At 38.7% G+C, this 272,831-nt stretch overlaps 4 protein-coding genes and 2 long non-coding RNA genes across 10 annotated transcripts; 3 read left to right on the plus strand and 3 right to left on the minus strand.

Annotated features, from left to right (window-relative positions):
- Positions 1 to 13,293: 13,293 nt before the first annotated feature.
- LGR5 (leucine rich repeat containing G protein-coupled receptor 5) lies at positions 13,294 to 149,027 on the plus strand. 3 transcript variants are annotated; one of them, XM_047866956.1, is made up of 18 exons: positions 13,294 to 13,505; positions 74,662 to 74,733; positions 93,932 to 94,003; positions 105,186 to 105,257; positions 122,610 to 122,825; positions 124,728 to 124,799; positions 127,622 to 127,690; positions 129,291 to 129,362; positions 132,745 to 132,816; positions 132,966 to 133,034; positions 133,176 to 133,247; positions 136,600 to 136,665; positions 138,052 to 138,123; positions 142,797 to 142,868; positions 143,667 to 143,792; positions 144,854 to 144,999; positions 146,755 to 146,838; positions 147,916 to 149,027. In XM_047866956.1, the coding sequence occupies exons 1-18, from the start codon at positions 13,294 to 13,296 to the stop codon at positions 149,001 to 149,003; spliced, it is 2,724 nt and encodes a 907-aa protein (XP_047722912.1). In that variant the 3' UTR covers positions 149,004 to 149,027. The 3 variants fall into 3 exon arrangements, with proteins under 3 accessions (XP_047722912.1, XP_047722913.1, XP_047722914.1); XM_047866957.1 differs by lacking the exon at positions 129,291 to 129,362; XM_047866958.1 differs by lacking the exon at positions 122,610 to 122,825.
- On the minus strand, positions 133,655 to 148,086 carry LOC125170373 (uncharacterized). Of its 2 annotated transcripts, none has more exons than XR_007154003.1 (4): positions 147,998 to 148,086; positions 139,365 to 139,425; positions 136,721 to 136,819; positions 133,655 to 133,780 (listed from the first exon to the last, which is right to left on the minus strand). It is a non-coding gene; the product is annotated as an uncharacterized LOC125170373 (long non-coding RNA). The 2 variants fall into 2 exon arrangements; XR_007154002.1 differs by lacking the exon at positions 133,655 to 133,780 and adding an exon at positions 136,018 to 136,263.
- On the minus strand, positions 148,198 to 164,140 carry LOC125170374 (uncharacterized). Its single transcript, XR_007154004.1, has 3 exons — positions 164,057 to 164,140; positions 148,921 to 149,033; positions 148,198 to 148,284 (listed from the first exon to the last, which is right to left on the minus strand). It is a non-coding gene; the product is annotated as an uncharacterized LOC125170374 (long non-coding RNA).
- Positions 164,141 to 171,575: 7,435 nt separating this feature from the next.
- ZFC3H1 (zinc finger C3H1-type containing) lies at positions 171,576 to 225,707 on the minus strand. Its single transcript, XM_047865029.1, has 35 exons — positions 224,879 to 225,707; positions 219,824 to 220,240; positions 211,598 to 211,662; positions 207,045 to 207,243; positions 206,101 to 206,324; positions 204,772 to 204,895; positions 201,667 to 201,764; positions 200,164 to 200,373; positions 199,829 to 199,993; positions 199,179 to 199,316; positions 198,217 to 198,338; positions 197,490 to 197,639; positions 194,605 to 194,779; positions 194,218 to 194,349; positions 193,318 to 193,860; positions 193,123 to 193,232; positions 191,825 to 191,956; positions 191,598 to 191,719; positions 190,530 to 190,631; positions 190,114 to 190,233; positions 188,771 to 188,954; positions 187,009 to 187,195; positions 185,355 to 185,543; positions 184,475 to 184,712; positions 182,299 to 182,404; positions 182,013 to 182,211; positions 181,162 to 181,256; positions 177,402 to 177,512; positions 177,014 to 177,118; positions 176,714 to 176,879; positions 175,531 to 175,631; positions 173,572 to 173,673; positions 172,890 to 172,929; positions 172,586 to 172,648; positions 171,576 to 172,456 (listed from the first exon to the last, which is right to left on the minus strand). Exons 1-35 carry the CDS (start codon positions 225,474 to 225,476, stop codon positions 172,319 to 172,321), a joined length of 5,970 nt encoding a protein of 1,989 aa, XP_047720985.1. The 5' UTR covers positions 225,477 to 225,707; the 3' UTR covers positions 171,576 to 172,318.
- A 244-nt stretch (positions 225,708 to 225,951) lies between these two features.
- THAP2 (THAP domain containing 2) lies at positions 225,952 to 253,383 on the plus strand. 2 transcript variants are annotated; one of them, XR_007153729.1, is made up of 5 exons: positions 225,952 to 226,423; positions 232,437 to 232,632; positions 234,305 to 236,310; positions 236,359 to 236,369; positions 253,373 to 253,383. XR_007153729.1 is itself a non-coding variant. In XM_047865031.1 (3 exons), the coding sequence occupies exons 1-3, from the start codon at positions 226,353 to 226,355 to the stop codon at positions 234,692 to 234,694; spliced, it is 657 nt and encodes a 218-aa protein (XP_047720987.1). In that variant the 5' UTR covers positions 225,952 to 226,352; the 3' UTR covers positions 234,695 to 237,355. The 2 variants fall into 2 exon arrangements, 1 of the variants encoding a protein (XP_047720987.1); XM_047865031.1 differs by lacking the exon at positions 253,373 to 253,383 and having other exon boundaries at positions 234,305 to 237,355.
- TMEM19 (transmembrane protein 19) lies at positions 243,112 to 264,597 on the plus strand. The gene is made up of 6 exons (XM_047865030.1): positions 243,112 to 243,798; positions 245,516 to 245,629; positions 260,019 to 260,156; positions 260,536 to 260,790; positions 261,618 to 261,827; positions 263,471 to 264,597. Exons 1-6 carry the CDS (start codon positions 243,669 to 243,671, stop codon positions 263,632 to 263,634), a joined length of 1,011 nt encoding a protein of 336 aa, XP_047720986.1. The 5' UTR covers positions 243,112 to 243,668; the 3' UTR covers positions 263,635 to 264,597.
- The last annotated feature ends 8,234 nt before the right edge of the window (positions 264,598 to 272,831 follow it).

Consider the following 272,831-nt stretch of genomic DNA (forward strand, 5'->3'; position numbering starts at 1 on the left):
CCATCTCAATCAATGGCAACTTCAATCCGTCCAGTTGCTCAGGTCAAAAACCTTAAATTCTTCCTTGATTTTTCCCTCCTTCTCACAAACCCCACATCCAATCCATCAGGAAATTCTGTCAGCCCTATTCTCAGAACATATCCAGAATCCAACCCCTAATCCAGCCACTTGTCATCACCTTCCTGCTACCACGCTGGCCCAAGCCATCACTTGGATTACAACAGCCTTGCCTTTTCACTTAGCCCTCTTCATAAATCATCTATTCCTCACCTAGCACACAGAATCGTTCTTTCAAATGTAAATTATGCCAAATTGCTTCTCTGCTCAAACCCTCCAGTTGCTCCCACTTCACTGAGTAAAAGCCAGAGTCCTTGCAATGACCCTTCCCTCCCCAGTGCGGCCCTGGCCTCCTTGCTGCCCCTCAAACATGGCAGGCCTGCTCCTGCCAACCCAGGGGCCTTGCCTTTGCCTTCACTATTTAGCCTGAAGAGGCCCTCTGTGCAGATGTCGGCAAGGCTACTCTTCTACTTTCTTCAGGTCTTTGCTCAGGTGTCACCTCTCCATGGGCCTTGCCCTGGCCATTCTACTAAAAACTGCATTCACCCTCTTGGCTCACACACTTCCTGCCTCCCCATCCCTGCTTTATTTTAGCTAATTACCTCCTGCTATCCTATATATTTAGTTATCTATTTGTTAATTGTCTGTCTCTCTAGAATGTAAACTCTCTGGAATGTAAAGGGTAAGAATTGTCATCAGTTTTATTTGCTTGCTGTGTCTCCAGAACCAAGAACAATATCTTGCCTTAGCAGACACTCAGTAACTGTTTGTTGAAAGGTGAAAATGATGAAGGAGTAGTTTTCCTATGCCAAAAAAAAAAAGGATGTTAATTAACCATAAATATAATTAAAGCCTTAAGGCTTTTAGCACTTACATAGATCGATTTTAAATTTTAAAAACTTGCTTCTGAAACAAAATCTATGATAGCACACTTAACAGTTGGTCCCTTAGCATCCAATTGTCTATGTGTGTATACGTGTGTGTCTGTGTCTGTGTCTGTGTGTGTCTGTGTGTATATCTGTGTATACATATACATACAAAATATATATAACCCACTAGGCAAACACATTCTTTTTATAGCACCTCGCTAAGTTTAGTTTATACATCAAAGTAGAATTTCAGCCTTAGCAATATGGCACTGCTTTATTTCTTCCAAGGATTACCATTCTTGCTTCTCTTTGGGGGTAACAGTGAGTCTTCACAAAGCAGCCCCTTTTGGGAATGATAATTAATAAAGATAAGAATTTAACTGGAAGTCAGGGAGCAGTTTCCCTCCTGTCGGCAGAGTTTTCAGTTGAATGAAAGCCATCTATTTCTTCTTCCTAGAACCCAGAACTGAGGTGAAATAGACAGGAGGACAAGTCACAGGACATGGAACATTCCCTCACAAGTTTTTATTAACTACATTTTTTGGATTTTCATGTTTGCTTTTGGTTTTTACTATCCCCTAGTACTTCACAAAATTCAGACCCTTCCAAAAAGCCATCCAAGAGCTCTGGCCAGTACACTGGTCTAAGATCTTACGTTAGTCAGAGATATTAACTACATATTATTATTAGAATAAATGTACTCCTTTACTATTCTAAAGTTACTATAAGGAAGTGCCCTTTTTAATACTCTTTTAAATGATTTCTACTGTCTTACCCACATTACGTAAAATAAACAAAAATTTTACATTGTCAATGGCTCTTAGTGAAAATTTTTGCCTATCTCAATGGTTTCTAAGGAATGACAAGTTAATTTTAGAAATCATATTATATAAATTTTCCATTTATACTTCATAATAAACTAAGTTGTTTATTTTTTTTCTTTTCAAAGTGGTCTCTTCTTTTGGATTTGTCTCCACTTCAAGGTCTGTGATATTCACTTTTTTTTCTTTATAAATAATATACCTATTCCTCTGAACAAAGACTTGCCAGATTTTTGCAACATGTTCTGTTTTGGGCTATGAGCACAGGCTCTCAGTGTGAAGGTTGAAAAGCATTTGGAAATGGAATAAAAACATGTTGTCAAATGTTTTGAATTTCGTGGAAAAATACAACCTTTTCTGACATTTTATATATAGACAAATCCACAGTATAAAACAACATTAGACATCAACATTTGTGTCAATTAACAACTGATTGTCTGTGGTGACTGGACAGTAGAGTGGTCACTCGAGATTTTTTTGACAGTCTGTAGAAAACACTGATCTTGCCTTCAAAAGATTTAACTTAATAAGTATCTAGGGGAGTTCAGCTACTTAATATAGTTACATATCTCCATGCTGAAGACCACACACACACACACACACACACACACACACACACACCTTTTACAACACTTAAAGCAGCCTTAAAATTGAGGTGTTAAAACCTCATTTATCAATATGATTCCTTGCTCCATTTTCTTTTTCCGCTTGCCACTAGAATGAACTTGCAATCAACCAGCCACCCCCCACAGTTATACAGCTTCAGAAGCCATGGAAAAATAAAAAGAAAGAGAAAAAATGCCTAAACAAAAAAGGTAGGTACAAAGTAAAACTGTACCCCCACTAATTGAGAAGAATAATAGTTTTATTAGTGTTTAGATTACTGTTCCCTTCTGTCTATGAGAAGATTGCTAAACAAATTAATGGTATAAAAACCATTCTAAGAAATGTAGTTCATTTTTGCATGGGATTTTATTTTATTCTTTCACTGGCAAATCTTGTTTCCCAAAAAGATCATTCATGGCACTCGGGTCAGTTTGTTAACAAATATTTATTTGTGTGTGTCTGTTTTTAATCATTGTCTGTCACTCCCACTAGACCACTAGCTTCAGGAGGCCACATTTCTGTTCTACTTCTCCGTTGTATTTCTAGTGCCAAACACAGCGCCAAGCCCAGAGTAAGTTCTCAATAAATATTTATTCAACAAATAAATAATTGTCCCTTTTATAGCACTCTGTGCCTAGCACACTTGAGGCTGTAATAGTGGTTAATAAATTCTTACTGAATTGCATTAAGAGAGTAGTCTTGAGGGAGGTGGTTTTGGAATTACACATTTATTCATTAAAACACTGAAGTAATACTTGCGAGTCATTTGTAACTTTCCTTCAGGCGTGTGCTTAATTTGCCATAATTTTGTTAAACCCAATTCCAGTTGTAGTTTTCTTTTCTGTTCAGGCCCTAAATTATTAAATGCATTTCTTTTCAGCAGAAAGCACAGGGGTCAGATTTTCCTCTCCCTCAAATAAATTATTCCTCCAGGTATTCAAATTTATTAGAGGGTGTGCTTATATCAAATTTCCATTGATCAGTAATTAGTCTTGGCATTGAAAAACTAAGAGTATTTAAATGTAAGTACAGACTATTATCAACCAACCAGGCACTAAATGTTTAATAACCATACTTCTCTGAATATTCTTCTTGGTTAAGTAACTGAACCAAACCTTGTTTCAAGCCAGGTAGATTCAGCCTTAGTGTTCCGCTGAGCCTGCTTCATACCGATAACAAGGTATCTTTCAACAGACACAAAATGCCTGTAGTATCTGACATTGTGCCTACCCATCATCCTGGCCACAGCCTCTCTGAACTTCTTTCCAATGCCTTCTTTTAACTGCTCCTTTTTGGTGTCTGCTAACTCCCCTTCCTGACATCTGCTCTAAGCACTGACCATCCTCAGATGTGTTTTCTCTTTCAATTCAGTCTGGCCAGCAGCATAAAGTAGGACCTAACAACACAGGTATAGAGTCAGCCTGCTTGGCGTCACATCCCACATCTAACACTTTGGAGCTGTGTGATGTTGGGCTGCAGTTTCCTCATCTATAAAATGGGCATTTCTATAAAGTGGGGATGCTAATAGTACCTCTCTCATTGGGTTGTTGTAAGGATTCAGTGAGATAGTATCTATAAAATGCTTAGAACAGTTCCTGACAGTAGTCAGTGCTGAACAAATGTTAAATATTTATCTATAATCTCTTCCTCCACAATTTCATCAGTCCCCACACTTATATCCATCATCTTTCAATATCAGAATCAACCATGACCACCTCATTAACAGAAGTCCCAAATGTAAGGACATCTATCCCTGCCCTCTCTGTGAGGCACCAGCCTAAATAGCCAAAGGAGTCTGAGGCCACTCAAACTCAAACCTGGACTCTTCTTCCCCAAATCTGCTCATTTTTAAATAGCACCATCTTTCTCCCAAATAGTCAGCTTGGAAACTTCTCTATCTGTTGCATTCTAGCTGATATACTGGTACATAATAGTGCTCAGTGAGTTTACACTGAGTCAGTGGTCTTTCTGTCACCTTCCCCCTTCAATCAGGCCCCTGCCTGGCTGCCCAAGTAAGCCTCCTAAGGAATAGTCCCTTCACTACACATCTGGTATTGCTCTTGTAACTGACTCATCAAACAAACATTTATAGAATGCCTTCAGAAACTATACTACGGCCCAATGATATAAAAAAGAATTAAGAAAAAAAAGACATTTTATAAGAAAAAAATGTTAAAATAAATTACTAGCATAATATATAAAGCTCAGTCCCATCCAAAAACGGGGGGGTGGCATTTATACCTTCAACATGCATCAAATTTCAGTCACAATGTGACTGGAAAAGCTCAAATATGATAAAGAACTTCAGGAAAAAATTTTGCCAAAAATATTTGCCACCATCATTGGTTAGGACACTGACACGGTTCCTGTGTCTAAAAATCTTTTGGGTTTTTAGAGCCCTGCATCCACTCTACCATTGGGAGAAAGCAATGCAAACAGAGAGGCTGTTGCATCAGGCCCATAATCAAGAATTTATGTCTGGCTCAAATCAAAGAGTCCACATCAAGAAAGATTTGAAGCTGCAAAGGTGCATGTTATAGTCGGCACTTTTCATGATTTTAGAAACTTTTCTCAACTGCAAACTCAACATATCCAAAGTTAAATTTACGATCTTCTTTTCAAAGCCCGCTCCTTTTCCAGGGCTTAAAAGCATGGCTTCAGAGTCCAGTAGACCACAGATTCAATGTCAACTCTGCCACTTATTGGCAGAGTGACTTTGGAAAGTTATTTGGTTTCTCTGAGCCTCATTTTCCTTATTTGTTTAAGAGGGTAATTATATTTACCCTACAGGTTGAGAGGTATAAATGAGAAAAAGAATTTGTTTAAGTCACTTAGCACAGCACCTGGCACAAATAAGGACTCAAGAATAGTAACAATATTTTGCAGTGAATAATCACCGTCTACCCAATCTCCCAGGCTAGTGACAAAAGAGATGTTACAGCTGTTCTGTTCCCTGGAGTCACCACAGTCACCAAGTTCTGCCAATTCGGCCCCAGAAATAGCCCAGAAATCTAACACCTGTCTCCTCCCCATGTCTACTCCTATATGCTGACGGCTGCTTCCTGCTCAACTCTGCATACTCAAATCAGCAACAAGTCCTGAGTCCTGCCCCTGCCTACAACTCATCTCTGACCTCTCCAACAGTTCCCTGTGCAGATCCTGATGTTCTCTTCCCAAAGATGAAACATGACGAAGTCATTTCCCTGCAATAAGATGCCTGGGCCCTTAGTTGTACCAGGATCAAGCCCAAGCTTACTAAAACGGCACTTAGCAACCCCTCTCATAATCACCCTCCCTGGTGTATCTCTCAAGATTTACCTTATGCTTGTCTCCCAAGCCTCCCACAAGTTCACCCTAAGCTAGAGTCACCCTACTCATCATCTAAAGATTACATTTTGTCACCATTGAACTCCCAAGGATATCCTTCCAAGCCCCTTCATTTAATGAATTCCTGGTGCCCTTTTCCATGAAGACCTTCTCTAAGGTAGATTACCCGAAGAGCATTTTTTTCATCCTTGTATTCTGCATACTGCATCTTAACAATCTGTTTTCCACATCTGTCTTCTCAACCTAATGATAAATTACTTGAAGGCAGGCACCATATGTATTTATTCCCCATTCCCAGTGTCGGGCATCTATCCCATATGCAAGAGTTACCTTTGATTAACTACACTCCAATTAAAACTAGGAACTGAGGCTTTACTAAAACTGAAAACTGAGGCATGCTAAATGTAACTCAGACTCTTTTACTAGCAAATGTTGCCAATCAAGGTGAACTCAAAATTTCATGATATATTCTACTCTGATGAGAATCCACAGTAAATGTTCCAAGTACCCATGTCATTAGCAAAAGAAAAATAAAAGTGAAAGTTCTACTTGCCAGTTTTGATCCTACACTGTCTACAAAGTTGAACAGCCTTTCTTAAGGAAAAAGCTCTTAAGACTTTAGAAACTCTTACTTTCCAATGATGGAAAGGCCCTTAGTGTTACCATATATTAAGTGCTTACTGCATGCAAAACCCTGTAATGCATTAGCCCCTGTTCTGCTAACAGTCCTACAAACTTGGTAGATCCTATTTATTTGTCCTCATCTTGCAGATGAAGAAACTGAGCCTCAGGGATAAAGTTGGTCCAAGCTCCACAGCTTGGAGATGACAGAGCAGAGATTTGAATCCTGGTCTGTGACAACCCAAACTCCAGATGGTGCTGCGCTGCCCTTCCCCTAGGTGACCCAGCCAATGACCCTCTTGCTCTTCCGTCCATTCCCAGCAATCCTGATGGGAAGTTAGGTAGAAAACGGGAATGGGAAAAACAGAGAGAATGTAAACAAAGGACAGTGAAGGTTGATAAGGAAAGAAAGGGATCGTCTCTTAGAAAATATGTATCTCTTGAAACTGCAATGAGATTTCTTTCTGCCAAGGACCAATCTAAAATCTCTGCAAAGGAAGAAAAATCTATGAAACTTAAAATCAAAATGTTAGTCGTAGTGAAAGAAAAATTAAAACAAACAGGCTCATTTTATTAATCCACAAGCCTAACAACATTCAACAAAAGGTTTCTGTAAATTTTAATTGCAGCAATCTGGACAATGTTTTATTATGACTCATTTACTTGAACCACAATGTTTGTGCAATATATTTTGCCCTGCTTTATGAGATTGTAATTGCAGTGAAATGCTACTATGCATACTCAATTAAAACACACCAGACTTATCAAAATAAAGCGTTTGGGGAAACAGCGTGCTCTGTATTTGTTTATTTTACTTTACAAATCCTGAAAATCCAGAAATTTGTTCTTCCAGGTATGCTCTACAATTTCTTCTCCTTTTACTCTAACATCTCGCTTTTCTCTTCTCAAATATGCGTACCAATCATTATTTATTCTCTAGTCTTTGAGAGAGCTAACTTCTGACATCTGAAATGTTTTCTACTAGCCGTTTCACAAATATGTGTCCAGAGCAAGAGACAGAAAGTTTCTGCCCTGTACTTTGCAAAGGGCACCATGTTCAGTGATGGCCACTCTCTCACCTGAGATGACTACTTCCTTTCTCCTCTGAGTCTTGCTCTTAAAGGTATGAGTTCTAATCCTCCTTTTTTGTCTTTCTTTTTCCTCTGAAAATTGTTTATGAAATAAATATTCCAAATATAACTATCTATAGGTCCATAATCCCTTTACCAAAAACATCAGGGTCACAGATGTTGCCACACGCAGAATTTTAGAAGATTTAAAAAATGAACTATATTGAGAATGATATCCCATATATTATATGGAACCCAGGGTAGCACCCTGCAATTAAGCACATCGATATTTCTGCAGCAACCTGGGGGAATATTCACATGAAATGTAAGAAAGACAGACTTATATCCGTTCAGTTCAGATTGTGCCACCAAATTTGTTTCAGAAAATCTTTCTCTTTTCAGAGCTCTTAGGATTTCAGAACTGCAGAGGAGGGGTTGTGGATTTGAATATACTGTAGCAACAGGTCATGGGGGAAGCAGTTCTGTGAATAGGAACCTGTTAGCACCTCATCATTTTGGAGTAAGGCCTATGCTCTGTCTGAGCTCTGCCATTTAAATATGAGCATGTGGACATGGCAGATGGTTAAAAATCCAAAAAGTGTACCTCTAAAAAGACCAGGAAAAGATCCATCATATTGGGCATATGGAAGAGTTTGTCTGGACACTCAGGCAGTATATAGCCGAATTTAATAAAGTGTGTGAATAAGCAGTAAGGTCATTTAATTTTGAAGTATTTTATTATCTCTTTCTCATTTCTTTAATTCTTAGTTTGAAAAGAAAATCCACCCCTGGTTTACATGTGAGTTTGATTGGACATATGTTCTCAGGAAGCGGGCCGCATACCAGAAGAACCATGTTCATTATCATACATGAACTAAGACAAGGAGATCAAAATGAGCTAAAGAATTGATAATATCATATACCACTGTCCTTTCTTTTAGCATGTTGTGAACATGTGGATATATTTAAAGGTTTCCTCTACGTTGGATAAAAATCAAAGACAGATCCAATTGATTTTATATAATAGGCTATTTCAAAGTAATGAACTAGCTGAACTAATGCTTTCTTGCAAAATAAATAATTCAGAAAGAAAATAGATCTTTATTCTTAAATCCTCCTCCCTTCTCAATTAATTAGACTGTGTTGGTGAAAGGAAGTTAAGAAATTCAGCATAAGCCTGATTATATCATGAATGCAAAATGAGCAGGGCAAATAATGGGCTCTACACTCTTTCAAACAAGTTAAATAAGTCCATAATAGCCCACCAGTTGTGTAAACACTATTTCACTATACTTGTAAAAGAAATATTGACTTACCTGTTAACTAAAATTATCCTGGCATGCTTCAACTAAGCTTATTAGTAATTCTTGTGGTGCACATGAATGTTTTTAGTTGTGGACTTTTATCAAAGATTAAAGAATTAGGAAATCATCCATTTAGCAAGCCCAGAAAGTAGACACGTACCAGATTGCACTTTACCAGAATTGATTTTAGGAACTTGCAATCAAAGAGTCTGAGAAGTAGTAAGTGATTTGAATTCTGGCGTGAGCTATTCTATTACATACCAACTCATTAACACTGAGGTACCTTCCAAAATCATAAATAAGGACAATTTCACCCAGACAAAATGCTAAATGAGTCTACCTTAGCCTACTAATTTTACTATCACAAGTAAGGGTATTGTTGCTTTTCTCTGCCATCTCACCAGCATGTATTCCTGAATTGTCAAGAGAAAATAGAAATGCAGATATTTAAGAGGAAAAAGCTTGAATAAATACTTGCCCCTACTCTTTACATAAAAAGCCACTAATCTCTACTCCAATTTGCTCCATTGCAGTACTAAAGATTATGCTTTCCTTTAAAAAAAAAAAAAAAATATATATATATATATATGTATGTGATGGGGTGCCTGGCTGGTTCGGTTGGTACAGCATGCAACTCTTGGTCTCAGAATTGTAAGTTCGAGCCCCACATTGACTGTAGAGATTGATTAAAAATAAAATCTTTAAAAAACAAAAATTAAAAAGTACATAAATTTCTTTCTCAGTGAAATGACAGTAAACCCAAGATCTTATCCAGTTTAAGTCTTGCTCTCTACATATGTGGCGGAGGTGGGGAGGGGGTGGTGGTTAGAATTCCCAAGGGATTTGGGAAACAACTTAAAGTCATAAGACTCGGGTTAGAATTTTAGTTCTAACACTGACTTACTGGTCACCATTAGGAAAACCACTTGCACTGCCTTTCCTTAAACTTGGAGTAAGAACAATATCTTTTTTATAAGGTTTTATGAGGACCCAGTGAAACCATATGAATGTGTAAAGGGCTAAATCAGTGCTGATGGTCATTAGAATGCAATTTGAGAACCTGATCTTACAAATTAAATGGTATTTGCCACAAAACAGGGAGACTACTGCTCAGTGTCCTTGCTAGAACTTTTTCCCCCAGTGTTCAAGGAATCTGATTTGCTGTATTTTCATCTTTAATAGTTAAGATAAAGTGACTAACATACATGCATTCGGGCAATAAAATTACTATTAGCCATATCATTCTTATTTTCAACCTATGTGATTTTCTATCTCTTAAGCTTTATAAGGCCTTGGGACTTCATCAGGTCACTCTTCAATGTTCACACTTCCTGTGCTTCCAGGTTTTTACTGAGCATTCTTGCTCGCAAGTGATTACAACTAAATCCTCATTCACTACCTCAAGCAAAACAAAACAAAATTGATTGATTCACCAATTTGGAGATGATGGGTAGAAACAGCCTTAGATTCAGGTGTTTAAAAGATGACCCTAGGATTTCGCTTCTCTCTTTGCTAATGTTGATAATATCCAGTGAGTTTTCTCTATAGCAGAATGGCAACCCCCCTGACTCCAAATTTCCTTGTCCTTCCAGCTCAAGAAGCCAGAGAAGATCTTCTCACCCCAGGGTCTATAACAATCCCCCAGACAGATTCAGATTGCTTTGCTTGGGTTGTATACTTGCCTGGGGCGGGGGGGGGGGGGGGGGAGGCAGAACCGCATAATAGATAGTTCAAGATACTTCAGATACTACCAGAACTACTTCAGGTTTGGGAGGTAGTTTTCCAAGGAGAAGCGTGGAGTGTTCGTACCAAAAGGAGAGAGAAGAAATATTGGGCAAGTACATAGATGATAGATAGATAGATAGATAGATAGATAGATAGATAGATAGATATTTAGACACATACATACATACATACATACTCATTATCCCTGGCTTTATTCAGCACAGTTGTCTGCCCCCACGTAATTGAATCAGAAATTCTGCTCTACATGAATTTATTAACGAGCTTCAATTCCTGAAAGAAGAGGAAAGGCACTAACACAGATTGAAAGTCTACTCTGCTCTAGACCAAGTTCCAGACATTTTCACCTTTAGAACAACACTGGTGAATAATTATCCCCCTTTTACAGAGAAAGTAACCGACTCAGGTGGGCTCTTTCTGTACCTCTGATCAAATAGCCTGAAACTGGCATAACTTACATTCAGGTCGGTTCTGCCTGATTCATTCTACAACTAAAGTGCTGTGCCCTTTTCAGCAACCCTGAAGTCAAGAAGGTATTGCCAAAAGTTTTTAGGCAGACGATGGACACAACCATATTTGGATGCCTGTGTTGATAAATCGATCAGCCAGTAAATATTTGTGAGGTTTGCGGTCACTACTGTGAGCTTCAGTCTTACAGGTAAAGATAAGACAAATGGCCCAGTCCCTGCCTCCAAAGTTGTTACAATAAAGTTGGCAAAACAAAACAAATATGCTTTCAAGAAAACTTCAGAACTAAGTTTTATGGTATTTATAACATACTGTTCAGTGAGATTCATCTTCCGCAGGATTCATGCTCAGAGTCTGTGGTCCCCTTCAGACTGCAAGCTCCATGACGTTGCCACTTCATCGTGATCATAGTCATTCGACAAATACTGGTTTCCTGATGATTAATGCAGACTAAGGTCATACATGGGAGGGTTCACAGAAAGAATATGTCTTGAGTTGTGCTTACAAAATAGGTAAGCTGGGGAAAGAAAAAAAAAGGGAAGGAAAATAGGTAATTAGTAGGCATTCTACGCACGTGGAAGGAATGGCTGGAGAAACAAAAATAATGTGAGAATAAGCAAAGTGATGGTAGGGGATGTGGTGTGAACAGGGACAAGTGAAGAAACAGTCCAGGACTGATAGCCCAAAACCAGGGTTAACTCACAGTTTTCAGCAGCCACTGTCAAACTTCCCCAAATCTTGGGGGGGCCGCAGTTTCTTTATTTGCAAAATGAGGAGGATGGAGTTTATAATTCTTAGCCTCTCTGTCCCTCCATCTAATCCAGAGAATTACAAACTTGCTAATGATGGGATTCACCCAAGAAAAGGACATGTTCAGAATACTGAATATAGGTCTAGGTACCTATATTATCATAAAAGTTCCACAGGTGATCAGCCCGTTTTGAGGGTCGTTCCTTCAGTGAAAGAGGGTGGATATACCTAACAAAAAGGAAAAATAGCTTCCCAATTGGAAAATTCAGAAGTTTCTATGAGAAATTTGGTGGGAAAGGCTAAGTAGAAGAATATTGAGAGGGCTTGAGAGCCAAAAGGGTTTTCCACCTTCCTGAAGCAAGGAGGCATTGTGCCCCAGAGTGAAAATTGTGCAATTTTGTGAGTTGATGTGACAGGCTTGGGCTGTCACCTCTTTGAGCCACTCTCTCAGGTCTGGAGACGGCTGACTGGTTCCCACTGAGGCCCTCTCTTCAAGAAAGCCCTAAGTCCTTTTTCTTTCTTCTGCAGGTTCACTGTAGGACACGTGCTGAAGTGTGTGAGAACACGCATTTTGCACTGGGTACTGGGCAGGGGTTCTTGGAGCCCAGTCAGTGCCTCTCACCTGCGGGGCCTGCACTTTGAGAACCCTGGGGCACTTGGGAAGAAAGGCCCCCTAAGCAAAAGCAAACAGCCATCTGTGTGTCTGGTCGAGGCATTGCCTTACCAAAGGTGACTTCCGGGGGATCTTAAGTCAGTTTGAAAAAATAGCCACTTGGACTTCTCGCCCCAAGAGTTAGCAAGGCAGCATTGCAGCACTTGTTCATAAGCCGTATTTATTTAGCCATTAACCTGGCACTTTGATTTTAGGGCAAAAGCGAGCTACACTGTGTGCCCTGAGGTAAAGATCAAAAAGGCCACCCATCGTTCGCCTGGGAATGCCTGCCTCCTTACCCTGATAACTTTAACTATTTTTCTGGATTGAATTTTAGTCTTTTTTTTTTTTTTTTTTTTAAATCACTCCATGTATTCCATCCATTATTAGAAGTGGTCTTTGAGAAAGTGTGCAGCATCCTTCGGTCCCTGAGCATCTGTGTCCCTCAGGCAGGTCCCTTTCTGTTCTGGGATCCGGGTCACCGAGACGCATAAGGGAATGAAGGTGGGGGTCCCCTGGCCCTCACACGGTGCAGAGAGCCAGAATGCGCCCCTCGGCGGCCAAGCCCCAGCGCCGAGAACTCGCCTGCACCTCGCGCCGCCAGCCGCCTCCCGGCCCGGGATCGGGAAAGGAGGGAGGGGGCCGGAGGAGGGAAAGGGAGGCCGGGCGGGGGGTGCCTGGGAAGCCGGGCTGCGCTGACGTCACTGGGCGCGCAATTCGGCCCGGAGCGCTTTAAAAAACAAGCGTGCGAGCGGAGATGCTGCTCCACACAGAGCAGGCCGCCTGCAGCAGCAACGCTCTCTGCCCCTGCAGCGGCTGCAGCCGGAGGCCCGCGTGGCGGCAGCGGGCACGGCCCGGCCCCGCCGCGCTTCTCCTCGGCGCCCCCGCCGTGGGGCAGGAGCGCGGCGCCCCGCGCTGCGGGCGCCCTCCGAGCCGCAGAGGCCGGCGGCAACCCGGACGCTGCCCTCCCCCCGCGCCCCGCTCGCGGCCCCCCGCCCGGGCACCATGGACACCTCCCGGGTCGGCGTGCTCCTGTCCTTGCAGGTCCTGCTGCAGCTGGCGGCCGGGGGCGGCTCGCCGAGGCCGGGCGCGCTGCTGCGGGGGTGCCCCGCGCACTGTCAGTGCGAGCCCGACGGCAGGATGCTGCTCAGGGTGGACTGCTCCGACCTGGGGCTCTCGGAGCTGCCTTCCAACCTCAGCGTCTTCACCTCCTACCTGTAAGTGCGCCCCCCTCGGCTCCGGGAAGGGGGCAATTAGGGGAAGGGAAGCTAGCCGCAGACCGGCCCGGGGGTCCGGAGGGGGTGGACTGGTTTGCAGAGGGCATCTTGGACAGACGTGTTTGGGCCCCTGGGAAATGCACGTGTCTCGGGGGAGCACGCGCGCACTTTCTAAGGGCCCGCGGAGAAACTGCTTCGGGTGCAAGCCCCGAAAAGCGCCAGTGCTCGCAGCTTCCCGGTCCAGCTCCAGGCAGGTCGCAGGTCGAAGTCTTCCCGGTGCAGGCATTTGCCTGCTCCGTGGGCATTTGCGCCCCTGAGCCTGGAACCTAAGGACGGGCTGCCCAGTTGATCGCTGCCCCAACCTCCCCTCCGCGCCCAGCCGCATTCCACCAAGACCTGTAAAAAGTTTCCCCAAAGGAGAACTCCAGCTTGCCCACCCCCAAAAGAACTTGCTGTGCATCCCTTGCATGGGCGTGTGATGGAAACTTTTTTTCTTCCTTTCTTCTTCCTTTCTTTCTCTTTTTTCTTTCTCTCTCTCTCTCTCTCTCTCTCTCTCTCTCTCTCTTTTAATGAAGTGATTAAAATGTGGCAACCACAAACCCTGATTAGACCTGCCAGAACGTTATCTTCACCTTTGGCTGCCCGAGCCGCCCTTTGAAGTGCCCGCGGCCACGGTGTAATCTTTAACCATCTCCTCCTCCCCGGGAGGAAAAGGGAAGTGGGCTGAAGGCGGCGGGGAAGGTAAACAGCGACGCCGACACCCCGGAGGAGACCCGAAGCTCTCGGTCATCCTTCGGGGCTCCTCCCACCCCTCCGCCCCCCACCACAGCTTCCGAAGCCCCAACCGCGAAGACCAGGCGGCGGCTCAGTCCGTAACTTTGTCTCTGGAAAACCTAGGCCCGAAGGGTAACAGGTGGTTGGGTTAGATGAAGTGACCCGGGAGGAACCCGATTCTCGGAAACCAAGGCGACAACTCCCCTCAAATCTGTGGAGCATATGAGGCTCGGTTCCTTCGGGCAGAGAGACTAGGGTCGGGGCCACCCTGGAAAAAAGGGTACTCGTAGTCTCAAGGTGACACGTTTAGGTTTTAATTCGAATCACTGCGGTGAGCCCACCCCAAGCCCACGCAATCCTGGTTTCGGCTTCTCTGATGTACCTTGGCAGGGGCGAGGATGTTTGTGAACTCGTTCTTTCCTGTGTTTAGTTGTTTTCTGGAGAAAAGAAACATGAAGAGGCTTGCACAACGCCATCCACTAGATAGTGATTCTTTTTCTAGAGACAGAATGAGAAAGAAAGAAAAAAATTTTTTCGGTTTGCTTTAATATTTCATTGAAAAGAAATACTGGAGTTTAGTATTAGCAAATGGCAGTCTCCTTCTTATCTGACCATAAAACTATTTGGGGTGCTTTTCTTTACTTGAGAGGATTATAAAATTATTTGTTCTGACCGTTCTCGAAGAATTCACATTTACAGCTGCCTGTACTACAAAGTGAAATGCTCATCCCCAGTCTCTGGTTTAAATGCTAAACTCATTGTTTCAAGAATCCCGTGGTCTTCTGTATAGTGAATTTTTGAGAGCAGTTTGGCAACTACCCTTAAGAGCCTGGAACTCTTCTTCCCCATCACCCTGAGGAAATTGATTATATGCAAGAGAGGTGTGCAATCCCCCCCCCCCACTCAAAACACTTAACTATTTAAATCATGCACTTGTTATAAAGCATGTTTAAGAATACAGAAAATAAATTTGTGAGTAGCGTCAGGATGCTTTTTTCTCCCACTTGAAAGAATGAACATTTGTTCTGTTACTAAAAGTTGGTACCAAATGCTGTTTCAAATTATTTCCCACATACCTCAAATGCATTTAACTGTGTCCTCCATGTGTCAGATCATCCTGCCACTGTTCCTTATCTATCTATCATTATAGATAGCCCCTTGGAGTTAAGATACCATTAGGAAGTTAATTGTCATCTTTTTGTCCTGCCGTTTGATGATAGCCTGCACTCTGGCCTAAGGGGAAATTTTCTCAGTGCCCTATGAAATATTCATCTCAAAGTGTCTGAAAAGTGTCACAGAGAATGTTAAATACTTGCTTCTCGTGGCTAACATCTCAGGCAAAAGGAGTGCTAAATGTAGAAATAAGTCCTGACATAAGTATCCAAAGTGATGTTCTTCATAACGTGCGATTTCAGAATTTGGTCTCCTTTAGCGGACAAAATGTCAGGAGCCACGGGATGCCTTTTCTTTGTGAGTTGAGGGGTTTAGGGGTTTTTTGGGTTTTGTTTTGACAACTACAGGAACTCTGTGCAGACGTTAAGGGCAGATGGTGCCCTCTTTTGGTTACACCTAGAATTATCTGACCCATTTCTGCCTTCACTTACACACTCGTAGCCTAAAAGAGAAATTTCTATTTACTCATATTCAAATAAATAAGCGTGTATTGTAGTGGTTTGCTTATTTTAAGAAATAATTTCCCTCTGCTCTTGAAAGAGACCACTGAGTTATAGTCCCTTAACCACTGGGGCCCCGTGGTAATTAAGCTTTGGCGAGAACATGGAAGTATGCCAGGACTGATGTGGGTAAAAAGCCAGACTACTGTCTTCTGTTGTTTGTAGCAGGTTATCACCATTTATTTGAGTCGAAATATTATCTCTTAATCTTCCTCCCCTCCCCACAAAAGAACAAGCATTTAATTTTCTTCAAACAGATTGATGATGGCAAGTTGCAGCTGTAAACATTTGGCAAATGGACTTGCCATAATCTGATAACTGGCCAGTTAGACTCATAGGTAAAGAAAGTTTCCTAAATCTCTTCACATAAGGCAAGAGCTATTTATGTCCAGTTTTATAATCTTTTTCCCCCAGAAAATCTCAGTCTTAAGCCACTCTAAACATTAATATTAATTCTATTTTCTTACTGCACTGCATTCCCCAGTAGATCTTTAATTGGACCACCGAACATGGTGAAAACACTGGAAAATCTCAATCTTAATCTCTCTCTCTCTCCTTCCTTGTCTCTCTCTCTCTCTCTCTCTCTCTCTCTCTCTCTCTCTCTTTCTCATTATCTCTTTCTCTCTCTCTTCCAATTGTGTTGGGCTCTGATGACACAAAATAATAAATAGGCTAATAAAGCTCACTCTAAAATAAGGAAAACACTAGGGTTGAGACATAAAAGCAGGCAATAATTGTTTACAATGTTTAATACAACTCAATCTACCAGTAGTGATCTGTCAGAAATAAAGTAGCTCTAGCATATAATCTTATTATAGGGAAACTATTTTAATGCGTGAAATGTGGACATTTTTTGCTAATTGGGTCTTAAAAGCAAGTTCGCCTATGCTACTTAGATGTGTCTTTCATCCAGTTAGCGTGGCATCCAGATAGATAACTAAATCCGTATGAACATCCTAATATAGTTTAGTATAGAAAATATACTTTTCTTTATTGATCTAGAACAGCCATTTTATTTTTAAATGAAAACTGAGTTTTTCCCTGCTGTTGCTTAAAGACATGAACATTTCATCCACAAGCAAATTCATGTCACATGAACTAAAGGAATGGGGAGAATGAATTGTGTTTTTTTTTTAAATTTTCGTATAATTTGCTTACTTTTCCATATGTAACTTTATAACAAAATTTAATTTTACACATAGTTAGCAAAACTGGAATTAATAAAAGCTGATCAAAAACCTCAATTATAACTAATTAAGTATGGCCCTGGTGTCATACATATGTTTTAAGCATTTAAGATGCAGTTTCAAAATTAAAGAATATTTTTAGAATCTTCTTTGAAATGGCTTAATATATTTCTGCTTCTCTTCAAGCAAAGAAAAGTATTTTAAATCAAGGAAAATGTTTGTAGTTTAGAAATGGTTACAAAAGTCTTTAACTCTTTTAACAGTCTTAATATTTAGATCAATTGCAAAATTTATACAGTTTGCTCTACAGACTGCTTTCAGAATTCGTTGAAAATATAATGATGTCAATAACTTTTTTCATTTTAGAGAAATTCTTTATTTTTCCCCAGGATTCCTAGCATTGTTTTAGTAGTGTTTTTGTTACGGGGGCAATTACTGAAACTAATTGACTAAATTATTCTGAGTGATTTTTTTAAAATACTGGTTCTGATTCAAACAATTTTGTGGTGTAGACTTAAAATAAATATTTTATTGAATATGATCTACATGTGCATGGCAGAGTTTGTGTGACAAAAATGAATTTTTACATATAAGAAATACGATCTTCAATGAGATCCTTAATCTTTTTTCTCTTTATGCGTTTTCTTCAAAGTAAAGGAGTTCTGATAGCAATCACAAACGAATTAGAAGATGGAATTAAAAAGGAAAACCTTTGTAGTTCAATAAAATTGTGTTTTGATAATGGAACCATTCCCACTTGGATGTGTTTAAAGAAGTTAAGAAAGTCTAAGCTGGTCTATGGTTTCTCATAGTTAACTTCTTATCTGAACTATCTGATTTTTTTTTCATTTTCAAGACATGTAAGTGTCAAAGGCATAGAAATAGTATCCATGTAAGCAATTAACCCAATAAAGCTGTCACATAATTAAAGACATTGCATTATATTTGTAATTCTATAACTGATGCCTCATATCTACCTACCTTAGTAAAGCATTTTTTATATTTTTTCTACTAAACTCATAGATTTAAGTCATTTTAGCTATAAATTGAAGTATGTTTCTAATTAACCCAAATCATATGCCATAAGATAGAAATGAAAACCAGTAGTGAACTCTGCGTTGAGCAATTTTGTGAAGTCATTTTTTGTTTTTGTTCAGTTATTTATATAAATTCAGAATACTGTCAAATGGCACATTTCCTTGTAAACACCCCAGAAGCGGACATTTCTGGTAAATTGAATTCTTCATGAGGAGGCAAATTCCTTCCTTTGAGATTCAGCGTCTTCACTCCTGTTGCAATGTTTTCCTTTATAGAATCTCATTTTATAGTAGAAAGATGAATCAGACTGGCATCAGAGCCACAACTGACACACCACGTAGCAAAGAAAACAAGCTGATTATCTAGTCCTGTTGCTCTTTGTGATGCATCTTAGCAGAATTTCAGTTGTTAACTGTACCCGTGAGTTCTAACCTACTGCAACTCTTTTATTCCCATTATCTGTCAGCTTCAACCCACATTTTTATTCCCTCGTTACATATAAGACACCGACTACACTCTCGGTTGCACCCAAGGAACTCATTTTCTATGGGAAAGGGAGAGATTTCATAGGCTACAGGCAGAATTTTTCATAATTCAAAATTAATTTTGTTCTCCAGGGACAGGAAGCAAGGCCCATTCTTGAAATCCCTGGCATTTTCCCCTACCTTCCCCAGGTAATTTTTTGTATTACCTTGAGGCCAATGGAAATGCCTTATTTGAACAGTAGTCATTTGATTTCAAGAGATAGTATTATATTATCTAGTGGCAATGCTAAAAGACTGTTAACAGGGTATTGGCATTGGTAGGAGAGCTGTATAAAAGATGCTTCATAAGCTGGACTCCTTCCTCATACCTTGCTATCGTTAGTACCTCCGTTCTTAATGTTGAAGTCTGGGATTGGAGAAGCAGAAGTTTACTGTGAAAGGATGCAGAGGAACCAGCCATGTCCTTGAAACCATCTTCCTTATGGTCAGGTGGAAGAACACTCTAGGATGTGATGATGAGTTCTATTTCCTTCAGGATTTACTGTCCTCACTAGACTGTGAGCTCCTACAGGGTAGGAAAGTTCCCACCTTATAACCCGAGTGCTCACACCAGTGCCTGACATTTAAGGGATGTTCTGGAAATATTTACAGTGGTGAACTGAACAGAATTGGCTGAACCAGCTGCTGAAATCCCAGCGGCTAAAATCAGTCAGAGAACAACTACTTGTCTGCAAGTAACACTACAGAAGGCTCTCCGCAATTATGGCCCAGCCCCACTTGAAAGACAAATTGTATTCAGCTTCAGTGATGCAATGAGCTGTTTAACAAACACACCATAATTTACATATCAAAATTACTTTATTATAATAACAGCTGACATTTATATTGTTCCTCCTGAGTACTAGGCATTATACTAAGTACTTCACTCCTTCAAATGCCCCACAAACACACTGTGACACAGGTACTCTCATCATCCCTAACTTGTGGGCCTATCTGCTTATTGCAAAAATGTTTACATGGTTCAACATGTTTTGGGCCCTCTCTGAACTTATCTTCAGGACCAGTTTTGCCAGAAACACAAGAAAACCAGCCTTCTAATTTACAGTTATGCCTCACAGTAATTGTAATTGGTGCTGAAATATTTCAGCATGTTTTTTTTTTCAGGAACACAATTTATGAAGCTCTAATAACAGAAACATTCCTTCAAGGAATGGGGCTATGCAGCTTTTAATTTTCAATAAAATGAGAATAACATTATACAGCTTAGGGCCAATATTTTAAGTTTAGTAGGTATCTTTTCATATGTCCATTTTATTACTACCATGGAAACCATTTTTCTTATCTCCAAGTCAAAGATAAATTGTGGTAGCTGCCCAAATATCATAAAGAGTGATCAATTGACTAATAAACTTCCAAGTCAAAAATAAAACTTCTTTTTTTTTTTTTCTATGACCAGATCTATGTGTCAAATAAAATAGCTGAATTCTTTGGAACTATTTCTCAATTCTGAGAGACATGAACTTTCTTAATAGGCAAATTTTATGTGAGTTCATTTTCACCTTTAAAACTGATGAGATGAATTGCTATCATAAAAGGTTTCCATACATCATTTGATTCAGAATGGAAATTATGTCAAAGTTTTACCTACTTTATCTACTATCTGTAAACTATGCATGGCTTAACAGTTTGGCCAGTGATACAGAAGTCTTTCTGTGTAAATTAGAAATCTGGGTAAATCAGAGAAAACTTCCCTCCTTCCAACAAAGAGAAACTCTTCCTAAACTATCCATTCTGTTTCTTCAGTCTTCCATTTCATTTGCTGCTGTAAACCTGATGTGTGTTAATCATTTATTGTATTACAAAGTCAACATGAAAAACCAATAGTTGGCCAATTAAATGAATTACAGATTATATTCAGTATAGAGAGAACCTCATCAAGTAAGAATTGATGTTTAGAAAGTGTACGATACATTGGGATATAATCTCTAAAATCTCCTAAAACGCCCCTCTCAACTCTAGTTTCCTGTTAACATTAATAATTGAAAATTATGCAGCAGTAATTTTCAAGTATCTCATTTTTAATGTATACACATTTTTTTTCTGTGTTCATTTTACCCTCCTTGCCTTCAGAAGGAGTTTGGTTTCATCTTCTGAAGAGGACTGTGGTTGTCAAGGGGGAAGAAAGCAATCTCTGTCACACACACACACACAACACCAACATGCCAATAAGAAGCGGTTCCCTTTGTGCCACTTGCCGGGTGGAAGGGATACGTAACATGGACGTGGCATGACAGTGGAGAGCCGTCTCGTTGAAGGGGAGAGATGAGGAGCTGGCTGTGTGGAGGCACCTTCAGTTTAGTTCAGAAGCTGAAATGCAGAAGACAATGGTCCTGGCAAAGGGAGCCCAACTCCAGCTGAGAACGCGTGCACTGAGCTGACCTTCCTCGTCAGCCTGCCAGCTGAGATTAAGCTTTCCTCAAGTGGTCCCTTGTTAGCCCAGCCTTTTCCCCAGCGTTGCTCATCTTTCACAACTGGAAGCCAAGTGTTTCAAACTGTTACTCAATTTTGCAGCCAAATTCCTTTATTTCCTCCTTCCTCCTCCTCTTCTCCCTCACACACACACACACACACACACACACACACTGTGATGGCTAACCTTACGTTCGTGCCTTCCTTTCCAAAGTCTACACTCAGAAAAGAACATAAGAATTTTTATGTTTCACTAAAAAACTGGTAAATATTTTTGTGCTTCTTTTTTTCTTGAAACCTTGATTAAGTAGAACAGGGACCTCTACAAAAGATGTCTATTTGCAAAAATAACCTGACTTTGATCAAAAAACCCGCAAAAGTGTACTTCTCAGGAAAGTAGAAAACCACACATGATCTCAAGTGGAAAAAATATAAAGAATTTGCTGAATTTTTAACCTTAGTACATAACAAAGATATTATTTTAAAGTTGGTTGGTTAATGTGGGCTGTGTTAGAAATTTCATTGTGTTGTGTTTGGGTTTACCCAATGTTATTTTAATGAGTTTATTGGTTCAACACACAAAACACCACATGGAGCTTGAAGTTTTCAGGTTATAAATTTTCTTGTGAGGCACTTACTTGAAGGAACTCTGTTACATAATCAATTGGTCTTTAAATCTATCAGCACAAAATAACCTCTCACTTTTTGTATACATATACAGTGAAGATGATTTGGTTATAAAAACCAAATAAAAATTTCCATGGAAGGAGTTACATTCCTCGGTCATCTATTTTGTGTGTATATATATATATATATATATATATATTGAGACTTCTGTAATAAACATTTATTTCACAATGTTTGATGAATGAATCTACAGAATGAGTTTGGAGTCTTCTAATTAAGACTGAAATAAGAAATCTTCTTCCTTATTTCCTCTTCAAATTTCCTGTCCCGAAGGGCCCCTTAGCAGACATGTCTGCATTTGGCCGTAGACCTACCCTATAATTGTTACAGTGTCAATTGCCCAACAGAGTAAAGCCTAGGAAAAAATGCCAAGAGAAGTGGAAAGACTACATGAGGAAACCTGCTACCCAAGAAACAGTGCAGGCAGAAAGGAGAGACTGTGAGGCCACCAGGAGGCACAGGACACAGGTGGTCCACTTCTCCCGTGTCTCTCTTTATCCTTCTCCATCCCCTGCTTGCAGATAGTATCAGAGGACTGGAAGCGTGCATTTTCCTTATCTCAAACCCTCCCCCCACCCTCACCACTTCCCCCACCCAGGGCTCCAAACAACAAGATGAAGGGAAGTTTAGAAAGAAGAGTCTTCGGGATTAAAGTATCAACTCTAAGTGCACTGAAATTGGGGTGTTTGATTTTAACTTGGGGGAAGCCGCATCACCATCCCCGGGTGGGAGGCCTTCACTCACAGCAGCCCCCTCTCCTCGGCAGCTGTTGTTCTCGGGGGGCTCAGTGCAACGGAGGAAGTTCAAGATCTTTTTTCATTAAGTCTTCAAGCTCGGGTAGCAAAAGGAAATCCTAGTTAAACCAGATTCTCCCAGGGTGTAAGTATATCTCATTTGAAGATCTCAAAAGTTTTAGCAACATGATTAACCAACAGCAAGTTTTGACCTTCCACCTTACAGCTGCTGGCCATCCAGTGTAAAGTCCACTTCCCCAGGGTCTTATAATTGTGAGAAGTGTTAGGTGGATATGGACTGGTTCCGAATGACTATTAGATAGTAATTTGAAGCCTTCTTTGCCTTAGCCGTAGAAACTCCTTAGAACATAGGTGATTGTATATTGGGAAAGAAAGGCTAATTTTGATAGATTTATGTTAATTACAATAAAAACCAATTCAGAGCTTGAGCTAATAGCCAACTACATGTAGAGTAAGTTCTACTATAAAGAACTAAGGATAATCTTTTATGCACAAATTACCAGAAGGACTAAGCTGTATACCTAAGTTCACATTACACAGTACAAAACTGAAATTTAATCATGACTGCTAGAGCATTACCCTAATTGCCCAAATAAACAGAATTAAAATCGGTGTCAGAGGTTTCTGATGAGGCAAAAACTGTCTCTACTCATGGGATTTAGGATGTAAAGGACCTTGGAGGTCACCTAATCCAACACCTTCATTTCACAGATGATGAAATGCATGCTCATAAGAAGTAAATGACATTCCCAAAAGCCACGTGGCTGGCAAACATGGAATTGGAACCCAGGGCTCCTGAAAACCCCAGTTGAGTGTTCCTTCTTGTCACTTTTTTGTTCCAACGCCAGATACTCAAGTGAATTCTAAAATTCCCGGTTACTTTTCTAGATGTGGCCACATACCCCGTTGCTTATGTATGCTGTATACATAAATTTTTCTGTCTGAATTTTAACCTTTTCATCTTTTGGGGGCCCATTGCAGAATTGTAGATTTTCTTGGACCAAAGAAGAAAGAGTCTTCCTGGGACTTAGATCAGAACACAGAATCCCTGTGTATTCATTGTGTTTTCCAATTTCTGAATTTTGTGATGCTTTGCTCTCTTGGGGACTTGCTGACCCAGGAGATACTGCCTCTCTCAGGGCTATCTAAATTCCCAGAGATATCCATGACTCCCATGCAAGTGTGCCTTTCATATGCAAGCCAACCAATCCAAAGCCACACCCCCACCACCTTCATTATTGGGCTCCTACAGGGCTCTTCCACTCTAGGTCAATATTGCCAATCCTAATCACACAGGGCCAGGTACCAGATAGCTGCGGATGGCCCCAGCACTCCAGAACCTGCTGAAATTATTTAAACTAGTCAATTCTTAGCCTGCTTACACCATCCATTCCTTCACATGGAAACCACAATAAAAGTTCTTGCCCATGCTTTCTTCCTTCTTCTTCCTCCTAAATGACCCTGGTGCTCATGCCTGTGGTCCTGCATGGCCGGATGTGGCCCTACTCTTGGGGACTGTGAGTAACAAACTATCTTTTCATGTAACAGTTGTCTCCTAATCTATTGGCCATACCATACCTAAATAACATTAAAACCTATATTTTATTTTTTTAAGTTTTTTGTTATTTATTTATTTATTTATTTATTATTTACTTTGAGGGGAAAATAGAGAGCAAGCAGGGGAGGAGCAAAGAGAGAGGGAGAGACAGAATCCCAAGCAGGCTGGGCATGATCAGCGCAGGGCCCAGTGCAGGGCTCAAAACTCAGGAACTGTGAGATCATGACCTGAGCAGAAGTCAAGAGTCAGACACTTAACCGATCAAGCCACCCAGGTGCCCCTAAAACCTAGATTTTAAAACACCTTCTCTCCATGCACGCCTGTGCCGGGGCTCACTCAAGGGAGAGTCAGTACCATTTCCTCTCTCTGGGGGCACTGTCCCTCCTATTCCCCTAAACTCTACAGAAAACCTGCACTTTTCCACATCTAAGATGTAGGGCACCATTTTTCTGTCCATCAAATGTGTAACAGAAACTGAAACAAACTTATATAATCTCTGGTATAATCTTGTAACATGACAGTGGAGAGGTCCTTCCCTCTAAGCTTGGCAGACTACATATTTGTAAATTCCCAAGAAAGAGAAAGAGAGAAAAAAACCATTCAGAGAGTGCTCTTAACACTTTTACCCCCAATTTCTCATTTGAATCTCATAACAGTAACAGTAAGAGTAAAATATTTCTAAAGTAGGGAAAATAGTAACTGAGAACAGCTTTGACAAAGATCACAGACCTATCTTAAGTAACCTTGGCAGGCTACTCTGTCTCTGTTTTCTCATCTGTAAAATGGCAGTAATTAATGATATCCACCTCACTGGATTGTTGTGGGGATTGCTAAAATAATTCATGTAAAGCGCTGTGCACAGTATCTCCTGTGTGGAGCATGCATTAAGTGTTAAATGCTATTGTCTTTGTTGGTGATGAAATTATAGTTGTTAAAACACTACACCCATGCTTTTCAAATACAGTATTGACTCTTGTTATTCCCCAAAATAGCTAAGTTCGTTGCCCTGAAATTTTGTAATTTTCATTAAACAAGAATTTTCAGTGTTAAAAACAAGGGGAGAATAGCAGAGAGGTACCTACTGGGCAGAAAAACAGGAGAAGCAAAAAGAGGCAGCTTCAAATGAGTAGTGTACCACCCAGTACTTGTTAAGTAAAAAGATTCTTTCATCTCTGATCCTTGGTATCAAAGAGATAGAAGATTCTGTGTGTTGAATGAAGTTTCATATTTTCACATGGGTGCGTACAGCATTTCGTAGACACTGCATAGAGCTCCGCGCGAGGGCTGATGACTAAGTAAGTACTTTGTTACAGATTGAAGTCCACTCTTCAGACACGATTCGATGAATGGCCCACAGTTTGTGGTCCTGGGCTTAAATTGTTTTCCTGCTATCATTTTCATCTCACCCATTCCCATGATTTTTCTTGAGTATGTAGGAAAAATTCAGTTTGGTAACTTCCTGGACTATCAGAAGGTCAGTCCCAGCAGTTGACCTGCTGTTAGCAGCAGGCAAGAGATAATGGGTTCAGGAGGACAGAAAGGACATAGGGAACCCACCCTTTCTCAGAACCAGAGATGCACCCAGGAACACTAAAAATGTGTTTGATTTTTGAAATATATTAAACAGCTGAAAAAATAATTCTACTCTAAGGGGGGAAAACGTATATAAGGAATAGGTTTATGTCCATCTGAAAGTACCTTCCAAGGAGTTGAATTTTCATGAGGGATTTGGGTAGCTGTCTTTGATAAAGAAGCAGTTAGTTCAATGCAATTGCAGGAAGGGTCTTTGCAAGCAGTGATGACATGAGGCTAAAATAATTTCCTGGAGGATAATAGATGCTGACGACTTGAATCTGTGAGGAGGAGGGGATTCAAAGTTACATAGAGGGTCAAAGTACCATTCGGGCTTGTCTTTGAGCAGGGGGCCTTGGAATTAGGCCCAGTGATCCCCAGCAGAGAGGAGAGATGGGTGGGCGGTTATTGGACCAGACAGCCTTTTAATTCTGCTGGATGAGCCCTGTGTCCCATCTCTTCAGATTCTCTACACTCCCCCTACAGAAGAGGCAAGCTGCTTCACCCATGACCAATGAAATCAAGAGAGCAGGTCTGAAAAGAACAGGGAAAATCTCCCCTGTAGGAACACTTTTATATCTTACTACATGTGAAAAGATGATTCTGGAATTCTCAAGTGCCTACTGAATTACTTAAGTAGGAAGCTGATTTCTTTTACAGCCCCAAAGCCAAAACTGAAGGAACGTTCAGGCAGACACCTATTACGTGTTACCCAGCAGCACAGATTGGACAAGTGGGATCTCTCAGCCGAGCTTTATTAAGCAGTTTAAACAATCACCAAAGAAGGCTGAATCAGAAGGCAGCAAAAGTCAAGCAGCTTCCTAGGAAGAGTCAGAAAAGTATCTGCCTCAGGCAAAGCAAAATTCTCTAGGTGGAGAGGGGATAAGAGAAAAGCGGCAACCCAGAAGAGACTGTGGCAAATAGGAAAAGGGATTTTAAAAAGCGCTAAGAAAGACTCAAAGGTGAGGTGGACTGCAGGACAGAGAGAAGAGTGAGGCATGAGGACAGACTGCCAACATGGCATAGACCCTGGCTTCTGTCTCTGGGGTAGGGTTGGCTCACCCAACCGGTAGACATCAGTCTTTCAAGGGATCTACAGGCACATTCACACATTCTGCGCCTGCGTGCACGTGATGGAGGCCCACCTCTGCATTTACATGTGGAAGAAACGGAAGCTCATTTTGGAAACAAGCTAAAAATCTCTAAACACCTATCTACTCTATCCACAGGATGATAAAGCAACTGGCATACTCCTAAGAGATGAGAAATAATTAACACCGTAGTGCGGCAAAACAAAACAAAGCAGACGTGCAGAGGAGCAGTGTGCTAGATAAGCATCTAGTCCATGGTTCTCAGGTTGTCTGCACATTAGCTCCATCTGGATTATTAACCACCTTGAGGCCTAAATCCCACACCATACCAACTCAATCAAAATCTCTGGGGGAAGAAGCTAGGCATCAGAATGATTTTTTACTCCCCAAGGCAAATGCAATATGCAGTCAAGTTTTGAGAACCACTGAACTAGATCTAGCTACCCCACTTATCAGCAATAGAACCTCTGGCAAGATGCATAAACTCCTTGCCTCGGTTTTCACATCTATAAAATAAGAGAGGCAAGCATATGCTCTGAGGTCTCTCCAATTCTCTATGAATCTATCAGTTTGACATTTGCGGGTGTTGTGCTGGGACAGGTGTAGCAAGATCGCAGAAAATGGAAGGTTTCTACACATCCACACCCACACCCGTTTTGTGCAGCAAATCTGGGAGCATTGTTTACTCTCCTGCAGTGAGCATTACTTAAAATGACTTTATTTGTTTTGCAGTTTAGAGGGCCTCTGTAGGTAGCCTCAGGAGCCCATTCATTTCATTAACATTAAATCAACAAGCAGACCTTCTTTCTGCCTCTCTCAAGCAGGATTAATGGATTTTGGCATGATTTGTGCATCTAGCAGCAAAACCTCTTGCTGAGAAAGCTGGCAGGCTTGACTAATTCCCAGCAGTGCTAACTTCATAAACTTACTATAAGCTTTTAACTTTGACTGAAGATTAAAGGTAATGACTTCACACTGTTACATTTGAATGCATGACACTCAAGATGTATAAAAACTATACAAAAATGACAAACTATTTGATAAATTAACATTATATATATGTTTGCATGCGTGTGTGTATATAGATACGGTTTTTATGCTTATGAAAATACTCAATTCTGTGTATGTTAAAAAGGATTCTCTTAAACACCAAAAAAGATTTATGCAATTAGTAATCTACGCTAAATAGAGCACTGACAGTTGCATATGTAAAGTGGAAGCATAAAAACCTATGGTTAGGATACGGTAAATATGCTAATAGAAGACCCAGTTTTGTGTGAAGCTGTAACACGATGGACTGTTGAATAGGAACAATTTTCTAAGAAACAAAATGATTCGGCTCTATGAGACCAGTGTTCACCTATAAATAATCCCACATATGACTATGCTTATATATTTTTTTCTTCCAGGCAGTCTTTAAATTCAAAATTCAGAGAAGTCTGCATGAAGAAGGGAGAGAAAAGAGGGAAAATACAATATTTCCAGCCCATCTGACAAGACTACATAAAAAGCTTTTGATCAAAGGGTCTTAAGTACACTTTACTGGTGTGACAAACAACATTTTTATCCCTTTATTAGATTTATTTTCTTCTGAAAACTGCAGTGACCAGGGTATGGTTTGTGAAAGAAAGCTGGCAGGGTTGTGTTCTTTGATTCCTAATTAACACCTTCGGTCTCAAAAGAGAACCAACAGAAATACCATAAAATGTTGCAGCTGCATTGTGATTCCGCTTGGTTGGTTTGTTAAAAGTCGGCTGGGCATTGGCGGCTGCAATAAAGGGAAAGCTCAATGGATGTTTTGTATTGTGCCCACTGAAGTGAAAGAAGGCAACCATTTTATTTTTCAAATGGGCAGCTGCAGAGGGAGGTTTAAATGGAGCTAAATGCAAGATTTACTGTTAATTTATAGTAAATAAATAAGGAGAAGAAAGCCTAATGTTCCAGTTTTTACAGTCACATAGAAATTTTAGCGAGAAATTATTAAGGACAACAATTTTGGCGCTTTTTAGCAACTGATTTGGGGAATTTGGCGGCAAGGAAGAGCATTCATTATTAAAAATCAAAATAGCCTTTTTGAAAGAGTTGAGTAAGCCAAATCTTTGGAAATTGTCACTTCCTCTTTGAAAGGTAAAGGTATATCTTCCCTGTCTTTGGTAATGTAACTCCCTCAACCCACTTTATTGAAACCCTAAAATTTATTCAGATCGGAATTAAGTAAGATTCCCTACACCTGCCCCCCCCACCTCACTTTTTTTTAAAGAGCATGGAGTTGAATTTTGCCTTGGGTAGGGGAATAAAGGAGGCATTTAACTCTGGTCAGATAAATCTCACTCACATTCAAAAATGCAATTAAGGAAATATGTAAATCTAGATGTTTCATCAAATGCTAGCTAAGGGGTTACTAGTTCTTTTCGAACACAATGACTGAACTAAAGAACTTTAGTGTCTGTGTAAGAACCATTGTCCAAGCTGCAGTCCCTGTTGGAAACAGAGTCCGGCCCGGCCGTGGGAAATACCTACATATTTGACACAGGCCCTATTTCTGAGAGAAAGGGGATGGAAAGGAAAGTATGGCGATTTTACTGTTGCATTCTAATCAGCCATGATCTGCCTAATTTGCTTTGATCAGGAAGATAAACTAATTTTTCTATGGGCTGGATAAAAGTAATTAGCAAGCCAAAGCTTTCATGTTATTTCAAAAGAGCTAAAGTAAAGAGGATCAGAAATTGTAATGGTGGGAGCTAAATACATCTTTTCGGCTCATCTGAGAGCATTGTTAGTTCAAAATAGGATACGGACACAGAAGAGGAACTCTGGATAAAGATAGTTTCATGGGCTGCACGACTATTGTAAATCCTGGGATCTACAATGCTATGTAACTAAACAGAATTGCCAAGGGGTGATTTATATTTGGTGCCTGTGTCATGTGGCCCCGTTCTTTTGGGTGGACACCTTTACCTTTACTACCTAGTCCTAAAACATTGTTGGTTTTTCCAGCATCTCTGCATTTGAGTTGTATTTCAGTTGGGGGTAGTTGGATGTGTTTATTTGAGCCCTAAGCCACTGCTCCTCTAAAGCACAGAGACACGGCCAGCTTGGGAGTCTATGATCCTGGATACACTAGAGTGGGGATCTGAGATCATACTGAAAAAGCTAATCAGGAACCTGACTCTCCAGATGCTTAAATTTCACAGCCTGGTTCACCGGCTTTTGTGCCAGTCACCAGCTTCAGTAATGCCGCGTCCTCTCCTCTTGCTCTTTCTAAACACCCAAACACATGTAGTTATTAGATGAGAAGGAAAGATTCTGGAATATGGGATTTTGTTTCTTAAAAAAAAAAAAAATCTTCTATTTAATGTTACTTTTTTTTGTTGTTGATATGACCTTTGCTTTACTTCCTTTTCCAGGCTGTTGTACCAGATATGGTATCTGTAACCCTACTGTAAACTTAATTGCTTTTTTGGCTACTAATCTCCTTTGCTAGGGTTCTTAGATACCAAAGTGTACATTTCGTGTCAGACTCAATGTGTCTTATAAAATAAGTGGATCTTTTAAAAGAATCTCTCTGTGAGGTTGGAGCTCACCAAGCATCAAGGTTATATACAAACTGTTGTTACAGAATGATTCCAAAGAAAACAAGGCGATAAAACCACCATTCTACCCTGTTTTTAAAATTATTCAAAATTATTTGACTTACTTTTTCTCATGTTTTTCTCCTCTTTTTGTAAAGCTACAGTCAACAAACATATTTTTAAGCTTATTTATTTATTTTGAGAGAGAAAGAGAGAGCACAGGTGAAGGGAGGAGCAAAGAGAGAGAGGGAGAGAGAGAATCCCAAGCAGGCTCTGTGTTGTCAGCACAGAGCCCCACACGGGGCTCATAGTGGGGCTTGAACTCACGACCATGAGGTCATGACCTGAGCCGAATCCAGAGTTGGACACTCAACCAACTGAGCCACCCAGGTGCCCCCAAACATTTTAACCTTAACAAATAAAATAAGTTGGGGCACCTGGGTGTCTCATTCTGTTAAGCATCTGACTTTGGCTCAGGTCATGATCTCACAGTTCGTGGGTTCGAGCCCCACATCGGGGTCTGACAGCTCAGAGCCTGGAACCTGCTTCAGATCTGTGTCTCCCTCTGTTTCTGCCCTTCCCTTGCTCATACTCTGTCTCTCTCTCAAAAACAAATAAACATTAAAAAATTTTTAATTAAAAACTACAAGTAAGTCTTTTCATTTTGTTGCTGACTGTCATAGGTCTAGAAAAGATGGCAACTATTAGGAATAAATTCAGTTTATGGCTGTGGAGGAAATCCTTAGTTGTGTTAACGTCATGTTCCTGCATATTCATTAATTCATTCACAAAATTAATGTCTATCTATTGCCAACTCTGTTCTAGATCCTGAGAGCGTAGCAGTATAGCCTTTGCAGGGGAGACAGACATGAAGTAAATGCTTATTTAAATTTATGTTACTAAGATTATGAAAAGACTCTGGTGGAGAACGAAAGTGCCCTACAAGAGAACCTGCCTGGTCTTGGTGGTCAGGGAACACTTCCATTAGGAAGTGACATTTAATCTGAATCTTAGAGGACCAGTTGGCATTGGCCAGAAGGAAAGGGAAAGTCCATTCTAGACCCACTTTCCCATTTCAGTCTAAGCAATGGCTGGATTGTCTCCTATGCGTTCTGCTCCTGTAATATACAGCATGATGCCAAGGACCTGTAAATACCTCCTGTTGTAGGAGGTCTTAACACGGTTACCCCTAGGGGGCAGGATCCTCCTCTGAGATTTGACCTATCATTTCTTGGAAGCCTCATAGGAATATACTAAAAAGAGCTGTGTGGCAAGGGGCTCTGCAGCTGTGTTCTGGTGTCCCAAGTGTACCTTCTGCTTTAGTAGCTTATAGTGTTACTGGGCATACTGAATTCGTTTTCAGGTCTCTGAAACATAATTATGATCTTATTTATTTGCACCCCTAATAATCAGCTGAAAAGAAGAAGTGGTAATTGTGCTGTGTAGACCTGTATGTTTCTCCTGCATTAGATGGGGAGCCAAGAAGCAGAAGCAAGATCTTCCCTCTGCCCTTCTCTCATTCACAGTAAATTCTTCCAAATTCTGTTCACAAGGGGGAGCTGATCAGACCTAAGTGTGCACATTTATTAATTTTTTTCGTTATTCACCTCCCATTGGCTTGGCACTTGCTATTAGGCAGGTTCTAGACTAAGCCCAAGAAATAAAGATGAATCAATTAACAGCCTCTGCTTTCTGGAGTTCACAGTTTAGTGGAGGAAGGCAGACAAGTAACCCAAAGCAGTATGGTGGTGAAGAGCCCCATTCTGGCTCTTTGTTGGAATCCTGGCACTGCACTTATTACCTTGGGCAGATTAAACTCCTCTGTGGCTCCAGTTTCCCCATCTGTAAAACAGAATATTTCTCATAGGGTTGTTCATGAGTGTTATTCTTGGCAGAGCACTTATAACAGTGCCTGACAGGTAGCAAATACAAGGCAGGGTTAGGTCTGATTATTACTAGAGGTCAGTATGAAGTCCTGTGGAGACATAGAGAAGGAAACCATTCATTCTACCTGGAGTTGAAAATACTTCCCAGAGAGGGTTGTGTTTACCCTTCTTTTAAAGGATGGGGAGGATTTCACCACGTGGGTGGGGAGTGTCCTTCAGAAGCACATCAACAGAGGCACCAGAGTAGGAAAGCACATGGAAATGTTCAGATTTGCTAAACACGAGGCCACAGTGACTGGAAATGAGACAGCTTTGAGGAAAGATAACACAGAAAACATCTGAATGACTGCAAGACCTCCTGAGAAGAGCTGGAGTGTTCAGTATCGAGAAATTTGCTAAAGCACAGGTCAGGTGTGACTGACACCTGCCAAATGAAGTCATAGGTCTTTTTTCAGGTTTTCCTTCAAATGATTGAGCCCCCAACGACAGACCAAACCTCTGAGGGCCAGGGTTTTAATCTTGCCCTGCCGTTGAGTAATTTATGACCGAAGGATACCATTTACCCTTTCTCATCTGTTTTGGCCTCTGCTAAATAAGAGAAGTCATCCAGGGTCCATTTTTAGTGCAAAGGTCACCCTCGATTTTCTTTACATACAGCAAGGAATGCTTGACTTGCAAATGAATGTCCCAGCCATGTTTAATGCACAGGCATTGCATGTGGAAAAAGTGGATATGGAAGCAGACTCGGGGCTTCCTCCACAAGCAGCTTCTGCTCTCAGGAGTCCTCCAGCTCTGGCTCTTCCTCCTCCTTTACCACAGTGGCTTCCATTCCAACCTGCCTTAGACCCCACATCTGTTTCCAACTCTAAGACGGGGTTAGGTTTCTTCCTTCTCCATGTCCTTTTCCAAAACCCCAAAACAAAAATACATGAATGAACGGTTTCTGAATGACACTCTCAACTCTACTGTATCTTGAGAGTCAATCCTACTCACTTCTGAGGGCCCTTGGTCATCACTGCCTTTGCTGCAAACAAAATTATAACAGATCTTCCCCCCAGAAATTGCCCCCTATCCATTCTCATTGCCAGAGTATCTCCCATTAATCTCAACTCTTGCACCTTTTCTGGTCATAAGCATTGCATCTGGAATTGCAGGCTTCTGATGACCTATGAGTCCTCCCTACCCCACCTCTCCATCCCTTATGTCTCAAAAGGCACGTGTCCCACCTCTTTGCCAAAGCCACCCCCCCACCATCTTGGATTTCCCCTTCATCTCCGGACCCATGGTTTACTCCTTCAGCAAACTTTTATTCAGAGTGTGCTATGCAAGGTGCTATGGGAGGACACAAAGATGAAGACAATATCCATTCATTGTCTTCTAGAAGTTTGAAGTCTAAAAGGTTCATATCACTTTATATATTAAAGTTGGTAGCCTGGCATGTTATCTGATAAAAGGATTTCCATTTAAAGATAGTTATTACCAGGGCCTCCTCTATTTCTCCCTCCCTAACTGATTTATCATTGTGTTCCCCACTACCTAGCATAGTATCAGACACATATGCATGTTCTGGAAATGTTTCCTGTGGGTGGAATGAGGCATTCTTCCCTCTGTTCTGCTATTTCTCCAAACTGTTGTCCCTCTTTCTCCTTCCTCTCATTGCCAAAATTCTTCAAAGAAGAGGCTATAGTCACTGCCGCCATTTCATTACTATCCACTCATTCTTTCATTCCTTTTGAAATCAGCCTGCCACTCCCATCATTCCATTGAAATCATTTTTTTTAATTTCTCTAAGTTTATTTATTTTGAGAGAGAGAGAGAGCAAGTGTGCAAGCAGCAGAGGGGCAGAGAGAGAGCGAGATGGAGAGAGAATCCCAAGCAGGCTCCATGCTGTCAGCACTGAGCCAGATGCGGGGCTCAAACCCACTGACCGAATGGTAAGATCATGACTTGAGCTGAAATCAGGAGTTGGACGCTTAACCGACTGAGCCATGCAGGTGCCTCCAAATCACTCTCAAACACACCACCACTGGCCTCCTACTGCCAAGTCCAGATGATCTCTTCTCAGCCCTCAGTCTTCCCAGACCACTTGGTAGCATTAGCCTCTGCTGAGTATCCCCTCCTCCCACCCTAAACGAAGGGAGGGTGCCGGACTTCCAGCCTCAGAATGCACACATTCTGGAATCTGCCAGGCCTGGGTTTGGCCACAGTCCAACGATCAGTTTCCTTATCTGTGAAATGGGGCTAATAAAGCCCATTATCTATGTCTGGCACACACACCCTCAGCCTCCTAATTGCTCTCCTTACCTCGCTCTCATCTCACACGTGCAGAGCTGCCAAATTGACCTTCCTAAACTTCATAATGATCATGTCACTTCCCTGTTCAGAAAGCTTCAGCAACACTGGAAAGCTCCACATCACACACAAGGTCCCCACAGTCCCTCAAATCGTGCCCAGCTGTGCTCCAACAGCAGGAATCCTGGAGACTGTTCCACCTGGTCTCTACTTGCCATTTAATATCTCGTTATCTCTAGTGTCTCCATTAGCAAATTGAAATACTAGATTCATTTAGAGCTAAAGCTCCACTCGGCTGTGAAATTCTGTGATTCTACATTGTGGCCTTATTTTTCCATATTGTGCCTTCATTTTCTATTCTTCAGGCAAATTGGATGGGACCCCACTTCCTTAACACACCCTTTGCTTTCCTACCTCTGGACTTCTGCTCTTAGCAGTCTTTCTGGCTGGACTGGTTGCTTTCCCATCTCCATGTGTAAAAATTCTTACTTCAGGCTCTTCTCAAGTGTCATTTCCTCTTCTGTCCCCAGGAGTAACTGTCCCACCTGATGGATGTCAATAACCCTCTTCTGTGATGGATTCACATTGGAGAAGTCTCATCTAAACCACTGCAATCTTCTCCTTACTTTCCCCCCCACCCCTGCCCCACTGGCTTACCTTTGCGCTTTGGTCAATTCTGTCTTCTTCTTGCTGGCTTTGGTTGTGCCACCCCTTACTTAAAGATCCACCATGCCTTAACCTCACCCAGTGCCTCAAATCCAACGCCTTTGCCCAAGGTTTCAGAAAACGTCACTGAAATGTCCTAAATAACCTTTGTTTCTCATCTGTCAACCACTCTTCAGAGCAAACTTAAGCCAATGTAGCTGAAGTCATACAAGGAGACCAATGGGCTGTAAGGAGTCAGAATTTTTAATATTTAATTGTGTCATGACTAGTGTAATGCATTTACAAGTTAGTATAAAATCAACAAAGAAGAAAAATGTGCTTAAAAAAACTTCAACTATGATTATATTTTATTAAAAATCTGGTTGCAGTATTATGGTTATAGCACATTTAGCCACTTAACAATAGATTTTAGGTAAAATTCCATAAATATTTTAATGTGCTTATACTCTAGTTCAAGAGTTCATAACTGGGGCAAAAGTCAGAATCACTCATGGAGATTTTTTTAAAGTTCACATTCCTAATTCTGATTCGGTAAATCTGGAAATGAACCTAAGCATCTGTGTTTGAACAGTGCCAAGGTGATCAAGCTCACTGGACCACACAACTCTAGGGATTGTTCAGTGCACAGTTCTGTATGGCAGCTCGGTATAGAGTCAGACTGCACAGTCTCTTAGCCTCAGTTAAGAACTTTACCCAGACTTTAGCACCAGAAACATTTGGGTTAGAATCTTAGCTCCATGACTTATTCATTATGTGATTTTGAGGAAATGACTTTATATCTCTAAACCTCGGTTTCCCCATCTATAAAATGGGACAATGATAGTACTTACTGTACAGAAAGATAAAGGTAATCGAATCTGCACACTACTCAATCAAGACAGCACCTAACATGTAGCAAGTAATTGATAAATGTCAACTACGATGATGACAGTTATGATTATTGAAGTCCCTCTCTTCAAGTGTCTAATTGGCCAGGTAGCTTCAAGACCAATTTATAGAGTACTGAAGGAAATATTAACACAAGTTAATTGATCGCTCTACTTGTGAAGATTATATCTCTCCTACACTTCTTATTTATTTTTCTGAAGGTTATTAGAGTAAGTGCTAGTATATATGAATTGTATTTTCTGTATGTGATATATATCCGTGTGTGTGTGTGTATTTGTCTGTGAATGTGTATGAAATCTCTAAAATTTCAAGTAGCCAGATAAAAGTCCTTGATCTTATCTGGCTTTTAAGCCAAAAGTGTTTGGAGGCCTTTTTTGGCATAGGTAAAAACAAAGCATTGTCTCAGAAGTTACTTGATAGCTCTTTCATGCATCCATCTTTGGTCAAAGTGATATAGCCTCTGCCAGAATATATTATGATATAGGAGACTTATATGTTAGTTTAATAAAGATTATTTAAGTCATTTTTCTATCAAAATATGTTATATTTCTTCATAACACTTAAAATCATAATTAAATAATCATTTGCCTTACAATTAGTTTAATGTCTGTTTCCATTACAAGTATCTCAATGCCAGACTCTAGAAAGACAGGCACTACGTCTATGTTGTTTACTGTAGAACCCCCTGAACCTAGCACAGTGCCGGCCACATAGTAAGTACCAAGAAAATACTTGTTGAGTGAGAAGAAAAAAAGAGATGAGAGATAGGGGTTGCAGGGGTGGGAGGGGCAGACATATGTACTCCCATGTATTTTCCCCAGAACCAGGAACAGTGTAAAGAATAAACTATATGGACCTACATGTGAAATACAAAGAAGACTATAACAACCTCAACTCACCAAAATTTCCAATCTAGCTAGTGCTATCTGACATATTAAGAAATCTATACCATCCAGTACACTTACTAACTGTTTTTAGGAAGATGATGATGGCCCAGAGGAGTTAACATAAATAGAGGAGAGGTAAGGCTCCAGACGGATCTTGAAGATGGGGTGAAAGAGACAGAAAAAAGAACAACCAAGTTAAGAAAAATCATAATTATATCATGGAAGCTACAATGATAGCCCTTAAGTAGATACAAGGGAAATAGTGCTAACTTCATACTAAAGTGAGTTCCAATAAGCTAGACTCTATGAGGATATGTATGTTGTTTGAATAAGGTACATTCAATATCATCATTGCTTTGATTTATTCTAGTAGTGATATTTAATTTGAAATTCTTTGAACATTAAAAATTGGCATGAGAGTTCTATGTTCAGAAAATGGGATTGGAGGTTAGAAAAGAAAAGTTTTCCTGGGAAGCAGGCTCAGAGTTGGAGATTTGAGTTCAGAAAGTTTCCTGGGGCATACCCTCAAGACGAAACCTGTAGCCAGGGAGGGGAGTGAAGGAGGCAGGATTGCCCAGCAGAAGTGGAACCTAGATGAGGCTGCAACAAAGCCCTCAGCCAATCCTATGGAGCTTTAACATTGGCGTGGTTCTCCAGAAGCATCCCTTCAGACCTCAAACTGACCAGTTGCTGGAGGTAAGTCTTCCCCTCCAACCTCCCTCCAGAGTGTGACCTTGAGCAAGGAGGCTCCCTTTAATTGCTCAGCAGGGTGACTCCGCTGGAGCTCTAGCTGCGGAGATGAGTGATTCAGTCCTGAAGGGGAGTCATTGGATCAGCATACCATAGCATTCCCTACAACTGGTTAAGAAAGATTTAGTCTAGAAGAGGGAGGGAACAGACAAGGCAGTATACCATGTTTCTTAGGAGAGTAATCGGACTTACCACACTGAGGCCCTGCTGCTCTCTGAGAATGGCCAGCCTTCTGTGGGATCCTGAAAATTATTTCAGACTTTAATTCTCCTCCTCCTCCATTTTCTTTCTCTTTCTGTTCCATAGGCTCCTTTAACATTGTAGCCAGTTTCTGTCCCATCTTAATCATATGTGTATATGTTTGGTATTTCTACTGTCCCAAAGAATGTTTATGCCCTTTGGCTTTCCTCCACCTGTCTTTTAAACAAAACTCTGTCTCCCAGGATTCCTCAGGGAGTTATAGAAGAGCCTCAAAATACTACCATACTAGCGCAACTCCATCTCCCAAACAGCTGCGTAAACTTCCTCCCTTCCTATATTTATATTCTCCTGGCCCATCGGGTAAGCCTCCTGCCTTTTAACACCTGGCAAAAGTAGGTTTCTCAGTTCCTCCAGTAGAAACTTACCTCAAAACTCCCTTTTTAGGTAACATAAACTGATTAATTGGAAATTAGAAAACAAGCAGTCCCTGGTAATTCATACAGCACAGAGGTTATCAAATGCCACTTCCTAGCCACCCAGAAAAATCTAAGTAAAAATAATTTAGTGAAACAGCAGCAGCAAAGATGTTTTGTGGTCTTCAACCATGAACTCCTGAAAGGCAGTAATTGTTGCACCTGTTCTGTGCTTCTTTCCATTGCACAATGTCTAGCACACTGTTAGAACTCAATAGAATGAGATAATTTTTTATCCAACACTGCACCTGGGAAGACTGGCAGGCTGCCACCAACTAGATGGCTGGTGTACTTGAGTGATTCCTGGGCCTTTATGTAGAAGTAGAAAGTCATGAATTAAAGACAGACTGCTATGAGGATTATCTATTGAATAGAACAGTTTTCTGTTTGTATTTTTTTAATGAGGACAAAATATACTGGTATAATCTTTCTATATGAATGAAGAAGAGAATTAAAGGAGCAAGGAAGATTATGAAATTATATGTTACTTCTGTAATATCAATCCTGAAAGGGCTTAACATTCCTTCATTTCATTTTAGCAAGGATTTCCTTTCATTAAATAGAGGTCAAAAAATTTGAGGTGTTCTTACTAAGCTTGCAATACTCAGGACTTCTTGCTTGGTAAAATATTAGGTAATGTGGAATTGAGAGTATCATACAGAGAAAAATCATTTGCATCAATACCTTTAAACTGGGAAGATGATGAAGAAATGGAAAGTAAAGGTAGCTGATTAAATAAAAATCATCCATTTGTTTGGGAGATAAAAAGAAAGTAATACAAAAAGATGTGCTACAGCTACAGTTCTTAATGATGACACTATTTTGCGTTTGGCTACCTGACCAAAGAACCAAAACAGAATCTACATGTCATTAATGACTTCCTCTAGCTGCCATGGTCTTTTATGAGTAGTAGCTAAGGAAATCTGGCAAATTATAAGGAATTAAAAGGGTTTTTTGGGTATCTAAGATCTGGATGTCATTTTCAGATTTTCCAAATTTAAGGAAACTGAGGAGAAAGAACATATTATGGTTCTTTCGGGAGCTATTCCTAAGTGAAATTGGCAAAATGTCCTCATTGGAAATAAGGAGAATGCCACTGATTTTAACATTGCAGTGAATCTTGAGTGATAATGAGAGTTATCAAAATAGTTATGTGAGGCAGGGTCTGAATACTTGGAGAATGAGGAAGGCAATAAAGAAAATAATGTAGACCAGATTTTTTTTTTTTTTTTGGCAAAAATAGCCACCGTTTACGATGTGCCAGACTTTCCCTATGTTATCTTATTTACTGCTGATACCAAACCAGTGAGATTTGTTATTTCTGTTCTATAAATAAAGAAATCAGAGTAGTTAAAGAATTTTCCAAGGTCACAAACCTAATAAATAATGGAGAGAGGGGATTTGAAAAGAGGTCTGTCTGATTCCTACGCTTCCCCAGGACTACACAAAGAATTTCCAAATATGAGCTTTGCCTTAACATTAACTGTGATGACTATTTTTACTTGCTTTTGGAATGTTGATAAGTTTTCATTAATAAAAAGTTATTTTAAAAGGTGGTAAAGATAATCGTACAGTTGTAAGATAATTGTTCAACATTTCACTGGTGTGGAAGTACCTTTGGAGTGAATTTGGCCTTGAAGAAATAGGAACACAATAAATGCCAGGGGTCTTAGTACTGAAGATACTATAGATTCTCCATTGTTGTCATTTTTAACATCTGCATCAGGGATGGCTGGCTGTCATTCCAAGGGAGTCTCTAATTATCTTGATCTTTCTTGGGGTAATCAAAGTGGTTTTGTTTGTTTGCTAGTTTTTAGTGTTTTCCCCAAGGATGGTGTTATCTGCATGTAACTTCAGTGATAATTAGTACCCTCAAAAAACATCTTGGAATGATGGTAGAGATCAAAGTTGATATTTTCCATTGGACCTGCAAGACTAGAATAATTGAGGCCAGTTGGCAGATTGCATGAAAATGACATGGACAGAAATTTTAGTTGCCATAATTCTGAATACCATGCCTAGAAACTACTTGTTCTGTTCATGTCATTTCCACGAACATGCTGTAAGTTCTGGAGATAAACCTCAGGTGAAGTCCCTACATAGGTGTGCTTTAACGTCATGGAAATTCTGAGAACTATTGTATTGTTTAAACTTGTATAGCAACACTACATCCAAAAATGTCCCAGAGTCTTATGTGAATTCTCATTAATTCTCACAATATTTCTATAAAGTTGACATAAATGCTCTTTAAAATATTATAGAGAGCAAGGAACATTATATAATATTAATGTGTGATAAGCAGATTAATTTTCACTAGGCATTGTGGAGCTTAAAGGTTATAATTGAATATTGTTCATGTTTTAGACTTCATCTATTTTGTTTCTATGTTTGATCACCAGACACTATGCTATAAATAATGAACTGGTAAGCAAGACAGCTCCCAAGACAAGTATATGTAGTTTGAGCAGGACTACTGGTACCCTTGGAGAAATAAAATAAAGTGTTGTCTCTTTTAGATAATAACAATTGTAAAGTTGTCAAACCAAGGCACTTATTTGAACTGATTACACTTGATAAAAAAATAACAAGCTGTGACAAATAGAAAGGGCAAGATTTCAGTAATTCACTGAAGAATGTCTCTACTCAAAGCTTTGCAGAAAAAAATGTCTTGTTTGGGGCACAACTGCAGAGTTGAAATAACAGCCCATGAATACCCTAGAGAAATGACAATGTACCCAAGGTGAATGCTAAAGCCTTCCCTCTTGAATGAGCCTTTTAATCAAGGCATTCTGGAGGCTCTGAAAAAGTCTTCAGTGGTCCTACCTAAAGATTAATGGGAAAAGCCGAAACCGAGTTAGCCTATTTGCAGAAACAATTTTAAAGATTTACTGATGGTTGACAAATGCCATTTAAGCTTTCAAAGCCAACCATATGCTTTTGAAAAGGATTTAAAGGAAATCCTCCCACTATAGAAGACGACTTTGAAGAATCTCTGTGGTAGCCTCTGGTTTTTAGGTGTGTAGATATGTGGTTGAGTTTTCTCTTTCCTGCCTTTTTTCCCCCCACATCTCTGCTGAATTCCTAAAATATGTGGCTCAGAAAAAGACGATGGTGAGCTTTCCTGTAATATCTTTCCATGTTCAAAATGGACCCATGTGCTTTTGTCAGGGAGAATTAGATAAACTCTTACCAGACAATTGTGCATACAGAGTGTCTTTCTCAATTACCTTTCTACTAATATAGGTGCTGTAAATAGCCCCCAATTTTGAAAGTGTAGAACACATTGTTCAAGATATTCAATCAAAGCTTTTTAATGGTGAATTTTTTTTAGTTTTTATTTTGTCAGTATGTATATTACTTTAGATTTCCAGAATGTCACAGTCACACATACATTATAAATCAGATTTTAATGACTATTGGCATTGTCTTCTTTGCCAGTCAGTCTTTTGTGCATTTTGCCATTGGTTTTTGGCACAGGGAAAACTTATTCAGCTTGAAGAGTAATACATTTCCAGAGAGATCATATTTAAAATGTTTCTTCATAAGATAAAAGTCTGAATGCGATTTTTGAATATCATGCAATTTTTTTTTTCTGAAATTTATTGACAAATTGGTTTCCATACAACACCCAGTGCTCATCCCAAAAGGTGCCCTCCTCAATACCCATCACCCACCCTCTCCTCCCTCCCACCACCCATCAACCCTCAGTTTGTTCTCAGTTTTTAACAGTCTCTTATGCTTTGGCTCTCTCCCATTCTAACCTCTTTTTTTTTTTTTTTTTCCTTCCCCTCCCCCATGGGTTCCTGTTAAGTTTCTCAGGATCCACATAAGAGTGAGACCATATGGTATCTGTCTTTCTCTGTATGGCTTATTTCACTTAGCATCACACTCTCCAGTTCCATCCACGTTGCTACAAAAGGCCATATTTCATTTTTTCTCATTGCCATGTAATATTCCATTGTGTATATAAACCACAATTTCTTTATCCATTCATCAGTTGATGGACATTTAGGCTCTTTCCATAATTTGGCTATTGTTGAGAGTGCTGCTATGAACATTGGGGTACAAGTGGCCCTATGCATCAGTGCTCCTGTATCCCTTGGATAAATTCCTAGCAGTGCTATTGCTGGGTCATAGGGTAGGTCTATTTTTAATTTTCTGAGGAACCTCCACACTGCTTTCCAGAGCGGCTGCACCATTTGCATTCCCACCAACAGTGCAAGAGGGTTCCCGTTTCTCCACATCCTCTCCAGCATCTATAGTCTCCTGATTTGTTCATTTTGGCCACTCTGACTGGCGTGAGGTGATACCTGAGTGTGGTTTTGATTTGTATTTCCCTGATAAGGAGCGACGCTGAACATCTTTTCATGTGTCTGTTGGCCATCCGGATGTCTTCTTTAGAGAAGTGTCTATTCATGTTTTCTGCCCATTTCTTCACTGGGTTATTTGTTTTTCGGGTGTGGAGTTTGGTGAGCTCTTTATAGATTTTGGATACTAGCCCTTTGTCCGATATGTCATTTGCAAATATCTTTTCCCATTCCGTTGGTTGCCTTTTAGTTTTGTTGGTTGTTTCCTTTGCTGTGCAGAAGCTTTTTATCTTCATAAGGTCCCAGTAATTCACTTTTGCTTTTAATTCCCTTGCCTTTGGGGATGTGTCGAGTAAGAGATTGCTACGGCTGAGGTCAGAGAGGTCTTTTCCTGCTTTCTCCTCTAAGGTTTTGATGGTTTCCTGTCTCACATTTAGGTCCTTTATCCATTTTGAGTTTATTTTTGTGAATGGTGTGAGAAAGTGGTCTAGTTTCAACCTTCTGCATGTTGCTGTCCAGTTCTCCCAGCACCATTTGTTAAAGAGGCTGTCTTTTTTCCATTGGATGTTCTTTCCTGCTTTGTCAAAGATGAGTTGGCCATACGTTTGTGGGTCTAGTTCTGGGGTTTCTATTCTATTCCATTGGTCTATGTGTCTGTTTTGGTGCCAATACCATGCTGTCTTGATGATGACAGCTTTGTAGTAGAGGCTAAAGTCTGGGATTGTGATGCCTCCTGCTTTGGTCTTCTTCTTCAAAATTCCTTTGGCTATTCGGGGCCTTTTGTGGTTCCATATGAATTTTAGGATTGCTTGTTCTAGTTTCGAGAAGAATGCTGGTGCAATTTTGATTGGGATTGCATTGAATGTGTAGATAGCTTTGGGTAGTATTGACATTTTGACAATATTTATTTTTCCAATCCATGAGCAGGGAATGTCTTTCCATTTCTTTAAATCTTCTTCAATTTCCTTCAGAAGCTTTCTATAGTTTTCAGCATACAGATCCTTTACATCTTTGGTTAGATTTATTCCTAGGTATTTTATGCTTCTTGGTGCAATTGTGAATGGGATCAGTTTCTTTATTTGTCTTTCTGTTGCTTCATTGTTAGTGTATAAGAATGCAACTGATTTCTGTACATTGATTTTGTATCCTGCAACTTTGCTGAATTCCTGTATCAGTTCTAGCAGACTTTTGGTGGAGTCTATCGGATTTTCCATGTATAATATCATGTCATCTGCAAAAAGCGAAAGCTTGACTTCATCTTTGCCAATTTTGATGCCTTTGATTTCCTTTTGTTGTCTGATTGCTGATGCTAGAACTTCCAGCACTATGTTAAACAGCAGCGGTGAGAGTGGGCATCCTTGTCGTGTTCCTGATCTCAGGGAAAAAGCTTTCAGTTTTTCCCCGTTGAGGATGATGTTAGCTGTGGGCTTTTCATAAATGGCTTTTATGATCTTTAAGTATGTTCCTTCTATCCCGACTTTCTCAAGGGTTTTTACTAAGAAAGGGTGCTGGATTTTGTCGAAGGCCTTTTCTGCATCGATTGACAGGATCATATGGTTCTTCTCTCTTTTTTTGTTAATGTGATGTATCACGTTGATTGATTTGCGAATGTTGAACCAGCCCTGCATCCCAGGAATGAATCCCACTTGATCATGGTGAATAATTCTTTTTATATGCCGTTGAATTCGATTTGCTAGTACCTTATTGAGAATTTTTGCATCCATATTCATCAGGGGTATTGGCCTGTAGTTCTCTTTTTTTACTGGGTCTCTGTCTGGTTTAGGAATCAAAGTAATACTGGCTTCATAGAATGAGTCTGGAAGTTTTCCTTCCCTTTCTATTTCTTGGAATAGCTTGAGAAGGATAGGTATTATCTCTGCTTTAAACGTCTGGTAGAACTCCCCTGGGAAGCCATCTGGTCCTGGACTCTTATTTGTTGGGAGATTTTTGATAACCGATTCAATTTCTTCGCTGGTTATGGGTCTGTTCAAGCTTTCTATTTCCTCCTGATTGAGTTTTGGAAGCGTGTGGGTGTTCAGGAATTCGTCCATTTCTTCCAGGTTGTCCAATTTGTTGGCATATAAGTTTTCATAGTATTCCCTGATAATTGTTTGTATCTCTGAGGGATTGGTTGTAATAATTCCATTTTCATTCATGATTTTATCTATTTGGGTCATCTCCCTTTTCTTTTTGAGAAGCCTGGCTAGAGGTTTGTCAATTTTGTTTATTTTTTCAAAAAACCAACTCTTGGTTTCGTTGATCTGCTCTACAGTTTTTTTAGTTTCTATATTGTTTATTTCTGCTCTGATCTTTATTATTTCTCTTCTTCTGCTGGGCTTAGGCTGCCTTTGCTGTTCTGCTTCTAGTTCCTTTAGGTGTGCTGTTAGATTTTGTATTTGGGATTTTTCTTGTTTCTTGAGATAGGCCTGGATTGCAATGTATTTTCCTCTCAGGACTGCCTTTGCTGTGTCCCAAAGCGTTTGGATTGTTGTATTTTCATTTTCGTTTGTTTCCATATATTTTTTAATTTCTTCTCTAATTGCCTGGTTGACCCACTCATTCGTTAGTAGGGTGTTCTTTAACCTCCATGCTTTTGGAGGTTTTCCAGACTTTTTCCTGTGGTTGATTTCAAGCTTCATGGCATTGTGGTCTGAAAGTAAGCATGGTATAATTTCAATTCTTGTAAACTTATGAAGGGCTGTTTTGTGACCCAGTATATGATCTATCTTGGAGAATGTTCCATGTGCACTCGAGAAGAAAGTATATTCTGTTGCTTTGGGATGCAGAGTTCTAAATATATCTGTCAAGTCCATCTCATCCAATGTCTCATTCAGGGCCCTTGTTTCTTTATTGACCGTGTGTCTAGTTGATCTATCCATTTCTGTAAGTGGTGTATTAAAGTCCCCTGCAATTACCACATTCTTATCAATAAGGTTGCTTATGTTTATGAGTAATTGTTTTATATATTTGGGGGCTCCGGTATTCGGTGCATAGACATTGATAATTGTTAGCTCTTCCTGATGGATAGACCCTGTAACTATTATATAATGTCCTTCTTCATCTCTTGTTACAGCCTTTAATTTAAAGTCTAGTTTGTCTGATATAAGTATGGCTACTCCAGCTTTCTTTTGGCTTCCAGTCGCATGATAAATAGTTCTCCATCCCCTCACTCTCAATCTAAAGGTGTCCTCAGGTCTAAAATGAGTCTCTTGTAGACAGCAAATAGATGGGTCTTGTTTTTTTATCCATTCTGATACCCTATGTCTTTTGGTTGGCGCATTTAATCCATTTACATTCAGTGTTATTATAGAAAGATACGGGTTTAGAGTCATTGTGATGTCTGTATGTTTTATGCTTATAGTGATGTCTCTGGGACTTTGTCTCACAGGGTCTCCCTTAGGATCTCTTGTAGGGCTGGTTTAGTGGTGACAAATTCCTTCAGTTTTTGTTTGTTTGGGAAGACCTTTATCTCTCCTTCTATTCTAAATGACAGACTTGCTGGATAAAGGATTCTTGGCTGCATATTTTTTCTGTCTAGCACCCTGAAAATCTCTTGCCAATTCTTTCTGGCCTGCCAAGTTTCAAAAGAGAGATCAGTCACGAGTCTTATAGGTCTCCCTTTATATGTGAGGGCACGTTTACCCCTTGCTGCTTTCAGAATTTTCTCTTTATCCTTGTATTTTGCCAGTTTCACTATGATATGTCGTGCAGAAGATCGATTCAAGTTACGTCTGAAGGGAGTTCTCTGTGCCTCTTGGATTTCAATGCCTTTTTCCTTCCCCAGTTCAGGGAAGTTCTCAGCTATGATTTCTTCAAGTACCCCTTCAGCACCTTTCCCTCTCTCTTCCTCCTCTGGGATACCAATTATGCGTATATTATTTCTTTTTAGTGTATCACTTAATTCTCTAATTTTCCCCTCATACTCCTGGATTTTTTTATCTCTCTTTTTCTCAGCTTCCTCTTTTTCCATAACTTTATCTTCTAGTTCACCTATTCTCTCCTCTGCCTCTTCAAGCCGAGCTGTGGTGGTTTCCATTTTGTTATGCATTTCGTTTAAAGCGTTTTTCAGCTCCTCGTGACTGTTCCTTAGTCCCTTGATCTCTGTAGCAAGAGATTCTCTGCTGTCCTGTATACTGTTTTCAAGCCCAGCGATTAATTTTATGACTATTATTCTAAATTCACTTTCTGTTATATTATTTAAATCCTTTTTGATCAGCTCATTAGCTGTTGTTATTTCCTGGAGATTCTTCTGAGGGGAGTTCTTCCGCTTGGTCATTTTGGATAGTCCCTGGCGTGGTGAGGACCTGCAGGGCACTTCCCCTGTGCTGTGGTGTATACCTGGAGTTGGTGGGCGGGGCCGCAGTCAGACCTGATGTCTGCCCCCAGCCCACCGCTGGGGCCACAGTCAGACTGGTGTGTGCCTTCTCTTCCCCTCTCCTAGGGGCGGGATTCACTGTGGGGTGGTGTGGCTCGTCTGGGCTACTTGCACCCTGCCAGGCTTGTGATGCTGGGGATCTGGCGTATTAGCTGGGGTGGGTAGGCAAGGTGCTCGGGGGCAGGAGGGGCAGGCTTAGATCGCTTCTCCTTAGGTGATCCACTTCAGGAGGGGCCCTGTGGCAGCGGGAGGGATTCAGATCCGCTGCCGGAGGTTTGGCTCCGCAGAAGCGCAGAGTTGGGTGTTTGCGCGGAGCGAGCAAGTTCCCTGGCAGGAACCGGTTCCCTTTGGGATTTCGGCTGGGGGATGGGAGGGGGAAATGGCGCTGGCGAGCGCCTTTGTTCCCCACCAAACTGAGCTCTGTTGTCAGGGGGCTCAGCAGCTCTCCCTCCCTTTGTCCTCCAGCCTTCCCGCTTTCCGAGCAGAGCTGTTAATTTCTGACCTCCCAGACGCTAAGTCGAGCTTGCTGTCGGAACACAGTCCGCCCGGCCCCTCCGCTTTTGCAAGCCCGACTCGGGGGCTCTGCTTGGCCGGCGAGCCGCCCCTCCGCCCCGGCTCCCTCCCGCCAGTCCGTGGAGCGCGCACCGCCTCGCCGCCCTTCCTACCCTCTTCCGTGGGCCTCTCGTCTGCGTTTGGCTCCGGCGACTCTGTTCTGCTAATCCTCTGGCGGTTTTCTGGGTTATTTAGGCAGGTGTAGATGGAATCTAAGTGATCAGCAGGACGTGCGGTGAGCCCAGCGTCCTCCTAAGCCGCCATCTTGCCGCAACTCTCCTATCATGCAATTATAAAATACCCAGTCACAGTGTGGGCTAGAATTGGCCCCATTTTATACTTTGTCATTACCTTCTTCTACTCACTACAATGAAATTGCAAAGAGATTTCGTAAACAGGATGACACCGCCTATCTTCTTGACTGATCCCCAGAAAGCTGGATGAATCACTTTGTGCTGCGTGCTGCCTGTTAGACTCCAGCCACCCTGTGGCTGCCCTGGGGATCCTGCGGGTTCAGGAGCAGCATGCTCTGGCCTTGTTTGCCCATTTCCCTGGGTCGCTGACAGTGATCTGACAGAAAGCGACACTGACACAAAGAAGCTGATGAGGGCAGGAGATGAGGGTGAGGTCAAAGCAGAGAAACTGAGAAAATCCAGTGAAGTGGAAGCAGAAGGGATAAGCACATGAAGGCTTAGAGCCAGTTTCTGGGCTCACTTCAGTTGGCCACACCCACCCCCAAATCAAGGAAGAAATACTACCACTTAACTGCCTTGGTAACAATTAAAGGCCCAGTCCCATGAAGGAAGGATTTGTATACACGAGCCTCAAACCCCTCCCCACAACAGCTAGAAAGCCTAGTAGTCAGTTTCCTGCTCTTTTAATTTTTTTTTGAATGTTTATTTTTGAGAGAGAGAGAAAGAGAGAGACCATGAGGGGCAGAGTGAGAGGGAGACACAGAATCTGAAGCAGGCTCCAGGCTCCGAGCTGTCAGCACAGAGCCCGACGTAGGGCTTGAACTCATGAGCCATGAGATCATGACCCGAGCTGAAGTCGAACGCTCAACCAACTGAGCCACCCAAGCTCCTGCTCTTTTAAAAGCTAGCACCCAATAAAGGCTCACCCATTACCAGAGTAGTATCACATACACACGTACAGTAAAGATAATCCACTTCTGTTCCTGTTTTCTCACCTCGATTATTGGAATGACCCCTTCTCCAGGGGAGGTCATTCCAGGAATGAGCCTCCAGCTCATTCTCCAGGCCAGCCCAGGATGATCTTTCTAGGAGTGCCATCCTGATATCATACGTGTTTCTGCAAAAAATCCTTTAGTAACTCCTTGGGTACTCATACCCATCAGTATCTGAGTATCGGTACTTGGTCGCAGAATCTAAAACAGTGCATCACATAGTGGGAAAGTTACTCCCTTCCTTTTTTTTTTTTTAATTTTTTTTTTAAATTTACATCCAAATTAGTTAGCATATAGTGCAACAATGATTTCAGGAGTAGATTCCTTAGTGCCCCTTACCCATTTAGCCCATGCCCCCCTTCCACACCCCCTCCAGTATCCCTCTGTTTGTTCTCCATATTTATGAGTCTCTTCTGTTTTGTCCCCCTCCCTGTTTTTATATTATTTTGTTTCCCTTCCCTTATGTTCATCTGCTTTGTCTCTTAAAGTCTTCATGTGAGCGAAGTCATATGATTTTTGTCTTGCTCTGACTGACTAATTTCACTTAGCATAATACCCTCCAGTTCCATCCACGTAGTTGCAAATGGCAAGATTTCATTCTTTTTGATTGCTAAGTAATACTCCATTGTGTGTGTGTGTGTGTGTGTGTGTGTGTGTGTGAATACCACATCTTCTTTATCCATTCATCCATCAATGGACATTTGGGCTCTTTCCATACATTGGCTATTGTTGATAGTGCTGCTATAAACATTGGGGTGCATGTGTCCCTTCGAAAAAGCACAACTGTATCCCTTGGATAAATACCTAGTAGTGCAATTGCTGGGTCATAGGGTAGTTCTATTTTTAGGAACCTCCATACTGTTTTCCAGAGTGGCTGCACCAGCTTGCATTCCCACCAACAATGCAAAAGATATCCTCTTTCTCCACATCCTCACCAACATCTGTTGTTGCCACTCCCTTCCTTTTTGAATTTCTTTCAACCTTCTGGCTTTATCAATGAGAAAGTCTTATCAAGGGCTAATTTGTCTTCAACATCTCCCTTAAACCCACTGCACTCACTCTATTCTTATCAAAGGGAAGACAGGTTTCAGGCTGAGTTTGACTTGCAAATACAACTAGGAATCTAACTAGAATTTAATAACATCATTTGGTTCTCACTCTATATACTGGAACAGTTTCCTTCTATTTATGACAGGTGATACTGGTTTTCTGCTTATAGGTGGTAATAGAAATTTTCCATTTTTATTAAACTTAGGCAATTTGAGTCAATATATCTATATATCTATAGGTACATCTACATCTGTGTATATATATACATGTACATACACATATGTTTATGTAGATATACAAAACAATATAGAAATAGTAGCTCAGGGGCACCTGGGTGGCTCAGTCAGTTAAGCAACTTCAGCTCAAGTCATGATCTCATGGTTCATGGGTTCGAGGCCTGCATTGGGCTCTCTGCTGACAGTGCAGAGTCTGCTTGGGATTCTCTCTGTCTTCCTCTCTGCCCCTCCCCTGCTCACACATGTGGTTTCTCTCTCTCAAAATAAATAAATAAACTTAAAAAAAGACAGTTCAGCCACTCTCTTTATATGGCAAAATAATGACTGAGTAGTTTGGGAAACACAGAGCTATGAAATAAAGTCCAAACTCCTTACATGGCCTAGAAATCCCACTACAGTCTTTCGCTCGCTCCTATCTCCAGGCAGGCTAACCTGCCTCCACTACCTCACATCCATCATAACACATCACGCATGATGGAACTAGGCATGAGCCATGCATAGTCTGTGCTGGGCTCCCTTGTGGTGCATGTGCTGTCCCTGTGCCCAGATTGTCTTCCTCATTCTTCACTTAGATAATCTCTGCTCATCCTTCCAGTTCTGGCACTAAGGCACCCCTCAGGAAAGCCTTTCTGCCCCATTATTTTATGTACCCTTTCCATGCCCCCCTTGGCTACATTAGGGTGCTCCTCCATTGAGGTCCCACATCTTGGTTCCATTTATATTTACATTTACGTTTACATCTTGGTTAGAGCATTTATCACTTTTGTAACTCTTAAATTGTTTATCTCTCCTCTTCAGTAAACCCCATGAAGACAGGAGTTTTCTTTAAGTCTCTGACATAACTGTCTGGAATATAGTATCTATTCAATAAATATTTTCACTTTAAATGGGTGAGTTATATGGTGTGTGAGTTATATCTCAATAAAGCTGTTTTTTAAAAACAGAGTCAGGTTGTCAGATCCCCCACAATTTACTAGGTAGTGATCACCGGTAAGGTACTTGGCTTTTCTGTGACTCAGTTTCTCTTCCATAAAACAGAAGTAATAACAGTACCCATCACAACGGATCATTATGAACACTGAATATGCCTAGCACAGTGCCTGTGAAATAACAGCACTCAAGAAATATTAGCTATCATTATTGCCAAAAGATTATATAGTGTATTCTGAATCATGAGGGGAAATATGACATATTTTAACATACTTGTAATATGGACTTTTGTTCTTTCAGAAATGGGATATGCCCATAGCACATATAATATTCGTGGTTAATAAGCCATCCTGTATATACCATGGACAACTCATAATAAAATTCATACGTATATACACATAATCTGTGATACCTATGAGATAACTATTACTATCCCCAATTTATATACAAGTGAATGAGTACACAGAGAGGGTAACTTCCTCAACTTCCTGTGCCTTGTAAGTGGAGAATGGAGGGCATTCAACCCCTCAGGTCACTGACCTTTTCTGGTGCACCAGGGCCTCCCACGTGCAAGTGTACCCACATACACATACCCAGCAAATAAGGCAATTGCCCATCGAAAGAACTGTCTCAAAGGATGTGATGGGCTCCACAATGCTTTCCTCATTTAAACACATCTCCCAAGTTAAACTGCCACAACAGCCCCTCCTGTCTTGTCTGAGATTTTACAATAAGAAATATTCTTTTGAAATGGAAAATAGACAGAGGCTTTGCTCGAGAATGCTGTTAAACAAATATAACCTCAGAAAGGATAGGCTTGGGGGTCTATACCAGAAGAGTATGAGTGAGCCTTTTCTCTCAACACCAGCATTATGACACTATTAGGAATAGTGCTTATAACATCTGACTTCAATCATTGTAGTCAGTAGCAAAAAATGTGTTACACATGGCATATGCATACCGCAGCACAAGTTGATTGCATGAAGCACATCCTATGATCAAAAAGGACAATGCAAAACTAATCCTAAGTGGATAGCAGAATTCACTTGGAACATCTGGGAACAAAATTTATGGGGCTTCAGATTAAATTCTCTCTCTTTCCATGAGTATTCAATGAATCCATAGGTCAAAGCTTTAGCCAACGTACACGAAGTTATAAACAATTCATTTATGAGCATAACCATATTTTAGTATTTAATTCTCACTAAATCTCTACTGTCAAAGAGATTGCAGTCTAGTCTGAAAGATTCTAACAGTGTCCATGTCTTACTGGTTTTTGCATTCCCAGCACTTTCCAAGGGTCTGACACATAGAAACTTCTCAATAAATATTGGTTGGGTCAATAAATGAGTGAATGAGTGAGTGAATTATAACTTGTGGGAAAACTGCATAGCGTATTCATAAACTAACACCTACTAGGCACTTTTTAAAATGTTCATTATTAATTTGTTGAATGATGAGTGAATGGACTTTAAATGCATTTTGTAATGTATATAAATGTTGACTTACTATGTTCTACACCTGAAACTAATATAATATTGTATGTAACTATACTTCAGTTTTTAAATTTTTTTTAATTTTTTTAATGTTTATACTTCAGTATTTAAAAATTAAGTAACTAATTTGTTGAATAATGAATGAATGGATTTTAAATTAATTAATATGAAAAGCTGAGTTTTTGGAAAGAGAGACTGAAAGGTGAATAAGGTTTTCATTAATTTCCACTGTCCTGTCTGTTCAATTCATTTAAAAATGTTTTTTTAAGATTGGATTTAAAAAAAAGAAGGGTAAATTTGGGGTGTTAACCTAAGTCATCCTTAATTTTCAGAATATTATTATTCAATGAAATTGAAATACGGTTTCAGAGTATGACATTCAGTGAAATTAGGAAACAATTATGTATATCTTCAGACCCCAAAGTGATACACTTTGTGTTTGTCAGCAACCATTAAATAGTTGGCATGGGGGCACCTGGGTGGCTCAGTCGGTTGAGTGTCCGACCTCAGCTCTGGTCATGATCTTGCCATCCGTGAGTTCGAGCCCCATGTCGGGCTCTGTGCTGACAGCTCAGAGCCTGGAGCCTCTTTGGATTCTGTTTCTTTCTTCTCTGCCCCTCCTCTGCTTGCACCCTTTCTCTATCTCAAAAATAAATAAACATTAAAAAAAAAAAAAAGAGTTGGCGTCCTACAGAGCAGATGAGTAACACCTTATTTTCCCAGAGGTCAGTCTTGTAGCAAATTTCATCTCTAAAAACAGCCAGGAAATGTAATAGGACTCCGAGCATCGAATATTACTGTACAAATCCCATACACTTAAGCCTTTTTGAAAAGGAGGCTTTGACTCTGTTTCACATTCTATTTGGTTTTTTTTTTTTAATGTATAAGCTTGATAAGGCTGATTATTTAGCTTTTGAGTGCATGTTGAGTATAAATAGCAGTTACATAAAAGCTGAACACTAAGAAGTCTTTCACTTTTCATTGATGACTGCAGGATTTATCAACTGATAATCCAATCAATAGCAAAGGAGAAGGAATTCCTGAATTAGATACCCAAAGTAAAACAATACCTATCTGCCATCATTTCATGCAGACAAGATCCTATGGCCCTCATTCGATAGTTTCAAAAGATGTTTCAGCCTAGGTACTGGTGCTTTTATAATGGCAACCATGAATAATCACGAAAAATTTTAATTTGTTTAATATGGCATTAAAATATAGAATCAAATTTTTTAAAGTTCTCTATATGTAAGTTTAACACTGGAATAAAATTAGACACTTTAATGTATAAGGTTCAATTTAAGTGGGAAACCCACATGTATGGAATATCTACTCAAAGATAGATTCAGTAAACATTTGAGTCCTCTTAAACATTTAAGGTTTATAAGTGAGTGTTCTTTACTTCCAAAATCTTTGAAAATACTGGATTAGTAAAAATATTACAAAGCGACATGTGTTAATAAATTCTAGACCACGTCCTTGCCTATGTTCAGTTTCACATGACAATATGTAGAAAATTCGATTTGCTTAGCCTTAAGCTTGCAAGGTTTCTTTTAGGTGATGTTAAAAACTATAAACAATGTGGCAACTGACCATCTACAAGAATGAGGCTGATAAAAAAGGAATTATATAATGCTTAAACTTGGGAAAGGAGGAAAAATACATCATAGCATAGAGTTACTTTAAAGCTCTAATGTTGGCCAAGGGAGATTAAATTGCCTTTGGGGTGTACAGATGCAGAAGAATCCATTGGTGTGCTTTTCAAAGCAAAGACAGATGATATTAGGAAATAAAGCATGAGGACTTCTGCTTTAATCTGTCCACATTAATGTTTTGATCTATGACTAATTGGAATTGCAAGTGGGGTTTGGAATATTCTTACAACCAGTCTGAGGCTAGCAGACATGTAAAGTCTCCTAAAAATGCATCGAGAAAAGATTGCTCAACCACAAAAGAAAGAACATGTGAAGAGCTATTCTAATTTAAACCTCTTAGTGTGTCTAATTCAAAATTAATATGTAATAAGCACAAAAGTGAGAAAAAATTCAATGCTTGTTCTCAAGAGAGAGCATAAAGTAAAATATACTCCAAAAACAAAACATCACTCCCTTTTTAAGTCTTGAAATAAAAGGAAAAAAGCTACCACCCAACAGATTCACTAAATCCAAAGATGATTTCTCTGCCTGAACTCCTGCTGCGATTCTCAGAGCCCCCAGGATGGTCTGAGCTCCTGTGCAAGGCATGTGAGGCCAGCTGGGTTTGGTTCTTGCCTTAATGCTCCTCACTCTTCGAGCCTTGTGTTCAGTCATATTACAACATAAGCACTTCCATTCAACGGTGCCGACCCATTTGTAGCTTCTGGAGAACAGCCGACTCTCTTATGCCCTGATGCTTCTACACATGCCCTTCTCCTCCAGAAATGCTTTTCCCCTTTTACCACTCCTTCTATCTTAGCCAGGACGTCTCTCAAAGCCTTAGTTTACATGTTGATGTCAAGAACCGTGACATTAGAAACACTGTGATTCACTGTTGACATGAGTAAAAAGAAAGTTCTTTGAGAGTTTGGTGGCAGAAGAGATTAATTCCTAACCAGCTAAGATCTGGGAGAGATTCTATGGGGAGATTGGTCTTATATTAGATTGCATAAGACTGAGAAACTTTTACCATTTTTAATCTTAGAAAAAGAAGATGTTTATTCTGTCCATTTCATTTCTTCTTTGGTCATTTTACTCCCACCTTGGGACTTTGAGAGTTAGCTTGGAGATACTAATAGGATAGAAAAATCACCAATATCTCAATGATTGAAACACAGGTTTCCTCTGTTTAAAGGGGTTGTTCTCTTTGAGCAGGTCAGATAGGACTCACATATTAATGAGGGAAGAATAGGATACTGTCTGCCAGTCAGATCAGTAGGTAGACAGCAGTTACCCAAACCCACCAGTTGGAACTCCAACCACTCCCTTTGAATATCCACTTTACTCTTCTTCTTTTGACACTAAGAACACTGCTGAAATCTCAAGCCCTCCCTAACTAATGAAGAATGTACTGACAGCTTTCTGGACCTGTAGTAATTAAAGTCATGTTCTTGGAGGCCTATAGACTTTGGGTAAATTACTTAACTTGCACTCGAGCTATCTCTACTTTGGGATTCAAGGTTATTTACATAGGGGAACCTTCTAGGAAGTATGTAAAAGACATTGTGCCGAGGGGCCCCTGAGCAGCTCGCTTGGTTAAGCATCCAACTCTCGATTTCAGCTCAGGTCATGATCTCACAGTCGTGAGTCTGAGCCTCTTGTTGGGTTCCTTGCTGACAGCATGGAGCCTACTTGGGATTCTCTCTCTCTCTTTCTCTCTCTGCCTTTCTCTCTCAAAATAAATAATAAACTTAAAAAAAGAGAGAGAAAGAAAGAAAAGAAACTGTGCCTAACTGGAGAAGTTTGGGTCAAGAGCAGGACATTGACTGTGGTGGTGGCACTGGTGATGGTGGTACCAATAGGGCTGGATATTTTTCAGTCTCAGGTAAAAAATGCCTGGGATGAGTGTCTAGGGCACAACTGACTGATCATTGTCATTGGAGCATCTTGACACATCACTGTGGCAACTCAGGGCAGAAGAAGGGGTAAACAGCAGATACCATATTGTGGTCAAAAACACTAGTTCTTACAATGGAGATAAGTCATCCCAGGACTCATCCCATGGAACTGGATGAGTTCCATCCCCGGCTGGAACTTCCAGAATGATTTGGGAAGGAAATCTGTTGGAGATGAAAGTTCCTAAGTGTGACTGGGAGCAACACCCTGTAAATGATATATTGTGGCTATTTTTAATCAGGCTGGCTTACAGTGGAAAAATGAAATATTGTACCCAAAACAGGTAGATACTTGAATAATTGTCGTGAATAATTGAAATAATTGAATAATTGAGAAAAAAATCAGAAACACATACTAGATTAAACATATGGTTATCTCAAGTGGCAGAAAAGTAATTTAAAAAGCATAAACCTACAATTAGACAAAGAGAACTGAAGAGAAAATGGTAATAGATAGGATGCGTTAACAAATTTGTGACATGACTTAGCAGAGAAATGGCATAGGGTTAGTCAAGAAGCAACTCAGTTCCTACATAAAGCCCTAAAAAAGACCACTTTTGAAGGTCCAGCTATGTTAAAAATAGGGAAATTCACTGAAAGTCTTAATAAGCTAAACATGTCCCTTAGCTCACAAAATCAGACAACTGTTTCCTCACCACCCAAACTTCCAGTACAAACAATGACTCTGGTGGAAGACTGGAAAGTTACAGTCTAAAAAGAGTGAGCACTGAGAGACTCTGGACTAAGAGGTACAAATGGTTGCCTCTAGAAAGTGGGAATCAGGGATGGAAGGGGCCTGGAGACTTTGGGGTTTTTTTGTATTTTTTTTATTATAAGGCTTGTAGTTGCTTAAATTATATATATATATATATATATATATATATATAATAGATAATGTAATATATTATAATGCATATGTATATAGTGCAAATATACAATCACTTTGACCTAATATGAAATTTACATTTAATTCTCAATTTTTTTATTTTTTTTGAATTATAAATTACAACAAATTTAATTTTAATTCAAAGTAAAATAAAAAAATTAGAAGTTTCATAGTCGTAAAACACAATTAAAACCACACAGTATTGTATCAATGAATAAAATTTTTATCTTGTCACCAATACATTATTCCACTGGCTGCCCTGGGAATTTTTCTCTTTAATGATGACCCCTCCTTGACACTGAACTACCAGGGTCATAGTATGTAAGACTATCATGTAAAGCCACACAGCTTGTGCACGCCCTAACTCCAAGCCAGCTGGAACTGACAATGTGACAACTAATGGTAAGTCTCCATGATAGAGCTCTCTTTCTTACTGTTGAATTTGTGGGAAGATTTGTAAACTCCCTTCCATATAGTTGGTACATCTCCCTTGTCTTTGTTGCTTGTTTAGCTTAGTCATCAATTGCACTTGTTGAACTCCCACATGTGGCTCAGTTCCTTTAACAAGATTTATTGTAAAAATACAACCATGGCTTTTCCCTTTTGAGGTTTCCCCATTTTCTTCTCTTCTTTCTTCTCTCAGTTAATAATTATATCTTTGAGGTAGCTTATATGGACATTTTGAATCTCTAATTATATATGTAGTCATACTTGGTCTAAAAGACTGCAAATGTTATACTTACCTTTACATTTTCTTAAGCTTTGTAACTCATTCACCAATAACAACAAATGGTTATGCCTTTGGTTGTTTTTAAAAGTTCATCGGTGACTTACTGGCTCTTGAGGCACTGGAAGCATATAAATGAATGTTCCATAGCAAATGTTTAGGGAAAGCAGGCAATTGACTTTATGACAGATAAACCATGTTATTGGTAGCAAAAATGAAGTCTTCCCTACTTCTCAAGTTGATTTAGCATTTGATCATTGCACTGTTGAGTGTCTGAGTTTTTAAAATCTCTCTCTTCTAACCGTTGACACTGCATTCAGTCCGGGGATCTTGGTTAAACTGAGTGGGAAAACAGTTTATCTGAAATGGAATATTGTCTCTGTAGAGTTGGTCTCTCAGTCCCAGAGAGAAATGAAGACAAACATGAAGCTAGAAATTTGTTGCCAGTGCATAATTGGGAAGTGCCACTTTGACATGAAGACAATTTTTGTCTTTCATCTCTCTCATGCAAGCAGTAGTCTAATGCAGTGTCTGTAGAGTTGTTTTAGTTTAAAGAAAAGGAATGCTTAAATCAAACTCTTGGGTAGTTGGATTCAATTCAGAGTCTATCTTGTAGCATTTGTTCTTTTGGAGAATTGTATTTCTGTTTTTACTACTCTGTTTTGAGTTTAAAATGCTTAAAAGCATTGCAAAAATAACAAGAGCTCATCAAGTATTTCATAGGCACTTCAAAGAATCTCAGAATATGCTTTATAAATATTCCATTCACATTCCCCATATCACTGTGGTAAGAATAGTAAAGATTCTTCCATTTAGTGGGAGAAAAAAATTCAATTTAGGGACAAACTTTTCTACGCAGGTTCGGAAATTATTCAATAGCAAAATGAAAATACAATCTATGTATTTGTTTAAACTGCATTCATGTTTCTATATTGTCCATACTTGGCTAGGAACTGATTCAAAAATTAGTGAGATTTATTGAGTTCTTTTTTATTTTTTCCTATCCATTGTTCATTAATATCTTTTTGATAAATAGATTAGCATTTATAGTAGTGTTATTTTTAAAAGTTATTTTTAAAACATTGTGCCAACTGTTTAAAGGAAACACAAAGTAGACACGGTATTCTTTAATCTGCTTGCTGTACTCTCCTCGGAGACCCACAAAACATACTTAGTAAAAATAATCCTCCCAGAAATAAGAAAGGAAGGGACTAATGCCAGAGAATGCAGCATTCATTCAGCTGGTCAGTCACTCAACAAGAGTATTTATTGATTGTCAAGCATGTGCCAGACGCTGTGCTAAAAGCTGGTGATTTAACACACCCTGCCTTCATGGCATTCAAGAAAGGAAGACAGGAAAGTAAATAAAGATGTGACCACAAACTATTCTCAATGAAAAGAATAGTGGTGGGAGGTAGGGACAAGGGGAGGAGGGCAGGGGTAAGCAGGAAGAAGAGCAGGGAAAGGTGGAAAAAGACCTATTCTGGATTGAGAGACCAAGAGGAACATCTGAAAAAGTGATAGTGATAGGGTGAGGCGCAGATGAGCATTGTGGGTGCAGGTGAATGGACAGGACAAGCCTGAGGGAGAAAGCTCTTGGGAGGTAGAGGGAACCGCACAGTGGCAGCTGTGCCCTAAGTGCAGTGAGCAAGGGGACAGTGAGGCAGGATGAACATGGAAGGGTAGGCGTTCAGGGCCTGTCGGCCATGCTGAGGCATTTGGGTTTAATCTAAGAGCAAACAGGAGTCCATTGGAGGATTTCAGGCAGTGCCGGGGAATTATCTAGTTCTGTTTGGAAAAGCTGAGTTTGGCCTCCATGTGGAGCATCTGTGGAGGGTGCCAAGAATCGAAGCAGGAAGTGGAAGAACACTTAGGAATGAGGACTGAGGGGCGCCTGGCTGGCTCAGTCGTTGAGCGTCCGACTCTTGGTTTTGGCTTAGGTCGTGATCTCACAGTTTGTGGGTTCAAACCCCACATCGGGCTCAGCGCTGTTGGTGAGGAGTCGGCTTGGGATTCTCTCTCTGCCCCTCCCCCAATCATGTGCTCTCTCGCTCACTCTTTCTCTCAAAATATAAACTTAAAGGAAAAAAAAGGTAATGAAGACTTAGTGGGACCTAGGCACTAGGTGACTAGGAGTTAATGGCTGCTTCCCCTGGACCAACTTTGTGCCAGGCCCTTGACATGCACACTCTCTAGTCTGTATGACTCCAGCAAAGCCTGGGTGCAGGAAACCATGGGATGAGATTCCTCCAGATCCTGTACCTTGAATAGTTTTCTGGAAATAGACTGTTTGTTGGGGCGCCTGGGTGGCTCAGTCGGTTAAGCATCTGACTTCGGCTCAGGTCATGATCTCACGGCTTGTGAGTTCAAGCCCAGCGTCGGGCTCTGTGCTGACAGCTCAGAGCCTGGAGCCTCTTCAGATTCTGTGTCTTTCTCTCTCTCTCTCTCTCTCTCTGCCCCTCCCTGCTCACACTCTGTCTCTCAAAAATAAATAAACATTAAAAAAAATTAAAAAAAAAAAAAAAAAGAAATAGACTGTGTCAATCTAAAAAGCAAAACCCGTGGGGCGCCTGGGTGGCGCAGTCGGTTAGGCGTCCGACTTCAGCCAGGTCACGATCTCGCGGTCCGGGAGTTCGAGCCCCGCGTCGGGCTCTGGGCTGATGGCTCAGAGCCTGGAGCCTGCTTCCGATTCTGTGTCTCCCTCTCTCTCTGCCCCTCCCCCATTCATGCTCTGTCTCTCTTTGTCCCAAAAAAATAAATAAACGTTGAAAAAAAAAAATTTTTTTTTAAAAATAAAAAGCAAAACCTCAGGACACAGTGGGAGAATAAGAAGCAATCTGGTGTGACGGGAATAGAGTTGACAGATGGCCCCCAATTTACGATGATTGGGCTTAGCGATTTTTCAACTTTACTACGGTGGGAAAGCAATACACATTTAGTAGAAACCACACTTGGGATTTTAAATCATGCTCCTTTCTGTGCTGGCAATATGAGCTATGATCCTCCTTCGTGATGCTGGGCGGTGGTGGCAACCCAGTCCGCCCCATGATCACAAGGGTCAAAACCCCATACTCTTACAGCCATTCTTTTTCTCACTTTCAGTACAGTATTCAGTAACTTACCTGAGACAGTCAACATTTTGTTATAAAACAAGGTTTGTGTGAGATGATTTCACTCAACCATAGGCTGATGGAAGTGTCCTGGCGCATTTAAGTCAGGCTAGGCTAAGCGATGACGTTCGGTAAGTTAGAGGTATTAAATGCATTTTGACTTATAGTATTTTCAGCTTATGATGAGTTTATCAGGATGTAACTCTATCATAGTTCAAGAAAGATCTGTATTTGGAAAGGTTTAGAGAGGTGGAGACTTCAACCCACAACCGGTAAAGCCCTTTCAGCACCAGACACCGAGCCAAGGGCTCACACCTACATTGTCTCATTTAACCCTCACCATGGCAGCACGACCGAGGTGTTACAATACAACATTAAGAAGTTAAGCAAAAAAAAAAAGCAAAAAAAAAAAAAAAAAAAAAGGGACGGGGTCTAACAGCAAGGTGGTGACCAAACCATCATTTCAGACCTTGGCTTATTTTCCTTTCCACATACCACAGGCAGATAACAGCACTTAGGCTCCATTTTGAAGATGATGGACAACCTACAAAGGCTTTTTGAACCCGTATGATAGGGGAGGATGATGGATCAGATGCACCTTTTGAAATAATGAGCCAGATTCTTTGTGTGTGCCCCAGGATATCAGACAGAATGTGGGTAGGAGAGAAAGATTTCATCCTGTTGGCATGGAAGGATCCCATAGCCATGCCATGCTGACTGCAAGATATTTCAGCATCTTACTGCACAGGGCAGGAAAAACAATGTGACTTTCTGCTTGGGTGAAATAAAATAGATCTAGTGCCTTTAATGAAAGCTTTTGAAAAGCTTTCTTTGAAACATTGCCTTGGAACTATCTATCTATCTATCTATCTATTATAGCCTTTTACTCTACTTTTTCTTGTATATTTTTGTTGTCCAATAATTAAGTAATGAAATTATCTGCTAAAAGGGATTTATGGTGTGAAAGAGGTGTAGGGTGGGAAGGTTTTTCTAAATTTCCTCTTTTGAAGAAAAAAGTCATTAGAAACTTACTTTTTCTGTCATCGCAAAAGGTAAATATAACAGTTTCCTATGTATAATTCATGTGTGCTAGTTCAGTGATTCTCAACCATGGACGATTTGACCCTAAGAAACATTTTTTTGGCTATGTCTGCTGTACATTAGTTTTTTAGGTCTGCCATAACAAAGTACCACTGACTGGGTGGCTTAAACAACAGAAATGCATTTTTCTCACAGTTCTGGAGGCTGGAAAATCCAAGATCAGGGTGTTGGAAGCGCTGTTTTCTTCTGAGGCCTCTCTCTTTGGCTCGTAGTTGGCTGTCTTCTCCCTCTGTCTTCACATGGTCTTCTTCCCTCTGTCCCTATGTCCAAATTTCCTCCTCTCATAAGGACACTAGTCATATCAGAATAAGATCCACCCTAATGACCTCATTTTAATGCTTCTGTAAAGACTGTGTCTTCGGGCACCTGGGTGGCTCAGTTGGTTAAGCCTCTGACTTCAGCTCAGGTCATGATCTCATGGTTTGTGGGTTCAAGTCCCACATCAGGTTCTATGCTGACAGCTCAGAGTCTGAGCCTGCTTCAGATTCTGTCTCCCTCTCTCTCTTCTCCTCCTCTGCTTGAGCTCTCTCTGTCTCTCAAAAATTCATAAATATTTAAAAAAAATTTTTAACTGTATCTTCAAGTCAATCACATTCTGAGTTACCTAACATTAGAGCAGTATACAAATGGAGGTGTGGAAGGGCAGAGTATAATTCAAGTCATAACAGTCTATACAAGTTCTTGGTTGTTACAACTCGGGTTTGATAGGAGTGGAGGTGCTCCTGGCATCTCAGGGGTATGGCAGAGATGCTGCTCAACACCTTACAATGCATGGGAAAGCCCCCCCACAGCAAAAAGAATCATCAAGCCCCAAATGTCAATAGTGTCAAGATAGAGAAACCCTGTTCTAGTTCCCAAGTCAGTTGTTTGATTTTTTTCTAAATGTAAAGAAAAATAGAATATATTACTCATGTGAACATGACTATTGTGAATTACAGCACAATCTTAACTAGGATTTATCCATGTTCAAATATCTTACACAGAAACCAATTTGTGGCATGAATAAGCTTTGTAAACTGTTTAGACAAATAAATGGAGTTATCGTTAAAAGAAAAAAAAAGGAAGCACAGGGGCACCTGGGTGGCCCAGTCGGTTAGACGTCTGACTTCGGCTCAGGTCATGGTCTCACGGCTTGTGAGTTCAAACCCCACATCGGGCTCTGTGCTGACAGAATCTGCATGGATTCTGTGTCTCCCTTTCTCTCTGCTCCTGCCCCGCTCAACTCTCTCTCTCTTTCTCTCTCTCAAAAATAAATAAACATTTTAAAACTACATTTAAATAAGAAAAAAGGAAGCACAATATAAAATATTAGCTCCTTTATCCTTCAGGGGAAAAAAAATTAAGATAACTCCTGATGGACTGGGAAGGGAGAAAGAATGAAGGCAGAGAGGACCATTAATATCCCATTGCAATTGCTTGACCTCTCTTCCCAGATAAGTGAAAGGCCTGGGGTTTTGACTGGTATTCGGAAATCTGGGGCTGGGAGAGAAATGGACCAGGTGTTGCATACCATGGAGCCAAGAAGGACCCGAAAGATGATATCCAAAGGCTAAGTTGAAGCAGAGTCGATGGTCCAGAGAGGTGTTCTGAATAGTCACTCCAAGGAGCTGGCCAAGAGGTAAAAGCAACCAGAGATGCCACATAAAGGTGTGAACAGTGGAGAGGAAACTTTCCCTGAGGCACTTTGTTACATATGCGGTACTTCTGAAGAGTCAAAAAGGTCAAGCAAGTATTAGGACCTGAACCTAAGCTATGGCAGGAATTAGATCACAGATTCCAGTATACAGCGTAGCAGCAAAAGGCTGATCCCACAAGCTTTAGAGTCACATGGGCCAGGTTCAGACCCTGGCTCTGCCACTTACAAGCTATTCTGTGTGACTGTTTCTTCATATATAAAATGAGTTGTTATCTGAAGATTCACTAAAGTGTGTGTGTGTGTGTGTGTGTGTGTGTGTGAGAGAGAGAGAGAGAGAGACAGAGAGAGAGAGAGAGAGCGATGTTACTTATCACTTTTTGGCACAGATAAGTTTTATAACAAATAGGGCTAATGACCATTTAGAAAGTGGGGGATGAATGATAGATAGGGTGATGTAAAATCAACCAATCAATAAACAAACAAACCTGAGGTTTCTCGAATGGTTGCTTGAAAGAACCACGATGCACTATTCAATATGAGAAAACACAAAAGGGAAAGCTGGTTTGGGGAAAAGAGAGAAAACTATGAATTCAGTTTGAAATGTGTTGCGTTTTAGGTGACTGGTTGATTAACCACATGGAGAAGTTCAGAAATAAAGCTTTTAGAAACAAAGATCTGTAATACAGCTGCAAGCTCAAGGCTAGAAATTGTTCCCAGAGAATAGAAAAAAGCAGAAGAGATAGAATCTTAGGGTATTTCTAGATGTGAAAGTAACTTTTGTGGTGATTTTTGGTGATTGTACAGTCCTTTAGAATATATGAGACGCTACACTATTTTGGAGGGGAAAAAAATTGGTTCCAAGTTGGTTGAAAGCTTTTGAAATGCTGTATCTAGAGCTACTACATTCAATGATCAAAGACCTGTGTGATAACAATGATGATGATGACGACGACGACATTTGACTTCTTAAAACTGGTTTCCCACATCATTGCCCACCTCGTTGCATTTGCTTCCCACTGGTAATTTGCTGCAGATTTCAAAACAAAACAAAACCCACCAAGCGTGCCCAAATAAGGAACACTTCCCTTCTGACTGAGACCTTTGCCTCTGAGACAGGTACATAAACATTCATGACTGATGTTGTGGGCTTCTAATTCTGACAGTTGTAAAAGGGTTTTTGGCTTGCTGTCATAATTTTTTTTTCTTCGTCTATTTGTTTTGGTTTTGTTTTGTTGTCTGCGTGCTTATTTCTCTGTTTGGTGTGTGTTCAGAGTACATGCGGTTTTTAGATAAGTGACCCGCCCACAGATAACTACATCGATCTCTTCTCTTGTTATGCACATAATATAAATAATGTGCTTGACTACCCAGTCACATTAGCTATTTCTATTAGATTAGGACGACAATGTAAAATTTTTCAAATGAGCTTTATTTTGAGCCTCTGTCTTTTCAAAGCATCCGGTAAAAAATTAATAAAGCAAAAGGACTCGTCGTACATAAACCAGGTATCTCTAAACATTTTTAAAATTATACTGTGATTTTTAAAAGATTTTTCATGGTAACCAAATATCAACAAGCTAACATTTCTCTACTCCTGATACATCTGTACAGGTAAGAGTTTTAATTTGTAAATACACTAAGAGATTCTATGTTGTAATAATGATAGCAAACTCTGCAGGGCAAGTAGTACTTGCCAGGTACTACTTAAGTACTTTATACATATTAGTTCAATTATTTCTCACAACAATTCTATAAAGCAGATACTATTATTATCTCCATTTCACAGATTAGGTAACTGACACACAGAGATGTTAAATAACTTGTTCAAGCTTATTGAGCTTAGAAATAACAAAGCCAGGATTTGAACTAAAGCACGATAGCTCCAGAATACAGGCTCCTAATTATTACATTACCAACTATTTCAAAGAATATCTTTGAAACCTCAGGAAAAATAATAATATTAGAAGAGAAATGAAGAGATTATTAGCTCTTTATTTACATATAAATGAATTGCTTCACTTACAACCTGTAAGCTTTGCTTTTAACTTAAAGGTCATCAAGTAAAATAAAATATTTTTCCAGCACGTTGCAAAAAAGTATATCCTGATGGCAAAAATTCTATGAAAAGATATTCAGTTCTTCTAGACATGAGGGAAATGCAAATTAAGGCCACAATGAAATACCATTGTACATTTAGTGAAACTAAAATTTAATAGAGAAATAATACCAGTTTTGGTGAAGACAGAGGGAAAACAGGTGTGAAACAATTAGAATTCTCACACCTTGCTGGTGGAAGTGTGACTCAACATAATCACTTTTGAAAACTGCTTGGCAGGATCTGTTAAACTGAACGAATATATGCATACACCAGGACCCGGCAATTCCACTCCTAGACATATACTCGGCAGAAATGCCCACATATATATGCTCAACAAAAGACATATTTAAGAATGTTTATAGCAACGTTACTCATCATAGACACAAACTGACCCAAATGTCCTTCAGCAGGTCACTGGATAAATACATTGTGGTGTAATAATAAAACGAGATACTATATTGGATTGAGGGGAATAAACTATTGCTACATGCAACACATGGATAAATCTCATAAACGTAACGAGTGAAAGAAGCTAGAAAAACACACACACACAAAACTCTGCTCTGTATTACTAAGTGAAAGAAGCCAGTCTGAAAAGGTTACATACTGTATGGTTTCAACCTCAAAACATTCCAGAAGATGCAAAATACTCTGGATGATACTATAATTAACAGTGGATACGTGTCATTATACATTAGTCCAAATTCATGGAATGAACAACACCAGGAGTAAACTCTAATGTAAACTGCGGGGTTTGGGTGATCATGAAGCATCAGTAGGTTCATCAGTTGTACCAAATCGTACCACTCTGGTGGAGGACGTTGATAATGGGAGAGAACATGCATGTGTGGGGGCAAGAGCTGTATGGGAAATCTCTACGGCTTCCTTTTACTTGTGCTGTGAACCTAAAATTGCTCTAAAAAAAAAAGAAACTATGCACTCTAGGATTCCATTTATAGAAAGATCAAAACCGAGCAAAACTAATATAAAGTGTTGGAAGTCAGCAGACTGGTTCCCTTTGTGGAGAAGTGGGGGGAAGGGAACATGAGGGAGCTTCTGAGGCAATGGCAGCATTCTATTTTGGGACTAGTGCTGATTTGTGAAGGTATGTTCACGCCGGAAATTCACTGGGCTGGACAGTTAAGATTTGTTCATTCTCCCATGTATGTTACACTTCAATCAAAAATGTTTTTCAAAGATACGTTGTTTTGGAGTTAATAACATGAGAAAGTACCTGGAAATAACATTATTCATACTATCATAAAATGCTACTCAAGCCTGCACCTTTCCTTTTGAAGTTCACAGAAGGTCTTATCTCTAGAAGCATATTTGAAAAGTGATCAATTAAAAAGTGCTGGAATGGCTCCAGCCTGGATCCATTGTTAACAAAGGTATCTGGCAGAGGGCTAAATGGTGCTGGATCTCCCAAGACAAATTGAAAATGCTTGTACTTAGAAGAAATAGGAATTGCACTGTGCTGCTAAAGAAGAAAATATTTGTCTTCAACAGCGGCAGAGATTAAAGAACCATTCTGGGGAGTTGTTTTCTTAATTTTTTTAATAGTCACACTATAAGGAATGGCCTCTTTGTTCACCGATTCATGTACCAAGGCTCAAATACAAACAGCACAGCTGGATTTTGAGATGGCGGACTAAGTACCCAATGTAACCATTCCTCCCATAACAAAGCCGTGGAAATGACAGGAAAGATATTTTAGCAGGAGAAAGAGAAGGAAAGGAAAAGTAGAAAGGAGAGGAGGAAGAAAAAGGAGTAGGAGGGGAAGGGGAAGCAACAGCAGCAGTGGAAAGGTACTTGAGTGCGGTGGTAGAAAGGGAACTTTCAATGGACGAGAGTTTTTGAGGAATCTCTAGGACAGAAGGCAAGTAAGACTGACGGAAGAGAGAAAACCTCACACTAGTTCTGAGCAAAACCTATTGTGGCAGGTGGGCACACACAAAGTGGGTTTTGTTCCCGAAAGGGTTTCAAACTGCTGTACACCTCACACTTAAAAGCAACGTAGCCATTTGATGAGAAACGTGATTTAAAAAAAAAAAAACAAAACGGATCGGGTAAGATCATTTGCTCACTTACGGGAAGGCTGCAGTAGAAGAGATTTCAATTCAGCGTTCACTGTGCATCTTCTATATGGCAAGGCTCTGCTAGACGCTGGAAGTACCATAATGAAAAGAAGAAGAAAAAAAAAGAAAACAGCTACTGACTGTGAAAAGTCACAGCCTCCTGTGGGAGATAGACATATAAACATATAAAACATGTGAACATATCACTTCAATACAATGCAATACAATATGCCAGAGTGGTAAAGAGTTGGTGTGCTGCCCAACGGAGCTTGTATGCAATGCTAACACATGTGGCTTTCATTTGGAAAATGATAGTAATTGAAAGGTTTTAGGTAGGGTGGTGATTTGGCCAGTTCTGCATTTTTGGATGGATCTCTCTAACCATGAGAAGGTGGGCCTGAAGGGATAAGACTGATAGCAGACAGCCACGGAGTTCGGAGGTGATTTCAGATGACTGGGGCAGAGATGGTGAGCACCTACAGCAGGAAAGAGTAAAGACCGAGGAGAAGAGATAGGTAGAGAAGATGATAAAACAGAAGAAGGCTTGAATAGTATCTAAGAGTTGGGCTCTTTTGACAGGAAGATGGTGATGACACTAGCTAGAAACCGGCACTACAGAAAAAGAAACGAGTTTGGAATAAAAATAATTATTTCTATTGGGGACATGATGCATTCCTGCAAGATGGCTAAGTGGACATATGCAGAAGGAAATTAGATATACGATTCTGAAATCTAGGAGACAGAGATTAAGACTAGGAATATGTATGTGGGGAGTTATGGGCATCTAAGAGATACTTAAATCCATGAAAGTAACAGTCTCCAAGAAGAAAGGGCAGAGACTGAAGAGCACTAGGCCAGGGAAGAACTCCAGAGAACACTGACATTTAAGGGATAAATAGAATAAAATCCCACAAAGGAGTTTATAAAGTAGAAAGTATGGAAAGAATCCTGAGAGAATGATGGCTTGGAAACCAATGGAGTATAGAGTTTCCAGAAAGAGCAAATCTAATGCAGGAGAGAGGCCCAGTAAGTCATGTGTTCATTAAAGTTGACAATATGGAGGTCACTATTTCTTTGGCAAGAGCAATTTCATTGGAGTGTAGGGATGGAAGTCCCTGTGTTGTGGGTTGGAAAGGGAATGGGAAGTGGAGACTGTAATTCTAGGCTGTAAACAACCCTAAAGGGAATGAGAAAGATTGGGCAGCAGGTAAAGGAAGACATGATATTGAAAGATCCTGTTTCCCATCTGCTTTCATAGTGGAAATGACTTGACTATGTTTATATATTGAAAGTAAGAAGAATCAGTGAAAAATAGAGGAAGAAGAAGGAATTATTCATGGAGTAAAGTGCTATAGCATCCTAGAGGGGATGAGACCCATAAGCAAGGCGAAGCAAGGAGAAAAGTATGGGCATAGTAAGCAGGGGACAAAAAAAGAACAAGAATTTGGTTTATTTCATGTTTGGTGGTCTAAAGAATTGCAGTTGTTTCCATGAAGTAAGAGGGAAGGTGTCCCATGACAGGAGTCACTGTTGATGAAGAGGTTTGAGGCAAGTGGTAAGGATTGGCCACAGTCCCCGTGGGAGTAAATTGAGCAATCACAAATAACAGGATTGTGCAGCAGTGTTGAGAACCCACAAAGACCATGAATTTATAGTCACTAATCTGCACATTTGTGAGTTACTCTTTTCTAGTAGCACTCAGTACCCTGAGATAGTAACAGAAAAAATGAATTATGGTGTTTTCCCTGAGCTGGAATTTTTCCAGGAGAAAGAAACAAAAGACAACGGACCAGGGAGTTGAGGGTGTTGGTGAGGTGGCGATCCAAGTGACCAATGTGTGATCTAAGCTGGAAAGATAAAACACTGTGTCAGAAACACAAGGGTATGTTAAGCTAGATCTTAAATGGGGGCAAGGGGGGTGGGGAATTACAGGAGCAGGAATTTGGAAATCGAGAGGCTAATGTGTTCTAGGGAAAGAGAATCACATGTGTAAAGACAGATGCAAAGGGGAACAGCAAGACTTTCAGTGTAGAGGAAAGTGCATAGAGGAAAGTGACATAGAATCAAGATGGAAACATACATTAAGCCAGATTGTGAAGAGCCAAAATAGTTTAGGCATTCATTCCTTTAAGAAACCTGGAGCCAGCAGAAGTTCTCAGATTGAGGAGCCCCCGATGACCACAGCTATGCAGGTTGTGCCCCGCACAGGGACTCCTCCCGTGGGGCTGAACTTCAGGCCAAGCTCTGCTTGCAAGCCATTCACCTTGTTCTGTTGCTTCAGTGCCAAGAAGAGGCTCTTTCCTGTAACCCTGCTCTAGATTTCCAGACACGGGCATTAACACAGCATCGACAAGAGCAGGGTCAGAGACAGGGCAAAATGGTTGAACATATTTGACCATCTTGTCACAATGACTCCTCCACATCTTATGAAATCTTTGTCCATAGTGACCACTTTTTCAAAATTAATTCCAACATCTTGGCAAAAGATGAAAAAATTAAAGAAATCCATTACATTGTTTCACAAATGTTAGGAAACTGAATCATAGACAAAACGAGGTGCGAAATGCGGCCTCTTTTTAAAATAATCGTTTAAAAAGTAAATAACATACAGGTTTAGAAATTGTTTTAAGACCACCTCATTTGCTGCTAAGGTTATATGTGTTCCAGGTGTCAGAAAGACCAAATACGAAAAAAAAAAAAAAGTTTAAAAATAATTTAAGTAAGAAACGGAGTATTTTTGTACAGAGGTTTAATGTTGTTCTCATTCTGTCATTTTTAACTAAAAATTGACATGAAGGCACGAAGGGCATTGTTGATTAAAGAGTGGTCCTAACCTTCCCAGAACTTGACTGTCTTTTTACTGATCCACAGCAGATAAGAATTTGAGAGTAAAGGTTTACAAACTTTTATAGTAATTGAATAATCTATGTTGAATCCCATAGCAAAATACTGAGTCTCCTATTTTGTGCATTTTAGGGTTTTTTTGTTTCCCTTTTCTAGTAATTAATTTTATTATGTCTTTTTAAAAATTATAGATCCACAGCAAATTCAAAATTTTCTAGATGGGTGATGGGTATTAAAGAGGGCACTTGTGATGAGCACTGGGGTATTGTATGTACGTGATGAATCACTGAATTCTACTCCAGAAACCAATATTGCACTGTATGTTAACTAAAATTTAAATCTAAAAAAAATAAATAATTGGTCTTTCACCATGGATAGTTTGGGAAGCACTGAGCTAGAGGACCACTATTCCATTTGACCATCACTGCAAAGATGATTACAGAATGAAAAAAGTAAATGCAGACAAGTTCCTTTTTACCTTACCCACTTTGAATTTATATTTTAAAGGCCTATTTCATTTTACCTTAGATTGTTGATATTCAAGGCTGTTTTCTTCTATAGGCTTATATGCATTGCTTAGAAACTCTTTAAAAGAAAATAGCCTTAGGGGCGCCTGGGTGGCGCAGTCGGTTAAGCGTCCGACTTCAGCCAGGTCACGATCTCGCGGTCCGTGAGTTCGAGCCCCGCGTCGGGCCCTGGGCTGATGGCTCAGAGCCTGGAGCCTGTTTCCAATTCTGTGTCTCCCTCTCTCTCTGCCCCTCCCCCGCTCATGCTCTGTCTCTCTCTGTCCCAAAAATAAATAAATGTTGAAAAAAAAAATTTAAAAAAAAAAAAAAAATAGCCTTATTAGAAAACAGGTGGTAAAGGACTGGTTTAGCAGTATTTGCTCATTTTCTAAGTGGAACTCCAACATTGGGTAACACCAAGAAGTTATTCTTCATTCCTTTTGGGAAAAGGAGATACTCTTCTTTTTAAGAAGTAAATTAAGTCACCCTCTTTTGATTGGAAGCAGCTAGCGTAGGGTCTCACACTATTAATGTAGTTTAGTTTCCTAGTTTAAATACAAGGAAGTCTGCCACAGGGAGATCAATTCTCCCAAGATCATGCAGCTAGTGAATGGGGAGGGCCAGATTCAAACCCAAGACCCTATACCCTGACAGTGCTTGCACTCTTTCTGCTGTTCTGCCATAAAAAGAGTTCTGGTGGGGGACCCTGAGAGTGAAAGCTTATACAAGCTTCACTTCCAGGAGCCTGAAATAGGATAATAAATATTAAAATAATGTGGAGTGTTTTTGAATCTCCTAAATATGTAAATTTCCTTGTTCTATTTAGAGCTTTCTGCATATGGACAAGATAGATGTTTATCCCAAACTGATTTGCACATCACACAGAAAAACATAAGCGCAGAGGGAAGTTACCCATACCAGTTGTCTTGATGAAACTGGTTTAATCCGGGCTGCTAATAAACATGCTCCTAAAACAAACCACCTTGATTCTTTTAGGAAATAAGTGAGATATCAATTAGAAATGAGTGAATACCTGAGAAATATCAAGTCATCGCAGAAATTACATGGTCCCTGTGAGGAATTCAGAAACCTCATTGATTAGTTTAACACATGTCTGTTCAGTGAACTAAACTTTGCTGCTTCAGAGAAGTATCTGCACCACAAATTTAAACTGCTAATCAATCATTTGGCACTATTATCTAGATGATGCCAGAAAAAAATCCAGATGTTTAATATATGGAAATACAAATTTTTTAGTGAATATTTTTGGCATTGTTTAGGTTTTTTAAATTTTTTTAAACAACTTTTTTTTTAATGTTTATTTATTTTTGAGAGAGAGAGAGACAGAGCACGAGCAGGGGAGGAGCAGAGAGGGAGACACAGAATCCGAAATAGTCTCCAGGTTCTGAGCTGTCAGCACAGAACCCAAAGCGGAGCTCGAACTCACAAACCGTGAGACCGTTGACCTGAGCCAAAGCCAGACGCTCAACAGACTGAGCCACCCTGGCACCCCTTACATTTTTTTAAATGTTTATTTATTTTTGAGACAGAGCATGAGTCGGGGAGGGGCAGAGAGAGGGAAGCACAGAATCCAAAGCAGGCTCCAGGCTCTGAGCTGTCAGCACAGAGCCCAACAGGGGGCTCCAACTCAGGAACCGTGAGATCATGACCTGAGCCAACGTCGGACGCTTAACCAACTGAGCCATTCAGGCGCCCCGGAATTGTTTACTTTTAGCTCGAGAAAATAGCATTTTACTCAGCTATATAATTGTTCAGTAGCAGACACTAAAAGTTATCATTGTTTTTTTACCATACTCTAAAACATGTAACTGAATATTTTATCTACCTGTACATACTAGTGACTTTGTAAAGAGTAAATGATCAGTCCCTCAATTCATACCATCAATGATTAAAAGTTAATATTTGATAAAGGAACCAAGCAATCCATACTGACATCAACTGGTTAGGCGCTATGGGTGTGGCCACTTAAATAAGAAGGATATTTTTAAAAGCTCGTGGGTGAAATGGGTAAAGGTGGTCAAAAGATACAAATTCCAGGGGTGCCTGGGTGGCTCAGTTGGTTAAGCGGCTCAGGTCAGGATCTCACGGTCCCTGAGTTCGAGCCCCGCGTGGGGCTCTGTGCTGACAGCTCAGAGTGTGGAGCCTGTTTTCTATTCTATGTGTGTGTGTCTCTCTCTGCCCCTGCCTTGCTCACGCTCTGTCTCTCTCCCAAAAATAAATAAACGTAAAAAAAGAAAAAAAAAAGATACAAACTCCCAATTCTAAAATAAGTAAGTGCTGGGGATGTAATAATGTACAGCAGGGCAAATATAGTTAACAACACCATATTTTTTATTTGAAAGTTGCTAAAAGAGTAAATCTTAAAAGTTCTCATAATAAGAAAAAAAAAGTTCTCGCTATGTGCGGTGATGGATGTTAACTAAATTTATTGTGGTTACCATTTTGCAACATATACGTATATCAAATCGTTATGTTGCACACCTAAAATTAATACAATGTCATATGCCAATTAAATCAATTTTTAAAATACCAAATAAAAAGAAGCTCATTGTCTCCTCTAGAGGTAAATTTTAAGTACATACACCTGATCTGAGATTATGATGAATTCTGAATATAATCTGAATCTTCAGGTTTGACCAATGGGTCATTTTTAAAGTCAACCTGTAACTGACTGGTATATAAAGTCTTAGTTGGTCTCGATGACAATCTGTCCAGCACTCGGTCTTTTGTCCTGTCAGATACAGACGGCGTATATCAGTGGTGCTGTAGAGTTATGTGGGAGACAGTAAAGAAATAGAAACGTAAAAACAGAATGAAATCTAATTACACGGAGTTTCCCTTAAAACAAAAATCGATTGAGTTCTGCCCAAAGTGGCTTGTTGTTTCCTGTGCCAGGAACTACCGTGCAAGCCCAGCAGGAAGTGTGCTCCAGAGCAGGATCACATTACACCCTTGTTTTATGGTTCATTTCACTTATTTAATGCAATCTGAGAACCTGCAAAGGGAACATGTTAGAAGGAGGGAATAGGCTTTTTGTCTTGTTTTGTTTTTTTAAGTTTCTTTGAATCAAAACATTTGTTTTTACAAGGTGCTTATAGCCCCACAGAAGCAGGACTTCCAGAGTTGCATGGTGAAGACATTTCTCTTTGTCACCAAATTCAAAGCAAGTCATGAGGTTGGGTTATGTCTAGGGTTGAGTTATGTCTGTTTCCTTTGCTGTCCTACTCACGTAATTTTAAACATGAAGTATTGCAACCAGGCCCAAGAATGGCCTAAATCATTTTGAATTCACATAAGCTCCTCCTAGGATCTCTAATTTGATAGAGAGACCAAGGTGGTCTGGGGCAGGGGCGGTGGTAGGGCAGGAATATATTTCAGATGCAAAATAGCGATTCATTTGTCGAGCAAAAAAATGAGTTTGGCCGTATTGCTTGAAAACGTGTGAACTGAGCAGCCGGATTTCCTTGTGGTGGCATTCCTTGTGTGGACACCGCTCCTCACATGCTGTCTGTTTTCCTCTCCAGAGACCTCAGTATGAACAACATCAGTCAACTGCCCCCGAGTCCCCTGCACAGTCTCCGCTTCCTAGAGGAGTTGTAAGTATCGCCGTAGTAGTGATGCGTCCAGTCAACACTGCGCACATTCTTGTGTTTGCCTCTCATACTTAACTGTGGGAACCAGATAAAACAAGGCAAAAAAGCTGTCAGCACCAACAATTTTGGCACATGAGGAAACACTTACTTGGGAGGGGAGAAAAAAAAATTGCCTGTGATTCTGGAAATCAACTTATAAAAGAGTTTACCATGACGCTACAACTTTCTAAGGTGAGACTGAGCCAAACAAATTAAAATTTTAAAACAAAGGCTGTTTAAAAGAGCTGGATGTCTCTTTGGAAATAGTTAAGCAGCAGGATATTAAAAGTTTGAATACTCGTTCATGTTTATTAAAATAGCAAGTAAAGCTATAATCAAAACCAAAAACTGCTGCTTGGTTTGGGTTGTGACCGGGAGAATTGGGTCCACATTCCATAGCACCAAAACTTCTTGTCCTGATCACTTTTAATTACTATTTTCCTACTTCTTCATTTAGCTTCCCTCAAGGCTTGAACAGAAAAACATGAAATCCACAGAGGACGTCAAACTGGGCTCTCCCAAAGTCACTGTAAAAAAAATAAAAAATAAAAAAGGAGGAAGCTAAAATTAGCTAATGATACACAGAGGAATCTTGATTAGGTCTAGTAATCATTTTCCAGAAGACAAAAAAGAACTGTATAATCCAAAAATCTGCATTTAAAAATTCATTTGATCTTCTTACCCTATTGAGTGATGGAGACTGAGGGAGTGAGGTGCCATCTCAGTCTTCATGAAGAAAGTTTGGCACCATCATTAGAGTAAGTCCTCTGACTGTTAATTAAAGGAATTGTTTAGGCAGTGACCTCTTTTGAAAAACTTCCTTTATAAATCCTAAAGTCAGGGTCCAATCTGGAGAGTAATTTAAATGGTTGATGCACTGGGGCGCCTGGGTGGCGCAGTCGGTTAAGCGTCCGACTTCAGCCAGGTCACGATCTCGCAGTCCGTGAGTTCGAGCCCCGCGTCAGGCTCTGGGCTGATGGCTCAGAGCCTGGAGCCTGTTTCCGATTCTGTGTCTCCCTCTCTCTCTGCCCCTCCCCCGTTCATGCTCTGTCTCTCTCTGTCCCAAAAATAAATAAACGTTGAAAAAAAAAAATTTAAAAAAAAAAAAAATAAATAAATGGTTGATGCACTGCATGATCCGCCACGGGAAGTGGAAAGAATATTCCATCGTAACCAAATTACACTATGTCGATTTTTTCCTTTTTCAGGAGGATAATATTCTCACACTTCCCTAAGGCTTTTCTCTTTATTTTTGATGGCCTTACATTTTTGCAAATGCTATTGTTTTACTACCGAAAGTTGAATATATGTCCAGATTGTTTTCCAGAGTTACAGTGGGGAAGCTCAGAAGATGGGATTGTACAGCAAGTTTTTATCGTTCAAAGAATGGGTTTTCAATCGGGGTTTTCCAGCTCCTCTTTTCCCGTCTTCTTTTTTCTCTCTGACCATTTCCATTGCTAAAAATTAACCTTGATCAGGGCTGAGACCTTGTCTAGCTTAGTCATGGCTTGTATGTAATAAATAATCAACACATTTTTGGGGTGCTCGGTTGGTTGAGCGTCCGACTCTTGATTTGGGCTCAGCTTGCGATCTCACAGTGGGATTGAGCCCCGAGTTGGGCTTTGTGCTGAGCTCAGACCCCGCTTGAGATTCTCTCTCCCTTGCTCTCTGCCCCTCCCCCACTCATGCTCACACACACTCTCTCTCTCAAAATAAATATTTAAAAAAATAATCAATACATTTTTGATGGATGAGTAAATGAATTAATGAACAATGAGAAAGCAAAACATGTAAAAAGAGCTTCTCATACAAGTTAGCTGCCTTAGAAAAAAATAACAGATGTGGTAGACAGTAGCTAATATTTCTAAAGATAACCTTTAGCAAATTTTGATTAGTGGTTTTTCCTCATTTCCATCCTTCTCATCTTCCCTTTCTCACCCTAATTAACATACGATGCTTAGTCCTATTTTCCCCTGTATTTCGAAGGTGTGCATTTCCTATGCTTTTCTCTTTAATTTCCTTACACTATGAGATGGCACAAGGCTTCCATTCCGTGTCAACATGCACCTCACCTTTAGACCACAAACTGAATCAATAAATAATTCACTTCCCTAAGGTCTTTGTTCAGTAGAATTCCTCCCTCAGTGACCAACTCATTCAAAATAACTCCTCATTCTTCATGAGGTGAATGTTAATTCTGTTCCAAGGCCGGTTTCTCAAAAGGTAATTGAGGAAAGTCAGGGGGGAAAAAATAGGGAAGGAACTACCATTTGAAAAAGATATTTTTTCTATATTGTCTTATTTTGATATCTGGAAACTCCATTAAGTGTCTTGACTGTGGAATCATGGGATTTCAGAAATAGAAGGGACCCTTAAAGGACTATTCATTCTAGTTTTTCATTCTGTCCTGGAATGCCCTCTATTGAGTTGGCCGACTTGCAGAATGTAAAAGCTAGACCACTTTCTCATATATAATTCTATGTTGTATCTGACTGATGTTTTGAAGACATCATTATTCATTTCATGGCAAAAGGGGATAGTTTTTATAGAACCTGGAGAAATGATCAGCTCTGTTTGGTTTATTCTTTTGTTCCCAAGGCTAATTTTAGGGTGTTGTGTTTAAAACAAAACAAAACATAGCAAAAAAACAAACCAACAAAAAAAAAGCACCCATTTTGCAGAGTATTGTGATTATGCCTCTGGTATGTTGCTCATAATTTCATTAGACTTAGGTATGTTTAAGTCTGTATTCTCTTCTAGAGTAGAAGATCTTCAGAATAATAATGTAATTATAATGACAACAATAGTAGCTTACTCTGTTCAAAATTTTTCCACTGAATCCTCCTAACAACCCCATAAAAGTAGATATTATTGTTATCCACACTTCGTAGATTAAAAAAAAAAAAGAAAAGATGAAGTGCAGAGAAAATAAGAAACTTGTCCAAGATCATGAAGTGGTAAGTGTCAGGGCTAAAATTCAAACCCACCTTTAAAGCCACACTCAGAAGGTAGAGGAAGTGGTAGGAATTGTACGTGATTTGTGCGTTTCTTTTCCCCAGTAGTACCTAGCACAGTGTTTTGCACAAAACTGTTATTTAAATTGAGTTTTGTAATCATAGGTCTGTCATATGTCTGTGTCTGTCTGTGTATATGTGGAGGAATGAAATAGAGTAGGAGAGAGATCTGTCTGCCCAGCTGGGAGAGATTGGATATTCAGGTTATCAAGTCACTACCATCACCGATTATTGGCTATGGAGAAATGTCATCAGAATTTTCAGATGTAGAATTGTCAGAGTATCACCAATTTAGCACTGCTTCATAGGTACAAAACCTTAGTGACTATTTTTATATGTGCCTGCATATGCTTAAACAGCATGTTTATATGGTATTCTACCTGAATCAACAAATGACAACCATGCAGCTGGATACAGACATTTAGATATCTGGGGTGTGTGTGCGTGTGTGTGTGTGTGTGTGTGTGTGTGTATCTTTTGTTATGACAGTAGAGCACTGTTCTAAAAGTATTCCTTCATTCAGTTTATTCAGCTTATCTCTGGCTTTTTCTCTTTATCTATTAAATAAGAAGGTGTTACGGATACTATTAATGATTTTAATAAAACTCTCACCACAAAACTCAATTTTTAAAAATCACTATTGATAAAGGCAAGTAACCACTCTTCCTGTTCACTAATTACCCAACTTATCATTTCCCTAGTTTAATTCATTTAATTATGTTGTGAACTATGTAGACAGCCATGATTCATTCCTCATCTGGAGCTTAGCAAAGGTGTTGCAGAATCAATAAAGCCTTAATGGTACTCCCTGACTCACTGTTTAGAAATATATGTATATTCTAACCCCAGAAAAAGTGACTACCTGAGGCAATGATTTAAGAAGAATAAAGGTCCTCACCATTGATGAGTTCCTTTCCCTCCTGACGTTCTAGAATGTTTGCTACTTGTGCCACATATTCAAGTCTTATTTATGAATGTTATTTATTTTTTTTAACTCTACGCAGTGACTGGACATGCAGAGGCCAAACGTCCTATTGTTACAAAGAGAAAGAGAGCGGGCGTCTAGCTGGCTCAGTGGGTAGAGCATGCGACTCTTGATCTTGGGGCTGTGAGTTCGAGCCCCATGTTGGGTATAGAGATTACTTAAAAAATAAAATATATTAAAAAAAAAAAAAACAAAGAGAAGGAGAGCCTTCTTCTTTTGGAAAAAAACAAAAACATGGTATCTGAGTGTGGCGAGGCTGTGCTGTGTAGGGAGAAAAGGGCAGGATTTAGAGGCAAAACCCAGGTCTTGTCTCTGCACTACCTGATAATCCACTTGATTTCACTGGGTCTCCGGGGATAATGGCAAGAGCTGCCCCGCCTGTGCTTTGAGATGTTTCTGAGAATTGAATGAAATGATAATGAGAGAACTTTGGTAAGCTCTCATTCACCTGTTGAGCTGTGTTAGTAAAATGAAAACACCTTCAAGAAGAGTCCAACCTCTTTCTTTCCTCTTTCAAAAGCCTGACTTTGCAGTAACCCAGGGATCCAGGACTTGGGAAGGAAAAGCTCTTTCAGGGGCGCTTGAGTGGCTCTGTTGGTTAAGCCTCCAACTTCAGCCCAGGTCATGATCTCACAGTTCGTGGGTTTGAGCCCCACGTCAGGCCCTGTACTGACAGCTCAGAGCCTGAAGCCTGCTTCAGATTCCGTGTCTCCCTCTCTCTCTGCCCCTCCCCTGCTCACGCTCTGTCTCTGTCTCTCTCTCTCTCTCTCAGAAATGAATAAACACCCAAAAAAAATTTTAAAAAAGAAAGAAAACTTTCAAACTCTCAAACACAATCAGCGCAGAATAGTTCTTTCCCAAATTTAAACATCCTGAACGCTAATTGCATTTCTCTCCAACAGTGTCTCTCTCAGTTCTGTTGATTCAGTTCTATTAGGGACTTATGTTAATGTTTGCTATTTGGACAAATTAAAGATTTGGTACCCAGAGTGTGGTTCAGATGTTAGGAGCTAATGGCAGAGCGTTCCTAATGCTGACATCCACAAGTCCCATTAAACTTAGATTAGTAGTTTGATGAAACCAGAGGGGAAAATGAACTGTTACCATTTTAAACAGTGTGAGCTGAAGGCCTTTGTTTCCGAGTAGTATTTTAAAATCTTTCCAGATTCTAATGCTATTGGAATCAAATACTCGATTTAGCCGTCAAGGAAACATGAGAAGCACTAGGGAGGTCTGTTTTTAAGTTACTATTGTTCCCTGGAACTGCTTGCTCATATTATGGTTGGCCTTGAAGAATCTCTATATAAATAGTAGATACCGATTATTGTAGATGAAATTTGTAATGAGAAATACCACCAGACTTCCTGAAAGCACAATCTACGCTTGATACTTCTACTTCCTCATCATGGGGCTGAAAATAGTGAAAGCTGTCCTGCCTGTCTTTTGAGATTTTTTCCCGAAGATCAAATGAAATAATGATGAGAGAAGTTTGGTAAACTCCAATTCACATATTGGATGTGTTAGTAAAATGAAAACACCTTCATGCCCATGAATAATCTTCGTGCCCCTTGGCTTTGTCACAGTGTTCCGTCTCTTGTCTTCATGGATCTGGCAAATGATTAAAAATGCTGCCTCTTTGAAACTCACTTTCTCTAATGTTACCTCATGGCAATTATTTTGGTTCTCTTCCAAACGTCTATCCATACAGCTAGCGGTTGCGTAGCTATATATGTATATATGTATATGTATGTATATATATGTCTATATATATATTCTTATACATGTCTATATAAGCTAGACATTTAGATATCTGTCCACGCGTGTGCGTGTGCACGTGTGTGTGTCCACGGGTGTGCGTGTGCTCACGGGTGTGTGTATCTTATGACAATTTGGGCAGTGTTCTGAAAGTGTCCTACCTCTCTGGCTCCTCCCCTTTTTCTCTTTAGCATCCTTCCTCCTCCACCCCCCCAGCTCCTATAAAAGGTAGACATTCCCCAGATCTCTGCACTTCTTTTTATTGTCTCCTTTCTCAGGTACGTTTTAGTTTGTTCATTCAATACGTGTTTATTGAGTTACTGGGAACATAAGAGAGAATAGGACTTGCTATGGTTCACTCAATTGTTCAACAAGTCCCCGCCATAGGGGAGCTTAACAATCTAGCGGGGGTGACAGATTGTACATGAGGACACTAGCACCTGAGATATTTGATGATTGGAACAAAAGTGATGAAGAGCACAAACACAGGGAGAGAATAAATGACAAGAGAAGACAAAGAGGGAAAGTCTAAAAAGAGGATATCTACACTGAGATCAGGAGGATGAGGGGATGGTGGTGGTCCTAAGAGCTGGAATAGTGTTTCTGCCAAAAGAACAGTGTGAGTGGAGGTCCTGCGGTAGGAAGAAATGTAATGTGTTTGCAGACATGGAAGATCGCTGTGGCTGCTACAGAGGGAAAGGGAGGGGGACTGGCATGGGATGAGGTTGGAAAGGAAGGCAAAGATCAGATCACACGGGACCGATGAGGCTGTGTATAAGAATTAAAATAAGAGCAATGGAAAGCCACTGGAGGGTTGTGTACAGCTAGTAAAATAATAGGATTCATGATTTTAGAAGATTTCTCTGACTTCTGTATGCAAAAGAGATTGGAGAATTATAGAAGCAGAGAGACCTGATAGGAGGCTACAGACCCATTAGGAGACACCTGCGGTTGTCCGAGAAGGAAACCCAAAAGCTGAACCATTTTTGTTAGGTAGACAACCACCACATCAATGTTTCTGGTTCAGATTTCTTTTTGTCTTTCACTGCTGACCAGCGGTTCTCAAAATGTGGTCCCTGGACCTATGGCATTGACACCCCCTATGAATTTGTTAGAAATGCAAATGCTTTGCCCCATTCCAACCTATTGAATCAGAAATTCTGGGGATTAGGCCCAGGAAACCGCAGCTAACAAGCTCTTCAGGGAATTTTGATGCATGATAAATTTGAGGACCACTACTCCGGGCCAGTGGTTCTCGAATTCTGGTGAGATCAGAATCATCTGGAGTGCTTGTCAAAACACACATTGCTGAATCCCACCACAGCGTTTCTTCAGCAGGTTGGGAATAGGAGGGGAAGATGTCAGGAATTTGCATAAGTAATCAAATTCTGCTAGTCTAGGGACTAGCTAGTCTAGGGACCATACTTTGAGAATCCTCGACTAAGTGGCACTTCCATCTACCCCACCAATACTTTAAAACTTGGCAAGCACAGAACCAGATTTATGCATCCTGCCCCCCAACAAGCTTTTTCTCTTGCCTTTCCTGCTTGCCATCAGCATTCTTATTATCCAAACTTGTGATCATTGTGTCTGTCACTCCTTTTGTGTCCGTCACTCTTTCTCTCTCACCCCCTAGTATCAGCCATTTTCCAGATTCAGAGTTTATAATCCCACACTCTTTTCCCATTTGTTTACTCTATTTCATCACCACATAGTTCAGGTTCTTATTGTCTCTTCTGGATAATTATTAAAATCCATTAACTAACCTCTCCTAATTCTCCCAACAAGTAATGGATGAATCATCATCTCTGGGGACGGAGATATAAAGGCCTCTAGTTGACCTTATCAATATTAAACTGAGAATTATTTCAGACTTTTCCGCCTTTGCATATGCATTAGAATCACCAGAAGCATTTTGAAATTTTTTTAAGTTTATTTATTTATTTATTTTGAGAGAGAGTGTGCAAGGAAGGGGCAGAGGGAGAGAGAGAGAGAGAGAGAGAGAGAATCCCAAGCAGGCTCATGCTCATCGAGGAGGAGCCTGACATAAGACTCCATCTCACAACAGTGAGACGCTCCTAGACCTGAGCCAAAATCAAGAGTCAGATGCTTAACCAACTGAGCCTCCCAAATGTCCCTCACCTTGAATGTTTTTAAAACTATTAATTGCTGGGGCTTATTCCCAGAGATTCTGATTTAATGGGATTCAGTGGGGACTCAGACATTATTTTTTAAAGCTCTAGAGGTGAGCTGAGACCCACTGGGATATATAAAGCATCACAGTGCAGCAAGATAGTCAGGGACTCATCAGTTGATTGTGGGGACCTAAAGCAATGTCCAAAGGTGAGAGATGACTCTGAGTAAGGCTATGAGATTAGGTGCCAGAAGACGGGGGAGGCACAGTCAGTGAAACGGGAAATTCAAGGGGAACAACTGATATTTTGGAGGCAGGGGATGCCTGGTTCTGGAGAAACTAGGTGTAAGGTGCCAGTGGGACATCCAAATTGGGATGTCATTAACACAGTTGGAATATGAGTCTGGAGCATGATGAGTCTGCTCTAGAAAGAATGACTAAAGAGTTGTTTACAAAGAGGTGATTTTTGAAGGTGCTGGAGCAGACGAGGATCTTGAGAGAATGTGTAGGCTCTGTGTTTCCCAGTTTAAAATCATCTGGGCTGCCTCTTTTAAAATGCAGTTTCTTGAATCCTTCCCCTTAGAAATTCTAATTCACTAAATCTGAGTGGGAGCCTGGGGATCTGAATTTTTTGTAGCTTCTCTGGAGATGGCAATGTATACCAAAGTTTGAGCACCACCAGACAGAGAAAAAAGAAAACGTGTGAGGACAGAAACTTGATGAGAATTAAAAGAGGGGCTAACAATAAGAAAGTGAGACCACTAGTCATAGTGGTGAGGAACGATGAGGTTGCACAGGATCTGGAGGGCAATGGAGGAATCTGAATAAGAAGCAGTGAGCACAGTTTCCTTATGGCCTTAACCCCAGTGATGCAGCCATTTGTGTCCTTGTGTTTTTCCTGTTTTAGATTGATTTTTCCTGGCCAACCTAATCTCCAGATCAAGTAATGGTTAAAAACCAAGTAATGGTTAAAATCTCAAATTTTTAAGCCAAAATGCTATGTTGAACCAAATTCTCTTTTGTAAACTTTTCTATATAAGCATGAGCAAATAACCTGTCTGTGACTCATTTTCCCCTTTGTAAAAGGTGAATAATCATGTTGTTTAATATGGTTTTTATAATAATGAAATAGCACAATGTATATAAAGTACTTCAACACTGCGCCTGGAACTTGCAAATTGTTTAGTAAGAGGTAGGTACTGCTAGCATGCCCCAAAGCACTATACGTGGCATATTGAAAGTACTCAAAGAAATGGCTGAATTTAAATTTGATGTGTAATGAAGAAGGCATATTCCTCAGCTATTTCTGATCTGGTTGTGTGACTGGCCAGCCATCTTGGAATAATTATGCCAGACCTAAAGCCACTGTAGCACAATGGCCAACTGTCTTTAGAGATCAGATCAAATGATCAATCAATAAATATTGATTCAGCATCCCACTGTGTGTAGGCAATAAGATTATTGGTCTTAGGAATCTATAATCAAATCAGGTAGACTACAAAATAAAAGGTAGAAAATGAACCTTACAGATAGCCTTGTATAGAATATGTCCTATAGGAAAGATGACTGTAGACTGAGGGAATTAAGGGAGGTTTCACAAAGGAGTTAGTATTGTACTCCACTAGTCTGTGGTTAAAGAAACCATAGGGCTCTATGCCCACTGAAGTATTCTCTATTGCCCTGAAGAGTTCATTTATTCATTCCAGTGGTCTTAGCCTTTGAACCTTGAAATCTGAATATTTTTACCCTATCTAATAATGAAAGCAAAATGGACAGTTCAAAAACACATAGTTTAAAAAAGGAACGTTTTTTTTACTGGATTTGACCAATTGGATATGCTTAATTTACTGGGGGGTGGGAAGGAGACCACATTTTTTTGAAAATCACAACTTCTTGAGGCATATTAGGGAAGACACTTATTTCCTCCAATGGGAAGAAAAACAGTCGATGGAATTTCATACTCCTTACATCCAAGGCTGCCAAATGGGCTTCAGCAAACCTTACCAAAGATGAATGCCAGAGGGTTAAACTCTAAGCATCTGGGCCTTTTCACTGGCGTGGGCATCTCATAAAAGAAAACCTACCATGGTGAGCTTGGCCAATTACGATGATGATGCATTACTGCCAGCAGAGAGATCAGTAGATTACATCTGACTATGAGTTTCATCCTATTTTTGTCAAACTCTTCATATCACCGAGACACTTGTCTCCTTTAAGAATAACCCAAAACGACACTTATCAATGGAGTGGCCCCCAAAACAGCAAGAGCACTTACTCACTACAGTGGAGTCATGAATAACCAATCTGAATTGACTATAATGTTTGTATTCATGAATTTATCTTTTAAAAGTCATTGATTACAATATTATTATGATTCTTCCTACCTTTATTTTTAGAAGAATTTCTTCATATGAGAATATTTTGATACATCGTACAGGAATAAGAGACTTCATAGATTTTATGTTTAAGTGATAGTGTAACTACAATTATTCAGGTGAATCACAACTCAGAAGAGTGAAAAGAAATCCAGAAATAGTAACAGAGTCCCTGGAAATTAATATCATAAAATCACAGAGAAAGAAAATAGTACCAGAAAACTGGAAATCAGCAAGTGTCATCCAGATCTTCAGCATGGGAAGAGGGGGAAACTACTACCATTAAGCCTGATGTTAGCCCTCACCAATTTTCTAGGACAAATTAATTTTGCAAGTAGAGAATGTGTATCATCCAGGTCTCATGTACTTTGTAAAAAAGTTGAAAAATAAAGCAATAATTTCTCAGAGCCAGTACGAATTTGCTAAGTAGTCAGAAAAGTCTTCTTTTAAATCATAAGGGTTATCATATTTAAGTTCATCCTGCCCTGATTGTTTAAGTAGCCCTGCTGTTACAGAGCTTCCATGCACCCTCAGAAAAGACTAGATCACATTTAAATGATAAGGGGAAAAGGATGTTTTTGATTTTACGTGAAACCTGTCTGAGCTTTGGTACTTTTACCTACAAAAATGTGGAAAAAAAAAAAAAAGGGGCGCCTGGGTGGCTCAGTCGGTTAAGCGCCGACTTCGGCTCAGGTCATGATCTCACGGTCCGTGGGTTCGAGCCCCGCGTCAGGCTCTGTGCTGACAGCTCAGAGCCTGGAGCCTGTTTCGGATTCTGTGTCTCCCTCTCTCTCACCCTCCCCCGTTCATGCTCTGTCTCTCTCTGTCTCAAAAATAAATAAATGTTAAAAAAAAAATTTTTTTTAAATAAAAAATAAATAAAAAAAAAAAAAATGTGGACAATAATAATCTCTGATCTACCTCCTGATGTAAAATATGGAAAAGTGCTTCTAAAATGTTAGTGACATAAAAATAAAATAAATTGTTAATGACATGTCATAAAGGAAGCTTACAATAAACAAGAAGAAAACAGCAGGGTAGAGAGAGGATGAGGGGGATAGACGGAGGGTAAGCAGGAAACGCACGTGTACCAGAAAAACAATTTGAGGGCAGATAAAGACCATTGTGAAAAAACTTTATCATTTTAAAACAATAAGTGAAATGAGGCCTAGGAAGGTTAAGAGGCTTTTTTTAAACCTCACAGCACACTAATGGTGAGAAGGAAGAAAACTGAAAAGGGAAAGGAAAAAAAAAAAAAACAAGAATTACACGGCAAAATATTCTCACAAGAACTGACCCAGGAGGCCTGGTAGAACTTGCCAGGTCCTCTCACTAGCTCTGGAAATGCTCCTCTGCCTTTGGAAGTCAGCCCGGGAAGCCCATATTAGACCATGGTTCCTCGCTCGGTAATTTCCCTGAGGCTGTCAATCAGCAAGATTAAGCCCTCCCACTCCCCATGCACACCCCATTCTGTCCACATGCCTGTCCCTCTCCAGGCCAACATCCAGAGATGAGAAATCAGGAGAAGGACCAGATGTGACCTCTGATTGCTTTGCTTTCGTCCTTCTGTTTTTCACAAAATGAAGCTACCCAAAACAACAACAAAAATCCTTTAGATTTCTTTACTTAGGGATTCAAATTACTATAGAGATTAAAAGAAACATACACTCTCAAAGATTTTTTTAAGTTTTTTTTTCTTTATTTTGAGAGAGAGAGAGAGGGAGCACAAGCGGAGGAACAGAGAGAGAGGAAGAGAGAGAATTCCAAGCAGGCTCTGCACTGTTAGTACAGAGCTCTACGCAGAGCCCAAACTCACCAAGCACTAGATCATGACCTGAGCCAAAATCAAGAGTTGACCACTTAACTGACTGAGCCACCCAGGTGCCCCTCAGAGATATTTTAATTGGTGCTTGAACACCAAAACATCTACTTATTTGACTTACGTGAAGAGGAATGTGTCTATTATTAAAAAACTTGGTTTTTTTTCTTTTTATGGCAACTGAGTCAGTGAAACTAACGATAATGGGACAATATGAGTCTTATATATGGAGCAGTATCTTTAGGAATAGACATGTTCTCTATATCATATAAAAAGATATAGTTTTCCTTATTAAGCTGTATCTTATTATAGAAATGAAGATGATGGGAGAGATATTCCCATGAAATAATTTTAGAAACAAGAAAAAAGAATCCAACTCTCAGACAAACGGTATGTGGGTCTCTGGGGTTGGAACATAGTTGCCAGAGATTTGTTAGTTCAAATAGTCACAAGAAAGATTTGTGTGCAGTTCTCGTTATTCAAGTATTCATTGGAAAGCCTTTTTTCCCCTATAGTTAATATTTATTTAATTTTAGAATTACTAAAAACAACCCACATAGTAAAGAAATAAGAGATGGATCCAATGATTTCCTTAAACTGTTGTTTTTGTCAATGAGATAGATCTTCCAGCAGCCCAGCAAATAGTTGATGGTGCATCGTAAACTCCTTTGCTTTGGGGCGCCTGGGTGGCTCAGTCAGTTGGGTGTCTGGCTTCAGTTCAGGTCATGATCCCACAGTTCGTGGGTTCAAGCCCTGCATCAGGCTCTGTGCTGACAGCTCAGAGCCTGGAACCTGCTTCGGATTCTGTCTCCCTCTCTCTCTCTCTGCCCCTCCCCTGCTCACACTTGTCTCTCTGTCTCTCTGTCTCTCAAAAATAAATAAACATTAAAAAGATTTTTTAATAAATAAAATAAATTCCTTTGCTTTAACACAATAACACAGGTTCATGGTTCCACGGGTTAGTTCTGAAAGTCCTTGCCCAGAAAAGAAAAACAGTTCATGAGAAGTAAGCTAGACTTCAGGAAACATAACACAAAGTTATTTACCCTAACAATAATTTAAACTAGTAAGATAAATGAATAAAAAGTTTTTGCTTTCTCCTTTTCATGTCCAAAGTCAAGGTGTCAGGAACCATCAAAGCTACTCGATGACACTGGACACATTAGCAGCAGTAAGAGTTAAGCATTCATTTGAAAGCTCTGCTCTAGAACTCAGAAACGTACTGTTGACATTATGACTGTAAGCAGGGATAGTTAGGGACTTTTGGCCTGAAATAACCGGTATTAGTCAGCTCAGTGTGATTAGCTAAGTCAAATGTGATCATCAACCAAGCTGAGTCTTCTTTTTTTTTTTTTTTTTTTTTTTAATTTTTTTTTTTCAACGTTTATTTATTTTTGGGACAGAGAGAGACAGAGCATGAACGGGGGAGGGGCAGAGAGAGAGGGAGACACAGAATCGGAAACAGGCTCCAGGCTCTGAGCCATCAGCCCAGAGCCCGACACGGGGCTCGAACTCACGGACCGCGAGATCGTGACCTGGCTGAAGTCGGACGCTTAACCGACTGCGCCACCCAGGCGCCCCAAGCTGAGTCTTCTTAATTCAACAAGCAACTCTTAGTTGTACACAATTCATTTACTTCAGTATTACATGTAGGACTTTGGATAACTAATCAAATGCACATGAGTTAGATGTAAAATATAACCATAAATATAAAATGTTGCTCCTTTTCGCTGCCTACATTTTGTCCTGACCCTAGTAGTTACCAGGTTGGCACCAAATCCCACCACATCCGGCCACCTCTGGCCCTGGAGCACTGCACCAGCACCTCCCACCTGACCTGCTCCGGTGGCCTCCTGTGCTTCTACTCCATTCTCCCCTTTAATAGCTCCCACCGGAAGGACCATTTTAAAACATAGATCTAATCACATGCCCTCTCCTGGTCAGAGTCCTTACCTCGCCCTCCATAGGCCTGTGTGAAGTGGCCCCAGACACCTCTCCAACCTCATCCCTGCCATTCTCTCCCTCTCTCATTCCTCTCCAGCCATGCTGGCCTCCTTGCAGTTTCTGGACCACACCAGGCCCACTCCCACCCCAGGGCCTTTGCACTACTGCTCCCTTCACGGAGATACCTATGAGTCTCAGACCTCTACCGAAATGCCCTCTCAGCAGAGAGGTGTCCTTGACCATCTTATCTGAGATAATAGCCCATCACCCTCCACATTGCTCTCTATCCTGTTGACCTTGATTTTCTTCTCAGGGTATGTTTTGTGTGGTAGTATTCCTTTGTCTTTTTGTTAATAATGGCTCTCTCCAGGGTGCCTGGGTGGCTCAGTCGGTTGGGCGGCCGGCGACTTCGGCTCAGGTCATGATCTCGCAGTCCGTGAGGTCGAGCCCCACGTCGGGCTCTGTGCTGACAGCTCAGAGCCTGGAGCCTGTTGCGGATTCTGTGTCTCCCTCTCTCTGACCCTCCCCCATTCATGCTCTGTCTCTCTCTGTCTCAAAAATAAATAAACGTTAAAAAAAAATAATAATAATGGCTCTCTCCACATTAGAAAGTAAGCTGCATATATAAAAGCAGAGAGGGAGGCAAACCATAAAAGACTCTTTTTTTCTTTTGATTTTTTTAATCTTTATTTTTGAGAGAGAGAGAGAGAGAGAAAGAGAGACAGCGTGCTAGTGGGGGAGGGGCAGAGACAGAGGGAGACATGGAGTCCGAAACAGGCTCCAGGCTCTGAACTGTCAGTACAGAGCCTGATCTGGGGCTCAAACCCATGGACTGTGAGATCATGATCTGAGCCAAAGTCGGATGCTTAACCAACTGAGCCACCCAGGTGTCCCATAAGAGACTCTTAAATACAGAGAACAAACGGAGCGTTGCTGGCGAGGTCTTGGGTGGGGCAATGGACTAAAGGGGTGAGAGTTATTAAGGAGGGCACTTGTTTGGGATGTACCCTGGGTGTTATATGTAAGTGATGAATCACTAAATTTATTCCTGAAATTATTATTACACTTTATGTTAACTAACTTGGATTTAAATTTAAAAAAAGAGGAGGAAGAAGAAGAAGAAGAAGAAGAAGAAGAAGAAGAAAGCAAGTTGCATGAGGTCAGGGGCTTTCCCCATCTAGTGGTCAGTGCTGCATCTCTGTGCCTACAGCAGCGCCAACACAGAGCAGGCCCTCTCTACTTACTGGATCCAAAAAGATTGCTTGAAGGAATGATAAAGTAAATGCCTTCCCACTTTAGCACGAAGAAACACGCTTTAGCTGTTAGAAACACAGCAACACGCAGTGGCTGTGATAGTTCAGGTGTGCCGGCTGCAAGCTAATGATACAAGGACAAAAGGGAAATGAAGCAAGAAGGGTGAATGCTAAAGTTTGGAGCAGCTTTGCAAACGTGGTTCCTCAAGACCAGCATCTAGATGAGGTCTCTAGACAGCAGAGGTTTACAAGCCTTGCCAGCTAAATTATCCTTCAGTCATGGACTTGTTTGCAAAGGACAAGGGATCATACCGATTCCGTTAATCAGCCAAAGTAGACTTCAGGGCTAGGGGACAGCTCCACTCTGTAAAGTCATCCAGGGGCTCAGATTCCTTCTGTCTCTTTTGCTGTTCTTGTTTTGCCTTCTTTGGAGTGCTTTCCACACCAGAATCATTAATGCTGTCTCGCCAGTACCACTTCTGCAGGAATATCCTGTAATCAACAAAATTGGGGACAAGCAAACTCCTTTCAAGGAGGTGACACAGTAGTTTTCACACATCACTTTTGATCATAGCCAAACTTGGTTGCATTAATTACCATGTTTAGATACAAGGAAGGTTGGGAAGTGTAGTCTCTGGCTGAGTGACCATACACTCTGCTAAAACTCTGGGTAGAGAGAATCATTCTAGATGGAGGGAACAATGCATACTGGAGACAGTTAATAGTCTCTACTTGAATGGTTAGTTGGACACTACTGGGGCATCCTATTCTGTTTCAGACACTATGAATTCCTACTTTCAAGGGGTTCCCAGTATTATGTGTGTGACAAGGCAGGTGCACACTGTAACACAAGAGAGCCAGCAAACCCATAAGAGAGGCACAAAGTGCCACCAAAGTGGTTCAAAATAGAGAGATTTCCCATCAATTTGGAAATCTCAGAAATAAAATTACTTTGAGAGACAGGAAGGGAGAATAAGGAGGACATTTTAGATAGGGCAAAGGGCCGGAAGGGAGATAGTGGAGGGCATGTCTAAGAAAAGCAAGCCTGATAGTTTGGTTTAGCTACAGCGTAGAGCACAGATCAAGGAAGTATGGAGAGGAAGCTGGGGACTTTGCATTTCTTTTCATTTGGCACAGGAACTGGTGAAGGGTTTTGAATAGGGCAGGGATATAATCAGAGCTGTCTTTCCAAAGACCATCAGTGGATACAGAATGAGTGAGAGTAGGGAGGGATTCAATGTGGGAGACTAGACGGAAGGCCAGTGTGAAAGTCTGAAGAGGGTTGTGTAGTAAGACAACTTCATAGGAAATAAACAAAACACCTCTGAAACCACCCTGGTTAAATATTAGCTGAATTACATGTTATTGACATACATTTATTGAATGCCTTACTATGCTCTAGGCTAGTGGCCTTCAAACTTTTCTGACCATATACAGGAAGCAATCAATTTCTTCCCCCTCAATCCAGTTTCACAAACATATTTCGAAACAAAGGTTTCATAAAATGATACCTTTTTACTAGAGTGGAAAATGCAGTCTGTTGTTTTTCTACTCTTTTTTCTTACTTCTATTCCGAACCACTAAATTTATTTACAGTTTGAGAAAGTTTCTTTAGGCACCATGAGGAAGACAGGAGTAGCTGTCTGAATCTTAACAAAGTTATATTTAAGGAAGGAAAATAGGCACACACATACAAATAAACACAAAACGAGACAGAGAAACCGTAGAGTGTGGGAGCTAGACGGGACCTGAGTAGCTACCTTATCTTAATATTTCATGTAATTAGTGAGAAAATGAAACGAAAAATCTTCTTTAACAGCAAGTTAGTGCTGCAGACCCAAAACAGGCAGAGCTTCTTGGAAGGTCCAAGTCTCTCTTAACGTATTTAATTTTTTTTTAATTTTTTAAAATGTTTTTATTTATTTTTGAGACAGAGAGAGACAGAGCATGAGCAAGGGAGGGACAGAGAAAGAGAGAGAGACACAGAATCCAAGGCAGGCTCCAGGCTCTGAGCTGTCAGCACAGCTGACAGCGGGACTTGAACTCACGGACCGTGAGATCATGACCTGAGCTGAAGCCAGACACTTAACCGACTGAGCCACCCAGGCGCCCCTAATTTTTTTTTAATAAATAAAAGTAAGATTATAAAAAGTGTGATATATTTTCATTTTAAGCCAATTCAATTTGAATTGCGCAAATGATGCTGTTTAATAAACATACCAAAAATGCCACTCAGAGGTTCTGTTTATGAGCTAATATTTATTTCAATACTCACAGTTTATTCTCGATGATATGGACCAGCAATGGGACACTGACGTGAAGTTGCGTGCTGGCTTATTTCAGTCTGGTCAGTGGAACTCAGTGGAAATGAATCCTCTCTCATGTGGAGATAATACCAAAATATAAATTTGAAGCTGTTAAGCCCTTCAGGAATAAGCACTAATCAAATGGGTCGCTCTACCCTTATCCCCCAACTTCCATCTCCATCAAGAAAACATGGGGGTGTCGTGATTCCCAATTTTACCCACCATTCAACAATGTGATCAGCTCCTTAAAAGGTTCTGTGCTCTTCTGAGTCACTGTGTTCTTCTTGGATTTTCCATTTTCTGGAACCATCTAACTCCTGAGGCTATGGCTTTGATGTGACTGCCAAAAAAGTACTAACCAAATGCTTTAGGTACCAGACCTTGTTGATCTTTTTTTTTTAATTTTTTTTCAACGTTTATTTATTTGTGGGACAGAGAGAGACAGAGCATGAACGGGGGAGGGGCAGAGAGAGAGGGAGACACAGAATTGGAAACAGGCTCCAGGCTCCGAGCCATCAGCCCAGAGTCCGACGTGGGGCTCGAACCCACGGACCATGAGATCGTGACCTGGCTGAAGTTGGACGCTTAACCGACTGCGCCACCCAGGCGCCAAACCTTGTTGATCTTTTTACATATGCTCTCACCTTGACTGTTTCCCACTTAGAAAAATATTATAAACTAAACTTTTTAAACTTTACCAGTTAATGATGTCAAAACTTTCCATTAAATAAACCATATTCATGTCTTTCATACTAAACACTCTTTATTGTTTTTAATTTTTAAGGTATTGCTCAATTAAACCATTAATTAAGCTACTCTACCCTTTTCTTTTTTTTTAAGTTTTTATTTACTTATTTTGAGAGAGAGAGAGTGGGGGGGGGGGGGGGTGCACCGCTAGTGGGGGAAGGGCAGAGAGTGAGGAGGAGAGAGAAAGAATCCCAAGCAAGCTGTATACTGCCAGCACAGAGCCCGATGTGGGGCTTGCACTCACAAACCAAACCATGAGATCATGACCTGAGCTGAAGTCAAGAGTCAGATGTTTAACCAACAGAGCCACCCAAGTGCCCCTACTCTACCCTTTTTAGAGAGTTTGGAAAAAACTGATCGTGATAGTCTGCATTCTTATTTGCCAAATATAGTAAGAAAATTGGGTATTTTGTGGGATAATTGCGACAGAAATACTGTTATGTTATATTATCCGATTTATTTAGGCTTATAAAGAATTATAAAAATCATGGGACAATCACATTTTGATAGTACAATTTTTGAAGATTACCATATGGTGCTAGTTTTTGTGTAAAATTTTTTAAAAGGGAGAGTTACATATATAGTCTAAGCTGTTAAATGATTTATTGTAAAATAGGTAATTTATCATGTTTCTTCGTAGACACTTCTTTTGTCAGCTTTTTTGATTAGAAATTTACAGAAACTTTTCGCAAAATATAACAAGCCAAGGTTCTTTACGGTTGTTTTTCGGTACTTGTGGTTTGACCAAATTCTATTGCATTTCTTAACAACTAAATGAATTCATGAAGAGCACTATGCTTACTGTCTCTCTTCTCCCTTGAAACCCACAGACGTCTTTCTGGAAACGCTTTGACGTACATTCCCAAGGGAGCATTCGCTGGCCTTTATAGTCTTAAAGTTCTGTAAGTAAACAGGCTGTTATTTGCTATATTTCTGATTTTACTGTCAGGTGGATGCTAATTAACTTGTAAAGACTGAATCCCTCTAACAAGCTGTTTAGAACCACAGGATAATTCATTTCAGTTAAAGCCTACCTTCATTGGTACCGTAGCACAGTATGATACCAGGCTGGATTTGTGTGTGAAAAAAAAGTTCATCTCTCCTGTTCTACTTTCAACTCTAAAATTGCCTCTAAGGAAGCAACTTATCAACTCAAACTTTTAAAAGAGTATTTCCCTTTCCTTTTGTGTAATGAAGTTGGGGACAGTCTCTTGAATCGTCTTGATCACCAGGTGAATAAACCCTTACGATGCTTACATAATGAATGAGATCACTGCCTCAAACCATTTGTGAAGCTTGTCTCCTTATAATGCACCGAGTAAGGATCAGCTAAAAAACTACCAAGTTTATGTTCCATTTGTGAATAGACGTGGAAAAGCCTAGTGCCTAATAGATATACTGAGTAGTTATTTAATTGAGAAATGTTAATTCACTAAGACTTGTAAAAGTGGTTTTCTTAGTATGTAATGTGCAATTTCCCAGTTTGTTCATCAGAAAACTCATTATTATTGAGTGCCTCCTTCTTCTAGTACCCATTGCTTAATTTTCTTTCATTTCTTCTGTGTGGGAAAAAAAAAGTCACCTAGGTAGAGAAAATAGGTAATGTAAGTTGAAAGTCATACCAGGAAAATTTTATCTCAGAGACTATCCTGATTTTATTTCCTTTCTTTGAGATAAAAGTTTTAAACTCGAAGTAGACATTTGATACATTTCTCCTTAATGGAAATTGCATTTTATTGACCTGAGGGATCCATAGGCTTTTAGAAAATCAGCTTTATTTAAATTTACTATTTTGTTAAAAATTAAACGTAACAGCAGAACCATCGTTTGGTCTGCTTAGATGGTTGAGTTCAGTCCCCCTACGCTTAACTTGTTTTTGCTGTTAGGTAGAAATTTTTTTAATGTTTATTTATTTTTTTTTTTGAAAGAGAAAGACAGAGCTTGAGTGGGGGAAAGGCAGAGAGACAGAGGGAGACAGAATCTGAAGCAGGATCCAGGCTCCGATCTGTCAGAACAGAGCCTGACACGGGGCTCAAACCCACGAACCATGAGAGCCTGACCTGACCCAAAGTCGGACGCTTAACCGACTGAGCCACCCAAGTGCCCCTAGGCAGAAATATTTTTAAGTTGCCATACTGCCAAACCCTAATGTGTTCATTCATTGTGTGTGCTAAAATTCTGAGCTGTAGCACCAACTCTTTAATGTACCTATGTCTCTATGAACTCATCAGAATATTTGGAACCATTCAAAATGCATCATAAATAAATCAAGTTTAGATAAGACAACTTAGATGATGTGTTTTCGATGTTGAGTTATGTACCACAAAGTATTTTGGATACATGTTAAATAAATTATACTAGAATCAATTATTTTAACTCACTTAACAAAATGTATTTTGGAAGTACTGAGCGAGAGACAGAGAGAGCATGTGTATGCATGTGTATGTGTGTGTGTGTGTATCATTGAACAAATTATTGCTAAAAATACAAAGATCAATAAGTATGGCCCTTGCCTTTGAAGAGTTTATAATGTAGTGATAGGTTGTGGGATCAAGATAGTGGAACAAAGCCAAACAAACAGGTCTCCTCTGATTCATCTGAAAAATGTGTCTAGCGACCTGTGCAGGACACTGCATCCAGAAATTGGAAAGCATTTAGTCCAGTCTGATGGTTCAGATTTGGCTTCCTGCAAGAAATGTTTTTCCAAACAGATGATCCAGGAGCTGAATCTTAGCACACCTGCGAAACAACCATAATGTGATCAACTGAGGGGATAAATGCAGAGACACGGAGGCAGGAAGTACCTGGGATGAACAGGCGTCTCTAAGAAGATTGGTACTCAAGCATTTGGGGAAAGATGAAAAGTATCTGCAGAAGAGTGTGGAGAGATAGAAAGGGTCCCAGTCCCAGGGATCCTGTATGTCATGTCAAAAATGCATGAGCATTCTTATGATCTAGGCATGATGAGAAGCCAAGGAAAAGTTATAAGCATGGGAATGGCATCTTCAGACTTTGCAGTGTAGCTAGATCACTGCCCGCGTGAAGAGAAATTTAGAGGAGCAAGACTTCTGCCCAGAATTATATTTGCTCTTCCTTTTGCTTTGCTGACTTAAAGACTAATATTCAATGAGCAAATTCAATCATCAAATGTTTTGAAAGTATTTCATTCAGTAGTAGAACAATGGTTCTCAACTGTGGCCATTCTGCTTGCCCCAGAGTGTTGGAAAACCAACGTCATTGGTTTTCTGGATGATTGGCATGTAGCAAACTGTCCTGTGATGTGCTACTCAGCCCAGTGTAAATTGACCAAATTTGAGTCAATAATATATTCATGCATAATAACACTAAAAGGTTTTATAAGAAGTTCTGCATAGGCCTAATAATTTGTACAGGAAAAATTAAATGGAATAAATGTATTCCCGTAAAATCACTGAATAATTCAGTGTATGCATCCTGTCTATTCCAGGTATTGTATGATTTAGTTGAAAACAGTATTAGTGCAGTAGAAGAATTACCTCAACAGCCACAAAATAAATTAAAAATATATAACCGTGGAGGTATAAAACTTCTTCTTGGGGCGCCTGGGTGGCGCAGTCGGTTAAGTGTCCGACTTCGGCTCAGATCATGATCTCACAGTCCATGGGTTTGGGCCCCACGTCAGGCTCTGTGCCAACAGCTCAGAGCCCGGAGCCTGCTTCGGATTCTGTGTCTCCCTCTCTCTCTGCCCCTCCCCTGCTTGCTCTCTCTCTCTCTCTCTCTCTCTCTCTCTCTCAAAAATAGAATAAAAAACATAAAAAAAAGTTTTAATCATAATTGCCATTAAATTAGCAGAGAAATATGAAACATAAGGTTCCGTTGAATTTCATTAACAAAGTTTGCTTTGTAAAGATTTTGTATTATAGCCTTAAAATTTTTTGGAGAACAGTCATAAAAATCTGTTATGACAATTGTGTAATATATATATTTATTTGGGTGGCCTGTTGCTTTTCTAATCTTGCTCTTCCATTATCCAGCAGGGTCTGCTACCCGACTTCTATGAAGGCAATACTGTGATTTTTTTTTTTTTCCAATTTGGCCTCAATTCTCTGTTGCCATTAGGCTCTCCAGTACTGGAGAATGAAGGCTTGCCTCAGCATGTGATGGAGCTTTGAGATAGGATAAATGTGCTTTGTGATATTTCAACCTTATCTTGTCCTAAAAGAGAATTATTTTTACACTATTCTCCTCTACAAGGAACAGGCATTTGTGAAAATGTCATGCTCATTTGTGAGAGTCTAACACTTCCTAATTTTCTCCCCTACAACATCTATCATTTATCTTAGCATGTTATCCTTATTTTAATAAAGGTTGTTTCCTTCTTTCCCATATAAGCATAGTCTGTTATGTATCTTAATAATTCTAGTTCTTATTCTAGTATCCATGTAGAACTCTAATCTCACTTCATGGTTCTTGTACAAAACAGCTTCTGGTCATGCTGTTTCTCTCACACCCAACTTTATTCATTAAAAGTAGAGCCAAACATGAAGGAAACAATCAGTAAAACTAAAAGGCAACCAACAGAATGGGAGAAGATATTTGCAACTTACATATCAGATAAAGGGTTAGTATCCAAAATCTATAAAGAACTTACCAAACTCAATACCCAAAATAATAATAATAATAATAATAATCCAGTGAAGAAATGGGCAAAAGACATGAATAGACACATCTCCAAAGAAGACATCCAGATGGCCAACTGACACATGAAAAAATGCTCAACATCAGTCATCATCAGGGAAATACAAATCAAAACCACAATGAGATACCACCTCATACCAGTCAGAATGGCTAAAATTAACAACTGAGGCAACAACAGATGTTGGCAAGAATGCGGAGAAAGAGGAACCCTCTTGCACTGCTGGTGGGAATGCAAACTAGTGCAGCCACTCTGGAAAACAGTATGGAGATTCCTCAAAAAATTAAAAATAGAACTAGCCTATGACCCAGCAATTGCACTACTAGATATTTATCCACAGGATACAGGTGTGCTGTTTCGAAGGGGCACATACACCCCAATGTTTATAGCAGCGCTATTGACAATAGCCAAAGTATGGAAAGAGCCTAAATGTCCATTGATGGATGAATGGATAAAAAAATGTGGTATGTATATACAATGGAGTATTACTCGACAATCAAAAAGAATGAAATCTTGCCATTTGCAACAACATGGATAGAACTGGAGAGTATTGTGCTAAGCAAAATTAGTCAGTCAGAGAAAGACAAATATCATATGGCTTCACTCATATGTGGAATTTAAGATACAAAACAGATGAACATAAGGGAAGGGAAGCAAAAATAATATAAAAACAGGGAGGGGGACAAAACATAAGAGACTCTTAAATATAGAGAACAAACTGAGGGTTACTGGAGGGGTTGTAGGTAGCGGGGGGATGGGCTAAATGGGCAAGGGACACTAAGAAAGACACTTGTTGAGATGAGCACTGGGTGTTGTATGTAGGGTGTTAACCACCGGATTCTACTGAAATCATTATTGCACTATATGCTAACTTGGATGTAAGTTTTAAAAAAAATTTTTTTAAGTTTGTATTTTAAAAAAAAGAGCCCAACATCTGACTCGTTCATAAAGATGTCTCCTATATGAGCATCATTTATATAATGATACATGTATCACTTTATTATAAATTTTTTTTATTTCTCCTTTATAATATAGTTAGGGCAGTACATTCTATTGATTTTTTTCTTTGAAGTGATGTGCGTAAATAGGCTATATTTTTATGAATTTTATCTAAATATAATAGATGGGGCATTATAAATATTTAGTATTAAAGGGAGAATTGAGTCCGGTCGTGTTGAGACCACAGTGCTAGGGGTAAAATGCTGAATGAGCCTGCTTCTTTCTTCATGGCAACTCTTCCAAATGTTTTATAAAACCCAAAAGTCACTGAAAGAAACAGATAACTGATTATTGTATAGCATGGTAAGAAAGGTAGTGTAAAAGTTATGTTCATCTGGGTCCCTGATCAGCATAGAGAAGGTAAGGAGGGCATTTGATTAAAAAAAGAGAAAGATAATAGTAAGCCAACCCATTAAGAAAATGAAGATAGTGGTGCGCCTGGGTGGCTCAGTTGGTAAAGCCTCCGACTTGGGCTCAGGTCATGATCTCACAGTTTATGAGTTCGAGCCCCACATTGGGCTCTGTGCTGACAGCTCAGAGCCTGGATCCTGCTTCGGATTCTGTGTCTCCCTCTCTCTCTGCTCTTCCCCCACTTATGCTCTGTCTCTATCTCCTTCAAAAATAAATAAACATGTCCATCAACTGATGAATGGATAAAGAAATTGTGGTTTATATACACAATGGAATATTACATGGCAATGAGAAAAAATGAAATATGGCCTTTTGTAGCAACGTGGATGGAACTGGAGAGTGTGATTCTAAGTGAAATAAACCATACAGAGAAAGACAGATACCATATGGTTTCACTCTTATGTGGATCCTGAGAAACTTAACAGGAACCCATGGGGGAGGGGAAGGAAAAAAAAAAAAAAGAGGTTAGAAAGGGAGAGAGCCAAAGCATAAGAGACTGTTAAAAACTGAGAACAAACTGAGGGTTGATGGGGGGTGGGAGGGAGGAGAGGGTGGGTGATGGGTATTGAGGAGGGCACCTTTTGGGATGAGCACTGGGTGTTGTATGGAAACCAATTTGTCAATAAATTTCAGGAAAAAATAAATAAATAAATAAATAAATAAATAAACATTAAAAATTTAAAAAAAAAGAAAGAAAGAAAGAAAATGAAGATGGCAACAGCCCTCCTTAGCTAGGACTCTTTTATATCTGAAATCTTACTACCGTTAACTCTGGAAGATCACTAGTATTTAAGATTATCTCTATAAATACTGGCTTCATAGAAAAATAAGTTATTGGTTCTATATTGTAAAACACCCAGTCCAGTGGAATTCTGAACGAGGCTTTCTTCAGCAAAGGTTCATTTTCTCCTGTCGACCGTTCAGTCAAGGAAGAGCTCATCCTTCCGCCACCCAGTACCAGAACCAAAGTCATGGAGGTGATGGGTAAAACTAACCATGGAAAAGTCACGATTAGCCAAAATTCTCTGCTTCCCACATAGGCTTACAACAGAGTCTCGACAGTTACTTTATACCTACCTAAACACAGGACAATTAGGCAGAAGGAATACCTAAGGATCAAGCCATCGACTGTGATGAAGTTCTCCTGTAACATATGATTTCATCTCCCTCTGCTTCACTGTACCTGTTCTCGCGTAGCCCTGTTGGCAGAAGAGAAAACCAAATAAAGTACTGTTAAGAAGCGTGGGATGCTGTATGAAATACTTTAAATTTTAAAACTTCGATATTTTAAGACTTTAATAATTTCAACATATTTAAATTTTTAATAAATTTTTAAAATAAAAGCATTTTCAAACTTGTAATATTTTAAAATCAGGGAAAGAAATTAAGAAAATACTGGGGCACCTGGGTGGCTCAGTCAGTTAAGCGTCAGACTTCAGCTCAGGTCTTTATCCCGTGGCTGGTGAGTTCAAGCCCCGACATGGGTTCTGTGCTGACAGCTCAGAGCCTGGAGCCTGATTCTGCGTCTCCTCTTTGCCCCTCCCTCACTTGTGCTCGCGGGTGCTCTCTCTCTCTCTCTCTCTCTCAAAAATAAATAAACATTAAAAAAATTAATTAAAAGAAATATGCAGCCATTCTTTGTCTCTAGAGAAAGTGGAAAATTTTCTTTTCTCACCCATATGTGAATGATAAAAACGAAGCCAAAAGTGCCTAAACCCATATTCAGTTCATGGTGCTTTCTGCTTCTATTGGATGCACAGAATAAAGAAGTATTTGCAAAAGAAATCAGCAGCTATGTTGTGAATGCTTTCTGTTTTAATTGCACTCCAAAGTGCTGTAAACTCTTTCATTATTTTGTCTCCCACTAGGATATCTTAAACAAAAACAGAATTTTCTAATTAACTTACTGGAGACTTGTGGAGATAACTTGTGCTCGTTTTGTCATTTAAAAGTAATTGAACAGAAGTTCTTTAGTTTAGGGAGAGATCAGGACTTAAGTGATTTCTAAATTATATTTTTGGTATTTTACTTGTAGAAGTAGTTCAAAAATTAAATTGCTGGGAGGTAGTTCAGGAGTAGCTTTAAAATTTATCATTAGCAAAGTTCATATAAGTTCTGTTTTCTGAAACCAGTTATATAAAACTTTGGAGAAAGTTTGCCACTGTTTAATGGAGGAAAACCATCTGAGTATCTCTTATCCTCTACTCCAATTTTCCAGTTGTTTTAGGAAGACCACATTTTAATAGTTTCACTCTTTGGTTAGAAAGCATAGAAGGACTATTCAATACTTATAGAGTAATATATCACGTACAAAGTTTAGACATCAATGAAGTCTATTATCTGAATCTTACCATCATTCACATTTGTCACTCAATTAGTGAGTGACTTAGAAAACATTTCTGTGAAGGTAAAATTCTATAATATATTAAAACTACTTGGAAAAGTATAAAATAATATAGAAATGTAAAATTTTAATACTCAAGTAAATTATGTAAAATATGGAATTCAAGCTATGATTTTACCAATTCCTTAACAGATAAGTGAAATGTGAGATCTTCCTAAAACTTGACTTTTCTCATAAGGAACAATGGGGCACCTGGGTGGCTAAGTTCGTTGAGTGTCTGACTCTTGATTTCCGCTCCGGTCATGATCTGATGAACCATGAGATCAAGCACCACTTAGGGCTCTGCACTGTCAGCCTGCTTGGAATTAATTCTCTCCTTCTCTCTCTCTCTGCCCCTCCCCTGGTCTCTCTCGCTCTCTCTCTCTCTCTCTCAAAATAAATAAATAAACTTAAAAAAAAGGAACCAATACATTTGACACTCTTGATTTATGAAATGTTAGTTGAATTCAAGTTTAATAATGAAATTACTTCAGTAAAACTATTAGGATACAAGTGACATAATTATATTTCTTAGTAAACAGAATCTCAGCCATGATAAGAAAAGTGTAAGTTTTATGACCTCTAAAGTATTTTCGTGTCTTATTTGTATACACACTCATATTTATATATATATATGAAAGTATTACAAATACCTTCATATTTTTAATCCTCAAACACCTTATCTACCAGATGATATTATTCTATTCTCATTATACATGTAAATGACAAATGGTCAGGGAGAGTAAACGGTTTGCTCTCAGAGACTTAAAACATAGGCCTTATCAAGGGTACCTGGGTGGCTCAGTCAGTGGGTGTCTGACTTCAGCTCAGGTCATGATCTCACAGCTGGTGGGTTCGTGCCCCACATCGGGCTCTGTGCTGACAGCTCAGAGCCTGGAGCCTGCTTCAGATTCTGTGTCTCCGTCTCTCTCTGCCCCTTTCCTGCTAGCACTCTGTCTATGTCTCTCTCTCAGAAATAAGTAAACATTAAAAAAAAAATTTTTTTTAACTTAAGACTTCTCTCCAAGCTCATTGCAGCCTCAGGTTGTGAAAATACTCCAGAGGAAGCAATTTAGGATAGCACAGGCGTGTGGGTGAGTGTGTGCCGCCTTACTGTGCAGCACCAGTATCACCTGGAAGTTTGCTAGAAACGCAGGTTCTCTGGCTCCTACCCAGACCTACGGAACCAGAAACTTTGAGGGTGGGGCCCAGCAGGCTGTGCTTTAACAAGCCTTCCAATGGATTCTGATGAACCCTGAAGTCTGAGAACCACTGGCGCGGATTTTTTTTCCCCATTTTATTTTCTGGTTAATTAAAAAAATGTCATATCCAGTACAATCCCACTATATTGTTAGCTTTGAGAAGGAGTCTATCAATTCATACAAAAAGGGTCAGCCTTCATTGAACGCTTACCACGCAGCAGGTATTGTTCTGTGTACCTTCACCCATCGGATCATAACAGTAAGCCCTGGGGGTGGGCAGTATCACTGGTCACCGAGAAGTTGAGAACTTGGACGATTTCCCTGAGGCCACACTGCTAGGGGCAGGGAAGGGGTAGACAGATTGGAGAACCCATACTTTTACCCATACCTTAATCATGCCATATACCGTACAACTTGAGAATTTGTACATTCACCAAATACGCCTCAAGGTAATGCTGCAAGGTGTCGTAGAAAGTGCATCGAGTCTGGAGTTAGACACACCTAGGGTTGGGTCCCCAGCCAGTCATCTAATGGAAAGAAACTTCCATTGTGGAGGTGAAGGAACCAGACAAACTGTTTCAGAGATCCAGATATAGGTTTGTGACCTAATAAGTAGAGGCATTTCTGTAAAATGGCTGCTTTCTTAAAATTAGGTCTTCTGCCTTTGGCTTACGTAGACCACGAAATACTGGGAGAACGGATGCAAAATTATTGCCTTATAAATATTTATGAATAAAATAGCAAAATTTGAGGAATCTAATGGGATTTTTTTCCATGCTATTTCCCTACTAACAATGATAGATATTTGTTTCTTTGTTGCCAGCTGCTTCTGTTCTGTAGTCATGTTCTGAAAAGAACAGTTGAACCCAGGCAAGCAAAAGCTCAATACTTCACAAAAAGAATTTAATTTATATTAAAATATGGCTACACAAGAAAGAAGATCTTGAATAGCTTCCTGCTGTATCCATATTTCCATTTTGTCTAATTTATACAGTCCTCGGAGTGGTCCTTTAAAAACACAAATAAAACAAGTGTTGGTGAGGATATGGAGAAAAAGGAACCCTCTTGCACTGTTGGTGGGAATGCCAACAGTATAGCCACCGTGGAAAACAGTATGGAGGTTCCTCAGAAAATTAAAAATAGGACTACCATGTGATCCAATAATTTCATTATGAGTATTTACCCAAAGATAACAAAAACACTAATTCAAAAAGATACACGCACCCCTGTGTTTATTGTAGCATTAGATACAATAGCCAAATTATGGGAGCAACCTAAGTATTCATCAATAGAGAAATGGATAAAGGGTGTGTGCATGCGTGCGTGCGTGCGTGTGTGTGAATATTATGCAGCCATGAAAAGGATGAGATCTGCCATTTGAGACCATATGGATAGACTTAGAGAGTATTATCTAAGTGAAATAAATAAGACTCGGAAAGACAAATACCATGATTCTACTCATAAGTGGAATCTCAAAAAAGTGAATAAACAAAAAAAAAAAATACAGATTCAGACCTATAAATACAGAAGACAAACTGATGGTTGCCAGAGGGGAGAAGGATGGGGGTGAGAGCCAAATCAATGAAGGGAAGTGGGAGATAAGGTCTTCCAGTTATGGGATGAATAAGTCACAGGAATATAAGGCACAATACATTCAGTGATCTTGTGATAGCAATGTATAGGGATAGAAGGTTGCTACACTTGTGGCAAACATAGCATAATGTATAAACCTGTCAAATCTGTAAGTTGTACAGTTGAAACTAATGTTACATTGGACATCAACTGTATTCAAATTTTTAAAAAAAGAAAAACATAAATAAGATCATGTCATTTCCCTATAAACCCTTCAATAAGAGTTTCTTATCACACTTAAAATAAAGCCTCATTGTGGCCTGCAAGTCCTCCATGAGACAGCTTCAGTCTCTCCCAACCTCTTGCTCTCACTCGCTCCTCCTCACAAGTGATCTTTTGCTACTCCTTGAACAAATCAAGCGAGTGCTGGCCTCAGGGCCTTTGCACTTACTCCTCCCTCTTCTCAGAAACTCTTCCCAGATGTTCACAGGATTTGCTCCATGACTCCATTCTGGTCTCCACTCAAGTATCAACTCCTAAGAAAGATCTTCCCTGACCACCTTTAAAATAAAAATCTCAACCCTTGTATCCATCTATCCCAAATCCATATTTTGTTTTTTATTCATAGTACCTACCATTTGCCTGATGGTATATACCCACCCATTAATTTTTAATTATCTTTCATTCCACATAGGAATTCAAGCTCCCCAAGGGCCAAGGCTTTGTCTGATGCTCTACTGTTTCCCTGACACTTACAACAGAGCCTGGGAGTGCTGTGGCCAGTTATTATTGATTACTGTTAACTTTCTTTAACATTTTTCTTCATTTGTTTTCACGTGCAGTATGCTGCAGAATAATCACCTAAGACAGGTACCGGCGGGAGCACTGCAGAATTTGCGAAGCCTTCAGTCCCTGTAAGTACAGTTAAAATTGCAAAATGTTCTCAGGACCAATATGGGAAGGAGCAATGAAATGTCCAAATGACCATTTTCATCAACTCCTTGGTTGGGGACCCTAGCTAAACAAGTTGTGAGTGAATGAGACTTTTCATTATGGCAACAACCCTTTGAATCTTCATTAAACAATAGGGGGTGGGGGGGACCAGTGTTGGAGTTCAGATTTTCAGATCAGACACTCAATCATAGAACCTGCAGTGAAAAGCCTCTTATATATGCTGGTATCACAGGACAGAATCTTGCGGATCCAGGATCTTGTCCTGCATTCTCCTGTAGTATTTTGTTCCTGAGTTCAAATCAGAAATAATGCTTTCTCCTCTTGTCTAGAAAAATCTAGATAAGATTGGCATCTTCAATTTATTCCATTTCTAGATGATCTGAGCTGACTTGTAATGAAACTTTTGCTGAGTCAAGGGAAGGAAAAATAAGATGAAAACAGAGAGAAAGAAGCAAGCCATGCGAGACTCTTAAATACAGAGAACAAACTGAGGGTTGCTGGAGGGGAGGAGAAGCTAAATGGGTGATGAACATTAAGGAGGGCAGTTGTTAGGATGAGCACTGGGTGTTATATGTAAGTAATGAATCACTGGGTTCTACTCCTGAAACCAAGACTACACTGTATGTTAACTAACTTGAATTTAAATGAATTTTTAAAATGACTTAATCTTTAAGGTTCTGTATATACATCAGGGGTCCTCAAATCAGTGAGCTAAGATCTTACGGTGTATCTTAAAGTCTCACTGCACAGCTTCCCCATCACCACACCCAAACATACAAACATACTCACAAACAATCCCACTGACACACAGACACATACAGACACATGAACATACACAGCACTGGGGTTATTGTTCCTTATTCTGAGTATACAAGTTTTCTATCAGGAGTTTCTACTCTTCATTGACTTAGAATCTCTGAATAAGTAAAAATTAGTTATTTCCCACAAAAAGAACTTTCATACCAGCTGGATGTTTTAGAGCTTGTGTTGTAAGCAAGTGTTTGCAGTGACTGTTTGGCAAGACTGTGCCGTGAGTAGGTGGTCAGTAAATCTTCATCTCCTGAGAATGTGTAAGTGCTCGCAATATATCGCATGATTTCCAATATATGCATGTGTAATATGTGCTTCTATCTTACTTACACTGAAAGTCCTCATCTGTCAAACAAAATACTGGTTTCTGGTCTGGAATGATGAGGGAGATGCATTTAAAAAGCAGGTAAATATTGCAGACTCTAGTTGAAAAGTATCTTAAAGAATCCATCGGTTAATAGTTACATAGCATTTGCTTAATGCCTTTTACTGAGGTGATACAAGAGGAGGAGAAACATGAGATTGAAGATGATACTTTCCTCCTTTGATCTTTTTTTGTTGTGGTTGTTCTTTTAATGAAAGCAAATCTGTGCTTGAGACCATTTTAAGCTTTGTAGTCCAGTCAAACAAAGTGACTTCCTAGGTTTTCACGAGCCTATAGATAAACAAGCCCACAAGGGCCCCTTTGTGGCATGGCGATAGGTCTGTTGCATTTTCAGGGGCTCCTTAATGACATCACAGTATCACTCCTCCTTTGTTGCACGAGCATTTTCCTGAAGGAAAGAAGCAGCCAGAAGGCAAAACACTCTCAAGTTGGGTTGTCTGCGTCAGGGCACGGGGTCTAGTGGCCGCATTTAAAAACGAGATAATAGCAGTAGCCAATAGGAACTTTAAACAGCTGTGAGGCAGGCAGAAGATAGAAGGATAAGAGTCGGTAACCAAAAGCCCCTATCAGCTGAAAGAAGATCACAGACAGAACACCCAGCAAAGTGAACTCTTTGAGAAAGAGAAAACCATGAATCTTTTGTTCACTTGAACTGGGCGGTGCCTCCCTGATAAAGGTGTTCAGATTTGGTTTCCTACCGTCTGGAGATTCACTGTTCACCAGGTGTCTCTTGCCTTATGTTTCTGATTCACAAACACAATTGTGTTTGAAACCTTATAAGTATGTGTTCCCTGTGAAAAAGCCAAGGGTTAACTTTCTAGTATGATGTTTATCGCATCCAGATAGATACTCGGCCCCCGGTGCATGCTGAATTTTATCGGCTGACTGTGTAATGTTTGTCCAGCGGTCCCTTTGCCCGGAGCGCAGACAGGCCCATGTGAGGCGCTGAATGTTGGCACTGTGTGCTACCGCGCCACATTTTCTCATGGTTTTTTGTGCTGCTTTGATACAAGAGTTAAGATTGGACAAAAAGTGTTATAAACATAGACTCTAACCACCAACCGCACAGACACTGTATTGTACCAGCTGAAGGAGCCCCTATGGGGTGTGTGGGTTTGGGCCACAGTGAACCCTTGTAAAGTTTTGCTGTCGTCCCAGACTGGAGATGTTTAATGGTACTTCTCCCGCTTCCTTCATGCGGTTCCAAAAATGAAACCATCAGGTTTTGTTTTGTTTTTTAAATGTTTATTTATTTTTGAGAGAGTGCGTGCGTGCAAGTGGGGGAGGGGCAGAAAGAAAGGGGGACAGAGGATCCGAAGCAGGCTCTGTGCTCGCAGCAGAAAGCCTGACACGGGGCTCAAACCCACAAACTCTGAGATCGTGACCTGAGCCAAAGTCAGAAGTTTAACTGAGCCACCCAGGCGCCCCAAAAGCATCCGTTTTGAGACTAGTGATCATTACATGATTGCATTACATGAATGCATTACATGAATGCAAACATGCATTCCTCTTCCAGTCTCCATTCATTTTCCATGCTTTCAGGCCACTTCTGTATCAGTACAAGTAACAAAGAGGATGAGACCTGCCTCATCGTCCATGCTGCCCACACCTGGGAGGCTTCCACTCCATCTCTCGGCTTTTCTTGCACTATAATCAACTTTTAGACTATCACTCGGCCCTTTTTCTAATGTTTCCTCTTTTTTTCTGTCCCTGGAATTCACTGTTTGTCTTCACTTTGTTATTTTCCTTGTCTTACACATTCGCTCTCTAAGCTGCACTCCAACCTCCACAGGAGCTGTGAGTGCATCACCGCCCTACATGCCTGGCCTTGTAATCTCCAAAGGGGATTTCTCAACCCTGGCTGCAAAGAAGAATCATCTGGACAGGCCCAAAGCCCAAGGCTGCACTCTCTGAGTGTTTTCTAACTGGTTCCATTATACCGTTAAGTGCTTCTTAACCGAACATTGGGAAAACTCGTGTCAGGCAGCACTTCAGATGTTCTGCAAATATTCCCCTGAGCTATTTTCAAACCTGAAATAATCACATAATCCATACTTTGCATTCCAGTGTGAACTAAAAAGGTACTCGGAATATGAAATAAAAGTCTGGGATTGCATTGTTTGTGTTTAATTGAAACAGCTCATACATACCTGCCTATTAAGTCTACTGACGATCTGGGGCAGATAAAGACAGGAGGCCACATGCTGTGTGGATAGCACACCCTACTATCCGAATGTGTTTGTCACGGCACCAACACTTCCCAGATATACAGGACAGGATGTTGGGCCTCATCTCTGACTTGATCAAAAACTTCATTTCAACAAAATCCTCTGGGGATTTGTATGGCCAACACATTTGAGAAATTAAATGTTTTATTGTGCTATGACACAGACAAGTGGTCTACCAACCAAGTGGCTGATAAGTACTGAAATAGATCCAGTATACTTTGCCCCACCATATAGACTTGGCTTCATTGAATATAGTTTAAGAAACTTGATACATTAAAATTGGTCACATTGCTGTGAGGAAGCAACAAATTGTACTCACATTTCAAGAGATGTAATTTTCATTTATTTTACATAAACAAAAGATATTTGGCCTTGTTCATAATGAAAACACATAGGTACGTTTGTGTTCTTTTAACTTTCTCCTGATGTTTACAAATTGCTTGTCTAAAGAATAAGAGGTCAAGCCCATGTGCCAGAGCCCAATAGCCCAGAGCCTGCCCCTGTACAATATGTACATTTGCTTCTGACATGGTAATGACTGCCCAGACACCAGTTGGATTTTTTGTAATGTAATCAAATATAACTTAATTTCCTTTCTGTTTTTTTGGAAGGGAATAGGAAATGTAATCAGAATTCACAATGAGTTGTATTTCACCAAGAAACTTTTGGCATTATAGACATTTGAGGACTAGGTTCAGATTACAATGATTTGATGGAAACTCAAAACTTAACCCTCCCCTGACCTCATACCTTTGTATCTGTAGCTAAGAAATCGATCTATGGGGGAAAAAAAATCGTTACTTCATTTGTTGATAGTCATCAATGACGTTCAGTCATCTCACTGTCATTAGTGAAGTTCAAGGTGATCAAAGAGAATGACATATTCATCTTTGTCCAGTTAACCAGAGTATTATTTAATACATGTTGGTTTTCATTTCAAGTTCCCACTAGAGAAACAAATTGGGTTGGAACATAGAAAATAAAAGAATCAGACATATCTTTGGTATTGTCTCTAGTCTCCAATTAGAACACCAATTGGTGTTCATCTTCAGGGTGTAACACATTGTTTTAAAACCTAAAAAGAACATGTAATTCTTGCCTGGAACATGATCAGCCTGTGCATCTTGTGATAGCAGCTCCAGGGCTACCGACTCCTCTGCCCCTGAGCCCTGTGAAATGTTAATAATGTCACCCAGACTCTTCGTGGTAAGGTTTTCTGATAATAGTCCTCAAAGAGAGTAAGTAAGAGAAAGAGATGAGGAGGAGAGGCAGGGCTCATAGTGCTGGGCAGAAAATAAGGCAAGCCTAGAACCAGCCCCAGTTTTCTCCCATGAACATCCAGGAGCCTATTCAGTTTCAGACCTTGGGTAAAGAATGGGAAGGAAGTAACCAAAGACAAGGAGGTGTAAGCAGACAAAAAAAAAGTAGAGTGAGCTAACCAAGAGAATAAGATTAAAAGATCAAAGAGGTTAAACACACACACACACACACACACACACACACACACACACAATGGTTTTAGTATTAGTGACATTATTCTTCCCACTAAAATAGTCTCCAGAAAGAGAAATTACAAGCTTACACAATAAAAATGTATGTTCAATAAATAAAATTTTGGTTTAGTTTGGTTTTTTTCACCAAAGTGCCAGCATAGCAGGTACGTCTTGGGATGGAGGTGGACTTCGGTGTTCCAGAGGCCAAGGGTTTTGTCTAGTGCACCATTAGGAGGTCATTTCATAGAACCACGTGCAAACTAGCACCCAATGCATTGTTATGAGAAGTTTTCCTTGTCTCCCTCCCCCGTTAAACAGCAGGAGAAAACTATTTTCAAAGGTAAAGCCCTTTCTACACAGTGTCTATAGCAAGAGAGAACTCAAATTGGAGTGCAGTCCTCAGAATCATGTATGGAAAAAAAATGTGGATACGTAATGCAAGACCCCATGTACAAACCATTCTTACATCAGGCGATTAAAATCGTACATGTGACAGTCACATCAGATAGGTAAATAACTAAAAGAGAACATAGATGTTATAAATGAGAAGTAGAATACCACTTTTCTCAGTCTTGTGATGTGAAATGAAGGTTACCTTTGGAAGTGGGTTAAACTCTTCGGAGAAGCTAAAGGGATGGCACCAATGGAAGGTACACTGTTTGTAAAAAGGCACATAAAGAGGGGTGCCTGGGTGGCTCAGTCGGTTAAGCATCCGACTCTTGATTTCGGCTCAGGTCATGATCTCACGGTTCATGAGTTCAAGGCCTGAGTCAGACTCTGTGCTGACAGTGTGGAGCCTGCTTGGGATTCTCTCTCTCATCCTCTCTCTTTGCCCTTCTCCCTCTCAAAATAAATAAATAAACTTAAAAAAAAAAAGAAAGAAAGAAAGAAAGAAAGAAAGAAAGAAAGAAAGAAAGAAGCAATAAAGCATGGGAACACTGCCCGGACAAAATCAGAAACACCCATGGTGTTTAAACCCACATGGTTATCAAAGCAGCAGCAGCTGTTTATGAAGCACCTTCTTCATTCCACTCATCCTCAGACAAGGAGGAGTCACATGAGGTAGGAGCTGAAATTACCCCTTCCTTAGTGATGATGAAGCAGAAAGCTCAAAGATGTTAAATGACCTTCTCAAGGTCATATGGCTTGTAATGGAGTCAGTCTAGAAGTGAGTCTGGGATACGAACTCTGGTCTTCCTAGCACCAAAATCAAAATCTGCCCATTTTACCACCACGCTCTCTCCCCTCCCTCCAAAATCTACTTCAGAGAATGGGCACACAGCAGGATGCACTAATGTGAGGGAAAGGAGCTTGACAGAATCACATCTTACTTCCAGACCTATGTTGTGAAGGTTTACAAGAAGAAAGAAATGTACAAAAAGAAGAAATTTCTGGAGGACAGAAATAAATAAGTTGAAGAAGAGAAGAGAACAATATTATTAATGTGTGGGCCAGTCTGCTTTTTTTAGTGTTTCCCTGTGCTTTTGGTTGTCTGTTCCCTCATTACCTGTGAGGTAGAATTTGCCTCCACTTTCCTGATAAGGCAACTATAGGTGAGAAAAGAGTATCTTGTCCCTATTGCAAAGGTGAAAGTTGATCAGACAATGACAGGAGGGAAGAACATTCCAGACAGAGGGAACTACTTGTGCACTGCCTTGTAGTGGAGGTGGCTGGAGGCAAAGCTAGTACATCAAGAAGCAGAAACAAGCTCCTTGTGGCTGAAGCAGGAAGAGTCCTGTGTCACTAAGCTCTTCTTGTGCAAGAAGTACAAGAAGAGCTTAGTGGGACAGGTGGGGTCAGACGCCTTGAAAGCCATTTGGGACATGCCAAGGATTTTAGCCCTTATTGTGAAGTCAATGGGAATCCACTGGAGGATAAAAGGCAGGGAAGGGCATGATTTGATCTGTGTTACTGAAATAGTCTAGGAGAGAAAGGAGAACTTTGTCAGGATGGGGGCAGTGGAGATGGTGAAGGGGAAATGGATTTGAGAACTATTTAGATGAAATTACCAGTGTTTGGTAAGGAACTGGCGATGAAGAATGATGGAGTAAGAGATGTCAGGATGATTCCTAAATTTCTGGTTTATAACCATGTGCTTAAGGAAGCCCATCACTGAGAACAAGAAACATCGGCAAAAAGCAATGTTTGGGGACAATGGAGGTGAACGATAATGAGTTTGGTCTTGAACATGTGTGTTTGTGGAGGAACAACTGAGTAGAAATGTCACAAAGACAGCCTGAAATCCAGATCTGGATCTCAAAAAAGAGTAAAATTTAGGTTAGACCCTCCTACCATGCATTTGCCTTCACCTAACACCTCCTTGTAATGATTTGGTTGTCTGACTACACTTTAGGAAACATGCTGCGTAAAGGTTGGATCAACATGCTTAGAAAACAGGCTCATGTCTGCCTGGTTTACTTACTGTTAGATCTCAAGCACCAGGAACAGTACCTGCAAAAACACACACTCCAGAAATATTTATTGAACTGAACTAAAGCCTCAAACCCTAAGTGATGTCCTAAACATCTGCTTGGGATCAGCTCATCTCTCCCAGTTTGACTGTATCCCACATTCCCTGATATCTCTGGCTCCAAACTCTTATCTCTGTGCCTGGCTTTTTCTACCTGCCCTTCCTAAACTGAGAGTTGGACCCCAGTGGTTCCTTCAGGGATTTTGGAGTTGATCTGTCTACAAGATTTAGCTTTCTATTGTCTTAGCTGAGGACTCTCCACTTAAAGAATTCCAGGGCTCAAGGCAAACTAGTGGTTGCCAGAGAGGGCAGGTGGGAGTGGGGTGGGAGGGGATAAGCAAAGTAGGTGAAGGAGACACAGAGGGGCAAACTTGCAGTTATAAAATAAATAAGTCACAGAGATGGAAAGTACAGTATAGGGAATGCAATCAGTAATGTCATAATGACAGTAGTATGGTGACAGTTGGTGACTACCCTTACCGTGGTGAGCACTGAGCGACACCTAATAACACTGTCTGTCAACTATATTTTAATAATGTTTTTTTTAAGGGCCCCTGGGTGGCTCAGTCGGTTAAGCAGCCAACTTCCTCAGGTCATGATCTCACAGTCTGGGAGTTTGAGCCCCGCATCCGACTCTGTGCTGACAGCTCAGAGCCTGGAGCCTGTTTCAGGTTCTGTGTCTCCCTCTCTCTGACCCTCCCCTGTTCATGCTCTGTTTCTCTCTGTCTCAAAAACAAATAAACGTTAAAAAAATTTTTTTAATAATTTTTTTTTAAAGTGTAGGGTTTGGGGAAGAACCATAATGCTAAGTCTTGGAGGGTTGATGAGGTTCGGATAGGCAGGAAGTAGGGGATGCTTATGAATACAAGGCTCAGAAGTACTGTGGGAGGGAGCTAAATAGGGACAAGTTGACTAGGACAGAGAAATAGGAGAATAGCGTGGCCAGTGAAGGCAGATGGTGAACTTTGAATATCAGATGGGAAGTTGGGGTTGGAAGGGACGGTAATGTGGCAGAACCATGGATTCCTAACAGGGGAATGACATAGAGCATGGTTTGAGGGAGATTAATCTGGCAGCAGCCTACAGGATTAATTGAAGAGATAAGAGATCAAAGGCGAAAGGCCCAGCTCAGAGACTGTTGCAGTAATGCAGGTGTTAAGAGATAAGAGACTTAACTAGACAGTGGAAGTGGAGAGTTTTGGAGATAAAGATAAATGGAGAGGACTTGGTGAATGATTGGCTGGAAGGCAATGGAAGATTCAAAAAGGACCCCCAGATTTCAAACCCTGATGGTACCCGAGAGACTAATGGGGCCCTTGACCCCCCCCAACCCCAAAAAAAGTCTTTGTTTTCTATGGAGAAAAATGAAACTGGAGAAGTTAATGCTTGTGTTACTCGTCTCCTCGTTACAAAATTCACAGCAGCAATGACCTCTGAGAAAGGGAGCAACATACTGTAAATTGACTCTAAGATATTTCTCACTGGAGTCATGCACTCTCCAACAATGCCAGAAAGACAGGTTTGGTTCTGTTAGGCACTTCATCTAGCTGTTAGTCAAGCCAACCGACTAGTCTCTAAATTATTGCTCTTCAGTGAGCCTGTCGGTTTTATCTCTCCCCAAGCTGCAGAGATGAAAAAACTTTTTTACCTTTTCAGAAGTAAGTTTAAAGAGATCATTTTTCTTCCTGGTTTGCATTAAGTTTACCAATGAATAAGATGAAGAACAGAAAGGTAGAAGCAGAAATTCCCATTATATAAATTCATACACTTAATGTCTTCCTAGGATATAAATGGGAAATTTCATAAAAAGGTAGAATCCCACATTGTGGTTACTCCATCAATATTAAATAACAATAAATAACAATAAAAATGACTCATTATTATGAAGAATTCATATAAATCAGCATTACTTTAGTCCATAAGAGTTCATATAGATAAAATTGTATCCCAATAGTATTATTATAATGATCTGACAAATTCAATTCCAGTGATCCACTGGTTTTGGTGCAATAAAATTTCCAGGCAGTAAATTTCACTGTAATAAATATTTTAGAGACCTTGTCAAATTGTATTCTATATAAGCTTGGAAATCCATAATTCTCATTTCATAGCAAAGTAAGATAATAATGGGAAATGCTTTCATTTCTTAAAATGTTATAAATGAACTAAATGATTGTGCTCTTTTGACTATTCATGAATTATTCAAAATGGCCTCAAAAAATGTACAAATGTATGTACAAGTGAGTTTGTCATTTTTTTTAACTTACAAAGAAAAAAATGCTCATCCAAATATAAAATAGAAATGTCAGTGATGAAAATGCTATGCTTCGGCTTCTTTTTAATATATTTTTTAAATTTTTTATTTATTTTTATATTTTTTAATTTTTATTTAATCTATTTTTTTTAATTTACACCCAAGTTAGCATATAGTGCAGCAATGATTTCAGGAGTAGATTCCTTAATGCCCTTTACCCATTTAGCCCATCCCTCCTCCCACACCTCCTCCAGTAACCCTCTGTTCTCCATATTTAAGAGTCTCTTAAGTTGTCCCCCTCCTTAAGTTGTCCCCTCCCTGTTTTTATATTATTTTTGCTTCCCTTCCTTTATGTTCATCTGTTTGGTCTCTTAAAATCCTCATATGAGTGAAGTCATATATTTGTCTTTCTCTGACTGACTAATTTCACTTAGCATAATACCCTCTAGTTCCATCCATGTTGTTGCAAATGGCAAGATTTCATTCTTTTTGATTGCTGAGTAATACTCCATTGTATATATATACCACATCTTCTTTATCCATTCATCTGTCAGTGGACATTTGGGTTCTTTCCATACTTTGGCTATTGTTGATAGTGCTGCTATAAATATTGCGGTGCATGTGCCCTTTCGAAACAGCACACCTGTATCCTGTAGATAAATACCTAGTAGTGCAATTGCTGGGTCGTAGGGTAGTTCTATTTTTAGTTTCTTGAGGAAACTCCATACTGTTTTCCAGAGTGGCTGCACCAGTTTGCATTCCCACCAGCAGTGCCAAAGAGATCCTCTTTCTCCATATCCTTGTCAACATCTGTTGTTGCCCGAGTTGTTAATGTTAGCCATTCTGACTGGTGAGGTGGTATCTCATTGGGGCTTTGATTTGTATTTCCCTGATGATGAGTGATGTTGTGTATTTTTTCATGTGTCAGTTGGCCATCTGGATGTCTTTGGAGATGTGTCTATTCATGTCTTTTGCCCATTTCTTCACTGGATTATTGGTTTTTTGGGTGTTGAGTTTGATAAATTCTTTATAGATTTTGGATACTAATTAACCCTTTATCTCATATGTCGTTTGCAAATATCTTCTCCCATTCCATCGTTTGCCTTTTAGTTTTGCTGATTGTTTCCTTCACTGTGCAGAAGGAGGTCCCAATAGTTCATTTTTGCTTTTGTTTTCCTTGCCTCCGGAGATGTGTTGAGTAGGAAGTTGCTGCGGCCAAGGTCAAAGAGGGTTTTCCCTGCCTTCTCTTCGAGGATTTTGATGGCTTCCTGTCTTACATTTAGGTCTTTCATCTATTTTGAGTTTATTTTTGCATACGGTGTCAGAATGTGGTCCAAGTTCATTTTTCTGCATGTCGCTGTCCAGTTTTCCCAGCACCACTTGCTGAAGAGACAGTTTTCATTCCATTGAATATTCTTTCCTGCTTTGTCAAAGATTAGTTGGCCATACTTTTGTGGGTCCATTTTTGGGTTCTCTATTCTGTTCCATTGATCTGAGTGTCTGTTCTTGTGCCAGAAAATGCTATGCTTCGTAATTCTGTTCACTGGAAGAATCCCCAGGAACTATACTCTACCTGCAGCTGCAATATTCTTCACACCTTTGACTTCTTTTTTCTCAAGTCATCTATGTTAATAATTGACATCATTACAGTCATGTCAGATATGGAATTAGCCAAGATCTATGGCTTATCTTTTGACTAACGCTTTCTTCCTTGTAGTTAATGTCTTATCAAAGACATTCTCAAACAGAGATATAAGCCTGTGTGATACACTGGCAAGGTACCATATTTGAGATCTATGTAAAGGTCCTTTTTCTGGAAAAACAATAGCAAGAATGATCTCATAGCTTCTATAATCCGTACAATAATGCCATTTATAAATCAAAAATTCCTTCCAGAAGTATGGAACAGATTGGCCAAATGTTTCTTTTGAAAGAGAAAACTTATAAAACTAAGGTTTTATACATGAAAATATTATGGAAAAAAACTTTAGACAGAAGACAATAAAGTGAGTTGGGGTTTTTTTTGGCCAGTGCCTGACATAAGTGATTTTTTTGCCTGTTACCTTCTAAGTCTTCATCACATAGGATACACTGATATTATAGAACTGCATTCACAGGTAACATGCAGTTTGTTTTATTTTTAGTTTACATAATACTGGATAACATTCATCCCTGCTCTTGCATGGTCTCCATCCGCTCAGTTGCCCAGAATGGAACATGGAGTCACAGTAGCTTTCTTGCCTCCCCCTGTGGCCACAGCTGACAAGTCACCACATTCTGTTGAGCCCACTTATTTAGCGATCCTCCCACCGGGCCTTCCTGTCCATCTCCATACTTCTTTCAGGCCCTTATCTTTTCTCACCCTCATGACTACAACTGCCTTGGTCACTTACTTTCCCACCAGTCCATCTGCACAGTGCTATCAGAGCGATCTTTCCACAGCACATGAGGTAGCCAGTCAGGAGACAGTATAGCTGCCCACCCCAGAGAAACATTTTGATGTAGATTCTGCAGATTATTTGGAAAACAATGGGACATTGCTCATAGGTAGATAACCCAGAAATCTTCTGAAAGTAGTTATCCAGACTCTAAGTGCTTACCTTCGACACTCGAGAGTATTGAAGCCGGTCAGGATCTGGATGATCCTGACGAGGTCCCACTGGTGAGGAGAGACAAATCCAGATCCACGAGGGACAGTCCCCTTGGCCAAGCAGTTTGCACAGCAGAATCCATTTGGTAGTTATGGAGTCCTCCAACCTCAAGCCCTCCCTCCAGAGAGGGAGTTATTGCAACATATGCCCCAAAGTCATGACAGAACCATTTCTCATCGGTTGTAGTTCTCTAAGTAACAGTGCCCAGACTCATACTTGATGAAAATTATGTTCATGGACCAGATGATGTCCTCGTTTTCCTCAGCCATGTGAGCCTTGTGAGCGTTTTTGGACGTTTGCTGGCCTAACACAGAAGATGTGTGCATCTTCTTTTCTCTGTGTTGGGAGGCTACCTACGACTTTAATCCAAACATGCAGTGTAGCTACTTAATTTACATGTGAAGGATTATGGTGAGTAGAAAATCAGCAGTCCCGCCAGCCCATATGACCCCCCCAAAATGTCAGTCTCCTTTAGAGAGATTTGAAATTACAAAGGATAAGTTAAAGAAACTTTTAGAGGAAGGGGAAGCACTTCCTAAATGGGAAGATTTTTCTCAAATAATAACACCTAACATTTGTAGAGTGCTTCACTGTTTACAAAACACTTCCACATATGTTTTCTCTAATTCCCATGGCAATTCTGTGACCTGTTATGATTCTGCTTTACAGATATGAAAGTTGACCCTCACAGAAATTAATCAGTGTGCCCCCAAATATCAAAATTAATAACTGACAGAGTCTTGACTCAATTTGTCTTAATTTTTCTAATTCAGTGCCCTTTCCAGTTTACCATATGTCTATTAAGTAACTAGTTGTTTGACATAAAAAGTAGCGTAGGGGCACCTGGATGGCTCAGTTGGTTAAGCTTCAGACTGTTGATGTTGGCTCAGGTCATGATCTTGCAGTTTGTGAGTTCAAGCTCCACATCAGGCTCTGTGCTGACAGTGTAGAGCCTGCTTAGTATTCTCTCTCCCCCTCTCTCTCTGCCCCTCCCCTGCTCATGCTATCTCTCAAAAATAAATAAATAAAACTTTAAAAAAAAAAAAGAAAGTAGTGTAAAATTTTATCTATCAGATTGCTATAAGTTATACGTAACATAAGGAGCATAAAATGGGTGTCGTTTCCCTTATAGTGATTACTTTTCTGAATGCATTTCAAGATCATAATTACAAAGTTTTATTTGTCTGAAAGATAGTCAGGCCATTCCCATTGTTAAAGTGTTTGTTTGGCTACAGCTGTCTGCATCCAGCTTCTGTGCTACCTCTGTCACATTGCTGATAGATACTTAAGTGTCAAGATCATTGCTAGGAATTGTCTCTGAGAATGTGCTATCACATGTCACCACTTCTCCTTTGACTTTGGAGTGAAGATGTTCTAGTCAGTAATGTATCAGGAACAACGATTGGCCCTTTGTGATTACACGTGCGCACATACACATGTGCATGCACACGCATGTAATTGTAATACTGAAGACCTAAAAATGAGGATAACTTCTATTAAGTCTAACTGCAGATACCTCTTAATTATTTGTTATGGAAGATAAAAAAAGTAGCATTTTTCAGGATCAAAATGCACTGACAATGCAGTACTCCTTTTAACCAACTTTTGACTAAGGTAAAATTTGAGTTCACCTCTTTTACTCTGAATGGTTTCCATGGTCATAAAACAAAAACACAAACTGTTAACCAGGCTCAAGTAATAATAATTTAAAATCCTTAAGGAGAATTACAATTTACGAAGCTTTGTCATACCCCTTCCTTCATCATAAAGCAATCTTATAAAATAGAGGGGTGTTACCCCCATTTTATGGGTGTGAAGGCTGAGATCTGTTGACTTGGCCATGATCACACAGCTACTATGTATATACTGACTTAGATCTAAGATTTCTCATCCCAAATTCAGATTCTAAGCTGCCTACACGCACACACACACACCCTTTATGATTTGCATGAAATGGAAATGATAATAAAGAAACACTTAAGGGGTAGGGCCCCTGGGTGGCTCAGTTGGTTGAGCATCCGACTTCAGCTCAGGTCATGATCTCATGGTTTGTGAGTTCGAGCCCCACATTGTGCTCTCTGCTCTCAGCACAGAGCCCACTTCAGACTCTCTCTCTCTCTCTCTCTCTCTCTCTCTCTCGCTCTCTCTGCCCTTCCCCCCTTCTCAAAAATAAATAAACATTAAAAAAAAAAAAAAGAAACATTTAAAGGGTGCCTGGGTGGCTCAGTCAGTTGAATGCCCGACTTCAGCTCAGGTCAGGCGATGATCTCACAGTTCTTGAGTTTGAGCCCGACATCGGGCTCGCTGCTGTCTGGGCAGAGCCCACTTCCGATCCTCTGACCCCGTCTCTCTCTGCCCCTCCCCCACTCACATTTTCTCTCTCTGTCTCTCTGTCTCTCAAATACACATTCAAAAAGAGAAACACTTAAAAAGTGGAGCTATATAATGCAGTTGTTTTTGTTGCTCCCGACAATATCATAAAACCACATTTTTATGTGTGTTTTTGTGTTCTCTGTAGTGATGTTTTTCTTATACAGCACTACTTAAATATGACATTTTCCAAGCCTATGCATAGACCATGCCAGCTGCCCCAAAAGACCAGACTGACATAATATGAGCTCTTTGTTTACTCAGTGAATAGGCACAACTTGTGCCCTGCCAGCTGCTTGGCCCACAGTCTTAACCTTGTTCTGTGAGAAACACCTGTATGAGTGGCTGGATAATTAATTCCATACTCCAGCCTTAGGATCTTCTGTTAAGATTAAATCAGATAAGGCCTCTGACTGTGAACAATATACCACTCTCTGGATTAGGTTTGGACCACTGAGGCCAGGTGGACATGGACTTCAAAACACTGCGTTCAGAGGGAGTGTGGTTTATTGGGAGCTTCTTACATGAAGAGACTATTGAGGCAGAGAAACGTTTTAGTGCTACTCTCAGGATACCCGAGTGTGGGGTCTGGGAGTATTAGTATGTGAAGTGTTAGGACTGGGCAGAATTGCCCCTGCCTTACTCAATTCATTAGGGATAGTAAATTGCTCTAAGATTACAGCATGGAGGCAGATTACATTCCTTTTTCGGGGGCGGGGTGGGGGGTGATTCATTAAAGACATTTATCCAGAGAAATGGGCTTATTGACATTGAAAACTGAGACCAAGGTCACTTCAAGTTCTAGCAGGAGCATTAACAGTAATTTAAATATCGAAGACAAGCCTGTGACTCAATGCTGAGAGAGCCTTTTCTGTAAAGGTATGTGGACGTTTGCATGAACCTTAAGATGACTCATCTTCAGGACTCTTGGAAGCCACTTGTTGATATCTAATGCATAAGCCACTGGCAATTATCAGACAATATGTCACCTAAAACGCGGAAGCTCACGTTATTTCAATAAAGTCTTCCTTCTTTAATCGTTACAAAGAGTTTACATACGTGCTTTGCTTCTGGTTAAATAAAAACAATCACTTCCTCACCCCTGACGAAAAGTATACCTTATTTGAACCTGGGCCAGACATGTCCTCACCGGAGCAAGGGGGAAGAGGCAGTGTTGAGTTTTCGTAAACATTTCTGGTTCCCCATTGATAGAACCTGGAGATATTTATTTGGAACCTGTGTTTCTGCTGCCTGCAGTAATTGTTGCCCTCCTGGAAATGTAATTATGAGTGGGCCGTGACACCGAACTCTTCAAATTCATTCCACGTGACCTGAACTCAGTTATTCTCAAAACTTGGTCCAGGGCCTTCTTGGTCCATCACTTGTTCCCATTCGGTCAGTAGAGGTAGGAGCTAGAGGACAAGTGAAGTGACTTATGTGACCAAAAGTGAGGAAGCCGCTTTCCAAAGAGATTAGCTCCTTACCACAGAGAATTCTCTGTTTCTAAATTGTTTAAATTTGGTTTGCAAGGGATTATTTCATGATCCTGGTGTGCTTCCTGCATCTGTTTAGTCTTGAATGCTTCCTAAAACATTTTTCAAAATCCATGCGTGATTTTCTAATCCTCCCTAATACATGGACTACTTAAAATGCAACTCCTCTTATTCTTTTTTTTAATCCTAGCTTTGGAAACAAATGTGTGAGCCTTAAGAACGGATGAGAAAAATGAGAGAGAGTCATCGGAAGCATTGCTGGGTGATGGTGGTTCTCTTGTTCGTGCACCTTACAGGAAATTTCAATTTCCAATAAGAAAAGTTCAGGCGTTGTCATCACAACCTCTGCTTCTGTTGGGCAGGGGCGAAACAAATGCATTGCACTCCCTCTGCTGGCTCGGAAGCTGCTATCGCTCATTAACCAGATCTATATTTAGATGTAGTTCCCCATTTAAAAAAAAAAATGGTGTGTAGAAGAAAGAAGCAAAACCTGGGACAGCTGCTAATTTTACTATTCATTTAAAATGTCAGGAAAAACAAATATCTGCCCAATGCAAATGGTTAAATGAGCAAGAAAGCCAGCAGTTTTTAGGCTTTTCGGCATTGTACTAGGAAAAAAATAAAGGCTGCCTCTTCCCTCCCCAAGGCGTATCTCCAACAGCCTTTAAAAATTACTCCGTTCTTTTCCAATACTGAAATGATCTTTTCCCAGAGCTCAATGAGCAAATTAATAGAATAGTATGTTTCACATGTTTGAAACACTCCAGAGAAAGCAAAGGCACGGATTTGGCTCTGGGTGAGGGGGAAGAGAAAGGGTGTCTTTCTCCTGGTGTCAGAAAGGAAAACTAAAAGATCATCACACTGAAAGTCTATACCTCAGGGGAGGCCACTTTCGTGCCTGAAGCCATGTTACCCACAAGCCTGGAAGGGAATCATAGCTCCGTGGAATTTTATGGCCCAGCAGACCTAAGAAGGCATGGTTGTACTCATGAGTGAGGACAGCCTACCAGGAGAGCAAGACGTTCCAGATGTCAGGGCATCCTGGGGGCCCGAGCCCTGCTTCACTCAGGTTCAACAGCATATTGAGAGTTTTCCTGCAAGGCAGATCTTCTGGCCCGGTTTTGCCCTCTTTACCTTCTTGCTTCCTTTCTTCCCCAGGCGTCTGGATGCTAACCACATCAGCTACGTCCCCCCGAGCTGTTTCAGTGGCCTGCATTCCTTGAGGCACTTGTGGCTGGATGACAACGCCCTGACAGAAATCCCTGTCCAGGCTTTCAGAAGTTTATCAGCACTGCAGGCCATGACTTTGGCCTTGAACAAAATACACCACATACCAGACTATGCCTTTGGAAACCTCTCCAGCTTGGTAGTTCTGTAAGTTTATTGATTCCCCCCACCCCGCCCCCCGCTTTATACTTTTTAACTTTGGCCTTCAAGTGCCAGTCTTTCAAACCTTGAATAGGGACATTTTCAGGGAGGAAAACCCCCTGAACCCCTCCCCAAAATGACTCACAAATGTCCTAATTGTATAAAAGAATTCAACAGCTTTTAGCAAGCACCTGCTAAGTGCCAAGCACTGCAAGGCAAAGATAAACTATTACCTGTGTCTTCGGGAAGCCGATGAATATTGTTCAGGCAATCCTCACGCTGTACAGTTAGTCCAGTGACTGAAGTTAATAAAAACTCCTTATTTCTGGTAATAGTTTATTATTCAGGTCAAACTGAAATATGCCTTTATTACTTAATATTTTTTGAACCCCTACCAGGGGGGAGAGAAGTAACAACAAACCATTGACAGAGAGCTGTGCGTTTGTGGGGCTTTCTTCCTGATGAGTAAACCAAAATGATTCTCGAGTAAGTTTGAAAAATAATCAGTCTTCTTTAAGAGTGTAGTGATATATAAAAACATTTTAAAAAATTTTTTTAAAAACCGACTTCAGCTCAGGGCATGATCTCACAGTCTGTGAGTTCGAGCCCCGCCTCCGGCTCTGTGCTGACACCTCAGAGCCTGGAGCCTGCTTCAGATTTTGTGTCTCCCTCTCTCTCTGCCCCTCCCCTGCTCATGCTCTGTCTCTCTCTGTCTCAAAAATAAATAAAACCATTAAAAAAAATTTTTTTTAAGAGTGTAGCGATATGCCCCCGGTAATATAATGGTCCCTCAAGGCTGATAGAGGAAGACAGCAGCTGCTCAAAAGGCTGTAAGATCAGTGTGCGTAGGAACTGAAGAGGGCTTCTTCTGCCCTGTTTCTTCCCTTTGCTCCACACCCGCCCCCGGCCTGCCACTGCCTTCTATTATTCCAGTTTTCTTGATTACCCATCTCCCTTGTATTGTAGTACATCTTCCTTTGAGGACTGGCCAGCTTCTTACCCCTTTCCGCATGTGTTGTATGTGGAAGATTGTCAGTAAATGTCACATGAAACCAACATATATTTATTAGAATAAAAATCTTAGTCTAAGAGGATAAGAAGTTTGGGGTGATATTAACAAATTTCTATACGGACTCTCACATATAAAGATGATGCTACCGACCCACCAGAGGCTGGGTATGTGCTTTAATTTTTTCCTCCCCCTGAGGGAATGGGTTTACAAGAGATCCACCCATTCTTTTTCACCCCATTCTCCTTAAGCCCATTTTCCAAAAATCCCTTTGGGACTTGGTCCAGTTTTCAGTTATGTACACAGCTGCTCTCACTGGCCCTGACTTAACTGACTTACCATTGAGCCAAAAATGATAATTGTACACACTAATACTGCGTCGAGATAACTAATCTCCCTGGGCAGCCAAAAAAAATCTGATCGCCATTCTCTGTGGCTAAAATTGTTGTTGCCTGTTAACCTGTGGCCCCACCCTGGGAATGTAGACATTATAAGCCAGGAGCTTTGCTAGAAAATATGCTTCAAACGCTTCCTTCCATCCTTCATTTGCCAAAGATGGTCAGAATCTCTGCTTAACATCCTACATCCCAAAGCCGTGTTAACAACCTGAACTTCCTTTTATCAGCATGTTGCCCATAGTATTATACACTCCCTGATATCTCAAACCCAAAAGATAAAACTGTCATTGCCTATTAAATTCTCGGGTATATAATCATCTATGGTAAGAGTGGATGGGTCATATAGACCTTTTAAAAAAAACAACAAAGTTAAACAAAGCATTTCTTATATATAATTAGTGCGTTCTTTAAGTTTCTTTGGATTTAATCAATCTGAATGCTGTGCCTAAATTTTCCTGTGCAGCATGCCTTCCTGACTGTGTCTGTAATGTTCTTCTGCAGGCATCTCCATAATAATAGAATTCACTCCCTGGGAAAGAAATGCTTTGATGGGCTCCACAGCCTAGAGACTTTGTGAGTTGACCTTTTATTTGTTTCCCTTTTTTCAGTGTTTTCATGAGTATTCTGAAGGAATCAAAATAGCCTTAAAGTCAAACTTGCTGTTTGGTTTGGTTAATTGCCTGAGCTTTAAACAGATATTTACGGCAGCTTTATCTTACACACACACACACACACACACACAGAGCTAAGCTATAAAACTGATATTTTATTTTAATCTAACAAGAGTGGTAAATGAGTTAGAATCATTATAAACTAAATGAGATGTTCTCTACCGAGCAGTGACTGTTTGCTTAGGAATGTGTACTCTGTGTCAAGGATCAATTCTATACTGTCACTCAGGCTCACTATTCATGAGTCTAGCCTGCACTGCCTGCTCCCCCACCCCACTGCCCCCAGTGAGAGGACACCAACCAGGCAAATGCCAGGACTCTCTAATCTGAGATGAACAGGCGTCTCATTAACAAACCACAAAGGTTCACACTAAAGCAATTCAAAAAACTAAAAAATAATAACAGCTACCATTTCTTGGGCATATCTATAACCAAATATTGCACTGCGTGTTGGCAGACATTGTTTCATTTAACAGCCATCTGAGGAGAGCAGCCATCACTGTCCCACTTTCCGCTCTAGTCAGGTTAAGTTATTTTACGAACATGACATATCTAGTCAGTAGCATAGCTGGGATTTGCTTCTTCCCTAGTTTGAGTCTGAAGTCCATGCTTACCAGTATACACTGCTTCCAAAGAATAGGTCAAAAGTTCAGTTCTGAATTGGTACCTATAATAAAAATAGAGTCCAGCCAGCTGACCGCCAAGAGCCTTTCCCAGAGGCACGGTGAGAAGAATTCTCATTGACCTCACCAGGCTCCAGCCGTTTCCCGGGGGAAGAGCTGCTCCTCATTGCCCTAGCTGAGTGAGAGAGGTATAATGAGGGTAAGGTGACAGGCAGTGAGGGTCCTGAGTGTTCTGGAAGAAAGGGCATGCTTCCATTTGTGCCCCCTCTCACTCCCATATTTTTAATATTCAAATACAGTAAGTCACACAGGGCCTGAATCTACAATGTTGGCTCTGACCCAGGAGATACCAAAGACCATCTCTTCTGTGGCCTTGGAGCCCATTATTTATTTGAATACAGAGCTTAGCATTCGTACATGGTCGGTTTAGCTTCGAACCAGGTCTGGGTCTGGTGATTTCCTGAGGGACCATCTGTTGTTAGTGGTCTTCTCCAGGTCAATGAGTGCTCATGCTCTCTTTCCAGGGTTACTTAAATCACCCTGTGCCTCCTCTTAGAAGAGAGGAACCATCCTCATTAGGAGATGCCAAAGATGAACTTATCCAGAACTTTGAAGTCAATTTCATGGCATAAGCAAGCCATTCCCATGAGCTGCTTGGTAAAATTAGAACTTCTCCCTTATCCACACAGGGCTGGGCATGATATCTTAGCAATGCAAAGCACCTTCCAGTCCTTTCCAACAGAGGAGGAACAAAAAACAGTATTGGCTTTGAAGGGTGTTTCCATAAATAGTGTCTCCTTTCCCCCCCCCCCCCCACGTTTGAGATGAAGACCTTGGATTTCATGTAAAGAGTAAAGCATTTCTGGGCAAATTCATATGAGTCTCATTCTCCCCCTCCCCTCCCCTCCCCTCCCCTTGCCCAGGGCTACAGAGGATCAGTAAATTGGTTACTCTCAACCTCTTCCTTTCCCTCACTAGAAACCCAAGTAATTTATAAGGACCCAGTCCTCGTTTAATCAAAACAGAGCATCTGGAGAGATTTACAAACAGGAAGAAAATTTATGTCCACAAAAGACACGAGTTTCCTGCCTGCAGTATAGCTTAAGGATGGTTTGTGCCAGACAAGTAGGAATCCTGATTCATGTTTAACTCGGTCAAATTATCTCTCTTAAAATTAAAAAGCAATTCTTCTCCATAGAGGAAGATCTAACCACATCTGATTGCCTGACCAAAAGGTTTTTCTGCGTCATCTGGGAAATCTGACATTCCCAGAGACTAGGAGGCAATTACTTTTTCATACGAAGTTGTAGACATAAGGTGGAGTAAGTCTATAAAGCGCTTGTGAGTAATGGAATTGAAAAGCCATTTGTGTCATAACAGATCGAGAAATTAATGTTTCAAAATTGTTTGGCCATTCCATCTCTGTGCCTGAAGGATAACATAGAGCTCTGCCTGACAGACCAGGAAAACATACTTCTGATCTGAATCATTATTTGTGACCCTGAAGAAACTCTAGACCCGATGCCCTTCCTGAGAGTACCCAGTACCACATAAACCTCTCCAGAAGCAGGCTATCATCCTGGACCTCAGCCTGGGAGACACACTTGGACTCATCAGGAGTCAGGGACAAAGCAGCTCTCCAAGATGCCCTCTCAGGCGAGACTCTGAAACGCAGGGGGGTTGGTCAGAGGGTGTAGGTGGGAACAAGAAAGGAGATGTGATTCAGGAGCTAGGACGAGAGCACACACAAGCGGGCAGCTTGGTGAGCCGGGTTCAGGTGAACGGCTACATCAGCAAGCAGCCAACACCTGGCCAAACGTCCCTCTTACTTGAACGTTAACACTGTCATCTGTCCCTCCCTTTTTTTAAATGCCTCTGTGCCACTGAGACTTGACTCTGAAATGTCTCATGATCAGTGTGATGACCAATTTTAATGCACATACTGGTCAGCAAGCCAAGAAAATCTCTTTCCATAAAGAGAAGGAATGAGAATTTTTATCAGTGATCCTGCCCCATTGGACGGCATGTTAACTTTCCCTGTATAAGTAGTATATTCGAATTTTTAAATGAGAAACTGAAAATACTATTTACTTATTTTCAGAGATTTAAATTATAATAATCTTGATGAATTTCCCACTGCCATCAGGACACTCTCCAACCTTAAAGAACTGTAAGTATTTAGGACAGATTTAATGGGAGAATTCTATTCTTTGTGAATTCACTTTAAAATATGTTTGATTATTGTACATAGTGTGACTGACTAGAAGATTTTTAAAAATTTGTATAGGGGCACCTAGGTGGCTCAGTCGGTTAAGCATCTGGCTCTTGATATCAGCTCAGGTAGTGATCTTGCAGTCTTGAGATCAAGCCCCAAGTTGGGCTCCATGCTGAGTGTGGAGCCTGCTTGGGATTTTCTCTCTCCCGCTCTCTTTCTGCCCCTCCCCCACTCTCTCTCTCTCTCTCTCTCTCTCTCTCTCAAAATAAATAAACATTTAAACAAATAATGTATAAATAATGGTGAAGTAAACCTGTAATATATTTTAATTTATTCTATCATCAGATAGTCTTTTTTAAATTTATAATGGATTTCTCTAATATGTGTATATTAAAAAATATATACATAGTTCTCTAAATCATACTCTTTTCCTAAGCTATATTTCCCCAACATTTAGATACTTCATAGATTTATAGAAAATTGCTATGGAATTCAGTTATTTGCCAAGCATTTTGAAAAACAAACTTCTCTAGGCTGCATAAGTCTAGGACTAGAGAAATCAAATGCATGTGCCTAGTACTATGCTAGATGCTTTCACATACATTATTTCATATTCTTTAAATACTCTGTGAGTCATATTTAATTTTTAAAAACCTACAATTTTACTAAGGTAAAGCTAACTTTCAGCTCCTAGGTTGCATATATTGTCTTTTATATACTAAAATTTAATTGCCTTTTCTTTGTACCTAAAAATATGAATAATGTATGAAAGGAATGTTCCAATATTTGGAAAGAAAAATAAACATAGAGTCTATCCTCTTGGCTGAGAGAAATAAGACACACAGCTAAAGGAGGCAGACAACAGGGCTTGTTTGTAAGAAAAAGCCTTTAGGAGGGGGTTCTCCCTCAGGAACCCCACGTGTGGCTGTACCGGGAAGTCATCGTGGTCTCTGCTTAGGCAACCCAAAGACTGTCACTCACCTATCCAGCCACCAGCCCACATGAGACCCAGAGATCATTGACTCTGCCCCTCTGCCATTCAGACAACATTAGCACCGACAGAGGAGAGTCAATTTGTTATTACACACTCACTGAGCACCTTCCCTCAGCTCAGGAAATTTTGCCCTCATAAGGAGATTACTTAAATCTCTGCTTCACAGCAGCTTAAGTCAATTTTCTCTTCTCCTAGCTTCAAATGGGGTCAGAAGGAGTGATCATAATCCCCTCTCCAAAGATGGTTCCCTCTCTCTCAAGTTGTTATACAATGGTGCTCTATTGGATATTAACAGATGGAATTTCTTTTTATAACATTAGATTGTAAGTTTCCATAAAGCACAACTATTATTTTCAGATTCTTTATTCCTCTTTCAAGATAAGAGCTCGCGATTTCTTTTTCTCCTGGAGAGCACATAAGCTTCAAAATGCATAGAGGAATTTAACTGTATCCTCTAGTTACCAAAGAGGTTGATTATTGCCACAGGAAGGGGGGGGGTACCATTACATAATTTTACCCTACACGTTATTTTCTAAAAAAAAAATTTCCCTCTCTTTCTAGAGGATTTCACAGCAACAATATCAAGTCAATACCTGAGAAAGCATTTGTAGGCAATCCTTCTCTTATTACAATGTAAGTGGCCATAGTTCTTTTTGATTTTTCCATCCTGAAATATAATACATAATGCACTGTTAAATATAATACAATGAGTGTCCTATATTTTCCCAAGTTTGGTCTTTGTCAGTGTAAGAATCTATACAGAGAAGTGTATGGAGAGATGTTTTGTCAGGTTTTAGCTGAATGCTAACATAACATCAAAGATTCTTTTTTTCTATACCCTACAAGTGTGCATTGCATTATGCTTCATATCTTCAGATGCCTTGTCTCACTTCACAAAAATCTTGTGAAATAGTTTTGCTTATCTCTATTTTCTAAGGAATAAAACTCATTTTCAGAGTATCAATGTCAAGGTCACCTAGTCATTCAGAACTTAAATCCAAGTATACTCGAAATATAAATTATTACATACAAATGGGAGTCCTTTACAGCAATAGACTCCATTGATGGTGGGGGTTTGGGGCATACTGGCTTATGCTAGGTTTCTATATCGATTTGTTACCAAGCCCAAGCATTGAGTCACATTTATAGAATTACAAGCTAGGTTGTAATTCTAGAAAGATGTGTGCATTCTTAAAAGGTGTATTGGGGATTTATATGCCATCAAAGCATAAAATAGAGTTACAACTACAGCGTATAATTAATTGGTTATATGTTCACATTTTAGCAGAGACAGAAAACTGATCATCTGTAGACATACAGGAAGATGAAAATAGGCATTAGGATTGTTCTTTGTTAAAGACCCCTGGCAGATTTGGGGCGTAGTACTGGCCTGAGGTCTGCAGGAGGGGTCTTGGATATGCAGGAGGAGAGTAAGGACAACTGTTGAACCTGACTCTAGGGGCATTTCTTGGTAGATATTCATCCTGTGCCAACTTAAGAGGCTTTTTGGAACCGGGTAGCATCTGTCACCAATGAGCTGGAATCCCAATTAGCCCTGACAACTGAAAAAAAAAAAAAAAAATACCATTCATCGTTTCTGAAATATGTTGACAGTATGTTGGCAAACTAAGGGTTTTAAAGTCTATTGCCAATAAACATTAAGCCTCATTAGAGAGTATTTACATATTAAGAGTTGGCAAATTGCATTGCCTTTGCTTCTTTTTCCTTGCAGCCACAAGCTTGCGTTTGTTTTTTTAATCGCTCTTTTGATATGCTAATACCACTTGAGAAAGGACTTGAAGCCCCCAAAATTTATTAGTGCTTCTATCCAGTATTTTATGGTATTCACTGTTTTCTCCCTGAAACTCTCCTCTCCTTGCTTCTGCCTCTATCTCTTGCCACTGCCACCCCATCAAGGATCCCCAGCTCCCACTCTGTGTGAACGCTTCCCTTGTCCCATTGGCTACCCAGTCCCCATGTCTACCTCTATGGTCCCCGTCCTCCGTGTGACTTCTTTTCATGCCCACTGCCCCCATCCTCTGCCAGCCACCACCTCGACATTCTTGCCACCCTCCCTGCCTCTACCGCTAACAGACCTGTCACCCTGAAGCACAGCATCCGTCACTCTCTTGCTGTGAAACATACGGAGATTCAGGATTGTCTATAGTGAATCTCCTGACCAGCTCCCCAAAGCTCTCCTCAATTACCATATGCCATAACCCAGATGGACTAAGCTATCCTCATAGAGCAAAACTCTTTATTTCCTTTGCTCCTATGATTCCATCCCCTCACAATGCTTATTGAAATTCTGTCTTCCTGGGCCCATTTCCAATGATATTTTTCATTAAGTTTTTCTTGATCTCACAAGAAAACTCCCTCCTAAGAACCCTTTAACTCCTTATTTGTATTTGTGATACTTAGGTACACAAGCATGTGTATTCATATCTGCCCAGGATACATACATACACACGTGTGAACACAATTACATACATACAAGCATATCGTCTAGATAAGGGACAGTGTAATATTATGATGAAAACTCCATTTTTAATCATAAGACCTTCCAGCTCTAGCTCTTTCTCTTACCGATTGTCTAACCTAAGAGAAGAAGTTGGAGGGTAAGAGGACAGAAGGGGACTTAGGTTGGTTGGGTGACAATTCTATCCCAGGTACTATACCAGATGTCACACAAGCATTAGCTCTTTCAATTTTTACACAAACCCTACAACTAAGATTTATTATTCCAGCTTAACAAATTAGGAAAGTAAAGCTCGGGGAAGTAATGTACTTGCCAAAGTATCTGAGCTTTAGTTTCCTCCTCCAAAAATGAGATAAATAATATCTAAGTATCTGTGCTATGGATCTCATAAAGCTGTTGAGTAGACCAACTGAGCTATACATGTGAAAGTACTTTATCAACCAGGACGTGGGATGCTGCTACTTATTTGTTCTGTCCCAATTGATTCCAAGCTTCTTTAGGGCAGGGACATTTTACCCATCTGCAAACTCCCAGAATCTAGCGTAATGTCAAGCACATAGTAGATACTTAATTACGGCTTCCCTAATGAATCAGTCTCTAAATTCCCACAGTACCGACCCTCATACTTTGAGCACAGTAGACACCAATAAATATTAGTTGAATTTCATTGAACTAGGATGTGTCAACTGAGAACTTTTTGTAGGGCTCCATTGACCAGACAATTCAAATACCATTACATTGAAAACATCTGTAGGACAGCCTGGGTGGCTCGGTTGGTTCAGTGTCTGACTCTTGATTTTGGCTCAGGTCATGATCTCACAGTTCATGGGATCAAGCCCCACGTCAGGCTCTGTGCTGACAGCGCGGAGCTTGCTTGGGGTTTTCTCTCTCCCTCTCTCTCTGCACCTTCCCCACTCATGCTCTTTTCTCTCTCCCAAAATAAATAAGCAAACATTTTTTTTAATCTGTAAAACAAAATATCATTTAAGTTCTAATAATGTCTTACCTTTAAAAGCAGTCATGACTTTTTTTAAAAAACTAAATGTCACCAAAAAAAGCAGAGTAGCAAATTTTCTCTCAAATAATTTGAGGAGTCCTTCTTGTATGTTATGATAAGATTTGACTAACTTTCATATAAATATATGTACTGCACCTTTGTTTATTTAATGATATGACTGGCAACCCCTTGAATTACCTTCTTGCCACTTGATGAATGGTCCACGGATGTTGGAGGAAGAGGAACATTTTTAAGTATACCTATAGTCTGCTCACTTGCTTTTCTCCTTAGTAACTATCACTCATGTCTACCTTATTATCAGAAATTTTCATTTTTATATAGTATGGATTTCTTACCCAAAGCCTCCTCATGTGAGTTAAAACATTTTTGAGGTTTGCCTGATACCAAGTAATTGGGATGTTATACAATATAGTATAATCACGGTTACACACACTTAATATATTCCCTGAAATTTTGAACAGGTATTCATTTGTCATTCAACTTTTATATTAAGACATTGGTGTTTGGATTTTTTTCAGACATTTCTATGACAACCCCATTCAGCTTGTTGGAAGATCTGCTTTTCAACATTTACCTGAACTAAGAACACTGTAAGTTTTTCTCTTGCAGATCACTTTCCCTTGTAGGGTTGTTGTAAAAACCACATGCATATTTTAAGTTAAAGTGCTTTGAAAATGGCACTAAAACTACCCCTTTCTGGAAACTTCTTTTGATAGTACTCATGTACCCCTCCTTCTAGGACTTTGAATGGTGCCTCACAAATAACTGAATTTCCTGATTTAACTGGAACTGCGAGCCTGGAGAGTTTGTAAGTACTCAAATAGGCTCTTGACTTGGCCCAGCACACACACTGCCCTTGAAGCCTGACCAGTCTTAAAGTCAGTGAATAAAAATATGTCACTGTGCAATGCCTGAATAAAAGAATTATGTCTGGTTTGTGTTTCAACAGGACTTTAACTGGAGCACAGATCTCATCTCTTCCTCAAACCGCCTGCGATCAGTTACCTAATCTGCAAGTGCTGTGCGTATCAGGAAGGCAGTAACATTGTGTAAACAGGCAACTTCCATCTAGGAGCAAAATGGCAGGCGTTATTTCAATAATGCTTTAAAAGGGGAGAAAGTTCTTTCCTTGCAGGGCTCCAGCAGGTCGGTCCTCCCTCGCCCCCGTGGGGGGTTAGGGAATTGACTCTCTCATGTGACCCCGGTAATGGTGGCGGCACACCCTTTGTTCCCAAGTTCCATCCAGTCTCCCATTAGAGTTTCAACTGGCACACGTTTCCTGTCAGAAAATGGATATGAACAAGCCTAGATAACTTAATTTCCCCTTCTTTGCAGAGCGAAAAAAATTACCTAATGGATTAAAAACCCAATATGGATGCCAAAATAAAAAATTAAGTTATCAGACCCATACAAACCTTGATAAAGGTGACCAAACATTCTTCCGGTATAGTTGTGGGTGCCATGTTCTAGTGTTTCCACTAATGGTTAAACAGCTTGCATATATTATTTCTGTTGACTTGGGTTGTTGGTTTTTTTTCCTCTGCCTTTCCCTTTCTGAAAAGTAGTTTATAGGAATTTGAAGAGCTTTGTTTTGACCTTCCATTTTCAGCCCTTCCCCTTAACTCCCAACCCTATTACCATCCTCTCATGCATTGTGGGGACTTAATGAATGGACCCTTAGTCTCCAGTCATGGCTGTGTTCTCACAGAGGAAACATCTGTGTCAGTTGAATGCCTCTAATTCCACCACAGGCTTCACCCAGTAGCAGAGCTACAAGCAGCACTACAAATGTAAGGGGAAGAATGGGAATGTCTGCCATAATGATTCTGCCTTCCCCTCTCCCCAGCCCCCTAGCCACTTCAGACTTCAGTTGTTCAGTGATAGGTTGTAGTAACACCACGTGACAGCCTTGGAGTCAGTCATTTGTGTGTAAAGGGAGGGAACATAGAGTAAGTCTCCTCCTCTTCTCCCACATCGCCCTCTGAGGTGTAGATACAGATGAGGAAGCTGACAATTAGGATAGTTAAGCACATTTGTCAATGTCACACAGCAAGAAAGTAGCAGAGTCCAAATTCAAATACAGGCAGTTTGATTGAATAGCTGGTGAAAGTGCATGAGTACCAGGAGAAAGTGCATGAACACCAGGTAGTGGAAATCTTAGGGGCCATTTTAGAATTCTGCCTACCCACCCAAAATGGCATAATTACCCTCATTTCTCAAGGAAACTGGCTTAATAACATGACTAAGATTTCACAGGCTATAGCTAATACTTAAGGAGCCAGCATTTAAACTGCATCTGTCTCCACTATGTCACATAGCAAATGGTAAACCACCCAGGTCTAGAAATGCATAAATTGGCTAAGAGCAAAGTCCCTGGTCTGTTTTTCTGGTTCAAATCCCATCTCTTTATACACCAGCAAGAGATCTTGAGCAAGTTATTTATCCCTTCTGTGGTTCCATTTCCCAATCTATAAAATAGAGACATAGCCATTTCCTTCAGAGGATCATCATGAGGATTAAATGAATTACTACATGTCAGACACTTATACCAGCACTGGAACATCGTAAACTCTCAGGCAGTGTTAGCTCTTATCAACTTCTTTCTCATTTCCCTTAAACCATTATTCTTTCTTCAAGCTATTCTTTCCTCAAGCTGAAACTTGAAAGGTCTGAAAGAATACAAATCCATTAACCACCGAAGCTTGTCATTTTCAAAGCACTTCAACCTGTAATTTTGATTTGTTCTTCACAACACTGCAAGATCAGCAGGTATCTTCTCATTTAAGGAGAAAACTAAAAAAGGTATAATGCTTTGACCAACATATTGACCAAGTTGAAGAATCCAAGTTGAGGCTGAGAACAGGACTCAGGGTCCCGACCTCTACTACAGTCTACTTTATGTTCTGGAAACATAGGTCTGTGAGCTTCCACCCTTTGGCTGAATCATCCACTGAGTACCTGTACATGAAGAAACTGCCCCCAAGTTGCCTCACCTCCATGGGAATTCCCTGGCTGTGTGTGGCTTTCCCCACTAAGTAGCTGGTGATCTTAGGCAAATTATTTCACATTGTATGGTGATAATCAGTGTCTCCCTCATAAGGTGACCACAGGTCAAATGAAGTAATTTAGGTAAAGCTGTAAACATGGTGTCTATATTTAAGAAGTGCTTCATCAATGTTAGCCATGAAAATCATTAGGTAGAAGGTAGGTAGAAGGTGACACTGGGTCTTTACATGGGAGAAGGTTTTATGTATCCTCTACTAAGAGGTGCACAGGAAGGATTTGTCTCCTTGCAGTGTGTGGAGATGAGCGAACCAAATTATTATCAGCTTTGATGATATGTATGTCCATTTTATCACATTTACTACTTTTTAAAAATATACACCGAATTTTTAACCAGGTGTATTTGTGCGTAGGTGTGGGGTATGGTTTTGGGTTTTTTCATATTTTGTTTGGTTTACTTTGGTCTTTCAAGCCTCTAGTATAAACTACAAACTTGTGTTTGCAAACAGCTTCATTTGCATTATTTGTGTGTGGTAACTGAACTGTATTTCTATATGAATTCCATTTATTCACTAAATGTAGAAAAAAGTGATCAATTACAAGAACAAGATAATTTAAAAGCCTCTTAGAAAACAGTATGGATTTTTCAGTTCCATGGTGGCGATCTGGTTTTAAGAATTAGAATCAGGCATGAAAGTGTGTTAGTTGATTAGCCGATAACTTTTAAAACATGAGACAAGATTTTTTTTTAAATATCTATGTTACTTTATCTACCAGCTTTCTTTTTTTAAGCTTTCTGCAAATTACCATGGCTTGTTTTAGATTAGTTATATTATACTATAAATATGTCCAGATGTTTTTGTTATTCTGTAATTTGTTGAGTTTTGGCTGAAGACTTTCTTAGATTTTTTTTTCCCCCTTGTAGTGATTGATTTCAAAGTTAGTGCTATGTTTTGACTTGTTGTTGGATTTTTTTTTAGCTGATTAGAAAAGAACCAACAATGATTCTCTTAGCTGTAGAGATATAGCAGCTCCTAGAAAGAGAGACACAATTATTTAATTTAATTTGGACTCATTTCTGCAAGATAATAGCTAGAACATTGTAGATCATCACTAACAAAATATAAATAAATTTGTTAAGTAAATTATTTAAATCAATTAAAGAAGTAAAACAGCCACATTTCAGTAAACGTTTGGATCTATGCTTAATCCAATAATGCCTCTGACTACCTGCTCCATGTCAGGGCTGGGGAAACGTTCAGAGTCTGCCTTTGGGAGATATATCATCTTGGAGAGGAAAGGAGAGCAAAGCATGTTTCCTTAAGATTAATATATAACAGATTTTCCCTTTTGTACCTTCTGTTTTTCAGAGATCTATCTTACAACCTGCTGGAAGATTTACCCAGTTTTTCAGTCTGCCAAAAGCTTCAGAAAATGTACGTCTATAAGAGTTTCTAAGTCACTTAGCAAAGAACAAGAGCCAAAACTCACTTTTCCAGGGGTCATTGGTTTGCTTGCCCTGCAGATCGCTGGGGAGGCATTTGGTGCTTTTCCCTGCTTATACACACAAGGTGTGACTGTGTAGGACGCCTATTAAGTTGGGAAACACAGATAATATTATTTTTCTATGCATTGTACTGTAAGTAAAGCATTTATTATGCTTTTTTTCTTTCTTCCCCCAAACTTGGTGATATAAGAACTGAGTTTATTTGAGCTTTGGAATTTTTCTAAACTTATATATCCAATGAGTGACATTACTTTTAAATACAGGAAGGACTTGGGTTTGTTGGGGTGTTGGTTCCACATAGTCATCCTTAGAGGAGGCGCCCTATTTGTCTGTCATATTTGAGGTGCCATGGATGCTACTTACACATGAAACATGCTAACCTTCTTGCCTCCTCTACAAAGGATCAGCCTTATTGCTTTTTTTCATGTTTATTTATTTATTTTTTCGAGAGAGGGAGAAAGTGCACGCAGAGTCAGAAAGGGGCAGAGAGAGGGAGAGAGAAAATCTCGAGCAGGCTCTGCGCTGTCAGCCAGAGCCCGATGAGGAGGTTGTTCTCAGGACCGGGAGATCATGACCTGAGTCCAAACCAAGAGTTGGATGCTTAACCGACTGAGCCACCCGGGCGCCCCAGCATTATTGCTTTATAGACATACTTCGGTTTTGATCAAAACAATATTAACCATCTGGGGTGCCTGGGTGCTCATGGTTTCCACTCAGATCATGATCTCATGGTTTTTGCGTGACGGAGCCCCCGTTGGGCTCTGTGCTGACAGTGACAGCCCTGCTTGGGATTCTCTCTCTCTTCTTTCTTTCCCTCTCTCTCTGCCCCTCCCCCACCCTCTCAGTCTTTCTCAAAATAAGTAAATAAACTTTTTAAAAAAAACAATATTAACCATCGGTCTTTTCCCACTTAATTTTTCCCTGAATGCCTTTGGGTGATTAAGAGAGAAAAAGAAAGACAAATCCGTCTTTAAAAGGTAAGGATTTGACTCTCTTGAAGACCCCCAAAGAATACTAGAATGACTCACAAGGCAGAGCCAGCAGGCGCCAAGTGATTGAATGATGATGGCATTTGGAATATAGTTTTACATCCACCCAAAAGAACTCGTTGCTCTGAAAGAGTGGCAACGCTTAAGTGTATAAATTGGAATGTTCTTCTTTAAACAAAACAAAAAATTTTTAATCAGTCACTTGACACTCATATTTCATGTGTTCCTTTGATTGAGGGCAGGTAATCCTGCTGTAGAAGTACTCCGAAAACTAATCTTTGAAACCAGTGACTTTGAAATCAATCTTTGGAACTCTGTCGTTTCAGAGACCTGCGACATAATGAAATCTTTGAAATTAAAGTTGACACTTTCCAGCAGTTGCTCAGCCTCCGAGCTCTGTGAGTACTGCCTGCCAGCGCCTTTCCCAACACAGAGCGCTTTCTTTCTCTTTCGGGTCTTCCCCAATGTTTTCTTTCCACTGTACACTGGAATTGTTGGGCCTTCGTGTCTGTATTTGCCATCAAAGGGCAAGTATCCTGCTCGTGATAATTTCCAGGAGTATATTCAAAAGTAGTAAATTTGCAGTCTGCTCTCTGATATGAAACTTGAATGAAGAGGAAGGAGGCCAAGCTGTTGAATCACCTACGAAATGCGTTTCTGTCAGCAGCCTGGAATTGGTAGGGATTTCCACACGGAAATGGGATGACCACACAATACTTCCTGCCCATTCGTTTTTCCTGGGGAAACAGTTTTCAAGATGTGTCTCAAAGTGCTTAAGAGCCGTCATGGGGCCACCACCAAGAATGCAGGTTCCAGGTCCTTACCTGCCTCATGAGTTAGAATCTCTGAGGTGGTTCAGGTGGGTCCCGACGATCTGCTTTTTAACAAGTACCCTAAGGTTTGAGCACAACTGCCCTGGAAAGGCTTCTGTTGATCAGATGAGTAAGAATTGTAAATACAGTATCTAATTCCATTTTATGAATGAAAACACCATGTATTAACCATAAACTTAAAAAATAAAACCTTGGTAACAGATTGTTTTCTGTGTCAGCTAAGTCTTTTTCACCTCCAAACTGAGTTTCAATGTCGTTTTGATGAATAATGACAATATAGAATGTTTAAACTCTGGTATATTTTGATAAAACCCCCTTTTTCCCTAAGGTTTTTCTTTTTTCTTTTTTTTTTAATGTTTATTTTTGAGAGAGAGAGAGAGAGAGAGAGAGAGAGAGAGAGAGAGAGAGAGTCAGAGCATGAGTGGGGGAGGGGCAGGAAGATTGGGAGACAGAATCTAAAGCAGGCTCCAGTCTCCGAGCTGTCAGCACAGATGTGGGGCTCGAACTCAGGAGCCATGAGATCATGACCTGAGCCAAAGTCAGAGGCTTAACCGACTGAGCCACCCAGGCGCCCCCTAAAGTTTTTCTGAATACTTAAGAGACTATATCCTTGTAAAATAATACTATTCCTCAAAACATTTTAAATTTACCTTTAAGAATCATCTTCTAAAAATTTACCTTGAAAACTATCTCGTTCTGAATTTAAGTATGTTGCCCTTCCCATTTGTTTTATATCAGCTTGTGAAGTTCTTCTACTTTTTTTTAAATAAATGTAAAGCAAAAAATACATTACCTCCTTTCATTACCTGCCTTTTTCATCCAGTTGGAGTTCTGGCTGTTTCCAAAGGTCAGTTCCATTTTAAAAGGCTGAAACAGTTGATAACACTCTATTATGTCATTGAATTTGTTAATAGAGTAGAACTTAAATGTTCTCATCAAAAAAAAAAATTTTTTTTCATATGCACATGAAACAGAAGACTGATCTCTAATGATAGCAAAAGAATGGGATCCTGAAGGCTACATGTATGAGTGTCGCTGAATTCTTCCAGCCCCTTAGACCTCACATCCATCATTCACCCAACTCTGCCAACTCCAGTTCAGCTGTTCTTCTGCCACTGGCCCATCATTGGTCTCCACTCAACCATCCCATTCTCTAAAGAGAATCTTTCTCAAACAGAAGTCTAATCATGGTACTTTCCCTGCTTCAAGAATCTTTTTAGTCCCCTATTGTCTTCAAATCCACACCAGACTTCCCAGCACCACCTTCAAAATCTGACTCCAACCTCCTGACTCTTACCCAGGCATTCCAGTCCCCTGACACATGGTGGCCATTTCCCCTATTCCTGTTGCCCATCGGATTCCTCTCCACCCTTGACTCGCTCCCTGCCCATGCCACAAGAACAAGATCTGCGAGCCCACTCCACTCTGATGCACTTTGCATATTCTCTGCTCCAGGACTCAACACTCAGCTCTGCCACGGGTAGACTATGCCCTGGCCCCCAAATGACAAGAACTCTTTTATCTTCTTATCCCCAGGGTCAGGTGCAGTGGCTCTCATTATTTACTTAAGAATTCCAAACATATTCCGAGCGAAACATCATCAGGTTCTCTGAGGTCAGTTAGCTTGAGTTTGAATCCCAGCTCCTGAGATTATTCTGTGACTTTGAGCAAGTCACTTAATACTCTGTGCCTCTCTTCACACCAGTAAAATGGGGCTAATGACAATACCTACCTCTTAGAGTTGTGTTAAGGGTTATGAGACAATACGTGTGAAAAAACAACTCATAACCCAACCTGGCACATGGTAAATATGCAATAGTATCATGATGATGTTTGTTGTTATCATTATTACAACAAGTATATATCCTCTTAAGATGTATCAGTAAGGGTCTTGGCAGGAAATGGTGCAAATGAAGAGACATTTGCATAGGTGTTGGTGGGGAGTAAGCAAGGGATGGGCTTTCGGGAACCAACAACATGGCCAAGACTGAGGCTAACGGAACACAGGCACAGAGAAGGGATGCTGTGGTTGAGAAACGTGCAGCTGCCACCAGACAAGATTCCAAAACAGAGAAGGAGCACAGGTACCCAAGTTGTCTCTCCTGGGCTTCTGACTGCATAGAGTAGGGAGCCCCTGGGCACGTGGCCTGCAGGATCAGCCCCAGGCACAGAACAGGGTAGGAGAGTGGAAGTGGCTCCTCCCGGGGCTGCTGCGAACATTCCAGCACACAGACATACCAACACAAGTGGAATTACAGTCCTTTGAACATACAAATTCTCCCTTATTTGTTTTAAATCCAAATTGCTATAAAGCCCCATGGCAGGACTTGGCCTACGTTCCTGATAATTCCTCTCTGTGAAGCTCCCTGGGCACCCATGTTCTACTCACAGCCACCAGAGACTTTGACAGATGGCATGACTTGCTTCCCTCACCGGACATAAGTTTTATGAGCAGCTCAGGAGAAGACTGTGTCCTCACTCAATCACCCAACCCCCAAATGTGGCTCCCCCACTCCTTCCCTACCATATCTTCCCCTTGTTAGCCAAAATTTTTTTCTGTTCTGGCAGCAGGAATGGATCAAAATAAAAAGCCTTCCAGTTTCACCCAGTTTAGGGAGACTTTCAAAGGAATATAAATGTTCTTCAAATACCATTTATCCAAGATAATTCAAGAGGCACAGTACCATAAATAAATCACTCATTTGTGCTAGAGAAGTTGACAGTGATCACTTTCAGTTTCCTCAAATGTCTATACTTTAGTTATACTTATTAGTTAGGCATTTTAAAAATACAAGTTTTAAGTTCATTGTTTCTTTTTTGAAATGTGGAAGTTCTTATTCCTGCTGAATCACCTACATTTCAGTGTGTATGCGTGTGCATGTGTGTATCTGTTTAGTGAATTTTATTTCTCCATAAATTGTAGGTTTTCTGTTATCAAAGGATTTTATTTCCAACATATTAGCACCTTTTTATATTTATTTTGAGCTAAGAATTTAAATGTACATCTCCTTTACTGGGAATTTATTTATTTTTTAATGTTTATTTTTGAGAGAGAGAGAGAGAGAGAGAGAGACAGAGACAGAGCGTGAAAAGGGGAGGGGCATAGAGAGAGGGACACACCGAATCCAAAGCAAGCTCCAGGCTCTGAGCTGTCAGCCTGGAGCCCAACACAGGGCTCAAACTCATGAACCAGGAGATCGTGACCTGAGCCAAAGTCAGATGCTTAACCAACTGAGCCACCCAGGTGCCCCTTATAAAAAAAAAAAAAAAAAAAAAAGAAAAAAAAAAGAAAAAACCTTCTCTGTGTGGGGCCTGTGTGGCTCAGTTGGGTAAGCATCTTACTACAGCTCAGGTCATGACCTATGGCTCAAGTCATGATCTCATGGTTCTTGAGTTCAAGCCCCATGTTGGGCTCTGCACTAACAGCACAGAGCCTGCTTGGGATTCTCTCTCTCCCTCTCTCTCGGCCCCTCCCCTGCTCGCTCTCTCTCTGTCTCTCAGAATTAATAAACATTAAAAAAAAAAAAAAAAACTCTGTGTTTCTCTTAAAGCCTGACATATCTGATGATGTACACAAAGTGTTGCTGCATTTCATTACATTTCTAGGGACATTTCATCTACTTCACATTTACTTGCTTGTCAGTGGAAGAGCCTCAGAAGTTCCTGTCTTACTGCTCCTCTACCCCTACTCACCTCAGAGACACCCTAATAAAATTTTACAAGCATGTTCAAGTCACCTTTTTCACAGAGAATAAGATCTAAAATATCCACCTGAATGATTTCTCCTTGATTGATTTAAAACAAGATTGAGGGGCGCCTGGGTGGCTCAGTCGGTTGAGCGTCCGACATCAGCTCAGGTCACGATCTCACGGTTCGTGAGTTCGAGCCCCGCGTCAGGCTCTGGGCTGATGGCTCAGAGCCTGGAGCCTGTTTCCGATTCTGTGTCTCCCTCTCTCTCTGCCCCTCCCCCATTCATGCTCTGTCTCTCTCTGTCTCAAAAATAAATAAACATTAAAAAAAAATTTTTTTTTTTAAAAATAAAACAAGATTGATTTCAAGTCCGTTCTTTAGTCATTTTTACTACTGATATCTTTATCTGATGTGATCAACTAATTGTTTTGCCCTGAATGGAAGCTAAATTTTGGTAGGAGAATGAATATATATGGTAAAACTTCATACCATCTTTTTAAAATATCATCCTCTCATTTGCCTTATATATATGTTCTTTTTTTAAATAGGAATTTGGCTTGGAACAAAATTGCCGTTATTCATCCCAATGCCTTTTCCACTTTGCCATCTCTAAGAAAGCTGTGAGTATCTCATGACTTGTTTATGGCATATTTTAAGAAATTGGGGGCCACTTAACTTCCTCACAAATGTCGGTGTTGCTGAAGAAACTGCCACACACAGATTGCCCAGCCCTCAGTTCTCTCCACGCTCGAGTGAAGTCAGACCAGGGAGGAACCCTGCCCCTCCAAGGCCACGTGGGCCCTGACTGCGTATTTGAAGAGCTGGGTGACAGCTGTTCTGCTTATTGAAGTGAAATTTTCCACTTTCGCTGAGCAGTCAGGTGGGGTGGAATAAGATGTCATTTCAGTCCCAAAGGGCTTTCGTTTTATATTTGCCATCCTAAGAGAAAACTTTCCTGTCCCGCGTTTCCTCCCCTCGGGGCCTCTGAACCCTTTCCTCACCCCTCTCCAGTAGCTAACAGAGAAAGAAGGAGCTAGTCAGACAGAAATTAAGGGGAGGAAAGGGAATAAACCCAACAGCGTCTTCCCCCTCATCCCTAACTTATTCCAGTCAACGTCTCTTTTCAAATTAGGTGTAGCGCCTTCTATGGATTTTTGATGTCCCCACCTGGTAAAATACAGCTTATTATAGAAATTACAATTTGGATGCGATTAGGACATTTTCCCCCTGCAATTCTGATTGTAAATAGACATGTTATCAGTAGCTAAACCCAAAATGGTTATTTTTACCATGGAGGGTACAGACCCTGCTAAGAAGTTTTTAAGGAGGAGTTTAATAATCTTTAAGTTGCTTTTTTTCAACATGGACGCTTTCTGCTAACACAGACTAAAAGCCAATTGTTGTTTGATGTTTTGCAGGGACCTATCGTCCAACCTCCTGTCGTCTTTTCCTGTAACTGGGTTACATGGTTTAACTCACTTAAAATTAACAGGAAATCATGCCTTACAGAGCTTGATATCATCTGAAAACTTTCCAGAACTCAAGTGAGTTTGTCATTAAAACTAATAAGATACATTTGTGGCCATGCGAAATAATAGACGTGTTATAGTAGTTTTCGAAATTTATGAGGTCAAGGGACTCTTTTGAATTGCATTTCATGCCCTCAAGTCCCCCACCCCTGGGGCATTGTTAGGATAAGCCCTGAGGGGAAGAACGTCTTCCTGACCACATTTCCTTTCTTTCTCAAAGATGCCTCCCAGAATCTTAGCGTTCATGGAAAGAGTTTGAAAACCATTGATCCATGGGATATAAACTAGGACACATAATTAAATAACATTATAATATTATTGTAGTACTGCTTACATTTCTAAATTTATCTAGCTTGTTATATGTTCTAATAAAATGTACTAAATTTATATTTCTTTGAGGAAGTAATGCTCTTTAAAACTTGCTATGCTTATTATTGTTAAAAAAAATCCCTTGAAAGACTATATATGTATATACACATATGTATTATATGTGTGTGTGTGTGTGTGTGTGTGTTTATAGATATATTTTTAAACCACGGTACATTTTACATACTTTTAAAACTATAACCCCAAAAGAGAGTTTGGAAAGTAGAAGAGAGTAAAAATCTAAAAATATCCCCTAAACAACTTTTTTTAATTTCCTTCCAGACTTTGTTTCCAATGTATTTTTAATTGTTAGAATCACAGTACATATACCGCTTACATCATGTTTTCCTTACTTTCCATTATGTCATACTATAAGCACTTTTTAATGGTGCTACAATTTTCCTAGCCGTCGTTTTTTTAACCTTTTTATTATGGAAATTTTCAAGCACCAAAGTAGAGAAAATAATATAATATATGCATCACTCAACCTTAGCAATTGTCAACATTTCATGGCAATAATTTTTAACAACTCCGTTGTTATTATAAATAGTTCTGTAATGAACATCTTTATACACATAATTAATATTTTAGATTATTAATTAAGGCTAAGATCCAAAGACAGAATTATTGAGTGAAAGAAGATGAACACTATATTTAATAATCCATTTCTTTAAGTGTGTGGTTTTTTTTTTGGTTTTGTTCATTTAAAGGGTTATAGAAATGCCTTATGCTTACCAGTGTTGTGCATTTGGAGCATGTGAGAATGTCTATAAAATTTCTAATCAATGGAATAAAGATGACAACAGCAGTACAGATGACCTTCATAAGAAAGATGCTGGAATGTTTCAAATTCAAGGTAAGACCTATTATGTCACAGTGATGAAATTTTATCTACAATGGTCTTGAAAAGTCATCAAACAGGTCATCTGAACTCCAGACAAGTCCTTATGTAACCAGCCCAGCAAGTTGGAAATCAATCCTACTATTTTTTTTTAAGTTTATTTATTTACTTTGAGAGAGAGAAGGAGCAGAGCTGGACACGGGGCAAACTCATGAACTGTGAGATCATGACCTGAGCCAAAACCAAGAGTCAGATGGTTAACTGACTGAGCCACCCAGGTGCCCCTCAATCCCACTATTTAAAGACTCCCAGAGAAAGAGAAATATCCCTTAGGATCATTCTAAAGGTTCGTTTTTTTCTGTAAGTGATTTCTTAATACAGTACTTGTATTTATAATTAGATCTCCCTTGGCATATACTGTCCTCAGGGGTAATTCTTAATATTGATGTCAGTATTTCCGTAAGATTTTAAAAGGGCCTCATCCTTATGGATATATTTTTTGTACATGTTTCTGAGCACTTTTCTCCAGAAGATAAAAATCCATTTTTATTATTATGGCCTGGGAGGAATGGACAACATAAGCATTTAGATGCCTCCATATGTCAGTAGAAAGGCCTAAGAATCCAACTTCTTATCCAACTAATTCTAAAACCTTCTCCCCTCCCACCCCCCATAGGGGTATCTGTCAGGGAGGTGAAATGAGATAATGTCTGTAAAGTGCTTGGCTTTCCTTGAAGTAAGACCTTACTTAAACAGACAGCAATGCACCTCAAACCACACCTGTGATAATGAGGAGGCACCATGGCAGCCCCCACTTTCCTTTGCCTGCCAACCCTGCAAGTTTGCACACAGTCCAAACAGACTGGCTTTTCTTCCTCTGGACCCTAATGATTTGTTGATTCCCAAGCAAGTGTGTCTGTCTGATTCTGTCTGTCTGCACGTTACCTTAACGTTTTCTTCCTGTAAACATACCAGTTTAAGGAGCGCATATTTTGGCCCTTGGCTTTTTTGTTTTAGGCCACAGCATGTGTCTTTTGCTCTTGTTTTTTCCTTAGTTTTTGCTCTCCCTGCTTCATCCATGCTAATTTCTACTATATTTATTAACTCTACTATATTTATTAACTTAATTAAAAAAAATTAAGAGTGCCTATTATGTGCCAGAAGGTACACAATGAACAAGAAAAACAAAGTACTTCAAAGGAGTTTATTTTCAAGGGCAGCAATTCTGTATGTTAGATCACAAAACTCCTATTTTATGAGTAGCTAAACTAAGCACCACGCAGTAACTTGATTTGCCCTTTGTTAAGCAGAATTCCCCAGGAAAGATTGAAACTTACTATACCTGATTCTCCCTCTTGTGCTCAGAGAACACAGCCCAGGACATTTGCACTATAGCTATCTAACTGTTTGGTAATTGGATAAAGAGAGGCCCACAGCCTCTCTCTAATTTAAGTCAGTGCAATTTTGTGCTGTCATGAGCTAAGAACAGAATGGTAGAGCTAAAATGTTATCACCGGGAGTCTGGGGTTACCCTTCCTTCCCCTCAGTTCGTCTGGAATACTATGTCATAGAGTAGCTTGATTAAAACTTTATAATAGACTTGCAACTTTATAATAGACTTGCAAGAAAGCCAGAGCCCAGGGACAAGTGGGATGTCTGGCCTTCAGTTCCCTTCAGTCCCTCAAGGACAATCCAAGGCTTTCTTCCCTGGGAGGTAGACCCCAAAACAAGAGCCAGAACTCACCATTCCAGGGCTTCTCATTCCTGCAGATGAGCGTGATCTTGAAGATTTCCTGCTGGACTTTGAGGAAGACCTGAAAGCCCTTCATTCGGCGCAGTGCTCGCCTTCCCCAGGTGAGAAGGGAATCCAATTTGACAACAAATTTCATATTAAAAAAAAAAAAAAAGAAGAAGAAGGGCATCGGCACTGCCTCAGCGCAGTACCCACCACTGACTCCAAGGCCATCAATGACATACAGGCTACACTTCCAAGCAAAATCTGTGCCACCTTTGTGGCTCTTAAATATCCCTCCCCATGGGGACCTTTAAAATAGAAATGTTCATTCCCTGGAGTTGGTCTCCATTCATAAAGAGGGTTTTTGTGAAAGACTTTTGATTCAGATTAACGAAAACTAAAGAATCAATCATATAGTTAGAAGTGTATGCAATTTTTTAAGAGATATTGGCAATTTAGCCTGAACTAGTATGCAGGAATCTTGCTTCATGTAATCATTTTTGAAAGCGATTTCTTTTGTCTTCCCTAAATAGCTATTTGATTAAAGCAAATAATAGATAAGTACAGATAAGAAAAAAAAAAAAAAAAAAAGCTCTGTAAATATTGACTTCACATAACTGTTTGTCCCATTCCCAGGAACAGAATGGACCAGTTGAAAAAAAAAAAAAAAAAAGACAGCTGGGAAGGGTTGATATTTTATTTTCAACAACTAGATTGTCTCTGGCTCTCAAACATCAAATGTCATCAAACATCAAGACAAACCTAAGATGAAATGTTCATGAAATGCACTTTTATACTACCATTGCTTCCTGTTCTAATGTTATAGGGTATTTCCCTGGGATTCTCTTTCTCTACTTCCAGAACCTTTTTGAAGCATTCTGAGAGATATATAATGAAAAGCCCAGGAGATCTGGCTTTTTACCTGGCCCCAACTCTGCATTCTTTGAGGGATCTTAATCAAGTGATTTAAATTCCCCATCTCCATTTCTCTGTGTCAAGCTTGAAAATATGAGCACCTGGTGTTCATGTTTTCATGGTAGTTAAAGAAAGTAGAGCATGCCACAAGGGAACTGTGTGTTACCTCTAGCTGTTACTGGCCTCTCTCTTGGTGTCCTAATAAGAGAAACAAAAAGGTAAATTGGCAGAAGTTGTAAACCCTAGTTTGATACCCAGTCTTTTTCTTCCTTGGATTCTAGGCCCCTTCAAACTCTGCGAATACCTGTTTGGTAGCTGGCTAATCAGAATTGGAGTATGGACCATAGCAGTTTTGGCGCTTACTTGCAATGCCTTGGTGACTTCCACAGTGTTCAGAGCCCCTCTGTACATTTCCTCCATAAAACTGTTAATTGGGTTAATAGCAGCAGTGAACATGCTCATGGGGGTCTCCAGTGCTGTGCTGGCTGGCGTGGACGCGTTCACTTTTGGCAGCTTTGCACAGCATGGTGCGTGGTGGGAGCAGGGGGTCGGTTGTCAGGTCGTCGGCTTTTTGTCCATTTTTGCTTCGGAATCATCTGTTTTCCTGCTTACTCTGGCAGCCCTGGAGCGCGGGTTCTCTGTGAAATACTCTGCAAAATTTGAAAGGAAAACCCCCTTCTCCAGTCTGAAAGTGATCATTCTGCTCTGTGCGGTACTGGCCCTGACCATCGCCACGGTTCCACTGCTGGGTGGCAGTGAGTTCAGTGCCTCCCCGCTCTGCCTGCCCCTGCCCTTTGGCGAGCCCAGCACCACAGGCTACATGGTCGCTCTCGTCTTGCTCAACTCCCTCTGCTTCCTGGTGATGACCATTGCCTACACCAAGCTCTACTGCAATTTGGAAAAGGGAGACCTGGAAAATATTTGGGACTGTTCTATGGTGAAACACATCGCTCTGTTGCTCTTCACCAACTGTATCCTTTACTGCCCTGTGGCTTTCTTGTCCTTCTCCTCTTTACTAAACCTCACATTTATCAGTCCTGAAGTCATTAAGTTTATCCTTCTGGTGATTGTCCCGCTTCCTGCATGTCTCAATCCCCTTCTCTACATCCTCTTCAATCCCCATTTTAAGGAAGATCTGGGGAGCCTGGGAAAGCAAACCCACTTCTGGACAAGATCGAGAAACCCAAGCATGATGTCTATTAACTCTGACGATGTCGAGAAGCAGTCCTGTGACTCAACCCAAGCCTTGGTAACCTTCACCAGTGCCAGCATAGCCTACGACCTACCTTCCAATTCTGTGTCACCGCCAGCTTACCCAGTGACCGAAAGCTGTCATCTTTCATCTGTGGCATTTGTTCCATGTGTCTAATTAATATGTGAGAGGAAAAGTTTTCAAACACTGAAAACCAAAAAATATGAGATTGAGGACATCAGAGCAGTAACTAAAAAATAGCTGAGTGGAAACTTGTTTGTTTTTAATATTTCTCAGTGTGGAAAAAGCTGAAGACCTTGTTGATACTGGAGAGTGAAAAACAAGTCTAAATGCTGCTTGTATAATTCCTTCAGATATAAGAGATACATCAATCACATTATTTAGGTAAGCCCAGATTTTAAAAAGCAGACTGAAATGTTCAAAAAAGATTCTCCATGATTTCCACCGATTCCTTTTTAAACTCACCAATCTAATTATTTGGGGCGAGGGGCAGAACCACTTGCTTACAAAGGTTAGTTTCAGGTTTTCAAACCTGAAAATTCCTTAAAAGATGGTTAGAGGCGTTCAGAAAATAGGGTTTTAAATGGCCTACATTACTAAGTAAAAGTTGTGACCAGTACGATTTCATTTTAATGACCATGTGGATGTGTTAATCCTCCTTTCCCTTTCCTCAGAAAGGATCCTTCCACAGCACCAATCCCCCCATGAATGGATAATGTAGGACATTGTTAGTTTACTCATATTCACATCGTTTTTAGAGATGCCAAATTGTATGTATCGGCACTAGATGGTTCCACCTCAGTGAAGTAAAACTGCCTACAAATATTTTGAAAGGAAAATAAATTCTTAAATTGCCATGAAGGCAATCATGTAGAAGTGAGGTTTGCTGTGTCTAATTAATTTTTAACTCTCTGCTGTCCAGAACTCCAAATAAAAGTCCATTGCTGGCAATGGATACACCTAGAAAAGATGGTGTGCAACTCGGGGAGGTTGGGGATTGTTTTTTCTTCAGGTGCACACTTTTTGCAGGGGGTTTTGTGAGTTGATTCAGACTGAGGTGCATCTTAACATAATGATCAAATGCAGACCAACATGAATGAAATCCACCAACATAACTTCTCACACGTGTATCTCTAGTAGCCCTAGCAACGATGTCTGAAACCACTTTGGACTTAACAGGGACTTGGTAACATATCCTCTTTCTTTAGCTTGGTTTTAGCTGTGTTGTCTTTGGACCAACCCACTTGATGTCAGGAACATGACTTCTCTGCTTATTCCATATGTAATACAATACGATGTGTTAAGTATTTTAAGAAGCAAAATGATTAAATACTAAAGGTCAAAGGACTAATTTGTAACTTCCATTATACTACATTAGCTTCAATACATCCAAACCAAAAGACTGTTAGGTAGATTTATTTTTATATAAGCATGTTTATTTTGATCAGATGTTTTAACTTGGAATTGAAAAAAATACATTTATGAGATGTTTTATAAGATGTGTAAATATAGCACTGTATTTATTACTACAATAAAGATTCGGTAACTCTAAGGACCATGATAAGAAACCATGTACAGTGGCATATTATTCATATATATTGTGTTTCTCTGCCCATTTTCTTTAAATTCATTAACTGTATATAATATGTGTAAATGTATAGTACTTGTAAATAGATTCCAAACCTGCTTTTCTGTTGGGTACAAAATAAAAGAAATTTGTAATAAAATGTGTGACTATAAAACAAAATATCTTCAGGCCTTTTACTGAGCCCACAGGCAAATATATGTTCTCCTAAATGTTTTTTATTTTTGATGTATAAATACATTTGCTATCTAAGTATTTGCACCTTAATATTTTACATATTTTGGACTTATCTCAAGACGTAAATCCTTCGTGAGTACAAATCAAAATATCTTTACCAGCTCCTGGATTGTGTTAAGTAGGACTAATAAGCCATCTTGTCATGGTAAATGCCTTGGTAAAGTTTATTGTCTCTAATGAGAGTTTGGATTTCATAGCCAGAACCTATTTCTTTTGCAATGTAAAAGGAAAAAAATCCACAACTAGAGAGAAATATATACGTAACAAATCGATCTTACAATTACTCAACACGAACATGAATTTTCTATGAATTCTTCCTTTAAAAAAAAACATATTTCAAAACCATATCAAGGCCAAAACGTTTTCTAAGAACACGTGTTTCTCAAGGCACAAAGAAATGAACTGTTCCTCAGTTCCCATCCCTCAAAACATAAGTAATGAAAATGATTTTCTAACCTCTTGTGCCAGACCCTCCCAGCTCCCTCAGCAATTCCTGGTGTCCCCATACAGGTTGCAAGACAAAACTGTCAGGCCTGGGTGGAGGTCCGGCATTATTGCTAAAATGAACCCATATTTACTGAGCGCCCTCAGGGTACCTGGCACCGAGTTTGCTACCTACCCATCAGATATAACCATATGCTTCAACCTAACTTAGTTAACAGGCATCCCATGGCACCAACTGTGCAGCCCACACTTGAGTTGTCTTCAGCTGAAACAAGGGCTTTAACACGATTTCACTCCTCTGAGCCCTGATGGCGGATACAAAAGTTGCTTCTAAAGCAATGGATCTCAGTCCTTCTTCTTAACATACTTGCTTTGGGCACCTAAAGTTAGAAACAAGTCCTTGGCAGCCCACCTCTTTCTGTCCCACTCAAGAAAACGCAAGTCAGTGATGTAATTTTTTTTAAGGGAAAAAAAAAAAATCCACTCTAACATATTTCTTTAAAAATCCACAAATTCTGGGGCGCCTGGGTGGCGCAGTCGGTTAAGCGTCCGACTTCAGCCAGGTCACGATCTCGCGGTCCGTGAGTTCGAGCCCCGCGTCAGGCTCTGGGCTGATGGCTCAGAGCCTGGAGCCTGTTTCCGATTCTGTGTCTCCCTCTCTCTCTGCCCCTCCCCCGTTCATGCTCTGTCTCTCTCTGTCCCAAAAATAAATAAACGTTGAAAAAAAAAAATCCACAAATTCTGTGGGGCGCCTGGGTGGCTCAGTCAGTTGAATGTCTGTCTTTAGCTCAGGTCATGATCCTAAGGTTTGTGAGATCAGCCCCCCGTGGAGCTCTGTGTTGACAGCTCAGAGCCTGGAGCCTGCTTCAGATTCTGTCTCTCCCTCTCTCTTTGCCCCTCCCCTACTCATTGTCTCTGTCTCTGTCTCTCAAAAATAAACATTAAAAAAAATTTTTTTAATCCACAAATTTTATTATTTATTAGCAAAACCTAGTTCTAATGCACCTCACACCAAACACTGCTTTCCACTATAATACAGTAAATCAGAATGGCTGGAATGATATCCACAAGTAAATAAACCTACAGTGAGGAGGGGAAAAGATACAAAAAACTGTTGACAGATGGAACAACAACAAAAACAAAAGCCAAAAGGACATAAAGTGGTAGGCGAGCCTAGAGTAAAACTTTATGTTTTCAAAATGGATTCATTCATTCAACAAATACTGTGTGCCTACTACACGCAGTGTTCTATACATGAGGATTTCTATGCAAAACAAGGTCTAGAATTTGTACTCCGGTAGAGGGGAGATAGACAATAAGCAAATATAAACAAGGAAATATGTGATAGAAACATGAATGAAGGAAATGAAGCTGAATAGCATGGCAGGAGTGAATGGCATGTTACTTTAGATGCAGAGCTTAAGAAAGGGCTCTCTGGAAAGGCACCTTTTAAACTAAGATATTATTCAAAAAGGAGCTACCTTTTTCTTTAGCATTCAACCACTTACATCAGTAAAACTCATCATTTTTAGTCTTTCTATTCATATGTCACCCACAACAAATCATTTTAAATGCCATTTTAATATAAATATATATCAGATGGCTGATATTGCACATAATTTTTTCTCACAACTGTTAGTAGGCAAAATCATTCTTGTACGATATAGAAAACACCGTTTCATTTCTTTGTGGCCAAAAGTGGAAAAACACGGTAGTAAAAGGTAATAAAATTAGATGGGGTGCCTGGGTGGCTCAGTCGGCTGAGTGTCCGACTTCAGCTCAGATCATGATCTCACAGCTCGTGAGTTCAAGCCCCGCTTCCCGCCTGGAGCCTGCTTCAGATTCTCTGTCTTCCTCTCTCTCTGCCCCTCCCCCACTCGTGCCATGTCTCTGTCTTTCAAAAATAAACAAACATTAAAAAAATTTTTAATTAAAAAAAAGTAATAAAATTAGCAACATCATGTTCATTTAGAACCAGAAAAGCTTCAACATCTGAAAAGATAACAATGTTTTGCTTTTTTTCTTAATCTTATCACTACCTTTAGCTCAGGGGCCCATTAGCCAACACTAGAATAAGTTTTAGATAAATAGACGGGCTCACTGTGATCACACTAACTCCATTCATGCTCTTCAGCATTTGGACATTTCATTTTACAGTTCAACTATGTAGATAAAAGAGACGATCCCCCTCCAAGCCACTAAACACTGACAATCTTCTTTGTTAGGCCACAGAGGCCCTAAAATACAGTTAGGGTATGGTGGCTTTTCCTTGCAAATGAAGTGGTCACGGGGTCAGTAATCATTTCAATGACCTCCTTATAAACATTTCTAAACATGCTGGACTCAGATTCTACTCATTCATCTCAAACCCAAATTCCAGCATGTCTGACCCTTGAAGCCTATTGGATAGGATGATAACAAAGCTTTAGTTTGTCTGGATGAAGAAACTAGAAGAAAATGAATGATAGGCTGGAGAAGCATTGTGCAACATGGGTTTTCCAACTCTAGCCACATTAAGACATGACTTCCCATTCTGATTACTACATTTTTAAATGGAATGTTTAAAATATGCTAGTTCATAAGGACAGTGAATTTAATGATATGAGATAGGGAAATGATAGCTCATCAAAGAAGAAACTGAGGGACACCTGGCTGGCTCAGTCGGTAGAGCATGCAACTCTTGATCTCAGGGCTGTGAGTTCAAGCCCCACGTTGTGTGTAGCAATTACTTAAAAATAAAATGTTTAAAAAGAAAAAAAGAGAGAGAGAGAGAGAATTGAGAATATTGCCCCTGGAGAAAAGAAAGTTAAAAAAAGACACTTGAAATATTTGAATAATTGAAATTCACTAAGTGCTTTCTTAAGTACCCGCTCATAGCAGGCAAAATAATAAAATGGTTAAGCCCAGGGATTTGCCATCAGACAAACCTCCATTCAAATCCTAGTTCTATTACTACCTGTGTAGTAGTAGGGCTAAATATTTAATTTTTCTTAGCCTCAACTTTGTCCTCACTCAAATGGGCAAATAACAACAGCCTCATAGGCCTGGGAGTATTAATAGTTCAGTGTGCATAAAGTTCTTATCACAGCACCTGGAACAGAATAGATGTTTAATAAGTGATTGCTGTCTTTTTCTCCTTTCCCAAAAGTCCTATGACATAAGCAAAGCAGGACTTGCCATTTTGCAAATAAAGAAACTGAGAGTCAGAATGAGAAGTGACTCTCTAAGGTCAAAAGTGAGGAGTCATGAATAAAAGTTGGATTTTATTTAATAGCACTTAAAAGGCAGTCACAGAATGAGCCAAATTACTTTTTCAGAGAACAAAAACCAATCGGTGGATAATTCAGGGAGACAGAGCTGGGCTTAATCTAAGCAAGACTCACTTCATCAGATGTCTTGGATACCAAAGAAAGTCTATTATATTGAGTGAAAAGCTAGAACAAATAATGGTTAACTTCCCAATTCTCAATGTTTTAGATGAATTCTTGTGTTAGTCTTCTTGGAAAGTGTAGTATTGTGATTTATAATAAGAAATACAAATTTGGTCTTATTCCCCATTCCTGGCCAGAGCTCCTAAAACCTTTGGAATTTCTTAAATTATGAGAACCAGGAAGGTGTGTTTTGTTATGTTAATGAGGGGCTTTGGGAGATCCCTAAATCACCTAAGGATGGACACTGGTTGTAAGGGGAGCCAACCCTGTGATTGGAGGGTTGGAACTTTCTGTCCCCACCCCCACCAGTCCCCACCCTGCCCTTGACCTCTTGGGAGCGGAAGGGACTAGAGATTGAGTTGAATCACCAACGGCCAATGATTTAATCAATCATGCTTCTGTAATGAAGCCTCCATGAAAATCCGAAAGGATGGGGTTCAGAGAGTTTCTGGGTTGGTGAACACACAGAGATTTGGAGATAGTGGCTCCTGTGTAGAAGGCATGGAAGAAACACCTTTCCCCATCCTTTGCTGCATGCATCTCTTCCACCTGGCTGTGTCTGAGGTATATCCTTCTATCATAAACTGGTAATCTGATAGGTAAAATATTGCTCTATATTGTGTGAGCCCCTCTAGCAAATTGATTGAATTCAAGGAGGATGACTTTGGAACATCCCATCTCTAGCTGGTTTGTCAGAAGCACAGGTAATAATCTAGGACTTGCAACTGGCATCTGAACTAAGAGGGTAGTGGGGCAGGGAGGATTCAATTGTGGTTGCAGGAAGGAAACCCACACATGGGACTTGATGTCAGAATTGTAGAGGAAATTTTAGAGATTTAGGAATTTGCTGGTGAAGGCAGTGAGATCTTAAATCAACATCCTGAAAGCTAGAGCACATAGTTGTGTGTAATGAGTGATGGACATTCAGTCTGTTCATTTAGTGATGATGAAGAATAAAGACTTGGGACTTAAACCCCCTTCTTAGAGACCTGCTGTGGAATCCTGAGCAAGTCTCTTAACTTCTCCAGCTCTTCACTGTCTCTCATTCTTCCTCAAACTACTGATGAGCTAATATCAATTATATCAATTGATATATCAATATCAATGTCTAAGATTACAGTAAGTTTGAAGGCTGTTCTTTCTGCTTCTGTCTCTCCCCAGGAAGTGAGAGAAGCAGGTAAAGCCCAAGTAAGTTAGAGAATCACAGCACAAAGTCACAGAACATACCAGTCCCAAAAGCATGGGTAGTCAAGTTGATACATCACATATCAAATATCTCTTTAGCTGTTTCAAATCCTTATACTCCCCTTTTTACCTTTTTTCTTCCTTCCCTTTATTTTCGACCCTAGGCTATCCATATCAAAATACTGAAGTGAGATAATCAGTAATGGCAGTTAATTAGGCTCTTTGGATTATAAATAATGAGGGAGAGTAGAGACTGGTTGGGAGGACACCTGTGGCAATAAGAAAAGAAGGAATCTCATGGGAACACAAGGACTGTAAAACTGGGCCTCAGAACTTTAGCATGGTGTTGGAGAACCAGAAGCCTTCACCTCAGGTCTAGGAATGGAACATTCTTATTACTCCTTAAATGTATGGATCTCTCACTGTTAAAGTGACCCAGTCTTTGTGCTTCAACTACTACTGTTGCCACCCATTGATCATCTCTATTCTGTAACTTCTCTTTAATTCATGGTTTCGTTTATTTATAATTTGGGATTATTCATGACTTCAGCCTAGTGCTTCCCAAGGGGACCCCACCATCCCCCAGGTTTCACTTTAGGACTCTCACTTGCTCTCACTTGCTCATCACTGACTTGGCTCGTTCTGTATCTTCCACTCCTACTCTAGAAGGGAAAGAAGTTGATTGATCACTGTTGTCCCTATGGAACAGAGCTTTGGGGGCTAAGCAATCAGAGAGGTCAATGTCCAGATGATGGATAGGTTGCCCTTTCTGATCCAATAAATCATTTGGTAGTGATAAGGAGAAGTCAGGGTCACATGGTCAAAACCTTTAAGTGTTGACCATCAGTGCTTAAGGAACCAGCCAGAGTTCCCTCCCTCTAGGCAAGGATCTTTTAGAAGAGTCTGGGGCTCTTGATCGGCCTGTTCTGCAGATGTGACTAATTTTGATTTTCCTCACTAAGGGAGACAGATTGGAGGTACTTGTCCAGCCCACGCATGCACAATGTTTGCAATTGCTTCCCAGCCACAACCCCTATCAAATTCTCCTTGACTCAAGCCAGATCAATCAGATACTCTTTCCAAAGAATTTGGAATTAGGACATTAAGACAATCTAACTAAGTCAGATGATGATGGGATGGGTGCTTGAACAGAAAGATCAAATGAAATTTTGGCTAGCATTGACACCCTGAGAAGCCAAAACTATGTGTAAATTTAAGTTTTGGAAAGCAGAAAAAGGCACTCTGAAGAGAAAAACAAAGGACTGATGTAGCAAGCAGAAAGGAATAGAAGTGGCCAGTAGCCCCATGAAAGATTGACTTTCTAGAAAGTTCCATTCCCTGGGTGGCCTGGTCATGCTTTCTGTCCTATTCTTAGATGTCTATGAAGTTGTTGTATCCTCTCAATTAACCTTCTTTTTTACTTGAGTTACTCTGAAGGGCTTTTTATTGATACTGACCTTCACAATCCCTCCTCAACTAACATGCCTAACTTCACTGTCCAAAGTTTTTAAATCTTTTTTAATAAGTTGTATTATCTTTCCTAAGTTCCTAGGTAAGATCTTCCCCTTGCTCCGTCTCCCAAGTTCCGCTGGCATAGGAAATATAGCAATGAACCACCAACCCTTCTATAGATCATTATTTTCTCTCCCATTTGGTTACTTACTAGTTTATTGGTTATGTTTATTACAATTTCCAAAATGAAATCTGCATCATCATAAAATACATACAATACATAGAGTTTGGGGTTTTTTTTGTTTTGTTTTATTTTTACCTAAAACTCTAAACTATATATTTTAAACTGCCTTTCTGTTCTCAAATAGGAAATTTGGACAAAGGGAATAGCAGGGCCCTGGGTCAGACAGTCATACATATGAGTGTCACAGCGGCCATTTTACCAGCCGAGTTGGCATATTACTTAATTCTGGGTGGGCATATTCTTTAATTAATCATGAGCATATTAATTAATTCCTCTAAACAGCCATTTCTTCATCTATAAAATGGGGATAATAATGGCATCTACCTCACAGCTGACCTCGAGGGATTGTTATTATGCAAAGTACTTCATAAGTGCTTAATAAATCCTTAACTACTGGTGTTTGGGAAGTTTCAATAAATAGAAATCTCTTTTCCTGCCTTTGTTTGGAACCTGTTGAAAACTGGGACAAGGAGTAAGGCAGCAAAGGTTAAACATCACCTTTATTGCTGATAAAGCTGATGAAAGACAGCAGGGCTTTCATCCACAGACAAGCAGCTTTCTAATTCGTAACTGAGAACTAGGCAGACTTGTCCACTGAGTCACAGAGAACACTGGTCCAACACAGATCTCCCCATGTGAGGGTGAGTTTCTGTGAAATAACAACACAAAAGAACAGAACCTTCTTGAATGTAACCTTCAGGAGGGCACTAGCAAAGGGAAGAAAAGACTGAGTACTTCTACATGCTAATCAGATATGTCACCTATCCCTTCTACAGGACAAGTCAGCAAGAGGACAGACTGCTACCAGGAGTATCCTCCACATGGAAGGAAACAGGCAGCAGCAGGGAATATGAACCCCACCCTTGGACCTCAGCCTTCACCGTTTCTCTTTTTTTAACTCAATCCTTTCGACGTAACCAGTAGGGCTGTGATCAACCCTGCGTGTGGCTGTCTTGTGAGGACAAGATACCAGCTGCATATCTGGGCAGTTTTATTCCACCTTTGTAAAGCTGCTCCCCTGCGGCAAGCACAGCTTCTGGAAATATTCCTGAGACCACCAGGACCAGGAGATTTGATCTCCAGAAGGCTCTGTGATGCCATGTTCTCAAAAAACACCAGTCTTTTCTCATCCTTCAAATGCCCCAGACTTCCTTAACACCAGTGCAGCCTGTATAAACACATATACTCACCTGTGGAAGCAGCCTCTATAAACCTCAGTAATCTGCCAAGGTCAAAACACTACATAGCTAAAGGCTCAGACCTTGGACTGGATTTGAAGAGTTCCCACAAGTAGCATCCTTTCTCTCTGCCTGAGTTCCAAGGAAATGAGAAATAAGAAAACATAAAGCAGACATGGATCAATGTGTCACATTTTCTAATGACAAACTTAATATTACAGTACGTGTCCTAAAAAATCTCAACAAGTGATGGGGCAGCTGTGCGGCTCAGTCGGTTAACATCCGGCTTTTGATTTCAGCTAAGGTCACCATCTTACTGTTCATGGGTTCGAGTCCTGTGTCAGGCTTCATGCTGACAGTGTGGAGCCTGCTTGGGATTCTCTCTCTCCCTCCCTCCTCGCCTCTCTCTCACTCACACTAAATAAATTTAAAAAAAAAAAAAAAAAAAAAAAAACTTAAAAAAAATCTCGCAAGTGAGCTTTCCAGAATTAGCCATATTCTTTTCCCAGATACAGGCAGCACTGGATGACCATGGCCTCCCCACATGGAGGCTGGGTTTTCTATAGTTACCTCTTGGAACAGCAGAACTGATGGTTCCTATGGACAGATTAGTTCCCAAAAAAATTTTTTAAGGTTTATTTATTTATTTTGAGAGGAAGAGAGAGAGGAGGAGGGGAGGAGAGAGAGGGAGAGAGAGAATCCCAAACATGCTCCGTGCTGTCAGCACACACCCTAATGCGGGGCCTGATACCATGAACTGTGAGAGCATGACCTGAGCCGAAATCAAGAGTTGGACACTTAACTAACTGAGCCATGCAGGCTCCCCAGTTCCAAATTTTAAAAAAGAGAGGAGGGGAATAACACAGGCAGGCCAGAAGCCTCTCCCAAACGTTCCATTATGACCTAGCTCTCCTACTCCCCTGGAAGAAGTCAGTGAGTAGGCTGAGAGGCCAAGATAATGACAGAAGAAAAAAAAACTCTGACAAGTAATTATCAGGAATGAGAAACACCTTTTTTTTTTTATTGCTAATAGCTATTATTTTAGTTGTAAATGAATTCTAAGTGTATGCATGTCTAGAAAAGCCAGCTTGTAGTAGCTGTTACTGGAGACTTGATTATGACAGGCAGTGTTAAGTGCTTTTATGGACAATACTTCACTTCATTAGGAGACAAACCCATGAAATGGGTCCTGTTGTCATTCCCATTTTATAGATGAGGAAGCTGTGGTACAAAGTTTTTTGGTTTTGTTTTTTTTAAGATTTTCTTTTTTAAGTAACCTCTACATTCAACATGGGACTTGAACCTATAACCCTGAGATCAAGAGTCACATGCTTCCAGCAATGGAGCCAGCCAAGTGTCCCACAAAGTTTTGATCAAACAAAGGTTTGATCACCTGCCTAATAAATAGTGAAGGTGGGTCTCAGAGGCATTTCTTTGAACAGCTGCACTAGTGAGTTTCAAAGTGTGGTCCCTAGGAACTTAGAAAATCATATTCTTGGTCCTCACTCCCGACCTAGTGAATGAGAAACTCTGTGCTGGCACCCAACAATGTGTGTGTTGTTGGTTTTTTTTAATTTTTTTTTTAACGTTTATTTATTTTTGAGACAGAGCATGAAGGGGGGAGGGTCAGAGAGAGAGGGAGACACAGAAACTGAAATAGGCTCCAGGCTCTGAGCGGTCAGCACAGAGCCCAATGCGGGGCTCGAACTCATGGACTGCGAGACCATGACCTGAGCCAAAGTCGGATGCTTAACCGACTGAGCCACCCAGACGCCCCTCAACAATGTGTGTTTTAACTGGTCATCCAGGTGATTCTGATGCAAGCTCATGTCTGAGAACCACTACACTCTCCTGCCCAAGGGAGCTAAGTCTTTAGGGGGATTGAAGTATCACTCCTTGGGCGAGGGAGAACAGGAAACAAAAGGAAAAGAAAACTAGCTATCCTGAGTGTAAGGAAAAGGGGAGTAGTAGAGACAGGAGAAAATTTATTTCAAATTAAAGAAAAATGAGGGAAAATGTTGGCTAAAGCATTGACTAAGAAAAATATTTATAAAACTCTATAAACATCTTCATTCTTTGTTTAACATTTGTCTACAAAGAATTTGTGTAGCACACATTAAAATTAAACCTATTATTTAGTAAACATGCACTGAGTGGTTACTCTGGGGAGGAATATAACATAGTGACTGAGCATTCAGATTCTGAAGCCAGGTGGCCTGTGTTCAAATCCCAGGTCTAACGCTTAATAGTGGGCAAGTTTCTTCACTTCCCTTTTCAGAGCGCTCACTATAAAATGGGGTTAATAAAACATGCAGAGTATACTGCATCTGTCAGCAAAGTTCATTTTCCAATTAACTGCAAAAGTCAAGAGTAAAATGGGGCACAAAGCTATATCAATTATTGGAAAAATTTTGTTTTCATTGAAAGGATTTGCAGTTTGTTGTACATCTGATACCTATCTGATTAAGTTCTCAAATTTTAAATCTCCATTCCACAGTAGAAAAAGATCTTGCTTGACATTCTGGTCAAAACTTGCTAACCACTGAGAGGTTTATTGAAAGCCACAATAAGGAAATGGTCCACAAAAAAGAAGTAGAAGAAAAAAACTCATATTTTTTACCCAAGGCTTTTGTCTTAACAAGAGCAGAATTGGCCCTCTGGGGTATGGAGGGGACTTTGATCTAAAGTAGACCAAATGTCATTGTTTCTGATTAACATAACTTTATTTTCCAATGGAAAAATGAGAATTCTTGATGTGGTGCTTTGTTATAATAATTAGAAAAAGATTGTGTAGCTGATTTTGCCTGCTACAATCTCTGGAATATTTCACTTTTCCTCTGAATACCTTTGTAATGAGTAAGAAAGTTTAAATACTTGTCATGTATGACTGGAGGCATGTGTCCTAGCCAAAATCTAGTGGAGATAGACAATAGCTCCTCCATAAATTTTTTTTTTCAATTTTAATAGTGTGTGGATGATGGGATGTAAAGTGATCATATGCTTGGCTCAGTGTGGGAGATTGCAGAAGGGTTCACAGAGCTGATTAAGAAGCAGGTGGCACCACCTACAAGCAAAAGGATGCATTTCATTTCAAAAGGAAATGATACCAAAGTGATAGAAGTTGTTTCTCTGTTTGTTTGTTTGTTTGTTTGTTTGTTTCCTATCTGCTGGCCTGGGGATAAGAGGAGTTGCAGAAGTTTCTCCAAAATTTGGTTATACTCATCATTCACTGCTTCTTTGGCTCTAGACCAAAAAAGCCAATGTTTGATGTGAGAAGGTCATTATTCATGACAAGTATGGCCTGTTTAGAGGAATCAGTTTGGCTATTTTCAGGTAAAACATCCCTCCCCACTTTTTGATACAATTATGAATTAAACAGCTGCTGGGACCACTTCTGCATCCAGATTTTTTGGAATATAAAGGCTGTCTCGACTGAATAGGTATTCTTTGCTACCATATTCTCTTTTCCCCATCGAATTAGTACTAAAATCCATTTGTGCTTGGATCAGTAGCTCTTGAAGCAGTTCAAAGATGGGTGTGAGATCTGTAAGTTATGTATTGGTTGGGCTCCTTCCTTTCCATGGAGACTGAAGAGGTTCCTAGCTACAAGCTCCACCTGTTACTGGAGCTTGGGTGACTTTCACTGCTCATAGGGAAGAACTTCCTCTACAGTTGTAGTAGCCAGGCTCCAAGATGGCCCCTCAGTGATCTCCACCTGCTGATATTACACCCTTGGGTAATGCCCTCCCATATTGTACCAAGGTTGGGTCTGTGTGACCAGTAGCATACGGCAGAAGTGATGGTCTGTCATCTCCAATGTCAGGTTTTAAAAGACAGCAACTCCCATTTTTTGATGCCCTCTGTCTCTTTTTGTCTCTTTCTCTGTGTGTCTCTCTTTCCCCTGGCTTACTCACTCGGGGGAGCCAGCTACCATGCCATGAAGCCACTCAGGCAGTCTACAGAGACATACATATGGGAAAAAACCTAGGCCTACAAACAACTATAAGAGCAAGTTTGGAAGTAGACCCTTCAGCTCTTTTTAGGCCTCAGATAACTGACTGCGGCTCAGCCAACAGTTGGATTCAACTCCTTACAAGACCCTGAGTCAAACCACCTAACCACCTAGCTAAGCCCTGCTGGATTCCTGACCCACAGAGACTATGATACAATAGTTTGTTGCTTTAAGTTGTTTGGCTTGAGGGTAATTTGTTACACAGCAATACATAACTAATACAACCCTCCTGTGAATAAACAAGGAGTTACCATTCACTTAAATTTCAGGAGCACTTAAGGATATAAAACTTGTGGAGCCAGAATTATTCCTTATCATCAGTTTTAGAATGAAGAGCATTGATGACAATGTAGATCCATGGTGAGTACTGCATTACCGAAACCTGGTAGGCACATACCTCGTAATGAGATGGAGCCTGAAGAAAACAAAGCACCTGGTAGCCACTATATTCCAAATATTTACGTAGATACTCCAATGATTTGTGACATTTCTTCTTCTTTTGTATTAAAAAAATTTAAATCCATTAATTCCTCTCTACCCTAGAGCAGTGCTTCTCAAATTTTAATGTACATAAAATCGCCCAGGAATCTTATTAAATACAGAATCTAGTTCAGTAGGTCTGGGGTAGGGCCTGAGATTCTGCATTTCTAACAAGCTCCCAGATGTTCCTGATGCTGTAGATCTAGAACCACCAATGATCTAGAATCATTGTAATCTCTTCAAACACTCCCCACACTAGCGAACCTCCAACAGAAAAAAGACATACCTTATTTTCATCTCTTTGCAAGTGCTAGTCCCATCCATCAGCACCATTTTGTTTCCAAGCCTTCATTACAACTTTATTTTGCTAAATATAGGTCCAAACTAACTTGACAATAATATATATAACAGCTAACTTCCTTGATCATTCCACTTTCTTTGTCTCAATATTTTCTTCAGGTCTTCCTTACTCTCAGGAAGTTTATGAAGTAATTAGACACCCCCACCACAAGCCTTCTCCTTCCACTGAACTGCTGCCCTAACTTACATTGCTGAGGCTTCTTCCTCAAACTTCTCTGTAATCTCACATATGCTATGGATAGCTAATGTTACGGAGTATTTTGTGTCCCAGGCACTGTTCTAAGCTCTTAACCTGTATGAACTTATTATCCTTACAATCTCAAGTGAGATAAATACTAATATTAACCTCATCTCATTAATGAACAAATGTTGGCTTAGGAGTTAAGTGAAATTTCCCAAGGTCATACAGGCAGGTGTTGAATCCAAAGTACAGAGATCTTAAGCACTAAGCTATACTTTTTTCTCTGAAGAGTGTCTTCTCAGCCCCACTTCCTGCGTTTTCTAAATACGCAACTCTCTGGCTGGTCTTCTTACAGACCCCTCAACTTCAACATAAAGTTATTACTTAAGTTGCTTTACTCATGTGGCTGTAAGAACTTACTCCATTTTCTGTCCTCAGGATCTTAAACCGTGATGCTACTTATGTTCTTCAGGCATAGGTTCACAGGAGCTTAGCTGAATTCAGTTAACCTATTATGTTGTCAGAGGACAAGAACCTCTGCTGAATCTCAGCAGCTCATTTTAAAAAGGTAGGGGGAGGGGCGCTTGGGTGGCTCAGCTGGTTAAGCTTCAGACTCTTGGTTTTGGCTCAGGTCTTGACCTCAAGATTCGTGAGATGGAGCCCCAAATCAGGCTCTGTGCTGACAGAGTCAAGTCTGCTTGGGATTTTCTCTCACTCCCTCTCTCCCTCTGTCCCTCCCTGGCTCTGCTTAGGATTCTCTCTCTCCCTCTCCCTCTGCCCATCCCTAGCTCACACGTGCTCTCACTCAAAAATAAACAGACATTAAAAAAAAATGGTATGGGGTAAAAGGGAGGGAAGGGAGGTGGTTGATGAGAATGAAAATTTTTAAATGCCTGGAAAATCCAGGGGTATGTGGTTTCGGCCACAGTGAATCCTGCTGCCACCATGAATAGGTCTCTTTCCACCTTCAGCTAGGCTTCCCTCTTGGGCCTGACTCCCAGCATTCACAGAGCTGTGGTGAGGCAGCTATCACAGCTCCAGGCTTACATTCTACTAGCTTAGAAAAAAGAAAGATCGTTTCTCAATAATTCCCTCAAAGACCCCAAGATTGCTTCTCAGTGGACCAACTCAACTCACTTTACACTTCAGGTTGCCAGTTAAGGGCATGCACTCAGCAGTTAACTTCCTGGGTTGGTCATTTACTATGTTGGTGACTTAGTTAACTTCCCTGGACTCTATTTGCCACCTGTAAAATGGGGATTATAACAATATTTCATAGGGTTGTTGTGAGAATTTAATTAAGTTAATAAACCTCAAGCACTTGGCAGTAAGGTCTCAATTGTTAACTCTTATTAAATGCCCACCCCCGAACCTACATTAACCGGCTAAGTCTGGGAAATGCACTTTCTGCTTTTCTATAGCAAACTAAAGATTTATAGAGTAGGACTATAGAACTGGAAGGGATTTTAGTGGTTTGCCATTAGAAAGTTGTTTAGAGATTAGAACAAGCTAGGTTCAAGTCACTAACCTCATCCTATAGTCTGTTTACTCTTTGATGGTGGTGTAGCAGAGATGCTTAGCTGTCCCCAAATTATGTATTCTGTTCTTCATCCTTGAATATCCCAGCCTCCCTTGAAGTGGCCAAGTGTCTATGTTCTAAACAATGAGACAAAGCAGATGTGGTTATGTTCAGCTTCTGGGAAGTACTCTTAAGAGAGGAAGTTTGTTCTCCTTGTTCTTCTTTCCTGCTAAACAGAATGTGAACAAAAGGGCTGGGGCTGGAAAAGCTGTCTTGAATCATCAGGACCACCAACCAGAGGGCTGTTATGCAATTTAGAGAAAGGCCCACCTTCCCATAAAACTTGGGGTCCAGGTGATCCCTCTGTGTGAATTAAAAAAAGGCCCTCCTTTCCCCAGGCCAACTCTGCCAGTGGCCTAGGATGCTTGTGATTGTGGGCTTATTTCAACCCCTGTTATTTCAGGCTTTTGGCCATTTGCAGGAAATGACCAGCAGAACCACATGTGGCAGCCCTCTTGAGAACGGAGGTCACGCAGGACAGAGCAACAAGACAGAAGGTGCCTAGGACTCTATCACCATGGAGTGCCACGCCACTCAGCCCGCCTCCATACTTGGATTTTTACCTCAGAGAGAAACTTCCACCTCGTTTAAGCCACTGCCGTTTTCGTTTTTCTCAGTCCTACCATAGAAGGCTCATTTGCAACATAATGGAAGCCCTGGATTTTACTCTTGGCTATTTTGACTCATCCTTTTTATTCTCCCCAGTAGATCACATTGCTTTTATTTAGTGCCACATTAACCAATAACCAAAAGTGAATGCTACCAATTATGCTCTGTTCATTCTGTGATTTTTTTTTTTCCTCTTTCCACCAATGGAAGCAGAGCTTCCACCAGGATTGGTCTCATTACAGTAAAAAGTAAAATTATGGTTAAAAAGGAAAAAAGACAATTCCCTTCTCTTTAAAGAATGTCCTGGAAGGACGGTTTTCCAGCTTGGGGATCATGCAACTCTTGCCTGATTAAATCATTTGTTACTTCTGGCCTGCAAGAATAAGTTTAAATTGGCCAATGGTGCCATGCCCTTCATAGGCAACTCCAATAAAAAGTGTGGAAAGTGACTAGAATTATTGGCTACTCTCTACACTTATATTGGCCATTAATTCTTTCCAGACCCATCAAGAAGTGAAAACTGGGTCCTGAATTAAGTAGTTTTTATCCTCCTTACACCATACACAAAAAAGCCCAGCTAGCATGCTGAGAAACCTCGAAATTGATAACAGAGGATCTTCATATTGATCCCGTTTTATTTAATCTGATGTTAAGACCATCTGCTAGTGGATAGTTTTACCTGTTATTTTGGGCAGTAACACCACTGAATTTAGATGGTAGTGCTTTCTGTTGTGTCTCTTACCGAGAGATAGCAACTAACTCATGCTTGAGTATTGGGTACGGACATATGCTCCAACTGACAGTAATGAAAGTACATCCAAAACAAAACAATGACTTATTTTGTAGCATCTCTTTGCCCTCAAGTTTTGGAAAATGATCCCCAACTCAAAATACTACCCTTAGTCTTAAAAGATAATTTCTGCTATACTATCTCTCAACACCACTGAGGTAAATGCATATATTTCCATATTTTATATATATGGAAACAAGAAGCGATGAAATGACCTGTCACGATTACACAGCTAGTGGTGGAACGAAATCTAACATCCAGATCTTTTAGATACGTGTTTTTCTCATTACTCACATTGGTCTATACTCCTCTATTTCCTGAAATGATTTCTTTGTAGCTCCATTTCAACCAGCATGAAATGCCAAATCTATCCACAGGCAGTTTCATAATTTTGACTGTATGATGTGCTAAGCTGAGTGTTTGTTTTGGCCTTGGCAGCAGATATCCCGATTATCTCCATTAATGCAAACAGCTCATCAGTCCTCTATCTTCCTAATTGGTTCAGCTCCCTTAGGCTGTTGGCTATTCTTCTTTCACAATGTTTACATCACTAGGTAAGAACATTTGCAAGATTTAATTTGCTTGATTGACCAAACAATATTGTAAATCTACCTTTGATTTTGGCTGAAGTTGATCAAATCTTGAAGCTTTTAAATGACCAATTTAAGGGTAAGTGCAGTATTCTCTTCTAGCACAGCTGTGCAAATAGTTTTCTTGTTTGGATTAGGCTTTTAATTCATAGAAGATAGCCCTTTGAAGAGTCACATTCATTTATATTTTGGGTGGCCCCCAAATTGATTAACCTCTTCCACAAAGGGAAAATATTCGTTATTCCATAGTGTTTGTGATACAAGGGACTCAAGACACTCTTGATATTCTATTCGTGGTCTTCTATGCAGTAGTTGTACCTTACTAGAGGAAAAAATTCAGGCCCACCAGCACTCACAGCAAAGTCACATCATGTAAGACCAATCAAATCGGCCTGTGTGGATCTTCTGCTTTATTGATGAAAGCAGGAAGCATATGTTCCTTCTAAATTCATGTAAATTTTTTTGCTTCCCAACTGAAATATTTCAAATTCCCAGCATTACTGAATTCTACATTAAAACATTTGTGTTGGGCTGAAATGTGTCGTTTGGAAAAACCAGTTTAAAGCATTGAACACTGGGCTCTCTCCAGGTAGTTCTTCTATATAGATAAAAAATTAACTGAGTCTTAAGAGTCATGGAACAGAACTTTGTAGCCTTGACTGGGATTAAAACAGGGCTCCATAACATTTGCAGATGCTAGTAAATGTTGAGAGCAGCCTTTCATTCATGGATTATCCAAGGAGTTAGGGGGAAAAAAAGAAAAAAACTAGTTGCAGCAGTTAGAATTCCAATGACTCTCCACATCAAGGCTGTTTGAATTGGGCCTGATAAAACGGACTTCTATTCAGCATGTTCATGTGGATTTTGAAGTACAATGTGCCCTAAGAGTTCTTTCTTCTGGACGGATATGGCTGCTATGGAGTTTTACATGCCATACCTGTCATCATGTTTAATAAAGTCAGTTGTGAATGAATTAGTACAAAGTCAAAGCAGCTTTTTAGGAAGTTTTAACAAATGCATAGGTTTCTAAACATGTAAACCTTTCCATAATACTCAGGTGCAAGTAGCACGTAATTTTTGGAAATATTACGGGCCTTAATTTTTCCTATTTTATGACTTAACCAATAATTCACTTAGCCAGGAAGACTTTCCCAACCTTTCTCAGCCCAAACTTGGAGCTCCTTTGAAAATGCTTCCTTGGTATATACTCTTCTGTTCTGTTAGACTCAAGAGCCTTTTTCATCTTTGTATCTGCAATGTCTAGCACAAAGCTCAAATTGATTCTGAAACAAAAAAAAAAAAAAAATGTGATTCTGCACTGTGGAGTCTCTGAAAACTTGTTGTGGGGTCTCTCTTGTGAAGATCAATGAAATGAAAAGCGGAGAAAATTCTACATCCATTTTACTACAAAAGACACAGCTATTATCTACCTCAAAGATGTCAGAAAAAAAAAAAAAAAACTCTTCACATTTATTGCAGATACCTCAATCAAGTAGTACTGACAAAATACAGCATAGCCATTACTGAGGAGGCCATGTGAGTGGCCGCGGGCCATGGTAACAACAGCAGGGTGGGGCAGCATTTCCTTAGGCAGCTGTCCACTGGCCCCCAAAATAAGAAACGCACAACTGAAGAACACCTGCAGAAAGTGAGGGGACTTTCTGGAAGTAAATGAAAACAGCCCTAAAAAAATAAAAGAAACAGCTTGGAAAGATAGACTGAACTGTGAAATTTGAGGTTGGACAAAAAAGCAACAATTTCAAAAATGTTCTTGAGAAGTCTGCCTTCTCTTGATCAGTTCTTACTCCAAAATGTTCTGTATAATTACTATTATTTCTCACGGAGGGGCAATGATACATTTTCAGACATAATATCCAAACCTAAAAGGTTACTAAAATTTTATTTCCCCGTTCTTCAGTCGAACTAATGTTAACGTGCAGATATGAAAGCAGACTAAGGAAATTATGACTTATCTGTGAACACATGACAGCTTTAAGCAAGAATATTGGCCCTGTTTTGTATTACAGCCATATGTTCCTACTTTTTCAACCACCTTGAAAAATAAATATTTGAACTACAATCTTCAATAAAGTCTCTCTACATTTGTTGTCAGTCTTAATCACCTTCTGCTTGTCTGCGTAGTGCCTTTAGCTCTTAGATGTTGCACCTGGAGATTCTTGCTTGCTTTATGATGTAGGTTTATATGCCCTTTAATTGAAAGCAAACCGCCTTAGATAATCCAGTGACAACAATGTTACAAGGTCCACTTTCCGTTAAAAGGCAAATAGAAATATTAGGCTGTTCTCTAAAATGAAGAAAAACACATAAAAATACACCGCAATCTGCCACACCACTTCCTTTATCAGAGATAAAGCCCCAAAGCCTAAAATGCCTCTTTTGTGTTTCCCCCCCACCGGTAGGACTAAGGGAGTGCAAAGAACTGCAGTTCTCAATGACTAACCTTTCCTGACGGTAGGCCATTTCTCTGCCCAAAGACTTTGTCATACGGTATGTTAAGCAGTATATTCATGCTACCACAGTAACTTTGTCAAGTTATTAATATCAGGTTATTAAAACCTTTATCAAGTTTATTGAGTTTTAATATTCAAATTATTATATGTTGAAAGTACTTAATTTTAAAACTGATAAAAACAAATACAGAAGGATGACCAAAACATATACCTCACTTGTAAGCAGTACTTGCTTTTGGGGGGAGGGGAGATTAAAGGGAGTTTGTAAAATGACAGGAAGAAAGGGTGACATAAGAGGTATCTTAAAAGCAATATAATTTTTATACAATAGCTTCTTGATTTTACTTTTTAAAAACGTTTTTTTATTAAAATTTTTTTAAATGTTTATTTTTGAGAGAGAGAGAGAGAGAGAGAGAGACACAGAGCAAGAGCAGGGGAGGGGCAGAGAGAGAGGGAGACACAGAATCCAAAGCAAGCTCCAGGCTCCGAACTGTCAGCACATAGCCCGAGGTGGGGCTCAAACCCACAAACTGCAAGATCATGATCTGAGCGGAAGTTGGACACTTAACCGACTGAGACACCAGGTGCCCATTTTTTATTTTTTGAAGTAAACTCCACCCCCAAAGTGGGGCTCGAATTCAGAACCCCAAGATCAAGAGTCGCATACTATACTGACTGAGCCAGTCAGGTACCCCAAGCTTCTTGATTTTAAATAGCAGTATGACAACTGATCAAAAAGGAAACAGCTGCTTAACAAATGCTAGGTCTTCTGCATGACTATGCACAGTGTAACAGCGACTCCTGGAGTTGTCACTGCGGATAGCCTGCATGGCAGGACCATGGAGCTGATGCACCAATGCAAAGTATTCTTTTTTTAAAAAGAGATAAAAGTTACTGCTGATGAATTGTTAATGCAACAAATGGTAAGTTTAAGAATATACAAAAGTTCAAGACTTATCACTGTCTGCAAAAAAATGAGACATTTCAGTTAATTAGCATCAAAACTGTTACACTAAGAGGGGACAGACTGGAAATTTTTTTCTAAGCACCTAACAATGGTTTCCAAATAGAGCAGGAAAAGCTTTCAGGGTTAAACAGTTAAATGCATACAATGGAGGAACACACCCCTCTGTGATTACTGTCTTCCATCCAAATTTCTTTGGTTTTAGAGAAAAATCAATTAGCTTCTTTTGATTTAATGAAAGACACTAGATGAGTGGGTTTCATTCCTGACCTCACCCAAGAGCACTTACTACCAAATATGCACCGTCTGGTAGGCACACAGTTGGGCCTCAAAACATGATTTTATTTTGACTAAGCATTATACAAATACACATGTGTACAAATTTGCCTACTATTTCATGGGGCTGCTGCTCTGTCTCCAGTAATCAGATTGAATTGTAGCTATAAAACCAGATTTGTGAAAGTGTGTGTGTGTATCATTAACCAATTTTCTACCAGGTGCAAACAACCGACTACAGACTAGGAAAAAGACCTCCAAAGTCTCCTCTATATTTGGTCATAATGATATTCAACATAAGAGAGCATGTCACTAAGCAACTCATTCAAACTACAGTTGAGAGATACTTTCTAAACACTGGGTTCGGAGAACGAGGAATTTAAAGGTAATGCAAACCTGCTACTGTCCTCAAAACAGAACAGAACCTATCTTCTCATAAATCAAGAAGTCATTGGAATGTTTATGGGAAAGCAGGCTAGGATATAATTACAGTGAAAATCCGTATCTCGTATTGGAACCCTTTCCCACCATGTGTGTGTGAAAAGTGAATAAAGACAGCAACGTTTTTTAAAAAGTTAACTTATATTAAAAATATTTTGTTTATAAACAATTTTAATACTACAAAGTAGTATTTCAATACAAAGCAGTTCAAATATTAACTGTTCTTTAAACTGTTAAACTTTATTATAAATTAAAATTTCTTTACAAAAAAATTGCACATAATATTTGACCACTCTTAGGTTCTGATGCACTGGCATTTGCAATAGTTTCTTTAATCTTCAAGTTAAACAGTCTCGGCAAGGAGTCCAGAACGTAGAAAGGGCAATAAACAACCCTGTTAGAGCATTCAAGTGCAACTAGCAGACTTGTGGCCATGGCAGTTACACTTTCCTTAAGATGGACTGCTTAAGTTTTAAATCCTGAAATGAAGAATCTCAAAGGTTTAAAAGAAGAAGAACTAAAAGGGACTGCCTGGTTTTTACTGTAAACACAGCCCTGGAAATTAAATCCCAACAAGAATCTCTCAGGCATCAGAGTGTGTCAAGTGAATCAGGAATAGCACAACGTAAAGAAAAGGGGGAAAGTAAAAAATAAAAACAAAAACAAAGCAAAATTAAAATAAATGTCAGTCACTTTGAGGAACTATACTTACGTACATGATGTTATGAGAATCTGGCAGGGCCTAGAAGTAGGCCAAACAGGAAGTTCATTTATCCAACCGAAGAGGGTCATGTTCATTGCTTCCGGTTTTGAGGATAGGATATTGTAGGGGACTTGATATGATCAGTAAAATGCTTGTCTGCCTTACGCAGACCTTAGCCAGGGATCAGCCTAATCTTGAAGGATCATTCAAATAATTTTGGCAATTATTATAAGGACTTAGAACTGACTGCACCCAGTGTTCAGTGATTCTTGCTTTCTGTTTTGTAACTGTTTAAATTTAAGAGCTCATTTAGGCTGACTCCAATCTCTTGGCACTTGGAAACTAGTTTTCTCAGGTTATCAGTTTTACCTCCTTCTGATGCTTCAAACAAGAGTTGCTGTAAAAGACAGGGAAGCACAGAAGTAAGACTTAGCTAGATTTTGAGCATCACCACATCAATGGATATGGCACATGCAGAAAATTTATAGGAAAACTTCAAGATGAAATAAAAGGTAAAAAGCATTACATCTTTCCACAGTGATGCACAAAGAGGTAACTTCTGTAAGGCTCTCTGATATAAACGGTGGACCTATAAGATAGATATACACACAATTCCATCAGGAAACATGATGAAAAACACCTTTATAACCCTAATTATTTGACTGGGACCTCACAAAATACAAAACGGTTACACTGGGTTTTCAAGTTTCCAAACATTTAGCGTTCTTAGCATGGTAACATCTATGCATTAATCCTTTTAAACTGAGAAGTCAACAAAAGGGGCAGAACAGCTTAAAAACAAAGTGACCCATCTGATAATCATAGCTTACCTCTCTTTGTCCCTTTAGAACAATCTCAGCAGCAATGGCTCTAAGAAAAAACAAAGGAATATAGAAAAGGGAAAAGAAAAATTTATATATCTTTGAACGAAATGAGATACTACCACTGGCAGAATACTGACTGTGGGAATCTGAGTACAAAACTTCCTGAAAGTAACAGGCTAAACTTCCAAGGAGGGTAACCTATAGTGAAAAGAAAAATTCAACAATTTTTATCAACTTTACAAGAATTAAGCAGACCAGTGTTTTGAACATAAATAACGTTCATGAAAAATACTCATAATTACTAGTAAAAACACCTGGCACTCTTAATAGCTTTTAAAAAAAAGACATCAGACTATAAAAGCAGGGAGGGAAACCCACACATTTAAAAAAAAGATGGTCTTAAAATGTGTATAAAAGATTTGTTTGATAACACTACTGTTACCTAAATGTTCTGCCGCAAAAAAAAAAATTCAAATTCTAACCATTTTTGCTTTTAAAAGCAATTGTTAACGAGCACTCCCTTACTCTTGGTAGAAAACCTCAGCAAGTGACAAAAACAAATCTAAATTAGAGTAGAGATCTGTCCAGGAAAAAAAAACATAGATGTCATTTCAGATTTACCTGTCTGGAGCAAACCTTACAAATAAAAGCAATAGCTATAAAAACATGTACATGATTGCTGCATTACATTTTCCAGGTGGCCAGGCATGTTGGAATATTATATGTAAACATCTTGGCTTGAAGTTTCAGAATCTGAACATTGCTTTCTTCCCATTCATGTTGAAGTAGCCTGCAAAGTACATTCAGGAAAATGAACAAGGCACTGTAAGTGTAGGGAACCCCCAATGTGCTCTATGAGCAGAATGTTTGATGAGGTACAATTTTTGATCAGTTAAATTCCCTCAAGGCTATTCAGCACGTGATTCTAGAATACCTCTTACAAAAATCACCCCGGGACAGGAATAAGCAAGCTAGCAAGATACCCAGTCAAGACCCATGCCATGTTCAATAAAGTAGAATAAGGTCCATGTACTCCTACACTAAAGCATTCCCTCCAAGCACACCCTCCCCCAAAATTTTTATAATGACTAGATATATTAATGCAATTTCCTTGTATTTTTCTTTCTTTATTAAACAGAGTAGACGTAAATATGAATGTTTCTTGGGCTAAAATGTAAGTACAGTGACTAATTATTAAGTTCTCTATTCTCAAAAAAAAAAAGACAAGAATGATCACAAGGAAGTAACTATCAAAATACAGAAGTGGAGCATTACCAACAAAACCAACAATTAAACTACCTTTCCTATAATGCCTATAATTCTATCATAACAGAAACTAGTCAAAATACTACATTTTATATTTTTCAAATGTTTTACCAAGGTGATACCTTATAATAGAAATTTCTGTATTAGCTTCCAAAGACTAGAATGTTTACTAAGAATTTTTATTATGGAACACTACTTTTGTTGCAGCCTCAGACCTTCAAATTTTTTTCAACCTCATACATTTTCCCACACACAGGCTAAGTGGAATGTAAATATTTTAACACATAAGGAAATATTTGATAAATTTAGGTACCTTATGATCCACAAAACAAACTTAGAAACATAAGACACAACACAATGCAGTGGGAATGACTGCACAAGTATAAGCCAAGGCATTAGCATGTAGGGTACCATTTTGTTTTTTTTTTTTTTTAATTTTTTTTTCAACGTTTATTTATTTTTGGGACAGAGAGAGACAGAGCATGAACGGGGGAGGGGCAGAGAGAGAGGGGAACACAGAATCGGAAACAGGCTCCAGGCTCTGAGCCAATAGCCCAGAGCCCGACGCGGGGCTCGAACTCACGGACCGCGAGATCGTGACCTGGCTGAAGTCGGACGCTTAACCGACTGCGCCACCCAGGCGCCCCTAGGGTACCATTTTGAATTAAAAAGCACAATTCTTGACAGTGAAAATATGTTTACTCTGTTGGAATAGAGAAACTACAAAGAGATGCTCAGAAATCTCCAGTTCAATATATGAAATCCATACATAAGTGTTTCTCAAATGTGATTTGAGGGCTCAAGCTCAGGAATCTGTATTTTTAAGAATGCTCCACACCCAATGTGGGGCTTGAGCTCATGACCCTGAGATCAAGAGTCACAGACTCTACCAACTGAGCCAGCCAGGCACCCCCAGGGATCTGTATTTTACACAAACATCCCAGGAGATTCTGATGCATGTTAATACTTGAGAGCAACTGACATATATGAAAACAAGTCATAATAACCAAAATATATACAGTTGGCTGCTATCTTTGTAATAACACTTTACAAACCTCTTAAGTAATATTTCTTTGCTATGTAAAACATGATTATTGCTTATTATGCATGTGCTAAGGACAGATGGTATGTGCTTAGGGACACAAATGAACTTTACTTGAATTATATGCCCCTTAAAACCTGCAGTTTTCTGAAGTTATCAGATTTTTATACTGACTTTTATATGAAGCTGTATATTGCTTAACTCTGAAATTAAAGTAGTATATATCAGCGAGAAAATAGTAAAGGACAGACTACTTTTAGTCACGTTTTTAAGAATAATTTTATATGAAGAGCTATATAATACTGAGCTGAGATTGAAAAGAATTTTATTTTTTCTTACCTCAGTGCAAGTCCAGAATTAGTTGGCATAATTGAGCAAAACCGTTCCAAGGTTTTGGAATGCTGAGTCTTTGGAACACAGCTCAAATAAAAGAAAATAACCTGGAAAGGTTGACGGGGGGAAAATAAATGCAACAAAATGTGAAATCCAATTACTTAAATGTTTTAATGAGAAAACCAAAATGGTCTTTAAGACATGAATGTATAAATTATAATAATGTATGATGCTGTGAGTTACAGTTCCTACCATTAATTATATTAGTGACTTTCCAAATATGAATTAGGAAATATGATCTAGTGATGATAGCCATGGACTGAGAACACTGACAAGAAGCCAGGAGTCCGGGTTTTCATTCCTGAGTCTACCTTTACTTGCTGTATAGCTGGGCAAGTCATAGGACTAATAATACCTGCCACATCTTGCTCATGGAATGCCCGTGTGTAAATGACTTAATGTCCATAAAGTGGTTTGAGATCCTGGGATAAAGAATGGCATAGAAGTACAAAGCATAATAATTGGTTATCCCGATTAGCAACAAACCATCCCACCAAAAAATAGAATACATATATGTTTTAGTCTACATGGAGCTTTAATAGGAAATTTTAGCCTACACTGCACTGAATAAAAGGGGTCTCTGAAAAGAAACTAAAACAAACCTTTGCTTCCTTTCTTATAAGGAAATAACCTTATAAATAGATCATTAGTTCTATTCTACTATTAAAATTCTAAACAACATCTAATTTCAGCTTTCTTATGCCCTATGTATAGTTATATTCACTTAACACAGTATTAACCAAAAAACAGTAGCTCCACTGTACATTATGGAATTTTTCATTCAGTGAATTTCCAACTAATCAAGCAAAACATTAGATATTATTGTAATTACATTTTTTGATCTTTCTTCTTTAATATGTATTAAACCTTAACATTTCTTCAATTTTGCTTCAATGTTAATTTTTCTTAAATATAAGAATCAAAATACACATTTATCTTAACTGAACCTTAAAGGGCTCTGTTCCTAGATTTAAGAGATAACCAGGAAACACGGTCAAGAATAACATTAAATGCTAGGAAAGTGGTCCTACAAAGCTCTCTTGATAAAAAACAGAGGAGTTTTACTGTCATTTTTCCAAGTCCCCTTCTTTTGTACAAGTATCTAAAGAAAAAAGTTTTAAGTTCTTACCCTATTATGAAATTCATAGTTGGACCAGTAATCAGCACTGCTAAAAGGAATGGGGTATCGGGCAGGGACTGTAACCAAACATCTATTCACTAAATCAGTAAAAAATTTGAATTCTTGGACTTTGTTTCTGGATCCAGCAGCTCTATTATTGGCAAAGACAAGATAACTGCCAAAAGAAAAATATTATAATTTAGAATAATTAAGGCAGCGAGTCTCTCACTCAGAAAACTGATCACCCCTTTCCCCCCACCATATCCCCTTATTCCAAATCCCATTCTTATTAAGAGGAACTAAACTTACTCCATCCAAATCTTCTGCACTATATCAGATCTCATGGCCACCCCTAATGCTGCCTCATATGCCTCCACTGTCTCTTTAATACTTGATTGAAGAGGATGACAAAGGCTGTTTTAAAAATGAAGGAAAACAATGTAGGTCTACAGCTCACTTCGATTAGTAAAGGAATGACAATATATATTTAAACATCACAGATATTAGAATGGAATTCTTCTTTTGATGTTTCTTCTTTAATAATGTATAAACCTTTAATAATGTATAAAGTATGTCCCTTCAATTTTGCTTCAATGACTTTAGCATCAAGTTAACTTTAACACAAGGTAATTTGGTAATAAATAACAAATGCAAGCCTAATATGCAACATTTCTCTCCATGTTAGATAATGTCTCACCAGTAAATCAGCCACAAATAAGGAACCTGGTGGTTAAACAACTCATCATCAAAAGTCCCTTTACATAAACGGGCTGGAATGTCAAGTGGTCCTGGGATATTTAAAAGATACCTGGAAAAAAACGAACAAAAAAACACTGTTGGAAATTATGCCTATGCACACATGGATTACTAATACTTAAGAAAAACAGAAACAAAACAAAACAAAAAAGACCTCTGTTTCAACTTAAATGTCCTTGAAATATGCTTTATTTTCACATGTATACCATACTGCTTTGGTCCCATCTCTAGCAACAAACAGTCTATTATTTTATACATACACGAGTAACTCTTCAAAAATGAATTCATTCTATGCCCCAGCCCCAAATTAAATAAACCACCATAATCATCTAATTAAAAACAGGGAACAAATGAGATTACTATGTATCTAAAATTTCTCCACAAAATCTATACATTTTTGTAAAAAAAAAAAAATTATTTAAGAGTTATAAAAGTTGATATCTGAAAATAATCTCTTCCTCACATACACACACATAGCCTTTTAGATATATCAAAGTGTATTCGGTAACATATCGGTCCATAAGGTACTTGTCAAAAGAGGTCCATAATCAAGTAAAACTGGGAAATACTGAAAATTATAGCACACTCTTTTGAAAAAAGCACACTTTTTATAAAAGCCACAATAGAGTGTTTAATAGCATATTAAAGATTCTATGAAGTCAATCAGTAAAGAAATCTATGTGACTCTCACTAATTTAGGTCTCTCCCCAATATATCTGAATTTTTGTGTACATTTACCAACATCTGTAGGGACAATGTTTTTAAAGGAAATACATTAACCTCAACAATGACAATCTAGTGTAACTATTTAATCTTGGATTTAAAAATTATTTCAAGAAAAAAAAATTATTTCAAGGAACTCAGTTTTAATGGATTAGAGAAACTGTATGGAGGCAGAGGGCAGGAGGAACCATAAGCAAGAGAAAAAAAACAGGACATTTAGGAGTCAGGTTATTATCCTGCTGATGACTTGGCCTTAACTAGCTGTATTACTGTCATTTAATCACTTGACTTCTAAGGATACTAGTTTTGTCAACTGAAAACTGAGGTTAAGAAGAGACGACTTCAAATCTAATCTATTTAAGACTCCATCCCTAAGCTAACTTCAGTACATTGAATAAAATCCCCTGGTTAACTTCTGTGGCTATCTACTAATCTCCAAATTGATTTGAAACACATGAAAATTACCTTATCTAGTTCTGTCTTTTTATTAAAAGTTACATAGAAAGGGAAATGATAGAACCCAACTCCATGTAAATATTACAACACATACAAAATTCTTAGTATTGTTTCACAATTTCTACTCATGAAATTAAAAAAAAAATATTTTGAACCTATTAAGAGCATCGACTTACCGTATTAAATAAATCTTGACTCTATTTATAAATTAAATTTTTTTTTATCAACATCAATAAGAAGTATGACAATGCTAACAACTATCTCACCTACTGCCATTCTCCTAATAACTGACTCAAAAAAGATTTCCTAAATGAACAAAAAATGCACACTGTGTAAATAAGGTCTTCAGTATTGTCTAAACTAAGCACAAGATACCTTTTCCTTGTAACTCTTGGTGTATTATGAATTAGGACTATTACCATGAAACATTTCATAAGGCAAGGTGACTTAGTAAACAATAGAAGATTATTAGGAGGCAGCCCCTTTCCAAATTTTTATTGACAGTTATTCAGTCTCCTTCATTAAGCTGACATCAAGAAGATCTGAAGATCTTTGATTAGTTACCACAGCAGAAACTGGCAGCATCTTCTTTTAAGCTAAACCAATTACCTCCATGCCCAAGGGAAGATCAGAACCAGCAAGTCTGTAAAAAGTTCAGCTTTAGATCTGTCCTGTGCCTAAGTTTGAGACATTAAAGCAATCTAACTTGACAGAGACAAAGTCAGCATGAGGAAGCTGAACAATCTCTAAGTTTCTTACAGATAGTTTACTTATTCTCCATTATTTTGTATTTTAAATTATTCTTTCGTAATTAACTGTAAGATATTAATCTAGATGTAATAGAGCAGAAAGAATTTCAGAAACAGTACTAAAGTCACTATGTCAATAAACTGGTTACCATAAGAGGATAGACATAAAGACTCAAGTCTAGGAAAAGAATAGTGACCCCAACTTTTGCCAAATCTCAAGTAAAACTGATATTCGAGGGTAGATGGACCACTGAATTAACAAAATGTGGGTTACTTTTAGAAAATGTTTTCATATAACACTGCTACACTGTGGGATAAGCAGAGGAAGCACCTAAGAAAAATATTTGCAAGCTTTTGACTTACATATTTAAAACCAAAAGTTTATCTGCACTATTTTCTACAACAAAAATTTTTAGGAGATATTCAACTTAGGTCTTCCTTCTCTCAGTTCTTCCTAACATAAAATGATAGAGTATGTTATGATAAAATATTTTCTTTTTGATGCTGTTTGATTTGGGATCAGCAAACTTATTTTTGTAAATAAAGTTTTATTAGAATACAGCCATGCTCATTCATTTATATATTGTCTATGGCTACTTTCTTCCTAAACAGCATAGGTAACAAGAAGTGATAGACCACACAGCTTGCAAGCCTAAAATATTTACTATCTAGCCCTTATGAAAAAAAGTTTGCGAGGCAGGTGGGTGGCTCAATCAGTTAAGCATCTGACTTTGGCTCAGGTCATGATCTTGTGGTTCATGAGTTCAAGCCCCGTATCAGGCTCTGTGCTGACAGCTGAGAGCCTGGAGCCTGCTTCGGATTCTGTGTCTCCCTCTCTCTCTGCCCCTCCTCTGCTCAAGCTCTGTCTCTCTCTCTCCAAAATAAACATTTAAAAAAAAAAAAAAGAAAGAAAGAAAAGAAAAGAAAAAAGTTTGGTGGAACACCTGAGCATACAACTCTTGGGCCAAAGGCTCAGGTCATGATCTCAAGGTTGTGGGTCAAGCCCTGTATTGGGCTCTACGCTGAGGGCTCCAAGCTGAGTGTGGAGCCTGCCTGGGATTCTCTCTCTCCATCTCTCTCTGCCCCTCCCCCATCTGTGCATGCTCTCTCTCACTCCCTCTCTCTCAAAATAAATATTTATAAAAAAACAACAACTTTGCTGACCCCTAGAGGGATGGGGATGAAGGGAAGAGAAGTCCACCCAGAAGTAATTCCTCAGGATTGGCTGTGGCCTCCTATTATTGTTAGAGTAAGAATTCACAATAAGCAAGCAAAGGCAGTAAATATAGAGCTCTCTGGAAATTACTGAGAAAGTGGTTGAAAAAGATTGCCTGAAAGCTTCCCACTCAATATTTCAGAGGCTAGAGCAATTCTCTTTAGATTAAAAAAAAAAAGTAAAAGGCATATTATTTACATCTACTTGAGCTCACCAAATAAATTAAAATTCATTTTTTCAGAAATCACTGAGATTGTCTCCGATAATTCACTGCTATAGTATTAAGTACTAAAATGAACAATAATAAATTTAAAGCAGGATGAGTCACCATGATGTTAATATAAGCCTTCCTTTGTTAGTGTCTCTACTCCAAGGAATGCGTATTACCTCTTTTCTCCATTTTTATTAAGTTCTACTGCCCTCATAATAGTTCTATAAGAATGTTCAAGTATTTTTTTACATCAGTCTAAAATATAATCAACCCACACAAAAAAATGTAGTTTTTCCACTAAACTATACTCTCTTTCTTCTATAAGTCAAGAGTTCTACAAACTTACCGAAACAGATCCAAGTTACTATATTTCTCAAACCCAGGTTTAAAGAAGGATGCAATAAATTTCCGCAAAGATGGAAGAAGATTATCTCCTTGATTCTATTTTTTAAAAAGAGAGGAAGGATATACATTAGACTTACAGTGTTTAATTATATCATTCAAAGGAGGAGGGCACCGGGGTGGCTCAGTTGGTCAAGCGTCTGACTCCCGATTTAGGCTCAGGTCATGATCTCATGATTTTTGGGTTCGAGCCCCAAGTCGGCATGGAGCCTGCTTGGGATTCTCTGTCTCCTTTTCTCTCTGCACAGCCCACCCCCCACCCTACCTTTGCCTCTCAAAAATAAACATATAAACATTTAAAAAATTCTTTTCAAGGGAGGAAAAAGCCCTTAAAAAAAAAAAAAACACTGATCAGATTAAGTTTCTTGAATAGGTGGAGGTAGAGAGAACTTCTTCTATTTTGATCTCCAGTTAAAGTCAACTAACCATTAAACAGCTTAACACCTGATATACCATATCCACCAATTGTCTAATAAGCTTCTATTACATGTTTAGCACTGTGTGAGGTGTGTTGGAGACTCTAAATCTGGTTAAGACATGATTCTTGCCCTCAAAGAGTAGAGTATATAAAGCAGCTATCAACAAAATTACAAAGCACTATAATAAGGGCAATGGCAGAAGTATACACAGAATATTTATAGCAAAGACAGAAGGAATATATAACACAGTCTGCAAAGGGAAAAAGGACCAGGAAAAGCTCCTTGGAGAGGCTGATGCCTGAAACATGTTAAAGGATGAATAAGAAAATGTGAAACACAAAAACATATTTAAGAATTTTGAGGCTTTTTTTTTTACCTGTAGGATGAAGAATTTGCACATATGATAAAAAATCTCTGCATTCTGAGGATTTTTTTCAAATGCAGTAAGCCACACTGCTCTGGCTTTGTCGTGCTGATTTGTTTGCAAATATAAAGCAACAAGGGCTTCCAACAATTGGCAGTTCATGGGACACGTTTCCAATAAACATTTACAAAGCTCCACTGCAGCCTCATACCTTTAATAACAAAAAAACATGTCTAAACACATGAGAAAAAAAATCAACTTTTAACACACAGTTAACTGCTTGTCGATTAAGTTTTACCTCTCTAGAAGCTGGTGCAGAGCAATCATGTTTGTGTAAAGTGGAACACAGACTTCTACTCTTTCCTCAACAGTATGGCTCTCATCTGTGCAAGCTTTCACCGCATCTATCCAAAAACATCACAATAACAGAAATCAAACATAAAATGAATTATCTGACTATGTTATTTAAATTCTGGGAGACTAATACAACATGGTGGCCTACCCTTTTGCTTGACCATAATCTTATTCATCTTTACTCCAGAGGTATTTTTAGGTATCTCCAAACTCCCTAAAGGAGTATAAGAGGCCTTGCTCTCTGTTATACAGCCATTTAATTGTCTTCCCCTAAACTAGATCCTTTCCTTATTCCTTCAAAACACGTTTCCCTTGTAGAGTCCTTTACTTGATCCTGCTGGGTCTTAGAGAATGGTTCACTGTTTTACTTTGCACAGCTGTTACCATTTCCTCCTTTGCTCAGTGGTAGTATGATTTCCCAGATAGAGTGTCATTCTGAAACTGCACTTCTGACGTTCACTTACAAAAATCATCTAAACAAACCTAAAGGCCAATACTACACTTGCTTCATTCTCATTTGATAATGTTCTTCCTCTTCTTCTCAATTTTTTCTTCCCTATGCTATCAAGAGTTTATTTACATGTCCTCTTGGTCTCATTCATTGACTCTTCTCCTTCACCCCTGTTGCTATAGTCTTAAGTTTCCATTTTCTCAGAGAAAATATTTCATAGCTTCAACTACTAAAAAATTTACCACAAGAGCACATTAAAAACTGTGAAGCACTTTATAATATAGTAGCTCCTACATTAATAACTTTCAAATCATTTTTCTATCCATAATCATCCACTTAAGGTCCACTTCCTTATTTCCTTCTGCCAGTAAGCATTTCCACTTGAATGGCCAATTACCATTCACAAATACTACTCCTACTACCAAAATCAGTCTTCCCAAATTTACTTGTTTTCTATTAATACACTTTTTCCCCCAGCCTCAAAACCCTGAAATTATCTTTGACTATTTCTTCTCTATTTCCCTCACATCTGCATGTGAGAACTTCAAATGTCTCCAATAAACATTCCCTGTTTCCCAGGTTCTGTTTTTTGTGCTTCACTTGTGGCCATCAGCTTCTGGTTTTCATACCTTTCAAATCATTGCTCTTCAGCACATTCTTCCTTTCTTCAAGAACCATGACTGTCATCAAGTCTACCACTTACAAAGTTCACGAAAATCTGGTATCATTCCACTTACCGAACTTAATTTCTACTGTTCTCTAGCATAAAACTCTTGCTTTGATAAGAGCTCTCCCTTCTTCTAATCTCCCTTCAAATCCACTGCACCAATTTCTATCTACTTGTTGCTTTTTATTAACTTAGCTCCCTTAACAGGAATGTCCTGCTTTTCCTTCCTTTTCTTTGGTTTATTCACTAAATATTTACTAAGCACTTAGTATGCTGCAGACAGGAAGCCAACTATGTCACAACAGTATCAGCTTCACAGTCCAGTTCCAAGTCTTAGTTCTTCTGCAAAGACTTCTTTCATCATGCCAACCTACAATAAGCTCTCTCCTTTGGGGTTATGACCTGCACAATATAATTCTATAAATCACAAATCTCTGTCTCTTCTGAAGCACAGAATTTAGACTATATACCAATACAGTTACATGGTCTCATACATTTAATAACTGTATCAAATGGATAAATTTTATCTTGTGACTAGGCTACATACTTCCTATTAGAAGGGAATAAGCTTTGTCCTTAACTGTTTTCCATAGCTGATATACCATTTAGCATATGGTAATACCCAAACTCATTGACTAATGAAGAAAACATTAGTTACTTGAAAAGAGACAACATAACCTTTTAACTATCACCTTGATGGATTGTTTTAAAAAAATTACCTGGTTCTCTTATTCAATCAACTCATTAAACCTACATAATATGTTTTATCTACATATTTAGCCGCAGTCAAAAAAAATATTTAAGGTAATACAGTTCCTGGCTTTCATAGATGCCAAATGTCCATCTTATGTGACTCAACCCTTAATCTTTTAAGCATTGATATACTAAAGTGTTAAACTACAGCTTGAAATATGTAGATACAAATTTGTTCCAATTAATTATGAAGAATCATAATAAGGGGTAAGTTGATGTTCTAAATAACTTATAAACATTTGCACTTACCTTCGAAAACTGCTAGCAACATGTCAGGATTAGTCTTTACATCTTGAACTGTTTGCCATGGCATTACAAATGATTCTGTGTTAACAATTCTTGAAGGATTGGCATTAGATGGATCGTAAAATTTTGAAGGGAGAACGTTGAATTCAATAAGATGTATGTAGGCCAGCCATGCCAAGCATCGATCACTTGTTTTAAGGTATTCAGCTACTATTCCACCATTAGCTGATTTCAGTGCATTCTAGGTAAAATGAAAAAATAGCCTGTGTTTTTAGAAATAATGACTCCTATTCTTAGTAAGATTCAAATGTAAGGGCAAAGAAGAATACAAGGGTCGTATTTCTTTGGAGTGGTTCTTAAAATATCTAAGTCAAAATTTGACAGCTGCCGATTTTTTCTTAATGAAAAAACTCTTTAGAAATGTCAATACAGATTAATATAATTTTTCCTCTGCTAAGATTTATAAGCTAATTACTGAAAAAAATTCAATTTATCTGTACATTTTTAGTGTCTCGACATTCAAAATCTAGTAAGACAAAAACAGTAAAACAACAAACAAAAAGACCCACCATACCCATATAGGAGATTTTCACTATGGACTAATTTTTTTTCCTTATTGTCTGAATACTGAAGTTTATTCTGGTGGGTACTTAACATACGTCTTCATTTAAACCTCATAAATAATCTTAAAAAGGCATTATCCCCACTAAGCAAATGAGGAAACAGTCATAAACTGACCCAACTCTATACAACTTACTGATAAGTGGCAAAACAAGGATTCAAATCTAAAGCCTGTGTGCTTATTAAACAGCTAATCTGTAATGTTTCAGACCTTTAAAAAATTCTCTATAAAATGTAATTAAATGCTATGATAAATGTTTACCTGTAAAACTGCAAGTGCACTCTGGCACCTTCCAGTAAATATGTGCAGCTGAACTCTAAACAAGAGAGCCTCTAAGAGCTGAAAGGACAGAATATCTGATGCTTCCCGCTTGGCTGCTCCCATCAGAAACTCCACCATTCTTTCACATACATAATCCTTTTCTTCAAAGGTGCTTTCTAGGTGCAGAAACTGCCCAAAGGGGTTTCATATAATTAATCCTGCTTCATAAAAATAAACTGTAAAGCTACAGATTTTCCACAGTTCATTAAATGTCATATTAAATCTTCAATTTCTGCAAAAAGGATAATTATAAATACGTGTAAACCCATCTTCCTGGGGCACCTGTCTGGCTCAGTCAGTACAGCAGGCAACGGATGATCTCGGGGTTTTGAGTTCAAGCCCCATGTTAGGCACAGAGCTTACTTAAAAACAAAAACAAAAACAAAAACAAAACCATCTTCCAGTACCATATCCTAGATTTCCCATTCTACAAGTTGGAGTGTAGAACCAAATGAAAACTAAAATAATACAGATGTACTTAGAATTACCACTGAAGCAAATTCATCTTTCCCTTCCTTGAATCAACAAAGTAATGGCAGCAAGACCATGACAAATTTACGAAATTTCAGGTTGCTGGTCAAGTACTATTTACATTGCTCAGGTATGACACAAATTTTGTACATAAATATTGTACACAAATTCTGAGAACAGCATTCATATTAGATATATGTAGCAAAATAATTAAAAAGCCCTAAGAAATTAAAAGACCCCTTAAAGACCAAACAACTTTAAGGAAAAACTTCACACCCTATAAAATCTTATGGCGATCAATAGCATTAACTTTGGCACAAGGCTCCAGGTGAAAAATCAAGCATCTTTCACTGTCCAAACCTATTTGGTACCTGAGTTAGGAGAGAGAGTGGCAAGTTCATTCATTAAGGGATAGCATGTTATCCAAATCTCTCTGTTCTGAATTTCAGTTAGCAAATAAATGACAGATCTGACAGTAATAGATTTATCTAAAAGTTTAGCTAAAACTTATGGTTGCTGAGTTCAGCTGATAAAAGTTCAGATATTAATAAATATTCATTCTACAAGTGGATTAATTATAATTTTAAGTTTAAGCATGGGTAGGAAACATCCCATTGTCTCAGAGAATAAAGGACTCATTTTTTCACCAAATCTCTGTATCATGGTAAAGTTCAGTATTAGTATGAATTTACAGATTAAGATTATTTCCTTAAGTAATGAGGATAGATAATAAAAAGACCAAAATGTTTTCTGACATTCATAAAAATGTTACATGAACACAGTAAATTAAAAAAATATTTTTTCAGGTGCTTTACAAAAAAATTCACGTTGCCCAAACCAAAACTGCCAATGAATAGGTAAGTGTAAAATGTTTTAAACCGTTTATGTTTTTTCCTTACCAATAAAGTTAACAAGAAAATTTACCCCTTCACTACATATTATCTTCTTATTTTAAATTTAGTCCTGACCCATGAGTGGTTTTGAAGTTATAGGACACTGAAAAGTCATTATATCTACCTGCAGATAAAGCATATAACTTTATTAAGCTATGCATCAATATTTAAGATGATCCAAAGAATTATAATAACACCTACACATACACTATGCTATCTATTCTACTCACAGTCCAAAAACTTTGATAGTCAGGAGCATATTCAACAGCTGTTTCACACATTTCCTGCACTTCTTCCTTGGTTCCTCTTTTTGAGAACAATCTGAGGTAATGGCACCAAATTTCTGGATTGTCTTTGTTGTTTTCCAAAGCTCGAGCCAGAACATTTAAAGCAGAATCCAAGGACTCTGAACATAGCCTACATAAAAGAAAAAAACCAGGAACATCTTTTTTAAAAAATACTTCAAGATACTCTTAAATCAGGCTGATCTAATGAGTCAACTTTAAAGTTTCATTTAAAAAGAAAAAAATTTTTTAATGTCTATTTATTTTTGAGAGAGAGTGAGGCAGCACGAGCAGGGGAGGGGCAGAGAGAAAGGAAGACACAGAATCCGAAGCAGGCTCCAAACGCCACACTGTCAGCACAGAGCCCAATGCGGGGCTCAAACCCACAAACTATGAGATCATGACTTGACCTAAGTCGGATACTTAACCAATGGAGCCACCCAAGTGCCCCTAAAGTTCCATTTTCTATTGGAACCTACCAAGAAGCTAGAAAGACCTATGACAAAGGGAGGTAGATTAGGATTTTAAATCACATCAGTCAAAAAAAAAAAGGTCCTGATTTCCCACAGACCTAACAATTCCTTTTTAAGTGGATGTTCAATGAGCATTTACCAAAAAAAAAAAAAAAAAAAACCAAACAAACAAAAAAAAAACCCCACTGTTATAAAACCCTTAGATTATCAACTTCAAATGTACTTTATGTCTATATTTAGCAATACCTTTTATGAGTTACTCTGGTCTGGGAATGGGAAAAGTTAAACAATTCCCCCTCAAGGCCAGCTACTGCCAGCACAAAATATCAAAGCTTTCAATGTAACAGTTCTTTTCAACGGTCAAGGGCTTGCTATCTCTTGAAGAAGATAACTGTCTCATGATCCTATTCATAAAATAATGTACAGTTCTTTTGGCCTTCACTCAGTAAATGAGTCAGAAAACAAAACACTGTAACTTACCCCAGTAACATGGAAATGACACACAAGGCAAGTTAAACAAGCACCATATTCAGGTATGTGTGATATACTAGCATCCCGCAGTGCTGCCTTACTAACAAAGCTTTTATACCAAGTTTTCTGACATTCAAAATAGCTTTCAAAAACTGAATTATAAATTTTCAAGTATAGTAATAAAAGACTATTCCTGATAATAAAAGATTACTCCTATTAATAGTATCAAAAAGTTGGAGTTAGAAAATGCAACAGGTTTATGAGAAAAATTACTATTTACCTTATTTGAATACATGTAACACCACCCACAGAAAAAAAGCCAATTCATCAGAATTTAGATGTTCCTAGACAAGCTTTAAATCTCTAAATTAAAAACTAACATAAAACTTAATTTGTTCCATTGTGATTTTACCATAATTTTAAGAGACTATCACTACGTGCCTAACTTTAAAACAAAACAAAACAATAATCCTTGCACCACTCAGAATATACTGTTTTAACTAATCCTGCTTTGAAATAAGAGCCTACTGGAGTTAAAAACTGTGGCTAATTTATTACCCACACACTAAGCCACACACACAACTCAAGATCTAACCTTAAACTTTTTCTAACAGCTTTTAAACAATACACTGCTTCTGGTTTTGTCAAAAAACAAAGACCTCATTGATTCCATGATGTAAACGTGATTACCACAGATAAAATACACTTCAAACATAAAAATACAAATGTGCAACAGTTGACACAAAGATCAGAAGTGGACCTACCCCTCATTCTGATTCAAATACTTGTATGCAAGCTTGAGCCAAAGCTGTACATGAGATGGATTTTCAAGCACACTTGCTTCTAAATTAGCAATGTCATCAGTCTCATTTGTAAAGTATCTGACATCATCTGGAGTGACAACTGTATCCAAAGCTGGAACATTTATTCGGTTCTCTGGCTGGAAGGCTGGAAAGAAAAGTATCATTAGCTTCACACTTTCTTTTATCCACAGACGAAGAGAAAACAATTGGCCTCAACTTTAAAATAATCTAAAAATCTAAATATTCGAAATATATGCAGTAGCTCATAGCTTTAAGATAGAATGGTCATATACTAGGACCCTTCTAAAAGTGAAAGGGATGTTATTAAAAACTATACCAGAATAACAGGTATAAACTAGGATTCTGCTGGACAAACCAGAAGTATGGTCTCCCTACTTGAAGGGTAAGTGGCATCACCTGATAATTCACATTTACTAAATTAGAAAAGAAAAAAAAAGTTATAATTTATGAAGATAAAATTATCCCACTACATTTAGAAAAAAAGTATTAACGTAAATAAGCACATGAAAGCATATATCCATTAGATATCTGCTAGTCCAAAAATAATAAACAGATTATGCAAACTTTATTTTTATTTATTTTTTTAACTTTTATTTATTTTTGAGAGAAAGAAAGAGACAGAACATGAACATAGGAGGGGCAGAGAGAGGAGAAGGAGACACAGAATCTGAAGCAGGCTGCAGGCTCTGAGCAAGCTGTCAGCACAGAGCCTGATGCGGGGCTCAAACCCACAAACTGTGAGATCATGACCTGAGCCGAGGTCGGATGCTCAACTGACTGAGCCACCCAGGCGCCCCAAATTACAAACTTCAAAAAAATTAGTAAATAAAGCAGAGTTAAGATAACATAAGATATACTTGACAATACACTACTCATTCATATTTACCTTGTTTGTTCGTTTATTCGTTCTGGAAGCCTACTGCATGTCAACAAGCAGACTCAAAGACAAAAAAAATACTACCCTTACCCTCAAGGACACCCAGGCAATGTTCTCAAGTGGGAGCAGCACTGCTCGCCTCTCCCTTGCTCAAGTATGTTGAAACCATCACATTTACTAAAGAGTGATCCCTATATTTACTGGGCAGGGGTCATGAATACAAGGGGCAATCCTACACAATGAAGAACTACATGCATTAAAGGCCAAATGGTATCACTGTTTTAAAAAAATAGAAAAAAACAAAAAACAAAAAACTAAGCTTGTAGCTACACCAAAAAATTAGTAAAGCGTTAGACAAAGATGAACACCACAATTTAATGATTCAGGATCTTAAATTACTTCTTACCATACTTAATTGGTCCTGTAGACTGTTCCTCATCACTACTGAAGCTATTCTCTGAAATAGGTTTTCTCCAAAATTTTGGCTTCCATTTTCTTTTATCTTTGTAGGTTGTAAATGGAGGTGCTAAAGTAGACAGATTTCTTAGTTTTTAAAGCTATCCACACAATACTCAAAAAAAGCTAAATTTATTCTGTTAGTCAGAAATGACACACACATATATATATTTTCTGCCCTATAGGAAGAAACATTTATTCTACTCTGTAAGCATATTATATATATATATATATATATATATATATATAAATAAAAATATATGTGTATTTTTTTTAGAACATAGTGCCAAAAAATTTGCTATCATAAAGAAACTCTAAGGTCCTTTTGTGGGTATGTGTGTGTGAGACAGAGAGAGAGATACTCACTATGGCCTTTACTTTCATTGATATTGCTAACAAGGAGCACAGCCATCTGGTCCATGGACATTCGATCTTTATTTACTCCAAAAAGTTTTTCAACGTATTTTTCTGAAATTAGAAGAATGCTGTCTTCATAAAAAGCATAAAACCATGGATTACAGAGACAAGGCTAATTAAAGAGTATAAAGTGAAGAGTAATTTAAAAATTAAAAGAAAGTATATGTTATTAGTCAAAAACATATATGCCTCCCAGAAGGCAAGGACTCCACTACCTTAATTACTATGGCAAATCCTACCACACCATGCACCCAATTTGGACTTAAAAAAAAAAAAAAAAGTATTTCCTGAAACAAACTAAACAAGTAAGTAAAAATTAAAGTGCCAAACTGAGAATGATCACACAGATTCAGTGACTTTACAATCACTCTGGGTTGTGATTAATACTAAATTTAATAAACACCAATTCCTTTATTTCCAGAAAACTTGTACTTTAAGGTCTAAAATTTGGCAATAAATCTGGAGAAAATCTTAACAGTATTTACACACAATGTGTGACAGTAATCTACACTTTCTATAGTATCAGAGTGTATAAAGTCCTTTTTATTTCTTTGTAAAATATGAAACCACATTCATCTTAATTTCCATCCCTTCTCTATTTTTTAGAATAATAAAAATAGTCTTTTAAAATCATTAATAAAACTGCTAAACGAGTGTGTTAATATATTCTTCTAAATAAACTGAACTATTTATTTAGATGAGCTCTTTCCAAAGAACTTTCCACAACAATGGAAATGTCTTGTATCTACACTATCCTATTGGTAAGCACTTACAGCTGAGATCAAAAGCAACTATGAAGCACTTGAAATGTGGCTAGTGCAACTAAGGAAGAAATTTTAATTAACTTATATTTGAATAGCAACATGTGGCTAGGGACTACTATATAAAAGCAAATCTGGATAAAATGCCACAGATGAATGTACTGAATTATTACAACTACTTAAAGATGCCAATAAGTAAACATACAATTTTTAATTGCCTAAATTCAAGTTTTCACAACAAGAGGTCTTTAAGTACCTGCTGCAGCAGCAATTTCTTCATCAGTGCTTGTCTCTGAACAACCAATCAAAGACAGATTATATGACAGAATGTCCTGGAATAGCTGTTTTCGGCTAAGCATATAGTCTTGTGTATGCTGCCTAAAATAAAATAACAACAACAGAAAAGAGAATTATGTACATATCAAAGCTAAATAACCAAGACCCCTTTAAATTATAAAATATTCACAAATAAAAACTACTCACCACTGACAATCATCATCATTACATGTTCCTGTTAAATCAAAACGGCAGAAACACTGATCGGGTTCAATCATATTACTGTATGATACTGAGCTTAAGGGAAGTTTTTCCTTGGTTCGATAGTATGGACTAAATCTAAGGAGGAGAAAGGTAGACAGGCACATTATACTCCACAAACAATCCCTATAAAATTAAGAAATTGTTCATTTTTCTCCATTAAAATTTCTATGCTTTGAGCTTACTATTTAATAACTTAATACCAATATTAATAACTTAATAACTTATTACCAATAAGTTATTGGTAATAACTTATACCAAAACTTAATACCAAATAATTACTAATATTACTAATTACTAATATTATATTAACTAAACTTAATACCAAAATGAACTCGAAAAAACCAGAGTATCAACTGACAGAGACAACTACTTTTATACCTAAAACACAAAAGATCTGAAATAGAAAACAACAACAAAAATCCTTGTATTTAAACCTAGTGTCTTATCATATAATAAAACAGTATATCATATGGGCATTTCTTGTACAATTGGCATTTCTTGTGCAGCCAACAAAATAACCAGGGTTATAACTAGTGTCTGTACTACCCAATAGGTGCTTTATGATTTTATAATTAAATCCTACCCATTTAGTCTCACAAAGTCCAGAAAGCTTTAAAAAAGACATCCACAAAGCTAATCACCTGAGAATGTCTAAATCAATTTTATAAACACTAGCCAATGCATTCCTTAGAGTAATGATAAAATTCTTTTTAAAATTAAAAAATTCTTGTGGCGCCTGGGAGACTTAGTTAAGCATCAGGTTCTTGATTTCAGCTCAGGTCATGATCTCATGGTTCGTGAGATCGAGCCTTGCGTTGGGCTCTGTGCTGACACAGGTAACCTGCTTGGGATTCTCTTCTCCCTCTCTGCCCCTCTCCTGCTCGCTCATTCATGCTCTCTCTCTCAAAATAAACATTAAAAAATTTTTTTTTAATTCTCATTCGATTCCAGTTATTTTTCCTAAAATCCCTAATAGACAGTAATCCAGAATTCTCCACAATTCCCCAATAGCCAGAAATAAGGATTTGGTAAGAATAAACCCACTATGAGCTAAACTTTACTTCCTAATATGGTTCACATCTGACAACAAGACAATTTTATTTTCCCTAAAAGGACAAGTTCATTTTTCAGTCACCAAAATGCAATTATTTTTTCATTATTGTTAAACATCCAAGGTTATACTATCATTAAGATCAAGGAACAGTCCTGAAATTCAAGTTTATTGAATCTTTCTTTTATACCTGTACGACTTAAAAACTAGAAGAGGACTATGATAGGGTCTAAAAGGACATGGCTTCACTTCTGTTGTTTTACTCTGTGCTGTCACAAAATCCACATCCACAGAAATCTCCTACAAAAGAAAACAATAATTACATAAAGTAAATAAGCCTAGGGTGAAACCCAGATTTTATACAGAATATGAAATGTTCAGTTACCTGACCATGCAAGGCCTTTTCTGCAATGCCTGTGGTGGTTTTTAAAATCAGTTGTTTTAAGCTGTCAGCTTTTGAATATAATTTTTGTAATTCACCAATTTTTAACCCTAGAAAAAGTTCTGGTTTTTCTACCGTATTCTTAGCAGGTTTGTTTATGCATTCTTTGTTAGGTGTATCAGTGTGCTTAAGGTTAGGTTTAGTAAAAGAATTAGACTCTAAGAACGATCTTCTTCGTTCTCGGTTTGAACCAGACAAAATCTCATCATCAACATCATTTTCTTCAGTGTCCAGACTTAATTTATCTTGAGTCAGATCATGAAGTGATGGTTGGGGTAAAGAAAATTCAGGTTCCTCCTCCACAACTGGAGCAATATTTTGTTGTTCCTTTGCTTTAAGGGCTCGGGCTTCTTTTAGTTTCTGAATTTTCAGGGCATACTCATATTCTAGTTTTTGTAATCGTCTTTTTTCCATAGCAATTAGTTCTGCTGAATGCTTTCTTGGACTTGATATTGGAGAATTGTCCAGTCTCATCATTTTGTTTGGCTGGGGGGAAACATAGTATACATATCTTACATCACTATGATTTCATAAACAATTTTTGGTTGGTGTTATCCCTACAATACAAAGTCAACAATATAAAACTAAATCACTGATGAGAATAAAACAGTTTTATAGAAGTCCCCAACAGTTATGCCAGTTAATCAATAATCTATGAAAAATAAAACAAAAAGATGAAATAACTAAAAAATTAAGTTTCCAAAAATATGGATGTCATTTAAAAACAAAGCTTTAATCTTTCAGAATATGCAGGGAAAAACGTGTTATTTTATATATCTCTTACCCTTAAAAGTATCATAAAACTTTCTCCTTTCCAAAAATAAAATATTCCTACAAACTTACTCCAAGGCGATCTTGTTCCAGTTTACGTTTTCCTATTTCTTTACTAGCCACTGCCTTTGCCCGAGCAAGCTCCTCTCCGTACTTTAGAGTCAAAGCTTTCTTAATTGTAACACGTTGTTGAACTTTGTGAATCTGAAAATATAGGATAATTCTGAAAATGTAAATGTAAATCTTAAAAGAGGACATACCTTCTCCTTAAATACAGCAGTTTTAGAATATTCAACTGAAAATAAAAATATTCCAAAATTATGTCTCAATGGAAGATAATATATCGGTTACACATTTTGATGGCTTTGGTTTATGGTTTTGTTTTATAAAAAAACTTAGCCCATAAAAATGAGTAGGAATGTGAGACTACAATATCTTCATTTAAAAAAAGAACATTACTTGTTCCTGAAGCTTCTTCAAAAACATTCTGTTGACACTGAGAATTTTCTCTGTTGCCTGAAGCTGTTCTGTAAGTTTTGTAATCTTTGTTTCAGCATTTCGAACAGATTCTTTCTTCTTAGCTTCTTGTTGTACTAGATTCTTTAAAACAGACTCATCTTTCATCAAGAGAATCCTAATTGGGAAATAAAATTTTTTTCTCAACTAGTGGATGAATACCATCAGAATAAAAAATTTCCAAAGCAGTAGCTCATTTTAAAAAATATATCAATACAGATGAAAATTTAAAAGGATTAATGTTTTCATATTCACACACATATTCAAATAAACACGATTACATTTAATGAAAGCAACTACAGGTCAGTATCACTAAGTTTGAGTAAGGTGAATTACAGCTGAAAAACTATTACTAGTAAATGTGACTGAATCTGACCCTATAGGATTCCTGAAAAATGAGAACTTAAGACAGAAAATTGCTATGTTTGGCTTCATTTATAATGCTCTTAATATATACACAAATAAACATCTAATATAATCAAGCACACTTACAAATCTCTAACCTATTTTATTTAAAGCTAGGCAAGCAAGGGGACAGGAAGTCTAAATTTTTAAACAATATACAGATGTAAAGATTGGAACTGTGAATAAAAACAAAACAAATAAATTAATAAACAAACAAATAAATACAGATTTTAATTTTCTCAACTACTGAATATTATGGTAGACCATAAAATTAAAAAAATGAAAGACCTTGCCCAGGAGATATATTTCAACAGTCACAACAATTGTCATCTAAAATGAATCACAGAGTCAGAGACTATGTGATAGAATGGGGAGTAGAAATAAAAGAATTTTTTAAAACCTTTTCACTTTCTGGGGCACCTAGGTAGCTCAGTTGGCTAAGCATCCAACTCTTGATTTCAGCTTGGTGATGATCTCATGGTTCATGGGATCAAGCCCCACAGCGGACTCCATGCTGACAGTGTGAAGCCTACTACAGATTCTCTCTCCCTCTCTCTCTGTCCCTCCCCTGCTCTCTCTCTAATAAACTTTAAATAAATAAATATTAAAACCTTTTCACTTTTTATCGAAGTTAAGAAATAGAATCTAAATGAAATTTATTTTAATCTTTTTTAAAACATACACAATACCATTTCTCATTGATAATTTTGGAGATTTACAGTCACCACAGCATTTCATTTATGAAGAATACTTTTCATATCTCTAATATCAGGGTGTGTCTTAACATTATTATATATCATAGTTTGGCTAGCAGCAGAAAGTTTTCTTTCTTAGTGCACAAAATAATGGCATATTTTAATTGCAATTAAAATATGGTAGTTAGCACAAAGACAAATATTCAAAATACTTAATCTCCAATGTCTTATTCAAAAATAAAGAACAGGGGCAGCTAGCTGGGTGGCTCAGTCAGTTAAGCGTCAACTCTTGGTTTCAGCTTAGGTCGTGAGCTCATGGTCCTGACATTGAGCCCCGCATCTGGTTCTGCGCTGACAGCCTGACAGCATGGAGCCTGCTTGGGATTCTCTCTCCCTGCCCCTTCCCCATGTGTGCTCTCATGTGTGCGCACACTCTCTCTCTCTCATGAAATAAACTTTAAATAATAAAAGAAATAAGGAACAGAACATACTTTCCTTTACTTATAAAAATTTACATAGTCCCTATCGCCTTAATACCTCTCCTTGAGGGATTTGTGTATGGTGCCTTGTCAAAACACTCCAAATTACATTCTTTTTTATGATTTAAAAAAATAAAGAGTACCAAGGTGGTTGTAAATTCTACCTTTTCCCCTTCACTAATTAACTATGAGTGGATTAACTTCTGAAGCTTGTTTTAAAAACCATTATTTATACACCATTAATGATTTTTAACATTAAGAATTAATCCATCCCTGTAATCATTTTTTACTATTAATCTTTGAAGTTTAAGAATCGGTTAGTCAGTCAGTTATTAAAAACAGAATAGGGAAAGTCTAACCATCTTTGCACAGAACCTCCCCTTACATGTGTAAACCTACAGGAGGACTAGCAGAACAAAATTCACAAGTGTTGATGTTAACTAAAGCCATTTTGCTCTTCATCAACTAATGATTTCAAGGTATATGGAGCAAAAAAGATATATAGCCATAATATTTCTATCAAATACACGCTAATGGTCCTCATCAAAGACTATTACAAAAATCTGCAACTACATATGGGGACAGATGTTAACTAAACTTAATGTGGTGATCATTTCATGATATACACCTGAAACTAATATAATATTATATGTCAATTATACCTCAATAAAATAACTTCCCCAAATATGCTAATGAATTAAAATGAATTCTATGACTCATGTCCATCTTATGAAGTTACGCATTTTCAAAATTTTGCAACACTACTCGAACATAGTAATTTCACAAAACACGTAAGTTTAGGATTGTAACTTAATATTCACACACATTTATAGTAACACCGTATTTGACTATGTGTCTTACTGAACAGACTTGGTAATGATTATTTCCAACTGAGCCCACCTTCAACAATATGGTTCTAATGAAGTTATTTCAAAAAGATGTCAAAGTTTTAAGGAAAATTCCAAAACAAGGAGTTTCACAAATGTTTTTAGCAATGAATAAGCCATGTATATATCTAAAGGGAAAAAAATCTCCTCTGAAATCCTGATATTTTTATTTAAACATTAATACTATTACTTTATGTAAATGTATCATTCAACAAAATGATAGCTTTCTATGGTTTTGCCAAGTATAAAAGAATCTGTAATTATACAACATAGTTATTATTGACATTAACTGTAAAAATATATCATTCAAATATAGGAACATTTAAATATATGCCAGTACTTAATCAGATAAAGAGGCTCACCTATGTTTTTTAAGTTTCGCTTCTGCATCTGTAACCTGCTTAGTAACCATTGCTATTCTGCCAATCCCATCAATTTCTACATCAGAGTTTGCTGGGGATGATGAACTTGTCTTCAGATGATCTGATTTAATTAAACGCTGCTTCTCTCGACTAAAATAATCAACAGAAGTAGATGAATTACACCAAAAAATAAACTAAAATTACTTATCTTTGATAAAGATGTGTTCTATTTTATAAAATAAAGTAAAAATATTAATCATATTGACTAATAAGAACCAAGCTGGCATTCAAAGTTGACAATATACAATAGCCTAGGTAGAGAAATGTCAAATCACAATGTTATACACCTGAGACTAATGTAACATCCTCCCATCAATTACTAAAACTGCAACAGGAATCTACTACTGATTCTACTATTTTTTCAACTTTACTAAGGTATAATTGACAAATAAAATTATATATTTAAAGTATAAAAAAGTGTAGTTCTCCTTTATAGCAGCTTTAATCCTTTTCTAAGCTGTTTTTATCTCAGTGCACCACTGTATTCAAGCCTATAAATGATCGATCATCTGGCTCCCCCTCCTGTGAATTATAAAAATATTAACTCTGCAGCTTGGATAAAAATCAGCATCACTCATTGCCTAATACCAATACGGTATATAAAGACTAAAGTTAAGTATTAAAAGAGCACGTATCTTTAAAGCTAATTACATAAAATGCTACTTACTTGGCAATCTCTTCCTTTAACAATCTATATTCAATCTTCTTTTCTTCAGGCAAAGCTTCAGGTGTTCGCAAGGGATCATTTTCTTTTTCAGATTTTGGAGGTACTTTCGGTTTTGAAGCTTGCTAGAAAACAGTTGAAGTCAACCAGATCAACAGCTTTCAATAATCCCATGCTAAGCTTTAGCTAAGTTTTATATTTATATTGCAACCCAGTGCACATTTATTTAGCTATTTAGAAATAACAGAGTATCTTCATCATTACTTTATATTTCTTTTCTTAAAACAACACAGCCTGTTAGCCACAACTTAACTGTACAATCCACTAAGACCTACAGTTTTAAAATAATCGAACTAAATCATATGTAACCAACATATGCACAGTAAGAATAGGGGTAAAAGTTGTACTGGGGCACCTGGGTGGCACAGTCAGTTAAGTGTCTGACTTCAGCTCAGGTCATGATCTCGTGGTTCGGAAGTTCAAGCCCCACATCGTGCTCTGGGCTGACAGCTCAGAGCCAGAAGCCTACTTTGGATTCTATGTCTCCCTCTCTTTCTGCTCCTCCCCCACTCATGCTCTGTCTCTCTCTGTCTCTCTTTCAAATAAATAAACACTAAAAAAAAATTTTTTTTAAGTTGTACTGAAATCATAAAAACTATTTTCTGGTAATATGATACAATTCCAAAGCAATACATTTCCTTGGTACAGAGGACAATTATCTACTCAATTTAACTATTTTGAAAAAGGTACTAGCCAATTTGAATAAAAATAAAGTGGACTTTAATAGTTAAGTCTAATTAAACTTATACATGCTTCATTACATAAAGTCCTAAATAACACAGTACTTAAAATATTCCCACAATTCAATATATTAAAAACTTACACCTCTAAGGTCTAATTTTCAGGGAAAAAAACTTTAACAATGATCAATCAATCATCTTTTCATCTTTCATTATTGCACTTACTTCAGCAGTTCGCCTTGCTTCCTTAATCATGGATTCCAATCCACCAAAAACACTATTTGTTGCCTTGGAAGCCTCTCCATCAGATTCACTGTCATCTGAATCATTCAGTGTTACAACCACTGATTTATGCTTTGGAAGCTGCAAAGACAATATATCTGTTACTCTTGATGACAGAAGTTATCTATTCTTTTCTGGGCCCTACCACAATTAGATATGTAACCTTGGACAAGTCACTTCACCTCTTTTAATTTCAATTCCTAAAAATAATGAATCCAAGTAGATAGTTTATAGTTTTTTATGGTTATGTTGCCTAACTTTGTTCCACTTCACCAATACTGGTTATTTGCCCACAAAATAAAATATTCTATATTGTCAGTCTTTCTAGACACTTACTGTGACCACCTTTCTCATTAAGTTTTATATTCTCCAACTTTCTATAAAGAACCATAATGCCACCTAAATTAATTCTTTTACAACCAAACAAAAAAATAATTAATGACAAATTATACAATTTACAAATTACACAATTAATGACAAACTTTTTTGACACATATAAATAAACTGGGAGGCAGGGAATAAGACAGTAAAATTTCATAAAAATTTCTCACAAGCTATGTAGCAGTAGGATTAAATATTCTGCTTGTTTTTACCGAAATCACAGTTCGTGGAAGACGAGGTCCTCTATGAAACTTTGGATTCTGAATCCTAGGCTGAGATACTGTATTAATACTGACTATTGACAGATTGCTTCTTGGCACAGGCTGTGAATTGTTCAGTACTGGAGGTGAAGGTGGGTCACTATTACTAGATGTTTCCTAAATAAGGAAAAGAGAAATATGAAACATTTTTAAATAAAAAGACACTTCTGTCATTTTTTAGACTAGTGCTGCTTTACTGAAAAGCCCAATGAATCCCAAACAGAAAAGCAGAACTACCTAAAACTAAGCTCAAGAGCACCACCTAGAGGTTCAGGCACCTAAATTACCTCTGGCTTAAAAGCTCTTTTATTTGCAAGAGATTTAAGTAGCTCTTCTCGAAGCAGCATTTCTTCCTCCTCTTCCTCATCTGCAAAAGGTGGTTTTGGAGGCTGTTCTGGATCTTCAGGTGGAAGAGGTGGTAAAGGTGGTAGAGGAGGTAGAGGTTCAAGAGAAACACATAAGCCTTCCACATAAGGCTGGCTCAAAGGTGGCATAGACTAGTTATTTTTAGAAGAGAAGAAATAATAATTACAATGCAAATACTACCAATTCAAAATGTTTATCTATGGAGCTACATTAAATTTAAAAAGGTAAACTTTAGATTATTACTTCAATTGTAAACAGAAGTGAACTAAGCATCCTGTAAATCTTAAAACTAACCCAAATTCAATATTCAACCATGAAAAAAGTATAATTTTTACAATAAAAAAAATCAACGATATTTGAAACATTTAATTTATGAACTTCAGGGCAATTATACAAACTCTTCCATTATCTTTCTTATTTTCATTTAGCATTCTAAAAGACAGAAATCAAATTTTACAGGGTCTTTCCCTTTAGATGACTACCTGAAAACAAGTGGAATTACTGAAAACAAAGGTGATATTTAAGTAAAAAACAAAATTAGGCACCAAAGAGATTCTGAGACTAGTCCAGAGTATCTCAAGAACTGTCAAGAACAATCTCTTAATTCCTTGTGAAATGGCTTCTTAGAAATTATAAAGAAAACTAATTGTATACAAATCCTTGAGTTTGGAAAGTTTTGTTTCAAAGACCTTCTAGTATTTCCCTTGGCACTTAGCTCATCCATTCTCCATTTCCCAAAAGAAAACATTTCAAGGGGGAAAAAAAACCTTTTCCTTCATAAGCTAGGACACCAGATGTCCACCTAGCAACTGTGAAATGGTAATGTTCCCGCTAACTCACTGAGAACTTCAGAACTTTTACTTAATGATTCCCTCACTTCCTTTTTTCCCTTTTTTTTAAAAATGGGGGACTGGGAGTTCTTTTAAAAGGAAGATGGGGAAAAAGAAATTAACTTCTACATTAAATGATCTTTTTTTGCTGAAATTTCAGATAAAAAATAACCATAATTCACCAAAAGAAAAAGGAAAGAATTTATTTCTAGAAGTATCGTTCATGCATCTAAATCCCAACTGCCAAAAAAGATAATACAAAACACGAGATAATCTCATTCTTCTTTGGAATAAAGTTTTGGAGTAGCTACTAGCTAAGAAGGAAAAAGGAAACATGGTAAGTATTGAACAAAAGTACACATGAGATTAAAAAATAGCTATGAAAAAAAATCTACCATATGGACAACCCCGCCAATACATAAATAACTATTTATTCTATAGGTTTCATAGCTATTCATTTTGGTAAACAATTCTAATTGAAGCTCTCTTCAAACATTAACTGCTTTTAATTACCTGCCAGTTTTTCAGAACAAATTAGAAAAGACACAAAACAACAAAATAATTCTCTTAGAAATCACATCAGTTCTCACTTACAGAAACCTGAGGTGGTGGAGGCAAAGAAATAGATGGTGCTGGAGAAAAATACCCCAGTGAACATTCAGAGAAGAATGGTGGTTGCACCGGTGAAGGGGCTGTAAAAAATTTTTTCATTAAGAATTTACAGACGAATATTCTTCAACAGGAATAAATTAAGATTATGATATGTTTGAAGAAATAAAAATACATCAAAGTAGAGTGCAAATTAATCTCTAACAAATTCTTTAACCTCCATGAATCCTTTCCACCTATTTAAAATTATCTTTTATCATAACATCAGCCTTCCAACTTAAGCTGACAATTAGTGCCTTAAAACTCTCTAGTTTGAAAACAACAAAAATATCCAAAAACCTCTCTAGTTTGTTCCACTTTTCACCTAATGATGGTAACAAGGAAGGAATAGAGCAGGAAAGGCTCTTTTTTTTACATATTTTTTTTTTACAAACATATTTTTTAAAGGAATAGTAAAACAAAAAATTCCCTTGAATCTGCTAAAGTGCCCTAACCAATAAAACAAAACAAAACCAGTGATGTAATTTCATTCTTCATGTGGAGCAAAGAAATGAACTATTAAGCTGTATAGAAAGCAAATAGCGGGGCGCCTGGGTGGCTCAGTCGGTTGAGCTTCCGACTTCGGCTCAGGTCATGATCTTATGGTCTGTGAGTTCCAGCTCCGTGTCGGGCTCTGTGCTGACAGCTCAGAGCCTGGAGCCTGTTTCAGATTCTGTGTCTCCCCCTCTCTCTGACCCTCCCCCATTCATGCTCTCTCTCTGTCTCAAAAATAAATAAACATAAAAAAAAAAAAAGAAAGAAAGCAAATAGGACTAGAAATGAAAAGAACTACTTATATTTAATCAATTAAATGTACACTAAGTCACATTTTAATAATTCTGAAATAAAATCAATGCATCTCTGTTAAATTGTTAGCATTTTTTCTTCCATGGTAGCAGATAAAAATAATTATGCATTTCAACTTCAGTAGTTTCTTAAGACTAGGTGAAATATGGCAGATTCAAAGACGACTCTTGCTACCCAGTAACTATAGACAAACTTCAGGGAAAAACTAATGCTTCTTCTTTATCCCAGGTGTCTCACAAATCAATAAGGCTATTACCCACATGATTTATATGGTTAACTTGTACCATATAATGATAGCATTTGAATATACATTGGCCTTTAGAACATTATACTTCTTAAATATCAGTACCTGTAGTGAATATAGCAAAAAGTTAAAATTTGATAAAGTTGAGTAAAGACTGCATTCTCTATTAATTTTTTAAAGTTTATCTATTTATTTAAAGTGGGCCCTACACCCAACACGGGGCTTGAACTCACAACCCCAATGACAAGAGTTGCATGCTCCACTGACTGAGCCAGCCAGGTGCCCCATTTTACAAAATTCTTTTGAAAGCATAGTTCATAAAGTTATTTTATAGAAATAGAAAGTATTAATAATATTATCAATATTGGGAATGCAATGAATTATCTCAAAGAATCTACGAATAAGAAAACTTAATACTGACCAAAGAGTTAAATGTTGAAATAAAAACAGGGGTGCCTGGGTGGCTCAATTAAGCTTCCAACTCTTGATTTCGGCTTAGGTCATGATCTCACAGTAGTGAGATCGAGCCCCGAGTTAGGCTCGGCTGCTTGGGATTCTCTCTCTCTCTCTCTCTCTCTCTCTCTCTCTCTCTCTCTCTCTGCGCCCCTCCCCTGCTTGCGTTTGGGCTCTCTCACTCTCAAAATAAATGTATGATGTGAAATTATCAAACATCAGCCTTAAAACAATTAACCTAAAATGAGCACTTTGGGTAAACATCAGTCAAATCATATGTTTTTCTTTGTCTCTGTCTAGACACACCCAGCATGATTCTAGTTTTGATTTGCTCTGACAACATGACCACAGGAAGAAATACATTGATCATACGATTGTTCAAGTAAGTATTCCAGCTCCTAGAATGTCAACTGCATTCAGTTATCTGCCTTAGTCTTACGTGTGGTTACTTTTTTTTAATGTTTGTTTATTTATTTTTGAGAGAGTCAGAGCACATGAGCAGAAGCTGGGGAGGGGCAGAGAGAGAGTGTGAGAAAATCCCAGGGAGGCTCCATGCTGTGAACACAGAGCCCAACGAGGGGCTAGAATTCACAAACTGTGAAATCATGACCTGAGCAGTAATCAAGAGTCAGACACCTAACCGACACACAGGCACCCCAGTCTTATGTGTTTTTATTAGTAAGAAAATAGGCCTCTCACAAAATCACCCTTGAACATCACCTAAGCAAGTCTCTAGCTCTCAAGAATAGTCACATCCTAATGTATGTGATCAAACTGAGGTACTGCCCTCATCAGTTCTAACCAGCCTCTCCTGAGATGCTACTAGTACTACTTTCCATCTGCAAATTCCTTAGAAGTAACATCGCTGGAAGGAGAAAGGAAGCCTCAAAACAAGATTTTTTTTTTTTTTTTTTACTAAACTAGAAAGTATCTTTAACATAAAGGTAACTTTAGAGATCAAAAGTTTATTGTGTTTTATTTAAAAACAGTGTTCCAGGGGCGCCTGGGTGGTGCAGTCGGTTGGGCGTCCGACTTCAGCCAGGTCACGATCTCGCAGTCCGGGAGTTCGAGCCCCGCGTCAGGCTCTGGGCTGATGGCTCAGAGCCTGGAGCCTGTTTCCGATTCTGTGTCTCCCTCTCTCTGCCCCTCCCCCGTTCATGCTCTGTCTCTCTCTGTCCCAAAAAAAATAAATAAAAACGTTGAAAAAAAAATTTTTTTTTTAATAAAAATAAAAAATAAAAAAATAAAAACAGTGTTCCATCTTTCCAACTATCTTCACTTTTTAGATCCAACAGTTAATAGGAGTTTAAATACTGCCTTTTTATTTAAATCCTATCTAGAAACAAACACCTAGAAATAAAGGTTCATATTACATATTTGAGGTTTGCTCTCAGAGTATTTACACCATTAAATGTCTACAGTTACACAATTCACCAGCAAATATCACTTTTCATGACACATTTCTTCCAAGGTTTGGGTAGCTTTATGATCATTTTCTATTTATGAAAATTTGTGAATATGATAATGTTTTAAGTTTTGGTTCATACCTGGAGAATTGGTTTCACTATCTGTATCCATCGCAACTTCTTCATAGTTATCATATTGATAAATGCCTCCTCCACTATCAGTAGGTTGCTTATCTAAGGATCGTCTTAGGTCAGGATCTGAAGACTAATAACAAGATTTTTTTTAGTTTCAAAGCATTTTCTGTCTCAGTCTATTCTTACACTAGAAACTACGAAACAATTGACAGTTATTTCTAGGGAACACTATCAAAAATCATATTCATCTATAAAATTAAGACATTCAAGTTCTTGAATACTTATGGCCTCTCTAAAAAACCAGATGAATAAACTCGTTTTAGGTCATTGAGACTATATTTTGGAGTATTTCCAAAAAATCCAGTAACATCTTAGTTATGGATACATTAATGATAGCTGAAAACTAGAAATTCTTAGTTGACATATTTATGTGTAGTTTTCTTTTTTTATTTCTTACACGTTTCACTCAGAGACAGTTCTTAACAAACCAAAATCTAACAAAACCAATCCTGATGGATAAAGAGTCATGTAAAAGTGCAACACTTTTCTCTAAAAGAGATTCTATCAAAGTACTTTTTAGAAGTTCAAAGTATATTGATAAATTCCTTGCTTAAACAAACCTAACTCCTGACTCCCTACAAAGTGCTTTTACTTTTTAACATCCCTCTCTTGAACAGTCCATTCACTAGTCTCAAATCTCAAAATTCTAATATTTGTCACTTATACCACTAGAGAATGATATTAAATCTCCAATTTACTGCCTAACACCATCCATAAAAACCAATGACTTGATTATTAATGACTTTACATAATAAATTCTTAATGCTTAAACTAAATGCTTAATAACTAAAGTAGCCACAGTCAGACTATGATGATTTAACTTTCTTTAAAACATTCCATACCAACTGGTTATGACACACTTCTAATTCTACAATACTAAACAAATGTTAAAAAACAAAAACCAAAAAAACAACTAATGAAATTCTGCCCTTATAACTTAAGGTATGGCCATTTTTTTTTTTTTTTTTTTTTTTGGATAGGTCTATACTACAATTTAGTAATCTCACTTTCTTCTAAATACAGAAGGATGAAAAAGCCAAAAGCAGACTTTGCTAACCATATTTTAGTCTTTCATTTCTTCTATTTCTATTATCTATCACTATATAAGACTCATTCTCAATTATAACCAACCTTCTCATCTCCCCAAAAAAGTTTTATCAAATTCTATCAAATACAAGAGATCTACGCTTTTTCTTAATTGACTGACTTTATGATAAAAAACAAAGACACTTAAATTTGAATAACATTTTGATTTTATATTTTAGCACTCTTTACCTTACTTCTTGATCTCCTCTTTCCACCAACCAATTTCATGAATCGATTGTATTGCTCTTCCTGATTTGAGAGATCTCGAATTTTTCTGATTTCTTCTTCTCTTTTTCTTCTCTCTTCTTCTTCAGCTTGTTTCCGCTGATCCTCTTCTTTCTGTCTTTCCTGTTCTTTTTGTTGTTGTAGTTTCTTCCAAGCCTTTGTTTGCTGCTTCCTTAATGCCTGTTTAGCTTTAAATAGAAAATACAGAAACATCAGTACCTACTAGAGTTAGAATTTCCTACATAAAAGAAAACAAGAGCTTTATAATTTATTTTCATTATTGTTAAGTCAAATATACAGCTGTTCCTCCAAGTTCTGTTTATACAGGATTGTCCCCCATTCAGGGCCCTGTAATTCTGCAAACTCAAAACTTGGTGAGTTAAAATCTTGAAATTAGGGGCACCTAGGTGGCTCAATCGGTTGAGTGTCTGACTCTTGATTTCGGCTCAGGTCACAAACCCAGAGTCATAGGACTGAATCCCATATTAGGCTCCGTGCCAAGTGTGGAGCTTGCTTGAGATGGTCTCTCTCTCTCCTCACCGCTCCCCTCCCCCCGCTTGCGTTTTTTCTCTAAAATTAAAAAAAATTTTTTTTTAACCTTGAAACTATACTGATGTATGAAATCAATTAAAAGAATTTAACAGGGGCACCTGGGTGGCTAAGTCAGTTAAGCGTCCGACTTTGACTCAGGTCATGATTTCGCGGTTTGTGAGTTCGAGCCCTGCGTCGGGCTCTGTGCTGACAGCTCGGAGCCTGGAGCCTGGAGCCTGGAGCCTGCTTCAGATTCTGTGTCTCCCTCTCTCTCTGCCCCTCCCCCCGCTCGCACTCTGTCTCTCTCTCTCCCTCTCAAAAATAAAAAAACATTAAAAAGAATTTTTTTAAAGAATTTAACAGAAATGATCAATCACCTGTAGTGCTAACTTTTTTGGCTGAATGTGTTTTTGTACTGGTTTTAACTTTTTGTTGTACAGTTTTCGTCTTAGTCAACTTTTCTTTGCTTTCTTTCATCACCTGCTGTTCTTTTTGTTGCCATTTTTTACTGGCTGACTGAAGAGCCAAAAGTCGAAGTTGTAGTTCAGACAGTTCCTCTTCATCTTCACCAAGTTTCTTTAAAAAAATAAAGTTGCAATTTTTTAGTTCTATTATTTAACCTTAAACATTTTACCAAGTCAAATCTTTCCTAAGATCAGAATTTAAAGTTAGCTGTAAGGCAAATATTTAAATAGCAATGTAACTGAAATAAGGAAACTAAACTACTTTCCGCACAGCCCTACATCCTAATTCAGTCCCTATGATATAGAAGATCAATCTGGAGACTGTGTGTGTGTATATGTAAGTTGAAGGGTTAGAAGAGGTGGATATAACTGATGGAACAGGATGATGCAAAAAGAAAAAGAAAAGGAAAGTTAAAGGTCAGAGATCAGCATTTAACTGAACTTCCCAAACAAGTAAAAATCTGATGACAACAAATGCAAGAAGAAATCAACCCAGAGGTGGCTTAACGAATGAAGAATGTCTCTGTTCCTCCCCCACTTACCCTCTGTCTCTCTCTCTCAAAAATAACTAAACATTTAAAAAAAAAAAAATTTTTTTTTTTTTTTTAAATGGGGCGCCTGGGTGACTCAGTCGGTTAAGCATCCGACTCTCAAGCGTCATGACTCTAATCATCATGATCTCATAGTTCGTGGTTCGAGCCCCCTCTCCAGCTCGGTGCTGACAGCTCATAGCCTGGAACCTGCTTCGGATTCTATGTCTCCACGCTTTCTGTTCCTTCCCCACTTGCCCTCTGTCTTTCTCTCTCAAAAATAAACAAACATTAAAAAAATTTTTTTTTTAAAGAATAAAGAATGAAGTGGTTCTGTAATCATGTGATTTACTAGTGTTACAAGGAATACAGAGAACAAGTACACTGAATGTCAAGGTTGAAATTTGCAAACTTTAAAAAAAATACGTATTTTGGAGTGCGTGGGTGGCTCAGTCGGTTAAGTGTCCAAATCTTGGTTTCGGCTCTGGTCATGATCTCCTGGGTTTGTGAGTTCAAGTCCTATATTGGGCTCTGTGCTGACAGTGCAGAGCCTGCTTGGGATTCTCTCTCTCCCTCTATCACTTCCCCTCCCCTGCTTGCTCTCTCTCTTAAAAATAAACAAACTTAAAAAATATTTTTAATACGTATTTTATTATTCTTTAAATTAGATTTACTTAGGGGCGCCTGGGTGGCGCAGTCGGTTAAGCGTCCGACTTCAGCCAGGTCACGATCTCGCGGTCCGTGAGTTCGAGCCCCGCGTCGGGCTCTGGGCTGATGGCTCGGAGCCTGGAGCCTGTTTCCAATTCTGTGTCTCCCTCTTTCTCTGCCCCTCCCCCGTTCATGCTCTGTCTCTCTCTGTCCCAAAAATAAATAAAAACGTTGAAAAAAAAATTTTTTTTAATTAGATTTACTTATATTTGAACATTACATGTTCTAAAACTACAGATATGTATCTGAACATTTAAAATATTTTGAACACCCAAGACTTTTCTTCAGGGAAGCTGAAATAGGAAAACAGGTTACAAGCAAATGTTTGAAATTTTTTTTCCAACTGAAATACCTTCTTACATTTTTCACTCTACCTTTTTTGAGATAATTTAAAAAATTAATCTATTCTCCACATTTTAGCTAAAATGTAATGTCAGGCAAACAAAACGGAGGTTCTAAATTGAGTACATGGATTTGGTGGGAAGAGAGATTTTGGGAGTCCTCTGTCCTCCCCACCCTTTGAGGTTAAATGCAAAACTGTTTTTCCTTTATGTGTATTTATTTATTTATTTATTTATGTTTTATTTTATTTTTGACAGAGACAGAGACAGAATGTAAGGGGGTTAGGGGCAGAGAGAGAGGGAGACACAGAAGCAGAAGCAGGCTTCAGGCTCTGAGCTGTCAGCACAGAGCCTGATGCAGGGCTCGAACTCACAAGCTGTGAGATCATGACCTGAGCCGAAGTCAGACGCTCAACCAACTGAGCCACCCAGGCGCCCCCCTTTATGTGTATTTATAAAGCAGGGAATCAAAACAAACTATGACTCACAACAACGGTTAAGGCCCACTTATCTAATGACTTTTACTTATAGGTAAATTGTAATCACTTTTTTCCTAATATCCAATTAAATTATTTAACACCTAAGAATAAAGAAACCTTTCTTTATGGATCCTTCCTACGGGCTTCAATTTGCTATGAACTATTTTAAGTGCCTAACTGAATTACCATCACATATGTCAGTACTTTAGTTTATCCAAACCAGGATATAGTTACTCTTTGCATTGCTGGGAAATATATGTAACAAATCAACTGAAAAATTATCTTTTTGGGGAGACTGGGTGGCTCAGTCTGTTGAGCTTTGGACTTTGGCTCAGGTCAAAACCTCAGAGTTCATGAGTTTGAGCCCTGCGTCAGGCTCTGTGCTGACAGCTCAGAGCCTAGAGCCTGCTTCAGATTCTGTGTATCCCTCTCTCTCTGCCCCTCCCCTACTCATGATCTCTCTCTCTCTCTCAAAAATGAGGTGTTAAAAAAATAAATAAATAAAAATTAAAAAAAAACATACCAAATTCTACTGCTTTGTACAGACATTCTACAGCTGTGCTATCCAGTATGGTGGCAATGAGCCCTCATGTGGCTATTTAAATTTAAATTAACTAAAATTGAGTAGGAAATTTAGTCCCTCTGCCATACTAATCACACTTCAAGTGCTTAAAAGCCACATGTGGTTAATAGCTACCATACTGGAGACTGCAGATAAAGGACATTTCCATTACTGCAGAAAATTCTATTGGATACTGCTGATCTAGAGAATTTAAAATAAAGCTATCATCACCATTTCATTGGGACTTAAAAGTCTTTGATTACTTTTTATTCTTTTGGAATAAAAAAGTTAATGATTCTGTCACACAGCTATATGCTACTTAAAGCAGCTACCTCATTAGCAAGAGCACTGAACCTCATTCGACTCCTTGCTCTGACACTTAAGTCCTACATAACTTTAGGCAAGTCACTTAATCTACCCATATGAATCTTACCTCATCTGTAAACCGGAAAATGTCAACTTAATTTAGCAGGTTATTGTGAGAACATTCAAAACATATACAAGTGTATATGTGTGTGCATACATATATATATATATGTACCTGTTATATTATCAATCTTAAATTCAGGTCCACCTCTTTCCTAAAGCTCCTAGGCTCTCTGCATCATTTTGATTTACTCATAAAAACTAAGTGAAATAAGGGGTGCCTGGATGGCTCAGTCAGTTAAGCATGTGACTTCGGCTAGGGTCATGATCTCACCGTTCGTGCATTCAAGCCCTGTACCCGTCTCTGTCCTGACAGCTCAGAGTCTGGAGCTTGCTTCAGATTCTGTGTCTCCCTCTCTCTCTGCGCCTCCCCCATTAAACTCTGTCTCTCTCTCAAAAATAAACATTAAAAAAAAAAAGTGAAATCTTAAAAGAAGGAACTGAAGGTATTTCATATTTCTAATTAAATAAAGAAAAGGCTTGGGCTGGGGTGCCTGGGTGGCTCAGTCAGTTGAGTGGCTGACTCTGGCTCAGGTCATGATCTCCAGGTTCAAGAGTTTGAGCCCCACGTTGGGCTCTGTGCTGACAGCTCAGAGCCTGGAGCCTGCTTTGGAGTCTGTGTCTCCCTGTCTCTCTGTCCCTCCCTTGCTTGTGCTGTCTCTCTCACTCTTGAAAATAAAAAAAAAAAAAAAAGGCTTGGGCTATTGAAAGCTATTATGTATCAAACACAGTACTTGGTGCTTTTGTACTTTATCCTGCTGAACCTCACCACAATCCAGAAAACAGACGACATTAAATTCATTTTGTAGAAAAGAAAATAGAGGCAAGTAAAGGCTAAAGAGCTTACGCAAGATCACTCAGCTAGTAAGAGGAGGGGCTAGAACTGAAAAGCTGGTCAAGGTCTAACTCCAAAGATTTCCAATACAGGATAACCTCCCACAAGTAGGAAAACACAATCTCTGGGTGAAAATTAAAAGTTTCAAAAAACTAACAAGCAAAAAGATCATCTATGGATATATATACGAAAATCGTCGGACTTTGGCTCAGGTCATGATCTCATGGCTTGGGAGTTCGAGTCTCACATCGGGTCCCATGCTAACGGCTCAGAGCCTGGAGCCTGTGTCAATTCTGTGTCTCCATTTCTGTCTGCCCCTCCCCAACTTGTGCGCACACATGCTTTCTCTGTCAAAAATAAACATTAAAAAAAATTTCAATTCAATTGAACCCACTGCAAAGACACTTCAGGACATCTCTCCAGATTTTCTTATATTTAAGGCTTATGTCCAAATGGAGGTAATGATGAAAAAATGATAAAGAAAATGAGCAAAAAGCAAGACAGAATCTTCTTTCACAAGAAGTGAGCAAAGTGAGCAAGAATCGGTTTTACAGAGACACCCAATTCCAAAAAGCAGTATCTTACCTTTTCAGATAAAATGTCAGAGGCACTAATTCTTCTTGTTAAATTTTGTTCTTTATCTTCTAATCCTTTAAAATAAAACAGCATACTTTGAATACTCAATAAATAGCTACAATCAATTTAAAATGAAATGCTGTATGATATTTAGTAGTTATTATTTTAAAAGGTCTCTCTTTCCACAATATTTGAACGAAAAGGAAAGGATGTTATTAGAATGAAAATCTGACCAAACTTCTCATATCAGCTTTATCTCTGAAAGTTATAAGATGAAATTATTAAAAATATCAAATAAGTTAAAACTGTACTTTGATAAAAAATGACTTCTGAAATAAAAATAATTATTTGAATAACAGAATTTACATTAAGCTGGCAGGTACCTTATGAGCACAATGCTACCTTAAAAATAAGTACAAACCATAAATTTCAAACTATAAATATAACTTTACGCAAAGTTTATAAAAGCAAGTAATGGTTTAATTCACCAAACATGTACTTAGGCACTGTCCTACCATTGTTACAGGTCTCTAACAATACAATTATTTCAATTTTGCCTCAATACTTCCAAAATGAAAATTGGTCTTGTGCAGTCACGCAGTATTAGCTAGAATTCTAAACTGAGTTAAAGACAATCGTCAGGATATAGGTAGTAGTTAAAATTATAGTAATTAAGAACCCTCCTGGAGAATGGAACACTGAGGAAGGACATCAACAGTAAGAAATTACAAATGAAAACTAATTTTATTTTAATTAGTTTTAAAAAAGGAAAATCAGGTTATATGAAATTCCAGATGTGTATGGTATTACAAAAATCCCAAATTTTCAAGATTATCAAGAAAAACATCACTGAATAGATACATCTACTCCCTATAGAATATTCTCAACATTGTAACCTGAATGGTCCTTTGAGAATATACAATTATGCCAGTCCTTTGCTCAAGACTCCACAGTAGCTCACATTTCACTCAGTATAAAACACAAAATTCTTATAAGGCTCTACATGATCTAACCCAACCCATCATCCCTGACCTCTTGTTTCCCACTATTCAGCACTCCCATGCTTTTTTCTTTAGTGGCAGAGGCCTCCCTGTTATTCCCCAAATATGCCAATATCCTTCTCCCTTAATAGTAGTTATCCTCGTTCACAGATTCTCAAACTTTATTAACAGGTATTAGAATCAGCAAGAATGGGGGCGCCTGGGTGGCTCAGTCGGTTAAGTGTCCCACTTCAGCTCAGGTCATGATCTCATGGTTCGTGGGTTTGAGCCCTATATCGAGCCCTGTGCTGACAGCTCAGAGCCTGGACCTTGCTTCGGATTCTGTGTCTCCCTCTTTCTGCCCTTCCCTGATCATGCTCTGTCTCTATCTCTCAAACATAAACATTAAAAAACAATTAAAAAAAAAAAAAAGAATCAACAAGAATGCTTGCCAAATATAGATTGTTAGTCCCCACTTCCAGAATTTCCAATTCAGTAGATCTAAGATAAGGCATGATCATTTGCATTTCTATCAAGTGCCCAGGTAAGGCTGATCCAATGAACAAGGTTAGAAAACCACTGCTCTATTTATTCTTTGCCTAGCTCTTCCCCAGATACCCATTTGGCTATTCCCTCACTGTCTTCAAAGGCTTCATTTAAATCTTTGTCCAAATTCAGGCCTCTCCTGATCACTCATTAACACTGCAACCTATTCCTGCTACCGCCCTCCTACTTACCCTGCTATACTTTTTCCATAACTGTTATTTACAAATCATATTTACTTTCCCCTTTCTAAAATGGAGGCCAATGAAGGCATAAATGACTGGCCACTTTGTTCACGGATATATTTCAACAAGTCTGGAATTCAAGTGCTTAATTTGAGTGAATGGAAGAATGAAATTAAAAAATGTAGGAAAATGAAAAATTAATTTTGCAATGACATCAAGTAATCCAGCCCTGACTAGTTTCAGTATTCAGGTAAGGAGCAGAAAAAGCAGATTACATTGTATGAAGAGAGAATGAGAGGTATAGTGAAGAGAGTCAGCACAGGTTAGTGTTTCCAGAAGTCTGGCTGAAAAGACAGAAGTTATGGGAGAATACAGAGTGGGGAGAGAGTGATTAAGTTTGGAAAGGAAAAAAACGCAAATGTTTATAATAACCCCTTAAGAGAATGTGGTTAAAGATGAATCAAAATAAACAACAGACGGAGCGCAAGGTCCGAAAGATGGTAGAAAGTAGAGCCAGGAGTACAGGTTAAAACAAGTGACCATAAACAAAAGGAAAGTCTCCATTTCATCAGTGTGGAAAAACTGAAGTGAAAATCAATATGGATATAAGTTTATAATCAGAAAGTGAAAAGTTGGAAGTTGAGTGAGAGAACCGGAAATAAGAGGCACACTCATAGACTGACAACATTATTTTTACTCAATAAAGTTGAGTAAAAGGCCTGAAAAAAATGATAAAGGTTTAGAAGAGTTGTTGAGAGAAATGGAAAAGAAGCTGATCACTAACAACGTAAAAGCTTGATGGCAGTCTTACTGAAGAGCTGGGAGGGCTGGATGGTGGCAGCTGCAGGATGCATATGAAGAAACACTAACCAAATAATTTATTGATTCATATAAATTTTAGCTCTTTTGGTTTTCCTCCAATCCCTCCCCTTCTAAACTGCTATCAGTTACTTTTTTAAAAAGATACCTGATAATATCATTTTCCTGTTTAAAAATATTCAGTGGCATACGTGATGTTTAAGAAAATCTAAATTCCTTAGCCAAGACATTCAAGGCCCTCTGCAATCTGATCTCAATCTACCCTTTTACCCCTCCCAGAAATATACCATATATCCCAAACTGCACCCGTACTAGATCAATCTCAATTATCCTTTAAAAATTCTCTGTGCTTTATCTGCTCATTTGGTTCCTTCTAACTTCCCAAGTCAAAAAAACTCATTTTTTTGAGGCACATATCAAACATTTCCATCACTATGAAAATTTTCCAAGCCCAGGGGTGGACATATCTGATCCATCCCCTGTATTACTGCAGGCTTTCATACATAACTTTTATTATACTCTCATGTATACTTTTATACATAACTCATTATTTCATACATAACTCTTACTAATAGTTACTTGTGTCTTTTCTATCCCACTGAGTTACTCTTTTTGAAACTGACTGCCTGGAATCATGGTGCTAAACTGAGGAGGAAAAAACACATCCCTGAGTAAGTGTAACCAAAATCAGTCACCACTCAAGTTTATAACCCAATCTATACTACATGGGTGGCCTTGAAAACTTCGAATATAAAGTACTCCCAAAACAAAAGTCTACTCAGGTGCCTGACAGTGACAAAAACAAACTCTCCCTTAGAAATCCATCTTTGTCCCAGGTCTCAAAAAATTCCCACCGAAAAAACTGAAAGAAAAATGAACACCTGTTAAAAAAAAAAAAAAAAAAAAAAAGGAGGAGTGCCTGGGTGGCTTAGTTGGTTGGGTGTCTGACTTTGGCTCGGATCATGATCTCACGGTTTGTGAGTTCAGGCCCCGCATCGGGCTCTGTGCTGATGGCTCGGAGCCGGGAGCTTGCTTCAGATTCTGTGTGTCTCTCTCTGCTCCTCCCCCACTTGCTCTCTCTCTCTCAAAAGTAAATAAACATTAAAAAAAAATTTTTTTTAAAGGAAAAAAGAAAGAAAAGAAAAAGAAACTAATCACTAAACATTCAAGAAAAGAAGGCACCAAAATATGGGAACCAGAAATGAAACCCATAAAAACCTTAGATACTGGAAATTAGCAAAGGAAAAGAAAAAAACAAAACATCATGGTTTGTGAGTTCAAGTCCCACATTGGGCTCTGTGCTGACAGGTCAGAGCCTGGAGCCTGCCCCACTATGTTCTTTCTTTGCCTCAAAAATAAATAAACTTTAAAAAATTTAAAAAAAAAAAGAAAGATAAATTTGAAGATTCTCTTTGTCTCCCTCTGCTCCTCTACCCTATCTGCTCACTCTTTCTAATAAAATTAAAAAATAAATGTTTTCTTTAAATTTAAAAAGGAGTGCCTGGGTGGCTCAGTTGGTTGAGCATCTGACTCTCGATTTCACATCAGGTCACGATCCCAGAGTCGTGGGATCGAGCCCTGTATCAGGCTCCTTGCTGAGCATGAAGCCTGCTTAAGTTTCTCGTCCTCTCTATCTCTTTCTCAGTCTCTCAGGGCGCCTGGGTGGCTCAGTTGGTTAAGGTCTGACTCTTGATTTCAGCTCAGGTCATGATCTGTTTGGGAGTTTTAGCCCATCAGGCTCTTGCTGTCAGCCCAGAATCTGCTTGGGATTCTGTCTCCCTCTCTCTCTGCCCCTCCCCCACTTGCTCTCTATGTCTCTCAAAATAAATAAATGTTTTTTTAAATATATTTTAAAAATCTCTCTCTCTTTCTCTCCCCCTCTCTCCAACTCACTCTCTCTCTCTAAAATAAATTTTAAAAATACTATTTAGAAAAAAGAAATAAATTTGAAAAACTAAGCAGAAAAATCTAAAAAGAATGACCAAAGTAATTTGAAAAACAAAAATGAAATACTAAAATAAAAACTATAACAAATTTAAAATTCAATAGGTGAGCTTCAGGCAAATCAGGCACAGCTAAAGAGAGAATCCGTGAACTGAAAGATATATGAGAAGAAACTTCACAGAATGTAGCACAGATTTACAAAGAGATGAAAACTAGGAGTCAGTCAGTTGGGCATCCAACACTTGATTTCAGCTCAGGTCACAATCTCACAGTTCATGAGATTAAGCTCCATGTCAGAGCCTGCTTGGGATTCTCTTTCTGCCTCTCTGTCCATCCCCTGCTCATGCTCTCCCTCTCTCTCAAAGTAAAAAACCTTACAAACAAAATAAAACAAAACAAAACAAAACAAAACAAAACAAAAACCAAAGAGACAGAAACTTAAAGGAAATCAGGAGAAATGGAAGATAAAGTGAGATGATTTGATATAACATACAGATATACAGAATTCCACAAAAGAAAGAGAATGGGAAAATATTTAAGCAATAATGACAATTTTTCAGAATCAGTGAAAACAAAAAGCACAACAAATGCCAAGCTGGATAAATAAAAAGAAATCTGCAATCAACACATCATAGTTAAACTACAGAACATCAAAGACAAAAATGGGATTTTTAAAGCAAGCAGAGAAAAATAAACTACCTTCAAATTAGAAACTATTAAGACTGATAGTGAACTTTTCAATATCAATAATGGAAGCCAGAAAATATCTTCAATATTTTGAGAATGTAACTAGCCAATATAGAATTTCAAACCTAGACAACTATCTTTAAAAAAGGGCAAACAAAGGGGCGCCTGGGTGGCTTAGTTAAGTGTCTGACTTTTGATTTCGGCTCAGGTCATGATCTCATGGTTCATGAGTTTGAGCCTTGCATCAGGTCCTGCACTGACAGCATGGAGCTTGCTTGGGATTCTCTCTCTCCTTCTCTCTTCCCCTTCCTCTCTTGCTCTCTCTCAAAATAAATAAATAAACTTTTTAAAAGGGCAACCAGAAATAAGTTTTCCATCAAGCAGACACATTCTAAAGAAAATCCTAAAAAAATTATTTTAAGCATAAATGATTCTAGACATAGAAAAGTGAGCCAAGAAAACATTAACTATATGAGCAAAGCTAGGCATGTACCGGCCTTTGTATACCAGGACAGGATAAAGGTCTTGATTAATTTCAAACATTGATAAGAATTCATGTTACAATTCCTAGAGGAACTAATGAGACAAGAAACTTAATATCTACCTTCCAAACCAGTAAAAGAAAAAAAAAATGTTTGAAAAAAAAAGCCCAAAAAACAAAAGAGGCAAGAAAAAAAAAATCCAAATATCAGTAATCATGAAAAATGTGAATGGAATATATATTCTAGTTAAAGAACAAAGATTGTCAGACTAAATTACAAATGAAATCCAGTTCTATACTATGTACAAGTGACATTTGAGACATGAGGATATGGAAAGACTGAAAGAATGGAAAATGATATACAAGGCATATATACTTACCAAAAGAAAGATGGTGTGGACTGTTACCATAAGTCTTTTAGGCAGAAACATTGCTAGAGATAAAGAAGGCCACTACATAATAATGAGAATAATGAGTCAATTCCTTAGTCTCAGGGTAGTTAAAGCAAAAACTGAAAACCATAAATCCATCATCATAGTGGCTGACTTTAACCTCTCAGTAGTTAATCAAGCAGATCAAAAAATGAAGGAAGATGTGAACATAAAAAAACATATCTAACGATCCATTTATTCCTTTCAAACACACACAGAAGAGTTATAAAAATCAATCACATACAATAAAGCAAATCTCTACAAATAAATGACAGTAAATTCTCATTCTATCCTTCTCTAATATCTCATTCTCTGACAATATGACTGACTTAGAAATCAATAACAAAAAATACAGCTGAAGAACCTCCATGCTTGGAAGTTAAGAAACATACTTCCAAATAGCCTACAGATCAAAGAAAAACAAAACTCGCAAATATTTAGAATAAATGGCAAAAAATTACATATCACAAACAGCTGAAGTAGAAATTTCATAACTCAAAATGATCTTAATAGAAGAGAGGCTGAAAACCCATAAGTTTAAAAAGCTATGGATTTCTTTCTAAGAAAATTTAAAAACAGGGGTGATACAACTTATAAACACTGTAATAGAAAAATGAGATTCTTAATAATAATTTTTTATAGAGGCACCTGGGTGGCTCAGTCGGTTTAGCATCTGACTTTGGCTCAGGTCCTGATCTCACCGTTTGTGAGTTCAAGCCCTGCGTCGTGTTCTGTGCTAACAGCTCAGAGCCTGGACCTGCTTCAGATTCTGTGTCTCCCTCTCTCTCTGCCCCTTCCTGGCTTATGCTCTTTCTCTCTCTCAAAAATAAACAAACATTAAAAAAAATTTTTTTTAATATTAATAATTTTTTATAAATGTTACAACTTACAGGAAAAGGACACTTTACTAGAAAAATACGTTTTACCTAAACTGCCTTAACCAGAAATAGAAAGCATGAACAGTCAACAGTTTAAAACCTTCCCAGAAAAAATTCTACCCAGGCCCAGACACTTCTACCAACAAAGCCTACCAAATATCCCAGGAACAATTCTAATCTTAACTTATTCTTGAAAATAGGGGAAACCACTCCCCAGCTCATTTTGAGCATATCATAACCTTACACTAGAATTTGGCATGGGAAAAGAAGGGAAAAAATTAGCCTATAAACCCAGATGAAAAATTCTAACCCAAATATCCCTCAAGTGGGAAATGGATAAACAAACTGTAGCACAGCCATACAATGGCACATTTAGCAATAAGAATGCACTAGTGCTACATACAATAACAAGGATGAATCTGAAATACACTATTAAATGAAAGAATCCAGAATCAAAAGGCAATATATTGAACGATTCCATTTATATGACATTCTGGAAAAGGCAAAACTATAAGGACAGAAAACCCATCAGTAGTTACCTGGTGGGCTGGGGGAAGAAGGAATTGATTGCAAAGGGACATGGGGGAATCTGTGAGAGGTGACAAAACTGTTCTAGATCTTAATTGTGGTAGCTGGCAATAGTTAGCCAACTGCCTGTATTTCTCAAAACTTAAAGAACTATACACTAAAAAGGCTAAATTTTACTGCATATAACTTATACCTGCATAAAAAAGAGAAAAAGAAAAAATTAGCAAATCCAACCCAGAAATGATATATCACGAACTGGAATTATCCCAAGAATACAAAGGTGGTTTAACAGTACAAAAATATAATCCATTACACTAATAAATTAAAGGAGAAAAATACATGTTCTTCTCAATAATGAAGAAAAAAGATACGATAAACTTCAACATCCATTCATGCTGAAAATGTCAAATAATAGGGGGAAAAAACTTTTTACTCAATAAAGGATATCTCTAAAAAACCTAACATCATGTGAAAAGTAAATATCCAAAGCATTCCTTTAAGGTAGGGAACAAAGGTGTCCACATTATTGCTTATTTTAAAAAATACATTAGAAGTCTTGACCAGCATGTAAGGCCAAAAAAGAAAGATCAGAATGAATCTAAACTTATCATTATTGAATAATGACTGTCTATCTAGAAAGTGCAAGAAGAATTCACAGATGAGGTATCAAAACAATTTCAATGAAACACAGTATCAAAATGACTAGTTACCCCATAAAGAAAGAATCTTAGTACTAATTGAAATTTTTTATTCCATTACCTTGACTAGGTTCAGTAGTGTCAGATTTCAGGGAAAGCTGTTTTGTTCCATCTTTAACTTTTTTCAACCGGTTCTTATCCCCTGGTAAAGTCAATTTTTGCCTGAGTGGTTTTAATTCAAATGCCTGAAAAGTTTTGACCTGCGTTTTCTCCTCAGGAGCTACTTCTTTACTTGGGTCCTTTGTAATACTGACATTATCAGTGCTTGTTTGGTCCTCAAAGTTCAATGTTTTAGGATCTTCCTGCACATTCTCTTCTTTGCTACTCAAAGCTAGTTTTTCATCCTTATTGATGCACTCTAGTTCCAACTGTATTTGCTTATACTTCAAAAGTAAGTCTTCAAAAGTTTCTTCCCCACAGTTTTCACTTTTAGATGAATAATTTTGTTTTCTTGATGGAGATCTTCCAAAACTTTTGGCTGAACAGCATATTAAGGAAACCAGTTTCCAAAATTTTTCCAGTAAATTTAACAAAAACACATTAAGTTATAGATTAATTACCTCCCTTTTTTATCTGTTTTTTAAAAAAGATGAATTGGTAGTTTCAAATTACTAAAGTCCATTCAACATATGTGCTAATGCCCACTTTCATTATGCGCCCATATTTCAAACTGAATAAGTAACCACATAAAATAATCCACTTACAAAATCACTAATGTCAGTTGTTACCCACAGTAACTACAGGTATTCCAACCACTTAGAGGTCTACAGCAGCCTTCCTTCTGAGGTTATCAGAAAAAGCCATAATATGCTGGATGTTAAAAATTCCTTTCTGAAAGAGGAGAAACTGGTTTGTCACAGGTGTGGATAATTTACCCTTCAGATAATCAGAAGGAAACATTTCTTCTTTTAGTTTCTTCTCAAGTCTCAAATTTTTAAAAAAGAGATAAAAAATGAACATTGACAGCTAACAGCTAAAACTAGTTTATAAATAGCAAACATTTTCTTAAATACCTAGTACATAACAATCTTAGAGCTCCTCAAATATACTAATATCCAACATATGCACAACTAAGACAATGAAAGCAGTTATACTATAAAAAAAATAATAAAATCTTTCAATAGCATTCAAAATGTATTTTGTAAACTAATTTGTCCCTGAAGATAAGGATAACTACCAAATTTTTTCTTCTTCTCTAACAAGTGATACATAGAACATAACTTTTTCCTTGGAAATGGCTACAAAATTCCAATACTATTCTTATTCAAAATAATTAACATAGGTGAAAATTGCTATCCCTCACTTCTGCCTAGAAATTAACAAGATTTAAAGATAAGTACTTTATGTGATTTTAATACAATATGTCCTTTATAGATCATTTAAACTAGCTAGGATATAACATTACAGTTCCCTAAAGATGGTTCCTCTGTTTAACAATTTACAGGACAATCAGCCTCCAGATATTGTTCAATTTCCCTAATAATGAATAGAGGAATGGGAATCACCACCAAATATTGTTTTTTCACCAATAATTTTAGAAACTAAACCAGCATTACCACTTACATCTCGACATCTTAACAGTTCTACAGCAAAACTGTTTTAGTAAATCTTTGGACCTCTGATCTAACCTCTGCAGAGCCAAGTTTCTTGAAAGAATACTAGTTTCTCATTATCTTACTCTTCAAATGAAATCTAGATTCTGCTGGCTGAGTTTGTTTATCCACCGTGTTTTCAAACTTTATTTCACCTGACCTCTCTGCAGCTTTGGACACTGCAAACCACTTCTCTCTTGGCTTCCCTAGCCCCACTTTCCTCCTGTTTCCCTACCTTCTTTTTTCCTTTAAGTCTTCATGACTCCTTTCTAACTCCGCAATAATGGTGCTCTTCAGTAAGCTCTATTTAAGCCTCTTTCACTTTTCCTTTTGAGCATTCTAATGCACTTCCATACATTTACACAATACAAGGGAGAAGTCTTGCCTCATGATAGATATTTGGGGTTTTATCTCCCACAAGCCACCTCCCACTCTGTTGCACTAATAATCTTTCTAGAACACAAATCTGATCAGATCTCTCCCCTTGTTTAAATCTCATTAAGAACAGAGTCCAAAATCCTTACAATGGCATATAATGCCTCATGATTTGACCTGTACTTCCTTCCCAATCTTACAATTTCCCCGTTAATCACAATCATGCACAGCTTTGTATTTAGATTTTTCGGTTCTTCAAACTGACCCCAATTCAAAATTGAAATGTCACCTCCTATGTGAAGCTAGAGCATTATTTGCCCCCCTAACCCACATTACTCTTTGTACATGAATTCACTAATTAGCTGCATTTACATCTCACTTTTCAGTAGAGCCATCTAAAGGCACAACCACAGTGATTAAAAAAAATAAAACTGAAGACCTTGGAAAGATTTGTAGAGGAAAAAGATTCAATACACTGACAAAAAAAAATAAAAGAAAAATGAGGAAAAGTAATTCAGTTACAACTGTAAGTAATCTCTGTCAAGGCTAAATGAAATCTATTTCTAATATATGACAACTAGGATGAAACCAACATTTAAAAGATTTAATTTTAAGCTAGTTAAAAATCCAATTTCTACCTCAGATCTGGTTTAAAAAAAGAACTGCTATTCAACCTTTACAACTGCAGATGAAAATGAAATGACTTTTACTGATGAGAGACACTGGCCTAATTATGTTAGCTCTCATCAGATTAGAAAGTGTAAAACAGTAGTCATCCAAAGGAAACATGCTAAGACTGACTGAGCATCTATCACTAAGAAAAATTTTAAATGAATGAGAATGAAAATAAGTGCCACGATAGAATCTGGTTCATTCTACCTTTTCAAAGCTGCAATCAGCATACCTTAATCATTACAGAAAGAGTTAAAAAACAAAACAAAACAAAAACAGCAAAAAACCTGTACTCATGTTACTTTACTTCCACATTAATTACATAAATGAACCACAGTATAACCCTTCTTCTTTTTTTTTTTTTTTTGTAAATTCTACCCCCAACATGGGGCTCAAACCTATGACGCCAACATCAAGAGTCACATGCTCTAATGACTGAGCCAGCCAGGTTTCCCATAACCCTTATTCTTTCTTAATGTAATATCTGCAAAATTAAAATGTCATTATTATAATTGCACAGTGAAATATAGGAATAAACCTAAGTAAAATCTTGGTATTAAGAAATTTGAATTAATAAATATTTGTATGACAAATTTTGTTTGCTCACATCATATAAAAGTAGTTGGAAACTATGTTTTCCTTCACAAATTCTTACAAAGACTATCAACCCTAGGGTGGATTAATGATACTTCATGAGGAAAACAATGAGCAGAGGCTCAAAATAAGCATCCTTTTCTTAAGAGCAGCATCTGTGAAAAGAAAAACAGCAAGACAGCTCATTTCTGGTAAGTTACTACAGAAATCAGATTGGATATATTCTTGTGCTTTTTCGCATCATATGCCTGTTTACTAATAAAAACATAAGCTTAGCAATGAATAAAGGTATATGTGACAGAGGCCAAATTGGTATTGAATGAATGGACAAAAAAAAAAGCAAAGGCAGGAGCTGGGCAAACCCCCTTCCTCACCACCTTCTCTAATACAATTAGATGAAGAAAAAACTCTGCTCCCACAGTACTTTTTATATACCTCAATACGAACTGCTTTACATTAAACTATAATTATTTACTCACGTTTGTCTCTCCAACACAAACTCCAAACTTCCTCTCTTGTATTCTTGAAAAATATACATATACGTACTTAAACATCCTGTTTTTTAGATTCAGACTCGACAACAAATCTTTCATTAAAAAAATATCTTAGGCAGAGTTCTTTTCTTCTTCTTCTTTTTTTCTTTTTTTTTTTTGAAAGAACATCCTCTTTTTAAAAGTTAAATATCTACATGATTTTCTTTGAAATGAGCCTGGGATGCTCCTAACCCAACTTCTGGTGGCAAATTAAGTTTTTTCTGGGCACTAGCATCAGAAGTTGCTACTTCTTACCTAAACTTACATTTCTTGTCCCCTTTATATCCTAAAATCTGGGGAAAACCATCTGGTCCTAAATATTCTATAAAAATAATGTTGCGTGTCTTCCAAACAAATGTCATTGCGCATAAGTTCCAAATATAATTAATGTTATAAAATCATTACACTATAGAAATTACAACCAGTAATAACTATACTTAGTAAACTATTTTAATGCAGTTATCATGAAATAAGACCTAGTTCTACAAACTCATAAACTAGCAAACCTTCAGATGACTAATTCTCCAGTATAAATCTTAAGGAAATGTAGGACTGTTAAAGATTATGGGCTTAGAGATGACAAAAACCAGGTATATTGCTATTTCCCTTCTCAACCTCCCCATAATCTCCACCCTCCCATATACTCCATGGCTTCCAATATATTAAAATTAAAATGCTGTTTGTCTTCCTCTAACCTACATTTGTCAGCACTGAGTTACAAAATGTCCAAAAAGTGAACATAGAGAAGGCGGTAAAGTTTTACTAAAAGTTTACGAATTTGAAACCTCTGAATTAACAGACTTGGTAAAGCTACGGGTCTTTTCCCTGTCCCCCACTTTAAAAGGCAGCAATGTGTAAGAATCAATCAAGAATGGTAAAGCAGAATCACAAATAAAAACTGTATAATTACGCAGAATGGAACTTTACAATTTTCAATGCCAAAGTTCAATATGGTATAAGCAACACTATTCCCCAAACTGACTCTTTTTTTTCCCCTCTAACAATCTAAATCAACCTCACATACAAACAAATGCTAATGAAACCTAGGCTTCTGATGTACTATTACAAATGTGATTTTAGACTTTCTTGTATTTCACTAACTTGGTGCCAACCCATACACGTTTACATTAAAAAGCAATAATACACCCAGTAAACCAATCTTAAGAAACAAGACTCTATAGTGTGACACATGGGGATCACCAAAGAGAAACTTACTTTTAGTATATTGACACTGACAAATAAGCGGTTCTGATGGTTCAGAAAAGTTACTCATCTCATAGACCTAATAATGACGCTAAAGGGAACTTTGTTAAGTGACACACCCAGGGCGGACCGCCACGTTAAGGATACAACTCTTCCGAGGTGGAGAGGGCTCTCGCCAGCCCTGACTGCTGCTGAATCCGGATCCTGCTCCTCCTCCCAGAGGAGGTCTGCCCCCCGACTTGCCTCCTCGCTCACCCCCTCCTCGCCCCCGACTCCAGCGACTTCCACCCCGGTACGGCCTGCCTCGAAAGCGGAAACGGTCCAAGGCGATGTGGCTCCGTTCCCAAAAGGACGGTCGGGGGCTGCTTTCGGACAGCGAGCTCGAAGGCATCCGCACGGAGGGCGGGTGAGACCGGAACGGCTCTTTGGGTCGGTAGCTGCTGTGTCCCCTGAGGTGGCCCCGCTCCGACGCGTGCCGCGAGCGTGAGAAATTCCTCAACTGCTGCTGAGAAGAGGACGACGACGAGGAGGAGCCACCGCCTCCGCCAGATCCACCGCCCCGGGCCGGGTGAGGAGGCCTTCGCCGTGGATACGGTAACAGCCCGCCGCCACTGCTGCTGCTGCTGCTCCGGCTCCGTATCTGGCTGTTGTTATCGTCGTCGCTGATTTCCCCATCTTCTAGCTCCCCTTCTTCCTTGGGCGAGAGGCCACTGGAGGCCGGGGCCGGAATATCTGCGGTCGCCATCCCGGGAGCAGCGCCTTCCACACAACCTTAGCCCTCCGTCCGGGGATCCGCCCGACAATTGCCTTCCTCCTCGGTTCCCTTTTTTTCTAACGGACCCGGTCGGTGCGGCCTTACCCTACTCGGACACCTAGCGGGCTTTGCTCCCCAACTTCCCCGCACCCCAGCTCTTTCTCGCCGGACCGTCGCAATTCAGTTCCCTTCCCTAGCGCCCCCTTGCTCCTCCGCGCTCGGGGCTCTTCCGCCTCGCGAGAAAGGGGCTCTGGAAGTGGCTCGCCCGTGACGTCGCTTCCTGCGGCACGCAGGAAACAAGGCTTCCAGTTCACGCGATAATAATCCGGACAACGCGATTCTCAGTGGGACTTGTAGTCTTTCTTCTCTCTCCCTTCGGGTTTGTCCTTCCAACCCATAGCTCACACCCACCGCGGGCTCGGGATTGGGATATCTGGGTGCGTGGCGGGGTGGGCGGGCCCGTTCTTAATCTTGGCCGCAAGAGTTTCATAGTGATGGGGGGAGGGCAAGAGACACCTTTCTAACTGCTCTGAGGTCGGCTGCCAAAGAGACGCAGTAGTCCCACTGCCTTTTGGGGGCCGGGAGGGGGTGGCTTTTGTCCGCCATGTTGGTGAAGGTAGACGAAGGAGATCGGAGGTCCAGGACTGTCTGCTCTGCTGGCTGAAGTCCGCCATATTAATAAAGAGACAGAAGGTTGACACCACCACCCCCCCAAATACACACAACCCGTCTTTCCCACCCCGTTCCCACGACTCCTGTCGGTGGGCCCTTCCCCTGCCTCGCTTGCCTAGCCTTTGCGCGAAGGAAGCGTAGCAGCCAGCGCCTCAGAACAGGCTTAAGACAGCGCCGAATGAGGGGGAAAGGGAAATGCCGACCAATTGCGCCGCGGCGGGCTGTGCCACTACCTACAACAAGCACATTAACATCAGCTTCCACAGGTAACCTGGGCAGGGAGTGGGGGTGCCGGAAACGGGAGCTCCTAGATTGGGTGTCGCTTGTGTGGAAGGAACAAGAGGATTCTACTAATTCTAAAGACTTCACTACCTAGCTGGTAGCAGGGGAGCATCATTTCTGCCCGCCCTTTGTGTGTGTTTCTCAAATATGCCCAATTTTTCTGTCACTTCAGGGAAGGTTTACTCACTTTGTACAAGAAATCCAAGTTCTGTGTGGTGGCTACCCCTTAGAGAGAAAGTGAGAGGAGAATATCTTAATTTTCTATTCTTTCATGTGTTAGACTGGGCCTTGACATGAATGATGCCTTAAAAGGAAGCGAAACCTTCCTGTTCAAGTCCGCAGTCACCTTAAAAGCCTGCTGTGTGCTTTCATCAAAGTTAGGAAATTGTCACGAGCTGAATTGGCATGGGAAGCATCTCGATTTCGGTCACATAACAGTTAACTGCGGAGGAGTTGAGTCATCATTGATAGCTAAAGAATTAAGCGATGTTAATGAAAGTGCAAAAGCTAAGCTTTCTATTCTTAACGGAACAGTAATAAAAAGAACTTACGTTTTGCTTTTCCTCCGATTGCTGGAAGAGCGATCAAAATTATTTAGTTCTGTCACATCAGAACTCTTGAAAACGTTTTGAACACTGCATGAGATATAATAGGTACTCTGTAAATGTTTACCTTTGTAATATGCAAGTGCCTGCCATGTGCCTGAAGAAGCATTAAAAGAAAGTGAAGTGCAAATAGTTCTGATTTTATATATCTCACAACTTAATACGATCTTAGAACATGGAAAACTATATCCTTGACCCTTTCCCTACCTAATTATGACTAAATGCCCCTCTTATTAAAAACTGCTGCTTTAAAAAAGTCCTTGTGATGTTTCTGATTTTCAGCTATTTGATGGAAACGTAGCACTTCATTCATTCATTCATTCATTCATCAAATGTGTACAGAGTTCTCATTTGCCTGACATAGTGCTAGGGATCTAGAAAATTCTTACACCTTGAATTTAGCCTGTAGTGAGAAAGAAAGACATAATTATGGGTCAGTGCCACAGTAGAGATACTCGGGGATACCTAACTAAGCCTTCGTAACTCAAAGAACACTTCTCAGAGGATGTGAAATTTCAGATAATACCAAAAGATGACAGAGATTTAGTCCTGTGTGCTACTTCACAGATTTCTCATTTACCCAGTAAGTGTTTGAGAAGACGTGAAGGTTTTTAAAAGAAAGACATGATTAGATTTGCATATTAAAAAGCCATCTGGCTGCAGTGTGGAGAATTATTTGACACTTAAAGTGCTGGTCAAGCATCATCAAGAGATGAATTTGATGAGAAAGGAGCTTATTACACAATGTTAATTTACCTACTATTTCTTTCACGGAGAAATTCTGCTATAATGTCAACTGAGCTAAGCAATATACTTCATTGCTGGCACAACCAGCAGTAAATTAGAAGAGGTGAGAGTTATAGAGAAAAAAACAGAAACTTGCAGTAAAACAAGAGAGAGTCCACCAGTAGCCTAGACTAGAGTGGTACTGACAGAGATGGAAAGAAGTGGACAGATTTAAGAAATATTCGAGTTAGGGGCGCCTGGGTGGCTCACTCGGTTAAGCGTCTGACTTCAACTCAGGTCATTATCTCACAGTTTGTGGGTTCGTGCCCTGTATCGGGCTCTGTGCTGACAGCTCAGAGCCTGGAGCCTGCTTCAGATTCTGTGTCCCCCTCTCTCTGCCCCACCCCTGCTTATGCTCTGTCTCTCAAAAACAAATAAACATTAAAAAAATAACATTAAAAAAAATTTTTTAAAGATTTTTGAGTAGAAACTACCGTGTTTGGTAATTTGATGTGGAAGATGAGGGAAAGAGGAGTCAAGCAAGGCACCAATAATATTGAATGTTTAAGAGATACACAGTGATACAGTAACATGCATACTTGACCATTTTTCTTCCTATGAAATTAGCATTTTCATGTGTAACCTCAGAAATTTAGATCTTAATATTATAATAAATTACATTCCTATTTCACAAATACAATGTCTGACTAACTTCTAGGGTGTTGGTAGACGTCTTTATGTTGCCTCAACTTACTGTCTCCATTTTTATCTCTTAGCCCACTGCAGTCTAAGTCTCCCCAATAATCTTCTGAACTTCTCTTGCTGAGTTGTCATTTTTATGTTTCTTTTTTATGGCATGTGATCATTTCTTCCATGAAATACTCTCTACTTTTGGATTATTTGACACTAATTTTGTGATTTTTGTCTTTGATCTGTTTTCTCTGCCAGCCCCTTTCTCTGCACCCTGACCTAGGTCTTACCACTATTCTCAAAATGATTTCAACTGTTCTGTGGTCTCAGTTAACACTTAATCCACGATGCCTCCCAAATCAATATCTCCAGTCCAATCTTTCTAATGAGTTCCAGACCCCATAGGACAAGTGTCTCAGTATTTGCCTGGTCTTTCTTCAGTTCCTTGGGTTCAACATATCGAAACTGTACTAATGAGCGTGCTCTTCCCCCAAACCTACACCACTTCCCTTAACCCCTTTGTCAGTAAATGAAAACACTATCCACCCAGAAGGTCATCCTCCCTTGACTTCTCACCATTCCCTCTTGATTGGATTATTACAACAGCCTTTTAACTGGTTCACTGCTTCTATTCATACACTCCTAACCTCTCTCTATAATCGTGGCTGTGTTGCTAAAGGTTTAACAACAGGATCTCCAGGGAAAGAGGATAGCCCTGATTGATAGTATTTGCCCAATTTCCATGATATAAATACTCCTACCATGACTAGTTTCAAGTTACCAATATGACATGACTGATCATAGAGTTGGGAATAAATGTGCAGTACCACACTGTTCTATAGCAATTATACCACACAGATATAACAGACATAAATAACTTCAAGAATATAGATACAGTAATTAAGAAATGATGGGTTTCAGTATTTATTACCTTTGTTCTTAATTTAATTGCAAATATACCTAATTTTTAATGACTGTGTTCAACAGCTAGTTAAGACATGTTAATAATCAGCTCTCTAAATTAGGCCTTTAAAAAATAAAAATAAAAAAATAATAAATTAGGCCTTTAAAAGGCTTACCAGTGCCATTTTGGATAGAGTTCAAAATTACTCTTTAACCCAGAAGGCCCTCCAACATCATTTCATGTCATAACACTCTTCGCTGTCCCCAAGCTAAAATTCTTCACTATTCCCACCCTAAATTCCCTGGCTAATTCCTAACTCAAAGTGTCCTGACTAGATTAGCTTTTACCCTTTTATGACACATGACACCTGTAATTACTTTTGTATTCATAAATAGCCCCTATTTAGTATTTAATGTATACAATGCACTGGGCTAAGCATTTACTCATATTATCTAATTTATTCCCTAGAAATGTACTAAGTACCATTATTACTCCAATTATAGATGATAAAACTGAGACCTAAAAAGGTTAAATAACTTGCCTAAAGTCACCCAGCTATTACATTGAAGGCACCAGGATTGGCACCTTGATTTGACTCCAGAGACTATACTCTCAGCCACTCTTTTATTGCATCAAGTCATTTGATTATGTACCCTCCCCATTACTATATACATAAAAACTAACCCCATTAGTTTGCTCATTCATTGAGTGCTTGCTTAACAGGATAAAGTAGTGAAAAACAGCTCCTAACCAGGAGAAACTTATGATGTAGGAGTGGAAATAGAAAAGTAAACAATTAGAATACAATGATATTTTGTATGATACAGGAACACCTTATTCATTCCATGAACAATTTCCTTAGGAAGATGGGATTCCTAAATTGAATCTTAAGGAAAATTGACTCGTTAAGTTTCAATTATGCCTTGGTTTCATAATTAGGGAGCTAGTTTTAAAAAGAGCAAAGGGTATCTGGCTGGCTCAGTTGGTAGAGCATGCGACACTTGATCTCAGGGTCTTGAGTTCAAGCCCCACATTGAGTGTGGAGCCTATTTAAAAAAAAAAAAAAAAGCTTTCTACAAAGAGCTAAAGAAATTAGAAGGTTGAAAAATAATTTTGAAAGATAGCCTTCATATATCTGAAGAGTCTTAAAGCAATGATAATACAATGACAGTACTTATTTGTTTTGTATCTTTATTGAGGCCCAAACAAGAAATGTGCTTGTAAACCAAAGCTTGACTTTTAGCTTAGGCCCCAGGAAACATTTCCAAACCACTAAATATTGGAACACAGTAGATAAATTCTCCATCAGAGGTTTCTAATGAAATAGAAAAAACTTACATACATGAAAGCGAACTGTAGAGTGACATACAAATGTTATCTTCAGATTAGGGTATTTTTGGGTGGGGGGATAGGAGATTGAAGGGTACTTACAGTAAATCGGGGTTTTCTTCTGTGCCCATTAGTGCTGGCAATTTGAGCAAACCTAAATATCTAATCTAGCTAAAGCTATTGTTACCTAATCAAGCTTCACTTGGGAGCTTCTAACATGTGATTTTTTTTTTTTTAATGTTTTTGTTTATTTTTGAGACAGAGAGAGACAGAGCATGAGCAGGGAAGGGGCAGAGAGAGAGGGAGACACAGAATCTGAAGCAGGCTCCAGGCTCTGAGCTGTCAGCACAGAGCCCGACACGGGGCTCAAACTCACAGACTGTGAAATCTGTGACCTGAGCTGAAGTTGGACGCTTAACCGACTGAGCCACCCAGGCGCCCCTAACATGTGATCTTTTAACATGATTTTAATGGTTCTTTTTAAACACTAGTCAGTTCATTATTAATACTTAAAGGATTAATCAAACTAAAGAAGAGCTCAATTCAAACTTATGTGAATGTTGATTCTTATGTTTTCAAGTCAGTCAGTACAATAGCCACTAGAATTTGGGGGCAGTCCCCTACAATTTTCTCTTCCTACCAGGTATACACTGGTACATATCAGTATATTTTATATTTAAAATAAATATGAAAGGGAAAACATTCCTGCTGGGCTTGACAGCAGCATTTTACTTTTTGGAATAATTATGCTTTCTACTACAGAGCTTAAGAGTTCTTTTTTTTTTTTTTTTTTTTTTTTTTTTTTTTAATATGTGTAGTTAGGGGCACCTGGGTAGCTTAGTCAGTTAAGCGTCCAACTCCTGATTTCAGCTCAGGTCATGATCTCACAGTTTTGTGAGTTTGAGCCCTGCATAGGGCTCTGCACTGACAGCACAGAGCCTACTTGGGATTCTCTTTCTCCCTCTGCCCCTCCCCCCAAATTAATAAATAAGCTTAAAAATATATGTGTGTAGTTTAACTACATGGAAGTAATATAGTAAATTTTAACTTATGTATTCTGTTTCATAACAATTAAGCAAATATTTATTGGGCCCCTAGTGTTTGCAAGGCTCTGTGCTAAGTGTCAAAGATAAATAGATGATATAATGATCCCTGTCCTCAAGAAACTTATAACCTACTTTTATTTCACTGGAAATTTATTAAAATGGAAAAATTATTTATTAAAATGGAAAATTTATTAAAATGGAAAAATTCCTAAACAATGTGTTAAGTGTCACAATGAACAAACACAGAGGAAGGAATACCAGAATCTGTCTAGGCTTTCCTTGATAAAATTTAATCTGCAGATATTTTGTCTTGACCGTGTGCATCAGCAGCACATCACAGCATTGTGAATTACTCCTGCTTAAAATGGTTCTATATAACCTCGATCTAAATCAATATAGTCTTATATTTTTACTGCCCATGTTAAGGACTGGGGGGGGGGGGGGGGGGAGAAAGGTCTCTTAAAAATCCTGAAAAATCAAAATAAAACCACTCAAGTCAGTTTTTGAGTAATTTTTTTGCCAACTTATAAAAATTAGCATGAATTGGTTTCTGTTTCAGTGTCTGGATATTAAAATGTTTTATGTAAATGGAAGACACTTTAAATCAGCATCTTTTAAAATTTCTTTTAACCATTTAGGTGCAACCAGAAGTGTAATAGTTGGAATTTGAGTTGCCCTTTTTTTTTTTTTTTTAAAGGTTTCCTTTGGATCCTAAAAGAAGAAAAGAATGGGTTCGCCTACTTAGGCGCAAAAATTTTGTGCCAGGAAAACACACTTTTCTTTGTTCAAAGCACTTTGAAGCCTCCTGTTTTGACTTAACAGGACAAACTCGACGACTTAAAATGGATGCTGTTCCAACCATTTTTGATTTTTGTAACCATTTAAAGTCTATGGTAGGTAACATTACTTTTCTTTTACCCATTTTTACCATTTTTAGTACCCATTCTTTTTTGCTTATAAAGTGGGACCATTCAGAATACATGGAAATTCATATATAATGATCTGCCTCAGGAAAGTTGCAAAACTTCCTCTTTTGCAGTAAAGGTGCAGGCTAGAGACCAGGTCTCCCTAACTCCAATATTTTTTCCCCATTCCAAACTGTTTTTACTATATTGGGATTTTACATTATTTCCAGTTATTATCAATAATTGAACCAATGATAAAACTGAGAAATCATGAGTAATGAAACCTCCAGCATCATTCTGCTCTGATTTTAAGGTAACATTTAAAATGTGTGCAAAGAACTTTAAGAATAGCACACCCAAAGAATACAAGAGTTACACTAAAGAATGTAAGTTCAGAGGAAAGCATAACAAAGATTCATAGAGCTCAGGCATTTAGGCTGGCTTGAGCTTGGAGTTTGGAACTTAAGAGAGGGTTCTTGACCTTGCACAGAACAATTACGATAACATGATGAGAACAAAAGCCAATGGGTTGAGGGTAAGTAGAAAATAATCAAATGTTAGCAAGTGATATGTAAAAGGAAAGAGAATTAAGGCACATGATGAATGTATTAGAACGTTTTATATAGCTAGGCAAAATCTGATCAGAGAGGAAAATTTATTTGTCCACAAATGAATCCCTATATGTCTTAATGTTTGTTCAGTCAATAAAAAACACAAAGTTATGAGGTTATGACATACTCTCAGAACTGGAAGTGGTTTAGTATTGTGAGTATAAATCAAGACGGTGAATGGCAGGAGTGAGATCCTAAATAGTAAGTTTGCCTTGTTTTTTCTTTATATAATTAGGCAAAGAGGAATTTAGCCAGTTACAGAAACATCAAATCTGTTAGAAAAATTATTCTGGTGGCAGAATATGAATTAAGATCAGAATAAGGCAGGCATCAATAAAGAAGTTTCTAATATCCTCAAGCCAGATGTGATGTATGGGCCTGATGTGGACAGTAGCATTAAGAATGATGGAGAGGGAAAGATTCATGATAGAGATATTTAGGAGGTAGAAATAATGGGACTTGATGAACAATCAAATGAAAGACATAAGGGGAAAAAAGGTCCTCAGGGTCCTTGGGTTTGGGTAAAAAGTTCCTAGCCAGATTTTAAATCCTTGAATGGAAGATGTAACTGAACAATTAATAAGTAAATCTATTCAGGAGCTTGATTCTTGGAAATAATTTAAAATATTACCAAATTGGAAGAATAGGATGTACCTAAAAAAGAGTTTAAATCACTGTCACAGATAAAACAAATGTTTAAATACATTACATTGGCCTTAGTGAGAAAATTGCAAAAGACTTTTAGAGTTTCCATAGAATCATACTCAATACCTTGAAAGAGACCTTGGAAGTCCATTGTCTATTTTCTAATAATATTCACATCCGTCTGAAGAGAAAACACAAAAAGAAATAAGTAAATGGGGTTAATTCAACAAGTTGAGAAACTTGAATCCATGATTATACGAGATGGGCTGTTGATGTTGCCTATCAAACTTTTAAAATCAGTTTTTAAAAGAGAGTTTAATTACGTGTATACAAAACAGGATAAAATTCACTTATTTGTGATATTCCATCGTTTATGTTCAACCCTTTGATTTTATTTGGCTTAGAAACTCAAGTCAAGGAATCTTTTGAAGAAAAACAACACTTGTACTCCAACAGGACCATCTAATTTAAAATCAAACATAAGTAGTCAGCAAGTACTGCTTGAACACAGTTATGCTTTTAGGAATCCTATGGAGGCCAAAAAGAGGATAATAAAACTGGAAAAAGAAATAGCAAGCTTAAGAAAGAAAATGAAAACTTGCTTACAAAAAGAACGCAGAGCAACACGGAGATGGATCAAAGCCACGTGCTTGGTGAAGAATCTGGAAGCAAATAACATATTACCTAAGGGTACATCAGAACACATTTTACCAACTGCCTTAAGCAGTCTTCCTTTGGAAGATTTCAAGATTCTTGAACAAGAGCAACAAGATAAAACATTATCAATTCTCTAAAACAGGCTAAGAATACCTTCATTTAAGATTAGCCTACATAAAACTTGATGCCCATCCTTCATTCTCTTCAAAGGTAAAGATATTTAAGGAAATTATGCCAAAATTGGGTATTTAATAAAGTTTTACTTGAACTAACATTATTACTGTATAATTCCTGAAGATTTGATTACAAAAAAAATGGAAACTTTTTATGAAAATCATATTTGAAAAAGAATGAAAGTGCCTTACATGAGAATTATGTACTTAAAAATTTTGCTAGGGAATTGTATGTTTGCAAGATGTTTTGTGTTTTTGTCTTTTAAGGCTACTTTTAAAGAACTATCTATGACAATGTGTTTAATTTATATTAGAAAAACAGGGGTTTTTTTCCTGTAACAATGTTAGGATATTACATTCTAAATAGGATGCTAAGTGGGAGTTAACCAACATTAAATATGACTTTAAAACTGCTGGGTTTTGTATTAATTATTATTGGCACTGTGATCTGGAAATTTTATAGGAAAAAAAGATATACAAGGCAAGTTCTTTTATTTAAACTTTCTGTATCTGCTTATCAATAAAAGTGTGCTAATCATGGCCTCCCTCATAAAAATATTAGCTTTTAAAATAGATTGTAAAATATTTCAAAAATAATATTTTTAATATGAAGTACTCTGGAGTCATCCAAGCAAGGTTAAGACCTCAAGTACCTCAGACTAGTAAAAACTGGTAGCTGATTATATGTTGTGAAATAATGCAGATGTTGTGATCTAGCTTTTACCTTAGTTAAACAAAAAGATAAATCTATACTATTTTTCTCATAATAAAAATATTACATTTTTGATTCCAAAATGTATGCATTAGACAACATGATACAAAGTTCCATATTAGGAATATGTTCTCTACCCCCATGTATGTTGGTACCGAAACTCTTAAGCTTTTTTTTCTCCATAACCCCACAATAGGATTTAATAACAGAAGTACTTACTATATACCTTCACAACTTATAACTTAAAATGGAATCAATTTATCGTATATATCAGCTTGCTTTTATCTCCTTTTTTAGTGAGTCAAATAGAGCAACTGTACTGCATAAGGGAAGTGAAATGTATTTTCTGTAAAAATACTGTGTCCAGGGGCACCTAGGTGGCTCTGTGGGTTAAATGACCTACTCTTGATTTTGTCTCAGGTCATGGTCTCATGGTTCATGAGTCCAAGCCCCACATCGGAGCCTGCTTGGAATTCTGTCTGTCTCTTCCTCGTGTGCATGGTCTCTCTAAAATAAATAAACTTTTTAAAAAAATATATGTGTCTGATAAAGCTATGCAAATGCTATTTTACAAAACAATCTGAGAACTATTCTTATGGTTGCCTCTTGACTAATTAAAAGAGTTCACATTATTTCACCAGATAAATTGTAATTTTAATAAGAATGCTTTCCTTCAAACAACTTTGGGCAAATCACATTAAGTTTATTAATGTGTAATCAAGTTATTCAATCCTAGTTCAAGCTTCTGACACTACCATATGAAAGTAGCATATACCTAACCATAATTGCTATACCTTTTTCCTTCAAAGTAATGGCTATTTTGTAAAAAAAAATTGGGGGAAATTTTTTTGTTGTTTTTGTTGTGATGGTTTTTTTTTTTTTTTATTGGTGACATTTGCTTGGATCCTAGCAATAGTCTTTTTTACAGTATTAGCAACCTGTCTTTTAATAGGGAATGCCTCCCAAGCAACTGGATTTCACAAAGGCAAAGGTCAGAAAAGGCTGTTTTAGTTATATCAGGCATTTAAATATTTATGAAAATCTTTTTGTGAATATTGGAAGCCTTGTTAGGCATTTTATCTTAAATATTGGATGTAGCTCCTTGGAATTGTCATTACATGTTTGTTTGTTTTTTTAATATGGTTCCAAATATCTCTTTGCTTACTGACCATAACCTTATAAGTTGAGCAAATAATCATTTAAACATAACTGTGTTGGGGTGCCTGGGTGGCTCAGCCAGTTAAGTGTCCAACTTCGGCTTAGGTCATGATTTCACGGCTTATGGGTTTGAGCCCTGCATCGGGCTCTGCACTGATAGCTCAAAGTGTGGAGCCTGCTTTGGATTCTGTGTGTCTCTCTCTCTGCCCCTCCCCGGCTCATGCTCTGTCTCTCTTAAAATAAATAAACATAATAAAAATAAAACTTTAAACATTAACTGTGTTTTCCAAGTATAAACTCTCATGTGGTTCAGCACCCTCCCCAATAAAAAACAAAATACTAATTAATGCAGGCTAGTTCCCATCTACAATAGTATCTTGATATCTTAATATATTAAAAATCACAAAATATTATAAAATACAAGCTTTTGGCAAAATTAACTAGTCTTTATTCATTATTATTTGAGACCACTGGATAAACTACCACTCAATAATTTTAAAGTAAATTTATTTTGGTGTTTCCTCCATGTCATTTTCATATTCCTGTCCTGATAACATGCCCTAAACACTCCCTGCATCAAATCGTTTTCATTAACATACATCTGTCTACCTTAAAACTAGTCTTACTCATAGAGAAAAACCTAAATCTTTTTTTTTTTAATTTTTTTTTCAACGTTTTTATTTATTTTTGGGACAGAGAGAGACAGAGCATGAACAGGGGAGGGGCAGAGAGAGAGGGAGACACAGAATCGGAAACAGGCTCCAGGCTCCGAGCCATCAGCCCAGAGCCTGACGCGGGGCTCGAACTCACAGACCGCGAGATCGTGACCTGGCTGAAGTCGGACGCTTTAACCGACTGCGCCACCCAGGCGCCCCAACCTAAATCTTTTTAAATCCTGTTTTCAGATGTTGATAAACATCACTTTGACCATCTACAATAAAAATAATAAAAATCAGAATAGCTCTTTTTCTTCTGCTGGACCCAGTACATATCCTCTGTTCATTCGATGTCTGCTATTCATTCTAACCTGTTAGGCACTAACCTCTACAAAGAACGAGCCAAAGGCTAGTAACATGATGATATAAAAATGATACCATTATCTCCCCTTAAGTTCCTCAAAAGTCTCCTGCAAGGAAAAAAAAAATATTTGTAATACAATAAATGCTATAAAAGAAGGATACATGAAGTGCTTTGGTAAATGCTGTTGACTTAGAATTTAATAAGCATATAAACTGTAGATCTTTTTCCAAAAAAAATTTTCCCTTGAAACACAACAGATTCTTACGACTTATCAGAGGAGATAGAAGGACATCAGTGCTGACCTGAAATGTACAGTGTTTTTTAATGAATTGTAAGACATTTTTCCCCTAGAAAATGAACACTGAACAAATTGGTTATTAATGATATCTTTGTCAACAGGAAAACATAACTAAAGAAAATACTGTACCAAAGCCAAGTCCTCAAGTTTATTTGACATTTGGTATTTTTACAAAATAACAAACCCTACCAACAGATTTTTACAAGTAATTTAGCTCAGAGTCTTAAGGTTAACAAAACACTATGGCATCCATTAGATCTCTTGTTCTTTACAAATATTCTTTGTGGTACGTGGTATTATCTCCAATTTACAGATGGAATCTTTGTTAATTTTATTTACTTATTTATTTATTTATTTATTTACTTACTTATTTTAGACGTTTAATATGTGCCACTAGCACAAGGGATAGAAATGGCAGCAATCTAGGAAGTTCAATCCTAGATTGAACAACGGTTGTCAGCCTTCAAATCCTGTGCTCTACCCTCTACATTATAACCCTCTGTCAAACATAATGAATCATGTTATTAAAATAGGATAAGTCATGTGTCTCAAAAAATAAATTACCTATATGTATATAGTAAAGATGGTCTATGAAGTCATTGTTGATCTTTTCTAGGTAGACTTTCTAATGTTGGTATTTTATCTCATTTCTCAATGTTAGAACACGGGTAAATTTCAATTTTGGTATAATAAAGAAAATAGTTCATCTTAATGCCTGAACATGGGATTCTTTAGGTAGTTGGAAGTCTTCTAAAATTAATGATTTTATAATGTATATTAGACAATTGCATATTGTATTCTGAGTATATTAATATTAAAAACTTTTTTAGAAGGAAATTACCATCATGCCTATTTTTTTAAATGTACATGAATATCTCTGTGGAAGTCTTTCCCCTAGATGGATGCCCTAAAATACTTCTGTAGAAGTCCTTGCCCATAAATTGAAGCAAACTATAAACAAAATAAAGATATGTAAAGCATAGAAGAGGAATTATCCTTTTTATTTTTGTTGCTCAAATTCTATCTAACAATACATTATACTTTATTTGCGCTGTTTTATACTGGTTATGCAATCTAAACCAGATACACAAAAGGCTATAAAAATTATCTGTCTATCCTGACAATAGAGGATCACACAGAGGATATTTGTAGAAACAATTATCAAAGCATTATTTCAATAACAATAGCATTTGTTCGATAACAAAAAAGGAAATAAGATGTGATTTTTAATTCATTTTTTCATTTGATACTTTACTCCAAAAAAATACTATCTTAACATTCACTAAAAAACACTGAGCAAACCAGATAGACGAGGTCCCTATCCTCAAAGTTACTGAAAGTAAAGACTCCATTTGTTTATTTCTCCCCTCACTGCTCCCTACTATTTCTAATGTCCTTTAGAATGAGTTGAATCTAATACAAGAAATCAGTCTTCAGATTGCTACTTAGGCTTTTAAAATTTACGCTCCAAAAGTTGAAAACATAAAACAGCCTTTGAGTTTAACATCAAGAAAGCAGATATGTGCCTATCTCTCAGGAGAACAAAGCTTTTAGTTTGTTTAGATAATATTTCAAGGCTTATTTCTAACTCTTCTCCATTCTCCTGAACTTATTTTCATGCTCTCCCTAACCACCAAACCTTTACAAATTGCCCTTCCCTTAGCTTGGTCACTTAAACTTGCCATCTTTCACATCTTAGCTCTCACAATCCCTCTATGACACTTCCCTTAACATGCGGAAGTGACAGTAAGTGCCCAGGCGTCGGCTCTCCACCACTTCCTGGCTTCGCCAGCTCGTAGGAGTTGCCCACCTCTCTGGGCCCCTGTTTCCTCGTCTGTAGCACAGCAGAAAACAGCACAAATCCCCATCCTTGTGAGCTGGTGGGAGAGACTGGGAACAATCTAGAATGTTCAGTGGGGTGCCTGGGTGGCTCCGTCAGTTGAGCATCCGACTCTTGATTTTCGGCCCAGGTCCTGATCTCATGGTCATAGGATCGAGCCCTGCGTCAGCTGCCACACTCAGCGTGGAGCCTGCTTGGGATTCTCTCTCTTCCCTCTCTCTGCCCCTCCCCAGCTCGCTCACTCTCTCTCAAAACAAATAAACATTTCTAGAATGATCGATGGGATAAGTGCTGAGGAGAAAACAAGTTTCTAAAAAAAAAAAAAAAGTCCTTGAGTCCTGTTGTACACATAACTTGGGTGAAGTCATCATATTAATATAATTGTCTCCACATTGATTTTCATCTATGTTCCTTCAAGGCACTATGTGTATGTATGTGTTTTTTTCTTTTTGGGCTTTCAGTCTGACATGTATACATTAGGCAGTCAAATATTAACACATTTCAGAAAACCTAAACCACTCCTTTGGCTTAAATTCAAAAGGAATATACATAGAATCCTCTGATATTTCCCTAGCAATGATAAGTGCTTTTTGCCATTGGGATGACTTTTACAATGGTGTCAAGTACCAAATGTCTATCCCCCAAAATAACCAAATTTGTTTATATCAAAAAACAACTAAAAATAGGTTTACATGGTTACATTTAAAGATTATTGGTGTAATAATGAATTTTCAGTCTACTGTTCTGATTATTATAGAAATTCTCAAACTGTTGGGGCGACTGGGTGGCGCAGTCGGTTAAGCGTCCGACTTCAGCCAGGTCACGATCTCGCAGTCCGGGAGTTCGAGCCCCGCGTCAGGCTCTGGGCTGATGGCTCAGAGCCTGGAGCCTGTTTCCGATTCTGTGTCTCCCTCTCTCTCTGCCCCTCCCCCGTTCATGCTCTATCTCTCTCTGTCCCAAAAATAAATAAACGTTGAAAAAAAAAAATTAAAAAAAAAAAAAAAGAAATTCTCAAACTGTTGAGTTTTCTGGGGGGAAAAATCTGATAAAACAGAATTAACTGTTGGAAAGATTTAAACAAAGGTGTTCAAGTTTTCTAACTTCTCAGAGCCTTTAAAATAATGCATTCTCAAAGTCCTCTGAGGACACAAAATTTCTCAACCTTATTCGATCAAAAGTATGGTTTGGGGAAGGGGAGCAGAGCAGAGAGTAGCATACCTACTAATATCTTAAGGAATATAGTTTAGGAAATCTTGACCAAAAATTCTGTGTTGCTAGAAAATTACTTTTATTTTTTTTTTAATGTTTATTTATTTATTGACAGACAGCGAGGGAGAGCAGGGGAGAGGCAGAGAGAAAGGGAGAGACAGAGAACCCCAAGCAGGCAATGTGCTGATGCAGGGCTCAAACTTACAACCTGTGAGATCATGGACCTGAGCCGAAATCAAGAGTCAGATGCTGAATGGAATGGGCCACCCAGGCGCCCCGAAAATGACTTTTAATATAAATAGAAAAATACTGTGGGAATTTTGAAAATTATCAAACTGTATAAAAATTATCAGACTGTAAAATAATGGTATTTTTTCAAATAATTAGTGTATCTTCGGGTGCCTGGGTGGCTCAGTTAGTTAAGTACCCAACTTTGGCTCAGGTCATGATCTCGCAGTTTGCAAGTTCAAGCCATACAACGGGCTCTGTGCTGACAGCTAGCAGCCTGGAGCCTGCTTTGGATTTGGTGTCTCCCTCTCACAGCCCCTCCCCCACTCACACTCTCTCAAAAATAAATAAACATTAAAAAAAATTTTTTTTAAAGAATTAGTGTATCTTTACAGTAACTCCCCCAAAGTGTTTCAACCTTAAGCTAAAATAACTTTAAATAAATAAATAAAATAACATGATGGAGAATGACAGCAGTAATTGGACACTGAGAAAAAATGAAAGAGAAATATTCATTTTTAGGCTCACTATTATTTATTATTTAATATTCAATTTTAGTCAGTCACGAGAAAATCATCCCTGGCATCCGGGAACTAGCCTGACACATCTAGACTTCAGTGTTTTTAGGAGATGCCTGACACAGCTAGGCGTCATCAATGGTTTTCTGATGAACGTAAAAATCTCGTAAAACACCAACATCGAACAAGGTTACCCTTGTAACCTTGTGACTGATGAAAGGAGGGGGAAGAAAAAGCAAGATCAGTTCATAATCTTCTCTATGGGACAAAAGCAAGGTCACTATGCAAACCACAAAAATAATAGGTTTTACTGTTAATAACTGTATCCAATTGTGTGGTGTGATTGATATTGGCTAGTCAGCTTGCTGAGGTATCCAATTATTTACCTGTACCGAACAGTGTGAGACAAAAATAAAGTGGGCACATATTTTCTGCATGAAGACCATATATGCAAGTAGTCTAATAAGAAGGCCGCTACTATTAAGTCTTACTTCACAGATTTGGTTCTTAATCAGTTAATTCGATGTCTTACCAAAGGAAAGGATGTTGTTTTGACATGTTATTTAAATTTAGACTTGTGTGTTTTTAAAAAGTACTCAGTAGTTAAAAAAACTATTCAAAGAAAACGTTTTCTGGGTTAAAACACATCCGTGTAGTATATCTGAAACTCAGTTACGTCCTCTTCTTACATTGTCAGCAATTAACTGAAAAAGTTCAAATATAGTGTAATTACTAATTAGTTTTAACCAAGGCATACAAATGTTAATGTCAAATAAACCACGAAATAAGCCACAAGATTCAGACTTTTAATGTTAATAAGACGTTCTGCTTTCTAAGTTAAATGACTTAATGCACACACGTAAAGTATGAGCGGTGTAGGAACAGATCTCCTCAATGTAAATGCTGTCATTACAATAATTATTTGAGCTCAATAGCAGGTAATATGTCCAACTTTATCTTTACATCTCTAGCAATTACAAGTGTTCACCACATACTAAATGGTGTCGTCTTAAATAATTTTCTCAGTCAGAAAATTTTTACAACACAACATATGCCCCTTCCCCTAAAAATCCATAATATTATGTGCCATAAACTCTTTATAGATGAAAATGTATTCGATTATGCTTGAAACGGACTTATGGGGTCTAAATTTATTTGCATTCCTTTTTTCTATTACTACCCGGGTAGTGGTTTCAGCATTCGGTGTTTGCCTATGCTCTCAAACCTAAGTACCTAAGGTTCCAGACATCAGTATTCTGACAAGCATTACAAACCCACCAGGCCCCGGTCGCAGGTGGCCTCTGAGTGGGTCCGCCCCGCTCGACCTCTGGGAGACGCCCTTAAACCGCTCACGTGGACTAAGCGACGTCTCGGGCGGCCGCAGCGCATGCGCGCAGGAAAGGGAGACGCGACTCGCCGCGGGGCTGAGGTCCGGGAACCTCGGCCCAGGCGGGCTGGACCAGGATTCTGAAGCGGCGCGCGCAGCGGTCGGGACGTGACCGCGCTCCACTGCGCTGGGCTCACCGCCGGGACCCAGCCGGGATCTCGCTGCGCACCTTGTCTTTTTGCGGCCCGCGTCGACGCGTGGGCGGGAGGTGGAGGCGGAGCCCGCGGTCCTAAGACCAGCGATTGGCTGGTTCCGCTTTCCCGTCGCTTTCCACCCTGCTGAGTTGTGGTGTGAAGTGACCACCGACTAGGAACCGGCACTCTGCGGGGGTGGGCTTTGCTTTTCCAGTGAAGTGTTAACCTCGCCCACGGGAGTTTCAGCTCTCCACCTGCGGAAGTTTCCGGAAATAGTTTCAGGGTTTTTTTGTTTTTTTTCGGTCGGTGGGAGACGTTCGCATTTATGTTTGTCTCTACATGAGTTTTTTGCTGGCAACTTAAATGACTGATTTTTTTAATTAGAAACACTGTATATTTTCTCCCTCGGGGGCTCGTTCATATCCTTACTTTCCATGACAGATCTTAACGACAATATATGCAAAAAATATATAAAGATGATCACTAATATAGTTATTTTGAGCCTGATCATTTGCATTTCTTTAGCTTTCTGGATTATGTCTATGACTGCAAGCACCTATTATGGTAAGTATGAATGTTCCAAGTTGTTTTTCTATAATCGGTGGAATTGAAAATAGTCTCATTAATGAAATCCAAAACTCCTGTCCTCTGAGTGGTTGTGAACTGTTGTGTTTACTTAACTCCCACGGTCGGAATTTACAAACATTAAAATGTAATCACTGCCTTGAACATTTTAGAACCTTTAATAAACACATCTTGTGGATAATACTAGTTAAACCTATTTCAAAATGTTTTTATGTTGTATGTAGTTATTACATCTATCTTGAGAAATAAGTGAAATGAAACATGGTTTTGTAAAACAATTGCAGTGATTTTTTAATAAGAATATTTGTAACTATCAGTTTCTCGTATCCTGTAAAAAATCACAGTAAAAATGAAAGATGGTATAATGTTTACATTTGGAGGATTTGTCTGCTGTTTTAGTCACTTCGGAAGAACAGATTCCTTTTAAAGTCTGAAACCACATTGCGTACTCTGGACTCAAATCTTGATAGTTTTGACACCTCCTAAGAGCATACATATGCCTTTACACAAATTCCTTGGTACCCATATAAAAATGGAATACTGTTCAGCTGAAAGGAAAAGTGAAAAGTAGAGTGATAAAGCGATTGCCATCTCAGAACTTACCCTTCTGCAGACATGTGAATAATTGAATGGGTGTTCTTCAGGGTTCAGAAGCTTTCAGAGTTGGTTCATAATGACTCACAGTAGGGGATGAGGGTTTAGGGAGGAGAGGTATGGGAGAAGATTCTGGTTTGCGCTAGTATTAACTATTGCTTGAACTCAGTGGAATAAACCAGGATCTGTAAACCCAAGTGTCCCTCTGGGGCCAGGAACATGATCATTGCATCTTAAACACATGGGAATAGTTTTCATTTTCAGAAATAGAATTTTTTGGTTGAACATTTGGCCCTCTTTGTCTTCCATTTTCCCATTTTTGATAGAAACATGGGCTCAGGCAATAGTTCACATTTTTCCTTACTGTAATCACTCAGTCTTGTGTGTACGAGTCTGTCAGGAATGGTGGGGGACTTTAAAGGGGAAAACAATGGCCTGTATAAGGGAGGAGGCCTCTCTCCACTACAGTCAATTCTGCCACGTGAGCCTGAACTTCCACATTTTACAACAGAAGCCAAGGTTCTGGATTTTTATACTGAAATATCCTAATCTTAAATATTAACTTCCAATTGTTTGAAAACATTATGTTAGCCAAACAAAATACCTGTGAGCTGGATGCAACCTTTGGAAAACTCAGTTGCTAATTGTTGAATTGAGGTGTGTAGCTTGTGAGAATGTTACTTTAAAACACACACACACACACACACACACACACACACACACACACACACACACAAAGAAAAAAACCTCTCTACAAGGCAGAAAGTGAAATAATTGGATCCTGTTAATAGTTTGCTTTATGCAGTTCTTGAGATTTAATACATGCCTCCTTTCCAAAACAATGGTGAACTGTAGAGAATCATTTCAAATCTCCACATATGTATGAAATATCAAAACTTAGACAGGACTTATTTGGTCATTCCCCAGTAGGATTGTCTCTCTGGAAATATAAAAGTCTCAACATATTTTACTTTGGTGACTTCATCTCTGTTTCCCTACTTATGCCAGTATTTTAATCCAGAATGCAGTTAATCAGAGTTTACAGCCAGGACTAACATGTGCAAGCTTCACACAATTTGTGCTCTATCTTTATAATTTTTAGGTAATTTACAGCCTATTTCTCCTTGGCGTTGGCTGTTTTCCGTTGTCGTTCCTGTTTTGATTGTCTCTAATGGCTTTAAGAAGAAAAGTCTAGACCACAGTGGGGCTTTAGGAGGTATGTTTTTCTTTTGAATGTTAACTATATAATAAGTGCTTGCTAATATAATTTAAAACCGTGTTTTCTAAATTCCAAATATATGAGACAGTCACAATGTTATGTATTTTAGACAATGATAAAGTGATTTATTGCTCAGCATTCCTATTCTGTCAAAATTGCAGATACTAACATACTCAGTGTAATGTACAAATTTATCTTTGTAATTGATGTCAAGTAGATTAATAGGATAGATTTTTTTTTTTTAGTTTCTTAATTATTCTGCTCCTTTAGTTGTATTAAATTATCTGCTGGCAGAAATGCTGGAGAACTCCTAGGTGTAAAGTAGAGGAACTGGTGGAAAGAATTGTTCTTGGAAATCGCTATTAGTAGCCTCAAGCAGAGCAGTACAAATTAAGTATCCTAGATATGTTTTTCAGAACTGAGTTAGGGATAGGCCATTTATCTGTTCTTTTAGCACATATTTATTGAGCACTTACTATATGCCACTCTTCTAGAAACTGAGGATGCGACTGTGAACAAGAACAAGGTTTCAAGTTCTTGTGGAACTTTTATTCTTTAGAAGAGATAACAAACAAAATACATTAAACTTTTTATATAATAAAGTTTGTGAGAAAAACTGAGATAGTAAAGAGTGTATGTTGGGGGATGCAGGCATTCTTTTGTAGATAGGGTCAGGCATAACCCGTTTCTCTAAGGAGGTAGTTGTGAACAGAGACTTGAAGAAGCCAGCAATGAGAAAGTCTGAGAGAAGTAGGTTCCAGGCTGACAGAATCACATGGGAAAAGACCCCGACGTACACCCTGGCTTATTTGGTGTGAGCATAAAGTTCATTTGACTGGGAAATAGTGAAAAAGGAAAATGGTGAGAGAGAAAATTGAAGAAATAGGCAAGGGCCAGGTAATTAAGGGGGCTTGTGGGACACAGTAAAGATTTTATTTCAAACTAGGTGGAGCCTCACCTGCCTCAGATCAGTGGGGTGACATGATCTGATATGACATTGAGACTTTCATATCCTGGCAGTGTTTTAAATCCTAAGACATGAGAATCCCCCTCAATTACTACATGGAGGATAAGATCACTACAGAATGACAATTATTCAGAACTGGCAGGTCTTGAAGCCACCTATGTAACCTGCAAAATATTGCTCATTAGCCTAACTTAGCACTGTAAACACACTCTGCTGCCACTGTATTCACATAGAGCAGATGTTTCTCAAAGTTTTATAAACTTGAGCAGGCCTTCATGGAAGCAATATAACATGATGGGTAAAAGAACAAGTGCTAGAATCAGGCAGGATGGATTTGAATGATAGTTACAGCAGGTGCCTGGGTGGCTCAGTCAGTTAAGCATCTGACTTCGGCTCAGGTCATGATTTCATGGTTCGTGAGTTCAGGTCCCCTGTCCAGCTCTGCACTGACAGCATGGAGCCTGCTTGGGATACTCTGTCTCCCTCTCTATCTGCCCCTTCCCTGCTCACATGTTTGCTCTCTTTCAAAAATAAACATTTTTTTAAGTTAAAAAAATAAAATAAAAATAAATGAATATTAGTTACGGCTTTGGGAGAGTCACTTAACCTCCCTATGCCTTAGTTTTCTCTTCAGTGAAATGGGATTTTTAATATCCAACCTAAAGAACTACCATGAAGTTAATACAGCTTAAACTTCATGGCATCTTCACTTGCAGTGGTACCTTCTAAGGCCTTGGGAAGAACCCTAGCAGTGTATGCTCATGGTCCTATGGTTTTGTAAATTTTACAAAGGTAAGAGCTATGTTTGTGTGTGTATGTGTGTGTATATATGGATATATATATATATATATTTTTTTTTTTAATTTATAAGCACCAGGCCCTATAAATCCTTGATCTACCTCTGATTTCATTCTTACGGGTTGCAGTAAGAATTAAATCAGGTAATCACAATAAAGTTCCTAGCTCAGTGCATAGACATAGCCAGCATTTATTGGCTGCTTATTTTCAGGCAGTTCTTCAGAATCATGCTAAGTCTCTTCCTTTATGATTGAGAAACATTGTTCAAGGACTTTTTTCCCTCCCATGAGGGTAGTTGAGAATTACAGTTAACAGACCATATTGACATATATTTTGTCTTGCCATATAATCAGTATTAGGAATGGTTATGATTTATCTGTTTAGCAAATGCTTATGTTGCGTATACTGTGTACCAGGCACTGCTGTTAGCACTTTGGAAGTATTAACTCACTTAAAGTGAATAATTTGGTCTCCATTTGAATATAACACAGAGTTATGCTTTGTTAAAAATGTCCTTTCTCAAGTAGTCTTGCCTTGATTATTATCATTCTTGACATATAGAAAGGGCAAGTCCTTCCTGAAATTCTGTCTTCCCTGGTTTCCATGTTGTATATTGCCCTGCTTTTTCTTTTCTGATCTCTACTTTTGTTTCTTTCCTGCTACCATTTGCTTTCCTGCCTTCTAGTCCTTGGGCCTCTATTCCTCTCCTGCCTAGCTTGATTTAGAATTAGAAGATACGTATTTGAATTCTGAGACTTCCACTTGCTATCTCAGTGAAGTTTGCTGTCACATACTATGAGTCTGGAGTTCTCTCTTGTCCAGCAAGAGAACGGATGCAGAATTGAATACAGGAGAGGCTTGTGTCCAGGAAGAGACAAGAGCCCCAAATAGGGGTTTCGTCTCTGCATTTATTGAGTTTACAAGATATTACCCATGTGGGTGAACATGAAGAAAACAAGATCTTACGCATGTGAACGTGGAGAAAACAATCAGTAATCATTAAGTTGTGTGCGTAAGAAGCAAAGGGTGTGGGGGCAAGTGGAGTTTGTGATCAAAGTACAATAGTATATTGGCGTCAGATGGAAGTATTTGTGATCCCATTACAATATCTTGCTAGCTAACCTTGGGCATTTTTGCCCTGTGGCAGCTGCTTTCCACCCTAAGCTTTTTCTAACCCGTTTATGTAAGTAGAACCTATTTCCCCACATTTTACCACATTGCCTAACAATATGGAGTCTCAGTTTCTTCATCTCTTATGAAATAGTTCCTTAGGGCTTATTGATGAGGTTCAGACAAGATAATGTATGGGACAATATGTCTGTTTAAGCTGTAGAGTGTTAGGGGTGCCTGGGTGGCTCAGTCAGTTAAACGTCTGACTTCGGCTCAGGTTATGATCTCACAGTTCGTGGGTTCAAGCCCTGCATTGGGCTCTGGGCTGACAGCTCAGAGCCTGGAGCCTGCTTTGGATTCTGCATCTCCTCCTTTCTCTGCTCTTCCCCCATTCATGCTCTGTCTCTCTCTCTCTCTCAAAAATAAATTAAAAAGTTAAAAAAAATTTTTAAAAAGCTGTAGAGCATTATATAAACATTTACTGTTAGTGATTTATTGTGTGCTTTCGATTGTATTGTAAACTCCCAGAAGACAGGAGTGGATCTTATGCTTCTGTGTCCCATGCTTCTTTGAATAGTGTTACACACATAACAGGTATTTAGGAAATATATGATTGATTCTTTTTAATGTTTTTTTTTTATTTATTGGAGGGGAGAAAGGAGAGGGAGAGGATTGGGAGAACCCCAAGCAAGCTGTGTGTGTCAGCACAGAGCCCAATGTGCAGCTTGAACTCAGGAACTGTGAGATCATGACCTGAGCTGAAATCAAGAGGACGCTCAACCGACCAAGCCACCCAGTCACCCCTGTACATTGATTTTAAAACCTCTGTTCTTTTTTCTGATCATTTCATTCCATGAATATTGGTATCTTTTGTTTGGAGCTTTTTTTTTTCCCCTTAAGAACAAAAAAAAAAATTGTAATGCTAGTTCAAATTATATAGGACTTGGGAATACCATCCTGGAGTATGACTATAAATTACTTAAACCACCAGTGTTGTCATTTGCCTATCTGTAAAGTGAGAAGAAATTATATTATCTACAGCATTGATCTGTGAGAAGCCATCCATGTACAAAGGTTAGCACAGTACCTGGCACACACATTAAGTATTTTATAGATGTTAGTTACTGTTATTGTCTTCCTTCCACTACTGTTCACAGTCATAGGAATTTTACTAAAGTTGTCCATATCATGCCTTTAGTGTGCTTGGGATCGAGAAGAGTTTCAGAACTTCCTCAGGATATGGGTGTTAAGAGCCCACCATGACACTGGAACACATACCTCAGTGATGATGGAAGAGAGGAGGGGTTGAGGCAGTGCTTAAGGTGAACACTGAAGTGGAGGCCTCTGATCTCTTTGAGAGAGATTATTTCTAGAATAAGGAGGATCACATGAGGGAATATATGGAAAAGTGATTATAAAGCACTGGGAAGCACTGTGTAAATGATTTACTCTAAGGAAGTATTACTAGTCATTGTATTCCTTTGAGCTCAGAATGGATAGTCCGTCATCAGTTTTTTGACTTGACAATTTTAAATTTGATTTCACCTACCAAGACTATTAGGCATAATGGTTTACCATTTTTTCTCATTCATTCATTCATTCATTCATTCATTCAACAAATATATAGTTAGGGTTCCCTGTATGCCAGGCACTGTCCTGGACACTTAGGATTTAGTAGTAAACAAAATGGATAAAAATCCCACTGTCACTCCTGAAACCAATATTATACTATATGTTAAATAACTAGAATTTATTTTTTTTAAGGTTCTTTATTTCTTTTGAGAGAGAGAGGAAGAGAGAGAATCCCAAGCAGGCTCCTTGCTGTCAGCATGGAGCCTGACATGGGGCTCAATCCTATGAACTGCAAGATCATGATTTGAGCCGAAATCAAGAGTTGGATGCTTAACTAAGACCCCAGGTACCCCAACTAACTGTAATTTAAATGAAAACCTAAAAAAAAAACCACTGTTAGAGAACTTACAGTTTTAGGGAACAGAGATAAATAAGATGGGCTTGAGGCATTTACTATTAAATTTTTTTAATGTTTTATTTATTTTTGAGAGACAGAGAGAGAGTGAACAGGGGAGGGGCAGAGATTGAGGGAGACACAGAATCCAAAGCAGGCTCCAGGCTCTGAGCTGTCAGCACAGAACCTGATGTGGGGCTCAAACTCACAAACTGTGAGATCATGACCTGAGCCGAAGTCAGACGCTTAACCGACTGAGCCACCCAGGCACCCCAGGTTTGAGGCATTTAATCCCCAGAAATACATATTGTAAATGTAATGGAAATGCACACAAATGGAGTATTGTCTGGAAAGGCTAGTGGTTGTATTCCATGTGGTCTTACAGAGGGTGGCCTTACCTCTTTTGGGTCACCATGGTTCGGATCTGGTGATCGATCTTTCTGAAATAGAAGCCTCATTCTGTCAGATACCCAGAGTTGATAAGACCTAAGAAAACCAGTTTATGTTGTTCATTGTCACAAGGGACTGGTATTAGCAATCAGTATACCACTTTTATTAATCTGATTAATATGGAACTAGTCAGGGTGCCTGGCTGGCTCAGTCAGTAGAACATGTGACTCTTGATCTCAGAGTCATGAGTTCAAGTCCCACATTGGGTGTGGAGCTTACTTTAAAAATAATAATAAAGCATGTCTTTAAAAAGATATATGGAACTAGTTGATTGCAGACTGAATAAAAACATCACTGCTGAGGCATGCCCAATTCTTGTAGTCAGGCCACTTGAGAAGTAAAATTATAACCAGAACTTTTCTTTGGTGAGTACTAAGTCTGAGAAACAGTCTATATGATGCCAGCAAGCCAAGTCTAAAGACCAAGAGGGGAGTCACACAGGACCAACCAAGAGAATCCCTGACTGTGCGCAGGGTAGAAATCAGATGTGAGTCAGCATGAAATGAAAGTGAAGTTTATGGAAGATATAGAGAGAGTCCAAATACAGACAGAGTAGGAGACACAGAAAGGAAAGGAGAGAGAGTCCCATCTTTGTTTGGCGTGTGGGGTTTTAATGAGAATTGTGGTCTGGTGTATGTGTTTTTTTAGGCATCCAGGAACCAGTTAGAACAAAGAAGAGGGTCCAGTTGTTATTTCTTGGAGCCAGGGGGCCTTGATCAAGATGTCTAGCACCAGTGTGTGGAATACACATATGCTGGCTTCCTCGGGTCATTCTTACCTGGTCCTTCCTTAGAAGTTATCTATCCTAAAGAAATCATTAACTCCTTGTCCCTTACAACGAGGATATACACTGTTTGCTTTATGAGGCATGTATAAAGTGGGGGTGCAGGTCCTAGCAAGAACAGAAGCAGGAAGAGGAACAGCAGATTTTTATGGAGTCCTTCAGTTTCCCTATCTCCAGTATTGCAAATCCACCAGTCAAAGGGTCCCATCCCTTGTACGGAATTCAACAAGTCTGCCAATTTCTGGTTCTTTGGCCTTCATGTTCTTTATTTTGGGCTAATGAGCCTTCTGTTGATTCCCACAGTCTTTCTGTAGTAGATTACCTATGATAGAATTGGTTATATTTGAGTTGATTAAATTATAAAATTCTAGTCCTGCCTTTCCCTTTTCTGCCTCTCAGGGTTATTATACCCAGGTCACCATGATTGAAATTTGGGGTGTAACTCTACTCCTACCACCAGTGACATTTGTAGACAGTGTTGTTTTACTTCCCCCTATGGCTCTGTTAAGTGCAGAATTTACCTGTTTAAAACTCAGAAGGCAGCCATAATTCTTGAATCTTGAAGTGCTTTGAGAGCACCCTTTTGTTTTTCATATCAGTTTTTATTACTGACAATTAGAGATTCCAGAGGTGGTTCCAGGAGATGGAATCTAGAACTGGAAACTGCAGTTACTAATTTAAGAGTTCAGACATACCTAGCAGTTGCAAAAAATTCCAAGATATTTTTAGACTACATGAAAGAAATCATTCTTTCAAAGTACATTGCCTTTGATTTATTTCCTCATTCTGAACCTGTCATCCATATGAACATTGATCACTTCCTGTGGTATTTTAAGGTGGTTGAAGTAAAAAGGATGTAGATGACTGGTAGCATTTCAGTATACGTTGTTTTAGGGCCCTTCTACTCTGGGTTTGTTTACAAACAGTGGAACGAATTGTTAATAGTGACTATAGAGAAGGGATGGGAGTGTGGGGGTGTACAGAGACATTTTCACATTTACTATGTATACTTCCATATTTTTGGCTTTCTCCTCCAATAGTTATGTACTACTTTTGTAATACTGTAAAATCAATTGAAAAAAACTTCAAGGTTGAATAGGTTTTTCCACTGCAGCTGCTTTTATTGCCAGTGATATTAGTTAACATTTATTAAAGGCCTTCTACATCTGGGTAATATAATAAGTATATTATAAAAATTATTTAACTTTTCACAGCAAGCCAATGAGGTAGGAATTGCTGTTATTATTTCACCAATGAAAAGTTGAGGCTTACAGTTGGGAAACATTTAGTTATTCAGAGGTAAATGGAGGAGCCAAAGTTTGAACTCCAGACTGTTCAACTCCAGAGCTAAAGTACTTTGTTAGTACTTTATACAGCATTACCCTACTTCTTGCACTTTATTTATTTTTTTAAGTTTATTTATTTTGAGAGAGAAAGAGAGAAAGAAAGTGGGAGAGGGGCAGAGAGGGAGAGAGAGAATCCCATGCAGGCTCCACACTGGCAGCCCAACTTGGGGCTCACACCCCCAAACCATGAGCTCATGACCTGAGCCAAAAATAAGAGTCAGACACTCAACCGACTGAGCCACCCAGGTGCCCCCTACTTCTTACACTTTAAATTAGAATGCACTAAAGTTGGAGTGCCTGGGTGACTCAGTCCGTTAAGCATCTGACTCTTGATATCATCTTAGGTCTTCATCTCAGGGTCGTGGAGCCTACTTAAAGTACTAAGCATGATAAACTTGAGTAAAATGCCAATATTTGAGTATCTCTGGAGTGATCAATCAATAAATGTCTCACTAGTTCCAGTATCTGAATGTTGAGCTAATCAGAGTTTCTACAAAAATAAAAACCTGGTCCCCTGTTCTGTTATTTAAGAAGATACTATTTCGGGGCGCCTGGGTGGCGCAGTCGGTTAAGCGTCCGACTTCAGCCAGGTCACGATCTCACGGTCCGGGAGTTCGAGCCCCGCGTCGGGCTCTGGGCTGATGGCTCAGAGCCTGGAGCCTGTTTCTGATTCTGTGTCTCCCTCTCTCTGCCCCTCCCCCGTTCATGCTCTGTCTCTCTCTGTCCCAAAAATAAATAAACGTTGAAAAAAAATTAAAAAAAAAAAAAAAAGAAGATACTATTTCATACTCATTTATTAAATAAATATTAACACCTGCTTAATATCTTTTCTATTAATAGTTTTGTTTAATGTGTTAACAAAAATCTTTATATGACAACACTGAATATATTTATCTTAAAAGTTACAGAGAATGGAAATTGTTTTTTGGGGGGTTTTTTGTTTGTTTAAATTTTAACTAGGCCTCACATTCAACATGGGGCTTGAACTCATGACTCTGAAACTAAGAGTCACATGCTCTTAATGCTGACTGAGCCATCCACGTGCCCTGAGAATGGAAATTGTTAACAATAAAGTTAGACAGGGATGGAAGAATTTGTACTTAGAAATACAAGCAAGCAGTCTGGACAGGGCCACACAAGATAACAGTGCCTTGGTGTGATGATCACATTCTAGGAAACTGGTCCCCAACCCTGCAGGGCCAGCAGGTGGATTTTTTTCACACACCGACTCTAAACTGGAAACTTAGACTTAAAGCAGCCAAGCTCGTGAGAGACTAATTAAAGTAGCCAAGCTCGTGAGAGACTAAATGTAAATTTTTTGGGTGCCACTGAACCGAGTGTTCAAAGGCAGAATTAGGACACTCTCTCCCTGAAAGGAGAACTATAAAAATTATTATAAAAGGGGTGCCTGGGTGGCTCAGTTAATTAAGCATCCACTCTTGATTTGGCTCAGGTCATGATCTCACAATTCGCGAGATCAAGCCCCACTGGGCTCTGCACTGACAGCATGGAGCTTCCTCGGAACTCTCTCTTTTCCTCTCTCTCTGCACCCCTACCCCAAAATAAACATTTTTTAAAAACCCAATAAAAATTATTATTAAAAATATGATTATAGGGGTACCTGGCTGGCTTCGTCAGAGCATCGTGCAACTCTTGATCTTGGGGTCATGAGTTTGAGCCCCACATTGGGTGCAGAGATTAATAAATAAAACTTTTTTTAAAATGTGCTTTTAAGTTGAGAAGGACTTAGAGAATAGAGAATGCTACTTTTATATAAAGAAGAAGGGAGGTACCTGGGTGGCTCAGTCAGTAAGCTACTAACTCTTGGTTTCTGCTCAGGTCATGATCTTGTGGTTCATGACCACATGGCTCCGCCAGTGTAAAGCTTGCTTGGGATCTCTCTTTCCCTCTCTCCCTGCCCCTCCCCTGCTCACTCTCTGTCTCTCTCGAAATAAATAAACTTTAAAAATTTTTAAAAAAAAGGGAAAATAAAACATATATATATATATATATATGTATATATATCTTTCGAAAAAGAAATGCAGGAATGATAAGCTAGAAAATAATGAAGTTTGTTATCTACAAAGAATGGAGGGAGAGCAAAATATAGTCAGAGGGAAAGGGACCTGGGAGGAAGTGACGCTTCTCTAAATATACTTTTTTGTGTAAGTTTGACTTTTGAAATCATGCTAGTATTCTACATATTTTAAGCAATAAAATTAGAAAGGATGGAAAAGGGGAAATCTACAACTGAAAGCAAACTAAAACAAATGAACCCAATTGTATTTTAAATTAATACTATAAGCACACTGGAGGGAAAAAGAGGAAACTTAACATAGTATTTAACTATATTCCTTCAGTCTTAGGTTAAGGGAAGAAGAGAATTGCAAACAAATCCTGAACTATGTTTGGTGTGGTTTGTTTTTGTTGTAGTAAGAGTGAAGTAATTCTACAAATTTTAGATGTGATAGGGGATTGAGAAAATGAGTGAAATTGTCATTGTTGTTTTAAACTGGAGGGTTCTTACCAAAGAAGGAGGCATACAAATGTGGAAGGAGGAGGAGCAAGAGAATCTGTGGAGATGGATGGTAATGGGAGCTCTTGGTATGATCTTGTGATTTCTAAAATACATGTATGTGTGTGTATGTGTAGATGTGCACATGTATGTGCATGTGTGTATATTTGTATGTTCATGTGTATGCATGTATTTATTTGTCCTGTCCACAAAAAAGTAAATATACCCCAGTAGCAATGAGCACACTGTGAGATTGGCCACTGAAATGAACCAAAGCTCCTCAGAGAAATGACTGGTTCCAGGGCTGGGGAAAACTAGGTTTGGGAAGAACCTAGAGCATCTTGTTATGCCAGAAAGAAAAGAAATACTAAAAAAAAAAAGAAGAAGAAGAAGAAGAAAGAAAGAAAAAGATGGGGTTATGTCACACAGGTGTAGTAATGAGCTTATCTATTTTGTCTGTTATTAGTATAGCACCCCCCTGCTCTCTTTTGGTTACTGTTTGCATGGGATATTTTTTTCAGTCCTTTTACTTTCAACCCCTTTGTGTCTTTAAAAGTGCATTCTTTGTAGACAGCATTGGACTATGTATTTTTATTTCACATAGACAGTCTACGTCTTTTGATTAGAGTGTTTCATCCCCTTACACATACTTGGTTTTTTTGGAGGATTTTTTTTTTTTGTAAGTAATCTCTACACCCAGTGTGGGGCTCAAATTTACAACCCTGAGATCAAGAGTGCTCTACCAGTTGAGCCAGCCAGGCGCCCCTAGCCCCTTACATTTAAAGTAATTAAGGAGAAACTTATTTCTGTCATTTTGCTATTTGTTTCTATATGCCTTTCAGTTTTTTTGTTCCTCATTTTTTGAATTACTGTCTTCTTTTGTGTTTAATTTTTTGTAGTGGAATGTTTGAATTCCTTTCTCATTTCCTTTTGTGTATATTTTATAACTTTTCTTTATGGTTACCACAAGAATTACATTTAACATCCTAGAGTTACAACATTTTCATTTAAATTTTTGCCAGCATAACATCAATAACCTACAAACTTTTAATTTCTCCTTTGCTTTTGAAAAATAGTTTGGCTTGATTTAAGCCTCTTGTTTGACAGATTTTTTTTTTTTCTTTCCTTTTCACACTTTGAGTATATCAGCCCTGTGCCTTCTAGCCTTCTGGCCTCCAAAATTTCTGAGAAGAAATCTGTTGATAATCTTACTGAGGATCACTCGTATGTGATGAGTTGCTTACCTTTTTCTGCTTTCAAGACTGTCTTTGTCTTTGAACAGTTTGATTATAATGTGTCTCAATGTGGCTCTCTGAATTCATTCTACTTGGAGTTTGGTAAGCTGCTTTCTTGCATGTTTATACGTGTGTCTTTCATCAAACTTGGTAAGTTTAATAAAAAAACAAAACTTGGGAAGGTTTCAGCTGTTATTTCTTCAAAGAATTTCTCTATCCCTTGTCCTCTTTTCTTCTTCTGGGATTCCCACGTGTGTGTCGTTCCACTTGTCCCTTAGGCTTTGTTCACTTTTCTTCAGTCTTTTTTTTCTGTTCTTCAGACTGGATAATTTCCTTTGCCTGCCTTCAAGTTCATTGATTTCTTTATTCTGCCGGCTCAAATGTGCCTTTGAATCTTTACTGAATTGTTTTCAGCTCCAATATTTCCTTTTGTTTTTTCTCTAGATTTCTGTCCTGTTTATTAGCATTTCCATATCCCATATTGTTTTCTTGACTTTCTTCATGTCTTCTTTTCATTCTTTGCGCATCCTTAAGACTGTTGTTTTGAGGTCTTTGCTTAGTAGGTCCACCATCTGGCCCTTCCAGTGACAGTCTCCATTGATTTTTTTTTCCCCTGTGAATGGGCCATACTTTCCTGTTTCTTTGTATGCCTTGTGATATTTTTCCTGAAAACTAGACATTTAAATCTAATAAGATGGTAACTCTGGAAATCAGAATTTCCCCTGTCCCCAAGGTTTGCTCTTTTTTGTTTTTGTTTTGTCTTGTTTTTGATTGTTGCAGGCTGTCTCTATGCCAGAGATCACCCTAAGGTGTAAACTTAAGGTCTTCCCAGTCTTTTCTGAGCCTATACCTTTCTCTGGGTATGCACTGTGACTTTCTAATTTTCCCCGTAAATTCAGTTTCTTTCGAATGTCCTAGTCTTTAATGTATGGCTCTCCAAATGAGGAAAACCAGAAATGAAGGGAGGCTGGAATCAACCCTTTAAATCCTTTGGAAGTTCCTTCAGCAAGAAAGGGCTTGGGCTTGCAACAGTAAGGGGTGGAGTGCAACAATGGCTGCCATCCTCTGTGTCTATATCTGCATTATCAGAAGCAGCAATCATTGATCAGAGTACAAATCCTCATATTTGAAAGACAAGTCCAGGGGCCCTTGGGTGTCTGACTTCAGCTCAGGTCGTGATTTCATGGTTGGAGTGTTAGAGCTCTGCATCAGGCTCTGTGCTGACAGCTCTGAGCCTGGAGCCTGCTTCAGATTCTATCTCCCTCTCTCTCTGTCTCTCCCCTGCTCATGTTTTCTCTCTCTCTCTCTCTCTCTCTCTCTCTCTCTCTCTTTCAAAAATAAACATTAAAAAATTTTAAAAGAAAGACAAGTCCTTATTGTCCGCCCTGGCTTTCATAACCTGTGTGCAGACTGCTCCTGCAATTCCTGTACTTCCTGCCATGGGGCTGGGAGTGGTGATGGGAAACTGACCAAAATTACTGCAGTTTCCCTTCCAAGCCTTCCTTTGAAAGTTACAAGCCTTCAGTAGACTCCAGAGTTCCAAAAAAGTTTTGTCAGACAGATTCTGCCTGTGCAATTGTTGTCTAGGTGGGAAGACAGATTCTTAATGCTTCCTACTCCTCCCATCTTTCTAGAATCCTCTGTCTCATTCATTTTTGTAGAATTTACTAACCATTGTGGTAATAGAAACTAGGGTACTTTGCTATCTCAGCCACCAAGTTTTACTACTAAGAACAATTTCTTTTTTATTTTTATTTTATTATATAGAGCACACACACATGGGGAAGAGGGGCAGAGGGAGGGAGAGAAAGAATCTTAAGCAGGCTCCACGCTCAGCATGGAGCCCGATGCAGGGCTTGATCCCACAACCCTGGGATCATGACCTGAGCCAAAATCAAGAGTTAGTCACTCAACTGACTAAGCCACCCAGGCATCTCTCATAAGAACATTTATTTTCAAATTTTCTAACAAAGGCCTTTAAGGATTATCTGAGTAATTTAAGAAGCTAATTCCAGCAGATGTGCATTTTCTTTATAGAATTATTGAGAGACAGGCTTTATAATTTCTCAGTTTAGTAACCTACAACAAGTTAAGTCTCAAGCATGTTTGACTGATTTAGCAGTTGATTTCAGTGGCCTCTTTACATATTGCTATAATATCAAGAGTACATCTTTCCTTCTTTCTGTTTTTTTTTCTTTTGTTTCATTTAATGTAAGCTTCCCTCTTTTTTGCTCTCCTGATAAGCCTTCCTTGAAATTGGTCATTCATGGAAAAATGCAAGATGTTCCCTTTCTTGTTTGCCCAAATAAAAGAAACAAAGAAAAAGTTGAAAAATCTAAAATCACATTCATAGAAAATACTCCATTTTTTTTTCATTTTTTTTTTTCAACGTTTATTTATTTTTGGGACAGAGAGAGACAGAGCATGAACGGGGGAGGGGCAGAGAGAGAGGGAGACACAGAATCGGAAACAGGCTCCAGGCTCTGAGCCATCAGCCCAGAGCCTGACGCGGGGCTCGAACTCCCGGACCGCGAGATCGTGACCTGGCTGAAGTCGGACGCTTAACCGACTGCGCCACCCAGGCGTCCCGAAAATACTCCATTTTTAATTTCACATAAAATCCAGGACTGTTTTCATAGATTTACATAAGAAAACATAGCTAAGAAACACTATCTATATCTTCTCCCATAGTTTATGAGACTCAAGAAGAGAGCATGTAGAACTTTTTTGAAAAGCCAAAAAGCTAGCCTTTAAGTAGAAAAAAGATCTAGACTATAGGGGGAAATGTAAAAATTAGAAGCCTGAAAGATGCCACAGTTTAACCTCTCTGCAGAGATCCACAGTTAACTTTGAAATTTTCCAAACTAGCTGTCTATCCAAATGTTGTATATAACATATATAGTATGTATTGCTTAATAGTGAATCACTGCTATTTATTGTGTTCTATAATTTGATTATAAAATAAAATGTCTACAGTAATACATTCATATATTCATAGTTTGAAAGGAGGTCAAAATATGGTTTAAAAAAATCTCTCAATGAAACCAGCATTTAGTTTACTACTTGGTAATATCTGAACTGGTAAAAGTGAAGATGTATTAGAAATGTACATTTCAGTTTAATGTGAAAAAGAACTGAAAAAAATCCATTCTTTTTTTTCACAGCATTAATGTATGGACTAAATATAATTCTGTGTATGTATATGTTTCTTTCAGGACTTGTGGTTGGATTTATCCTAACCATTGCAAATTACAGCTTTTTTACCTCTTTGCTGATGTTTTTCCTTTCTTCTTCAAAACTCACTAAATGGAAGGGAGAAATAAAGAAGCGTCTAGATTCAGAATACAAAGAAGGTAAAATGAATTATGTTTGATATCACTCAAAATAGTAACCTTTATTTCATCCTAACATACTATAAGCTTACAGTAAGAACGTGTTTAGATTGTTGAAACAGATAAATTTTAGATGAGAATAACTTTAAGTAGTAGCCTAATTTAGTTTATCATTACTTCACCATAATAGTAAGAGTGAATTTTAGAAGCATTAGAATCTATCATTAATTATTCTAAAATAATATAGAATATAGAAAAAGGTACTATCCAATTTTAGTCATTTTTAAAATTGTAGTCATTTTTCTTTTCTTAAACATTAAAATAAATTCCTGTAACTGCATGATTGCCCTTCTGAGGAGAAAACATTTCTTGTCCTTTTTATATACTTGTTTGTTTGTAGGCGGGCAGAGGAATTGGATTCAGGTATTCTGTAATGGAGCTGTGCCTACAGAGCTGGCCCTGCTGTATATGATAGAAAATGGCCCTGGGGAAATCCCAATAGATTTTTCCAAGCAGTACACTGCTTCCTGGATGTGTTTGTCTCTCTTGGCTGCACTGGCCTGCTCTGCTGGAGACACGTGGGCTTCAGAAGTTGGCACCGTTCTGAGTAAAAGCCCGCCAAGGCTAATAACAACCTGGGAAAAAGTTCCAGTTGGTGAGTCTATATTTAAATTTCTTCAAAAAAACAAAGTGAACAAAAAAACCCGATTGATTGTGTTTCTTACCTAGGAGGCTTTTAAGAATTTTGGTTATTCCCTTAATTGGAAAATTACTGTAGGCTGTTAAATTGGTGATAATAATATTTGCAGGAAATGTTAGCAAGTCCTAGATAAATAATACAGGAATGCAGAGACCTATCAGTAGGAGAGGAGAAAAGGAAAGGAATAGTAGAGTATTTCTTGAGGACCTGTTATGTGGTTAGTGCTTTACCACAGATCTCAGTTCTCTTACCATTATCATCATCATCTACTGCTACTACGACTACTACATTTTTGTCTCTGTTATCACCTGCCCTCCTCCTTCATCTTCTTCCCTTCCTTCTCCTCGTCTTTTACTCCTCTACTTTCTCCTCCTCTTCCTTTTCTTCCTCACCTCCTCCTTTTTATCTCTTCCTCATTATCGTCATCCTTAATACTCTCAATATTCATGTGTATTGGTTCTTTAATTATTTTCATCTAACAAACAAGGAAATTAAGAGAAGTTAAGTAACTTCACTACAGTCACATAACTTGGAAGTGGCAGAAGGAAGATTGAAATCAGGCAGTCTGGCTCCATTGAACCATTCCCCCGCACTGCTTATAATGTCAGGAGTCAATGTGCAGAAAAGACTTCTTTTTAAGTAGGCTATGAGCTTTGGATTGTATGAAAGAGAATCCTTTCTTTTAGTCTTAGTAAGATAGGTACTACAATTTTTTGTTTTCCTTGATTTTATGTGTTTGTTGATTTTTAACCAGATTATTTTTATCTATGTTTCTTCTTCAGGCACCAATGGAGGGGTCACAGTGGTGGGCCTTGCCTCCAGTCTCCTTGGTGGTACCTTTGTGGGCATCACGTACTTCCTCACACAGTTGGTTTTTGTTAATGATTTGGACATTTCTGCTCCCCAGTGGCCTATTATTGCATTTGGGGGTCTGGCTGGATTACTAGGATCAGTTGTAGACTCATACTTAGGAGCTACAATGCAATTTACTGGTAAGAGCATCACTTTATTATTGCAACTTATTAGTATATTAAATGGGAAAAAATATGGGGGGAGAAAACATGAAAACAATCTCAAAGAGGAAATTGAGAGGCCAGGAATGATAGGACAGAATCTTTTCCACAATTTTGGTTTTACTTTTTGTGTGTGTTAAATTAATTGAAAGAGAATTAGTCCTACAGAACCATGAATAGAAGCTATGTGGGGAGGATATGATAGTGCAGGAAACAGATACTTTTGCTTATGGGACTTTATCTAATCCCAGGAAAGCAGAACATTTCGGATCAGATCATTTTAATGCCCACCCTGTATTGGTTTTACAAGTCTGTTTGAGAAAGAATTATTGTACTACTCTTACTCTGTACACATATGACCTACTTTTCTACTGTGACATAATGCTTTCTGTCCCCACTGAATTTTTAGCCCCACTCAAGATACATGGGAGAGTTGGTTTTCCCCACAATTTTCTGTGCTTTGCTTTTGAGGCTGTCCTGTCATGTCAGTATACTGACATATTCTGGTAGGTGTGTATTTCTTCCACACTCTGACCAACCATGTGTTCTCCTTTGACTCATACAGTGAAGAAGCTGGGAGTCTGGAGAAAGTTTCTCTGTGTACAGTCCTTCTGTTTCTTTTCATGTGCCAAGATCATCTACTTGCCCTTATGCTTTGCTCCCCACTAATCAGAATGTTTGTTCTCTCAGATTTGTTAGTCTCATCTAGATACTAAGGAGGAAGCAGTCTGATTTTAGTTCAGGGTAAAGGTCAGTAACTACACACACACACACACACACACACACACACACACACACACACACACAGACTTACCGTCTCTCTGTCTCTCTCTCTCTCTCTCCCTCCCTCCCTCCCTCCTCCATCCCTACTTTTTTTTGTTCGTTCTTGTTTTTTTTAAGAACCTAGGTTTTATTCTAAACTGGGCTCTAACTGGGAAAGTTTCTGATCATATTGAGTGGGTTGAAAAAATAAATGTGGACTGTGGGACAGATTAACTCGTTAATTCTTTGTGTGCCTCCTTTGTGCTGGCACCGTGCTGGGTCCTGGGTTTCCAGTGCAGAGGCCAAAGACATGACCCCTATTGGTCTTGCAGGCCTAGTCTTCTGGTTTCATGACATCTCTACTTTTAATGTTCTCCCTTCTACCTGTGAAGGAATTCCAGCAGTGTTGAGAGAACAGTATTAAGGTGTACTGAAAACCACATTTCAAAAAAGTCTATTGTAATTGAGGGTTCCATATCTCTCACCATTTAATTATCCACTGAAATCAATTTTTTAAAAATTTGTTTTAAATGTTTATCTTGTTTCTGAGGGAGAGAGACACAGAGCATGAGCAGGGGAGGGGCAGAGACAGAGGGAGACACAACATTCGAAGCAGGCTCCAGGCTCTGAGCTGTCAGCACAGAGCCCAACGCAGGGCTCGAACTCACAAACTGTGAGATCATGATATGAGCCAAAGTAGGATGCTTAACCTACTGAGCCACCCAGGCGCGCCTCCACTGAAATCAATTTTAAGTGGCTGAGAATCTTTCAAAGATTATATTCTTTGGAAGGGAAGAGCTTATTTGTTTTAAATCAAGTCATTTGGATTTTCCACCTCACTTGCTTCTTTTCTACTCCAGGTTTAGATGAAAGCACTGGCATGGTGGTCAACAGCCCAGTGAATGAGGTGAAGTACATAGCAGGGAAACCGATTCTTGATAACAATGCAGTGAATCTGTTTTCTTCTGTCCTTATTGCCCTCTTGCTCCCAACTGCTGCTTGCCATTTTTGGCCCAGTGAGTGAACTTGATTTCATTTACAAAGGTTGAAACTGTGGTAAATTCAGCTAAATTTGCAATTCTGAGTTTCATCGTAAAAAGAATAATTACAATGGCAAAGAGGAAATATCAGCTCTTCCCATATTCCATTGTGATGAAATTCCACGTTTTTCCTTTCGTTAACTCCCTTGTAACAGCTAACATGTTTGTAGTGAAAGATAAGTATACACAGAACTTATTCATATTTTTCTTCTGCTGAGTAGAGCTTCTTGAGCAATGAAGCTATGATATCCATATATATTGCTATATACTGAACTGAAAATTCCTATGGAGTAAATAATAGATTTTGTTCTCGTTAAACCAGTATAGGGACTAAAAGTGTAATGCCACATGTAACAGTTACCCAAATTGTAGTTTGGGGTGGTTTAAACTGATGTGTGTATGTGGAATCCTGAATAAGTGTAATCCTGGACTCCATTACTTGCCATACACAATTGGGAAAAGTGTGGAGTTTGGTTCTTAATGAGCTATGAGGCCTACTCCACATTTGTTCTCCCTTTCTCAGTGTTAGTAATGGGAAAAAAGTAAATGTCTTTTTCATATGACCATTAGAAAGCATACTTTTTTAAGTAAAAGCAAAAAAGATTTATATCTAAGATATGTGCATCTTCTATTTCAATTGATCTTTGGGAAGTTATCTTGTATTTAATATTTTTTAATGCATTTTATAGTTTTCTTTGAAATTTGTATAGGAATTTGTTTTACTTTGGCATCCTGAACAATTAGAGTCACTGGGAAACTATTGTAACTGTTTTTTTTATTTGCTACGTAGAATTCACTGGAAGATGCTACGATTTCCTCTTCTGTACTTAAGTTATGCTCTTCTGTACAATATAGACTCAAATGAATTCTACTTTTCAGTTTTGTTCTTCACTATGATTTACTGTGCACCAAAGGAGTTTAATATGGTATGGATTATTTTGCTCAAAGTGTTTTAGTATATGTGCTGCTGAAGTGAGCACGTTGCTGAAAGTATTTAAAAATATTTCTCGTGTGATTTCCATACATCCCTCCCCCTTCTTTTGCATTGAAATTGAAGAGAGATTCCATGAATTAAGCCACTATTATTTTAGAGTGGATAAAGCTTAGAATTCTTTACTGCTGGGGCGCCTGGGTGGCTCATTTGGTTAAGTGACCAACTTTGGCTCATGACTGACTTTGGCTCAGGTCATGATCTCACTGTGACTTCGAGTCCCAAGTCAGGCTCTGCCCTAACAATGCAGAGCTTGCTTCAGATTCTCTGTCTCCCTCTTGCCCTCTCCCTTTCATGCTCTCTTTCTCTCATTCGCTCTCTCTCTGTCAAAAATAAATAAACAGTAAAAAAAAAAAAAAAAGAATACTGGTGGCTCTACTACAGTGATAATTGAGAACTGTGTTGACTCAGGAAGAAAGAAAAAAAGAGAGAGAGAAAGAAGGGGAGGGGAGGGGAGAAGAAGAGAAGAGAAGAGAAGAGAAGAGAAGAGAAGAGAAGAGAAGAGAAGAGAGAAAAAACAACGCTGACATCCTTAATCCTTAAACCAAGCAACACAGTGTGTCTCAAGCATCGGTTTTCACCTTTGGGTATAGAGTGTAATCACCTGAGGATCTTTAAAAAAAAAAAAAAAACAAAAACCTTGTGTCTGGGCTTTGCTTCCAAGGATTCTGATTCATCTGTTCTGGGGTAGAGCCTCGGCGTTAGGACATTTTAGAGCTCTTGCTGTACATTAGAATCACATAGGGTGTTTTTTGTTTTTCTTAAATCTCTACACGCAGTGTGGGGCTTGAATTTACAACCCCGGGATCAAGAGTCCCATGCTGTACCAACTGAGCCATCCAGGCATAGGGTGTTTTTAAAAATATTTGCCAAAACCCCTCCAGACAAGTAAATCTGAGCATCTGAAGGTGAGGTTCATGCATAGGTTATTTTTAGAAAACTCTCTAGGAGATTCTAATGTTTAGACAGGTTGAGAACTACTAAATAAGAATGTCCTAAAGCACCATATATAAAAGAAGCTTCAAAAGAATGGGACTTTCCATTTTTATGCAGACAGCTGTTAGTAGCAGTGCTGTATGCTCTCTTTTTGCATTAATAGCTTCTGGTAATTATACTGTGTCTTATGGCCACATCACTTACCAAATCATTCCTGTGTCAGTTTTTGATGCAGCCTGTTTATTGTTTGAACAGCCTGTATCTGTTCCAACATGCCTTTTCTCTTTTCCTGGTGATTCATCCTCATGACATACAATGGAATATAAATATTTATTGCAACCAACTTTGGGTATGGTAGAATCACCGTATCATTAATGGTGTAGGGAAATACTGCTTGACAAGCCTTTATTTGAAAACCTAGGTCTAGTTGTGTTTTGGAATCAAAATCTTCAGATTTTAGAAAACTAATGAAGTACATATATTTAACTTAAATTCCCAAAAAAAAAAAAAAAAAAGAGTCTCAGGTGGTACCTATTCTCAAATACGCTAATGTTTCTATGGTGAATGTATGAATAGTACCACCAAGTGTGATAACTGAACACTATAAAGACAGCCTCAGATCAGGTCAGTTTTGTCACCAAATTTAGGAAGGAACTTTCTGTTTTCAGAGCTTTTTTTGGATATGAGAATTATAGATAAGGAATTGTGGCTCTTTTTGTGTTCTTTAATCTTAGATGTGTTTTATTGTAACATCCTTCATAATTGGATATTTAACTAGTTCAACCTGTTATTCCTCTTTACTGAGTGAACAGTTTATTTTCTTTTTTTTTCTTTTTTTTTTTTTTTTTCAACGTTTATTTATTTTTGGGACAGAGAGAGACAGAGCATGAACGGGGGAGGGGCAGAGAGAGAGGGAGACACAGAATCGGAAACAGGCTCCAGGCTCCGAGCCATCAGCCCAGAGCCTGACGCGGGGCTCGAACTCACGGACCGCAAGATCGTGACCTGGCTGAAGTCGGACGCTTAACCGACTGCGCCACCCAGGCGCCCCCAGTTTATTTTAAAAACACTTTCTGGGGCACCTGGGTTGCTCAGCGGGTTGAGTGTCCGGCTTCGGCTCAGGTCATGATCTTGTGATTCGTGAGTTCGAGCCCCGCATCGGACTCTCTACTGTCATTGCAGAGCCGGCTTCAGATCCTCTGTCTCCATCTCTCTCTTTGCCCCTCCCCAACTTGCGCTCTCTCTCCCTCTCTCAGAAGTAAACATTAAAAACAAAACCTTTTTGATAGAAAAAAATAAAAACAGTTTCATAGAAAGAACTCCGTGTAAGAGTATAACAAAACAATACGTACTGCCTACCTAGGGCAGCCTAAAGGTATACATACCATTTTTATCATACTGTTATACAGTAGAGGAGAGGAAGGTTATGTGGCTCAAGGCTTTTGAAGCTTTTGAAGGAAACCTAAAGATTTCAAGGAGTGGCATATGAAGACTCATCAAATGGAGCTACCAGGAGAACAATGAATTGATACAACAGGTCATTCCATTCTTAGCTTTTCTCATTACTTGGGTTATGAGTGTCTCAACCAAGGTGTACAAATTTCTTTCTTGTTTCTAACTGCTGTATTTGTAGGATGCTAGCTTCAGAAATGCCAGACCCATCCCAGTTAAAGACCTAGTGGAGAGAAAAATCATGCAAGGTGAGATATCATAAACTCTGCCTCATGCCTGTAGTAGTAACGGCTGCTACCTGTTATGCACGGCAGATATACTGGAGTGCAGTCATCTGATGTCCTTGATGTTTCATCTGCTGTTCCTGATGCCATCATAGTGAGAAAAAAACTGTCTTAGCCCCCAGATCTCAGGTGAATTGTACATATTTTAAAGATGAAAATACAGTTATGCAGCTAAATTATTTAATCTCCTAATAGAGTATCTGTTGCTATAATTCCAAATGGTCCTGAATATTTTATTAAAAAAATTTTTTTAATGTTTGTTTATTTTTGAGAGAGACAGTGTGAGCAGGGGAGGGCCAGAGAGAGAGGGAGACACAGAATCTGAAGCAGGCTCCAGGCTCTGAGCTGAAGTCTGACGCTTAACCGACTGAGCCACCCCAGTGCACCTGGTCCTGAATATTTTAAAAAGTATATAGATGTTCGGTATATGTTTGTTAAATTAAGTTGTTTGACTTTAATCAGTATTTCCTTTGAGTCACTGAAAGCTGATAATCAGGAACATTGTTCTGGAGGAAAATAAAAAATTAAAAAAACCAGTTTGGCTACCTGAATTTCTGAGGACTGTGATGATTCCAGCATTTATCAGTCATGCGACGCACTATTAATGGTTTTGAAACTAATGAGTCAGGAAATGATAATCAGGGTAAGGCTCCTAAAATTGTTTTCTCTGCCAGGGCTAGACATGTTAACTCTCATTCGTCACCACCTTCAAAATTTATTTTATACATGTGGCAACCCTTTTTTTAATGTTTGGATTTTTTTTTCTTTCTTTTTTAAATTTATTTTATAGTTTTTTAAGTAATCTCTACCTCCAATGTAGGGCTTGAACTCATGACCCCAAGACCAAGAGTCACATGCTCCACTAACTGAGCCAGCCATGTGTCCCAGATAGTTTTTCTTTTTTGTTGTTAATATTTAATTATTATGAAATACACTGAATTTATTTTTTAAAATATTAGTATATTAGAGATAAAAGTAAAATATCCTTTTGCCTCCACAACCCTCTCAACAGACCTAGCCCTCTCCTACCTTTCCCAAAATAACTAGCACTAGAAATTTGAGATCTTTTCTACACAATAATTGTGTTGGGTTTATTTTAACATATTATTTTTAATCAATGAGATCTTGTTATAATTAATACTATGACTTCGCTGCTTCACGTTGGATGCTTTCATCCAAGAAAAATCTATTAAGGAGAAAAAAAGGGTAAAAAAGATGTATACCAAAATATCAATGTGTTATTTCTAAAACATCTACAATCAAATGCATTTATTCTACCAATCAAGAAGATACTCAAAGTAATCTCTAGAAATTACCTCTCTTCTCCATCTACCCCTCCCCACCATTGTTTTAAATGGCTTTCCTTTTCTTTATAAACTACCTTATTAGTACTCAATTGAAAGACTAAAGTGGGAGTTTAGTATAACATAATGAAAAATAACAGTGGATACTCAAAGCAGTACTTTAACACCTTCACTTTTAGATTGTTGCAAACGTTAATACAAGTATCACATATCTCTGTACCTGTGTGTATATTTTGAGTGTGATTTTTTTTCCCAATTTTTTACATTCTTCTGATCTTAGCTGCTTGCATTTGGAATTATACATGGCAAACACCTTTGACAAAATTGTCAACACGTTGTTGAATTCTAGAACAAAGAACCATAAGGAATCTTAGCCCATTGATCTGATTTGAAGTTAAAAAATATGTATACCATCTCATACGAGTGAGTGTAGTGTTTTCTAACACTGTCTTTTCTACTTGGAATTTCTTCCCTCTCTCTTCCCTTATAGATCCTTCAAAAACTGGCTTAGTGGCACTTCCTCTAACAGTCTTCCTAGGCTGAATTAGGTATGCCCCTACACATTCTACACTTAACTACAACAGTTATCACACAATAAACATTTATTGAGTCATTATATTAATATTTAACCTTCTTCAAACTACTAGTCTTCTCATTGCTAAGAACTAGCATGCATAGGGGTGCCTCGGTGGCTCAGCCAGTTGAGTATCTGACTCTTGATTTCAGCTCAGGTCATGATCTCAGGTGAGATCAAGCCTTGCGTGGAGCTCCATGCTGACAGTACGAAACCTGCTTGGGATTCATTCTCATTCTCTCTGCTCCTCCCATGCATGTGTGCATGCACTCTCAAAATAAATAAACTTAAAAAAAAATAAATGAAATAACCTTTTTCTTGATTTTAAAATAATATATCCATTATATAAAATTTAGAAAATAGGAAAAAGGTGTAGAAAGGAAAAAAGATTTATTTCATATCTTGCCCAGAGGCAAGCACAATATTTTAGTATATGCGCTCTTCCCATCTTTAATCTGAGTGTGATTGTTTGTTTTTTGGGGTTTTTTTACATAATTGTGATCACACTATACAATTTCACAGCCTGGTATCATCACTTAACACTAAAATGTAAACACTGACTTGCTATTAAAAATTATGTGAATACGTTTCTGATGGCCAGGAAATATTCCAGCTTAGAGAGCACCATATCTAATTCCTTACTGGGGGGTTTTGGGTTATTTGTATTGGCTATTAAGTAAAAAGTAGTCTAAAAGCCAGAATTGGCAGTATGGTTTCATTTTGGTTTAAAAATATCCATAGCTATATAGCCATCAAAAAAATGTCAAGATGTATATACATCCTTACTGTTAATGATGCCTGGGAAGTGGGATTATTAGAGTTTTAACACTGTCTTTATTTTAACTATGTTTTTTAAATCCTCTACAATGAGTATTCTTGTTTTTGTAATTAATAAAGTATTTTGTGTTAAAGGGGGAGATGGAATAGGCAAATGGCCACCTGATTTATCACAATACAGTACAGAGAGGACATGATGGTTTTTCAGTAAATGGTGCTGGGTTATTTAATATCCATATGAAGAAAACAAAGTATCTTGACCCCTTCTTCATATCATATAGAAAATCACTTCCAGGGGCACCTGGGTGGCTCAGTCGGTTGGGCGTCCGACTTCGGCTCAGGTCATGATCTCGCGGTCCGTGAGTTCGAGCCCCGTGTCGGGCTCTGTGCTGACAGCTCAGAGCCTGGAGCCTGTTTCAGATTCTGTGTCTCCCTCTCTCTCTGACCCTCCCCCATTCATGCTCTGTCTCTCTCTGTCTCAAAAATGAATAAACGTTAAAAAAAATTAAAAAAGAAAAGAAAATCACTTCCAGATGTATTACAGATCTAACTGAGAAAGATTAAATAAAGGTGTTGAGAAAAACAGAAGAACTTTGTAACCCTGGAGCATGGATCATGATTTCTCAAATAGGACACAAAAGTGCTAACCACAAAGAAAGTTGGACTATATTAAAATTAACTGTTTCTGTTCATCAAGACACTATTAAGAGTGAAAAGCAGCCCATGTGTATCCAACAAAAGGTTCATATTTAGAATGTAAAACAATTACCTGCCAATCAGGTTTAAAAAGAAAAATGGAAATAGAAAATGGAAATATGAAGTATAGAAATAAAGTATAGGCAAAAGACCTGAACAGCATCTCCATAAAAGAGAGTATCCACATGGACAGTAGACATATGCAAATGTGCCTCTTTAGGTCATCAGAAAAATGCAAATTAAAACGACACTGGATGGTGGGAGGAGGGAAAAAAACTATAGTGTGGAATGGTCACAGGATGCAAATGGTTTATAACAATGAGAATGAACAGCCGACACTGGCACTCAGCCTCTCAAAATGGCTGAAATGAAAAATGACAGAAAATAAATGTTAAAGGAGATGTAGTATAGCTGCAACTCTTCTAGGGCTGGAGGGAATATAAATTTGGTGTAACCATGTTGTGAAAGTAAGTATTCAGCAGCATCTACTAAAGTTGAACATACATAGTTTGACTCATTAATTCCATGCCTAGCCATATACTCAAGAGAAATGTTCATACCAGTTCTCTTCATAATGGTCAAACTGGAAACTTCCAAATGCCCATCAGCCATACCTCAGATTAATATACTGTGGAATGGTCACAGGATGGAAATGCTGTATAACAATGAGAATGAAAAGGGGCTCCTGGGTGGCTCAGTCAGTCGAGCGTCTGACTTCAGCTCAGGTCATGACATCATGGTTTGTGAGTTCAAGCCCCATGTCGGGCTCTGTGCGGGCAGCTCAGAACCTAGAGCCTACTTTGGATTCTGTGTCTCCCTCTCTCTCTGCCGCTCCCCTGCTTGTGTGCGCTCTCTCTCTCTCGCTCTCTCTCTCAAGAAATAAACATTAAGGAAAAAAAAAACAATGAAAATGAACAGCCTACACCTGCTACACCTGCATTGAGTATAGATGAGTTGAGCAAAAGAAATTAGACTTACAAAAAAAAATGTATACTGTGATTCGGGGCACCTGGCTGGCTCAGTTGGTTGAGTGTCTGACTCTTGATTTCAGCTCAGGTCCTGATCCCAGGGTCATGGGATCAACCCCCACGTTAGGCTCTGTACTGAGCATGGAGCCTGCTCTCTCTCTCTCTCTCTCTCTCTCTCTCTCTCTCTCTCTTCTGCCCCTCACCCCAACTTGCTCGTTCTCTCTAAAGTAAGTTTAAAAAATACATACTTGGATTTCATTTATATAAAGAACAAAAATGGATAAAACTCATTTGTGCTATAGGAGGTCAGGGATAGTGGTTACCTGGAGGATAGAGAATGAATGGAAGTTTCAAGAGAGGAGCTTCTGAGGTGCTAAAACATGTTTCTTGATCTGGGTTCTGTCTATGAGTGTGATCCATTTGTGGAAATGTGTCAAGCTAAACATTTATATGCATTTATTATTTCAATAAAAACATGAAATAATATCACAGTAAATGGAATGTTCTATTTGATGATTATTGCTTTAAAAACAAGGAAAGAAAATACCTAAATCCTTTTGTGAGTGTATCTTGGTGTAGAGGAAACCATGATTGTTGAGGGGTCTGGTCCCAGGCATACCATTCTGTTTTATATTTCTCACTATTTCATGTCCTGTCTCACCTGAACAGTGATAGAGGGTTTAATCCCAAGGTAGGGAAACCTGGGTTTTAGCTTCCAGTCAAACAAACATTCATTTGGTACCTTTATGCTTTAGGAACTGTGTTTGAAGTTGGTGAATCAAAGAAGAGTAAGACAAGAAGGGTGCCCATCTGATAAGAGTGGGGGAGACAAATGTGTGTAACTAACCACCATGAACAAATATCAAATACAATGTGTCTACTATGATTTTTTTTTAAGTGATTTTATTTTTGCCTTCTGGTGCCCCTTAAAACTTCCCATAACCTTCTATAAAAACTCTGGAAAACGCTTGACATTTCTCTTATTCTTAGAAACTAGTGGGGAAGTAGGTAGGTGAGCTGTGAGAGAATAGAGAACTGTGTCCCCCTTTCCCACAGCAGGCTTCTAGCTTGAAGCAGGTCCAGGCTGAGACGACTAAGTCAAATTAGATTTTTTTTTTTGCTTTTGTTTTTTAAGCCAGGTATGGCTATTTTAAATGCTGAACTGAGACTAATGATAAAATTGAAGGTTTTCTGATACT

The sequence above is a fragment of the Prionailurus viverrinus genome, chromosome B4, assembly GCF_022837055.1.
Source record: "Prionailurus viverrinus isolate Anna chromosome B4, UM_Priviv_1.0, whole genome shotgun sequence".
NCBI lineage: Eukaryota > Metazoa > Chordata > Mammalia > Carnivora > Felidae > Prionailurus > Prionailurus viverrinus.

Excerpts from the sequence above, each read along its gene's own strand:
- LGR5 (XM_047866956.1), top strand. The coding sequence starts at position 13,294 with ATGGACACCTCCCGGGTCGGCGTGCTCCTGTCCTTGCAGGTCCTGCTG. Across the intron at positions 13,506-74,661 it reads AGCGTCTTCACCTCCTACCT|AGACCTCAGTATGAACAACA; the intron begins GTAAGTGCGCCC and ends TTTCCTCTCCAG. Across the intron at positions 127,691-129,290 it reads CTCTCCAACCTTAAAGAACT|AGGATTTCACAGCAACAATA; the intron begins GTAAGTATTTAG and ends CTCTCTTTCTAG.
- ZFC3H1 (XM_047865029.1), bottom strand. The coding sequence starts at position 225,476 with ATGGCGACCGCAGATATTCCGGCCCCGGCCTCCAGTGGCCTCTCGCCC. Across the intron at positions 204,896-206,100 it reads AGAGGAGATCAAGAAGTAAG|TCTTCAGATCCTGACCTAAG; the intron begins GTAAAGAGTGCT and ends TCTTGTTATTAG. Across the intron at positions 199,317-199,828 it reads TTCCACGAACTGTGATTTCG|CTTCCAAAGCATAAATCAGT; the intron begins GTAAAAACAAGC and ends TTGTCTTTGCAG.
- THAP2 (XM_047865031.1), top strand. The coding sequence starts at position 226,353 with ATGCCGACCAATTGCGCCGCGGCGGGCTGTGCCACTACCTACAACAAG. Across the intron at positions 226,424-232,436 it reads ATTAACATCAGCTTCCACAG|GTTTCCTTTGGATCCTAAAA; the intron begins GTAACCTGGGCA and ends TTTTTTTTAAAG. Across the intron at positions 232,633-234,304 it reads GTAACCATTTAAAGTCTATG|AAACTCAAGTCAAGGAATCT; the intron begins GTAGGTAACATT and ends TATTTGGCTTAG.
- TMEM19 (XM_047865030.1), top strand. The coding sequence starts at position 243,669 with ATGACAGATCTTAACGACAATATATGCAAAAAATATATAAAGATGATC. Across the intron at positions 245,630-260,018 it reads CCACAGTGGGGCTTTAGGAG|GACTTGTGGTTGGATTTATC; the intron begins GTATGTTTTTCT and ends TGTTTCTTTCAG. Across the intron at positions 260,157-260,535 it reads AGATTCAGAATACAAAGAAG|GCGGGCAGAGGAATTGGATT; the intron begins GTAAAATGAATT and ends GTTTGTTTGTAG.